The sequence below is a fragment of the Elgaria multicarinata genome, chromosome 12 (assembly GCF_023053635.1).
Source record: "Elgaria multicarinata webbii isolate HBS135686 ecotype San Diego chromosome 12, rElgMul1.1.pri, whole genome shotgun sequence".
NCBI lineage: Eukaryota > Metazoa > Chordata > Lepidosauria > Squamata > Anguidae > Elgaria > Elgaria multicarinata.
Genome location: NC_086182.1, coordinates 6,342,038 through 6,629,140, shown reverse-complemented (window position 1 = coordinate 6,629,140; position 287,103 = coordinate 6,342,038). Strand labels below are relative to the sequence as shown.

General features: G+C 48.1%; 5 protein-coding genes across 5 annotated transcripts; 3 read left to right on the top strand and 2 right to left on the bottom strand.

The window, feature by feature from the left end:
* Positions 1-15,397: 15,397 nt before the first annotated feature.
* Positions 15,398-62,034, top strand: SEMA4C (semaphorin 4C). Its single transcript, XM_063139042.1, has 14 exons — positions 15,398-15,571; positions 41,289-41,437; positions 42,977-43,039; positions 46,078-46,176; positions 47,021-47,117; positions 47,406-47,522; positions 48,944-49,095; positions 50,048-50,223; positions 51,686-51,830; positions 53,139-53,361; positions 54,333-54,448; positions 55,956-56,113; positions 56,798-56,868; positions 58,908-62,034. Exons 1-14 carry the CDS (start codon positions 15,454-15,456, stop codon positions 59,747-59,749), a joined length of 2,526 nt encoding a protein of 841 aa, XP_062995112.1. The 5' UTR covers positions 15,398-15,453; the 3' UTR covers positions 59,750-62,034.
* Positions 62,035-93,351: 31,317 nt separating this feature from the next.
* On the top strand, positions 93,352-101,505 carry ANKRD39 (ankyrin repeat domain 39). Its single transcript, XM_063139222.1, has 5 exons — positions 93,352-93,384; positions 98,629-98,866; positions 99,514-99,617; positions 99,801-100,004; positions 101,304-101,505. Exons 2-5 carry the CDS (start codon positions 98,764-98,766, stop codon positions 101,448-101,450), a joined length of 558 nt encoding a protein of 185 aa, XP_062995292.1. The 5' UTR covers positions 93,352-93,384; positions 98,629-98,763; the 3' UTR covers positions 101,451-101,505.
* A 6,474-nt stretch (positions 101,506-107,979) lies between these two features.
* ANKRD23 (ankyrin repeat domain 23) lies at positions 107,980-128,818 on the top strand. The gene is made up of 9 exons (XM_063139218.1): positions 107,980-108,071; positions 119,207-119,362; positions 121,411-121,542; positions 122,795-122,902; positions 124,107-124,205; positions 125,545-125,643; positions 126,238-126,336; positions 126,955-127,053; positions 128,694-128,818. The coding sequence occupies exons 1-9, from the start codon at positions 108,045-108,047 to the stop codon at positions 128,796-128,798; spliced, it is 924 nt and encodes a 307-aa protein (XP_062995288.1). The 5' UTR covers positions 107,980-108,044; the 3' UTR covers positions 128,799-128,818.
* A 3,249-nt stretch (positions 128,819-132,067) lies between these two features.
* Positions 132,068-177,645, bottom strand: CNNM3 (cyclin and CBS domain divalent metal cation transport mediator 3). The gene is made up of 8 exons (XM_063139468.1): positions 176,196-177,645; positions 158,162-158,305; positions 155,449-155,601; positions 154,605-154,774; positions 146,736-146,832; positions 144,821-144,954; positions 141,673-141,808; positions 132,068-133,911 (listed from the first exon to the last, which is right to left on the bottom strand). Exons 1-8 carry the CDS (start codon positions 177,643-177,645, stop codon positions 133,859-133,861), a joined length of 2,337 nt encoding a protein of 778 aa, XP_062995538.1. The 3' UTR covers positions 132,068-133,858.
* Positions 177,646-191,820: 14,175 nt separating this feature from the next.
* On the bottom strand, positions 191,821-274,691 carry CNNM4 (cyclin and CBS domain divalent metal cation transport mediator 4). The gene is made up of 7 exons (XM_063139071.1): positions 273,472-274,691; positions 211,590-211,733; positions 210,349-210,486; positions 204,547-204,716; positions 203,224-203,323; positions 194,873-195,060; positions 191,821-193,216 (listed from the first exon to the last, which is right to left on the bottom strand). Exons 1-7 carry the CDS (start codon positions 274,631-274,633, stop codon positions 192,887-192,889), a joined length of 2,232 nt encoding a protein of 743 aa, XP_062995141.1. The 5' UTR covers positions 274,634-274,691; the 3' UTR covers positions 191,821-192,886.
* Positions 274,692-287,103: the final 12,412 nt, after the last annotated feature.

Genomic DNA, 287,103 nt, shown 5'->3' with positions numbered 1-287,103 from the left:
ATACATTAAACCGTACGAAAAGAAATATACAAAAGTTAAAAAATATATTAAATATGTTCCAATATTAAAACATTTAAACGTTTAAAATACATGGACATTTTAAAAGTCCTTGGCATAGACGGAGGTCCAGATTATTCACCAAAGGCCAGAACAAAGGAGTTTTTTCTTGCTTCCCAAAGCTCATCAAGGAGGGAGCCAGTCTAGCTTCCCTGGGAAGGGAGTTCCAAAGCCCTGGAGCAGCCACCAAGAAGGCCCTGTCCCGTGTTCCACCAGGCACGTCTGTGAAGATGGTGGGACTGAAAGAAGGGCTTCTCCAGAAGATCTCAAAGCACAGGCGGGCTCATAAGGGAGAATACGGTCTTTCAGATAATCTGGACCTGAGCCATATAGGGCTTTATAGGTCATAACCTGCACTTTGAATTGTACCCGGAAACAGACTGGAAGCCAGTGGAGCTGTTTTAAGAGGGGAGTTGTCTGCTCCCTATAACCAGCCCCGGTCAACACTCTGGCTGCAGTTCTTTCAGGCACTATAATCGTATCCAACTGCCGTTTCTCCTTCACTGGGGTGTAGGAATTGGAAGTGCCGTTCTCAAGACTCTGGCTGGCCTGGGTCAATCTTCCCCCACACAGTGGCATGGGGCAGCCTTTCCCTAACCTGGTGCCTGCTATATATGTGTTGGACCACAGCCAGCTATGCTGGCTGAAGGATCCTGGAAGGGAATCGGTTCCTGATTCGAGTTCTACAGCACTTGACTCCCAACTTACCCAAGACCATCTCATAACTTCGGGGTGTGGGGGAGACATGTCACATAAAAAAAATGTCAGTCTTAAAGATGAGCAAGTATTTTGTGACATGAGCTTTCATGAATTAAGAGAGGAGGAGGGGAGAAGAGTGAATTGTCGGATCAAATGGCAATGAAATGCAAAAAGTACTTTGTGACAGTTCAATTAAAGCTTAAATGTATGTCAGATAAGCACAGGGATAATTAACCATAGCAGTCGTTGGTGGTATAACACAGTCATCCTAGATCTCTTATGTTAATTAACAACTGTAATGGGACAGGAAGCCATTGTTTCTATTTATGCCCAAGCTGATCAAATAGAACTTGCTGATGAATTGTAATTCCTTTAAATTTTCTTGTGGCCAAGCAGAGATGAACCCAAATCTGTGTGGTTCCGCGTATTTGAGTGTGACTCAGGGACTAAACCTCTCTCGAAAAGGCAGCCCAGCGACGAAGGGTTCAAATTTGGCTTGTCTGATGGAAAAGTCATTGGGTGAATGCATCTTCTCCCCGTCCCCACCCCGCCAGCCATTTAGTCCACTTCCCACGTTCGCTTTTTATTATAACAGAAGTCTTCATTTTCAGGCAGCAGTTAACATTAGGTAATGAACTATTTTTAAACCATTTGCATAAATGAGCAACAACCGAAGACATCCAAATCCACACAGATTCGGGTGTGTGTGACGGAGGTTGATGATCATGTTCACGCCTAGTTTGGAGGGGGCAGAGGAAGAAGGCAGAAAGAGGCCCTCGAGCTGCAGCCTGCCTTGAGGTTACAGCCTTTGACTTAGAACAGGGCTACAAAGTACCTTGGGCAGCTCCTTTGGGCATTCTGACTGCTTCGGATTGAAACCTGAAGTGTTTTCTCCCACTGACATCAGAGCCACCAGCCTCCACCGATACCCACACCCCCACTGATGGTTTGGGGGATTTCCAGCTTTGGTGCAGCTTTTCCACCCCTTCCTAAGAGGCTGAAATGTCAGTAAGAACTTTAAGCAAATCTATGCTGGTATTTTGGGGGGGGGGCTTTTGCCACTGGCCCCGCCCACCATTAGAATGCCCCACCCCCAGCCCGAGAGCTCCTCCAAAATTTAGTCATCTGGCTAGAACAAACTCAATGCTTCTCGGGGCACTGCTGCTCAATCCTGGATATGGTGGAAATCCATTCTGCCCATGCTCAGGGCACTTCTGTTATTCTGGGCTCCACAATTCAAGAAGGACGCAGACAAGCTGGAGCGTGTTCAGAGGAGGGCAACCAGGATGATCAGGGGTCTGGAAACAAAGCCCTGTGAGGAGAGACTGAAAGAACTGGGCATGTTTAGCCTGGAGAAGAGAAGTTTGAGGGGAGACATGATAGCACTCTTCAAAGACTTAAAAGGTTTTCACACAGAGGAGGGCCAGGATCTCTTCTCGATCCTCCCAGAGTGCAGGACACGGAATAATGGGCTCAAGTTACAGGAAGTCAGTTTCCGGCTGGACATCAGGAAAAACTTCCTGACTGTTAGAGCGGTACGACAATGGAATCAGTGACCTAGGGAGGTTGTGGGCTCTCCCACACTAGAGGCCTTCATGAGGCAGCTGGACAACCATCTGTCAGGGATGCTTTAGGGTAGATTCCTGCATTGAGCAGGGGGTTGGACTCGATGGCCTTGTAGGTCCCTTCCAACTCTGCTATTTTATGATCTCACAGGTCTCCCCCTCCCTTGTCTCTGAATTCAGGTTTATTCATTTATTTGTTGCATTTTTATACTGCCCAATAGCTGAAGCTCTCTAGGTGGTTCTCAAAAATTAAAACCACATAATGCAGCATAAAAAAGTTTCCAATTCTAGCAGGGATTTCTCTTGGACCCTCACTGGGCTGGACTCAAACAATCCTCCTTTAAGTGGGTCTTCTCTTGTCGATGATGAAGGGGACGATCTCACATCTGGCAACATTTCAGCTCTGCTCAGTGACGGGGGGGGGGGGGGGAGAGGGGGGCTTCCTGGTGAAACACCCGGCAGTTCCCACCAGCCTGGCTACTTTTTCCCCTTTCCGGAAATCCATTTATATTCATCTTTTTGCCATGAACTCTACCTCCTCTGGGGACTTAGCGAGGGAGTGTGGTTCCTGTTTCCCTGGATGGAAAACAATTGCAGCTGGAACTCCCACCATCCAGGCTCATGTGAGATTCTAAAAATTCTCCCAAGCTTTCCGAAAGTCTCTGAACTCACCCTGGCCTTGCATCTTAGCTGTGCTCTTGTGAACGCCGATCATGTATGTGTTAGACGGCTTGTTGCACTCCTTGAGTGATGGAGCATGCATGTCTAAACCAGCCCCTTGAATCATAGGTCTGAAGTGTCCAGAATTTCATCCAGACCAACTGTCTCTGGGTCATTCCAGGAGGACCATTCAGACACCAACCCTGTATAAATTAAGGAGCATAATACAAACCAGAGCTCAACGATAAAGTTGTCAGTATCATCATGCCCCAAAACAGAGGAAGTGGCTAGTAAACCTTAGGGTGGGTGTTGTAGGCTCGGGACAAAACTTCATACATAGACTCCTCTACTCAGGAGGCACCTAATAAATCATCACAACCCTGTGCCTTGACACTGACAGGAGTACAGCGGCGGCAGTTTTGAGTGCTCTTGCCGCACAGCTCTCTAGTCGGCCAAAATAAGCCATCATGGGTTAAAAAAAACCCTCCCACACAATAAGCCACAACACAATAACCCATGATGGGTTAATTAAGCCATTAATTAACCCATAGTCTGTTATCGTGACATCTGAATCCAGCCACTATGTACGATACACCTATGAGTTCTGGTCACCATGTCTCAAAAAGCATATTGTGGAGTTGGATGAGGGCAACCAAAATCTTCAAGTGGCTGAAGCAACTCCCCTCTGAGGAAACCCTACAACATTCAGGTGTGGGGGGGTGTTTTAAATTTATTTTGCCAGCTACATTCAAAAATCTTTATTTTTTCCTTGCCTCCACCAATGCAGGTTCAGCCACTACTAGGCACCAGGCCTCAAAGGCCAACTAGCAAGGACCTTCCTTCAGAACAACAAGCTATGCAAAGGTTGTTTAAGCCCTCATACAACCCCCAATTGGGTTTTAAATATTAAAAATTGCACTCGGCAGGCAATAGGATGTGCCTGCTTACCCTACCCTGTGCCTGTTTGCATTCTCTTCCCCTCCTTATTGTTTTACTATGATTTTATTAGATTGTAAGCCTATGCGGCAGGGTCTTGCTATTTACTGTTTTACTCTGTACAGCACCATGTACATTGATGGTGCTATATAAATAAATAATAATAATAATAATAATAATAATAATAATAATAATTTGGGGCGTTTAGTGGTAAGCAGCAGTTACTGCAGCCGAAACTCTCCCCATGGCCTGAGTTCGATCCCAGCGGAAGCTGGTTCTCAGGCAGCCCGCTCAGGTCGACTCAGCCTTCCATCCTTCCGAGGTCGGTAAAATGAGTACCCAGCTAGCTGGGGGAAAGGTAGCCACGACTGGGGAAGGCAATGGCAAACCACCCCGCTGCAAAGTCTGCCGAGAAAACGTCAGCGAAAGCAGGCATCCCTCGAGGAGTCAGCAGTGACTCAAGTGCTTGCACGAGAGGTTCCTTTCCTTTCCTAGCTTAAAAGGTGAGTAAGGGAGGATCATGATAGAGGTTCATAATATTATGCATGGTGTGGAGAAAGTGGATAGGGGGGAAACTTCTGACAGCTGGGTGTGTGTTCCCTTTCTCATAATACTAGACCCCAATGGGGTCATCCTTTGAAGCTGAATGGTGGGAAATTCGGGACAGAGAAAAGGACATACTTAGAATCATAGTATTGCTGAGTTGGAAGGGACCACAAGGATCATCTAGTCCAACCCTCTGCAATGTGTAGGAAAAACAACTTCTTCACACAGCACATAGTTAAACTATGGAATTTGTTACTACAATTTGTAGTGATGGTCAACAAGTTGGATGGCTTTAAAAGGGGGCAGCTTTAAAATTTCATGGAGGGTAAGGCTGTCGATGGCTACTAGTCCTGATGGCTGTATAGTAACTCCAGGATCAGAGGCAGTATTCTTCTGGATGGCAGTTGCTGAGGAACACAAGCAGGAAGGTGCTATTGATTTCATGTCTCTGCTGGTGGACTTCCCATAGGCATCTGTTTGGCCACTGTGGGAACAGAATACTGAAGCGGGTAGGCCTTTGGTCTGATCCAGCATAGCTGCTCTTACATTAAGTACACGAATGCATTGCGCCAAGGCCCTGTGTGTAAAATACATTACTCTGATGGTAATGAGTAGTATCCTGAATTTGCCACCTAAGAACATCAGAAGAGCCCTGATGCTGGATCAGACCGAGGGTCCATCTAGTCCAGCACTCTGTTCGTACAGTGGGCAGCCAGCCCTCGGCCAGGGAACAACAAGGCAGGACAAGCACCCTCCCACCCATGTTCCCCAGCAACTGGTGCACACAGGCTTACTGCCGCGATTACTGGAGATAGCACACAACCATCAGGGCTCTGATTCTTTTTTCATGTTCAAGGGGTAACTCAGATGCTGAAGTGAGTTGGAATAGGAATCCCAAGAAGATCACGGGCCCTATTGACGTGCTTTCTTCCCTTCCTGGAATGGATGATCATGTGATCAATAGCGCAGTTGTAGACTTGCAATGACCCTGTGACCTACTGTAGATATTTTGGTGCCTGAGGTGGAAAATCCAAATGGCACCTGTTCTACTTGGTGATGAACACAGAGGCACAATCAGACGGGAACGTCTGTTGTGCAAACCCCCGTGAAATGAGCACGAGCTGTTGAAGAACACTACTGTTTGGGATGAAGTCCACAGGAATGTTTCCCATAATACCTTTGGAAGTCGTTAAGGGTGCAATCCTAGGCATGTTTAGACAGAAAAAAAGTTCTGCAACTCCCAGCATTCCCCAGCTGGCTGGGAATTGTAGGACTTTTTCCCGCTCTACGTGCCTAGGATTGCACCCTAAAGGTTTGGTCTTTTTACTATTTGGGTGGCAGGCCAAAGCTGGTAAAATAACAGGGAAATGCTACCCGTATAGGGCAAGGAGAAAGACTGGATCAGTGAAGTCTCCCATGTAGGGATGCACTAGAAAGCTTATCTGCCGGTAATATTTTTGAACAAGGTAATATTTTTGAACAAACGAAAGCAGTGTCCCTCGTAATTCCATAGAGTCTGCATTAGGGACGCTTCCAGATGGAGGGGTTGTAGGGTTAACAATCAGAAGGCATTATGCAGCTATTCTGTCTTCCTTAACAGATGACAGGGTCTGCCCACCCCCACCCCGCCCCAGTGAGATTCCATGAATGAAGCTGGTGGACGGCTCATTAAAAGCCTCTCCCGGAAGCACCCTACAGCTGTGGTTCTTGATGCAGTTGTGGAATCAGAAATACATACAAATGGGAAGTGCATGATAAAGGAGGGACGCGTCTCTTTTGAAGCCATTGTTTTCTTGAAGTTGGTGCATTCCCCCACCCACCCCCGCCCCATGGGTGGGATAATGGCTTCTTTGATTTTTAAGTTCCTTAGTGATGCTTCTTTGAGGATGGTGACATATGATGGGTGGGTGTTTACTGACCCACTACACCATTGCAGTCTCTTGCTCTCTCTGGAAAGTTCGGAAATAGAACCTGGCAATGACCTGGAAGACGATTGTAGCCAAACCTGGCACCTGAGTTCCTTTTTTTTTTTTTGGTTGCTGGCGAGTGGGATGTTCCCAGTCCCCTAATACAGGTGCGTTTCCAGACGTCGCTTCCTCCTGCAGCCGGTTGCTACCCCTCCCCAAATTGGACTGAAAACTGCAGGTTGACCCAGTGGTGTGTGAATCGGAGAGCCGTTGGCAGTGGTCGTCCCTGCTAAACTGGAAAGTTTGGATGGATGTTTGTAGGCCTTAAAGTGCTGCCTTCCTGGACAGGCCTCAAACCAAGCTCTAGATTGGGATATGGAGGTGCCTCCTTTTATTATTATTATTATTATTTATTTATTTATTTATATAGCACCATCAATGTACATGGTGCTGTACAGCGTAAAACAGTAAATAGCAAGACGCTGCCGCATAGGCTTACATTCTACTAAAATCATAGTAAAGCAATAAGGAGGGGAAGGGAATGCAAACAGGCACAGGGTAGGGTAAACAGGCACAGGGTAGGGTAAAACTAACAGTATAAAGTCCGAGCAACATCAAGTTTTAAAAGCTTTAGGAAAAAGAAAAGTTTTTAGCTGAGCTTTAAAAGTTGCGATTGAGCTTGTAGATCTCAAATGTTCTGGAAGAGCGTTCCAGGCGTAAGGGGCAGCAGAAGAGAAGGGACGAAGCCGAGCAAGGGAAGTAGAGACCCTTGGGCAGGCGAGAAACATGGCATCAGAGGAGCGAAGAGCACGAGCGGGGCAATAGTGTGAGATGAGAGAGGAGAGATAGGAAGGAGCTAGACCGTGATAAGATGGGTCTGATTTGGGCCGCAGCCTACTGGGGGGCCCTGATTTGCACTGGGGTTCTTGGGGGCTGCTGTGTAGTTTTCATTTCGAACAGGATTTTTGGCTAGAGGCAATAAGCATAGATACACCAGTTGCCGGGGGACGTGGGTGGGAGGGCGCTGTGGCACCGTGTCCTGCTTGTGGGTCCATGGTTGACACCTAGGGTCTGAGGCACGCGGGGAAAGCCCTGTGGTGGTTGCGGATCTGCGCCCTGTCGGTTAGACGACACAAGTGCAACTTCGCAGCCACCACGGGGCTTCCCTGCAATGCTGCGTTTTGAAAAAGTCGGGGATTTACCCCATCTTTTTTAAAGGGAGTGACATCAGCACAGTGCTTCCGCTGTGTAATGTCGCTCTGCGTGCCAATCCAGGGCCATCCCAGGGATGGAGCCTGATGGAAGGTGACAAGAGATTGGTCGCTTTCCACTAGGAAGAGGGCAGGGGCGCCCCCAGGACCTGGATGGTTGCCCAGAAACCCCGCACTCCCTCCTTGGATTACCTGACGCCGCCTTTGGAGAGGGAAAGTGCGGGGTTGAGGAGGGACGCGGCACCAACCCGTCGCCGTGAAGACAGCCCCCTGGTTGGCTATTGGGTGAACAAGGTGCTTGTCTGGATGGATCCTTGGTTTGATTCAACATAGCTATTCTTATGTTCTTAGTTGACTTTTAATCCTTGGAGCCGAAAACAGAACCCAGAAGTCTTGGCTTGAAGGCTCTGCTGGTCTGAAGTGATAGCCCTTGAGCATGTACAGAGTGCCTTCCTCTCGCCATTGTGCACTAGCAGCCAGCTTCCATAAATTTGGCTGAAATCTAAGAACGAATGCCTTGCCCTTCCTCTTTTCCTCCCTGCCTGCTTTTCAGGGGTTGTTGTGGGCCATGATTGAGGGATACGTGATCCTATGTTCTTGGTTAGAGAGGTACAGTTGATTCTCAGGGGCTGTTGAAGGTGTGGCTGCTGTTCCGACTCCGCTGGAAAAGGAAAATAACTGCTGCTTTTTTGGAAGCATTGTTGTTTCGCATCCGTCTCATTCTCCCACCCTGCTGCCCTCCCCCCGCCCCCAAATCCCAGTTCCTGCACGGAGCTGAGTCAGCGCTGGACTCATTCTGGAGGCAGGAAGTAGTTAAAGTGGAGGAAAACCACAAGAAAGGGGTGTGTGTGAGTGTGTGTGTGTGGGGGGGGGTTGCTTTTGGGATCTGCCAGGGAGCATTGGATCGAGAAATATGCGGTGAGTTGGCTGGATAGAACTTCTCAGTACTGGCAGCAATTGCTGGTGTGAACAGCTGTGGCTCTCAGCAGACGTCTGAGAGCACACTGCTGTTTGGTATGTGTGTGTTTTTAAAACCCTTCAGTTAGGACACGATATTTTGTTTTTTTTTGCCTTTTTCCACGGAAGACAGGGCATAAAAATTGGATGGAAACCTACATTTAGATTGGCTGCTCCTTGGGGCAGGGAACTGCTCTCTGTTTACATTCCTCTGCAAAGTGCTTAGGGGTGCCAACCGACCAGAATAAAACTGGTCCAGCCTGTGTGTCTCTTGTTTTCAGGCCAGTTGCCAAAATAGAAGAGGACTCCTCCTCCTCCTCCTCCTCCTCCTCCTCCTCCTCCGTTTAGGTTGTGCACCTTGGGTTAATCTGCACATTTTACTCTGGGCACCTGCCAAAAGGCGCTGTGTCCTGCCCCTGCCTGCCTCCACCTCTAGAGATGCTCCAGGCACTATCCAGGCACCAATGTTTGTGATTTCAAGAACTGCCCACTCTAACAGCACTCTGTGCACACTGACAGAGCAGAAGATAGGAGAAGATGGGCTGGAAGAGATGCCAGTTTGTCTTATTGGCAATGGGCTGCGTGTGCTCCTGACAAAAGACATTTCCCTTATGAAACTGACATATGTGAAGCATGCATAGCGCCCTGTTCTGAAATGCAAAGCGTCTCAGACTCCCAATCACTCCAAGATAGCTCTTTTCAAGAATGTGAGCTGGATTAAAATTTTGCCTCACCCACGCGCTCTCTCTCTCTCTGCTCCCTTAGTCCCTCATTTGTAATTTTGTAGTGATGAACTTTATAGGGATATATATAGCAATTTTGCAACGATCAAATCAAATTGAAAGAACCAAGAACATTTAAATAATACCAAAAAAGGTCAGCAGGCACAATATCATAATCCTATGTCAGCAAAAATCATTGGTATACATCTGGAAGTCTTTTATGCTATTGTTATAAGGGTTGCTCTTATCATGTATGTGCAGCACATGGTTGATAGTAGGCTATTAGTAATGCTATCTGCAGGCAGTGTAGATATGTAGCTAAAAGAAGTAAGTTCAAAACTTACTTCTGCCATAAATGTTTTAGTGTTCACATGTTTTAATGTTCAGTGTTTTAATCTTTGTAAACCGCCCAGAGAGCTTTGGCTATGGGGCAGTATATAAATGATGATGATGATGATGATGATGATGATGATAATAATAATGGTACTAAGTGGGCCTTAGTCTCAGTTTGTCTTCTGCAGTATGTGGACAATAGTATTGAGCTACCTGCTGACAGGGTTGTTGTGAGGATTATTGAGATAATATATGTGAAACCATTCTGAACACTTGAAATGAGTTGTGGAAATGCTAAATACTATTATTAGGGCCGTGGTGTTCCCACTTTACAGATGATGGGTCTGAGGCTCGGGACATTCCCTAAACCCATCCAGGGAATAACTGATAGAGCATTTTAGTCTGTCAAGTTCTTTACATTCAGCAACAACAATAACCCACCTGTGTGGTGAGCTACCAGGATTCCCAAATTACATCCGCGAGGCTAAGTGATTTGTGTACGCATGTGACTAAGCAGGGACTTGAACCCAGGTCTTCTCAGTTCAAATACCCCACTTGCTCTGTATGCAGGTATTTATTTTTAATTATAAATCAACCCTAGAAGGCAGAGTGCCGTGAAATCCGGATCTGGTCGTCCCTGCAGGCAGGCTGCTGTTAGTAAGCCTCAGATTATGATCTGTAAAATGGGCATAATAATACAGGTCTGACTACTGGGGATGTTGGGAGGCTTGAGGAGACAAAGAAGGGCGGGCGCCTTGATAATCTGCAGATGAAAATGCTTCTAGATTAAAAGCGTGGCATTTTAATTGCCCTTTGTGTTCCCTGATGTGTGGAGCGGCTTTGGCTTGTGCAGGAGAAGCGCTCTGGTAACCAATGCGCTTTTGCAGAGTCTCGCTGCAAACGGCGTTAACCTCAGGCCCAGGCGGGAGAAGGGGAGACGGCTTTGCAGCGTCCCTGCCCCTGGGATCAGTTTAATAGAAGAAATGAGCGGGGCGGGGGTGGGGGGCGCAAGCAACCTCCTGGCTCGGGTCTTCTTGGAAGGAAGCCAGCCACGGAGCGTGGCATGAAAGCCTGCCCTTGAGAGAGGAGGGGACAGCCTATAGATCACGTTACAGGGACAAGGCAGGTCGGCGCTAATGTTCTTCTCCAGCGTACGGGGCGCGTACGCATTGCACACACATGCGCGTGGAAGTAGCAAGACTTTTAAATCACTGGTTCTGTTTCAACTGTTCCAGTATTTCCAGCTTCCAACGGCAGCCAGCCAAACAGCTCTAGAAAAACTTCACAGGCAAGGTTTGTGAAGCTGACGGCTTTCTCTGTTCTAATAGCTATCAATAGATCTATTATGTCCCAGTGAGGCAACTCTGAAATTCATTTAGGGTGCGATCCTATGCAGGTTTAGACAGGGGAACGGCCCCAAACCCCCAGCTATGTTGACTGGTGCATCTGGGAGTTTGGGCCCTGTTTTTTCTGTCTAAACCTGCATAGGATTGTGCCTTAAGTCTCTCATTGCTGCCCCTGTTGGCAGGCAGGATTTAATAGGTGCTGGGGCTCAGGCCTAGAGCCTGTTCTCAGTTTACCTGTTTGGAAGCCGCGTGACTTCCACATAGCCGCTCAGCAACTTTGTCGTTAAATGGGGATTTGCAGTCATAAAACCCTCTGAAGGCACCTCAAGAAAAAGCTAGGCTCAAACCTGGTTTGTCGCTGTTCAAAATTAAGGGCTGGTTGCTGCTGCTGGCACTGAGAATTGAACTCCGCTTCTACGTTGGTGGTGATATTTGGGTTGCCCACAGGGGTGGGATTGGTGGCCTGCAGAGAACAGAAATTAGCCGTCTTGTCCAGAAGACTTCTCCTTGGATTTATATGATCCTGGAGTTGAATCGTGTACAGTGCCGTGGCTTGCTGGCTCCTTTTTCCTCTCAGTTCCGTTTTTGATCAGGAGTGTTAGTCTCCATTCATAATAAGGGAGAGTAAAAGAGAAAAGGACACCAATTCTTCTTTTCCCTTCCTGTTTCTCTGCGCTTTTTTTTTGGACGCTTAGCATTTAATTTGGCCTGGCTGGAGTACACAGGGGTGTCACCATTAGGATCTGGCCACACTCTGCATTTATGCATTTTCAAACCATTGCAGTTTACTAGCTTGGGAGACGTAAATCTGCGGAGAGGGCGAGAGACAGAGAATTCTCTTTGTCCTTGCAGATTTTGCTTTCCAGAGAGATCTAAACTGGATACGGTTTGGAAGATAGGGAGCCACTGGTCTGTCAACAGCTAGAGGGCCCGTGACAGGTAGATTGGACCTCCACATTCACATACAATATATCAGAAGTAGCTGTGTTAACCTACTTCTTGGGTTTGTGCAAAGAGAAATGTATCAACTCAAGCCTGTGAGCTAGGCCTGCCCCTGAAGCACAGGTGCAGATTGTGACTCAGGACTGAAGGGGGAAGGGCGCTCTGCCCGTGCTCATGAGACACCATGTGCAGAAATAAGATACCTTGTGTGGAAGAGACTCAAAGAACTTTGCACAATGCAGTACCTACAGCCATCAGGAAACACTGGTGCAATGCGTTTCCTTTGCTGTGAGAGCCCACGAGTTTCAGTCACGAGCAAGAGCATGCTTTTTAAATCTATAAAATTTGTAAACTGGGTCCGCTACAAGTGGTCGTTTGTTTCGTTTTTGGAGCGTTGTATCATGCACATCACATTACAAGTGCGTAATGGCAAAGCTGCAGAAAATTCTTCAGTCATCAGTGGGTTTGATACTTAGGCTAAATTATAAAAACAAATTGTTTAACCATTGTATTGTTTTGAAAGAGTAAAATTTACTTTTGTAATAATTCGTAATTATTTTTTATTTGTTTGATCAATGCTTGGGAAAGTTCTCCCCAGGGGGCTGTCTATACACCCTCAAAGCCCCAAGGAGGCTGCAAATCTGTGTTGGTCAGTGAAATGGCGCAGCTGCAGATTCGCAGCCATCGTGGGGCTTTTCCACGAAACTGCGCAGTAAAGAAGTTGGGGATTTATCCAACTTTTTTGTTGGGAGTGAGGTCGCCATGGCTCTTCTGCTGCCTGACCTTCGCTCTGTGGTCGATACAGAGAGCGGTCCTGGTGGAAGGTGACCGGTGACTGGTCATTGGAAACCAGGAAGAGGGCGGGGTGGGGGGCAGTTCCAGTACCTGGATGACTCCTGGAAACTTTGTGCTTCCTCCTTGGCATAGGGATTACCCGACGCCACCCTGGGTAAGTGAAACTGCGGGGTTTAGCAGGAACGCAGCGCCAACTCAGCTCCGCGAGGACACACACCCTGGTCAGTTTGGCTAGTTTCTCTGGAGATGTTGTGCTCGCTCTCGCTCTGTGTGTGTGTGAGAGAAAGACAGAGTCACAGACAGACACAGAAAGAGAGACAGAGTGGCTGAGTTTGGACAACACACTAATCAACGGGGTGGGCGTAATAGGAACAAAATGGAAAACAACCGTTGCTTATCGTGTCGTCCGAATTCAGCCAGTGAATGAGTCTCTTGGCTGAATGATTTTCTCTGCTACACTTCTCTGCCCCCAGAGAAATAAAACATCCAAAGGTGCTTTAGGAGATTGGCTTCATTTTACACAATAAGTTTCTCATCATTTGCTTTCAGAACTTGGTCTTCTGCAAAAAGCGTTGCACAAAGTAGATACTCTTGGAAAGAGAAAGAGCTCAAGACGGGTTGGGCAATTTTTCTAAAATTAAGCCCGTCTTTTACAGAGCCTTGGGATGGCTTTCTCTCAGTTCTTGTGGAGGTTGGCAGAGCTTTAACTTCTCGAAGCGCTGTTAGCTCTGCAGTATCTTGTCAGTCGCCCAATAAAACCATTCTCCCTTGGCCCTCTTACGCAAGGGAGCCAGTATTTGGGTGACAGGGAGGGCCGTCTTGTGTGATCGCCTTTGTCTCTGCAAACACGTCCACCTGGCTGTTAGTTCCTTTCCCTGTGGCTTAAGCCTAACCTACACCAAGCAGGATATCGCACTGTGAAAGCGGTACATGGGACGTGTCAGTGGGCTCCCAACAGTTGTCCGTGCACTTCAATACCGCTATAAAGCAGCAGTGCGGCTCCTGCCTTTTATATACTGCTTTCATAGTGCAATATCCTGCTCGGTGTAGATTAGGCCCAGGGGCAAATGATAGCGTGTTTTCCCAGACACCTGAAAGCAGGAACATGGCTTGTTGGTGCATTTATCTGCCCCCACCTTTGGATCTGCTAAATAGTTATTGCAGGTTTTGCATTATTTCCAAAATCTGTGTGAACAGAGGAGTTGGTGGGGGGGTTCAATGGTGGTTTTCCATTTTGTTCCTATTCCCACCCACCCACCCCGGTGTTGATTAGCTTGTCGTCCGAACTCTGCCTGTGTGTGTATGTGTACCAGAAGTGCTGAAACTTCTTTCACCCTGAGGGCTGAATTCAGTTTCAGAGAAGCTAGGGGGCGGGGCTTATTTCAAGGGTGGGCGGAGCTAAAAATGCCAGCATATCGTAGCTTAAAGCAGCGGCCCCCAACCTTTTTGGCACCAGGGACCGGTTTCGTAAAAGACAATTTTTCCACGGACCGGGGGCGGGGGGTTGAGGGATGGTTTTGGGAAGCCCCCCCACTCCAGCGTCCTGGCTTCGCTTCGGCGAAGCGAAGCCAGGATGTTGGGGGGGGGGGTGGCTTTGGAACGGCGTGCCCAGAAGTCGCTCTCCCAGAGCGGCTTCCGGCCGGGCGCACCGTTCCGAAGCCGCCCCCCCCACCCCAGCGTCCTGGCTTTGCTTCGGCTGGGCAGGCGAGATGGCGCCCCGCACCCAGGTACGCTGGGGTGAGAGCTCACCTGCGCGGCCCGGTTTCTAACAGGCCATGGACCGGGGTTGGGGACCCCTGGCTTAAAGCGCTCACTGCCAGGAACTCAGACTTCAGAGCGGCCTTTAGAATGTGGGGGAAAACTGAGCAAAAGTCCGGAAAACCCTATTGACTGGCAATGGGGAGAACCCCATAAGGCTGCCTCACACGAATAAGCCATCACAGGTGAAAACACTTTCTACTCCTGGGATGGGGGAAAGAGAACCCAAACACTTTCTACTCCTGGGATGGGGGAAAGAGAACCCCTTCTCTTGTCTGCCTCCAGGCTATGATACTATAAGTGTTTCCTCGCTCGCTTTTCCTGCATCTTAAAAACAGTTTCCAGGATTACGTCTTGGCCAAGCTCAGATTGCATCAAGACCTGGTAGGAAAACATTATCGGTGTTGCAACCTTAATGGGCACATTAGCGGATACCTTTTTTTAATGGAGTGTGAGTATATTTACAGGACTCTCCTTTCCGGGTCAGCATCCCAAGATAGCCAGGAAACCTGTCTTGATATAGATAGACAGGAAGCAGGATTTTGAAATCGGACGTGTGTGTGTGTGTGTGTGTGTGTGTGTGTGTGTGTATAAGAGAGGGAAAGTCTTATCTGTACGTGTGGGGGGGGGGAGGGGGGGTGCTCTCGCATTTCCAACCCCTGTTGCTCACCGGCTGAATCACCACTCGTGCCTTTGGGCCATTGGTCCTTTCCTTCAAGTAGGAGCTGATCCCCGCTACCTGAATGGAAACTCCCTCAATGCCTCTATTGTTCCTCTCTGGGCCCTCTTTCCCTCCTGCTTCCTTTCCCCGCGCCGCGTCATCCCTGCTCTCTTCGTCCATAATTGATGCTGCCGTAACTGTAGCCGAGCTAACCACCTTCCTTTCATTGTTGGCAGGCCCCCGGCAGAGGGAAGAAGGGGCCGCCGTCGCAGCCAGACCTCCTCCGAAGCCCAGCCCAGCCCAGCGCTCGCCGCGGCCCTTCTCCGGTGGGAGCGAGAGCTGCGCGTCCCTGGTCAGCATGGCCCCCGGGCCGGCCCTCGGCATGTGTTTCCTGGCTTCGGTGGTTCTGAACGCTGATGCTTCCTCCTTCAGCAGCTGGTGGAACCTGGTGCCCAGGAAGACGGTGTCCTACAACGGTGAGTGGCGTTCTTTCTTCCACCTAAGAAAGAGAGGCCACCAGGGTGAAAACGAGAGCCCGAGAGGAGGCTGCTTTTTCCAAAAGGGAAGGAAAGAGGCGTGGGAGAAACGGGCGTATTACGTTCCAAAGAGGGAGTTAAGTTTCTAACTCTAAGGATCCTGACTTAGTCTTGCCTGGACCTTGTGCTTCCCCCCTCCCCTCTTCCATTTTGGGATAAGGAACCTAACCAAGCCTGGGAGGAGGTGTCATAGGAAAGTTACAGGTGCAACGATGGAGCGAAAGTTTCCTCCTAGTAGCGGTGAGCAAAGCGCTGCCTTTTAGCCTCCCCCATTCTGGCACCCACCAGATAGATGTGTTGGACCGCAACTTCCATCATAGCCAGCCTGTCCTGCTGGGGATGGTGGGAGTTGTAGTCCAGCACATCTGGCGCTCGCCAGGTTGGGAGAGGCTGAACTCCGCTGTTGCGGGGAGTGGTCCTCGCAGGCGAAATACAGCGTGCCGGGTGGCAGAGGGGGTAGAAGAATATGGCATCTGTGTCGCATGGCCGCCCGCTATCTCTTGGTGGGATTATAGCCGGAGGGGCGTCTCCATGAGTCCGATGGGAAAGCACGGAGCTGCGCTGATGTTATCCATCCGTTCTGCCTGCCTGCTGGAGTTGGGCAGTGTGAGCTTACAGGCACAGGGTGCAGAATTCCTAGTCCACGGGGCTGGGCCTCCCCAATCCAGCCAGTGTGGTGTAGTGGTTAGAGTGTTGGACCGGGGAGCCTTGGATTCACTCGGCCATGAAGCTCATCAGGTGACTTTGGGCCAGTCACTGACTCACAGCCTAGCCTACCTCACAGGGTTGTTGTGAGGATAAAATGGAGAAGCGAAGGGTCATGTACGCTGCCTTAGGTTCCTTGGAGAAAAGGCATGATATAAATGCAACACATAAATAAATAAAAATAAAGCCCCGGTCTTTATCCAGCCTCCCAGCTCCCAGATTCAATCCAGGGTCGCCCCACCCCTTTCGTGACATCACGTACAACATACACTTTCCCTTTCCCGTTTACTGCTATTTTAAATATTTGGTGGTATTGCATAAACAATGAATTTTTATCCAGGTTTTGTTTTATTTAAAGACGGAGGTGGGTTTTTTTTTTTTTTTTGAACAGTTCTCTTTTAGAACGAAGTTTCTGGTGCTTGTGGCGGTGATGCGTTTGTAAGTGTGATTGGAATCGATGCTAAAAGTTCCAGTGCGAAAGGAGTCAAGTGCTTCTCTCTTCAACGCATTTTCACTTTTCAGCTCTCATGATTTCTAAACATGGATCTAAGTTTCTGAAGAGCTCAGTTAATGCTTTTCATGTTTGAAACCCTTGGAGATTCCACCCCTTACCCAAGAATAAGTGTAGTGCACTGCTTTCATTAAAATGTTGTTCTAATTATGCTAATGGTATCCAAATCAGCCACCCTCCTTGGACTAATAGACTTATTTCCCCCCCACCCCCGGGGTCCTTGTAGCTCTACCTCCCTCCCCCTCATCCGTGCCTTGAGCCAAGTTTCAGGGGAGACGGAGCTGGTATCTCTGGCACCCAGGCCAACGCTGCGTGGCGTTGCTCCTATTTATTTTGCCTGCTGGTGGTAATGGATCGTTCTCCTCTGAGCGGCTCTGCCTTCAGGAACTGCCTTGGCAGCGTCAGGTGACAAGCTGGGACATGGGCGGCAGCAGAGATGCATCGTGGGGAAAGGGAAGGGCGAACAGGTGGGATGAACTGGGTATGATTTGGGGAGAGGCAGGGCAGAGCAAAGCAAGGGGAACCGGAGTCGGGAACAAGGGCACGGGCAAGTGGCTTTCAGCGGAAGCTTTTGCACCAGCCCGCCAGCAACCGGCTTCTTTTTGCTTCCTCGTATCGGGAGTTTGGAGCCAAAGAAAGCCAGGAAGCTCACGAGGTCTCAGGCGAGCTGATACGCCCAAGGCCGGTGGGGACGAAGAGCTATTCTTAACAGGCAGATGTCCTTAAGCGCGGCTGGAAGACCTTAACCTCCCTGCCCTTTCGCCCCGGAGGTATTGTCCTTCTACTTCTGGCCTCGCTTCTCCCAGCTGAGATTTGGGTGACAGCATCATCCTCGGGGCTGGGCTCGAATCCCTTCACACGTCTGTTGAAGTGTATAGAGCCCACGAAAGCTCGTGCCAGAATACATCGGTTAGTCTTTGAGGAACCTAGGAAGCTGCCTTAGACTGAGACAGGCCGTTGGTCCATCTAGCCCAGTAATGTCAACACGGACTGGCAGCAGCGGCTCTTCAGGGTTTCAGACAGGAGTTTTTCCTGCCCTACCTGGTGATGCCGGGATCGATCCTGGGACATTCTGCGTTCAAAGCAGGGATTCTGCCACTGAGCCACGCCCCCTCCCCAAGACTCTTCCGTGCTTTGGGTTCGAATCCTGGCTGTGCCATGGCTGCCCTGGGTGTCAAATGGGACCCAGGGCAGCCTCTTTTTGTGGGGGGATGAAAGGACGAGTTGCCTGGCTGGTTGGTGCTGTGCAACTCTCCGGCCTTTTCATAAGGGAGACCTGCCCCAGCCCCACCTTGGCAGCATGTTGGGGGTGGGAGGAGGTGGAGAAGCAGGCTGGGTTGAGGAGGTGCCCGGAGTTTCCACCCAGTCGGAATTCCACTGGTCTGACCAGAATTTTATCCTCTTGGCTCGTTGTCAGAATCGGAGGACCGCAAAGCCAGAAGAAAGGCCTTGCCACACCGGTTTTTGCTCTGTGTGTGCTAATTGCCATGGGGCACACCCGTGCCCCAGAGTGATGCACGTGGGGGGGGGGTGCGGCAGCATTTGCTGGCACAGTGTGTTATGCAAGCGGCACGGTGCACTGGCCCGCACAACATGGTGGGCTCGTCGTGGGTTATTTAACCCACAATGAGCTACAGCACTTGCCGGCTGCCATTATGAATAGGCAAGCCCTAATGGGCTTGCAGCGTGTCATATGAACCCAGCCATGGGGGGTTATGTAAAGGTTAAACAACCCTCTCATAACCCTTGGTTAGTAGTAGGGTTATGGGAGGGTTCTTTAATCCTCCCATAACCCCTGATGGCGAGGGGTTGGACGATAAGCTGCGACCCCATTGGAGGTTGCATATTCATGATGGTGGCAGCAAATTTTCTGAAAGGAGCCCTGTGTGTGTATGCTAGGACTCTCCGCTACTGTTGCAAAAATGGCTCGTTCCATTATTATTATTATTATTATTATTATTATTATTATTATTATTAATTTATATAGCACCATCAATGTACATGGTGCTGTACAGATAACACAGTAAATAGCAAGACCCTGCCGCATAGGCTTACAGTCTAATAAGTTGTAGTAAACAATAAAGAGGGAAGGAGAATGCAAACAGGCACAGGGAAGTGTGGTGTACCAAGTCCAGTTCAGCACACAAGCAGGAGAGGAGATGAAGTGTGGGTCAAACAGCGTTTATTCTGCAGAATAAAGAGGCACTGGAACTAATTGCTGCAAAGCATGTGCCTACCTCGCAAGGGAGGTAGCTAGGTATTTATACACTATCTTCTCGGGTGCTGCGTACGTAGGCACCATCTAACAGGAAATTTCTAGCTGTGGAAAGAAAGTACGTAGAAATACAAGTCTCTGTTCTTTTGGCAAGCATTTCCTAAAAGAGATAGGTACTCACTGTTCTAATGAAAGAACATTCACTTGATTTTGGTTATCTAGGAATTTCTTGGCTTCTTAGACATTTCAATGACATCGGAGCCACCTGACATCGGAGCCACCAGCCTCCACTGGCTGTACCGTTGAGCACATCTCTGAAGCCAGGAGGGCTCTCCTTGGGGTCTGTGAGCTACTGGGATGCAGGGGAACCAGGGAATGGCAGACCTGCTAGGGAGGGGGGAGCGTTAGAGATGCGGCAGGCAGGTCTTTGAGTCATTCCTGGACGTGTCTCGTAGGAAGCTGCTTAATGGAGTCATAGCTTTGGTCTATTTAGCTCAGTTTTTAATGTATTGTACAAACATCGGTTATTGGGGAGCTTAAAATACAGTAAATAAACAAACAAAGTAGGGTGACCATATGGAAATGAGGACAGGGCTCCTGTATCTGTATATAAAAAAGGGAATTTCTGCAGGTGTCATTTGTATGTATGCAGCACCTGGTGAAATTCCCTCGTCATCCCAACAGTTAAAGCTGCAGGAGCCCTGCCCTCTTTTGTATCTGGGCACTCTAGTATAGCTCCTGCAGCTTTAGCTGTTGTGATGAAGAGGGAATTTCTCCAGGTGCTGCATGCATACAAAGGGCACCTGCTGAAATTCCCTTTTCAATGCAACTGTCCTCTTTCTCATATGGTCACCCAAAAATAAACAAATAAATGTTTCCCATAGCAGCCTTCCCCAATCTGTTGCCCTCTGGATGTGTTTGACTTCAACTCCCATCATTCGCAGTCAGCATGGCCATCATGCCTCCAGTATCAGAGGCAGGATGCCCGTGAACGCTAGTTGCTGGGGAACATGGGCGTGTGAACAGAATGCTGTACTAGATGGACCCTTGACCTGATCCAGCGGGGCTCTCCTGATGATCTTATACAAATCTTAACACATCTGGAGGGCACCCGGTTGGAGAAGGGGTGTCCATACTGACAGGCAGTGCCTCTCCAGGTTTTCAGGCATAGGTCTTTCCCAGATCAACCTGAAGATGCAGGGATTGAACCTGGGGCGACTTGCGTGCAAAGGATGCGCTCTACCTCTGAGCTATTGCCCTTGACTCTTAGGAAGGAAGTGAAGTGGGCCTCTGATTCTTGGCCATGTGGACGTTCCCATAGGCGTGCGCCAGGGGTGTGCCTGGTGTGCAGATGCCCAGGCACACCCTAACGTCTTGAGTAATAAGTGCCGGATTAAGAGGGGCATTGAGTAGGGATCCAGAGGGGAATCCAGATGCAGTGGGAATGGTTCTCTGTCTGCTCTCCGGCGGTTCTGCCACTGCACTGAAGAACCGCTGCCCCTGAGAGAGCACCATTGGTCCTGGCATCAGGAGCGAAAAGGCATCTCTCTGCCGGGAGCCGCACCCCCTCAGCCACTGGGCCTCTGCTGGAGCTTATGACACTTACGACTGAGTACTCAATAAATGTTCACCTTCTAAGAAGAAATAGTTCCCTGGGTGCGCACCTTAATGAAATGTGCTGCGCACGCCCATGGAGGTTCCTTTCTGCTCCGCTCTTCCGCCTCTCCTGGGCTTTTGGGTCTGCGAGGCGCGCCTTCGGCCGCTGGTTTTCCAGCACGACTCGCAACTGTTTCCCTGGATTTCCTTGTTGTTGTTGTCACCCATTAGCGACGGAGCCACTAAGGGCCGGGTCAGGCCAGCCTGGGAGTCCGGTGGCTCTTCGTTGTCCTGACTCGGTCTCCCGGCTGTTGGAAGAAGCCCGTCCCTTTGATCCTTGTCCAGACTGCCGGCAAGGAGAGAAAATGAGGTGCAAACGCAAGTGCTGTGGTCTGATGGATGTGGGTTTGGCCGAGGCTCGCAAGAAGACGTTAATTAAGCTGGGAGTCGGGGCGAACAAGCGCTGTTAATTAAATGCAAAACAGGGAGTCGAGAGGCCGGGACTGGAAAACGCAATTGGAGGGTGGCTGTTTTGAATGCCTCAAGCCTGGAGAAGCCATCTGACCTGGAGAGGGTCAGGCAGAAGCCAGAGCGGGGGTCTTCGGCCCCCTTTGCACATGGCCGCAATGGTATTGGACCTTCTTTTGGCTACGTGGCTTTGGACAGTGGATGACCCAGCCACGTGGCCGAGATCCAGGAAATAGGCCAACCTTCCCCATCTGGTGTCCTCCAGATGTATCGGCCCGCAACCCCCATAATTGCCAGCCAGCCTGGCCATGGCGGTTGCAGCCAGCACATCTGCAGTGCGCCAGCTGCGGAAGGCTGGCGTAGGTCTTTCCCCCACCCGGGCCCAGGACGGGGGGCAATGGTGCAGCCAGGACCTCTGCAGCTGGGGCCGCCCTGGGTGGTTGCGTTTGACGCATGCCGCTGGCGCTGCGTGGGGTCACCGCGCGCTGTTGCGGCTCCCGCGTTGTGGTTCCCGCACAGCTGTTTCTCCTAAAGCAGCGCGAGGGGAGGCGGCCCGCCAAGGAATGAGGGCCCAAGCGGTCCGCAGGGCTTTGAATTAATGGATCAATGAATGAATGAATCATGCCGATCCTGGCTGCAGCGGAACTCAAGGCGCTGTGTGTCGGGTTCCTGGGCCGTATCCAGTCCAGGCGTTGACCAGGCCCAGAGCTCCTTCGCTTCAGCGAGTTTGCTGGATCACGAGCCTTTTGGACGTCCATCCGAGCTCTTTGGTTTTACAACATGTTTATTCAGGTTGTGCCCCCTGGGCCTGTCCTGCTTGAAGGACCATCCTCAGTGTTTGCACAGAGCCTGGAAGCAAGTGGTTCTTTTTACCCCATCTAAGGTGAACTTATATGCAGCATCTGTCTGCGCATCAGACGTTGCTCTAGATTATTACGGTGAGGGAGCGGAAACGTGTCTTCTCTGCATCATCAGAGCCTGTAATCTGAGATAGTTCGCTTATCTAATTTCCTTGAAATACCTCCTCAAAAGCCATTTCTTTGGCCAGCCTTCCCCAACCTGGTGCCCTCCAGGTGTGTTGGACTACAACTCCCAACATTCCCAATAGCCATACTGGCTGGGGCAGATGGGAGTTGCAATCCAACACATCCAGATTGGGTTAACCTTGCCCCCAACCGGAACGTAAATTCATTTGCCCCAACTCGTTCCTTGCTCCCTTGGCCTTTCCCTTTCCCTCCCTTTGTTGCCCTCTCCCCGGCAAAATTTAGATTGTAAACTCTTTAGGGCAGGGGCCTACGTGTTTTGTTTGTGGTACTCTGCACAATAAAAAATCTTCCTCCTTTTGTACAACAAGATCCTAACACACAGGGAGAGAAAAAGCAAAAGTCGATTGCGTTTTTATCAGGGCTGTGCAAGCTTCAGGCCTCGGATTCGGAAATCCAAATCACAGAGGCCATTTTAGGATGGATCTGCCATTTTGTGGCACAGCCCTAGGCCCCCCATACAGCTTACAGCTCCCAACATCCAGTGCTTGGCAGGGCTGTACGTACCAGGGCCCAGAAGCAGCAGGAATTCTGGAAGTAGCTGTCACCATTGCTGCCTCCTCCACACGATGGCCGGCTTCCTCCCATGCACGATGGCCGGCCACCGGCTCCTCCTGCTGCTTTTGGGCCCTGATACGTACAGCCCTCCCTGGCACTGGATGATGGGAGGTGTAGGCTGTATGGGGGGCCTAGGGCTGTGCAATAAAATGGCGGATCCGCCCTAAAATGGCCTCTGCGATTCGGATTTCCGAATCCGAGGCCCGAAGCTTGCACAGACCTAGTTTTTATCATCCTTTCAGGAGTTTCTCTCCGGGGCTGTTGACATAATGGCAGTGTCCAGCGGCAATTAATCCTCAAATTGCAGGGGACTCGTAGCTTGTTCTGGGGTTACCTTAGGCCTGAACAACCCCAAGTTCCCAGGTTCAGATATCACAGTAACAGCCCTCAAATGCGGCATTCGGTGGTTGTTAGCAAAAACAGGCAGCTGTTTGCGTTTGGTTCGAGCACAGGTCATGGGTTAATGAATTCATTAACCCACAAATTGCCGCTGGACAGCACCATTGCGTCTGAACGGTGTCTCTGACTCTGCCCGGGGATTTGTCAAATGCTAAATCTTTTAACTGCAAGGGAGCCTATCCCCACTGGATTGTTTTTTCGACAATTTTTGGTCCTCCATGGCCTCGGTGACTGGGCTGGGGTGTGTGCGGGAAAGTGTGGCGTTTTAAAATTCACTGATGATACCAAGTTAAGAGAGCCGTCGGCACAGATGAGGACTGGAAAATTACCCGGGGTGAAATTGAATGACCTCATGGGCTGGAGTAACGGAAGCCGGCTGGAAAATAATAGGGCTGCGTGTAAGGAGATGCACTCGTGGGCTTGTAATAAGCTCTTGATCTTCTGGGGATTCGTCGTCCAGAAATGACAGCACAGGAAAGACTCTTCAGGAGTGGGGGTTGACTTACTTAATCGCACGATGACTCTCCTGTGATGCGAGAGGGTTGCAGTCCCAGCAAATACAATTGCAGGATGTTAAGGGGTGACACTGCTGGTAGGAATTGAAGTAATAAATAGCGCAGCCTTCCTGAACCCTCCATCCTCCAGATGTGCTGTAATTCAACTTGTTCAGCACATCTGAAGGGCTGCAGATTGGAGAAGGCTCGAAGAAGAAGCCGGGTTGGGCCAGCCCAAGGTGAGCCCAAGATGCTGACCGTGTGATTGGGCAGGTGTCTCCCCAGAATGCATTTCCACGCCACAGAGGAGGTTTAAATGCTTGGGTCTCGCCTAGCAAGGCGCAATCTGGATTAGTTACTTTATTTTTATTTTATTTATTGCATTTCTGTTCCGCCCAGTAGCCGAAGCTCTCTGGGCAGTTCACAACTTCTGCCTTCCCCAGCAGTTTTGCAGGGACTTCTCAGTGTGTGCCTCTTGGGTCATGCATTTGGCCACCCTAAAATTATTTCCTCCCTGAATAACCCCCTTAAAGCTTAGAATCGTAGAATAGTAGAGTTGGAAGGAGCCTACAAGGCCATCGAGTCCAGTCCCCAACTAGGCAAGGCTTCATATGCTTTGTCTAGTTGGTTGAATTTAAGAAGGATTCTGGCTTGTATGTTATTGAGTCATTAGTGCAGAAGAACTCTCTCTCTCTCTCTGTGTGTGTGTGTGTGTGTGAAAATTATGTTTCCTTTCTTCTTGTTTCTGTTATATGTGAAGGGGAACAGGGCTGACGTCAAGGGTAGGCACATTTGGGCCCCTGCCAGAGACCCCTGGAATGACTCCCGTTCACCTTTGCAACCTGCTTGTTCACCTGCTCTAAAAAACTGAAGCCAGCACGGAAGGGGGGAACTCACGGATAATGTGAGATTCTCCATGCTCCAGAGATCGCTATGGGTCTCACCCAGGTAGTGGCACAAGTCCTTCTTAGCCATACCCATTTAGCAGCACTGCCCCTATCCCATCTTTAGCCATTTCCCTACTTTAAAAAGATAGAGTTGTATAAGAACATAAAAACATCAGAAGAGCCCTGCTGGATCAGACCCAGGGTCCATCTAGTCCAGCACTCTGTTCACACAGTGGCCAACCAGCTATCAACCAGGGACCCACAAGCAGGACACAGTGCAACAGCACCCTCCCATCCATGATCCCCAGCAAGTGGTGTATATATGCGTAATCATAAATATATTAAGTGTCTCTGAGCATATACAGAGGGCCTCCGCCTATCCTCTGAGCCATTACAGCCTGCTGTATGTGCTTCACATATCACAGCGAGAACGGAAAGACAGACAGTTGAAACTGCACAAAATCCTTTCAAGGGCAGCCTAATATACAACAATACCTTTCTCAGTCTGATTCAACAAGCAAGATGCATTTTAAAAAATGGAATGTGGTTTTGGAACAACCTAATCTAGATGTGATATTGATGCGCTTGTCCACCTTCACCAGCCTTCATCTTAAGGAAAGCTATTTTAATGTTTCCAAAATCCAAGTTGCTGTAATACCTTTAATCGGTCGAGCAAAATATCACAAAAACATTGCACAAGCTACCTTTGCTTTGCTTTTTTCTGTTTAAAAGTGATGGCTTTGGGGTATTGGACATCTGGAAGGCTCAATATAAAGAAAGTTGAAAGGATGTGAAGCTGGTGGTGGTTAAAAGCACATTTGGTGGTCTTGTTGTATTGTACAGCAATTTCGGGCTTGCAGAAAACAATCTAGATTGCAGTCTTTTTGTTAAAACAGTAACCGACATTGATGGCGATAAGGCTGTTTGCTCTCATAAAAATTTAATCCAAAATATGTTGCTTGCTGCAAGGATGCTTATTAGTGCAACAGTGGAAGTTGTCCCAACTGTTGAAAGAGACAGATGGGATTAATAAACTTTGGGATGTTTTGATAACGGTTAACTTATGCAACAAATCTGAACTAATTTTGGAAGATGGTGTGTGGAGCCTTCTTTATGACAGGTTAGCGGCCCTTGATCAGATACTTGGAGAAGGTGCAAGCATTGCGAACTAAGGATGCAATCCTATAACCCCACCCCCACCCCAGCACTGCCCTGCCAGCATGGGTGTCTAACTATGCTTAGGATTGCACCCTTAATTATATTTAGGGGAATGGCCTGGTCTATTGATGAAGCAGAATGCAATGTGTACATTAATCTGATGTACTAGGAGTGTCTGGCTGGAACTTATTTTCTCCGAAAGCTTTGATGGTCTTTGCGAGATAGAAGGGAAATTGACGATCTTGGATGTGTGCAAAACATTTCCCTACCCCAATCCCGAAGGGGGAAGACTGAAGCCACTTTCTCATATTAGTATAATTAAATTTTCTGCACTCAATGTCCGTAGGCTTGGTGACTGGCAGGTTTGTTTCCCCCCCCCCCCCCCGTGTGCCTCCGTGGAAAAGGATTGCATTTGAAATGCCTGCTTGTGATGGCGCAGGTTCACACATAGGGGTAGCCAGGAGGGGAATGTGCATTTGTGAACCAGCCCTGAGGCCTTGCTTAAGTGGTTAATTGGTCTCCACAACTGCCCCCCCCCCAACAGGATTCCCTCTCTTCTCCCCGGAATACACATATGCATAGTCCCTGGCCCTGTAGTATGATGTTACTTGCTTGGAAGAGAAATTTCCGTTCGTCTTTATTTATATTTATTTATTTATAAATTATAGCCAGAGCTCTCTGAGCGGTTCACAAAAATTAAAAACATTCAAAGTATAAAACAACAGTATAAAACCATAATATAAAATACAATATAAAAGCTCAACCAGATAAAACCAGCAGCAATGCAAAATTACAAATTTAAAACACCAAGTTAACATTTATTTATAGACGTTAAAATGCTGGGAGAATAAAAAGGTCTTCACCTAGCATCTAAAACCATATAATGTAGGTGCCAAGCGAACCTCCTTAGGGAGCTCATTCCACAGCTGGGGTGCTACAGCAGAGAAGGCCCTCCTCCTGGTAGCCACTTTGCAGTTAAACAGGTGCCTTTTTCCTCCAGGTGCCTCTGTACACTAGAATACTTCTGCTCTCTGCTTTGTAGAGCCACTGTGGTACAGTGGCTAACTGCACATTGCTGTAATAACAGAACTAGCATTTACATTTTTATTTATTTACAATTCTGTGCGGGACCACCAAAGCAGCATTGGAGAAGTCGTTATTGGTAAAATGACAGCTGGGGAGGGAAGAATTAAAATCTCCCCTCCCTGTACATGTGTGTGTGCTTCCAGTAAAGATCAGACCTAATTCCCGCCCCCCCAATCCGCCTACACATACATACAATGGAAAAGAAAAGAAATAAACACTTTCCTGCTAGCTATTCAGCAGTAGCACTAAAGTAAATTACATTGCACTAGAATAAGCGACCTCTAGCACGATACCCATAGTGTTTGCTGGTGCAACAAATTTGCACCAGCAGATGCAATTGGTGTTGCGCTAGAGATCACTTAGACAAGCACAACATAAGTTACATTAGAGCTAGGGCTGAATTGGTTAGTGCCCTACGTTTGAAAAGTAACATGTAGCTTGAACCTAAGAGCTTCAAATTACCAGTTGGTTTCCCGCTTAGCCTTCAGCAAGTCCCAATTTTTAGTCCTTGGTGCCCACTCTGCAAGATGGGTGTAATAACACTGGTCTATTTTCCAAGCCTGATTGAGTGAGTTAATGTATATGAGTTGCTCTGGACAATCAAACACACAACATAGTTATTTAAGGAGGAGACTGGAGTCTGTGACTGGGTTTGGATGACACGATAACCAATGGTGGGTTAAATAGTCAACGGTTGGTTATTGTGTCACCTGTCAGGACTTTTTCACACCACGGTTGGTTATTCGGCCAAATTAACCAATGCAAATAACCATATGTACCTGCCCAGACCTTAAGATCATCTACAGGGGCCCTTCTCCATGAGCCCCTGCCAAAGGAAGTGAGGCAGGTGGCTACTAGGAGGAGGGCTTTCTCCGCTGTGGCACCCCGGCTGTGGAATGAGCTCCCCAGAGAGGTCCGCCTGGCGCCTACGCTGTACTCCTTTCGTCGCCAGCTGAAGACCTTTTTATTCTCTCAGTATTTTAACACTGAATTTTAACTTAAATTTAAATTTTACTGTTTTAAGTCTGTATTTTAATCTTATATCAATTTTGCTGCGTGGTTTTATCCTGGTTGTGCTTTTGATACTGTATTTTGTATTTGTGCTTTTAACCTGTGGGTTGTTTTATTATGGTTTTAATTTTTGTGAACCGCCCAGAGAGCTTCGGCTATTGGGCGGTATAAAAATATAATAAATAAATAAATAAACGCTGTGCAGAGTTGATTATTTGAACAACCATTGGTTATTGTGTTGTGTGTCAGGCACCGTTGACAGTTGGTTATTTTCAGCGATTACAGAGTCCTGGCGAGAGTGACCAAAGCAGCGGCTGCCATTCTAGTCCAGCCAGCAGAACTTGCAATGTCTGATGGGATACCAGCGGGAGGACTGAGGGGGGGAGATGTGTCAATCAAACACACCATTGACTCACCATTAGAATAAACACATGTCAGCTCGGCACTGGCCTTAATCCACACCACGGGTGATTATATTGTGTTGTCTGAACGCAGCCTGGGTATGTTATGGGCTACTCTGTCCCCCAAATTTTAGTGCAGAGGCTCCCACGAATGTCTGACGTTCTGTTTTTTACCAGGCCAGAGCCCCTATCATGAATGAAAGGATGTAGCTCCTATCCAATAGACTAGAAATGTCGTGAGCGAGTTTATGGAACTAATTGTTGATGAGACAGGTTGAAAAGGTGGAAGCGATGGGGCACCTGGTGGTCAGTGGAAGGGACTTTGCCTTTATTTGCTTCTTCCTTAGCCTCTGGCTGTGGGTTCACGGGAGTTGTAGTCCAACATGTCTGGAGGACTGCTCTTGACCCTGCCTACTATGACACGCTCGCTAGCGTTTCTCCTCTGTTACGTTTTGCAATTGGGGCAGAGTGCTTCGCCCTGCACAAGGGTTTAGAATAAACCAATCAGTTCTGCCAAGCCAAGTTTTTCTACGGCCAAGTAAATCTTGCTTTCGTTAGGCAGAATAACTCGAGGACACCCTCTTCCGCAAGGTGAACCAGCGGAACTCGGGAGCAAATGGGCATCTCTCTCTTTTCTTCTGCGTAGCTCCAGGATTGGTCTGACCTCGGCAGCTGTGGGCTTCCTGGGCGTGTGGGTCACACCTGGGCTGTCTGGCTCTCCTGAGATGGTTGCCAGTGTTGTCGCAAACACCTGATCATGATCTCATCCTTTGTTTTCCTCTGACCGGCTCCCCCAAGGCTCCCCTTTCCCTGATTGTAATGTTACATTCCCTTATGTCATACTATTCCGTAGGGATGAGGAGTGGAGCGTGGGATAACACTTGGCAGTAGACTCGATCCCCCTGTGGCAAACCTGATCTATTTTAGGGCCAGATGTAACCGGTAGCCTGTGGCTCCTCACCGAGCTTTCTGTGCAGCTGCAGTTGTGCCGTGAACTGTCACATTTGTCTTCTCGTTGCATATTCTGGCATATTCCGGATTTCCTTTAAATTAAAAAACAAGGGCCTAGCTCCTATGGTTCTATGTGAACATCGCGCCCAGCTCCCTCCTGTGACTCCAAATACCCCTCAGTTCACATGTCTCTTTCCCTCTACTGTTTCGCTTTGTGGAATTGGGACCGCGTAGCTAACCAGTCGCGGGTGGTGACGTTTGAAGAAATGGTGAACGCAGTCAAATAACCAGGCAACACTTGTGCAACACTTGCAGAATTTGCCTTCCCTGACGGCAGGATTTTCAACTTTTCATATAGAGCCAGAGTGAGCCTCGGTGCCTCTGCCACGCCTGTTGCTGTGTATATAACAAGTTGCTGCGTGCTCCAAGGTGACCACCTGCACGGCTGCTTCGCATCTTACGTTTTGCAGGTATACTCCTAAGACCGTTTCCGACTGAAAGCATAAAGTGTGAATGCGATTAAGAAGACTTCGCAAATGCATGTATCGTGCATGGAAAATAATTGGGGATTGCGCCTAGTTTCTTACTGAGTTCGCGTATTTTATTTGGCAAAGCACTGTAGACGTGGATGTTTGCGGTGCTGTGCTTGCGTTTTTCTCCCCTACGGTCCCTTTTTACAGAGTCCCTGTACTGGTGGGCTAGCAGACCTTTGAGTTGCACAGGATTCTTTCAGGGCAGGAACACGGGAGGTGTGTGGCAGCCTTGAATCCCCTCCCTCTTGTTTAGTGGGCAGAAGTCGCCCCAAAACCCGGAGGGAGAAGTTAGAGCGAAGTGTAATAGAAGTAGGGGGAGGGGAGTGGGCGAGATCGCCTCCCGCCAGTCTCGTGTGCCGCCGCCGAGGCCCGCCTGCCGTCTCTTCCACTCCCGCTTGCTTTGGGGCACTGGGAAGGTGGAGCCGGGCACCCAGCCCAGCTCTGAATGGTGCACGTCGCTTTAATCCCTTTCCTTCCAGTGGTGCATGTCAGCACATTCTGCTGATTCATGGCAAAGCTGCTGATTATAGGGCTGGGCCCTGTAATTGCCTGGCTCGGGTGTTTAGTTGAATGAGACCAATCCCGCCTGCTCCGCTGCGGAGCCCTTTTGCTGGGAGTTTGAAACAACCCCAGTTGGCAGAATGGCTTTGCTGAGTTCTGTGCCATGTGGCTCACCGGTGGGGGCATCAGGGGTGGTTGTTTTTCCCTTACGGGCCAGTGGTGGCCGGGCCAGACCCTTTGCAACACCCTCTCCGGTCAGGAATCCCCAATACCCAGAGATTTGCCAGTAGATTCTCATCTGCCTTCAGCCCACCCAGGCTGTAGAGGAGCCTTGGATCTGCGTTAGCACACGCTGGCTCAGTTCGGGCAACGCAATAACCACCGGTGGTTTTAGTAGTCAACTGTCAGTTGACTGGTCCAGGGTTGGTATTTGTGTCACCTGTTGGGCAAAAACCACCGGACGGGTAACTTTTTCCTCAAAACAACCACTGGAGAAACGCAACCGGCTGCAGAGTTGACTTCTTGCACAATTGTTGGTTTTCATGTTGTCGAACTGAGCCAGTGGAGGTTTTTGCAGGGTTGACTTTTTGCCTGGCTATAGAGTTCCCAGGCAAGAGTGGCCAAAACCGAGTCGGCCGCTCTGGTACAGCTGGCACAACTCGCAGAGGCTGCTGGGTTAGAGAACCGAGGGTGGGAGGGGAAAGGGGCGTGGGCTGGGTCAGTCAATGCCGGGTTAACTGTTAGTCCGCTCTGCGCCAGCCCCACCCACCCACAGTTGTGCAGGAACATGTTGTGCGGGGAGTACCCGCAGAAAAACCAACTGTGAGTTGACTACTCCACCCACCATTGACTAATGTATTGTCTGAATGCATCCATTCCGTTCACAGGGGCTCAGCTGAGCAGGTCCATGACCAGCATTCCCTGTGAACTGGCTGTGTGCCTGGGACCATCCCCCAGAATCCTTTGCAACGTGCCCCTCCCACCTGATGACCAACATCAGAACTGACTTGCTGAATCAGGCCACAGATCCATCCAGCCCAGTAATCTGTTTCCAGTGATGTCTAACCTATGCCTCCAGGGCTCTCACGAGTAGCAGGACTTGAAAGCAACTGTTCATCGCCTCTTCTATTGTGAGGTGTACTCGCTCTCTGCCTGGAGGTTCTGATCAGTTATCGTGGCTATTAGGCACTGATTAGTAAAAGAATTAATAATTTCTTCAATGTAAGAAGAACATTTTTTTCTCTTGAGCATGTGCAGAGTGCTGTGCAGCAATACCGGAGCTGTGTGGGAAGGAACCACACAATGGCAAGCAAATGCCATTCTACTTCGCTAAATGTGACAACCGGCCTCGGTAGTTTTAGGCCAGCCCGTTTCTCTGGGTCTCAGTCCCCCAACTGCCCTAGGAGGATATGGACGCTGACGCACCCTGCAAGTCTGTAGTAAGGATTAGAACAAGGCAATGTACGTGGAGCTCCTTAAACACCCAGAGATAGTATATTAATGTTAGCGATACAGACAGAAGGCGCTTGCCCCTGAATAACCTACGGTATAAATATAGATTACTGTGTTGTAGTAAGTATTTATCATAAACGCTATCCAATTCCGCCGTGCTTTTTAAGCCATTTGTGCAACCAGGTATTTGGGCTGTGTTCTGCCTGGCCTTGAAGATAACTCCATTCTCTGGCAAGACACTTTGAGGATCTTGTCCGTGTATATTTTGGCAGCCCTTGTATGTCTTGTCAATTTGGGGCGGCGGCGGCAGGTGGGGTGGGGGTTAGTTTTCCTGTAATTGAATCTGAGCTGAGCGGTAGCTGGAGCGAGGCCCAGGCAAGCGGACGCAAGGCCTGTCTCTTAGGGCCCTCGGGCTGAATAAATCTGGTGTGTTTACAGCTTAGTTCTGAGTCGACGGGTAGCCAGAAGGTGCTAAGCGCACCTGCATGGCGAAGAGGAAGAGGCAACAAGCCGCACAGGGGCGATTATTTATGCCCCGTATGCAGCATGTTAATGTCCCTGCCTGCACTCTCTGTCCCCGATAGTTTGAGGAAAATGTAATATTTCTCATCTTAGAAATTAAAACTATTGACTCTTTTGGTGGGTGTCTTACCAGTCACCTAGATGTGAATGAATGAATGAATACCTTTATTGAATAAGTCTTCTGACCATTTCAAAAAATCACATATCATTAAAAACAAACAGACATTACTTAAAATTTATGATTTAAAATTTAAAAACAATAGATGTGTGAAGGCTTGTACCCTATTTCTTCAATTCTAAGACGCACTTTCCCCCCAATATAAACTTCTCTAAAAACGGGGTGCGTCTTAGAATCGCGGGTATGTCTTAGGTTTTTTTTTTCCTGTTGGTGGTACTGAAATTAGGGTGCGTCTTACAATCGATGGCATCTTACAATCGAAGAAATACAGTAGTTATGCACTCCTAAGGCAAGTACGTTCTACCACTGTTCATGAACTCTCTCTCTGTCTCTCTTTTTATTATTACATTCTGAGATGGCCTGACTGAAGCTGTGACACGGCCCCTGTCCTCAGGAGTTGTGTAGCACTGCTGCCGGTGTCCCCTTTTGGTCAATGACTTCTCTGTTCTTAGACCAGGTCTTAGTCCCTGCTGATCTGTACCCGGGATTCGCTTGATGCCGCCTCACCCGGGCTTGTAACAAGGGCAGGGCGACAGAAGCAACGGCCACGGGCACAGTTAGGGCGTAGGAGATCAAATAAAAGATTGGACAGTTCTCAAAGTACTGTCAAATTCTGTTGCGTTGTTCTCTTCAGGATGGCTTAATTAAGCCTGCTTTATTGAGGGTAGATGGAAAGCGAGATATCGCCTCGCTCCGAGGCTCTAGAGGGCAGTGGGGCAGTCAGAGTGGCACCGTTGAAGCTTCTTGTTGAACCAGGGCCTGCTTATTGCACATTCGGTCACCCCACGGACATCGGGCCACCAGCCTCCTCTGAGTCAGGCGTTACGGCAGGAGTTTCCTTTAAAGATCCTCAGCCATAGGGTGGCCATGTGTCAACTTTTAGAGAGGACAATCCTCTGTTTGAAGGATTATGCAATTTAAGTCGGGTCTAAAGATAACCCGAAAAAGAGAGAGCAGCAGGGGCCTCAGAAGTTGCCCATACTTGAAAGGTTGTCACACGGAGGAGGGCCAGGATCTCTTCTCGATTATCCCAGAGTGCAGGACACGGAATAACGGGCTCAAGTTATCGGGAGCCAAAGTCCGGCTGGGCATCAGGAAAGACGTCCTGACAGTTAGAGCAGAATGACAATGGAACCAATGACCTAGAGAGGTTGTGGGCTCTCCCACACTGGAGGCCTTCAAGAGGCAGCTGGACAACCATCTGTCAGGGATGCTTTGAGGTGGATTCCTGCATTGAGCAGGGGGTTGGACTCCATGGCCTTATAGGCCCCTTCCAACTCTACTGTTTTATGATTCTATGATCCCCTCTGAGTTGAGATGTATTGTATCTCTTTTCAAATTATAGCAGTTCTTTCTAAATTTGTGCCCAAATGTAAAAATGAGCTCATGCAAATTTTATGCCAATCCATGTCTTCAGTGCTTCATTTCCTCCGCTTTGGCCAGGCGTTAAGTGGCCACCCTGCATATTTAACTTGCCCCAAGTGGCAATTCTTGTGGGTGAGGAGAAATAAGAACAGGAATTGGCTTTAGATGTAGAAATGACAAATCATAGGACTGGGTGTCTCCATATCGTGTGGGTGAGCTCTGCTCTCTTGCACTCTCTTTCCTTGAACCATCTCCCAAGAAGAGTTATGACTTGGGCTTCCAGAACCTTCCGGTGGCTCCTCGATGTCAGTTCCCAGAGAGTTGGGGAGGCTTCTTTTCTTTGGCTGCCACTCCCCTGTCCACCCCCCCCCTGAATTTCCTGGCGAGGGAAAAGGGACTGATTGAAGCCAGACTTTTGGGGGGCCTTTGATCAGGCTCATTTGTGGCAGCTTCTGCTCAGCTCCAGGGCCTAATCGATCCCAGATGCCTGACCTCTGCAGTCTTTGGGTGCTGGGCGACTTTCAGATGCTGGATTTGGAAGCCGCAGGGCCTCCAAATGTACAGGTAGGTTGCGGAGGAGACTCGTTCGGGACAGGTAGTAGCAGCTACTGCTGAGACAGAGGTGCTGAGATGGGATTGTCTGGTTTGGAAGGGGCCAGTTTTGGATCCAGCAGCCGGCCAGGGGGAATGCACGTTCTGCAAAATGCTCTGAGGCAACCCGGTCAGATGGAGGGGTGACTGTGGCTCCCCCAAATCCCACCCACAAGAGGCCGTGGGGCACCCACCACCCAAGACTTTGCCCCAAGGGCTTGCTTGTCTTGCTCTGGCAGAACGCCTCTTCTACCAAGTAAACGCCATTTCCCCGCATTTTGACAGCTAGGTGTAAAATGACCCCCTCTCTGGCCACCCGTATTTCTTGACCTATGTGCCAAATTCCAGCTTTCTGGGTGGATTGGAAATATCTTAGACATAAGGTGGGGGAAATAATCCCCTCCCCATATTTGCGCGCCTCTGTGTGTGTGTGTGTAAACGTTTAGCTTCCTAACCAGCCTAATTGTTTTGGGGTACACTTCTTAATGCTTGGTTCTGAAGGAGAGGTGTGCAAATGTCCCATTTCCAACAGCAGCAACATTTGAAAGAGTATAAGCACCGCTTATGAATGGACTTTGGGTATGTGGTCTGTCTTTACTGAAGATTATGTGTAACTTACTCCTTTCTTTCTTTCTTTCTTTCTTTCTTTCTTTCTTTCTTTCTTTCTTTCTTTCTTTTATTTTTAGACAGTTGTAATATTTGAAACTGAGGCCTTTAAAGTCTGTAGTTACTCTTGTGTTTGTTTGGTTTCGTTTGTTGAAACTTAGAATACAATATTGTTAGCTTGATTAATGGTTTAGTTTGTTTTTAGCTGTGTATATTTACTGTTTTATATGGTTGGTATTATTTTATTTGTACGCCACCCTGAGATCCTAGTGATATAGGGCGGGAGACAAATGTTTTAATAAATAACTAAATTTATTTATTTATTTATTTAATTACATTTATATACCGCCCCACAGCCGAAGCTCTCTGGGCGGTTTACAACATTTTAAAATAGTAAACATTAAAAGTATACAATTTAAACACACACACACACACACACACACACATAAAAACAGTGTAAAAACAACAGTATCCATTTAAAAACAACAATTGTGGGGTCCATTAAAAACACTTAAATAACTATTCTATATGTAATTCTGGTAACCGAGCATCTGGAGAGCACCAGGTTGGGGAACGCTACTTTAGTGGGTGTGCAGAGAAGCCAGAACATTTTCTGCCTCTCTCTTCGGCCTTCCCGGCTCTGTCTGTGCAGTGACACGTTGTAGGAACGGAGAGGCAGGTGGCATTTGTGGCTGGTGGCTGGGTTCCCCTCCCCTCCCCTCTTCCTCCTCACCCCAGCAATGCCTGGATATCATTGTGCAGGTCCCTTGCCCCAGCGCTATCTGCTCCCCTGAGGGATATGCTCTGCGCCACACAGAGGGTGTCTCTTTGGTGAACAAAGCGGCGCACTCAAACTCTGAGCCGGCCGGGGAAAAGGTTCTCTATTGCACAGGCTGGGTGCTCTGTCTCCGGTTACATGCTGAGCATCTCAAACAATGGTCCCTTGATCAAGGCTGGCTGGCAGGCCCAGGGCTGCGTAGGCCTCAACCTAGTGTGTTTTCCATGGTTTCCAGCTGTGTGTGTGTGTGTGTGTGTGTGTGTGTGTGTGTGTGTATGTGTGTATGTGTGTGTAGCGGGTAATGTGCTTCTTTGCAGACCTACAAGCTGAGAGCTCTTTCAGCAAAGTTACTGGCTTATCCGGCAGCTGCTGCTCCCTGGCACAGGACAGGTCCTGTAGACCTGTGTGTGAACCTCAGGTTTGTGGGATCTATTCCCACCCACCCTAATGTCCGCAAACCAGAGCCAGGCACATAATAGTAGCTCAAGGCGGCAGACATAGGATTTCTGAGCACAGACTCACAAGCTTGTTTTCAGTAGTGGAATTGGACGTTGCACACACGAATCTGCTTCTAGTTTCCACTGAGCTTTCTTGGTTTCAGCAGCCTAATTTAAGAGCAGGGGTGTGTGTGTGTGTGTGTGTGTGTGTGTGTGTGTGTGTGTGTGCATTTTTGCTGTCTTCTTTGTTAAACTATTGGGAGCAGGAAATGCCAATATATTGCAAATCACCTAGAAAACTACAAGTAAATCCCAGTCTACTTTCTGTCTGACCCTCCCCTAGATCAAGGGCAGGCAGAAGGTAATCTCCAGTTGCTTTGGACTTCAACTCCCAGAAGCCCTCGCCAGCATGGCCAATGGTCAGGAATGCTGGGAGTTGAAGTCAACATCTGAAAATCTACTTTCTGCCCACCCCTGTCCTAGTTCATGTTTCAGAATCCCCTGCAGAATATGTGGCCTTCCCATCTGATCAACAATACTCCCAACATAAAAATTGTCCTGCTGGATCAGACCGTAGATTTATCTAGCCCAGTATGTACATTGATGGTGCTAAATAAATAAATAAATAAATAATAATAATAATAAAAATAATAATATTCTGTTTCCAGCAATAGCCAGCCAGATGCCCCCAGGAGCCCAGAAACAGTGCATGAATTCAACAGCCCCCCCAAGCCCCAAACCCAGTGCACTGCCTCTGAGCTTGGAAGTTTTACTTGGCTATCACGACTAATAGACTAGTCCAGTTTTCCCCAACCTGGCGCCCTTCTGGTGTGTTGGACTACAACTCCCAGCATGATGGCTGGGGATAATTGGAGTTGTAGCTCAACACATCAGAGAAAGCTAGACTAGCTACTGATATGAATTCAACCATCTTTTAAAGTCATTGGATAATGGCCGCTGAATTATGACGGCCCTGCCATGCTGCTGTCAACTCTCCTAAAGCTACGGCCAGGTCTGCCAGCTCTTCCTGGAAATTTGGGGTGGGAAATCGCGTAAGCTAATCCTGCTTGTCTTTGATTGGTGGAAAAAAAGAGGTCTGTAAATAAATTCCTGTTCTGCCCCCAAACTCCCTGCCTCCCTTTCTTTTTCAGATTTCCAGCTTATCAGTCTCTGTGTTGAACTCTGTCTGGTATCATCTAGGGCTCTAACAAGAGGCTGCTACATCCTGCTTTGCCATGAAAACAGCTGTTTCCCCACCCCCCACCCCTGGCTCCATCGCTTCCGGGGGCTTATAGAGAGACTAATTTGCTAATCACTGTGCAGAGGAAGGGAAGCAGTTTGGGATTAACCTTCCCAGTGCTAGTATAGCACAGCGGCAACCCTGGAGCATCATGGGAGGCGATGGTGCTAGAGGGGGGCGGGGGTTCATGGGGCACCATTGTGCTGCTGTCTTTCTCAGCACCTTCTGTCCTGGCCTTCCTGTCACCTGAAGGCTAAAGCCCAGATCCAGCAGGCCCTGCATCTGGGCGAAAGAATACCCCGAGACCTTAATCCCCTAATGCAGACCTGTGATTTCCTTCCCCTCTGATGGCTTAAAAAGCATTTGACCTAGTAGCCACTCTGCTCCTGAGAGTCTGTTGCAAATTACAGCCAAGGCCAGAGGGGGCAGGAGATCTTTCCAGCCCATTAAGCAATCCTGCTATGCCGTGCCGAGTGTTTAATTCCTCGGAATCCATCACATGTGAGTGGCCCCCATGTTGCTTGTGTTACAGAAACAGCATCATCTGAAACCATGGTTTTCTGAAAGTGAGTTTGCAGGCCGTCGTTTTAAGGGAGCCCGAGTTAGGTTAACGTTGGGCGATTTCGCATACTGCAGTAAGTGTTGTGATTCCAAGCCCTCCTGCCAAGATGTGCGACAATAAAGAGGTCTGCTATGCAATCTACAAAGCATTATTCAGTAAATAGACACATCTTCACACCCAAAAGGAGTGTGAATGCTAGGAGCTATACTCTAAGCTTAATTAGCCTAGCAAAGCAAGGCAGCTGCCTATCAACTAAGTGGACAATCCTGTGCACAACAGGATTTTACTGAACACCTTGGGGGTGGTCTTAAAGTGGTAACCTTTGCCAAATGGCTAACCTAGCAGATCGCCTCCTCTCAATTCCGCCTGCTTGACACTGTGGCAGACTCTGGGATCAGTCAATTCTGATGTTCCCTCCCCCTCCAACAAAGTCTGAGTTCCCAGGGATGATTTCTCATAAGCTCCTGTGAAGATTCCTCCTTGACTCCTGGAGAGTCTTGGAGAATTTCCTCCCGCACTTCCTGTCTTGGTTCCTCCTCCTCCTCTTCCTCCTCCTCCTCTTCAAGTCTGATTTGGGGTACACAACAGGAGGACCAGACCTGATCCTGACAATAAGCTACTCTGAGACTAAGGCCGTAGCTAGACCTAAGGTTTATCCCAGGATCATCCCGGGTTTGTCCCTGCCTGAGCGCTGGATGCCCTGTGTGGCACTTAGATGAACAACAGGTTTGACCCCAGGACAATCCTGGGATAAACCTTAGGTCTAGCTATGACCAAAGTTGGTTGTTCGCTCGCTATCCCATGTTACTCCTGCCAGACAACAAGGGGCTTCTGTGACTGCTGCCCACTCCCAGCACGTGTCCTGTGGGCTTTTACAGCACAACCTCAGCATTTGCGCTCATCAGCAGAGTTGAGGTTTTGGTAGTAGTTCACTGTGCTAAACCCCAGTACTTTCTACACTGTTGCCAGGCTTCTCTCTCACTGTTTTAAACAATCCATGCTGAAGCAACTCTGCCAGGTTTAGATGTCATGATAAGCCATCTCGAGAACAAGCTACCCAAAACAAACCTGCTATAAGCCATGTGTTCTCAGGATGGCTTGTTTATGGAAAGCCACCACGACAGAAAAGCTGCCGGGTTCAGACGTCATGCTAAGCCACCCTGCAACCATCCATGGTGACAATGTTGGTGGTGTCAATGAGAAGAGAAGGAGAATCAAGCATGTTTTTTCCTGAGATGATCGTGGTTTGCCAATGCCAGTTGTGCATCCAGCCTTAGTTGCATAACCCTGTTTTCTTTCAAACATTTTCTTTCAAAGCTCAAAAAGTGGAAAACTACGAAAAACACATATCGAGAAGACGGAGGCATTTACGAAATAATAGCCAGAATAGTTTACAGCACTTAGAAATAAAAGAAAAGCCCATTGCTTATACAGAAGTATGACAGTCAACATTATCTCGAGGGATAGATAGATGATTTCTTACAGAAGACACCACAGGAGCCCATATTTCATTCTCATAGCATTGATGTTTACAGTACAGGCTGCTTCATGGCCCTGGATGTAATGAAAAGCTGTTCATCATTTCAACTGCTGCACATGTCTGGCCTCTCCTGTACTCTCATGCCTGGTTTGTATGTAATGACACCCCAGGGGTTTTGGAGGCCACATGGGAGCAAGCGACGTGCCTTCATGAGAACCTGGAACTCTGGGTTGTTGAAGGACAAAGACCCCGGAGTTTGTACCCATGGTTTGTTGTTGGGTTAAAACCAGTTATTTGTCCATCAACAACCCATAATTCCGAGTTCGCACGTCGCATCAAGCAACCCAGGAATGGGACGTTGAAGAAAGCAAATGCAAAGAGGAAGTGTGCTCACTCACTCCAACACAACTCCACGATTTACGAATTAAGTAACCCATGAATCCGCATTCCATGCAAACCAGGTCACTGTTTTCATTCTAAACAATTTCTTTATATATTTCTATTGTATCCCCTCTCCGTCAGTTTTTAAAACTGGGATGGTTTTGGTATCTGTATAAAAAGGATTCTGATGTGGCCATGTGGACCTCTTCTTGTGACATTACAAGCTCCTATGTAACATTGTTGCACAGAGAGAATTCATGTTTCCTCCTGTCTTGTGCCAGCTTGGTATTTTTGAAATGGAGAATGCCTTACAAAGTTTAATTTTAGAGTTCCTGATTTCAAGAGCACAATTTATTCTGGGTTTATTTGGAAGCCACTGGCTTGAATGTACATTTACAAACTAAATGCAGTTCCGTCCAAATAGAAATTGGAGATGGTTGAGTAGGGTTTGTAGGCCTGAGAAAGCTTTGTTCTATATACTTTTTTTTTATTTTTATTTTTTTAGCAGTGTCTGGTTTTAATCCTCCTTTGAGAATTGCAGTAAATAAATAAATAAATAACCATTAGACTAAAAGAGAAGCTGGAAAGTCCTTTGCCCACCCCAAACCAATGGTAGCTTTCTTGGTAGAAACATTACATTGTAAAACACCGTATTCGCACTTGCCTTCTGCAGCAAACGCACAGAATGGAAATGGGCAGGACTGTTCTCACTGCCGGGGAAAATTGCTATTCAGGGATTGCTGCTATTATTTTATTTTTCTTTCCCTCTGGAGATGTATGCTGGGGTGCCGGTGCGTTTCAGCGCACAACTTCTACGGGCGGGGGTGCGGAAATAAGAGAGGCAAGGCAAGGTAGGGGGTTGTACTTCTCAAAATAGCATGGCCATGGAGGGTAGTGATCCGTGGTGTGCCTGGAAGCGATGTCAACCATGCGCTAACCAGTAAGGGCCCACGATCTTTGCGCATGTACCGCCCCTGCAGGAAAACACATACATGGGGGATAGATGCGCTTCAAACATGAAATAAGTGTTTATTATTAATTGATTTATAATGCAATATCCCTGATTTTAATTGTGTAATCAAATTCCAAAAGTGACTAACAATGAGCATCAAATCTATCTATGCAAAAGTTATCGGCAGGTAAAAGAAGCTCACCAAAGTCTTAGCCGCCGGATCCCTAAAACAAAGAAGGCACCAAGCAGGCCTTCCTGGGGTGGGGGTAATTTTAATGAGTAGGGCACCACCACCAAAAAGGTCCTATCTTTCTTTCTTTTTTTGCCGTTTGCCTTGTCTCTGATGGCAGGGGCACCCAGAGAATGACATTTGATGCATATCTGGTGAGTTGCGATCAACAGCAGAGCCATGTGCAGGTTCTCCTCCAAAAGAACACAACCAATCCCATTATCTGCTCTATGTGATTCAGTGGTGCTAAGCCTGGGAGATAAGAGGTCTTTGGCTATTGGGCGATATAGAAATGTACTAAATGTGTGTGTGGGGGCGTGGTTTCTCCCGGTTCTTCCTCTTAACTTTGCCTGCCCTTCCTTTGCAGAACTGAAAGGAGTGACAAAGCGTTTCTCCAGGGCGGGAGTGTCCAACTACACAACGCTGACGTTGGCCGACGCCAAAGGGCTGCTCTACGTGGGCGCTCGAGAAGCCATCTTCGCCCTCAGCACCAGCAGCATGGAGCTGGAGGAAGCGGTGAGTTGTGGGGGTAGGATTGGTGGTGGAGCACCGTTGCGTTCTGGCCAGGAAGGCGAATGGCGCTCTCTCCTGCCGTTGGTTCCAGTTCCTGCTACACAGAGGTGAGCTACCTCTAGGTGTGGAGCCTCTGTTTAGCCATCATGGCTACGAGCCCATCTGTCAGGGATGCTTTGAGGTGGATTCCTGCATTGAGCAGGGAGTTGGACTCGATGGCCTTAGAGGCCCCTTCCAACTCTTCTGTTCTATGATTCTATGAAGAAGGGAGAGCAGCAGAGGCCTTGATGTTGTCCATCAACACTTAGGCCTTTGCTAGACCTACCGGGTAATCTGTGCGGGAGGAGGGGCAGCTACAATCCACACGTAGTACAGCTGTCACTCCAATCCACACATCAGATGCAACGGGCTAAAGGAAAGCCCCATCGCATCCGCCATTTTTTTTCAATAAAAGGGCCGGGTGCGCACGAACGCTTGTGTGCTTAGGTAAGGTGTTTTTTTTTTTAAAAAAAAATGTTCTCCGCGATCTCCCCCCCTGCCCCAATCTCCCCCCTTGCCCCGATCTCCCCACCCTGCCCTGATAGCCGCCGCTTTTCCCAGCTACTCGCAAGTAATTGCGGTAGCCGGGAAAAGCGGCGGAACGGGCTACATGCTCACGGTCTTGGGCTTTCCAAAAGTGGTGCCCGTTATCCCGGGGCCAGGGAGGGTTGACCCCTGCCTGAGCCCGGGATCCCCTGTGCATCATCTGGATGCACATCAGCCCAGGCTAACCCGTGGTCTAGCAAAGGCCATAGTCCCTGGAAAGCAGATAGTATTTAGCACCTGGACCTCATGCATCTCACCTGATCAAAGTCTTCCCTAATATCATGAGACGTTGAGATGTTCTGTGTTACTGTTTAAATCTCAGAAATTCTTTCCAAACTTGCACCTCTCGCTATAAATGATGCAAACTTTATGCCAACCTGGGTCTTCTTTTGTCTCTTTTTGGCAATATACAAGTGGCCGCTCTGGCATCCCTAACTATGGTGTTGCAAAGCGAGAGACGCAGACGTGACTTATGGGGCGTAATCCAGGGAGAGGTTTCTCTTGCTCAAGCCCTCTTGAAATGAACAGGAGCTCTGCAAGTGCTCTGCCATCTATTCATACGTGGCCAAGAAGGAGCCACTTGGTGTTTTTGAACACAAGCACTAACATTATCTTCAGCCGGGCCTGAGTGGGATGGAAGTCGGGGGACAGATGGGTAGTCTGAACTCCTTTTGAGAAAGGAGAAAGGGAGCATTGTGCGCGGCTGCTTGGATCCATGAACTGGGTTTTCAGCGTTCGTTGTGGCTTTTTGCCTCGGCTTTTTAATCTTGTGCTTCTGTGAGCCCTGAACGCGCCTACATTTTATTTTTAAACGTTCTCACAGTTCTGTGTACTATCCCATGACTGTGTGGCTTTCTTATTGTACCATAAACCACCCAGGGCCTTTGTGACAGGGTGGAGTAGGCAGGCAGATGTGATGATCATATGATGATTAAGAATAATAACTGTTCTTTGCAGATCCTTTGGGAAGCCCCAGCAGAGAAGAAAGCAGAGTGTATCCAAAAGGGCAAAAGCAATCAGGTAAGCCCAAGTGATAGATGGAGATTACTCGTGAGTTTTGTTCTTGGTTTTACCTGTGTGTGCGTGTTTTTAACTTTGCTTTTTTACTCATGGTTTTTATTCTTTGAGATGGTCGAAATCTCTCTTTCTCAAAGCCAGTGTCCTGAGCAACCAAGAAACAGGGCCCAGGAAGAGACTGGCCCCGTTCAGAAGACACCTTAAACCACAGCTTTAACCATGGTGGTTAAGCCAAAAAGCCGGGCCGTGTTCAGAAGGCACCTTAAACCATGGCTTTAACCTAAATCCTTATTCACTGTGGTTAAAGTCGTGGTTTAAGGTGTCTTCTCAACGGAGCCACTGTGATGAGAAGTAACAGGGCCTGTTCAGACGACACTTCAGGGACTGTGGTTAGCAAAACTGTGGTTCCCTGTGGTTACAACTAACCACAAGCCGTGCTATCACACACAACACTTTAAACCACGGTTAGAGCCGCTAACCCTGCTGCAGGCGGTCCAACTGTGGTTCGAAAGTGACCAGGGTTTAGCAAAACGCATTGCACACAACACGTTCAACCCTGCTGCTCAAGCAAAAGCCTTAACCAGCAGGGTTTAAGGTTGTCTTCTGAACAGGCCCACAGTCTTGCTTCTTCATTGGTTTGGGCAGGGAACAAGAGATGTGCCATTGCTGTCCCCCAATGCGACCCGATACTTCTAAGGGTGAGTGAGTATTGTTCTATAGAGAGTAGAGATGGGTTAGCTTTACCTTGCTCACTTCAAATTAATGCAGAACTGATCAAGGCCCCCCTCCACTCCCAACATCAGGGGGAACTCAGATAATTTCCCAAGTAAACCTGACCAGTTATATTAGAGGCAGCTCCCTAGGCAAAACAACAGAGGGGAAAATGCCATTGCTTTGAAGTGCTTCCCCCAAGAAAAGTTGCATGGTCCAAAAGTCCCCCCCCCCTCCCAAGGAGGGATTCTTTTATCCCAGGTTGTGGGCTACCACCACCACTTATTTTCTTAGGGGCAGCTCTTCAGAATGTCTCTGTTGCTTTGCTCACGCACGCTTGAAGCCTTTCTTCAAACTCTGGGAGTTTTACTGGGATAAAGTGCCCCATGTTGCAGATGGGGAGATTGAGATTGAGAGAGAGGGAGAGAGGAGAGAGAGAGATTTTCCTAAGTGAGTTGATGGCAGAGGTGAGATTTGAACTTCCTGGTTCAAAGCTCCATTGTCTAAGAGCTCCATCACACCCGCGATTTATCGCACACTCGCCGTTCCTGGTATGTGGATTTGCAGCGCGGGACTCGCATGACGTCGTCCCTGTCCTGCACTCATCTCGCCCCTTCCCCTCCTTGTTGCATTTTATTTTGGTGCGGGGAAAGTCTGGATTATTTCCCCCTCTTGTTTTTCCTTTGTTGGGGGGGTGCTGCTAATGGAGTCTTGATGAGGAAAGGGGAGGGCAGGGCAGTTCTCCTCCTCCTCCAGCACAGTCAGTGTAGGATCTTGTTAGTAGGTTGAATGGACTTTTTAGTGCTCCAACCACCACCACCCTCTCATTGCCCACAGAAACAGAGCCCAGATGAAACCTTTAATTGCTAGATAACAAAGCCAGAGCGATGGGTGGGGGCGGGGGAGAGCTCATGCCATTCAGAGTACCACAGCCAATAAACAGGAGGAGGAAGGAGAAGGGGCGGAGGGAGCCCTTGAGGCGCTCATGAAACAGAGGTAAAAAACGGGGAGACAAACCAGAGGGAAAAAAGTGTGAAAGACCCCTTACCCGTTATGCTACTCTGGCTCAGGAACAGCAGATCCTTCAATCCCTCTTCCTCTGACCACGCAGGCACGTTGCAGAAGGGCAATGAGCGAGAGCGCCCCTGGCATTCACGCGGCTTGTGCCTGCCGGATGCCTCCCCCCGTTTCATTGCGTTGCTCCATTCTGCCCATGGGAACGCTGCTCAGCTCTGGTCACTAGAGTTCCTGGCCTCTTCCTGCCAAGCTGGCGTGCCAATGGCTGGCGTGCCAATGGCTGTGTCTAAGTTCCCCTCTGCTCTGTTTGCATTCCATCTTCCCTGCAAATGTTGCTGACAGACATGCACGGCCACTGAACTGGGTCTTGGAAACGGGCATAGAGGCAGGCTGACGGGGCCCCTGGAGTTTCCAAGGGGCGGGTTGAGTTTCAAGGGCTTTCTTTTTCACTGACGCTCCCTTCTTCAGTTGTGGGGCAGTGAGGGGGCAGGACCTCTTCTTAGTAGTCGATGTCTAAACAGATTTTGCAAGAGCCTCAACATTTCCTCGATTCACAGATTTTAAAATGCATTGATCGATAGTTAAGGCTGCCCCCAATTTGCGAGGCAGCTGATTCGTAAACACAACTTTTCATACTGTGCTTTGTCAATTACTGGCAAATCACACTCTTAGGAGAGGCATCACTTGGTTCTACGCGTGTGAGAGAAGCAGGAATGCCTCTTCTAAGCTTATACCTGCTGCAATGCATACATGCTTCATCTTAATTAAAAAAAAACAAAAGCAAATAAACAAACAAAGAATCCTCTAAACTGTTCCTGGTTGGGGAGTTGCAAAGCGGGAGCAAACAGGAGTGGGAGTTCTCCAACACACAACACATTTCACCATAAGCCAGAATTCGGGTGTGCTGTTCCATGCAATTGTAGGCCATTCTGCCTGCATGTTCTGCACCAAAAAAAGTTGGATTCTGTGACTTATACTATATTTGCATAAAATATACATGTTGGCATATTTTGCATAAATATATTTTTGTTTGTCATTTGGGGATGGGAGAATAGAGCTCTTTAGGGCACCGAGGCCTGTCAGTGCCCTACAGATTGCTGAATCTCTTCTTCTATCTCCCCCCCCACCCCGGCTTCTGAGATCTCGCTTCTTGAAGCCGATCTTAACAGGCTTGAGGACTAGAAACCTGATTTTAAAGAAAGCCAAGGTTCAAAGATGCTGAATTCTATGTGTGGCTGATGCAAACACTCAAGCAGAAGCCATTTTGGGAGTGTTTGGAGACTTGCTGACAAACCCACTTCTTTTCTTCCCAGACGGATTGTTTCAACTACATCAGTTTCCTGCAGACTTACAATAGCTCTCACATGTACACCTGCGGGACGTACGCCTTCCAGCCCAAGTGTGCCTACATTGTGAGTATAACAAACAGACAAGGAGCATGAAACACAAATTGGCAAACTGTATTATTTATTTATTTATTACATTTATATACCGCCCCATAGCCGAAGCTCTCTGGGCGGTTTACAGAAGTTAAAAACAGTGAACATTAAAAACAAATATTCCAAAATTTAAAAGCATAAAAACAGCAATATCATTTAAAACAACTATTCTGGGGTCAGTTTAAAAACTCAGCACATGTTGTTAACTGCCTGGGAGAAGAGAAAAGTCTTGACCTGGTGCCGAAAAGATAACAACGTTGGCGCCAGGCGAGCCTCGTCGGGAAGATCATTCCACAGTCGGGGGGCCACCACTGAGAAGGCCCTCTCCCTTGTTGCCATCCTCCGAGCTTCCCTCGGAGTAGGCACTCGGAGGAGGACCTTAGATATTGAGCATAGTATATAGGTAGGTTCATGTCGGGAGAGGCATTCCATCAGGTATTGTGGTCGTGTATATATATATAATACTAAATATAAGTAATGCTAGATATTCATGCAGTTACTACTAGATGCTTTTACCATGCATATACATGATACACCCTATGGGTTACACGATTCAGTATAACATATATAAAATACACAATACAGAAAACAGCATTAGTTCCAGTTAAATCTTTCTAAACGGGCATGTTATTCACCCAGTTGTTACAGAAAGAAAACAGGTAAAGTCACTAGAGATAGTACTCAATAGATACATTGTGAGCGTGGCAGGGAGCTTCCCAGCTCATGAAATGTGTTTGAGCACATCTGCTTAGCATAATTATTGGTGGCTCCTAGCTCAGTTCCATAAACCCCCTCTCTTTCCCGGGATGCTTTTCAGGACATGGCCACCTTCTCCTTGGACAGGCTTTCCTTTGAAGATGGAAGGGGGAAATGCCCCTACGACCCGGCGAAAGGATACACTGGACTCATTGTGGGTAAGTGACCTCAAGGCTGCCTTATTCTTGAGCCAGAGGTGGAAAATCCGAATAGTGGGAGGGCAGTTCCTAGTTGTCCCAGTAGGAAGCTCTCTTGTGCAAGGCTCATTGAAATGAACTGTGCAGGAGAACTTCGGAGGCTGAGGGGAAAGAACCAGCCTGCTCGCCTGCAGGCAACTTTATAGTCACCATAGGTGACTAGGTAAGTGGTGTTAAGCAGTCCTGTTCTCCTTAGTCCTCAAGGGCTCCCACAAGCTAGGCTAACGTTTTCTCTTCTGTCCGTTTCAGAGCAAGACCTGTACTCCGCAACGCTCAGCAACTTCCTGGGCACTGAATCTGTGATCTTGCGCAACCTGGGCGCTCAGTATTCTGTCAAGACCGAACTTCTCCACACTTGGCTCAACGGTGAGCTGGGACGGGGAAGCAGGGAGGGGGTTCTCCGGTTTGGGCCCCTCATGAGTGCCTCGTTGCTCCTTTGGGTTGTGTGTTTTCCAGGAGAGAGGCTCATGAGACCTGCAGGTGCAGGACATACAAAGTACATACAAGCAATATACGTTTTAGTTAGTTTGGAGTAATTGGCCCCCTGTGCTTCTGTCATTTCATTGTGCAGTCTGGATTAGAATCCCCCCGGGTATCTATGTAGGAAGCTGCCTTACGCTAGACCAGTCTATTTGCAGTGGAGGCTGGTGGCTCCATTGTCAGTGGGGCGATGAATCCGCTCCCGGTATCAGTCAGAACCAGTCAGAGCTGTCCAAGGTGCGAAGCCAGCCAGATGGCTGGGGAAAACCCACAATCTCCGCTGTCATTGTCCTGGCTAATGAAAAAGCTCCTCTTTGCACCTTGGAGAGCTCCTTTAGAGTTCTGATTGGTTCTGGCTGAAACCCAGAGCGGATTCACCACCAGCCTCCACTGCCTGTTTGTCCATCTAATTCCCGTTGGCACTGGCTGTCCAGGCTCCCAGGCAGCGGTCAGGGCTACTTTTCTTTAGGAGCTGGGAGAGAAAAGAGCAGGGGGAAATTAGCTACCAAGAGAGAAGAGGAGATCAAAGACAGATGACGTGAAGCGGCCAGTTTCTGTTCCCTCCAGTTCCTTTGGCCCCTTGCTTTGGGGGTCTTCAGAATTCCCAGGAGCGGAAAGGGCTGCAGCACGGGGAATGTAACATGCAGCCAGGCTCTTGGTACGCTTCATCTCTGAGCAGGGATTTGAACCTGGGCTAAAATCCAGCACTCTTATCCAATTCACTACACTGGCTCTAGAGGAAACGGGAGTGTCATCAGGCGAGTGTTTCATTGCACGCTTGCTACTGCCCACTTACGGATGTTTGCACGTCCTTTAGACACCACCGTCCGCCTCCCACTCGTTTTTCTGTTGCAAAATAGACCCCTTTTAATCCGTCTTTTTATATATTAAAAAAACCCCGGAATGTGCTGCCAATTCCTGCTGTGTGTGCAGGAAAAACAGTGCGATATAAATGCCCCCTGAATGAGCCACGTGGTCGTTGCTGCTTCCTCTTCCTCTCCCTGTGTAAAGAGACCGTTGCTATTGTGGGACAGCAGCATTGATGGTAGGGAAACGTGAAAATCCCCTCCGTCTGATGATGCTCTGGGTCTAACTCCAAGACAGAGGAGGAAGTGAAGGCCGAGCAGGGTGCGTTGCCGCACGTCTCTTTCATTTCATGGAACGCTTGAGGCAAGGGGAAGGGGGTGACGCATTCCAGTGTGCATTATGGGCCAGGAGTGTTTGGTGGGGATTCGAATGAGATGGACCGGGCAGTGTTCTGGCGCCAGTCCTAACCATGCATCCCCTGCCCCCTTTCCTCTCCGTAGAACCCCACTTTGTGGGCTCAGCGTTCATCCAGGAGAGTAAAGGCAGCGACAGGGGCGATGACGACAAGGTCTACTTCTTCTTCAGCGAACGGGCGGTGGAGTTTGACTGTGACATTGACCAGGTGGTGGCTCGCGTGGCCAGAGTCTGCAAGGTAGGCGTGAGCTCCTGCAAGGCCCGTGTATGAAGACGGAGGCAGCTCGGGGCTTTGATTCTGGGCGGCCCACATAAGGACATACGAAGTCCTCTCTAGCCCAGCTTCCTGGTCCCAGAGGGGCCAACCAGAAGTCCCTGGTCATGTCCACAAGAAGGACATGAAGGGCAAAAACCGTCTCCTGCCGTTGTTCCCAAGCAACTGGCGCTGGTGGTCCTGTGCCCACTGGTCCTGGAGGTGGTCCTGTGAAGGCACAGGGAGCTTCCGGAGGCAGCCCTACAACCAGGCCAGGCGTGGGGTGGGGGGGACGCCTCGACCCAGGAATGGTCTGAAGGGACACTTTGCTGCCGCCGTTTACTAGACTTCAGCTGTCTGGATGGGTGACTCCCTGGCAACTGAATGTAAGGGAGCAGAGAGAGAGAGAGAGAGAGAGTTAAATCCCTGCCCCAAGGAACTTACAAATTAAGTTTCAACAGAGGGAGTCACATTTGCTCTGTTTGGGTATTTAAAATCCGGCTTGCCTGAAAATGCCAGAGGGGTTGTGTTGTGTAACCCCATCCCAATGTTGTGCATATGATGTGTGTCGCCCGTCCCTCCCCCAGCTTCCATGTGTACAGCTGTAGGCCCGTTTCCTCCAGATGGGGCGGCCAGCTTTATGGGAGTCACGTGCATGACATTGGTTCCATGGATGGCTCCATAGCAGGTCGGCCCCACTCACAGATAGAGGTACGCCGGATTTTTAACGCCCAAATAGAGGTATGATGTGTTGCTCTCTGTTGAAACCTCGCTTGTAAACTCCTTGGGGCAGGGACTTAATTTTCTCTCTCTTTAATATTACCCTTTAAAGTGTCCTGATGCTGTTATATATAACAACAGCAGCCTAGAAGGAAGTAGTAGGTATGTAGGACCAAGACGCTCCACTTCCTAAATGTTTTTCGTTCTTTCTGTGCAGGGGGACATGGGTGGCGCTCGTACTTTGCAGAAGCGCTGGACGACGTTCCTTAAGGCGCGGTTGCTGTGCTCCATTCCGGAGCAGCAGCTGCATTTCAACCGGATCCAGGGGGCCTTCACTCTGAGTGGGGACCACTGGCGCGAGACCAGCTTTTTCGGCGTCTTCCAAGCACGCTGGTAAGGCCAAGGGTCTGTGTGTGTGTGAGTGAGTGAGAGAGAGAGAGATTGAGAGAGACAGTCCTCTGCTGTACAAGGGCTAGCTGGGTGTGTCGCGGGGTTAAATGGTACTCAGCAAGGATGCAAAAACAGCCCAAGATGTGGGAGGGGGCACAGGATTCAGCTCCTTGAGAATCTCCCCTTTAACTTCTTTTTTTTTTTAAAAAAAAAAAACCAAGTTTCTAGCCCTTAAGGTTGCAAAGGTATCCTCGATAACAGGTGGTGCTGAAATCTTAGACACCAGAGAGCTGTTTGAACAGGATTTCCAGTGGCTGGGAGTGCACTGTCCTGTATAACTCCTATTCTCCGTTCCCACCCCCACCCACCCATCACCACCACCACCACATCATGGTGCTGGCATAACCTGTCTAAACTTATCCAAAACAGGAACAGATTGTGCAAAATAAATGATTCAGAATGATAGAAATGTGTGCAAAATTGCATGACTTCACGCAGGTTGGGAATTGGAACATAAGAACATAATAAATGCCTTGCTGGATCAGACCCAGGGTCCATCTAGTCCAGCACTCTGTTCACACAGTGGCCAACCAGCTGTCGGCAGGAAATCCACAAAGCAGGACATGGTGCAACAGCACCCTCCCACCCATGTTCCCCGGCAACTGGTGCACACAGGCTTACTGCCTCTGAGCCATGGACAGCCTTCTCCTCCAGGAATTTATCTAACCCCTTTTTGAAGCCATCCGAATTGGTGGCCATCACTACATCTTGTGACAGTGAGTTCCACAGTTTAACTTTGCGCTGTGTGAAGAAGTCCTTCCTTTTATCTGTCCTGAATCTCCCACCAATCAGCTTCATGGGAGGACCCCACTGGTTTCTAGTATTATGGGAGAGGGGGGGAAACTGTCTCCCTGTCCACGTCAAACATCATTTTGTGCACCTCTATTTTGGGCTTGGAAATTGGATGCCCTCTTAGTGGGACGCCCTTTCTTCCTGCGGCAAGCGGAAGGGAGGTGGGAAAGCCTCTTCTTCCTGCCAGCGGTTTGCTTTTAATTCATTACCGCAGAACGTAAAGCCGGCAGGGCCTGAGAGCACAAGAAAGGCTGGAGGGCGGAGGGCAGGCTGTGGGGGGCGGGGATGAGAGCCAAGAGTGGAGACCTGAAATCCTTGGTAAGGGTGCGGCTGTAGCTCCATGGTACAGTCCTTGCTTTGCATGCAGAACGTCACAGGTTCGACCCCCGGCATCTCCAGGTAGGGCGGAGAAAGAGCCCTGCCTGAAACCCTGGAGAGATGCTGCCAGTCAGTGTTGACAGTATTGGACCAGATGGCCCATTGTCCTGATTCGGTATAAGGCAGCTTCCTCTGTTCCTTCAGGCCACTCCGACCTAACAGCAAGAAAATCCTCCCGGTCTTGCTCGTCTCCAGCTCTTAATTTCACCCCTCTGTTTGTTTCTTCCTCCTGCAGGGGGGATGTGGATGTTTCTGCCATCTGCCAATACCAGATTTTGGATGTGCAGAAAGTGTTTGAAGGTCCCTTCAAAGAGTACAGCGAGATTGCCCAGAAATGGGTTCGGTACTCGGACCAAGAGCCCGTCCCCCGTCCTGGAGCTGTAAGTATCCCCCACCCCACCCTGAAAGGCCCAAATGCCGCCGCCTCCTGGTGTGAGGGAGGAGAGATGTTGCTTTTGCTCCCTTCTCTCCTGCTGCTGCTAAATACAGATCAACATAATCATAGAATAGCAGAGTTGGAAGGGGCTGACAAGGCCATCTAGTCCAACCCCCTGCTCAGTGCAGGAATCCATCTTAAAGCATCCCTGACAGATGGCTGTCCAGCTGCCTTTTGAAGGCCTCTAGTGTGGGAGAGCCCACAACCTCCCTAGGTCATTGGTTCCGTCGTTGTATTGCTCTAAGAGTCAGGGAGTTTTTCCTCATGTCCAGCCGGGATCTGGCTTTCCTGTAACTTGAACCCATTATTCCGTGTCCTGCACTCTGGGATGCATTATGTTCCCCCAATGACCAACAGATGCCATGGGAAGCACTGTGCCTCTGCCAAACGCCTTTCCTCCCATTCCAATATACCACACAGCCTTATCCTCTTCATACAACTATAGAATAGTAGAGTTGGAAGGGGCCTGTAAGACCATCAAGTCCAACCCTCTGCTCAGTGCAGGAATCCATCTCAAAGCATACCCAACAGATGGTTGTCCAGCTGCCTCTTGAAGGCCTCTAGTGTGGGAGAGCCCATGACCTCCCTGTCCTGCACTCTGGGATGATTGAGAAGAGATCCTTGCCCCCCTTTCTGTGACAACCTTTCAAGTATTTGAGGAGTGCTATCATGTCTCCTCTCAGTCTCCTCTTCTCCAGGCTAAACATGCCCAGTTCTTTCAGTCTCTCTTCATAGAGCTTTGTTTCCAGGCCCTGATCATCCTTGCTGCCCTCCTCTGAACATGCTCCAGCTTGTCTGCATCCTTCTGGAAGTGTGGTGCCCAGACCTGGACTCAGTACACAAGATGAGGCCTAACTAGTGCCAAATAGAGGGATCATAGGATTGCTTTACTATAGCCATATTTTCCCCATTCTACACCTTTTTGAAACATATATATCATGCCCCATTGCATAGGCCAGCGTTCCCCAACCTGGTGACCTCCAAATGTGTTGGACTGCATCACCCATAATTCTCAGCCAGCATGGCCATTGCTGGCTGGGAATTATGGGAGCCAATTGGCTTCGGCTTCGGGCCGCCTCGGCCTTTGCCCGAACCGCCTCGGATTCAGTTCGGATGGTTCTGAACCGCCCCGATCCGCTTCGGATTCGGGGTTCGGATCCGAGGCGGTGCACAGCCCTAATAGAAATGTTAATAATGATGATGATGTCAGCGAGTGCTCTGACCAAAGTCTTGCATGCTCCTTTGCTCCCAGTGTATCACAGATTGGCACCGGCACAACAGTTTCAGCAGTTCTCTAGAGCTGCCAGACAACACCCTCAACTTTGCAAAGAAGCACCCGCTGATGGATAAGGTGGTGCAGCCCCAAGGCAACCGGCCCCTGCTGGTCAAGAAAGATGCCAACTTCACCCAGCTGGTGGTGGAGCGAGTTCACGGCTTGGATGGCCGGCCCTACAAAGTGCTGTACATTGGGACAGGTGCGGGACAGTAAGGCATGGCAGTCAGTCACCAGGGCACACGCTGTCCATGCAATTTAATTCCTGGCCTCTTGAACTGAAGGTAGCAAAAGGTGCCAGGGAGCCCCACGCTGCTGGAGGCCTGGGAGAGGAGAATCTGAGGCCTGGTTCAGACAATTGCAGGGTGGTTCATAATGCCACAACCCCACACTCTACAACAGCCTGTGGGTTCTGGGTGGCCTGTTACCCACCGCAACAAGGCGACCTTGCCAGGTTCGGACAGTACGGGAATCCATGCTGGATAGGGTAATTACGCAAGTCCAGGCGGCATGCAACGGGCGTGGTTAACGAGCCACCGTACCTTATTAACCATCCCTGCGATTGTGTGAACCGGCCCATTACCTGTCAGAGTAGACCATCCTTCCCCAGCCCGGTGCCCTCCAGATGTGTTGGGCTACAAGGGGCACTCGGGAGGCACTAAGCAAGTTTCAAGGTTGTCTAACTGGAAGATAACAGGAGGAGAGGTCTATCGATGGCTCCAACCTGACACCCTCCAGTTGTGTTGGATTACAACACCCATCATCCCCAGCCAGCATGCCCCGTGGTTGGAGATTCTAGGACTTGTTGTCCAAAACACCTCGAAAGAAGCTGGCTGCCTACCTCTCAGGCTTGTTCTATGACCAGTTCATCCATCCAGATGCAGCAGCTCTCTCAGTGGGGGCGGGTGGAGTGCCAAACCCTAACTCCTGGATTTGGGGGTCTAAAATGCCGAGTCTGCCCCATTGCTCAGAGGGTCAGCTGCAACGTAACTGCAGCTGAGATGCTCAGATGGCTCACAGAAGGAGGAACACTGGGGTACGGGAGCTGCGTCACAACTGGGGTTGGTACCAGGTTGGTTGATTGGTTGGGGGAAAGTGGCTCCTGGGACCCCTGGACTCCTGTCTGCCCGGCTCTTCCTTGTGACCACATGCCCCGTTTTGGATCTTCTGCAGATAACGGGTGGCTGCACAAGGCAGTGGTGCTGCCCTCGGGCGTCCATCTCATTGAAGAGCAGCAGATCTTTGAGCGCGCCCAGGCGGTCAAGAGCCTGGTGTTATCCCTGCAGAAGGTAAGGAAGGTCCCTACATGACCATGGTTGGGAACAGGTCGCTCTCCAGATGTTGTCGGACTGCAGCTGCCATCAGCCCTAGCCAGAGTAAACCAATATTTATTTATTTATTACATTTTTATATTGCCCAGTAGCTGAGGCTCTCTTGGTAGTTCGCAATTAAAAAAACATAACATACAACAGATCAAAAACGTATCAAGCTTTAATAGTAGCACATAAAACCAAAATAAGCCCAGCGGCAGTTACAGCCCAGGGAAAGCCTGTGTGAAAAGATGCATGATCGGGAGGTATTTAAAGGATGCTACATTTTTCGCCTCCCAAACTGTACGAAGGAGGGTTTTCCAGAGGGCAGGTGGCGCTACAGAGAAGGCCCTGCCCGTCGAGGGTTTTCATGGCGACATTCCGTCCTCTTGAGGATCTTAAATGTCGTCTGGGTGTATATAAGGGAAGGCGGTCTGCCAGGTGTCCTGGTCCCAAGTCGTTTAGGGCTTTATAGGATGGTAACACAAAACCTTATACATGGCTCTAGATGATGGATGATGGGAACTGCAGTCCAACAACATTTGGAGGGCCACAAGTCCCAAGATTAAAATTTCACGAAGTCACCCGCACCAGTTCTGAGATCTTTCCTTCCCAAATCCCTACTGGAAGGAGAGGGCTCACCCCTGATAGCATCAACCAATGGGCAATGCTAGGGGTGGGTGTGTTAGATACACACACGTATACACACGCACACATAGCTGAGAATAAATTATGCAAGTTAAGATGACTGGCTTGCTTCAGCTAATTCTGCTTTCAAGATTCAGACCTCGAAGAATTTGTGATGGAGCCTTTTGGGGAAAGGAGCTGATGGGATGGGAATGGTCTGCAAACAGGAGTCAGGTGGGATTGTGCTGAGGGGAGGCGGGCCCATACGGAGCAAGACACAGCTGTGGAGGCCCCTGCGCCCGTTCGGCTTCTAAGATTGCATCAGAAACTGCCTACCTACATCCAAGGTTTTCCTTGTAATCATCAGGCCTAGAAACCTGGATATTTAACGAACAAATAGAAGCTTAAGAACATCAGAAGAGCCCTGCTGGATCAGAACAAGGGTCCATCTAGTCCTGGGCAGGATCTACACTACTGCTTTAAAACGGTTTATAACAGTTTTGACAACTGTCGGGGCCCAGGACACACTCCAGATACAGTTTTCAAAATGTTTTCAAAGTGGTTTATCCTGCTTGGTGTTGATCCGGCCCACTGCACTCTGTTCACACAGTGGCCAACCTGCTGTGGACCAGGGAACCACAAAGCGGGACATGGTGCAACAGCACCCTCCCATCCATGTTCCCCAGCACATGGGCTTACTGCCTCGGATACTGGAGGTAGCACATAGCTGCCAGGGCTAGTAGCCATGGATAGCTTAGATCCATTGGTTCCACACTTGGCAGGAGATGTGTGTGCCTGGGGCAGGGGCGAAGTGGTGTGACTCCAGACACCTATTGAAGCCCTTCCCTTCCGTGTCTAGAGGGTGCTGTTCGTTGGCTCCAACTCCCAAGTGATTCAGCTCCCTGTAGCTGACTGCAGCAAGTACCACTCCTGCTCCGACTGCCTCCTCGCTAAGGACCCTTACTGTGCTTGGACCTGGAACGGGAGTCGCTGTGTCCGCATTGATGCTTACGATGGGTAAGAGATGCGTCGGTTGAACCGGGGCCGGGGCAACGGGGTGGGCTTGGAGGAGACGAAGGGAACTGTGTAGAGCGGTTGGCATCGTGGCGTGCAGGCATGAACGTGTAGGGCGCTGAGGCTGCAGCTCCCAGGGGTCCTGTTCAACTGCTCCATGGTTTCAAAGCCTTTGATGAATGTCTTCCATCAGTTTGCCATCACGTCTTTTTTGCCATCACTTTTTTGTGCAATCACTTTTTAAGCACATTTATAAGTTAGCTCAATTGTATATTTAGTTACATTTATAGATGATTCTTTTTTGTTGTAGTTGTTTAGCTACCTTCCCCTAGAAGTTGTATGAATCAACCTTTCTTCTTATCTGTTTCTGCTATACATATTTACATAACCAATGGATTGATCATAATTGTTTGGGGGTTGTTTGTATTCATCTTTTTTTAAAAAAAATCCTCTTTTGTAACCCTTTTAATAAATAATAATAAAAACTTTTTAAGGTCTAGAAAGTTATTTTTTTAAAAAAAAAAAAACAAAGTGCTATCTCTGAGTGCCAAATTCAGTGCCTGCATAGGGAGAGCATGTAGAATGTGCGCAAATCCGTTTTCTTGCCTGACATTTTATCTTCTCACCCATTAATTCATTCCTTATGTGGCAAAGCCCTTGTGACGGACGGACTCTTCTTTCTTGCAGGACCTCGTTGCTGCTCCAGGATTTGGGAGTGGAGCCGGCGATGTGCAACCCCTTGCGTGCTTCTAGGCCAGGTCAGTCCTCCTTTGGCTACTCAGTCTTTCCCTTTGGCTACTCAGTCTTTGGCTACTCAGTCTTTCACTTCTCCTGGATTATGTGTGTGCGTTTTGTGAGACCTGTGATATTTTTTTTCTGATGTTGAGGCCCTGCAATGAGAAGACGAAATGACCAGGGCAACAATGTGTTTGAGATCATAGAATCATAGAACAGCAGAGTTGGAAGGGGCCTGTAAGGCCATCAAGTCCAACCCCCTGCTCAATGCAGGAATGCACCTTAAAGCATCCCTGACAGAGGGCTGTCCAGCTGCCTCTTGAACGCCTCTAGTGTGGGAGAGCCCACCACCTCCCTAGGTCATTGGTCCCATTGTTGTACTGCTCTAACAATCAGGACGTTTTTCCTGCTGTCCAGCCAGAATCTGGCTTCCTATAACTTGAGCCCATTATTCCACGTCCTGCACTCTGGGATGATCGAGAAGAGATCCTGGCCCTCCTCTGTGTGACAACCTTTGAAGTATTTGAAGAGTGCTATCCTGTCTCCCTTCAGTCTTCTCTTCTCCAGGCTAAACACACCCATCTCTTTCAGTCTCTCCTCATAGGGCTTTGTTTCCAGACCCCCTGATCATGTTGGCTCAGCGATTGTGCTTGGAGATTTCAGAGTAGGTCTCAGAAGAGAGCTAGACAGGAGATTGTCTTTTCATGAGAATTTCTACAGTGGTCTCTTTGGGTGCAACGCTATGCATGTTTAGAGAGAAAAAAGTCCTAGGACTCCCAACGTTCCCCAGCCAGGAACACTGGGAGTTCTAGGACTTCTTTCTGTCTAAACATGCATAGAATTGCACACAAAAGTCTTAAACCCCTGAACAGCCAATCCAATCCAGTCTGGTGAAGGTTTGAACAGCTGTTGGCACATAATGTTTGGTCAGAGATCTAGTGGGCAAGTTGACAGTGGAATCTTCTAGCTCGGCGGTGGATGAGAATAATCCGATTGTAGAAGACTTTTTTCTTTAAATGAGTGTAATGTCAGTATGCAAAGCAGTGACCATAAAAAGAAGGCATTCTTTAGTAGTAGTATTACAGTGTGGTATACATTTAAATAGGCCAGGATACACTTTTTATGGTTTATAATCCAGTTTGTCACACTGAAACTTCTTGCATTTATATGCCTTTTAACTGTACTGAACCTTGTACAATTCCTTTGGTGTAATCCTTTTTTCCCTCCGTCTTGTAGTATTCGGTCATTGTTAAAATCTACACAGACGAGCTGTTGTGGGGATAAAATAAGATAAACCTATGTGTCCTGCTCTTGAAGTTCTTTGGGGTGGGGGGAAGGCGGGGTACAGATGTGATGGAAGCTCTGTTTAAACATCCTGGTTCTGTGTTTAATGAACATGTGAGGGGGCAGACCGCGGATGAGGGTGCTTCCTCTGCGTCCCCCACCCAACATCCCCATCACCTTCTGTTTCTGAAGTGGGTAGCCTGTACAACTCGTGTGCACTCTCTGCATGATGTAGAACCCTGGACTTCATTTGGTTGCATAATTTCTACTTGCAGGATTTCTGTGTGTGTGTGTGTGTGTGTGTGTGTGTGTGTGTGTGTGTGTGTGTATGTGAGGTTGCTTGCAGCTTTTCTAGACGAGGCTGTTAATCGGTCGTCTGTCCGCTGTATCTATTTTGAGTTTTGTCGCAGAATTAAAATACGAGCATGACAAGACGAGCGCTTCCTCTCCTGCTTTTCAGCTACATAATCTCTAGGTGGCGCTGTGATGCAGTAGAATAGTACAAATGCACAAGTGGAAAAGGCAGCTTTCTTTCGCGTTCACAATGAAATGCTGCGTTTTTCCCTGCTCTAAAAAAACCCACTGAAGGTGCTGAGTGGACACAGAGGTGAAACGGGAGGGTCACAACATGTTCCAGGTAACCCATAAAGAACAGTGACTAGGGTGTGATGAATGCACGATAAATGCCTTGCGATGAAAAGCCCTCGAAAGCAAGAACATTCTGGGTTTTGTAAACTGCCTGCTGCTCTTTTGCTTATCCTTTCCTTCCTCTTCCTAGGAACCAGAGTAATTGCCAAGAATATCACCGTGGTGGCCGGCACGGACCTGGTGCTGCCTTGCCGCCTCACCTCCAACCTCGCCAGGGCCCTCTGGACCTTCAACGGCAAGGATTTGCCCGAAGAACAGACCTCGGTCCTGTACGACTCCCACCTGCAGGCACTGATCATCTTGGGCGTCAGTCTGAGGCACGGTGGGAGGTACAGGTGTGCCCAGCTGGAGGAGCTCAATGAACTGACGGCGGAGAGCTACGTGGTCTCCGTGGTGTCTGGCCCGGCCATGTCGCTGGAAACCCGGGCTCCCCTGGAGAACCTGGGCCTGGTGTGGATGGTGGTGATCGCCCTGTCGGCCATGTGCCTGGTGCTCCTGCTGGTGGTGTTCTCCTTGCGGCGCCGGCTGAGGGAAGCGCTTGAGAAGGGCTCCAAGGCCATCGAGAGCACCTTGGTCTACCCCATTGAGCCCCCCAAGGAGGCCAAGAGCCCCACGTTCATCCCCAGCGCCACCTCGGACTCTGACGAGAAACTCTGGGACCCGGCCAGCTACTACTACTCGGATGGCTCCCTCAAGATCGTCCCGGGCCACGCCGTGTGCCAGAACGGGGGCACCACCCCCTCGCCCACCGCCAACGGCATCCCCGGCCAGCCGCTGCAGTCCCCGCCCCTTCACTCGCCCAATCGCATCAACCTGGGCAACATCCGGGGCTCCTCCTCCAACGGCTACATCCGCCTCAACCTGGGCGCTGAGGAGCGGCCGGACTACAGCGACCTGGCCGAGGAGCTGCGCCGGAAGCTCAAACAGCGGCAAGCACTGCCTGACTCGAACCCTGAGGAGTCGTCCGTATGAGCCGCGGCGTGGACGCGCCCTGCATCTTTCTCAACTACCTCATAAACAAGGCCAGGATCACTGCCCCTAGCCAGGACTACTACGATGACGACGACGACGACGTCCCTGTTTTTTTAATCCTATTTAAGGACTTCCTTCGGACACTTTTTTTTTTTTTCTAACAACCTCCCCAATTTTTATACACTGCCAAGACATTCTCTTGCCGTGCTGCTCAGACGTTCAGTGTTTTAAGCCGTGCTTCCTTGCGGGATATCGCCCGGACTCCGTGGGAGGTGTTTTCACTCTCCCTTTGCCTTGGATGGAGAGTCCATGGGCTTCACTGGGGACTTAATCATTGACAGACGGACTAGTGGGGCCAAATCCAGGCCTACTTCTTGTCGAAACGGCCCCATGAGTAAAGACAATGCTTGAAGGGTCGTCGGGACAGGCGAGCCCGAACCTGGTTCCCAGGGCAACGCTGCCATTGGGCTTCGTACTGTTCGATCTCTCCCTTCTCTGTCCCATACCTGACCAGTAACTACCGGCCATATGCAATAGTTGGGCCAGGTTTAGTTGAGAACCTGCTTCCCTCCCCCCGCCCCCGAAGGAAATGATGATGACTAGGGGGGTGGCCTATAAATCCTCCCCTCTGGGTCCTGAGGCAACATGGCGAAGTGGGGCTGGGCCTTCCTTTTAAGGGCAGGAGTCCTGAGGAGATGTGTTGGGAAAGGCACCCAAGGAGGCGTGTGAGAGAGGGCCTCTTGGAAATAAAAGGAGGCCCGCTTCTCCTTGGTGTGCTCTCTCGCGGTAGAGGAGCGTTCGTGAGCTCCAGAGAGAGCCTCACCCTGGAGAAGAGCTCTGTTTGTAAAGGGCCGGGCCGGAAGGTGAGGCTTCCAGGGAGTGAGCCCAGCAAGAATGGGGGTAAATTGCATTCCCCCTGTTCACTTGCCAAAGGCCTTGTCCTGCCATTTCACTCGGGCATGTCCAGGAGATCTCCTGAGTAAGTTGTCAGGTCAGTTTGTGCCCTCCGTCCCTGACCTTCTGCCTGAGGGTGCCCCTTTTCCTTGCCCAATGAAGTTTTGCCTCTGGAGGGTGTGTGTGTGTATATATATGACAGAGAGAGAGAGAGAGGCCTAATCTACACCAAGCAGGGTATTGCACTATGAAAGTGGTATGCAAGCGATATATAAAAGGCAGGAGCCACACTACTGCTTTATAGCGGTATGGGCCCTTTGACACACGCCATATACTGCTTCCATACCGCTATATCCTGCTTGGTGTGACTCCTGCCTTTTACAGTGGTGGCCAAAATTGTGGATGCTTTTTGAAATGTTCATGTTTTGCAACTTTGCGTGCTTATAGAAAATGTTCTGTTTCACGAAATTCAAATGTTTTTATATCAATTGAAAGAGAATGTAATGCTGAATTCAATGCAAAAAACAGAATGCAAATATCTGCGGTACAAAAAAAGTTTATGCGTACTTTAGTCTAAAAACAAACAGGTGTGATTGAGCAAAGAAGCAGATAGGAATTGCGAACCCTACTGGCCAATCACAGTCCTTGTTCTGGGGACCAGCCACATGGCCGCAGCTGCGATACGTCATGTTCCAAGTTGGGGCAAGTCAGTTCTGCTGTTTGTTCTGTAACTGAAGCGCAATTGGAGATGGTGTGAATATTTGAAGTATTTCTCAAATTTAAAGTGTACGTACGCACATCATAAATACAGCCATGGCACCAAAGAAAAGAGTTGATTGGGCATCCAGGAAAAGAAGCAGGATTGCTGTATTATGTGAATCAGGTCTTTCAATTGATATATAAACGTTTGAATTTCGTGAAACAGAACATTTTCTATAAGCATGCAAAGTTGCAAAACATGAACCTTTCAAGAAGTGTCCACAATTTTGGCCACTACTGTATATACTGCTTTCATAGTGCAATATCCCACTTGGTGTAGATTAGGCCAGAGAGAGAGAGAGAGAGAGAGAGAGAGAGAGAGAGAGAGGACTGTGCGCCTTTAAGAAAATTACTGACTGCTGTGACTAAACTGAGCTTCCTTGGCCCTCCATTTTTGGGGTGGGGAGCATGCGGTGTAGATACCCCTGAGACCCCCTGGCTGTCGCCCTGCCTGGTAGCCAAGCTGTCTGTGCAGCCGGACCCTTTTCTTACCCTGCATGCTTCACACTACGGCCGCCAACTGACTTTGCTCTCCTTCCCTCTTTTTATCTTGTTTTTTTTTAAAAAAACACACGCTGTAAATAATAAGACAGGCTTCTTGGTAAAATGCCTTGCGTTCCACCCCCCCTCGGTCCCCCGACAATTTGTGTAATTTATTTGTTACTGAAATATATTTATTTGATGTAAATATCTGAATATTTTTATATTAATAATAAAATGGAGAAGAAAAAACACCCCAGAGAAGCTTGCGGTGCCATGACGTGTTCTCTCTTTTCCACGCTGCGGGTAATTCTGGGAATCGGTGTAAATGCCTCCGGTGGTGGAGAGTGCCCTGGATTTGGTCTTGTTGTTTTTAACCGCTTTTCCCAGTGTGTTTCCTTCCAGATGTGTTGGACTGTGTCTTCTTCACACAGCACATAGTTAAAGATGTAGCGATGGCCACCAATTTGGACGGTTTTAAAAGTGGGTTGGATAAATTCCTGGAGGAGAAGGCTATCAATGGCTACTACTTCCTGACTGTTAGAACAGTATGACAATGGAACCAGTCACCTAGGGAGGTGGTGGGCTCTCCCACACTAGAGGCCTTCAAGAGGCAGCTGGACAGCCCCCTCTGTCAGGGATGCTTTAGGGTGGGTTCCTGCATTGAGCAGGGGGTTGGACTCCATGGCCTTGTAGGCCCCTTCCAACTCTGCTATTCTATGATTCTTTTATGCTAGTCCTGATGGTTATATGCCACCTCCAGTATCAGAAGCAGTATATGTACACCAGTTCCCTGAGGAACATGGGTGGGAGGGTGCTGTTTCACTCATGTCCTGCTTGTGAGTTGCCTGTGGGCAGCTGGTTGGCCATGGTATGAACAGAATGCTGGACTAGATGGACTCTGGGTCTGACCCACCAGGGCTCTTCTGATGTTCTCGTCATTCCCAGCCAGAATGGACAATACATCTGGAAGGCACCAGGCTGGGAAAGACTAAATTAACATGGTGTTATTGGTGAACACTGGATTTTACAGAGTAACAGAGCTCCACACCGCAAGGAGATTACAATCTAAATTTGGATGGGGGTTCATAGAACCATAGAATAGTAGAGTTGGAAGGTGCCTACAAGGCCATCGAGTCCAACCCCCTGCTCAATCCAGGAATCCACCTTAAAGCATCCCTGACAGGTGGCTGTCCAGCTGCCTCTTGAAGGCCTCTAGCATGGGAGAGCCCACCACCTCCCTAGGTAACTGGTTCCAATTTTGTACTGCTGTAACAGTTGGGACGTTTTTTCCTGACGTCGAGCTGGAATCTGGCTCCCTGTAACTTGAGCCCATTATTCCGTGTCCTGCATTCTGGGATGATTGAGAAGAGACCCTAGTTGGGGGAAAAACAAGAATGAATGAAAAGAGGGGTGGACGAGGGTTAATGCAGTTACAGGTAATGATGCTTCCATTCATGTCAGGATTGGGGATTAACATTTTTTGAGAAGTTCTTAGGGTCCTGTTTGAAAAAACAGGAAGTATTGTAGGACAGAATTGCGGGGGGAGCAATGGTAGGGAAAAGCAATCCCCACCCCCCATCCCTTGACACTCTATAACTCTTTTGGGGTCTATTAGTCTTTGTTCTGTTACAGTGTCTGTTAGGTGGGGGTAGATTTCCCGAAATATTCTGTGGAGTTCTTTTCGGTATCCTGCTGCTCTTGTTCCGGGTTGTGTGCTTTTATGGTAACAACACATAACGTTACGATTCATTCCATCTGACCAAGCTAAGCGTTGCCTTGGGTGTCCCTCCTTGGTGGTTGCCTGTGGAACAGGCAAAACACGCCTGGGGGAGTCTGGCGGATTGTTTCCCCCCTTATTCATTGCATGTTCATTTCCATTTTGGCCGTCAGGTTTGAGCAGCACTTTGGGCCTTGGTGCTGCCTGTTTGAGGCTTCCAGTTTTTGGAATCATTATCTCACTACAGGGTAGTTAGCCCTGACTAGTGGCGGTTGGCTAGGGCTCGCGGGTGTGCCGTGCCTGTGTAACTGTGTAAACAGTCACCCCATTATCATTTATTTATTATTGCATTTATATCCCACCTTTTTTCCTCCAAGGAACCCAAGGCGGGGCACATAATCCTCCTCCCCTCCATTTTATCCTCACAACAACAACCCTGTGAGGTAGGCTGGACTGAGAGTCTGGGACTGGCCCAAAGTCACCCAGTGGGTATCCATGGCTGAGTGGGGACTAGAACCTGGATCTCCCGACTCCCAGTCCAACACTCTAGCCACTACACCACACATTTCTGAACCGCCCAGAGAGCTTCGCCTATTGGGCGGTATAAAAATGTAATACATAAAATAAATAATAATAATAAATAATTCTTTACCGCCCCTTAGCCGAAGCTTTCTGGGCAGTTTACAAAAGAGTAAAACATTAAAAACAACATACAAAATCTTAAACCATGAAAACATACAACAGACAATATACACAAAGACAACATACATCTATTCAAAGTTTTCTTTCTGGTGCATCTCAGATTAAAGTTGCCCAGGACAGGACAAATTCTTCTTTTTCTGCCCAGGGGCCAATCCTGGGTATTTCACGGTCCCTTCATTAGCATTCCTGTTGACTGGGCCTCTTTCCACTCTGATCTGGGGAGGGGGGGGATTTGTCTTTGCTCCATCCTCCTGTCTTTTTCCTTTTGCCCGTGAGCTCATGGGAAAGGAGCTGCAGGCCTATAAAAGGGCATTTCTCTGCTCCCAGCGCTCCAGAGGGCCAAGCGGGGAGGAGACGAAAGGAGGGGAAAACCAAAAAAAAAACCCCACCAGTCCTCCCTTGGGGCTCCAATTTTCCCTGCTACGGGGTGGAATAGATTGGGAGAAGAGGACCAGAGCGCTCTAGCAGCAGCCAGCTCATGTCTCTCCTGCGATAACTGCCAGTGTAATGTATTCCCGCTCCTGTTGACTTAAACACGCATGTATAAATATATTAAGTATGAAAGTAATGATGTGTTTTGCAATAGATCTTCTTCTCCCGGCCTGATTTCCTTGGAGCTTCCTGCCTGGAAAAATCCGTGGTATTGTTTTCCCTCTGCCGCATGAGAGATATGCAGATCAGGCACTCGGCTAACAATAACCTTGCAATGAAAGAATGAAATTGTTATTTTAAAGGATTTGCAGCAAACCTCCTGAGTGCAACGCGGAAATGCAAGATTCCAGAGATTTTCCGTCACTTGCCCTGACCTGGCATCGTATAAAACCTGTTATGCATTCATTTCTTCATTTCCGTAGCACCGCTTATGTACCTGGCGTCTTACAAAGAATGCGAAGAAAAGTCCTTTAAAAACTATATATATTTTTAAATACAGCACTGTCAAGGAATGTGACTCTTCACAGAGGTTCAAACGTTCATAAGCAAAAACAGACAGACCTTTGCCTTAGAGGAGCTTAAAATCTAAATTTTGGCAGAGGAAAAGGCAACTCCAAGAAGAGAGGAGAAAATTGAGGGCAGTGAAGGACATTTGTTCACAAATTTAGGCCTGAGTACAGGTGGGGATGAGGATTAAGGGCTTAAGCCAAAAGTTTAATGATCTTTACAACAGTCCTGTAAGGTAGGCCAGTATTCTCCCCATGTTGCAAATGTGGGGCAGAGGCTAAGGCCGTGATAGTGAGTTTATAGCAAAGGCGAGACTCAACTCAGTGACTTCTGTGTTTCACGGCCTGCTCCCTTCCCTGCTGCATTTGTCAGTTCTGAAGTAATCATTTGCCATAAGGACAGAGCTGTGTAGATTCTTTGGAGAGAGGCTGAACCTGGTTTGGTACTAGGTGTCACATTAAGCATCCTTCCTGTCTAGCGCAAAGCATTTCATTCTCCCAGTCAAAATGATAACATGTTGACTTCCTTCTGTACCCTTTCCATGCATTCCTGAGTGTAGCAAAGATTCTGTTTCCTTAGTTTTAGCAGTGATTTACGAAATCAGAACTAAGATGGACGTTATTCAAGGGGAGGCTCTTGCTGCTGTAAAAAAAGAAGCAGCAAATGCTGCATTAATCAAAGCATAGCTTCCAAAACTCGCAAGGTCCTGGTTCAGTGCTGGTTAGGCCTTATCTTGAGTACGGCATCCAGGTCTGGGCACCACACTCCCAGAAGGATGCAGATAAGCTGGAGGGGGTTCAGAGGAGGGCAACGAGGGTGATCGGGTCTGGGGGGAAAAGCCATATGAGGAGGGACTGAAAGAACTGGGCCTGTTTAGCCTGAAGAAGAGAAGACTGAGGGGAGACAGGATAGCACTCATCAAGGACTTGAAAGGTTGGGGCCAGGATTCCTTCTTTATCATCCTAGAGTGTAGGACATGGAGTAATGGGCTGAAGTTACAGGGAGCCAGATTCCGTCTGGACATCAGGAAAAACTTCCTGACAATTAGAGCAGTACGACAAGAACCAATGACCTAGGGAGGTTGTGGGTCCTCCCATGCTAGAGGCCATCAAGAGGCAGCTGGACAACCACCTGTCAGGGATGCTTTACGGTGGATTCCTGCATTGAGCAGGGGGTTGGACTCGATGCCCTTATAGGCCCCTTCCAATACTCTACTAGCTTAATCCAGATAAGACAGAGGTGCTCCTGGTCAGTCAAAAGGTAGATCAGGAAATAGGGATTCAGCTTGTGCTGGATGGGGTTACACTCCCCCTGAAGACATAGGTCCGCAGCTTGGGTGTACTTCTGGATTCAACCCTGAGCCTGGATGCCCAGGTTTCGGCGGTGGCCAGGAGTGCATTTGCACAGTTAAAGCTAGTGCGTTCCTAGAGATCTCAGACCTGGCCACGGTGACACATGCCTTAGTTACATCCCGATTGGATTACTGTAACGTGCTCTACGTGGGGCTGCCTTTGAAGAGTGTTCGGAAACTCCAGCTGGTTCAAAGAGCTGCAGCCAGATTGTTGACCGGAGCTGGTTACAGGGAGCAGACAACTCCCCTGTTAAAACAGCTCCACTGGCTTCCGGTCTGTTTCTGGGCACAATTCAAAGTGCTGGTTATGACCTATAAAGCCCGATATGGCTCGGGTCCAGGTTATCTGAAAGACCGTATTCTCCCTTATGAGCCTGCCCATGCTTTGAGTTCTTCTGGAGTAGCCCTTCTTTCAGTCCCACCATCTTCACAGGCGTGCTTGGTGGGAACATGGGAGAAGAGGGCCTTCTCGGTGGCTGCTCCGGTGCTCTGGGGAAGCTAGGCTGGCTCCATCCTTGATGGGCTTTCGGAAGCAGGCTAAAAGTTTTTTGTTCCAGCAGGCCTTTGGAGAATAATCTGCCCCTCCATTTATGTTAATGTCTTATAATTTTGTTGTGTATTTTAAACTATGGTGTTTTTTTCACCCCAGTGTATGTTTTAAACTTTGTAAAGCCACCTTGAGGCCCAGCATTGGGCAAAAGGCGGGATACAAATAAATAAATAAATAAATAAATATAATAATAATAATAATAATAATAATAATAATAATAATAATAATAATAATAATAATAATATTCTATGATTCTAAACTGGGAGCACATGCAGTCACTGGACAGTTTGTGAGCTCATTGGGGCAGAGATCTCACTCTGACTTGCGTCACTCGATAACGGTGGGGTGTATGTGAATCTCTTTCAGCCCTAGGGACAAAATCCATTTCAGAGAAGGTCTTGGGGTGGGTGGGGACATATTCCAGTCGTGGGTTGGGCTGAAGAAAAGGGGGACGGGCTAAAAATACAGCATATTGTAGCCTACTTACTGCCAGTAACAACAGCCCTTGGGAGGCTTTCAGCCTTTTATTTATTATTTATTTATTTTATTACATTTATATACCGCCCCACAGCCAAAGCTCTCTGGGCGGTTTACAAAAGTTAAAAACAGTAAACATTAAAAGTATACAAAATTTAAAAAACTTCAAAAACATAAAAAACAGTATAAAAACAACAGTATCCATTTAAAAACAACAATTCTAGGATCCATTAAAAACAAACTTAACATTGTTAAATGTTGTTAAAATGCCTGGGAGAAGAGAAAAGTCTTGACCTGGCGCCGAAGAGATAACAGTGTTGGCGCCAGGCGAGCCTCATCGGGGAGATCATTCCACAGTCGGGGGGCCACCACTGAGAAGGCCCTCTCCCTTGTTGCCATCCTCCGAGCTTTCTTCGGAGTAGGCACTCGGAGGAGGACCTTAGATGTTGAGCGCAGTGTACGGGTAGGTTCATGTCGGGAGAGGCGTTCCGTCTGGTTTTGCGGTCCCAACCTTTTACAATGGGGAAGGGGTGAACTACACAAGAGCCAGTAAAACAACAAAAGGTATGCGGAAGAGGGTGGAGTGAACTGAGGGGCACAGAAGGGATGGATTCCCCCCACCCCAAATCTGGGCTTAAAACCCTGCTCTATAAGGCCGATTTTGCTTTGTTGTTTTTCAGGCGAATAAATCACTTTTGCAGGTGAATCGGTCACTGCGCGCTTTCCCTATCCCCAGTAATAACAGCTGGACACTGCAGCCCCATTCGGACACCTAACATAGCCCAACACCGATTCCACTACCAATTCAACTTCCAGGAATTTGCAAACCTGATTATTCCCTCTAATAGCTAACTCAGGCGGTGAGTGCCAAGGTCTTTGTGACACATACCAGTATACTTGGGGGAACCCAGAGGTTTGCAAAAGTTTTTAAAAATCTTTTAGAAAAATGACACCTAAAGTAAACCAATAAGTACGCTTAAGTTAACAGCCAGGAAATGCTGAATGTCAGGTGGAAAAGAAAAGCAGAAAAATGGTAGGGGGAGAGGAAGAGAATTGGGTGTATCTTGAAGGAGGTTGTGGCTGGCTGGCTGGAACCCTGAATGGGAGCCCTGCTAGGATGCGCTGTCACATTTTGTTACAGCTCCCAGCTGCATATAAATAATAACAATAGACAGTGGAGGCTGGTGGCTCCGATGTCAGTGGGGAGGTGAATCCGCTCCGGGTTTCAGCAAGAACCAGTCAGAACTCTAAAGGAGCTCTCCAAGGTGCGAAGTAGGGTTCTGGCTGATATCCAGGGCGGATGGGCAGCCCCACTGATCTCGGAACCACCAGCCTCCATTGGGGATAGATGCATTTTCGGTCTTCAGACGCATTTGGGTTAACAATAACAACAGGGATAGAACTGGAAAACAGGTCCAGAGAATAGCCAAGTTGCCATACTGATCAGGGAGCAGCAGTAGTAGTATGGAGTGGTTTGAACCTTTGGAATGGGATGGATAGAAAGAACATCAGAAGAGCCGTGATGCTGGATCAGCCCAAGGGTCCGTCTAGTCCAGCATTCTGTTCACCCAGCGACCAACCAGAGACCCACAAGCAGGACACGGGTCCATTAGCACTCTCCCACCCAAGTTCCCCAGCAACTGGTGTATATGGTGGGCTTACTGCCTCTGATACTGGCACCGGCCAGCCATATATGCGCGAGAGCAAAGGAGGATCGGTTGACCCTGTTCTCACTCTGCAAAGCGGGGAAGCACTCCTGTGGGCCGTTTCCCATGGCCTTCGGTTGCCTTGATAGTTCCTTTTGCCTTTATCCACCCTGGCTAATTAACGCTCTCAAAAGAAACAGCTGCAGGCAGAAGCGGACGGCAAGTTCAAAAGGGTCACGGAGCGCTACAGAGTCTCATGGCTGGAGCGGCCCAGGGGCTCTCTTTCAAGTGCAGAACCATGTGATGGGACTGAGGTCTGCACTTATCCCCAGATTCCGGCAGACGAACCCAAGGCCCTGCCTTCACGGCACCGCTCCGCCGCCAACCCCATGGTATCACTACTGCGGGGCGCCGGCACGTTATCTAGACGAAGAGAGGCAGTGTGAGGTTTTCAGTGGCCATTCGGCTCACCGGGCCCGCTCCCTCCACCTTGCCCAGCTTCCACCAACCAATAGGAGGTCACCTTCCTCCGGGAACGCCCACCAACGTGGTGCCGGAGTGAGGACAGATGGTTTGAGAGCTGTGATGACCTCGCTCCAGCAGGAAACGTCAGAGTACGCCCCCGACCTTTCCACTGTGCCTCATCGTTTGTTGCCTCACAGTGGCAGCGAATCGGCAGCTGCGTCATATACCCGACGCAGCGCCAATTTGGAGCCACCATAGCGCAAAGATGACATTTCGACAGCCCCGGAGGCCACATTTGTCCCTCTTCAGTGGAGCTGGAAATAGAACCAGGCGTCTGAGCTCCGAAGCGCCCACCCAGCTTCCCTCAATAGGATTTGAGCACAGATGGTTTTCCGCCCGCTCGCCCCAAGATCACTGTACCCTGGGGTGGTCTAAATACAGCCTGCCGGTAAAACAGCAATTAAAGCAGTGTTGTTCTACATGCTCTTCTTTTTCCGGATGTGAAAACTGCCTGGAAGAGCGACAAAGTTGGATCGGGGTGGGGGAAGCAAAGGTTGAAAAGGGAATTGCCGACTTGTTCCCAGGATCCTGTCCCTAAAAATCTTTTGAATCACAGTACGTCGTCTCCTGCCTTTGGGCAGAGATCGGCTGTGGCGTTTGCCAGAACGTCTCTTTCCTCTCGTCCTGCAACCCCACAGGTCCCTCTCCACGCTGCATTGCGCTTTCCCACGCTTTGACACGCCGTGGAAGCGAAGGTCAAGAGACCTTCACTTCCACGGCGTGTCAAAGCGTGGGAAAGCGCAATGCAGCGTGGAGAGGGACCCGTGGGCTGCAGCTAGGGTTGTGGTTCTCCACGCCGTCGCCGCATTGCACTTGCACATCACCCCAAAAGAGGACAAAGTTGCATAAATTTTGCATTTGAGAGACAGCATGGTGTAGTGGTTAGAGTAGAGATTGGGAGACTTGGGAGATCTGGGTTCTAGTCCTGACTCAGTCGAGAAGCTCACTGGGTGACTTTGGACCGGTCCCTGGCTCTCAGCTTAACTTACCTCACAAGGTTGTGAGGAAAAAATGAAGAGAAGGAGGAAAGGCCGTCCCAAGATACTTTGCTGCCTGAAGCAAAAGACAAGATGGTGTCCCCCATTCCATGTACTGAAGCCAAGTGGACTGGGCTCGCAGATGAACCGGCACTCAGTACGATCCATCATTGCATCAGAGAGCAGAAAGCTAGCTTAGGGGGCACAGGGCACTGCTCTGTCCTCCAACGCCTCACTGCCATTCTCTGCCCCTCAACAGATTGAGGGTGGATTCCTGCATGGAGCAGGGGGTTGGACTCGATGGCCTTGTAGGCCCCTTCCAACTCTGCTATTCTGTGATTCTATGATTCTATGATCTGCTGCCTGAAGTGAGCACTTCACCCTGCCTAATGGTAGGACCGGCCCTGGAAGGAGGACAATTTAAGCCGCCTTGGGTTGCTTTGAAGAGGGGAAAAGGAGGGATTTAAATGTAATAAATACAAAATAAATAAAATGAGGAGGTTACTTTATATGGAAGGATGCACATTTTAGAAATAAATTCTATAATTTAAATACAATTCCAAGAAGACAGCTCACCGTAGCTAGCGCTGGAGGGGCCACGTCAAGGCCTCTGCCGCTCTCCCTTCTTAGGGTTCTTTAAACCAGATGTGCCTTTCAGAAAAAGGGGACACCTTGAAACAGAGGATGGTCCTCTGCAAAGAAGGGTGCCTGGCCGGCCCAGCTGCAATCGAAGCCATTCGGAAAAGCTCTGAGCTTTGGTTCGGGTCCAAGGGGCCTCCCAATCTGCTACCCTAATCTGGCTGTTCATGGAGACACCGCACCGGGTTCCTGTGAAGTTGGGGTGGGTGGGTTTCTCCATTCCAGAGTGGCTGGGGGAGGTCCGTCGTTCCCGGCCGCCCCCTCCGTTCACAACCGGCTTGGTCACAGGATGAATCCCGCCGCTTCTCAGCCCGGGCAACTGTGTCCGATTCCCTCTGAGGGGAGGAGGCGGCTGCTTGCGTCACAAATAGCGCAAGACCAGCCCGTAACACAAACACAGCCGAGAGGGGCTGGGAAAATAACGGTCCCAGAAGTGGTCTTGGCCTCTTTCCTGGCCTTTCCCACCAGCAGCGGGAGGAGAGCGAGGCCGCGGGGGCCCTCGGAGCCGTGGCGGACAACGCTTGCCGGCCAGACCCTCCCCGGAGTTTAGCTTGGCCCATCGCCAGAGGATTAATCTTAATTTAATGGCCGTGAGGGGAAGGGGGGGAGCTGAGGGAAGGCCAGGGCCATCTACCCAGCTGTGGCATGAGAATCCAAAGATTAGGACACTGCCGGAGCTGGCATTTCCAGGTCCTGGGGCAGGAGGGGCCGAGGTTGTTCCCAGATGCTGTTGGTGTGGGTACAGAAAACTGGGGGCTGCAAACCCTTGGCCTATGGAAGCCCAAAGGTCTTCCTCACAAGGCAGTTTCTGCTCTGTCCAAAGCAGGAACTTTTTGTACCACTGTGGCAGGGGTGGCTGGTGGTTCCAATGCCAGTGGGGCGCAGAATCTGCTCCAAGTTTCAGCCAGAGCCAGTTTTTCTCCCTCCCACGTTTTTCTCCCTCCCACCCAACAGGGTCCTCCCATGAAGCTGACGGGTGGGAGAATCGAGACCTATAAAAGGAAGGCCGTCTTCACACGGAGCAGAGTTAAAACTATGGAATTTGCTACCACAAGACATAGAATCATAGAATAGCAGAGTTGGAAGGGGCCTGCAAGGCCATCAAGCCCAACCCCCTGCTCAATGCAGGAATCCACCCTAAAGCATCCCTGACCGATGGTTGTCCAGCTGCCTCTTGAAGGCCTCTAGTGTGGGAGAGCCCACCACCTCCATGGTTGACATGGTGATGGCCACCCATTTGGACGGCCTTAAAATGGGTTGGCTAAATGCTCGAAATGGCTACTAGCCCTGATGGCTATGTGCTACCGCCAGTATCAGAGACAGTAAGCCTATATGCTCCAGTTGCTGGGGATCATGGGTGGGAGGGTGCTGTGGCACCCATGTCCTGCTTGTGGGTCCCTGTTCGACAGCTGGTTGGCCACTGTGGGAACAGAGTGGTGGACTTAGATGGGCCCTTGCTCTGATCCAGCACCAGGGCTCGCCTTACGTTCTGATGTTCTTAGAGCTCTAAAGGTGCTATCCATGGCAGAAGTGCTTCAAAACAAGCAGTTTTTTTTGTTCTGCTTTTAAGTGTGCACTGGATCTTTAACCACAACTCAAAAATGTCTACACTCATGGGAAATACTTCATAATAAGTAATAAAAACAATGCATTACAACAACAGGGGAGTGTGCAGGACAGGTAATGATGAGGATTAAAATCCTACCACTCAGCTGGTTGGTGCCAAAGGGGGAGGTGTGTGGTGTGCGTGTGTGTTTGTGTGAAAATAATCCCCCTTTTGTTTTGCTTAAAGCTAGAGGCAGAACTGAGTAACGCCTGGATTTAATACTCTCAATAATGGCATCAAAAAGGTTGTCCCAGCATCCCTAGGGCAGCCTTCCCAAGCCTGGCGCCCTCCAGATATTTTGGACTACAACTCCCATCATGCCCAGGCAACGCACCCAATTGAGTAATTGAAAGTTTGCCCACTATTTAGGAACATACTGGATGGTCCTAATAAAAGTATTGCCCCACGGTGGGTTTCTCAAAGAGCTTTTCTATGGACTTTTAATTTTCTTGAATGGGCTCCATGGGTGCAGGGCAGGAAATGATGGAGGTGGCAGCACAGCTGGGAAATGCTGGGCAAGCAAAGGAGAAGGACGTCGGGTCTCCAAGGGTGTCACAGATTTGCAATAAGAACATCAGAAGAGCCCTGATGCTGGATCAGACCAAGAGTCCATCTAGTCCAGCACTCTGTTCACACAGTGGCCAACCAGCTGTCAGCCAAGAACCAAGAAAGCAGGACATGGTGCAACAGCACCCTCCCACCCATGTTCCCCAGCAACTGGTGCGCACAGGCTTACTGTCTCGAATGCTGGCGGTAGCACACAACCATCGGGACTAGTAGCCCTTAATAGCCTTCTCCTCCAGGAATTTATCCAACCCCCTTTTAAAGCCATCCAAATTGGTGGCCATCAAAACGTCTTGTGGTAGTGAGTTCCATAGTTTAACTCTGTGCTGTGCGAAGAAGTCCTTCCTTTTATCTGTCCTGTATCTTCCACTTCTCCTCCTGTAGGTTCATTGATGCTTTTCTAGTCTGCCCCACCACCATCTCTGCCCCACTAGGTGGAAAAACCCTCTAGGGCAGAATGTTTTTTTTTTTTTTTTAAGTTTAAAAATAGCAGGAACAACTTGCAAGTTATTATTAGCTTTCCTAGACTAGAATTCACTCCATCAGATACATTAAAGTGTTATCCTCTGTTGCAGGTAATACACACGGGTGAGCAAGGAATTGTAAGCATTGAAGTCACAGGTAAATGAAATGCAAAAAGTACAGACAGTGACAATTCAATTAGGGTTTGGATGCAAAAGAACCACAATGACCCTCTACAACAGCAGTGATAACTGAAAAAAAACCAACTTAGCAATGCCAAGTTAATTAACATAGGGAGTGGGACAGAAAACCATAGTTTCTGTATATCCATTCAAGCTCAAATTGAATTGTCACTGTCAGTACTTCTTGCATTTTATTTCCTACTGATGTCACTGCTTTCAGTCCACAACAGATGTATGAATACCTGCAACCGAGGATAACACTTCCTGCATCTGATGAAGTTACAGAAGCTTATGCCATAACTCATGTGCTAGTCTTCAAGGCACTGTAAGATTTTATGTATGCACAGAACAACGAGAAGCTGAAAAGAGTTAAGCAGTCTCTACTTATTTATTTATTACATTTATATCCCACCTTTTTTCCTCCAAAAAAACCAAGGCGGCGTACATAATCCTCCTCCTCTCCATTTTATCCTCACAACAACAACCCTGTGAGACGGGCTGGGCTGAGAGTCTGTGACTGACCCAAAGTCTCCCAGTGGGTTTCCATGGCTGAGTGGGGACTAGAACCCGGATCTCCTGACTCCCAGCCTGACACTTTAACCACTACACCACACTGGCTCTTGCATTGTAGGAAGAGACAATCACAGCACCTCTCATGATGTGTCTGGCAAACCACAGCCTGCCTCTGTGCCTGACCACAATGCCAAAGGTGATTTATTCTGATTTACATGGCGTGTTCAGAGGAGGGCAACCAGGATGATCAGGGGTCTGGAAACAAAGCCCTATGAAGAGAGACTGAAACAACTGGGCATGTTTAGCCTGGAGAAGAGAAGGTTGAGGGGAGACATGAGAGCACTCTTCAAATACTTGCAAGGTTGTCACACAGAGGAGAGCCAGGATCTCTTCTCGATCCTCCCAGAGTGCAGGACACGGAATAACGGGCTCAAGTTAAAGGAAGCCAGACTCCAGCTGGACATCTGGAAAAACTTCCTGACTGTTAGAGCAGTATGACAATGGAACCAGTTACCTAGGGAGGTTGTGGGCTCTCCCACACTGGATGCATTCAAGAGGCAGCTGAACAACCATCTGTCAGGGATGCTTTAGGGTGGATTCCTGCATTGAGCAGGGGGTTGAACTCCATGGCCTTGTAGGCCCCTTCCAACTCTGCTATTCTATGGTTCTATGATTCTGGTTTCATTGAAATTTGGGGGGAACCGTCATAAGTCCACAAGAAGCATCCATGATCACCGGGGATTTAGCTCCGTGCCACCCCCACAACGCCTTTTTCCCACCAGTCAGGGATGACTCCCAGCTCCCAGCCTGAGAAAAAGCAGGCTGGATTGGTGAGGGCAGTGAGTTCATGGCAGATGAAGCAATTCTGGAATTGCCTGGAAAGTTGCAGAGGTTTAGCTGCCAGGGCCATTGAGTTCAAAGCACGCTGTGTGCAAGGGAAGACGGCAGAGCTTTTTCGCTTATTAAAACGGCGAATCGTGTGTGTTGGGGATCATAAAGGTTTATAAATAAAAAGTATAAATAGTGGTGAGAAAAAGACATCTTTTCTCCCCGTCCTTTTAAAAAAATATATAAATGGGGGTGTGTGTGTCACCTACTGAAATTGATTGACTGAATCAAGACAAGCAAAAGACTATAGGAATGTAAGAAGAGCCATGGTGGATCAAAACAAGGGTCCATCTAATCGTGCGTTCTGTTCAGACAGTGGCCAACAAGAAGTAGGACATCAGTACAATAGAACCCTCCCACCCATGTTCCCCGCCTCTCATCCCGGAGGTACCACATAACCGTCAGGGCTAGTAGCCCTTGGTAGCCTTCTTCTCCAGGAATTTGTCCAGTCCCCTTTTCAAACCACCCAAACCGGTGGCCAGCACGGTGTCCCATGGAAGCGAATTCCACAGTTTTACGATGTTTTGCGTGAAGTCCTTCCTTTTCTCTGTCTTGAATCTCCCACCCATCAGCTTCATGGCGTGACCCCATTGGGCTCTAGTATTTTGAGAGAGGGAGGGAAAAAATGTCTCCCTCTCCACATTCTCCACACCCGGCATAATTCTGTACAGCAATGACACTTTCACACAGCATGTAACGCCAGTTACTGGTCAGATCAAAAATATAATAAACGATGAACTGGTGGCCCTTTAAACCTCGAGACGTGGCGAGGGCTGATCGCTCTGACGGCTTTTTAAAGAAAATTAAGCAAAAACATGGAGGGCTCAGTTGTCAAGAGCTGCTTCGTTCCCGCAGCCAAACAGAACCTCCCCAGTCAGGAGCAGTGTCTCTTTCTTGAGAGTAACATAGGACTGCAACAAGCACCAGGTCCACCCTCCCGCCAAATGGCTCGTTGGCTGGGAATAATGGGGCTCCCGGTCAATGGCTGTTCCGGTAAGGCCATGCTAATGAGCAATTGTTGGCGTGGCATAAAAAGCCGTGTCTATCTCCCTGCAACCCTCCCTCCTTCCCCCCCTCTCTGTATGCAACGGACAACTTCCAAGAAGTTTCCTTCGGGAGGGGTTGCCTGCCAAGGCTTTTGGCACCAGAGACAGCGCGCACGGCAGGCCTTTCCCCCTCCCCATGGGGCCAGCAGACGCTGCTTGAACCCAGGCGCTGTGTGCCCCCCAGCGGCGGTGTGTCTCCTTTTCTGCCGTGTTTTTTAAAAACAACCCTCTCGTCGTCGTCAGCATTTCTCAGGCTTTCCGCAGCCGGTGCCGTTCAGCACGCCTCGGTGCACGCGTGGGCTGGCGAGCGGCTGCTCCATTCCCCCTGCAGCACACGCCGCGTGTTTTTCTGTGCCATTAAACAGTCACTAAGCAATTTTTGACAGGAGTTCCTTGCTAGCGTCTTTTCTGCACGCGAGGGGAAGGGGTGCTAGAATGAAATAGACTCTCTCCATCGCAGCCGAAAGTTTCCTTGGTGTGGGTGGGAGGAGGCGGAGGGTGGGTTTACAGAGGAAATGGGACTCAGAGGTGAAATGTGCACCCTCTGCAAGGCTGGCGTGAGTGAGGCGACTGCGGCAGTTGCTTGGGGGCAGCAGGGGCGGCATTCCAGTGGTTCCTCACAAACACTCTCTCTGTTCTCGTTTGTTGGAGGATGGAGCAATGTGTGCCACACAGCCTCCCCGCCTCCACTAAACTTACCTCCTGCCTCAGGTTGGTGGAACTTGCTCTCCAATCATCAGCATTGAAGTAAGAGTAATTGTCAGTCTAAACAGATTCTGTACATGGTCTAGGGAGTTGAGGTGGTCCGCTGTGGCCCTCTGAATGTAAGCCATATGGCAGGGTGTTTTGTATTCTGTTTTATTTTGTTCTGTACAGCACCCTGAAAATTGATGGTGCTATATACATAAATATTATTATTATTAATAATAATAATAATAATAACTCCACCACCACCCCTGGAAATCCCACTTTTAAAAGAACCACAGATAATGTGGTAATATTCAGGAAAAGCAGGATCTCCCAGTGTGTAAACTCGGTGTTGCGCAATAATTCCCCCACTAGATGGCGATGTATCAATGGAAGTGAAGGGAGCACACACAGAGAGGAAGTAATCAATTCAAGCCGTGTGGCCACCCACGGCCTCCTGTTTAATTGAAACTATTGCAATTCCAGAAAGAAAGCAGAAGCAGAAAGCCTTGGTAAGGTAGCGGGTTGTTTGTTTGTTTTCAAATGTAGAGAAGCAATAAAACAGAATAAATCCAGCAATAGCGTAGAACTAAATAAAACCAGCAGCACCATAAAACTAAAGTAAAACCAACAACAGGAGATAACACTAGGGGAAATCTTTTTAAAACCACTAAAGGCGCAATCTTATGCATGTTTAGACAGAAAAAGTCCTACAACTCCCTGGATGCTGGGAGCTGTAGGACTTTTTCCTGTTTAAACATGCATAGGAGTGTGCCCTAAAGGTTGTTAAGATCAAAAAGCCTGGGAAAATAAAAAGGCTTTTATTAAAATAAAAATAATACTCTCTCCTGTACGGCTGTAGTGTCTGGCAAAGCTACAGGGCCCCACCCCTTAGAAGGCCCTGTCTAATAGCCACTCGCCACACCTCATTTGATGGGGCAGCCAGATATGCTCTCAAGAACCAGATAGATAGATTAGATAGATTAGATATAGATAGATGATTGATAGATAGATAGATAGATAGATAGATAGATAGATAGATAGATAGATCAGGAGAAATTCAGCTAACCTGGCCCCATACCATTTACGGCTTTAAAGGTTAATACCAGCACTCTGAACTGGGTCCAGAAATGAACCGTGCAGATGACAAACCACTGGCAAGATATGATCATATTAGTCAGTTTAACATAACATGTCTATAAGAACAAAAGAAGAGCTCAGCCAGATCAAACCTTTGGTCTACCTTTTGGGCTGATCCGGGAAAATGGGATGGGAGAAAGAATTAAATACTCTCTCCTGTACGGCTGTAGTCCTGATCCAATTCACACACACACACCATTGCAGATTTTTAAAGAAATGTAAGGGAGATCAGATAATGCATCTCTAACATCTCATCTAGCTTGCCCCTATGAGTGTGAAAACAGGTTAACTTGCTTATTGGCAATGGAAATGTAATCTGTACATGCTCAGAGGCACTTTTGTTGTACAATACTACGATACAATAACAACTTGAGACCAAGATACCTGAGAGGGTGCCTTCTCCCTTACCAACCTGCCCAGACACTAAAGTCATCGGAGGACAGGCTCCTGGTGGTTCCACATGGACCCATGGCCCAATCTGAATCCACCAGGAGAAGAGCCTTTAGTGTGGTGGCCCCTTCACTTTGGAACTCCCTGCCCCTGGAGGTCACTAGGCTGCTTTCGTCACCACCTGAAAGCAACTATGTTTCGAGAAGCATTCCTCAACTGGCTAGCCACTGTTTTTTCTGGTCCTTTGTTTTAAATTGAACAACTTTAATTTGTTTTTTAAAAATCTTCTTCCTTTTTACTGTTTATACCTATGCGAACCGCTCCGGAATCTATTTTAGATCTGGAGCGGTATATAAATATTGTATATAAAAAAATAATACATCTGTTTCAATAAGTCACGATGGCTATATGTTGCCCCTAGGGTCGTGTGCCTCTGGGTTACCAGTCACTGTGGAATGACAGCGGGAAAGGGCTATTACCTTCACGTCCTGTTTGTTGTCTTCTCAGGGGCATCTGGTTCATGTATGCTTCATAAAAAGATATTCCTCAAGATCTTATCTTGGCTCAAACACTAGTCAAACTTTGTAAATCATGGATTGAACAAAGGAACGGAGCGTACGCTTATGAAATTTGCAAATGGCTGAACGCCAGGAAATGCTCTGAAGGAAAAAGGCTGGAATTAAAAAAAGAGCTTTTTAATTAGGCCTGAAAGCCTCAGTCAATTTATCAATGTGATGGATTGATTAATTCACTAAACTGTGGGTTTCAAATGGGAAGTTTAATAGGATTTTAAGAACCTGAGAGCAGTTGCACTAGGTGGAAGAAATTGCTTTTCTAAATGTGTGATGGTTTTTTCAAGCACCCTTACCTGGGAACTACTCCCATTGAATTCCACAGGACCTGGTTCTTCTGAACAGACATGAATAGGATTGGGCTGCTAAGCTTTTAAAACTGAAACACTGTTCCGCTGTTCGGTGCCCTTCGCTGTACCATTTCTAACTCTTCTGTATCCTTGATTTGTTTCCAGGGAAAGAAAGCTCAGTGGCAAAGGTGTCATCATTATACAGTATATATAAAAAACCTGTACACTTCCTAACAGGGCAGGAACAAGCCATTTGGATGCCAAATAGCAACTCCCACCCCCAACTAATGAACATTGGGACCATTGAAATGAACAGGAGCTGGCCTTGAAATGCATTTAAAAATGCCAACCATAAGCCACTTTGGGGTAGAGCAGCTAGGACCTAAGCTGTCTCCATTGACAAAAGTAGCCCTCCAGGAAATCTTGCTGCTGGTTTGACATTTAGCATAAAACTTCCATGCAGAAACAGGACTGCAAACTGACCAGTGCACCTGCATTTTAAACTTAATAAGCGGGCAGTGAAGGCTGGTGGCTCCAAGGTCAGCAGGGCGATGAATCTGCTCCAGGTTTCAGTCAGAACTCTAAAGGAGCTATCCAAGGTTCTGGATGAAGCCCAGATCGGATTCACCGCCCCACTGGACACGGAGTCACTAGCCTGACCCTCACTGGTCCAGTATTGTCGCGTTTGATGGTAGCTACTCAGCCTTCTAGACAGGGATCTTTCCTGCTAGCTGATCTTTGCAACTGGAGATTCCAGCAACTGGACCAGAAAGACCATCTACATACAAAGCAGGTACGCTTGCAATGAGCTCCCTTATCCTTTTTTTTAACTTCAACTCCCATCAGCCCCAGCCAGGCTGGCCAATAATCAGAAATGCTGGGAATTGTAGTCCAAAGCATCTAGAAGGCACAGGGCTGCATCCACTCTCCTCCTGCCAGATGTTGACCTGACTCTGCCCCTGTCCTTCTAGGTCAGACATCCCCAAACTGGTGCCCTCCAGACATCTTGGACTGCAACTCCCATAATGGTTGTGGGATTATGGGAGCTGGCTGTGGATAATGGGAGTTGCAGTCCAAGACACCTGGAGGACACCAGTTTGGGGATGGCTGTTCTAGATTCTTCTAGGCTGCATCCATGGCAAACCTAGGTCTGCCCTAACTGGGCGTGTTCTGGTTCCCACCTGGAATGGAAGAGGAGGTAGGAGAAGAAGCCAGTATTTTTTCAATCAAAACTTGGGCGTTTTGCATAAGAAGTGGTCATTCCATTCAGCCTCAATTCAGCATGGACAAAGCTTTCCTAAACCAGCTTGAGTTTTGTCTCTTCTTTGCCTGTTTCGGGAAGAGAGGCTGTGGACTTTGCTAAACCATCTTCAGCGTAGGCTCACTTTGCGCTGAGATGTTCTTTTAATCAGCAAATGATTGATTAAATGGTAAAAAGCAGAGACAGTTAATCAACTGGGGAAGGATGGAACCCTCTTTTGTGGGTTGACAGTCTTTAGTGACCATAAGATTGGATAAGTGGGCGAATTAAAAAAAAGAAAAAGAAAAAGACAGGCAAAGAAAATTGCAGAGTGTTAACGCAGTGCCCAAAAAGTCAAAGCCCCCAAAATAAAACAGGGAACAATTGGTTAAACAGAGGACAGTTGCAAAACATCACCTGCAGTTAATGGTGGATGAGTCAGCAAAGGAGAGATGTGCGTTTCCAAGAAGCCAAAGTGACATTTTGGAATACCCGAACATTTCTAGCTTTAATTTAAATTTTAAAAAATGCTTTATTGGCATGAGTAAGTGAGTCTACCAAAGTCACCCAAACCTGTAAAAAGGACAGATTTATATGGTGAAAATGGGTGGGTGGCCATCCAGGGGGCTTTTATCTGGCCACTTGCAGAGTCATTTCCCTAATCCTCTTACCTAGGGTGACCACTTATGCATCACCAAATAAGAGAACTGTAAAGGACACATATTTGCATAAATTTTGCATGTGCTAATTCATACAAAGAACATCAGAAGTGCCCTCATGCTGGATCAGACCAAGGGTTCATCTCGTCCAGCACTCTGTTCACACAGTGGCCAACCAGCTGTCGACCAGGGACCCACAAAGCCAAACATGGTGCAACAGCAACAGCACACTCCTACCCATGTTCCCCAGCAACTGGTGCACACAGGCTTACTGCCTCTGATGCTGGAGGTAGCACAGAGCCATCAGGACTAGTAGCCATGGACAGCCTTCTCCTCCAGGAATTTATCCAACCCCCGTATTAAAGTCATCCAAACTGGTGGCCATCACTACATCTTGTGGTAGTGAGTTCCATAATTTAACTCTGCACTGTGTGAAGAAGCCCTTCCTTTTATTTGTCCTGGATCTCCCACCAATCAGCTTCATGGGATGACCCCATTGGGTTCTAGTATTTTGAGAGAGGGAGAAAAATGTCTCCCTATCCAGTCTCCACACCATGCATAGTTATGTACACCTCTGTCAGGTCTCCCCTTAGCCTCCTTTTTTCCAAGCTAAACAATCCCGGCTGTTGTAACCTTCCCTCATAGGGGAGATGCTGCAGCCCCTGAATCATTTTAGTTGCCCTTTTCTGTACTTTTTCCAGATCTATAATATTCCTTTTTAGGTGTTGTGACCAGAACTGTACACTGTATTCTAAGTGTTGTTGCACTATAAGGGCAGTACGATACTGACAGTTTTATTCTCAATTCCTTTTCTTATAATGGAGTTTGCCTTCTTTACAGCATCCGCATACTGGGTGGACATTTCCATCGAGCTTTTCCACCACAACCCCAAGATCTCTTTCTTGTTCGGTCACCGCCAGCTCAGATCCCATCAGGTTATACTTGAAGTTAGGTTTTTCTTTAGCCCCAACGTGCATCACTTTACACTTGCTTACATTGAACCGCATCTGCCATTCGGATGCCCACTCTCCCAGCTTGAAAAGCTCCCTTTGGAGCTCTTCACAATCCCTTTGTGTTTTAACAACCTTCAATTTATTTATTTATTTATTTATTTATTTATTTATTACATTTTTATACCGCCCAATAGCTGAAGCTCTCTGGGCGGTTCACAAAAAATATATAATAATAATTCAATAATTTGGTTCGTTGGCAAACTTGGCCACTTTGCTGCTCACTCCTAATTCGAGATCACTTATGAACAAGTTGGAAAGAACTGGTTCCAATACCCTCTGGGACCCCACTATTTACTTTCCTCCATCGGGAGATTTGAACACTTATTTCTACTCTCTGCTTTCTGTTCTCTAACCAGTTACTGATCCATAAGTGGTCCTCTCCATTTATTCCATGACTGCTAAGTTTGTTCAGGAGTCGTTGGTGGGGGACTTTATCAAAAGCCTTTTGGAAGTCCAAGTAAACAATGTCCTCCAGATCACCCCTGTCGACATGTTTGTTGACACTCTCAAAGAATTCTAGTAGATTAGTGAGACAGGATTTGTCTTTGCGGAAGCCATGTTGATTCTTCTTCAGCAGGACCTGTCCTTCTATATGCTTACTAATGTTGTCTTTAATAATGCTTTCAACCAATTTACCTGGGACAGCTAACTGGCCTTTAATTTCCCAGATCCCCCCCCTGGATCCCTTTTTGAAAAGTGGTGTTACATTGGCCGTCTTCCAGTCCTCTGGTACAGAGGCTGAACTTAGGGACATGTTGCATATTTTTGTGAGGAGGTCCGCAATTTCATATTTTAGTTCTTTGAGAACTCTTGGATGGATACCCATCAGGGCGTGGTGATGGGTATCCAAATTTGCTTTCAATTTGTCAATAAGGTTGAGAACTTGAGACGCCAAGTCAGATGGAATCACTATAATTTAAATAGAAATGCAATGCAGCACAGTAGGGAAGTTGGTGACCAGGTGAGCTGTCTACCTGCTGCTCATTCTGCTGTCCAGGCGCTAAATACTGATGGGCAACTTGGAGCTCTTTCTCTTTAAACTGGACTTGGACTGCATGTTGAATCTTCTCTGAGTTTCAGTCAGAACTCTAAAGGAGCTATTCAAGCGTCTTCTTCTCCAGCATGAGCAGAAAGAGATGTTCCCACAGAAGACTCAGCCACTCACCATCACCGCAGGACAGGACATTCAGAAGAAGGTTTTCAAACAAGAGGACATCTGAGGAGGTAACGATGGAATGTTTAGGCTTTGGGTGGTGCTGATGGTGATATCTTGGTTGACTCTTTTCAAAGCCGGATATTGGAGTCACGCGATGCATCTGGTGGTTTTTCCTTCATCAACCGCCACAGACGCAGGGTGCTTCCAGGTGAGGCTCTTATGGTGCCATCGCCCTGCCTAATTCATGGAATTTTATTTATTTTATTTATTTACTTATTTATTACATTTTTATACCGCCCAATAGCCGAAGCTCTCTGGGCGGTTCACAAAAATTAAAACCATCATAAAACAACCCACAGGTTAAAAGCACAAATACAAAATACAGTATAAAAAGCACAACCAGGATAAAACCATGCAGCAAAGTTGATATAAGATTAAAATACAGAGTTAAAACAGTAAAATTAAAATTAAAATTAAAATTAAGTGTTAAAATAATGAGAGAATAAAAAGGTCTTCAGCTGGTGATGAAAAGAATACAGTGTAGGCGCCAGGCGGACCTCTCTGGGGAGCTCATTCCACAGCCGGGGTGCCACAGCGGAGAAAGCCCTCCTCCTAGTAGCCACCTGCCTCACTTCCCTTTACCAAGCGTCCAGACGTCGCAGTCTTCCACTTGTATCCTACCCATGTTTTCCCACTGCTGCTTCTGCATTTTTTCTTTTCTTTTCATGCCAAATCCATTAAGAAAGAAAGAACGTAAGAACCCGGAAGAGCTGCATGGTATCTTTTGACTGTGAGCACTTGAAACCCTTCATTTGGAAGCACAGGCATCTTTTCATCTTGTTTTGGTTCACCTCCCTCCCTAGTTGGTGTATTGCCTGAGCCAGACTGCAGAAAGGCTTTGTACGTCTTTAAAAATTGAAGAATTGATTGATGCTCTTTAGCTTCCTTTAGTTCCATTTCTTTAACCTCTTTATGTTTCTGTCTGCCTGATTTATATTTATAGCTAGACATGATGATAAGGTGTGTTTGTGTGACAGAGAGGGAGAGAGAGAGAGAGAACTTGAGTCACATGTACTTTTGGCATATAAATCTTCATCCCTATTGTCCCTGGGATCAATGTCCCTGATTATTTTACGTTTGTCTCTCCCGCCAGCTGTCTTTCCCTCTTGCCTATTTACAAGGAACCCTGGGAGTGGTAGTTCTTGGGAGAACGTCTCACACAGGGAAGCACAACCTGTCCGTCTTGCAAACAGCAGGTTCTAGTTTAACTGCAGAAGCAGCGCACTCACTGTGTTCTAGAGAAGGCCCTGGGCTGCGTCTTATGCCCAAGCACTGCTGCTTCTGATTGGCACTGATCTAGACAATGGCACACAGGCAGAGGGAAACAGGTTTCCATGAATAATCTCAAACACAAGCAGCCATTAGCCTCAATCCCCCCACCTCATGGTAATGGGGCCACAGCCTGGGACAGGCCCCCAGGACCTCCAGGCCCCAGTAAAGCTTACCAAAACAGAAGATAAAATATTTGCAGGTGCCGGAAAAAAACACTTTTATTATGCCCAACGCATTTCGGAAAAGGGTTTATCTTTCTCCAAATGTGTCACAAAGAATCCTTTCAAAGCTCCTGTCTTAAAATGCTCCTGGAGAATGCGACACATTTGGAGAAAGATAAGCGGCCCCTGAGGAAGGGAAGCGCTTTACGAAATGTGTTGGGCATAATAAAAGTTTTTCCAGGCACCTGAGAATATTTTCTCTTCACCAACCCACATTACAGCAATGGTAACTCAAAGTCTGGTCAACCGCTCTTGCGGAAAAGCTGACCAGAGTCAAAAGAGCAACCAGGAACGTTAATTGCAAACAAGCCTTCTGTGCAACCTGGCATCAATTTATAACGCCTATGATTCGGCACAAGGAAACATTTAAATCACCTCAGACTCATGGTTAATTATGGAAAGATTTGTTAGGTTAATAGGATATGAATGGAGTGGGATAAATGAATAGAATATAGGTGAAGCAATTGCTGTATTATAATGTAGTATGTTGATGACAGCTGGTAGTCAATGTATTCCCAAGTTGTCTTATTATTTATTAGTGTTTTATTTGTTAAAAAAAATACTTAGTAAAAGGGAGAACATTTTCTCTTCTGTTTTGGGGCACATAAGCGCCTTCCCCCGCTTTCTGTATCCCAGTCAAGTTTCTCCTTCTCAATCCATACCTGGGCCCAGCCACCGCCTCTGTGATTGCTTTTCAGATTTTTTTTTTTTTTTAAAGGCGTTTAATGCCCAGTTGGGCTCCGAGAATACAGCCAAGGTGTGAAAGGTGAGGACTCTGATGGAGCTTCTGTGCTGTTCACAGGAAAGCAAGGTGGCCAGCTACAAAGCAAGGGACAGGGCTCTTCCTACTAGGGCTGTGCTCCGCTTCACATCGGAGCGTAGAAGCAATAGCGAGGCGGCCTGATTCGCCTCCGACAAAGGCGGGGACGAAGCGGGTCGGGGGGTCTGCGGATCGAGGTGAGGAGGATCAAGACCAAGTGGATCTTTCCCCTCAATCTGGAGCGCTGAAAAAAAGGTAAGTGGGGGCTTACCTGGCGCTGCCGCAGTCCGTGCAGCGCCGGCGGCAGAGCTAGGTAAGGGGGCAGAGGGAGGGGGGCTTACCTGCCTCTGTGGCGGTCTGCCCTTCTGCTTTGAGCCTCAGCCTCAGGTGAAGCCACTGCCGGAACGCGACAGATGCAGGTAAGGAGGGAGGAGGGAGGGGGGCCTTACCTGGCACCAGCACCGCCGCTGCAGAGCTCCGATTCGGCCTGTAGGTGGATCGACGCGGGGCGGAGCGGGCCCGGTCCGGAATTTGCAGATCAGGTGTGGAGCAGATCGGGGTGTGTGTGTCCGTGCACAGCCCTACTTCCCACACCTGTCAAAGCTGTGCTGCAGAAGAGATTTCAGCAGATGTAGCTTGCAGGAGAACTAGGGTGGCCGTGTGTGCAGAGGACAGTCATCTACCCTCCGGCTTTTCAGAGAAGATTTGAAAGCATCTCCCATTGGAACGGCTGTCCAGTCTAGTTTAATAAATAATCCTAAGAAAGAAGAGCAGGGGCCTGGAAGTCACCCATTCACACGTAGAGCGCCATCAGACGAGTGTTTTATTGCACGTTCGTTGCATGAATTTTCGCGGTTCCCTCTCACGACATCATTTCCCTCTGGCGCCGGCACACCTCCCGCCCCTTCTAGCCTTCTTTGCGTGACAAAAAAACACCCCAGGAAGTCTGACTTATTTTCAAAGACAGAAGTTGCCGCTCTCTCCTGCTGTCTGCAGGAAAAGCAGTGGGATCCAAACAGCCCACTGAACGGGCCAACGCACGTTGTTTCCTTCCTCTTTCGAAAGAGGAAGCAATGAGGGACAAACTTGCAGGCGAAGAAGCGACGGTAAGCAAACGCGTTTTCCCCCTGTGTGATTAGGGTGATCCTATGGAAATGAGGACAGGGCTCCTGTATCTTTAATAGTCAGGGCTGGTGGTACCATAGAGGCCACTCAGGCGGTCGCCTAGAGCGCCAAGGTAAGGGGGGCGCCAAATGCCACACCTGGAAGCCGCTCTCCCACAGCGGCTCTGAGAGGGTGGCTTCCGGGCGCGCCGTTCCAAAGCCGCCCGCCCGCCCCGGCTTGGCTTCGGCTGGGCGCCCACCCAGCTGAAGCAAAGCCATGCCCCCCCCCCATTCCAGTGTCCTGGCTTCACTTCGGATGGGTGGGTGCTGAAGCGAAGCCAGAACGCTGGGGTAGGGGGGCAGGGGGGCGGCTTCGGAACGGCGCGCCCGGAAGTCACTCTCCCAGAGCAGCTTCTGGCCGGGCGCGCCGTTCCAAAGCTGCCCACCCCCACCCCAGCGTCCTGGCTTCGCTTCGGCTGGGCAGGCGAGATGACACCACGTGCCCGGGTACACTGGGGTGGGTGAGTGAAAGCAGCTCACCTGCCTAGGGTGCAAAATAGTCTGGCACTGGCCCTGTTAACAGTTGTGTAGAAAAGGGATTTTCAGCAGGTGTCATTTTTATCCATGCAGCACTGGGTGTTATTCCCTCTTCACAACAATAGTTAAAGCTGCAAGAGCCCTTCCTAGCATGACCAGATACAAAAGAGGGCAGGGCTCCTGCAGCTTTAACTGTTGTGATGAAGAGGGCATTTCACCAGGTGCTGCATGCCTACAAATGACACCTGCTGAAAATCCCTTTTCTATGCAAACGTTAAAGATCCCGGAGCCCTGTCCTCCTTTCCATATGGTCACCCTACGTGTGATGACACTCTTAACACCAAGACAGCAGACAGTCTGAGCAAGGCACACAGCTTCCCCCACTGTGGCAAGAATAGTGTATTTCTATTTAAATTACAACAATATGACGAAATTGGCATCTAAACATATCAATTCGCTTATAAACATTATGTGCAAATCTGGGCCCTCTTTTTTGGGAGAGGTGCTTCCTCTTTTTGGGTGACACATAAGTGACCGCCCTATTGACAAGCTACGCATGCTGAAATTCCGACTTCTACACAACCCTGAAATGTACCGGAAGACCACTGCATCTGCCCACCCTACATGGAGCAACGGGAGCCCTCCCCCCACCCCAAGTATGGAATGATGGCCCCGATGAGGCCCGCCTGGCGCCAACATTGTTATCTTTTCGGCACGGGTTATATGCCCCCTTCTCTCAGGCATTTGGCTGCATGTAAGGAGTTTTTAATCAGATCCTGGATTGTCCTTGATGGTTTTAAAAAAAATGTTTTTAGATATATATTATCTCGGTGTGTACTGTATGCTTATATGTTTTGATGCAAATGGCTTTTGTACTTTGTGTAATGCATTTTAATGGTTTTTCATTTTTTGTGAACTGCCCAGAGGGCTTTAACTATGGGACGGTATAGAAATATAATAAATGAATGAATGAATGGAAATGAACGGGGGCAAAGGGCAGCCACCATGGAGGCAAAGCGGTTAAAGTGCCCTTTGCCCGTGTGTCTGTTTGCATGGCAGTGAATCAATGCATAAGGTCACCCCATTGATGGTCGACCAGCCATTTGCTCAGCACACCTGTGAAAAACCAGCTGTGTCGGCATCTGCCCTGCAGCTGTGGGATAGGGCAGGTGTCACCCCCAGAGAATCCAGGTGGCGGGCCCATTATAATCACATTTGGATTATAATTTAGGACCCCTGAATGTTGAGAAAGACATTAAGAAAAGAGGGCAGGTTCTGAGGAGAGCATCAAAGATGAGAGAGGGTTTGGAATTGACCAAACATCTGAGGAGCGTTTGAAGGAATTGGGTAAACTCAGCTTAGAGGAAAGAAGATTAAAGGGAGAGCGGATAACCGCCTTCAAACGTTTAATAAGCGGTGTGGTGAAGGATCTAGAGTTTCCCTTGCAGAGAGGTTAATCTAGGGGCCAAATGAGATGCAAGAATGGCGGATCTGTGGGATTAAACCCGGGTGTGTCACGTAGAAACTGGGGTCCTGATTTTAACAGCACATCTGCTACTCTGTACCCCTTTTTTCTAGTTATTTTCTCTCTCTCCTGCTTTGGCCCTATTTCCGGTATTGGAGCAAAGCAATGGGGGAAATGTCAGAAGAATATAAGAAGAGCTGAATCTGACCAAAGGCCTGTCTAGCCCAGCATTCTGTTCCCTCGGTGGCCAACTAGATGCCTCTGAGAAGCTCACAAGCAGGAGATGAGCACAAACGTACGCTCCTGCTCACGTCCTGCAGCAATGCGCTTTCACAGGCAGCCTGCTTCTGATCCTGGAGGTAATATATAGCCATTCTGGCTAGTAGCCTCCAGTGCTGGCTCCAGGTTTTGAGGTCCTTTGGGCAAGACACCCCCCCCCATGGGCCCCCTTCCCTCCAGGAGACTACCTTCTCACTGACATGGTCACCAGCTGCTCTTGCTCCTCATCCTCTTCCTTAGGGTGACCATATGGAAAGGAGGACAGGGCTCCTGTATCTTTAACAGTTGTATAGAAAAGGGAATTTGAGCAGCAGGTGTCATTTGCATGCATGCAGCACCTGGTGAAATTCCCTTTTCATCACAACATTTAAAGCTGCAGGAGCTACGCTAGAGTGAGCCGATATAAAAGAGGGCAAGGCTCCTGCAGCTTTAACTGTTGTGATGAAGACTTTCTTTCTGAGCAATAACTAAACTTTGACTGGATTACTTTTAACTGTAGGCGTCTCTTAATCCCTTCATGATTTATTTACAAGCGGTACATTACTGGCATATCGATGTACTATGGCCTGCACCTGTGTTTATAAAGGTGCACAGAGACTTTTTTGTGTGTTTGTATTTCATTTTGCTCCAATTTGCAATTAATTATGTTTAATTATACTTGACATTTTTATATGAAAAATAAAACTTTATAGTACATTGTTATAAAGCTAGCCTAATTCTCTCCTCGCCACCCTTTTTAAAGCTTTATGGACATAAATACACTCTTGAGAATTGTAGTGAAATTTTTTGTGGAATCTGCATGTCAAGAGTTTTTCAGTGAAATATGTTTCATGATTATCAGTCAACAGGAAGGCAGGCAAAAAGGGGCGATCAACTAACTCCAAACTTTGAATTATATATATAAGATTCATCATCATCATCATCATCATAGCTTTGCTGTTAAGCCCCACCCCCCTCCCCACCCTGAGTCTGTAGGATTATTACGGCAAAGTTCAGTTTAAATACCCAGAGTTGCCCTCATCCTCATATGTAGCTCAGACCTAGCCTAAGTTAAATGTGTTTAAAGGGAAATATTCTTTTAGGAAGAATGTTGTTGAATTTCCTCTCCAGGGAGGTGTGTTCAGGCCTAGTTCCAAAGGCCCGTAGAGAATGAAGATTCATTGCCAAGTATTGCCAAACCACTGGCCTGTTTCCCACTCCACAATGAGCCCCAGCGCCTGCCGAGTGCAATTTTTAATATTTAAAACCCAATTGGGGGTTGTATGAGGGCTTAAACAACTTTTGCATAGCTTGTTGTTCTGAAGGAAGGTCCTTGCTAGTTGGCCTTTGAGGCCTGGTGCCTAGTAGTGGCTGAACCTGCATTGGTGGAGGCAAGGAAAAAATAAAGATTTTTGAATGTAGCTGGCAAAATAAATTTAAAACACCCCCCCACACCTGAATGTTGTACATGTTGTTACTGCAGGATTTATTCTGTTTTAACAGCTAGGGTTGTTCATCTGGATATCAGCATTTCCGGCTGGGGAATGCCTGGGAGTTGTGGGGCTTTTTTCCTGTCAAACACGCACAGGATTGCGACCTCAGTGGCTTAGCTAGCTCCGTGTTGATCTCACTTCTTCCCAAAGGCTTAAGAGGTTAAATTAAAGTCACCTCGTGCCTACTTGACCCTGGCTTTTGAATGCCTGCTCAAAGAGGAAGGGTGTTTTGTCTTGTTTTGTTTTACAATCCTTCCACAAAGTATTTTGGGGCTGACAAGACTTCGGAAGAGTTTCCACCGTTGCGGGGCTGCCACCGTGAACGGAGCAGCACGCCCTGTTTTTCCTCTCGTTGACACGAGTTCTAGCTGCGGGCCAAAAAAAAAAAAATGCTTTGCACGGCGATTCAGGTTGGGAGTAGGCGGTGGCTTGGTGCCAGGGAAAAAAGCATGCTGGGAAAAACAACAACAGCGTTGTTTTGGCACCTGTGCCCTACAACTTTGATCTGCACCTGGATGAATGCCAGGTTGGACATTTGCCAGCTTCATGCCTCACCTGGAGAAGGGAATAACACGCCTGCCCTCTGAACGCTGCTGCATGCAGTTGGTTCCCTGACCGCTGGATCACCCCTGACCTAAGCTACAATCAGTGGTTTCTGGCTTTGCTGCAGCGGGAGCCCGACCTGCTTAATGGAGGAGGGAGCCAGACTCCAGCCTTCGCACATCCCAGGACTCCACTGCTAGTCAGCAGTTTTAATTCGTCTGGGGGGAACCCTGAAATTACAGGTCTCCATGCAGCATCTGGTCACCGCCGCCTGCCACTTTGGGGTCAAGGGCGGGTCTCCTGCAGACGGCCGGCTAAATTCAGAATCTGCCGGGTGTCGGCTTTCATCTAGACCAGAGATTTAGACTAATATTGCAGGTATCAGATTAACACAGCAACGCTAGGCGTATTGCGCTCCCCCCCTAGATAACTGCAGCTGTGGACATTTAAGCCAGGCTTCTTCGACCTCTGGTGCTCCCCAGATGTGTTGGGCTGCAACTCCCATCAAGATCATGCTGGCTGGGAATGATGGGAGTTGGAGTCCAACACACCTGGAGGGCACCAGGTAGGGGAAGGCTACTTCAAGCTGAAGGTGGTGCATTTCAAGGGCGAAGGGCACCGCTGGTCACCATCTGTTGCTTTATACCCATGTCTGTGTGCATGTGTGAACCTGTCCACTGGAGAAACCCTTGTACATCTGCCACAATTACAGTGCAATCCTATGCATGGTCACCCAGATGTTCAGAGCCATTCTATGCAATGGGTCTCACTCCCAGGTCACTGTTTTTATCCCAAGAGTCTTTGCTGGTTGAAATGGGTCAATGTTCCAGCTGGACATCAGGAAAAACTTCCTGACTGTTAGAGCAGTACGACAATGGAACCAGTTACCTAGGGAGGTTGTGGGCTCTCCCACACTAGAGGCCTTCAAGAGGCAGCTGGACAACCATCTGTCAGGGATGCTTTAGGGTGGATTCCTGCATTGAGCAGGGGGTTGGACTCAATGGTAGGCCCCTTACAACTCTGCTATTCTATGATTCTATGATCATTTTAGGCAGGCTGCCCAAAATACAGCTTGGTTCCCTTGACCAATTTCCTCCCTGAAACAGATTATAGCTTCAGCCTGCATGTGAAGCAATTCCTTAATCTGGTTGGTTTGGCTGCTACCCAGCACAAATGTAGGGCGCATCCCCTAGAATCGGGAGGACAGAAGGTAGATCTCCCGACATCAGTTCCCAGAAGCTCCTGCCAGTTTGGCCAAGCATCGGGAATGCTGGGAGTTGAAGTCCAAAACGTCTGGAGTCTACTCTCTTTTTACACACCTGTCTTAAAACACGTCCAATAATTCTCCACAATGCACTGGGCATTCTGTGTCTGATGCTCAGGAGAGCCTCACGGCTGAAGCATATCTGGAAGATTCACATAACTTTCCCTGGATGTCAGGCCACCAGATCTGGATTACTTAGCAGGCAAGGAAATGAACTCTACACATGCTCAGGAACACACACTTCAGTTACATTACAACCCGAGAGAAAGTAAAGAGAAGATTTGATTAAAAAAAAAAAAAAAGTTGGCAAGGTGAATCCTGTCTTAAATTAACCTCTATCCTTGAAGAGGTGACAAAAGAGCAACAAACCACGCTTGATCTATTCATGAAGCTAGATCTCATGGAGTTGGCGTCGGGGACGGAAAGATACCTGGGTTCCTTGCTCCCTCTCGTGGAAATTTGCCGCTACTGCACGCGAGGCAACTCTAGCTCCGCCCCCGAAGCTTTTTTCCTTTCCTTATTTTGCAACTGCATTGGTCTCCTTTCCCCGCCCAGCTCCTCCCTGATTGGACGACAGGGACGCCTGTATCAGGTAAGATGGCGGCTGCAAGGGCTCGGGTGGGCCCTTTCCCTGGGGGCAGTTGAGCCCCCCAAGCGATTTCTGGGAGGGGGCGGTGGGGACGTCTCGGCAACACCGCCCCAGAAGGCTTGAAGTTAGCAGGAGCCTCTCCCCCGCCTCCCGGAGGTAAATTATTGCCTTCTTCAACCTGGCATCCTCCATATATGTTGGACTACAACTCCCATTATCCCCTGGCTAAATTCTCTGCTTGTCTCATCACCTGTTAACTGGTCCTTTTAATCAGATCGAACCTGGGGTCTGCATGCGAAAGTGTCCGCTTCTCTGCTGGTTATGCCCCCGTTTCTACCACCTGGAAAGGAGGGCAGGGCTCCTGCATCTTCAACAGTTGTACACAAAAGGGAATTTCAGCAGCAGGTGTCATTGGCATGCATGCAGCACCTGGTGAAGTTCCCTCTTCATCACAACAGTTAAAGCTGCAGGAGCTATACTAGAATGACTAGATGCAAAAGAAGACAGGGCTCCTGCAGCTGCTGAAATTCCCTTTTCAATACAACTAAGAACATAACACCATAAGAACATAAGAGGTGCCGTGCTGGATCAGACTAAGGGTCCATCTAAGTCCAGCACTCTGTTCACACAGGGGCCAACCAGGTGTCAGCCAGGGACCAACAAATCAGGACATGATGCAACAGCACCCTCCCACCCATGTTCCCCAGCAGCTGGTGCACACAGGCTTGCTGCCTCGAATACTGGAGATAGCACACAACCATCAGGGCTAGTAGCCATGGATAGCCTTCTCCTCCAGGAATTTATCCAACCCTCTTTTAAAGCCATCCAAATGGGTGGCCATCACTACATCTTGTGGTAGGGAGTTCCATAATTTAACTATGCACTGTGTGAAGAAGTCCTTTCTTTTATTTGTCCTGGATCTCCCACCAATCAGCTTCACTGGGTTCTAGTATTTTGAGAGAGGGAGAAAAATGTCTCCCTCTCCACATTTTCCACACCATGCATGATTTTGTACACCTCTGTCATGTCTCCCCTTAGCCTCCTTCCCCCTCCCCCCCCCCCCGCTCCAAGTTAAACAATCCCAGTTGTTAAAACTGTTAAAGATACAGGAGCCCTGTCCTCCTTTCCATATGGGCACCCTAAGCCTACTATTGAATGTGGAATTTCCCCTTGCTGTGCTACCCAGGGCTCTTTTTAACTGTATGGGCTTGTTCAGAGAACACGCTAAGCCATGGTTAGGCCGGTAACCTGTTTACCCTACCCTGTGCCTGTTTGGTGCATTCTCTTCCCCTCCTTATTGTTTTATTATGGTTTTATTAGAATGTAAGCCTATGCAGCAGGGTCTCGCTATTTACTGTTTTACTCTGTACAGCACCATGTACATTGATGGTGCTATATAAATAAATAAATAAATAAATAATAATAATAATAATAATAATAATAATAATAATAATAATAATGGTTATGTAGCCACCACGTTTTGAAAGTCATGGTTCCCATGACATGCTAAGCCATAATGTTTAGCTCAAAATGGTTAACCACGGTGGCTTAGTGTGTCTTCTGAACAGGGTCTATAAAACAGATAGGACCTGGACTGGAGGGTCCTGTATGCAAATCCCGTGCTCTACCACTGAGCTCCAGACTCCCCTGTTGCTGAAGACTGTCACATCCCCCACTATGCTGCATTAATTGACTCTGCAGTTGCCTTTCTTCCACTGATCTCTACACTGATCTCAGTGTAGTACACAGTAGTTACTAGTAGGAAATGTGGATGCTGGTCTTAGCATTGATTGTCCTAACGTGCATCAAATGTGGCAGGGCACTGCGTGGGCCTTCAGGGTGGTGCCTGTGCCTTTACACGCATCTGAATCGGAGGCTCAACTGCATCTGCTTTCTCCCACGCACAGATTTGACTTTTGGGAGCCCCAGGAGGAGAGGTAGTAACTTAGTCACGCTTTTCACAAGGCATGCTCCCCTAAAAGGAAAGGTCGTGGGGCAATGTTTAGCCTGGGACAGGGAGTAGGAAACAAGGATTTCCTCTGCGAAATAAATAGAGAAAGCTGCAGGTCGTGTGTGTGGTGGAGAGCCATTCCATTTGTAAAGCTTTATCTGGAGTTTTTGCCTTTTTAAACAGCTCTTCTTTTAACAGACGGTTGCATAGTTTGAGGCCAGGCAAGCTCAGCGTTCGTTGCCTATTAGCCACGGATGGCAGCCCACCAGGCCAGTTTTGCAGTCTGCTTGGAAGCTTGCTCCTATAAAGCCATCTCATGTGGGTGGAGGGGTGGGTGGGGGAGAGCTGTCTTTGGGTTGGGGTAGCCAGTTGCACCGGCTGGCTTGATGGTCTTTTCTGGCACGGAGAGAAAAGTAGAATGAACTTTGACTTGTAGCGCATCTCCAGACCCAAAGGTCCCATGTGCTTGGCTAACACCAAGTTTCCAGGTTATAGAATCATAGAATAGCAGAGTTGGAAGGGGCCTACAAGGCCATCGAGTCCAACCCCCTGCTCAATGCAGGGATCCACCCTAAAGCATCCCTGACAGGTGGCTGTCCAGCTGCCTCTTGAAGGCCTCTAGTGTGGGAGAGCCCACAACCTCCCTAGGTAACTGATTCCATTGTCGTACTGCTCTAACAGTCAGGAAGTTTTGCCTGATGTCCAGCTGGAATCTGGCTTCCTGTAACTTGAACCCGTCATTCCGTGTCCTGCACTCTGGGAGGATCGAGGAAAGATCCTGGCCTCCTTTGTGTGACAACCTTTTAAATATTTGAAGAGTGCTATCCTGTCTCCCCTCAATCTTCTCTTCTCCAGGCTAAACATGCCCAGTTCTTTCAATCTCTCTTCATAGGGCTTTGTTTCCAGACCCCTGATCATCCTGGCTGCCCTCCTCTGAACACGCTCCAGGTTTGGGGGGCAGGGTCCCCCATTTTACCTGGGGGAGCCAGGGATTGAACCCAGTAGCTTTTCCATGCAAACCGTGTGTTCTGCCCCTAGGCTATGGCTCTTTGATCAATGCTGTCTATTCCAGGGAAATGCAGGAGACCGGGGGCACGATCCGACACTGCTGTTCCGCTTACGATATTAGCATACTGTTAGAGGCTACTTAAGCTACCAGTATGCCAATAGTGTAAGTGGACTGACACTATTGGATATTGACCTGAACCTGAAGTAAGAATTAGAACTGCAAAATATTTTGCTGTATGAGAAACATCTGGGTGAATTGTGCTCAAGGCTACCCATGTATGGGGTTTTACCCTAATATCCCCCTAGCCCCATCCCTATCAAGACAGTGAGGGGAAGCTTGCAGTCGCAGGTAGGTGACAAGGATTGGAGTTCCTCTTCCCTTCGTCCTTCGCACCCTGAATTTGCCCAGAATAAGACACAGTCCGATAATTTGAACAGAGTTCTTCGTATTCTACTTTCATGTCCCCGTTGAGCAATATATATGTTGTTTCCCCAAGTTGTGTGTTTGATTCAGACCATAATTAAGACTGGGTTCACACAACAGGCTAACCCACCCAGTTTGGATTGTTGTTGAATCGTGGGTTATCGTGTTGTCTGAACGCAGTGTGTTTTCCACAGAGTTGCCCGTTAACCATGCAGTGTGGCTTGTTAGCCACCCTGAATAACCCAACAACAAGCTATGGGTTCTCAAGGCGGCTTGTTTGAGGAAAGTGAACCATACTGCACGGTTAACAAGCCACCCTGTGGAAAATAGGGGTGTGCACGGGCCCCCCGATCCTCTTCGCGCCCGATCCGCAAATTGCGGATCAGGCCCGCCTCGCTCCGCCTGGGGGCCACTCCGCTCCGCTGCGGAGTTCCGGCTCTGAATCGGAGCTCCGCAGTGGCGGGGAGTGGCGTCAGGAAAGGCCCTCCTCCCCCTTACCTGTGTCCGTTGCGGCCCATCCCAGCTTCACTAGAGCCCGCGGCTCAACCAGGAACTGTAGGCCCCGGCCTACACTTCCTGGTTGAGCCACGGGCTCTAGTGAAGCTGGGATGGGCCACGACGGACACAGGTAAGACCCCCCTCCCCCTTGCCCCCTTACCTGGCTCTGCCGCCGTCGCCTCACGGGCGGAGGCGGCTGCAGGGCCAGGTAAACCCCCCCTCCCACCTCTCCCTTATCTGTGTCCGTCCGCGATTCCGCGGCTGCTTCAACTGAGCCCGAGGACTCAACCAGGAAGACTAGGCTGTCCTCAGGCTCAATTGAAGCAGGCGCAGGACTGCGGACGGACAGAGGTAAGACCCCCCCTCCCCCTTGCTCCCTTACCTGGCTCTGCCGCCGTCGCTGCACAGGTGGCGGCGGCAGGGCCAGGTAAACCCCCCTCCCTCCTCTCCCTTACCTGCGTCCGTCCGCGGTCCCGCGGCTGCTTCAACTGAGCCCGACTCTCGGATCCTTCACCTCGATCCGGAGCTCCGCAAAAAAGGTAGGTGGGGTTTACTTGGCTCTGCTGCTGTCACTGCCGCACATGCGGCGGCAGGGCCAGGTAAACTCCCCCTCCCTCCTCTCCCTTACCTGCGTCCGTCCGCGGTCCTGCGGCTGCTTCAACTGAGCCCGACTCTCGGATCCTTCACCTCGATCCGGAGCTCTGCAAAAAAGGTAAGTGGGGTTTACTTGGCTTTGCTGCTGTCGCTGCCGCCCATGCGGCGGCGGCAGGGCCAGGTAAACCCCCCTCCCTCCTCTCCCTTACCTGCGTCCGTCCGCGGTCCCGCGGCTGCTTCAACTGAGCCCGACTCAGCAGCAGAGCCAAGTAAACCCCACTTATCTTTTTTGCGGAGCTCCGGATCGAGGTGAAGGATCCGAGAGTCGGGCTCAGTTGAAGCAGCCGCGGGACCGTGGATGGACGCAGGTAAGGGAGAGGAGGGAGGGGGGGGGTTACCTGGCCTTGCCGCCGCCGCTGCATGGGCGGCAGCGACAGCAGCAGAGCCAAGTAAACCCCACTTACCTTTTTTGCGGAGCTCCGGATCGAGGCGAAGGATCCGCCTTCACCTCGATCTGCTCCGCAACGCTCCGCGGCTCCCCTGATCCTCTTCGCCTCCGCCTTAAGGGGAGGCGAAGCCCCCCGATCCGCTCCTGCTTCTCCGGTCTGAGGAGAAGTGGAGCACATCCCTAGTGGAAAACACAACGCGTTCAGACAACACATTAACCCATCCTGCGTAAAACGCCCTGCCTTCAGTTCAAACAACACGATAACCCACGGTGGGTTAGCATGTTGTGTGAACACAGCCAGTGACACAGTCTTCCTTGTTCCAGGAGCTGAAATGCTCTTTGCTGCCGTCACTCTGGAGCGTGGCTTCCCTGTGTGCCACGGCCTGTGTCCTCCCCTACGCAGCTGTTGTGCACGGTTATAGTGCTGTGACAAGAGAGGACCCCCAGGAGGGGGCAACCATGGCCTCATCACCAGGACACCACCAAGATGGCTCCTGCTGCTCCCACCACATGGCCGTGCCGAGTGTTCACCAGACTCTGGACGAGATGGATTTCGAGAGAGGTACAGCAACTCGGGGGCCCGATTCTGTTGGGAATCAGTAGAGGGCTGAGATAGGGACAAGGAGACTTGCTTTAACTAAATACTTCTCTTAGTCGTCCGTCCGTCCGTCCGTCCCCGCCATATCGATATCCTTTTGTTGTTTATTCGTTCAGTCGTTTCCGACTCTTCGTGACTTCATGGACCAGCCCACGCCAGAGCTTTCTGTCGGCCGTCGCCACCCCCAGCTCCCCCAAGGTCAAGTCTGTCACCTCCAGAATACCATCCCTCCGTCTTGCCCTCTTCCTTTTGCCTTCCACTTTATCCTACCTGGAGGCAAAAGCAGCCATATCAGCTGCTAGTTATCATGGTACCTTGTTGCAGTGAGTTCCTTGTTGCATCCCTTCTGGGGGTGGAGGGTGAGAGAGAAGAGGAGGAATGGCTGTTTTAAGATGGTGCAGTAGCCATCTGCTTTTGCAACGAATAATGTGTTTTGGTTTTTTTAAAAAAGGATTTGCCCCATTTATCAAGAGCATCTTTCTAGACGAATAAAGTTAGGCTAACTGATTAAATGTTGTAGCTCTAGTTTTAAAGCATTATTCCCCTCCTTAAGTCCTTGGAATGAGGGTTATCGGAAACTGAAATGTTTAAAAAGCGTTTGTTTTCTCTAGGGATTTGGTGTGCCGCTCTGAACGGAGACCTCGAGAGGGTCAAACGACAGATCCTGAACCATGGCAAACCCAGTGAGCCTGACCCCTTTGGGTACACAGCTTTGGTAAGGGTATCCAGGACCAAAGGGCTTCAGAATGGTGCAAGGGGTTGGCTGCTAGTTTCCTCTTGGTCAGATCCGGCCAGTGAGGGACCCACCAACCCAAGTGCCTGCGGTTGCTTCCTGCTGTGAGTAGGAAGCGCTGGGCAGGTGGCGCCCGTCTAAAGCGCCCGGTTTTCTGTCTTGCAGCATTATGCCAGCCGCAACGGGCATCACGCCGTCTGCCGTTTCCTCCTGGAAAGCGGAGCCGCCTGCAATGCCCGGACCCACGGCGGGGCCACGCCCCTCCACCGAGCCGCTTACTGTGGCCACATGGATGTAGCCAAACTGCTGTTGGCCCACGGGGCTGATCCGGCGCTCGTGGACGACGACGGCCAGAGCTGCCTGCACAAGGTCTGCCTCACAGAACGGCTCCTCCGCCTTCTCTCTCGTTTGTACGCGAGCCCGCAGTCTTCGCGGCTGTGGGCTGCAGCCCTCGGAGTTGCGTGGCTTTGCCTAGCAGGAGGGGGAGATGGCAGTCCTATGGCTGCTAGCCTGAAGGCGACGGGTGCAAAGGGGGCATGGCATTTAGGTTGGAAGCAGGGGCCCCTTTGGCCAAGCCGGGTTTATACCCTTAGCGAAATTGTGGGCCCACCCCCCAAGTATAAGGTATTAAAAGAGTGGCATTAAAAAGAGGCCCACAGTGCAGGCGCTGTGCTTTGAGCCCACTGTTTAATGCAGGCTGGGAGGGCGGGCGGGGAGTTGTGATCCTCCAGGCGGTTTGGTCCACAAGCTCAGCAGCAGAGCGCACGCTTGGCATGGAGAAAAAGGGCCCAGGTTTGCTTTCCATGCAGGCTGGGAAAGAATCCTGTCTGAAACCCTGGAGAGCCATTGCTGCCAATCAGGGTAGGTGTGCCTTCTCCAGCCTGGTGCCCTCCAGGTGTTTGGGACTTCAGCTCCCATCAGCCCCAGCCAGCATGGCCAACAGTCGGGAATGCTGGAGTTGTAGACCGAAACATTGGGGTGGGGGGTGGAATCAGGCTGTGGAAGGCCTGTGTGCATCCTACTGAGCTAGTAGTAGTAGCAGTTTGACTTGGCACGAGGCAGCTTCCTATGAAACCCTTTAGATTAAAGGGAAATCGTGTTTCCTTACCGTCACTCTGCTACCTGCTTCTCTTCCGCATTTGAAACAAGCTGAATTACATGGGAGGAGCGCCGAGCAGCGGCCACGTGGCCTGTAATGCAAAACCTCCCAGCTCATATAGTTTGACAGCGCCCTCTAGTGGGTGTTTTATAGCGCAATTTCGACTGCACATGGCAGGAAATCCTGACATATTTCAGAAGGATCGGGTTTTCTGAGGTTTATTTTTAAATGGAGTAACAGGGAAGGAGCAGGAGACATGCAGGAGGCTCACGACGTCATCAAAATGACCCCATAACTTCCGTGAGTGTCCAGTCAGGATCATGCGATAAACCACTCGTTTGAAGAAGTCATACGTGTGTTTGTTTTTAAAGAAACAGGCTTTATGTCTGCCCTGCAATTCCAAAATTGTGGTGGGTTTCCGAGGGCAGAAGGTGCTATTTCCCTCGCTTGTTTACTCTTCCGTTGACCCCTCCTCTCCCATGAGGCCTGTTCCGTGAGCCTGAGTGGGGACCGAGGGCCAGCCCTCCTCCCCTGGCTTGTGCTGAGGACCTTTCCCCCTTTTCCTCCAGGCCGCAGAGAACGGACACCAATTGCTGTGCCAGCTCTTCCTGGAGCAAAACCCAGACCTGAGGCACGTGTGGGACAAGAACCAGAGACGCGCCGGCGACTTGGTTCCCGATAAGAACGAAGACTTGAGGAGGGAGCTTTTGGACTGAGGGACTTCTTCGTCGATGACCGCAGAGGATTTGGAGATCCTGAGGTTCCATGTCCTCCGCACCCACCCACCCATATTGATAGCATGCTCTGGTATTACAAAGAAGCAACTGAACCAAATCCACTTTCGACGCATACCTGTGTTGTAGAGGATATAATGGGTTAAGAACATCCTTCAGGTGCTCTCCTTCAAGGCCTGGCCTAGTTTTAGGAGCCATGGATGGGAGAGGGCCTTTGGCTTGTCTTTAGGTGAGTAACCATAGGGTGACCATATGGAAAGGAGGACCGGGCTCCTATATATTTAACTGTTTTATAGAAAAGAGAATCTCAGCAGGTGTCCTTTGTATGCCTGCAGCACCTGGTGAAATTCCCTCTTCATCACAACAGGTAAAGCTGCAGGAGCCCTGCCCCCTTTTGTATCTGGTCACTCTAGTATAGCTCCTGCAGCTTTCACGGTTGTGATGAAGAGGGGATTTCACTAGGTGCTGCAGGCATACAAAAGACGGTGTGTGGTAGAGGGAAAAAGCACCACTGGACAGGTGATAGACGAGAGACAGGCTCTGGTGCTATTGGAAAGTATAAAATCTTTAATAGTTCTTTTTGTGTCAAAGGCTCGACGTTTCGGAAACAAAATCCTTCTTCAGGAGCTGACGCTAGACAGGCTGCCGTGAAACAACCTGTTCTTGTATATTAGAAAATCCAAAAAGCCTAAGATGTTCTAATATACAAAAACAGGTTGTTTTACAGCAGCCTGTGTCTAGCATCAGCTCCTGAAGAAGGATTTTGTTTAAATCTGAAATCATCGAAACATAGAATAGCAGACTTGGAAGGGGCCTACAAGGCCATCGAGTCCAACCCCCTGCTCAAGGCAGGAATCCACCCTAAAGCATCCCTGACAGATGGTTGTCCAGCTGCCTCTTGAAGGCCTCTTGAATGTCGAGCCTTTGACACAAAAAGAACTACTAAAGATTTTATTCTTTCCAATAGCACTAGAACCTGCCTCTTGTCTGTCACCTGCATACAAATGACACCTGCTGCTGAAATTCCTTTTTTCAACTGTTGAAGATACAGGAGCCCAGTCCTCCTTTCCATAGGGTCACCCTAGGTAAGAATCATGCTAGGATCATGGTTGTCTCCAAAAAGGACTTGGTAGAGTTACAAGGATCTGTTCCCTTCCCCAAAAAGCAGCTAAATGGGCTGACTGATTGGGAGATGGTGCCATTTTGCAAGGACAGGATAGCTGCTCTTGGATTCCGAACTGTGTCATAAAGGGCTTAGTGCCCTTGAATTGGAGCCACCAGTGTTCCGTTGTGTTGCTTTCTCACCAGCCTGGCAGCCCCTGTCATGATCTCTGTGCCCCCCCCCCACCTTTAGACTTTCCTCTGTTGACCCTGCAGCACTGTTATCTTATCTTAATAATTCTTCGTATTATAACTTGGGCTGCAGCATTTATAAATAATCAACCAACAGTGTCTTGATTGGGTAAAAAGCTGCCCTGGATGAACCAGGCAGCGGAATTTTTAAAACAAGTTAAATTTATTCTTAATACAACTACATATAAAAGCTGTAGATAGCAAGGTCCTTTTGGAAAGAGGCATTCCTTCCTCTGTCTGAGAGAAGCCAGAATGCCTCTTCTAAGAGGATTAAAGCTTTTTTTAAATGGGTGACTTCTCTAATCATAATGTGCACGTGAAAGCAAGCAATAGGAATCAGATAGGAAAGGAATGTTTTACTATTCAAAAATGGATTCCAATAAGGAATTTTGCATTTAAAAATACATTGGAAGACGCTCTGTCCTCATGCATTTTTTACAGATGAGTTAGGTCCTGTTTATACAGTCTGCAGACTCCAAACAGTGAAACTATGCACCTGCCTTGCATTTAAGCACTAGCCAGGTCACCACAGGTGCCCAGGAATTCTGTGAAAACAAATGCTTGGAATTCCATGGAGACAAGTGAGTGGACTGGCAGAAGAAGGTGAGAGAATAGAAATCAAGCAGGCTGCTAGAGGAGGACCATGCCGCCCTCCGGGCCTCCTCTGCCAGACCCCAGTAGCTAGTAAAAAAAGGGCAGGCTAATTTCTCGGAGGGTCTGTTTACAAGGCTGGGCTCAACAATGGGGCAAGGTCAGGCGGCTTGTCGCGTGCAGCCTGTTTTGAGCGCCCTTAAGGGTGACAGTGCGCGACGAAACTTGCGCAGGTAAACTCCCCCTGTTCTGTGTTACTTTGTTTAGATTTTCTATTCGACATTAGGCACCAAAATGATTTGGCGTACCCAGGAAAAGCTTGAGGGCTGAACTCGACGTGCCGTAGATTCTCACATCAAATGTTCCCCAACATTTGAAAAAGCAACAACTTGCAGTGCAGCTGCAGGGGGACTTCGAAGGCGACTGGAGCAGCAGGGCGCATGTGCGCACGGACACCTGACCCTTTCCCCTGACCACTAAAAATCAGTTGCTTTTCTCCCCACAACTGGAAAGATACGTGGACCCGGCACCGTTCTCCCTGTGAGCTAAAAAGCATCGGGGTGTGTGTGTGTGTGCTGATCAGAAAACAGCAGGTGGGGGAGAGGGTGGAGCGAGCCCTCCCTGGCCGCTCTAAATTGGGACACCCTCACACAGCTGCACTAAAGTACAATAAAAGCCATTGTGAGATGTTTTATCTCCTGTGTCAAGTCTAATTTGGCTCTTGGAGAACCTTTTACAGCCCAAGGGCCGAATTCTGATGTGGGATAGGGTTGTATTTGGGATGGGGGTGCTGCATTCCAGGAATATGTGGGGCCAACAAATGTGACCCTTACCTATTTTAAGTAAGGATGTCACCTTCACCTCCCCCATTGCAATTTTACTCAGAAGTAAGCCCCACTGAATTTAATGGGACATGCACCCAGGTAAGGGCGCAGAGGGCTGCCTGAAGAGCGTCCCAAGATACGTAGCAGAAGTGACCACAAGATTGGGGACCAAACTGGCTTCCTTGCTAGAATCTGCGTGCGTCCAGTTTTATTCTCCAACTTGCCGAGGGGATGAGCTGTGTGCTGTGCGGAAACTGGAAACTGGGGGAGGGCACGGCTGATGCAGAATGGCATCTCTCACAGTAGCAGGTGAATGGGCCCTTGTTGGTACGGCTGATACTGCTCTGTCCTGTAACAGGATATCCCTTATCGGGCAGAGCGATCGCGGTGCATCCTGTGCCATGAGGAGAAGCAAAGGGGAGCTCACTGCCCTTTTCACCCTGTCCTTTGTACACAAACCTCTGACGAACAGAGAGCTGCTAGGTTTTGAATGCCCCCCCCCCACACACGCACCCCTCCGTCCCCCTGCCCGGGGTCAGCTGCGTCTCTTTTCCCAAGCGCCCAGAGGGGCGCTCTTCCTGAAGCTGGGTTGTACCGTGTCTCCATAACCTTGAGTGCTTTAGTGGGTAGGAAATGGAATCGCATCACGCCGGCATTGAATGTCAGCCTTTCTAGGGGCTATTTCCATCCCGCTCGTCCTGTACCTGTAATACGAACTCTTCAGCAGCCCGAGGGACACAGTATCTGGGCTTTCGAATCCTTGTAACCCCTTGCCTACCGGTCCCATGTTCTATGGGGCTTTGACAGCTGAAGAAAAAGCCAAGTGGCCCTAGAGGGGCGTTCATCCAGGGTTCCCCCCCCACTCCGTATGCCTTTCACATCCATCAGTGCAGAGTAATCAGTCAGTAACAGGCTCAGCAGAAGCTGTACCATCCTCAGAAACCAAGGAGCAACTTCCTTGGATCACAGCTTGTCCTGTTATTTCTTTCTCTCATTTTTTTCAGGGGACTTCTCCCAAACCCTGGCGTCAACTGACGCAGGAGGAGACCCTGTGTGGACACACTGTCTGGGCTCGCACAACCCGTTAACCCACAGTCAGCGGTTGAGTGTGGCTTGTTGAACCGTGCATTGTAATGTTGAACCGTGGGCTAATGTGTTGTCTGAACCCAGGATATTTTCTGCAAGGGGGCCTTGTTAAGCACCCTGAACAGCCCAACAACAAACCGTGGGTTCTCAAGGTGGCTTGTTTGAGAAACATCAGTCACAATGCATGGCTAACAAGCCACCCTGCCAAAAGCACACTGCGTTCGGAGAACACGATAATCCTTGCTTCAACAACAACCCATGTTCAACCACTGAGTGTGGTTTAGCGTGTTGTGTGAACAGCCCTTCTATGAGCATCATGGTCACCGTCGGATTATAATGCTTTGCATTTATGCCACACTTTGGAGTATTCGGAGGCCTTTCCACATATTGTGGCAGGGGTGGGGAACCACAAACTCAGGGGACCAGTCTGGCAACCGGGGGCTATTCAGGTTGCCACGACCCCGTCTCTTGGTTCTGCCCCCTTTCCCCTGACCACTCATTGCTTGGTATGTTCCCGAGTTTTGTGCAGGTTTTCCCTGTTCTCAAATGTCGCCAGGCCCCTCCATTACTAGCCATGAGAGATTTAATCTGCAAAACCATGGTCTCGTTTGCATTTCTGGCCTCACTCCTTTTGCCCTGCCCACCACTGCAATATGGCCCCCGAGAGCGTCTCAGGACTCAAATTTGCCCCTCAAGCTCATAGAGGTCTCCCACCCTTGCATTAGTGCAATAATCCTGACGACCCTGTAAGGTAGGCCAATATTATTGACCTGAGGCTGGGGGAGCGAGTGAGGGTGGGCCAAGACCAGCTGGAGAGTTCCAAGGCCGAGGAGGCTTTGAACTACCTAACTGATAGGTCAGGCTCTTGGTCTGAAGTGCTGATGTACATTTATCTCAGGAATATGTACAGAAACGTTCTAAGGTAGGTCAGTATTACTAGCCCACAAGTACAGATGGGGGTGGTGGTTTGAGGCTACGAGAATTATAGCAAGACTTTGCACCGGTTCTGTAGCAAAGCTGAGATTTGATCAGTTATGTTTCCTTTGGTCGGTCGTCTCAAAAATGAAGCCACATCTGGTGAGGTAAGATTTGAAATGAGGTCTTTCTGGGTCATAGAGTTTCCTTTCAGGCTCAGCTTCTCCTGCATTATGTGGAAAATTCTGATCAACCCTAATCATTACATCAGTGGAGGCTGGTGGCTCTGATTTCGGTGGGGTTATGAATCCATTCTGGGTTTCAGTTGGAACCAGCCAGAACTCCAAAGGTGCTGGTCTAGCACTTTGGATAGCTCCTTTAGAGTTCTGGTTGGTTCCAACTGAAACCCAGAATGGATTCATAGCCCCACAAAAATCTGAGCTCCCAGCCTCCACTGCATTACATAGTTCCACACAGTGGGTGCCACCACTGAGAAGGCCCTTCCTCTTGCAGATTGAATAATGGAGAACGGAAAGGCTTGAGCAGGGATGTGTCCTGCATAATGCATCCTGCATAATGGGAAAAGTTTCACATATAAAATGCTTCACACACTCTAGAAGCGCTTTATAAATGTAACCTATTCTTGGTCTGGTTGCTTAAGAACACGGGGGAATGGTGTTGACCAAATTAGCAGAGGCTGCTTGCCTGGTTTCAAGTTTTTCTTGGAACGCATGAAGGGTTCATGCTTGTTCTCGCCATTTGCATGAAGGCTGAGATTAAAAAAGAAAAAGAAAAAGGAAGAGACGTTTCATGATCTTTTCCCAAGATGTTCAGCGGGCTTGTTTGTGTTTCATTATTTGTTTAAAATTCCTAACATGTCAGTAACTGATTTTCAGGGCAGCTTCCAATGATGAAACACAGGTTGCTATCAGTCAGCAATTAAAATATCAAAGTCAAAAGGGACAGATTATAGTGTCTTATTAGGCAATAAGGTGCTACTGCCAATATCAGAGGCAGTAAGCCTGTATACACCAGTTGCTGGGGAACATGGGTGAGGGGGTGCTGTTGCTCCATGTCCTGCTTCTGGGTCCCTGGTTGACAGCTGGTCGGTCACTGTGGGAACAGAGTGCTGGACTAGATGGACCCTTGGTCTGATCCAACATCAAGGCTCTTCTGATGTTCTTAAGAGTTCTGTTCCTGTAGATTTTTCAGCATTGCTGAGTTCTTCATGAGGTTCTTCCTGTCTTGTTCCAATTTCAGTGGGGCTGTGAATCTCCTAGGTTTCAGTCAGAACCATCCAGAGCTCTAAAGGACCTCTCCAAGGTGCCAAATCTATTTTGAGTATACAGTTCAGCACCTTGGAAAGCTCCTTTAGAGTTCTGGCCGGTTGTGGCTGAAACCTAGAACTGAAGCCCACAATGGATTCACAGCCCCACTGAAATTGGAGCCACCACGCTGCACTGGTCCTGCCCTGTTTTATCTGTAACTTTTGACACACACACACACACACACACACACCCAGTCCAAATAATTGCCTAAGCCCCCCACTCTCCGGGTCTGTGAATCTCATTACCGGCCCTCTCCCTTCCCTCACCGCCACACTCTACAAACCTTTTGAAGTATGAAGTTATTTTAGCCGGTGTGACAGGGCACCTGAATCATCCAGTTTGCTGGGCCCAGTGGGGGGAGCTTTGGACTACAGCCGAAATTCATCCTCCCCCCCCCCCATCCCAGGGCTGGAATAAAAACAGCTGCCCAGGAAAGCTGCCTGGCAGTGAGCATTGTGGCTCTGGAAAAGTGGGGGACCATGGAGATTTTCAGCATTCAGCAGTTGGTAAGAGACTGGAATTGCCAGGGGAGGAGGGCTAATTCGGAATACCATTCTGAAATGGGCGGTTTGGACCTTCTTTGAGGGTGAAAGGGTCTCTGATATAGGACGGTGGATTTGACACACACCCCTTCCAAGGTACTATGAGTGCAAGGATCGGGGAGGAAGACGAGTAGGATTCCCCAGGATTTCCTTGTGGGAAAATATAAGATTAAATTGGGTGGTGGTGGATGTAATTCAAGAGTGTCTGTCATGGCAACAGCATCATCTTGACAACAAAAAACCCTTTAGCTTAGCTTATGATGTATCAACCTACAGCAATGAGCCATGTATATAGCGATGATCTCTTTTCAAACCTTTTTGTTGTCAGTCTCTAGAGTTTGGTTAACTTATTCTGCATTTTGTTTAAACATCCTAGTTTAGAAGGTAACTCGTCCGTCTTCCAGGTAGCAGCAATCTTTGTATTTTCTACAACTAGTAGATTATTAACAAATCTCTGATAAGATTTATCCAAATATTCATCCTGGTTATTGTGTGTTAGCAGCTCTGGTCAACCGGTCAGTTGTGAGGCTTGTGAGTTGTCTGAATGCGCCGTCAGGAATGGAACAATCCACATTTCCTATTCCTGCCACCACAACCCCCCCCCCAATCTCTCTCCTCTTGCACCCCAATAAACTTCCTTATGGGTAGTTGTGACTGCTGGAGAAGTCTGGTACATTTTTAGTGCATTTCTGGTGGCTGGAGTCAAAAGAAATTCCAGGACCTTCAGCTGTAGACAATGGCCCATGAATCCACTTCTTTCTTTTTTTTAAAAAAAAAAAAAAACCCTTGATGGGTAGGTTCAGCCATGCACCTAGAGAGAACGGAACTTTCTCCATGTGTGGTGGGAAAGCCACAGCAATAGCAGAAAGAAAAGTTTTTACCTTGGGAGAAAAAGGTGGGTTGTGGCCCACTCTCTATCCACAGCACGGACACGACCCTAGCGTGTGGAGAGACGTGGGTGCTTCCGGACGAGGCTTTCTGTTTCTTACATTTCTAAGCTTCTCGTGTTTTTCCACTGCTTCTTCCGTTGTTATTCTTACTACAAAAAAATCTGCCCAGGAGGGAAAGACAGAATAGTTGCGCGATGCCGTTTGGTTGGTAGGGCTCAGAGCTGTCGCTCTGGAAGTCCCCAGCGCCTGACTATTTGCAAGGCAGATGGATTTGGGGATGATGGAATGGCAGAGTGCAGAGCGTATCACACACCCATTCCGCCCACTGGAGTGCATCAAACTCTGGCAAATTGGTAGACCACGTGCCCGGTTCATTTCCCAGCGTCTCCAGGTAGGGCCTGGGAAGGAGTCCTGGGTGAAACCTTGGAGAGCCCAAGGGTCTGGCTGTGTTTGTAAAGCCACACAAAGATTACTTCCCCTTATCTTCATGGCAACAAACATCTGGGCTGTCTAGAGGCTGCACTAGGAAAATTAAAATGCAGCACCCAAACGATCCAAACGCTGTGCCCAGAAAAGCAGGATTTGGCAACTTGGGTATATTATGAAACGTGAGCTGGTTTGCATAATTTCTCTTAGTTTTGTGAAGGCACAATCCTATGCATGTTTAGATGGGTCTGTGTGTGTGTTTACACTCCCAGCCAGCATGGTTGGCAGGGGAATGCCGGAGTTGTAGGGACCCCTCCCCATTAAATGTGGATAGGGTTGTGCCCTTATTCTGCAATGCTTGCTGATTTATTGATTTATTACATTTATATCCCACCTTTTACCTCCAAGGAACCCATAATCCTCCTCTGCTCCATTTTATCCTCACAACAATGACCCTGTGAGGTGGGTCGGGCTGAGAGTCTGTGACTGGCCCAAAGTCACCCAGTGGGTTTCCATGGGCGAGTGGGGACTAGAACCCAGAACTCCCCACTCCAAGTCCAATACCTTCGCCACTATACCACACTGGCTCTCAATTCTTTTTCATAATTCTGGTTCTGCTAATCATGGGGAAAGCAAGACCTCTCCCTGATCCGCTGAACATCTTATGAAGCTGCCGCCTCTCTGGTTCTACTGCCTCTCATCCACTCTCAAGCACGTCTTCGCAGCCATGAGGCCTAGAAACCTGCTTCTTTTCTTTTAAATGAAAGCCAAGATGCTTGGGAAGTTGAATGAGATGGCCACTCCCTATTCTGTGCCTTCCCCCCATGCAACACATAGTAGTTCTAATCACAGCCATTGGATCAGCTCATGTGCCCTTCCTAAGAGGCCAAAGATGTCATCTGCAGGATCCCAGGGGCAGGCCGTATGGACTCCACATCTTTGAACGTGCTTGCATGCTTGGGTCTTTCACTGGTCCTTCTGTGTAAGTCTTATTTCAGGACCAGCCCAAGAGATAGTTATTCTATAGGAATGCTTTAGGGTGAATTCCAGCATTGAGCAGGGGGTTGGACTCGATGGCCTTGTAGGCCCCTTCCAACTCTGCTGTTCTACGATTATATGATTCTATGATTTGGCTGTCTGAAATGAAGAGCAAAAGGCCCCCTCTCTCTATGCCACACACAGAAGATGTACAGATGCTGTAGCTGAATTTTATTTCAACACTGGCAAGGGTAAAGCATTCCTTAACACCCCTGAACATAGTAGCTAACAGTCAGGCCACATAATACCCAGATCTCTGTCCTCCAACACAGGGGTCCCCAACCCCCGGTCCGCGGACCGGTCCCGGTCTGTGGCCTGTTAGGAACCGGGCCGCGCAGGTGAGCTGCTTTCATCCACCCACCCCCACCCCAGAATAACTGGGTGCGGGGCGCCATCTCGCCTGACCAGCCGAAGCGAAGCCAGGACGCTGGGGTGGGCGGCTTTGGAACAGCGCGCCTGGCCGGAAGCTGCTCTGGGAGAGCGACTTCTGGGTGTGCTGTTCCAAAGCCACCCGCCCGCACCAGCGTCCTGGCTTCAATTCAGCTGGGCGCCCACCCAGCCGAAGCAAAGCCATGCACACACGCCCCCCCCCCCCACTCCAGCATCTCTCAGAGCCACTGTGGAAGAGCGGCTTTCGGGTGCAGCAGCGGGGGGGGGGGGGGAGGCTGCCGCAGCTCCACTCCTCCCTCTTGGGGACCAGGCGGGCGCGACCCTGGCCGCCGCTTGTAGGCAGGAGCGAGCCTTGAGCATGGATGGGCTGGAGGAGCGGGTTGCAGCTTGGGCTGACGCTTGGTGGAAGGAGGAGGGAGGGAGGGAGGGAGGGTGGCTGCGGCTGGCAAGGAAAGGGGCGGCCCACCCCTTGGCGCTTCCCTAACCCCTCAATGTGGTCAAGAGCCTGTGTCGTGGCACAAGGGCCCCCAGTGAGATCAAGAGCCAGAGAAGGATGCGAGGAGGTTGGCTGTTTGCAGGGGCCCCAGGCAGAAGCCCAACAATGCAGCCCCTCCTCACTCGGCATGCAGCCAGCGGTGCAGCTAGATAATTTTAGATTCTGGACTTCATAGTCTTACGGGTCATGTGTATCACTTCACTTGTGAGGCACACAACGCCCCACCCCTCACCCCCGGTGCTTTGCAACTGCTTCTACATACTTGTTATGTCTGACCAAAATCCAAAACAACAAAGTATTTGCTGACCTTGATATTTTTTTTAAAAAAAAAATCTCTGAGCATGTGCAGGTCTACATTTTGAACTCGGGGTGCAACCCTATGAGTGTGCCTTGCCAGGCGGAAGCCTCAGAGGCTTCTGTGGATCCAGCACCCTGCCCATCCGAAGCCTGGCCCTTGAGACGAGCAGCAGAGACAATGTTCGCCTCCTTGTCCCCTCTTTGGATTTTTCTTTCACTAGATGGGCTTTTTAGTTTGTCTAGTGACAGCACGCCAAAGGCAGGGCCGGCCGCCTAGAGCGCCAAGCTAAGAGGGGTGCCGGGCGCTGTGAGCCGGCCCAGCCCGGCCCGAGGATTCAGCTGGGCCTGGGCGGGCAAGATGGCGCCCCGCACCTGTCCAGCCGAAGCGAAGCCAGGGACGCTGGGGTGTGGGGTGGGGGCTCCACCTTCAGACTTCCACCCGGAAGCCGCCCTCCCAGAGCCGGGAGGCCGCTGCCACCAGAAGAAGAAAAAGTATGTGGCGAGCTCGACCCTGGCCCAAGCCAGACTCTGCCTTACTCCCGAGGAAAGGGCACCGGGTTGCCTTGCCTCTCTCCTCAAACAGGCTGCGATGTCCAGGCAGGCGGGCAAGCGGGACTCCCTCTCCCTTCCCCAGGAAAGCTGTGGACTCCTGCTTCCCGATCCTGCACGCGTGGATCAACGGGACTTGCATCTGAGAAAGCGTTGCACCGGGAGGCACCAGTGCAGCCCGATCCGCCTATGCCTCCTTACTTGGAAGCCTTATTCCCCCGAGTAAACGTGCGGAGGAGATCGGGACGCCAGGCTGCATAGCGGGTTGCATTTGCACGGAAGTAAGTCCCGGTGAATTCCAGACGGCTCGGTCCCAAATCAAAGTGAGCCAGTCCCAGCTCTCTACTCGGCACACACATTTGGACTTCTGCGCAATTTGGGGTGTGTGTGCGCGCAAGTAGCTCACCTTGCCTAGGGCGCAAAATAGTCTGGCACCGGCCCTGGCCAAAGGGGGAAGGAAGGAGGCTGGAAGAGGCTCAAGTTCGCTCGTATCCTGGCCTCTTCAGCCTCCTATCCTCCCTGCCCACTGGGACGCCCCTTTTCCCACCTTTCTGGGGCCGCTTTTCCCATCTCGGAGGCCTCCGGCACACTTCTTTCTGTGCCAACTGGGAGGAGTCGGAGTGCTGTCTCCAACCTTCGAGTAGGGCATCGCCACTATCCTATAGTCCCTCAGATAATCCCTAGGGGCCGTAGGTTTGCTTCCTTCGGGTGCAATCTTATGCATAGACAGGGAGAGAAAAAAGGCCTGCAACACCCAGCATTCCCCAGCCACCACAGCTGGCTAGGGAATGCTGGGAATTGTAGTTTTTTTCTGCCTAAATATGTATAGGATTGCATCCTCTGGTTGGATGGGCTTCACAGCTCCACAGCAAAGCCCAGCGGTGTGTGGTTTTTAAAAAAATCTGGGAAGGTGAAAAACACTCTCCAATTCCTTATCTGTGCAGGCAGGCAGGCATAACCGCCACGAGGCTCTTGACAACACAAACAAGGCCGCTGCCAGCTCTTGAAGTTCATGTAGTGCAGCGGGCGTCTTTTTGGGGCGTCTGCGTCAGTCCAAGGCCCTGCTTGCTATCTCACGGAGGTCACTCAAGCCCTCAGTGTGTTCATTCCCCAGAAGCAGGTTAGCCTAAGAAGGAAGGAAGGAAGCCGCTTGACCCTGTCACAGCGACCGAAATTACCTGGGGGAATGGCGGGGGGTGGGGGAGAGCCGTTCCTGTCATACTTGGCCTGTGAGGGTAGGAATGGTGTGAGGCGATCGCATTACCCCTGCAATGTTATGTTCACGCAGGGCGCAGCAGGGAGCAGACAGAGGACTGCCTCAGGTGGCACATTCTGGAGCACCATTTCAGGACGCCCATGAGTGTGTCTGTGTGTGTGTTTTGTAATCTCTAGGCTGTCTTCATTTAATCCAGGACCACGCCTGCCTTGCCACTGGGTCCGGCAACCTGCTTGAGGGGGCACTGGAGGGGTGGGGGGAAATGAAGGCACGGCATGGTGCCTGATCATGCCTGGTGTGGAGAAAGCGAACACGGAGACATTTTTCTCCTTCTCTCATTTTTATTATTATTATTTATTTATTTATTTATTTATTTATTTATATAGCACCATCAATGTACATGGTGCTGTACAGAGTAAAACAGTAAATAGCGAGACCCTGCCGCATAGGCTTACATTCTAATAAAACCATAATAAAACAATAAGGAGGGGAAGAGAATGCAAACAGGCACAGGGTAGGGTAAACAGGCACTGGGTAGGGTAAAACTAACAGTATAAAGTCAGAACAAAATCAAGATTTAAAAGCTTTAGGAAAAAGAAAAGTTTTTAGCTGAGCTTTAAAAGCTGCGGTTGAACTTGTAGTTCTCAAATATTCTGGAAGAGCGTTCCAGGCATAAAGGGCAGCAGAAGAAAATGGACGAAGCTGAGCAAGGGAAGTAGAGACCCTTGGGCAGGCGAGAAACGTGGCATCAGAGGAGCGAAGAGCACGAGCGGGGCAATAGTGTGAGATGAGAGAGGAGAGATAGGAAGGAGCTAGATAGAACCCAATGGGGGTCATCCCCTGAAGCTGAATTGTGGGAGATTCAGGACCGATAAAAGGAAGGACTCCATCACACAGTGCAGTGTTAAACAATGGAACTCACTACCACAAGATGTAGTGATGGCCACCCGTTTGGATGGCTTTAAAAGGGGGGTGGATAAATTTCTGGAGAAAGTATCAGTGGCTACCAGTCCTGATAGGTCTGTGCTTCCTCCAGTTTTAGAGGCAGTGGGCTATTCCCAGCAAGGACAAGAAGACCATGATGCACCTGGCTGCCAGACAGCTGTTAAAGATGAGCCTGTCAGGGGGGAAAGTGGGGGCAACCCTAATCTAGCACTGTTTATTTGTATTGTTTACTTGTTACATCAATAGCCTGCCTGTCCTCCAAGGAGCTCAAGGTGGAGTACATGACCCTCCTCCTCCTCCTCCTCCTCTCCATTTTATCCACACAAGAATCCTGTGGGGTAGATTAAGCTGAGAATCAGTGACTGGCTCAAGTCACCCAGTGATGGGGTGACCCTATGAAAAGGAGGACAGGGCTCCTGGATCTTCAACAGTTGTATTGAAAAGGGAATTTCAGCAGGTGTCATTGGTATATATGGAGAACCTGGTGAAATTTCCTCTTCATCACAACAGTTTAAGCTGCAGGAGCCCTGCCCTCTTTTCAATCTGGTCACTCTAGAATAGCTCCTGCAGCTTTAACTGTTGTGATGAAGAGGAAATTTCACCAGGTTCCCCATATATACCAATGACACCTGCTGAAATTCCCTTTTCTATGCAACTGTTGAAGATACAGGAGCCCTGTCCTCCTCTTCATAAGGTCACCCTTCCCAGTGATCTTCACGACCAAATGAGGATTAGAACCCGTGTCTTCTCATCACTAACATGGTTAAATATTGGCAAGGAATACTTTAAATTAAAAACAAAACCCTGAAAGCGTAAGGATTCATACTCAGATTTTTAATTGCTGAACACTCAAAGCCTTGGGCCTAGATAGATGAATCTGCCAGTTTTGGTTTCTCCCACATGCATTTTTTAAATAATAATAATAATATCATCATCATCATCATCATCATCATCATCATCATCATCATCTCAAGTTCTTTCCTCCCCAAGTATGGAGAACGTCTCCTGCCCTTTCTACCATTCCTTGCTGGAAAGATGAGGCATAAGTCAAACAAATAAACAAATATACGTGAATTTTGATAAATTCACATCCAAACTGAGCTGAGAGAAAACTCTCGCTTACCCCATCGTCTTTAGCTCGCACTGATGAGATTCACAGACCCAGAAAGGCCGGCTACAAATACCAGAAATAAAGATATATTTGGATTTTCTGCCTCAGGCGCCAAAATGTCTTCGGTTATCTCCATATGGCAGGCAGCCTAGGTGGTAGGTCTGCAGCAGCCCTGTTTTTGGAGGCAGGATGTGGGAGTGGGAACAGAGTGTGGAAACCCCCTCCCACAAGCCCTGATGAAATGGGAGAGCATTGCGCAAAAGCTGCGCATGAAAGGCCCTTTCGATCAGACCTGCGCGAGGGCATTCCCCGGGGTCTCGTGCCCTGTGAGCAGGTGGGGTTTCTTTTTCCACCATTGAACCATTCCACCTCAGGCGCCGAAATGTCTCTGGCTTGCCCCGTTGTTGACAATGCTGGTGTTGCCCTGGAAGGGCCTGCCGGATGGCATTCGATCCGCGTGAGGTGGACCCTTCGCCGCTGCTGATATGCAGACACGGACGTATAAATAGAGGCCGCATCATCTGGGCCAGGGCATGCAGAGAATGTTGCAAGCTGAGTCCAGAGACCTGACACTATTTTGCCTTGGCCAGAGAGGAAGGCAGCTGCTCTAGATGGGTCAGCAACTTGAAGAAACCAAGACTCTGAGTCAGGGAGTGATCCCGGGAAGGGAACAGAAAGGCATCTCCCTTCAGATGAGAAATGGGCTGTCTTTGAGGCACGTGGGCTGCTGGGGTCAGGGCCAACACCGGCCCTACCATTAGGCAGAGATTTCTGGGGTCACAAAAAGACAACAAATGGCTAGTTATTTAATTTGTTATTGTATTTTGTAATACAACAGAGGGGCTTGTGTGTATATTCGTTTTTATCTCAATTTTAGAATTTCTGTAAACCACCCAGAGAGCTCTAGCTATGGGGGCAGTATATAAGTGTAATAAATAAATAAACATTTTTTCTGCCAATTGCCAGAATACCGTTGACTGGCTTTAAATGCTACTATGCACCTTGGCTTTGATGGACGTGGGTGCGTTTCATTAGTATAAATCACTATAGCTGAGAGGTAAGGCCTTTATTTTGTACCCTTATTAGGCCCTAAGTCTCTCCGCTTCGTGCTGTTACTCGTGATACGTCTTTCATTTAAAAAAAAACCACATAATAAACTCCAAGAAATAAAGAATAAACTGCTCTCTCATAAAACTAGAACCCAGCAGAGTCATCCCATGCAGCTGATTGCTGGGAGATTCGGAAGAGATGAAAGGGAGGACCGCTTCTCATAGTCAAACGATGGAATTCGCTTCCACAAGACGTAGTTTGGACGGCTTCAAAAGAGGGTTGATTGAATAAATCCCTGGAGGAGAAGGCTCGCAATGGCTACTAGTCCTGATGGTTATGTATCAGGGTCAGTAAGCCTATGAACACCAGTTGCTGGGGAACATGGGCGGGAGGGTGGTGTTGCAGCCATGTCCTGCTTGTGGGTTTCCTGTGGGCAGCTGGTTGGCCACTGTACGAACAGAGTGCTGGACTAGATGGACCCTTGGTCTGATCCAGCTGCAGGGCTCTTCTTAGGTTCTTAAATAAATAAACACTTGCCAGAAATATTTACAGCCCTTAGTCCCTTACAACCTCTTCCACCAAAGGTCAGAGGTGCTTCCTAGCAACAGTAACTTCCCATTGGTGGCGTTTTCCTTGGGGGTGGGGAGGTGGGGGGGTCCATTTTGCTCCCTTCTGCTGAGTCTTATGCTCCTGGTGAAGGTGATACCTTTAAGGGCGCAATCCTATGCATGTTTAGACACAAAAAGTTCTTTTTAGGATTTCCCGCACCACCACCCCCCGTCCAAACATGCATAGGATTACACATTAAGAGACCTGGTGGAGGTTCTTTATTGTTTTCAAGTTGCACACTGAATATTGCTGCTGACAGTGTGACGGGCGGTTCCGCTGGTTTCTGTTGGCTCCACTGGCTCCTGCTTTTGCCCTGTTTTGTGTTTTTGTGATATTCGTTTTCAATCCAACAACATTTTTCTGGCTGCCTTGTGGATCTTTTAGTTGAAAGGCAAGATATAAATTTCATTTCGACAACCCATTTCAATCCGTTCATTTGCTTTCCTGAAGGAAACCTAAAGCAGCTATAAGAAAAATGGAAAACAACCACGATTTATACATCAATATCAAAAAAACAGCACTATTGAACAACAATGTATGGAACGATAAATGGAAAATAGTTCAACAGCCATGCGAAACTCATACCAAAGCAATATCACAATGTGACATACTGATTAAAATTCATGTGGAATTAATGAAATAGCAACAAGTGGGAGCTGCAACAAAGCGTTGCAGTACTATCAGGGATGCTCCTGTACACACTCTCAGCTGGTGATTCATGTAGACCATTTCAGTCTCTCCTCCCCGCCCACCCTTCTGTTTTTTCCTCTCTCTCTCTCCATCCATTATGCTCCAAGGCTTCTCCGCATGTGCTGTAACCACTGATGTGTATTTTGGGAGGGCTGAGAGATCCCATTATTGTCATTTTTTTCTTTTCTTTTTTAAAAAACCTTTTTTGTACTTCTGCTAACCTCAGGTAGGGTGACCCCATGGAAAGGAGGACAGGGCTCCTGTAACTTTAACACAGAGCTTTCCAAACTTTTCATGTTGTTGACACACTTTTGAGATATGCATCATTTCGCGACACAGTAATTCAGTTTTACTAGCAAACCGGAGGTTAAACTAACCCCTTATAAGAGATACGGACACATGCTGTACATAAATTGTAATAACGAAATGTATGGGGACACAACATATCTCATGAAAACCTTTCATTTATATTTTTAAAAATATATGATTTGTAAGATAATAACATACATTCCAAGATTGTTGTCATTTATGAGTAACAATATGTAAATATGTGCTAGAATTTTAAAAAATTGATTAACACCAATAACTACTTACCATTTTAATGGGAACGTATGAGGTTGATGGGATGAACACAGCTTTTGAACATTTGGTGGAATACTAGATAAAGGCACTTGCATTTCGTCATCAAGCATTTTTAAGCTTTGACGTTTCAGTGTCTTTAAGTTTGTCGTCGTTGAAAAGGATACTTCACAAATGTATGTAGTAGAAAACTGCAAAAGAACTTTTAACGCTTTTTTACCTATGTTTGGATGCATTTTTGAAACGCGAATCCAAAAGCTGTCCAAGTCACCCTCTTCATACATCATTAACAGACTCCGTTACGTCCGGGCGACACACCTACACACTGCAGCCGACACACTAACGTGTCACGACACAGTTTGGAAAGCTCTGCTTTAACAGTTGTATTGAAAGGAATTTTAGCAGGTGTCATTCATACGCATGCAGCACCTGGTGAAATCGCCTCTTCATCACAAAATTTAAAGCTGCAGGAGCCCTGCCCTCTTGTATCTGGTCAAGAGGGCAGGGCTCCTGCAGCTTTAACTTTTGTGATGAAGAGGGCATTCATCCAGGTGCTGCATGCCTACAAACAGCACCTGCTGAAATTCCCCTTTCAATACAACTGTTAAAGTTACAGGAGCCCTGCCCTCCTTTCCATGGGGTCACCCCTAACCTCAGGATTCCCTTGAGCATGCCAATGTAATACCTCCCTCTTGTTTCTCAGGGGCTTTGGCTACAGCCCTGTTGGCACTCACCAACTGAGTTCACTATTGGAAGGAGTGCTAGAAATCGTACAATAATAGACCTTATGCCCTTTTGCCTTTTCCGCCGTAGGTAAGTGATGAACGACATGAGGGGAAATCGCGCAATTTCGAGGTGCTGGCGAGAGGAACGGCCTGGGAGCCCGAAAGATGGCGCTCAGGCCTGGCTGGCATGTGGGGAGCAATCGACAGGGAGAGGCAGAAAGCAGAAGATGAGAAGAAGAAAAAGGTGAGTGAGGAGACAGGCTCCCTGTAGGTGCTGGCAATGTTTCCTGGACGGCCACAGGGGGGCGATAAAGGACAGGAAGAATCCTCTAACTTGACCCGGGGGAGTGGGGGGGGGGGGGGGCAGCTGCTTTAAAATAATTTATATAAACATCACCATAGGGTGACCCTACGAAAAGGAGGACAGGGCTCCTGTATCTTTAACAGTTCTATTAAAAAGGGAATTTCAGCAGGTGTCATTTGTATATATGGAGAACCTGGTGAAATTTCCTCTTCCTCACAACAGTTAAAGCTGCAGGAGCCCTGCCCTCTTTTAAAACTGTTCACTCTAGTATAGCTCCTGCAGCTTTAACTGTTGTGATGAAGAGGGAATTTCACCAGGTTCTCCATATATACAAATGACACCCACTGAAATTCCCTTTTCTATGCAACAGTTAAAGATCCAGGAGCCCTGTCCTCCTTTTCATAGGGTCACCCTACCATGGGCCATGTGGACGGGTTTTAAATAGACAAAGGAAGGCTGTTGGACCTAGGATCCGTTGATGGCATAAATGAATGTGTGCTATATATATATATATATATATATATATATATATGAGTCTTGTAATAAATAAATAAATAAATCCATTATCTAGAGGGAAAATCCAAAATCCACAATGAGGCAATAACTTTATTTGGACCAACCGAAATGTAGAGTGGCCAAAGAGGGCAAAAGAGGACACATATCTTGCATAATTGCATGGGCTGTCACTGAAGCTCCTCTCATTAGAGGCCACTGTTGCTGGCAATGACAGAAAAATGTGCAACGCGATGAGGACATTTGGCAAAATATTGCCCAGTCGCAAGTTCAATATTTGAGCTACTTTGTTACAAATCTTTACCAAAGGGTCCCCCTTTGCCTCTACCAGGGGGACTCGGAGTAGGCCCCCTCAAAACCGTAGGCCCATGCCAGCTGGCCCCCCTGGGGCTCCCTCTGCCCAGCCCTGAACCTGTTAGCCACAAGATTCTTTGCTGGTTTTGCTGCAACATCAGACAGAGGTGGCTGGCTATAGATCTGCCTGGTAGCCACTGCCTGTACACTTAATATCGTTCGAGGAGGCCTCTCCTGTGACCCCCGGTGAGGTGGAAGGTAATGTACAGGGTTAAGGGCAGCAGAGGAGAGGTGGATCTGAGCCAAAGGGTACAACCAAGCGCTTGTCTATATGCTATATCAGCCCCATCTTAGCTGCACAGTTGCGCTCCTTTGCTTATATGATGCAGCTGCCAATTTACAGCCACACTGCATTATTCCCCGCAAAGTTGCGCATTTCCGATGTCCCGTTTTACCGCGGGTTTTTAGTTTGCTCTGATGTCATCACGGTTGGTTGTGCGTGTGTCAGTGGTGGCTTCAGTTCAGGTTAAGAGAGTGGGCGTAGTTTGGGGGCGGATCCCAGTACAGGGTAGGCGTGAGAATACAAGGCGGGGGCCAGGCCCCAGATGGCCGCCATGGCAACATTAAAGTCTGATTCTGGAACAGAAGTAGGGACAGATATAATGCAAAAATTCAATGCGCTATAGCTGCACAGCTACAGGTTTCCAAAACTGCAATGTTGCGCAGAGTTGTCCGAGAACAAAACAAAACAAATGCTTTTGAAGTTTTTCAGTTACTTGATATTTGCTACGCATTACCACCATGTGAAAACGGTGCTGCAAATTTTCCTGGCTGACTCCTTCCACGTAACGCTGTTGTTGCTGCTTCGCTGCAACAGTGCTGAGGGTTTGGGGGGGAATCAGCAGTAAAAGCAGCACTGCGTACACCCCCCACCCACCCACCCCACCCAAAGCCACCAGGAAGCCCTGCTGAAAGGAAAGGGAAGTTTTGCAAGAGGACATTACAAAAACTGTGCACCGGAATGCCCCGGCAGCTTGTGCCCCATGCTCCATAAGCATGAAGGGCAAAGTGTCAGTTGGATTGAGGCGGGCATTTTGGGCCCACTCCGGCCACAGAAGGCTTGGGTAGCTGTATGGGAAGCCGGTGGTCTGTAGCTCTGATTTTATTCATTTCCTTGCCAGCTTGAGACACTCAACAATTCCAAACTGAAGCTTGAGAGCCTGCAGGACTTGGAGGCCATCATAAAGCTTCGCAAGAATAAGAAGAAGGTGAAGAAAGTGGTCCGCCCCAAGGAGCCAGAGCCGGAAGTGATAGTGAGTATTCACCGGCAGTGGAGGCTGGAGGCTCCGATGTCACTGGGACGGTGAATCCGCTCCGGGTTTCAGTCAGAATTCTAAAGGAGCTATCCAAAGTGCAGGAGCACCTAGGATAGCTCGTTTAGAGTTCTGACAGGTTCTGGCTGAAACCCAGAGTGGATTCACTGCCCCACTGACACCGGAGTCACCAGCCTCTACTGTTCAGCAGCCTCGCTAGAATACGCAGTCTCTGATGGTGTGCAGCAGCCTATGCAGTATTCAGCCTGTGTTAGACATGTTGCGCTTTCCTTGTAAGAAAAGATTTCCAGCTTGGAGGTGCTGTTAGATGCAACTTTGCAGATAGATGCCCGAATGGCGTTCATATCTCAAATCACCCCTTCCCCAGCAGGGTCCCTCTTCCTGAGAAACCTACAGATCTGTGTGCTCAAATTAAACTACTACAATTTATTGTAAGTGGGGTTGCTTATGATGGGTGTTTAGAAACCAACTAGACGATGGTGTCCAGATTATAAACTGGCACTGATGAAACTGATCACATCTGGCCAGACAACGCCTATGGAACTGCACTGGCTCCCAGATTGCTTCTGGGTGCAATTCAAAGTGCTGTTTCTTGCCCAAACAGTTTGGTAGTGAGATCTCTGAAGGACTGCTTGCTGTCATCTGTATGGAGGTCTTCAGTTGCGGCCAGGATCCAAACCTCAGTGATGATGTGGTTGGCGACTGGCAATGGGGCCTTTTTGGTGCTGGCACTAGATTTTGGAACATTGACATCTTTATTTTCCCAAGCTATGGGCAGCATATAATCTGGAGTATGTGTTAAGTATTGTTCATTAGCTGCTGTTACTACTCTTTCTTTCCTTTTTTTATTTTACTGTAAATAGATTGTTTCTAGTTACGTACTGCAACCAAATTTGAGGATTGTATTTGTGGAAAGGTGGGATAGAAAAAGACAAGATAATAATCACTTCAAGCCAAGAAAAAACACCGTCTTCTTTACACAGCACCATCCATAGTCATGAGGCTTTACAAAAAAAGACGTCTTTGCTCCAAGGGACTTGCAACTTTTATATTTACGGAAGGGGACATTACAAAAGGCAGGAAGGGAAATGGAGGCAGGGTTAAAAGGGGGGAGGGGAGTATATATATACATTTGAAGCCCATCCCTGGAGACTAGAGGTGGGGGGCACTGAAAGGTATTTTGGGCAGCCTTGTGAACAATTAGCTTGACTCTTTCATCACTTCTCCGCAGACAGAACCTGTGACACCAGAGCACTTTCTTCAAGCAGTGCTGGAAAACCGGGTTCTTGTGGTTGACAAGTATCTGACAGACGGAGGGGACCCCAATGCTCACGACAAGGTACTGGAACGCCAAGCCACGCCAGCCTCTGTGTCCAACAGAAATGAGCTTTTAATCAAGTGTTTGCATAATGGCGAAATAGGAAGAAGGAGAAGAGGATTGATCGAGGGAACGGAAAACGATGGAAATATCAACCTAGCCACAGTAGTCCATGCGCTGGTAGCTTCCCAATTAGACTACTGCAATGCGCTCTACGTGGGGCTGCCCTTGAAGACAACTTGGAAGTTGCAGCTAGTGCAAAATGCAGCAGCTACACTGCTCACCGGAATATCCTATAAAGACCATATAACACCAGTCTTAAAAGAATTGTACTGGCTACCTATATGCTTTTGGTTGGAATTCAAGGTGTTGGCAATGACATCTAAAGCCCTAAACGGCTTGGGACCTTGGTACTTGAGGGAGTGCCTCCCCCTATATATGCCTGCCCAAGATCTGAGATCTGTTGGAGGAGCCCTCCTCTGCGTCCCACCAATGCAAGACATACATTATGGTGGGACGTGGGAGAGGGCCTTCTCTGTTGTGGCACCCTGACTCTGGAATGCCCTCCCCTTGGAGGCCCAACTGGTGCTGGCTTCATTTTGGTGCCAAGTTAAAACATGGCTCTTTATCAAAGCCTTTGAGGGCAAAATTCTCCACATAGTTTTAATTGTGTGTGGTTTTTTTTAAAAAAAATCTACTGGTTTTGTTAACAATTTAATACATTTTTAGTTGTGTAAATTATTTATTGTTCTGATTTTAGCTGTACGCCGCCCTGAGATCCCAGTGATAATAGGGTGGGATACAAATGTTTTAATAAATAAATAAATAAATAAATAAATATCGTGGTTAGGGTGGGAAATCTTAGCTGGGGAGAGAGCTGTTCCTGAAACATGTTTGATGCCTGGAGGGTAAAATCCCCCACTCTGGGTTTCAGCCAGAACCAGTCAGAAGACTAGAGGTTGATGGGGCAGTGAATCCACTCCAGGTTTTAGTCAGAACTCTAAAGGAGCTATCCAACGTGCTTCCGCCAGACTTCTGACTGGTTCTGACTGAAACCCGGACTGGATTCACAACCCCACTGACCTCGGAGTCCCCAGCCTCCACTGGCAAAGTGTCTTCCTGAGGTCAGTAGGGACCACCTGATGTCCCCCAGGGATGGTGGTGGAGGGGGAGGGGCACAGGTCTCCCCAGCCAATCCCCTTCACGTGTCGTCTCTCCGCTGCAGTTCAGATGTACAGCCCTGCACCGGGCCTGTTTGCGAGGCCATGCAGAGATCGTGGAGAAGCTGCTGGAAGCTGGAGCCATTCTGGAACCAAGGGACATGGTGAGCCTTGTCCTCTGATGGTCATCAAGTCCCTGGCGGGAGGTCTGCCCTGGGCTTTGCTGCCTTGCTGAGATCTCTGGAGCATTGCAAGTGGCAGAGATGGTGGGGAAACGTGACATGGATCAGGCAAGAGACACCAGGCCCACTTCTCTTTGCATGTATCTTGGGAAGCATTCCCCTGAGAAAGGCAGGTGGAGGGATCAGGTCTCACAGTCATTTACGCTGGACTAATCTATATGTGTAGCAGAACAATGTGGGGAAATTGTTTTGCTAGGGAGACCATATGGAAAGGAGGACAGGGCTCCTGTGTCTTTTACAGTTGCATAGAAAAGGGAATTTCAGCAGGTGTCCTTCGTACATATGGAGAACCTGGTGAAATTCCCTTTTCATCACAACCGTTAAAGTACAGGAGCTATACTAGAGTGACCAGATTTAAAAGAGGGCAGGGTATCTGCAGCTTTAATGGTTGTGATGAAGAGGGAATTTCACCAGGTTCTCCATATATGCGAATGACACCTGCTGAAATTCCCTTTTTAATACAACTGTTAAAGATACAGGAGCCCTGTCCTCTTTTTCATATGGTCACCCTAAAAGTTTTGCTTACTTGGAACATTTTTGCTTCCTGCTTTTTGGCACAATTGTTGCGGCTGCATTACATGGACAGAGAGGGCTGACCAGGTGGTTTTAAGTGAATACTTCCCTCTAAGCATGCTCTGTTCACTTCCATTGAGATAGCACCATCTAGTGGCGGAAGATTCTGCTTTTAAAAGCGGTGCTTTTCATGATGGAATTTCCAACACATGCTGCAGGAGACGTCCTGGTTGTTCACGAAGTTGTTTAAAAGACCCGCAAATTTTCATGAGTGGCCAATCACGAATGTGCAATAAATTTATTTATTTCATTTTTATACCGCCCAATAGCCGAAACAACTTCCCTGCAAATTGTGTAACGCGACAAGTAAAGTATGCAAATCTTTGCATACCGTTCGCCTAATCTGTTCTACTTCTGCTAGGCATCGGGAATGCTAAAGAGCTCGTATGGAGGGCAGTGAATTCTCTGGCTCCTGAAAGTCTTGCCCAGTTTGATCTCTGCCACCCCGGTGTTTTGCTTCTGGTGGCACAGTGGTCTTTCAGCCTGCCAGAGGAATTCCAGAACTGCAGCTGTTTCAGGAGGGCCTTGGGTCTCTGACAAAGACATCTTGGCACCTCCACCAAACTATTAACTTGGCTAGTTGTGGAAGTCTGGCATTGTGCCCTAGCCAGGCCCATAACAGCCCCTGATCCCGTGCTTCTGCCCCAGTTTGTCCACCAATAGTGCATTCTGCTCTGTTTTGACACAGCTGCAGGCGACGCCGGTGTTCTGGGCCTGCCGCGGGGGACACCTGGAGATCCTCAAGCGCTTGATCAACCGGGGAGCCAAGATCTTCACGCGGGACACGGTGAGCAGAGGCCATCTTCCCTATCTAAATGGGTTCTGCCCCCGTGGATGGGCTTGCGATGGACTCTGGCTGTTCGCCTAAGGCAGTGGAGTGGAACTTGTAGCCCCGGAGGCTTGTGCTCCCTCTTCAGCCCCCAAGTCCCACCCCTTCCGGGGGCATGGGGAGGAGGCGGGGAGAGGGACCCCCACTGCCATCTCTGCGCTGTGATGGGCGTCCCCCTGTGCACCAGTCCTACTCCCAATGGGGAGGGACAGTGGCGTGCAGGGGATTCCACAGGCAGGCCGAGAGAGGAGCGGTCCTCCCCTGGGGCCGAGGGTGGCCAAGAAGACGCCTGGGCCAGATCTCCAATTGGAGAAGGCGGCGGAGGGCAGTGAATCAGTAGTGGCCGAGGTGCTGGGTGGATCAATGGCTCCTTGATCAAGGAGCAAATGGCGGCAAAGGGCTTGGCGGGGGGGTGGCCGTGTCCACGTGACATCAGCAGGCGTGGCCCTGCCCACTGAAGGCCATACAGCCTATGGAGGGCTGGGTGGGGAGTCACTTGCCCCCCACAATAGTTCTGCACCCCTTTTCTAAGCACTTCTCTTTGCCTGGCAGCTGTGGAGCACCCCGCTGCACGTGGCCGTCCGGACAGGGCACTGTGAGTGCGCCGAGCACCTCATTGCCTGTGGGGCAAACATCAATGCGCAAGACAAGGTACGAGGAGGAGGAGGAGGAGGAGGAGGGGAGGAGGGTCTTTATTCTCGCCCGGCCTGCGCTTGCCTCCGTGCTGGGGTGAGTGGAGGAGCTGGGGCCAGGCCAGCCAGCCAGTGGAACCGTCTGTGGCCAGACTGTGGCTGTGGCTCCATCCCCCTGGCCTGGTGCTTTGGGGAGACAGCCCTCCGGCGCTGCTAGGCCACGGCGGCAAGCTCTTTCAGGAACGGCCCCCGCTTTGCGGTGAAAGACGACGCTCTTTGATTTGCTACACAATAACTACAGTAGGCAAAGTAAGCGCAATGACACACACACGCTTGCGTGATGTGTGTAGCATGTGGCAAGCCCCCTGGGCACCGCATTTTAAACTCCAGCTGGGAACGCCCACAGCCCCACTTTCGTGGAGTCAACCCACGGGTCCTTCTAGCCCAGTACAGACCGCTTTAGGCCAGCGGCACTCCGAGGCTACCATCTTTCCTCACCCAGACGCCGGGGAATGATGAACCCGGGACTTTCTCCGTGCAGAGAAGGTGCTGCTCAGCTATGGCCCCTGCCCAACGTGCCAGTGAACAGGCACTCATAGAGGAGACTGCAGGCACTCACTCACTCCCCCCTCCCCAGGAAGGAGACACGCCCATTCACGATGCAGTCAGGCTGGGACGCTTCAAGGCTGTGAAGACACTGCTGATGTACGGCGCAAACCTTGGCATTCAGAACGAGGTGAGGAACAGAGGCGGCGCTCTCTGCCACCTTCCTAGCAGGGACGATGTTTGGGTCTGCCCAGAGAGCTCTTCAAGGGGGAGGGTGGGGGGCTGCTTGCACTGTTCTAGTGGTTTTGTGCCGCCCCCCCCCCCCAACGGCATGAACAGGCACGGTGCTTTCTGCACCATTATGAGGCCCACTCAGTGGTCATTCTGGCGGGGGACTGTTGACTGGGATGTACCATAACAGACTTCAAACGATGGCTCCTGTTGAATGCTCCACCAATAAAAAATTTAGGGTGACCCGATGGAAAAGAGGACAGGGCTCCTGTGTCTTTAGCAGTTGCATAGAAAAGGGAATTTCAGGTGTCATTTGTATGCACGCAGCACCTGGAGAAATTCCCTCTTCATCCCAACAGTTAAAGCTGCAGGAGCCCTGCCCTCTTTTGTATCTGTTCATGTAAGGCAGGGCTCCTGCAGCTTTAACTGTTGGGATGAAGGGGGAATTTCTCCAGGTGCTGCATGCATACAAAGGACACCTGCTGAAACCCCCATTTCAATACAACTGTTAAAGATACAGGAGCGCTGTCCTCCTTTTCACATGGTTACCCCAATTAAAAATTAAAATCCTTCAACACAGAAAGCTAGCATGTCAGGGTAAAGGTGAGAACTCTTCTCCCTGCCATGTAGCTTTCCATATGGAGGGAATGTGTGTGTGAGGGAGAATCCCCACCTGCAATCTGAAGTGGTACAGTCCAGACACAGCTTTACCACCTCAGTTGAGGACTAGGCTGGTGTTGAATGACGATGACAGACCACTGTGGGCCACATACGGCTGGCAGGGCTGAGAACAGCTGCAGGACCCAACACGGGCTCGCTCTCCACCTGTGCCCCTCGGCTTCTAACTGTGCCCCTGGGTCATAGCAAAGGGGAGGAAGGCCCCTCCCTCACCCTCCCACCCCCAAAGTCAGCCTCAAGCCCAAATGGTGAGAAAAAAGAAGCGACTTGAGAGGCACTTAAAAGATTTGGGATTTAAGGCCAATAAGGTGCAACTCCGCATAAAATGTGCATGTGGCGATTTATACCTATAGATGCATCTTCAGAAATAAGCACTAGGATTTTTTTTAACACTTCACAGAAGGCAGAACCGGCCAACTAATTTCAAATTGCCCTAAATAAATTTGCACCCCAACCATGTTTGGTGTGTGTGTTTACTTAGGGAGAGATCACACAATTTATGGGGAGAAGAGGGTCAGCCCCTCCCCTTCCAAGCCATGCCTCCCCCCCAAAAGCAATTCAGCTTAGGGAGAGGGGGGGAACGCCTTCTATATGCAGCCATAGGAGCCCCGTCCCTAAGCTTAATAATCACATTGCAAGGGGGGAGCTATACTCAAGGGGGTGCAGCAAGTGGGATGCCTGGGATCAACCCTGGTCTCCCCAGCTGTGAATTCCCCTGACAACTGCCCCCCCCCCAGATTAAGCTTAAAAAACCCTGGCGGGCACTTGGGCCTCTGGGGAAATAGATTTGGGACTTGGGCCGGATGGGCCCAGCCGGAACAACGCCCCCAGCAGCCGGGCTTCAGCCTTGGAGCCCCCTCCCATCATAGGGAGAGTGAAGAGAGGGGGTCCAAGGTCTCCACTTGTTCTTTGCCTTGGCAGGAGGCAGTGACTCCGGTGGACCTGGTGAAGGACTGGCAGACGGGCATCCGGGAGACGCTGCAGGCGTGCGCAGACCGGCAGCGCCTCCCCACCAGGAGCTGCTGATGCGAGTGGAAGGGAGGCTGGGGTGGTGGGGGGCTGGCTCCGTAAGCTCGCCCTCGCCCTGCTTGTGACCAACTCCATTGCCCTTGCCCTCGGTCCCTTCTCGCCCCAAGCTGTGGACAGACTTGGTCTTCCCTTTGCGACTCTGGTGCCAGCAAAGGGCACCAGAGAGCAGAGGCTCTTGGGATGCCCTCTTTGTCTCGGAGACCCCGAGGGAGACTTGGCGGCATCTGGAATGGGCCAGCAGAGCAGTGCTGAGCACCCCTGCGCTCTTCGCCGTGCCATCTCCCCGATTGTACAGGGCTCCTCCCTGGTGGCGCATTTCAGAGGTGGCCTCACCAGGGGAAATGAAGGCACGGGAGGAAGGGAGGGAGGGAGGAACCGGGCACTCCGGCCTGTGTAGGACCTGGGCATCAGTTGTCCAGGCTAGCCGGAGAGGAAGGGAAGGGATTTCAATGCACAGTCAGTTTCAGGAATTGCCAACGCAGCGCCATCATAGGGTGCAAACAAGCGAGCATGGCAATGCCTTGGAGACAAGCAGGGTTGGGCAGCCACCATCACCCCTTCCCGGAAGCAGGCGGCTAGCCTCCCTCCGAGAGATGGAGGGGTTGGGATGGCTGACCCCACGGAGTCCCTTTCAACTCCACAATTCGGCAAGGGTTGCGAGGCCTACGGCCCAGGGCTGCCTCCCTCCAGCTATCCTGGCCTGCAAGTCCCCTAACCCTGCTGCCAGTGGCATTGCAGTCCAGCCCACCTGGAGGACCAGGCTGAGGACAGCTGCCCTGGAAGTGGCAGGCCTCTGCTTTGCCTTTCCACAGCCCACCCCCGCCCCCCAGGCCTCTGTGCGTGGTCTCTGCCTCCTCTTTACATGCAGGGACCTCCGGCTACAGCCTCCCGGTTCACCGGTTGAGGACTGGCGGGAGATGTTCCTGGCAGATCCGGGGACACAGACCAGGGACACGCTGGCCACGGACGGCGTGAAGGGCGCCCTGCCTCTCCTTGAGCCTCCCCCACCCCCAGTGCAGAAGTGAGCCCCCTTCTCTGGTGCCTTCGTTTCCCCCATGGTGGGGCAGGAGAGCAGCCCGCCTGCCACGGCCTGGCAACCGCGATGCCACCTCTCCCCTTCGAAGGCTGTCCCACTGTTCGTGGCTCCGGCAGCCGCTGCTGTGGCCTGTGTCTCTCTGGCCACAAGCCTCTCATTCCACGTGTGCTGACCTTGGCGCTGCTGGTCAGGCCGAGATCCCCATCTGGCAGATGTTCCTGAATGGACACAGGTCTTGACTGCAAAGCAGGCCCAGACATCGCCGATCGAAGTGTTTTGTGCTGCGGGCCAGCCGGCCTTTGCATCGTCTTGCTACCTGGCGTTTGAGGTTTCCGGAGTGTGCAGAGCAGCTCCTCAAACCACTTTCCTTATGGAACTGGGTTTCACGTACTGTAAACCCGACATACCTATTCATGACTTTTCAAGGTAAACACAGTGACAAAGCCCCAGAGCCCAGGCTGGGCGTCTCCCTCACTGGCTGCGGGCCGTGGTCTGCCTGGACCTTTGTGCCTGGCGCATGGGTGATACTGGACTCTGGAGAATGAACTTTCAAAAAGCTGGCACCCCTCCCATTTTGCAGAGTAAAAGTGCAGTTTGGGCTGGAGGACATTACTTGAAAGGATGTTTGCAAAGCAATGCAACGTCTTACCTCTTCTCTTCAAGTCGATCTTGAATCTAAATGCATCTCAAGCGATGTTCAAAGTCTCTATTTTTTGTAAATTATGGACAGATTCAAGCAGTGTTGCACAAGCAGCACCTTGCCATGTTGGACGGGTGACTGTTCGCCAATGGAATGGCACAAGAGTTTCTCTAAGGTGGCTGGCCTTAGGATGTGTTCTCCTACATTGCCACACATCTGCCCCTCAATCCCATCTGAAGGGTGGTTGTTCGAGAGTGTTTCAAAATGACCTCTACTTAAGGGGCCAGATGGTGGATTGCTAAAACTTCTGTTACTCAAAAGGTTCGTTTTGGCAGTGCTGAGCTGATGTGATTCCTCTTTGGTAAATAATAAAACTATTTCAAGTCCTGCTTTGAAAATGTGGGTACGGAGGTCGATTGCGGTTTGTTTTAGCAAAGGGTTGCTCCCATTATCACCTCTCTCTCCAGGGCTACGGCATCAGCCCCATTTAACTCGTTTTTAAAAAAGGAGGGAGAAATATACACATTAAATGGAAGTCTGAGACCTAGTTCAGATTTGGAGAAAAACAAGCCTGGAGAAGACTTGAGAATGCAGGTGGGGGGTGCCATTTTTGAGTGTCCCGTCAAATCCCACTAATAGAAAGCTAGCAACCAGAGGAAAAAAAGGTTCTAACCTAGCCTGTTCCCTGCTGTGCTAGCTTTCTACTTGCAGAGTGGGTTTTTTTTTAATGTAGGGAAGCATTACACAAATGTGTTTCTCCCCACCTGCAGTCTGAAATGACCGAGCCCATTCTACCACTTCAGGATTCTGCCTCCTCACTACAACCACCTCGTCCTGCTGCGAGGGTAGACCAGGCCTGCCTCCGTTAAGGACAGCTGCTGGTGTTCTTCCAGAAAGTCAGTAAAATCAGCTGAGCAGATGGAAGAGGCAGGGACAGGTCACAGCAGAGGGAAAGGAGGCAGGATATGACTGAGCTGAGTGACCAATTTCTGGGAGTCCCTTCCTTGGATTGGACAGGAACAACAGAACAGAAAGGCACAAGGTGGCCCTGGTCCAAGAGGTAAAGGCAGCACAGCAATCGCAGCAACACGGGAGGGAAGTGGTTCAGAGGCACGGCTGCGGCAGCAAAGAGGACTTGCAGATGTCACGTTGTACTTCCTCATATACAGTGCTGTCTGATGGAGGGCTGTTCACACATTTTTTCCCCAGACAGCAGTATCCACACACACACACACACACACAAGATCCAGGCCGTGGATGCTAAAGCATAGCTACATCTAGGATTCTCCAAGTGGTTTGGATGCTACTAAGGTAAGACGGAGTGACATGGCAGAACGGAGACCCCGATCAGAGCCAGGGGTGATCCCTACATCACAGAGAAGGGCAGGGTCTAGTCAAAACTCACTGCCTTCTCTAAAAACAAGCAAACTGGTGCTCCTCCCAAGAGTTAGACGCAACTTGAGGAGCAAGAAGCAAGGCGTGGCATTTTTAAATTTCCTTCCCTGAAGGTTCTTGCTGTGACACCTACCGAGAATGACAGGGGATCCCTTTCCTAGCGCCCATCCAGCTGTCACTCCTTACAAACCGGTCACTTATAAATAGATGCATAGGGTTAGACTATTCCATTTGAAGGGTACAGCCCTTGCAGAAAGGCTACAACATAAGAGGCAGGTTACAAATAATTTACCTGAAATTATACATTGTGTTTAGCCAAGTTCTGCTGTTGGTTGGGAAAAGGGAGAGGAAAAGAGAGAGAAAGGCAAACGGGGACTCCCTTTCTCTCTTGCTCCTCTATCTTTTATTTCCTTTAAAAAATAAGAACTTTTTTTGGGGGGGTGAATACTGTTAGTAGCAACTAGACAAAAAAAAGACAGTCTCTCTGCCAACGCTGGAGTGGAGGGCTACTCTTGTGTAAGGGCAACTGAGTCTCCTCTGAGCCGCTGGGGCCGGAGTCTGAGGTGGAGGCCAGTCCAGACGAAAAGAGACAGCAGCCCGCTCTTCTAAGCACTAACACAGGGAAGGTCCTTTGAGACTTTTGTGTGTGTTTTCCAGTAGGCCTTCTTGGGCGAACTCATGAAACGTTGCAGAGCCTTCATGCGTTGGCCAGAGAGGACGAGATGGGGGGGAATTTTAGTGCTTAGAATGCACACAGTGCTTAGATCACAGGGGCAAATCCTGTGCCCCCCCCCCCCCGCCCCGGACATAGCTTACGGGAGAAGTCAGGGGAGTGGTTTAAACTCCAGAATTCTGCTGAGGCCACGGCAGGATAGCGACGACCTGGAACCCGTTTGCCTTGGCTGTCGCCTTCTCTGCAAACGGTGCTTTTCAAGCCTGCGTTGAGTGTAAGGAAGAGAGACCCCAAGCCAGGAGGAACAGCAGCATGTAAGCAGGAGCTGGCCGGGAGACAGGCGCCCCCCTAGAAAGGAAGGGGGTTCCTCTGCAGAAAGAGCCCGTGCCCTGGGTTGCCACGACAGCCCCCTTGGGCAGCCGTGCTCCGGGGAGAGGGGGAAGGGGAGGCTGGCAAGCGTAACCCCCAAGAGACGGCAGGGCTGTGTGTGCAGCTCCAGGGAGCGTGGGCTTTGGCACAATTTGGACAGGGGTCAGGGGGAAAGAACGGGATGGGGCGTTGCCAGGCCTGGCGCCAGCACTCGGCGATCTCCGGCAAATGCTGGGGCCCGTGGCTGGCCCAGAGGGCTTGGAAGGCCGCCCCGGCATTCAGGAGTCCAGGAAAGCCGGTCCACACAGGCCCCCGGGAAGCAGTGCCCTGGAGCTGGCCCCGGTGCGGTGGGGCGGTCAAAGGCAGAGATGCTCAGCTGGCGGTCAGCGCGTGCTGCTTCCCCGCTCGCAGCTGCAGCGCCACAAAAGGTGCGGAGGGGCCCGCGGATCCCATCCTTGGGGATGCCAGTGCAAACCCGGCTTAGCGCCTGACAAGCTGAAGTGTGCGCGCGGGAGGGCGTACGTGTGGGGCAACAAGGAGAAGGGGTGGGGGGACTCGTGGCACAGAGTGGGAGATCAACACCGTCAAGGGAACAGAGAGGAACGCCACGGCTGCAAGGCCCTGCTCTCCTCGGCCGCTGGGAAAGCAGCCGAAGTCTGTATTTGCAGTGCAGCTGCTCTTTGCTGCTCACAGTCCTGGGGACCCTGCCGAGCTCAACCACCCTCCACAGTCAGGTGCTGCGAAAAGGGCGTCCTGCGCGCAGCAGCCGGGTCAAAGCACCAGAAGCAACCGGCCTGGCCGCCCGCCCACGATGGCCGGGGTTCCCTTGCAGTCCAGGAAGTCTTGTCTGCGATGCAGGCGCCGAACGAAAGGTCCATCTGGGTACACGGGTGGGAGCCAGAAGAGGTTGGAGAGGGGCCGTGCCCAGAGTCGCCTGCTGGAGGTCAGACCCCCGTGCTCTGGGTCTCCTCTTCCAGTAGGTTGAGTTTGCTTCTCCCTGGAGCAGGAGGAGAGAGAGCAGCAATGGGACCTCAGCTCTGGGCACGCGCCCTAGTTTGGCAGCAAAAGACTGAGCCCTGAGCACTGCAAAGACCCCTACACTGCAAAAAAGGAACCCCTAAACCCCGCGCCGGGGAAAGTTCAGAGCAGTAAGCTGCAAAACTAGCAGGGAAGCTGGCTTGAGTGACATCTGGGGGCTAAGAGCAGGCGCTCCGAGCCCCCGGCTCACATCTCCCCTCAGCCACAAATCCCTTCTGCAGAGCATGGGCTTTCAGCCTCCACCCTTCCACCTGCGACGCAGGTTAAATAATACCGGCCTACTTTACAGGGTTGTTCTGAGAAAATGTACCTGCAACGCTCCTAATCCTCTGGCGGGTTATACACATGCCGAGGGTATTAATAAGCATGTTTATTTCTTTGACACAATTTAGATTGGCTGTTGGGAAGCAGGACGTGTCTGCAGACCTCGAGCCTAGGATGCCCCTACTAATCCCATGGCTTTGGCATCCTGAAATTTCTCCTCGTGCTTCTCACCCATTTTCCAAGTCATGTTCACATCCCTAGGGGCTAGAAGCATGGTTCCAGGGTGCTGAAATGGGCAGTGGCCCCTTGCACACTCGGGGTGTGTGTGTGTTTAAAGGAAACGATGAAAGGGGGAGCGTTTCCACACAGACGAGAAGCAGATATTCTAGTCCCCAATAGAGACGGCAGCCATGAAAGGCTGCATATGTACTATGCTCAAAACAAAACAAAACACCCTGACATTTTGTGCTCAGGAAAGCAAGGAGAAAGACGAAGTTCTCCTGTATTGAGCTGTAGAAATGGAGTGGGCATCCAGAATTCATTCTGCATCGCTTCCCGTTTTGCACATTTTACTCTAGTTACGGGAAGACGCAAAGGGCAGCAGTTTCTGAACTCAACCGCTGAAAATCACAAAACAGCCATCTGCCTGCAGAGATTTTAGCAGGCATCGCCCAACCGCTCAATAATTATATATTTATTTCATTTCTTCCCAAACCATTCCTTTGAGGAGCCCAAGGTGGTACTTGTGGTTCCTCCCCCTTCCATTTTATCCTCACAACAACCCTGTGAGGTAGATTAGGCTGTGACTGGCCCAAAGTCACCCAGGGAGCTTCAATGGCCAAGTGGAGATTGGAATTTGGGCTTCTCCCCAGTCAGAGTCCAACGCTTTAACCACTATGCGACACTGCCTCGGGAAGGGCTAGAAAATTGCCTCAAAAGGGAAAGGAAAGGAAAAGAGGGGGAGGAGGCATTCTTGGGCTGTTGAATTTTGTGACTTATATTGAGCCCTGCACTCTCACAGAACTGCAACGTACACAAGCCCTATGCAGGCGATGATCCCCAACGTAATTAGAGGGGAAACCCCACTCGCTTGCCTCGCACCGTCCACACGCTGAGAGGGGAAGGCCTGAAGTGGGAGCCTGCATGACGTAGTTGGTCTACCCGCATGATCAGCGTTTGAAACCGGGCAGGTAGCTCAGCAGGCTCATTTCAGACCCACTCCAAGGTGCGCAGCACAGCAGAGCCGAGCGCTGGGGACACGGACAGGGGAACGGAGCTGGCCACGCCGGTCCCGGCTCCCCCCCCCCCAATTCTAAACATGGGAGGGATGGCAGAGACTCCCCAAACAGCCTTGCAGACATGGAACCAGGTGGTGGTAATGGGACAAAGGTTTAGACAATCAAGTCGTTGCAGGGCACACCGTGGTGAAGGCCCCCTGGGCAAGTTACACTGGCCACATTAGTGGAAATGCGCTTCCGTAGCTGAAAAAGGCTTCCCCCAACTTGGCTCCCTCCAGACGGGTTGGACTGAAAGTCCCATCACTCCTGGTCACATCTGGAGGGGGGCAGGTTGAGGAAGACTGAGAATGAAATGGGTTCTCTCCCTTGAACCAGGGCAGTAAAACCGAACTCCCACGGGGATTCCCTCCCCTCTTGGAAGTTAGATCCACTTCCTCCTCCCCTATGCAGAAGATCCACATTTGCCAATGACAGGATGGGGGGGGGGGGAAACACATTCATGATCCAATCGACCAGAGACAAAGGCCTGGTCTAAACGTGCAGTGAAGTGAGATGGGAGAATTGGCTGTATCACTTTTAGACTGCAGGGAAGGGAATCAATCCTCTCTCATATATATTTTTAAAACACACACACACACACACACACACACACACACACTGCCCCACAAGCAGAAAACAAGCACAAAAGGGGTCTTTCTCCATGACATGCTAGTTTTCTATTTGTGGGGCTTTTTAAAAAAAAATAGGTGAAGGGTGGGACCTGCAGTCTGAAGTGGTGCAGTCCGTTCTACTACTTCATTCTGCCGCAAGACAGGTGTACCTTGGAGACGCCCCCCAATTCTCTGTGAACAGCCTCGGGAGAATGTTGAAATGACCCAACTGTGTGGCCCACAGCTGATCGTTTCGGGTTTTCCTTTGGAAAGGGAACTTATCCGGTGGTGCAGTGCCGATTTCATAGGAAAGACCCGTACAATGGGTCCCCGCTGTTGGTGGGTCATTTGGACATTCTCCTTGCCACAATGCTGCTCTCTGGGAACTGGCCACTTCCATGCGGCTGGGAGCACTGGTGGCTCGGATGTCAGTGGGGCAGTGAATCCGTTCCAGCTTTCCGTCTGAACTCTAAAGGAGCCCTCCAAGGTGCCCGGAGCAGATTCATCACCCAACTCACATTGGAGCCACCAGCCTCTACTGGCTGGGCGTCTGTGTAAAGGGCACTTGTGAAGGAGGGCGGGGGAAATGCGGGAGGAAAATGGACTGGGTATATATTTACCTTGTGGTTTTTTCAAAAAATAAAAAGGCACTCCAGACAATGGCAGAGAGGCCTGTATTAAATGCAGTTCTCAATTGTGCCAAAGAAAGAGAGATTTAGCGGGAAAGCTGGAGGGAGAAAGGGAGAAAGAGAACAGAGGAGAGAGAGAGGGAGAGAGAATATGGTGTTTAGCTCCTGCAAGGACGATGCAGAGAAAGAGAACAAGTGAAAAGACAAAAAAGAGGTGCGCCTTCGCTGGGCAAGTAGCTCCATTCAAGGATTGTCACAATTCCCGTCAAAACCCTCCACGGCCTGCCCCCCCCCCCCCCGCCCCACATCTCCATCTTCTCTAATATCCCTTTTCGGTGGTGGCCCCCCGACTGTGGAATGATCTCCCCGATGAGGCTCGCCTGGCGCCAGCACTGTTATCTTTCAGGTGCCAGGTCAAGACTTTTCTCTTCTCCCAGGCATTTAATAGCATTTAACAATGCTAAGTTTGTTTTCTAATGGACCCCAGAACTGTTGTTTTTAAACGGATAATGTTGTTTTTATACTGTTGTTTTTATGTTTCTGATGGTTTTTTAAAATTTTGTACACTTTTTAATGTTTACTGTTTTTAACTTCTGTAAACCACCCAGAAAGCTTTGGCTATGGGGCGGTATATAAATGTAATAAATAAATAAATAAATAAATAACATCAGAAGAGCCCTGATGCTGGATCACACCCAGGACCCATCTCATCCTGCCTTCTGTTCACACAGTGGCCGACCAGCTGTTGATGAGAAACCCACAAGCAGGACACGGGTGCAACAGCACCCTCCCACCCATGTTCCCCAGCAACTGGTGCACACAAGCTTACTGCCTCTGATACAGGAGGTAGCACAGAGACATCAGGCCTAGTAGCTCTGGATAGCCTTCTCCCCCAGGAATTTATCCACCCCCTTTGAAAGCCATCCAAATGGGTGGCCATCACTACATCTTGTGGTAGTGAGTTCCATAGTTTAATTCTGCGCTGAATGAAGAAGTCCTTCCTTTGATCAGTCCTGAATCTCCCACCCATCCGCTTCATGGGACAGTCCCGTTGGGTCCTAGCATTATGGGAGAAGGGGGAAAATGGAGGGAGGACCTATGGTCCTCTTCCCTCGAATTCCATCCACCTCCATCATCCCCTGCTGCTGGGAACAGTCTTGCAGAGCACCTGCACAAGCCCCCCCCCCCTTCTTCCATCAAATCCCTTCTCAGGCTCACTTTCTCTGTGAGGTTTTCGGCCCCCGAATTCTCACGCCAGCACTGCAGCCTTTCCCAACCCGACGCCCTCCAGATGGGTCGGGCTGCAACCCCCACCTTTCCCAGCTGCGTGTGAGAGATGGGAATTGCACTCCAGCCCACCTGGGGACATCAGGCTGGGGGAAGGCTGTCCTACTCTAAGTACGTCGAAGCGCACGTAACTGTTCTGCAATGAAGCAGTTTCGCCCCCGTTTCCTTCCCCTCTCCTCTGTAGTTTTCCCAGTGTCAAATTGCAGATTGCAAGCCCCTCGGGGCAGGGCCCTGTCCTCCCCTGTGCCGTATTGTTCACCAGTGTCACAACAGTCTACAACAAGGTGTCTCTAAGGGGAGCTTGGACTCCCGGAGGAACTGCCCTGCACCAAGGCAGGCTAGCGGTTCCAACTAGGGCATCAGCTTTTCAGGTTTCCCATTGATTTCCTTGCCCAGGGGGCCAACAGGTTGCAGAGGATTCTTGCGCCAAGGGGGGGGGTGAACGGACGGATGACACGCAGAGAGCCCAAGCCAGGCCTCCTGGGCACCCCTCTTTCTCTGCATGAACCGCAAAGGTAACCTTAACTAAGAGCCCCTTGAACACCCGTAGGGGTGTTCAAGTAGGGCCATAGGGGTGTTGTTGAATTCCTTCCGTCTGTGTTTTGTGGATTGTCAGGCTTCTTCTGTTCCATTGTCCACTGACTGACAGAATTTGATTTTTGAAAAAGAGATGTACGAGAACCTCATTCGATTTGCCCTAATCCAGATTGGCGCTACTCTGCACCCGCACGGAATCCACACGTTGGATTCACAGAACTCTGAACACATTTGAATCCATTGTGGATTTCTCCAACATTTTCAAGGACACTTATATCAGCTGGCACCGCTACCTTCTCTTTGAGGAGCCCCTCTGAGAAGCATCCAAGGAACCCCAAGGTTCTCCAGAACACTGGGCTGTCTGGGCCAGGCCAGGCCAGGCCATGTTGGGTGGAAGCAACAGCTTTCCAGCCGGGTCACCCCAGCCCAATAGGTGGCAAAGGCAGCTGCTCGGGGTAGGAGGATTCGGAAACCATTCGAGGGGGTAAAAACACAAGTGTAAAAACCTCCAGTCTCTGAGGCAGTAAGCCTATCCAGTTGCTGGGGAACATGGGCGGGAGGGTGCTGTTGCGCTGTGGTGGGGAAACACAGGGAACTTATGAGAAGACAACATCTTTAATTGCAGAAAAGGACCACTAAAATGATCAAAGGGCTAGAGCATCTCCCCTATGAGGGCATGTTCAGCCTGGAGAAGAGAAGATTGAGGGGAGACATGATAGCACTCTTCAAATACTTAAAAGGTTGTCATACAGAGGAGGGCTAGGATCTCTTCTCGACCCTCCCAGAGTGCAGGACACGGAATAACGGGCTCAAGTTAAAGGAAGCCAGATTCCAGCTGGAGATCAGGAAAAACTTCCTGACTGTTAGAGCAGTATGACAATGGAATCAGTTGCCTGGTGAGGTTGTGGGCTCTCCCACACTAGAGGCCTTCAAGAGGCAGCTGGACAGCCATCTGTCAGGAATGCTTTAAGGTGGATTCCTGCATTGAGCAGGGGGTTGGACGCGATGGCCTTGTAGGCCCCTTCCAACTCTGCTATTCTATGATTCTATAAGGTTACATCAACTGGGATTGTTTAGCTTGGAAAAAAGGAGGCTAAAGGGAGACATGATAGAGGTGTACAAAATTTTGCATGGTATGGAGACTGTGGATAGGGAGACATTTTTCTCCCTCTCTCAAAATACTAGAATCCAATGGGGTCATCCCAGGAAGCTGATTCGTGGGAGACCCAGGACTTCTTCACACAGTGCATAGTTAAATTATGGAACTTACTACCACGATGTAGTGATGGCCACCCATTTGGATGGCTTTAAAAGAGGGTTGGATAAATTCCTGGAGGAGAAGGCTGTCAATGGCTACTAGCTGTGATGGTTATGTGCTACCTCCAGTATCAGAGGCAGTAAGCCAGGGAGCACCAGTTGCTGGGGAACATGGGTGGGGTGTGTGTGCTGTTGCACCATGTCCTCCTTTGTTAGTCCCGGTCAACAGCTGGTTGGCCACTGTAGGATCAGAGTGCTGGACTAGATGGACCTTTGGTCTGATCCAGAATCAGGTCTCTTCGTATGTTCTTAAGAAGAACTCCACTGGATTACACCCAAGGCCTACCTAGTCTCGCCTCCTGTTGCCCACAGGGGCTGACCAGCTACCTCTGGGAAACCCTCCAAGCAGGAAGCAAGGGCCATAATGCTCCATTGCTGCTCCCCAGCCAGTGGTACCCAGGATGTTCGTTGCCTCTGAACATGAAGGTTCCATCTAGCCATCATGGCTAGTAGCCGCTGGCAGACCTTTCCTCTTCAAGGCTGCCTACCTAAGCTAATGACTTACTGCCTCTGGTGGCAGGGTCTGAAAGGTGCAGGGCCGTTCTGTGCCCGCCTCTCCTACTTTTTCTGGTGGCAGTTCCCCGTTCTCCATATATGGAGCAAAGTTGTATTTAGGACAACTCTCAAAGGGGGAGTTCTGCAACCCCCTTGGAGCCAGATCTTCCTGACCCCTTCAGGAGGAGACAGTTGTCCACTGCCACATACAACAAGGTGCTGCAGTGGTGGAAGGCAGGCAGGGCAAAATGAATTTTCACTTCAGGCAGAAAACTAGCTTGAGGCATCCCTGCTTTTGGGGGGTCTTGGGCAGAGGCGTTTCCCGGACCTCCTGCACCATGTCTTTCATCTGGCAATGGCAGGGTGCCGTGCTGGAACCTCGTCCAGGGAAATGGTAGGCTCCACTCCACCCATTTCTTTGGAAATCCTGGTGGGTGGGGCTGGGTTGAGACCCCCGTTGGGTGTCAGGGAGGTACTCCGCTTGTGCACCATAGTTGAGCTGTCTCTAAAGCAAGGGTAGGAGAACTCTTTTCCTGTTAGAGGTCATCTGTTGGGGCCTGCATGGTGGTGGTGAGTGGGGCAGCCCCCCCTTGACATTCCTGCTCTCTCTCTGATGCCTTCTTCCCTCTCTCTCTCTCTCTCTTTCCCCCTCTCTGCCACCCCCTTCCCTCTTTCTCTCTCTCGACACCCTCTTCCCCCTTTCTTTCTCTGACACCTCCTTCTCCCATACTCCCTTCCCTCCCCCTTTCTGACACTCCTTCCCCCTATCTCTGACACCCCTTCCCCCTCTCAATTCCCCTTCCTCTCTAATATTGCCTTCCTTCTTCCTTCCCTCTCTCCCCATCTCTGACACCCCCTTCCCCCTCTCCATCTTTGACAACTTCTTCCCCATGACGGCCCTTCCCTCTTTCTCTCTGACACCCCCTTCCTCTCTCTTTCTCTGACACCCCTTCTCCCATACTCCCTTCCCTCCCCGACACCCCTTCCCCTCTGACACCCCTTCCCCCTTTCTCTGACACCCCCTTTCTCTCTCTTTCTCTGACACCCCTTCTCCCATACTCCCTTCCCTCCCCCTTCCTGGCACCCCTTCCCCTTCTCTATTCCCCCTCCCTCTCTGACACCCCCACAGGGAGCCTGACTTCAACTGCTGACGAGCTCAAGCCATGGGTACCCGCTCTTTCTCCATCCGAGTGCCTGACGGCCATGGCCCCAAGTAGGTGGGGAAATGGCAGATCCTGGTATAGGTAATGCCAGGCCCGAGGCCACAGCGCCACCTGGTGGCCACAGCCACGCAGGCACTTACCTGCTCCAGCATTTTTGTCGTTCAGAAGTTTTGTCTGGCTGCTGGGGATAATTTTCAGTTCAACGGTATCGGGTGACTGAGGGGAGTTCTGTATCCTGGAGGCCATGAGGGCATTGAGATACTGCAACCGGGTGACCTGGGGAGAAGAAGAAGTCACTGTGGTAAGCAGAGCCATTCGGCATGCCAGCCAAGGTTACGCTGGGAACCAAGGTTTGTTTGAAACGAGTTGAGGCGCTAACTTCAGAGCAAAGAATCTCATGGGGTCAAAGGCAAACTCTGGTTTATTCATGAAGCCTTTTTGGAGAGTTCTATTCCATTGCTTCAGGTTTGGGCACCACTGGATTCAGGAGGGCCTTTTCCCACTTTCCCCTCCCAAATAAGCCATCATAACTGCCACCACTTTTCTGGTTCGTTGCTGCCTTCAACAACGAGAGCTCCATCAGACAAGCGTTTTATTGCACATTTGTTGCTGGGCACTCACGGATTTTGATGGGTTGCTCTCATGCCATGGCCTGCCTCCCGCCCTTTCTAGCCTTCTTCACGCCACAAAAAAACACCCCAGTAAAGATGGAAGTTGCTGCCATATCCTGCTGTGTGCAGGAGAAGCGGCGGGATCAAAACGGCCCCCTGAATGGGCCACGTGCAAGTTGTTTACTTCCTCTTTTGAAAGAGGAAGTAATGAGGGACAAACGCGAGGGCAGAGAAGCGACGGTAAGCAAACGTGATTTTCCCCTGTGTGATGATGCTCCTAGAGAAAGAATGCTGGATTGTAGAAGAAGGTGGATGCTTTGTAGGTCCGTCACCCAATTAAAGAAATCTCAGTCACTTCATCAAATGAGTTGTGATCCAACTGATGGCTTAATTCATTGATTAAATCTGCATACAGATCTGCCTAAACAGCAATTTTGAGGGGACTGGCATACCTTCATAGTTTTTAAAGGGTGTATAAATGCATCCCAGAGGGCATCTTCTGAAAAGAGGCATTCCTTCTTGTGTGCGAGTGAAGTGAGAATGCCTCTTCTATCAAGTGCCTTCCAGTGACACTAATAAACACTAGAGAATGGACCTGGCTTTACATGGGTTGCAATAGCTCTTGGTTTAATACAGCGAACCCTTCAAGCAACATGGATGTCAGAGTTGGACGCACTGTGCCTACCCACTTGAGAGAAGCCTCTAGGCTTGGCTCCTGCCATGGGGCTCCCCTATAGCTCTGAGAGAGGGTTCTGTCCTCTCCCTTCCCCTGAGGGGGGCTGCCACACAGCAGGGGGGCAGGCTTATAACTCCGTCCCTCAGCCTCCTAATCTCTCCTGGCTTTGCACTGTATGGACTACAAAGCCATGTGCTGGTTAAGGAATTCTGCTCCTAGTAGCTGAAGATGTTAGTGCAGGACACCTTGAAAAGTTGTCACACAGAGGAGGGCCAGGACCTCTTCTCAATCAGCCCAGAGTGCAGGATACAGAATGATGGGCTCAAATTACAGGAAGACAGAATCCAGCTGAACATCAGGAAAAAATTCCTGAATGTTAGAGCAGTACAACAGTGGAACCAATGACCTAGGGAGGTTGTGGGCTCTCCCACCCTAGAGGCCTTCAAGAGGCAGCTGGACAGCCATCTATCAGGGATGCTTTAGGGTGGATTCCTGCATTTGGCAGGGGGTTGGACTCGATGGCCTTATAGGCCCCTTCCAACTCTACTATTCTATGATTCTATAGGATTCAACCACATGATCACATTTAAATTAATTTAAAAGTCATGCATTTTCAAAGTAAAATAACCCCGAGGTGCACACTCTAGGGTCTGTTTAGTATGTATGCCAAGTTTAAGGATTCTAGTTTTCACGACCCTGCTGCTATGATGCAGATGAACAGATAGACAGACGTCCTCTTTTATTATTTAGATAATTAATGTTTTTTCTTTAATAACGTGCTGCCTTTTAATCATCAGTGATACCCTTTTAGTTGACTGCGGCTGTAATCCTATAGCGACTCACCCGAGAGTAAGCCCTACTGAACTCAATACGGGTGAATTCTGAGTAGATATGTGACTGTGGTGTAGCTTGTGCTTTAAAGGAGTTTTTAATTGATTAATCCAATGAATTAATTAATTATAGGCTGTAACCCTAGCGACTTGTGGCCTGGCCAACCCTGGCCAGTGTATCTTGTTGATCACCAGGCTGAATGCAGCCTACCAAGGGCTCAGTTCATATCCTGTTTTCACTGTCTGCCTGGGACTGCAAAATCAGGGAGGTTACCCAGCCCTTGCTGGACCTGCATCGTACGTGGCTGGTGAACTGCACTGGACATGACGGGTCCCTAAATCCCAAATTAGCCTATGAACATCAGATTACTCCAGCAAGTGAGCTTGTGTCACATGCCACGGGGAAATGCTACTGATTTCACAAACAAACCCCATTTGCTGAACTAATTCATAGAATCATAGAATTCTATGAATTCATTCATAGAACCTAATTCTATGAACTAATTCATAGAATCATAGCAGAGTAGGAAGGTGCCCATAAGGCCATTGAGTCCAACCCCCTGCTCAATGCAGGAATCCACCATAAAGCATACCTGACAGGTGGTTGTCCAGCTGCCTCTTGAAGGTCTCTGGTGTGGGACAGCCCACGACCTGCCTAGGTAACTGGTTCCATTGTCGTACTGCTCTAACAATCAGGAACTTCTTCCTGATGTCCAGCTGGAATCTGGCTTTCCGTAACTTGAGCCCATTATTCCATGTCCTGCACTCTGGGGTGATTGAGAAGAGATCCTGGCCCTCCTCTGTGTGACAACCTTTTAAGTATTTGAAGAGTGCCATCATGTCTCCCCTCAGTCCCTTCTCCAGGCTAAACATGCCCAGTTCTTTCAGTCTCTCTTCATAGGGCTTTGTTTCCAGACCCCTGATCATCCTGGTTGCCCTCCTCTGAACACACTCCAGCTTGTCTGCGTCCTTCTTGGATGCAGAACTGGATGCAATACTCCAGATGAGGCCTAAACAGGGCCGAATAGAGAAGAACCAGTACCTCATGTGATTTGGAAGCTATACTTTTATTAATGCGGCCCAAAATAGCATCTGCCTTTCTTGCAACCATATCGCACTATTGGCTAGCCAGCCATGCACAACCCTCTGCAGACCCTCTGTTGGTGCTTACCTTGATGAACTGGAGGTCAGTGAGCACCCGGACGGTGTAGTCAGGACAGTACGCAGAGTAGTTGGTGGTCTCTGTGCAGTCAAGCTGCTGTTCACGGCGATTCATCCGGAGGGTGGACACTGGGGACTGATGAACTATTGAAGGAAAACATCAGCCTTGAGATTTGGAGCCAGGGGGACTAGTGATACGGCTTCCAACACAAAGAACCATGCAAACCCTGGCTTTTTAAAAAACCAACAAACATGTTCCTAGCTCTCATGAATGCACACAAAAAATCTGAACATGTCAGTTGTACTTGATAAAAATTAATACATATGATTCTGTAGGTTTCTTTCCTAATTCATCCCAAGGGTGCAGGAGAAATGACAATATATGCACATTTGCTGAACACAATTTACATCAAATGGAGAATTCAGAGCTGATGTCAGAGAAGCAGCTGGGATATAAACTAAGAAGTCCCCAGTTTGAATCTCACTTTTGCCAAGAAATCTCAAAGGGGATACAGGCATGCCATTCCCTTCCTTCCTTCCATCAGCAATATGGGGACAATAGCACGGACTATAGGATTACTGGAAGGATTACTGAGATAATATATGCAAAGGGTTTGAGCATTAGAAAGCCCTATATTAACACTAAGCATTATTAATTCAGCTTTTCCTGTTGCATAGTGTTAGCTTGGCGCAGAAGCGGTCTTTTAAAACCCCAGAAAAATACACAGGCCCAACTACGAGTCCACAAAAGAAAATGCTTTTCTGCGACACTGCTCATATCCGCTTTGACCATTTTCTCCCCTTCTGAGTTTAGGATGCGAGATCCCAACACAAAAGATGCGAGAAGATGCAGAAACTCCCTTTGGAAGCAGGAGAAGGAGCCGGCGGCGCAAGGTCCCAATCCAAGCCCATCTGGTTCCATGCCCTACCTTTGAGTTATACTCTTCAGAAAGTTCCTCCCAGGCATAGAGGCAAAGGGCTCAGCAAAACCTCCTCCCTCCTAGTGCTAACAGCAAGAGAGACCTTTGCCAGGCCTTTCCTGGAGGCTTCCCAGCGCCGGGCTCTTCGCTTTGTGCTCTTCAAACAACTTGGGCTTTTTTAAAAAAAGAAAACAAAAACAGCCGCAGGGGGAGGGATCCGGATAGAGGCCTGGCAGCTGAAGGCCTTCCCCAGCAGCTGCCATGTGCTCCCAAAGTTGCCACTGCAACAAGCAGCACTTTCAGAGGCAAAGAGCAGCTTAAGGGGGCTGTGATCTCCCCACCCCCTCAGGAAATGCACTGAGAAATGAGCCAGAGCCCAATCCCAACATCCCCTGCTCCGGTCCAGGCCCCCCCATTCTCCGTGGCCATTACATGTTTTAAAAAGTACGCCCAGGACAGACAATCAAATGGCTCAATGGCTGAAGTGTGTAAAGTGGGGGCGGACAAGTTGCGGCGCTCCACATGTTTGGGCCTACAATTCCCATTCTCCCCAACTGCTGGCCATACTGGCCGGGGCGGATGGGAGATGTAGGCTGAAGCAGCCGGAGGGCCAGGAGAAAGGGAAGCGCACTCTGGTGTAAGGGAAGCTCCGGGGATGATCAGACTGGGAAGGAGAGGGAGGTTAAAGGGTCTTTCGACCAGCCTTCCCCAATCTGGAGTCCTCCAAACGTGCTGGACTACAACCCCCATCATCCCCTGCCCATGCTGGCTGGGGATGATGAAATGCAGCCCGGCACGTTCGGAAGGAGCCGTGCTGGGGGACACTCCTTTTGCCTCGGCCTCGGGAGGGCGAAACGGTGGCCGGAGGTCACAGCTGCCAGACCTTCGCGTCGACGCTTCAGAGCAGGGGGAGCTGTTAAAAATGAGTTGCCAGCGACAAGGGCTCCAGAGCATCCAGGATTCCCCAAAGCTGGGCGGGAAGAGAGTTGGGCCTGCATGACTCACCCGAAGAAGGAGCTGTCAGCGCAGAGACGCCGTAATACGTGAAGGCCCCGTTCTCGAACTTCAGGCCTTCTTTTCCTATCTCGACTTCCACTCTGCCCTGGAGAGGACATGAAGGGCAAAGTGAGGGCAGCAGCTCTTGGGGGGTGGGGGGAGGGAGAGCAAGGAGAGGCACAACCACGTGGCTTCTTCGAACCCTCGTGGCTAACTAGACTCCGGATTCATAGAACCGAGGTGGGGCAGGAAGGGTGTCCCGCATGAGCCCGCCTGTTCTTCAAGGTCTTCATTGGAGGTCCTTCTTTGGCTCAGCTCAGAGGCAACACCTTTCTCAACGGTGGGTTATTTTATCCTTTATTTATTTATTGCATTTATATCCCGCCTTTTTCCTCCAGGGAACCCAAGGCGGCGTACATAATCCTCCTCCTGTCCATTTTTATCCTCACAACAACAACCCTGTGGGGTAGGCTGGGCTGAGAGTCTGTGACTGGCCCAAAGTCACCCAGTGGGCTTCCATGGCCGAGTGGGGACAAGAACTCGGATCTCTCGACACTTTAGCCGCTACGCCACACTGATTTTAGAGCTCCACGGTTGAGTTTTTACCCCACTGGTGAGAAATGTGTTGTCTGGCGGGAAAACACCCCGCTGTGTTTTTCCGGGAAACGCTCCACGCTAGATATCCACCCTGTGCAGAGGAGAGTTCCTGCACAACCGTTGCGTTGCGTGTTGTGTGGCGGGCTCCGTGGAGTTTTCTGTTGCGTTGAGTTGGCTTTTCCCACTGGCTATAGAGCTCCTTGGCAAGAGCGGCGAAAGGAGCAAGTGCCGCTCTAGGAGAGCTGCTGGGATTGTTGTTGTTGTTTTGCAGCAATGGCTGATGGGATACCCTAGGGAGGATTGGGGGAGGAGGAAGTGTCAATCAAACATCACAACGAATTTTACTCAACTCCACGGTAGCCCACAGTCACACAACGGTGCCTTTGAAAATGGTCCGGAAACTTCAGCTGGTACAAAACAGGGCAGCACGGTTACTAACAGGGACTGGCCAACGAGACCACATCACGCCAGTCCTTTTCCAGCTTCACTGGCTGCCAGTCCAGGTCCGGGCCCAATTCAAAGTGCTGGTATTAACATTTAAAGCTCTAAACGGCTTGGGGCCAGGCTATCTGAAGGAACGCCTCCTCCCATATGTACCTGCCCGGACCCTAAGGTCATCCTCAGGGGTCCTTCTCCGCGAGCCCCTGCCAAAGGAAGTGAGGCAGGTGGCTACCAGGAGCAGGGCCTTCTCTACTGTGGCCCCCCGGCTGTGGAATGAGCTCCCTAAGGAGGTTCGCTTGGCATTTGCTTTATATGCTTTTAGACGCCAGGTGAAGACCTTTTTATTCTCCCAGCATTTTAACAGTCTATAAATAAATTTTAACTTGGTGTTTTAAATTTGTAATTTTGCATTGCTGCTGTTTTGATCTGGTTGAGCTTTTATATTGTATTTTATATTATGGTTTTATATTTTGAATGGTTTTAATTTTTGTGAACCGCCCAGAGAGCTTCGGCTATTGGGCAGTATAGAAATGTAATAAATAAATAAATAAATAAATAATGAGGAGGACCCCCTAAAAACTCAACCGTTGAATGGAGTTTTCACACTGTGTTGATTAAGGTGTTGTCTGGGGTGAGCCTCTGAGTGTCTCTGCCATCACCAAGGCAACTGGTGAGGGGTCCTGTGGTGACTGTGGCGTTACCCCACAATTGATTATATTGTGTATGTCTGGAATTAGTACATCTGGTAAGTATGGAACGTTAGAACTGAGTGGGTGTGGTTTATGATGTCATAGGTGGGAGGGGGAAAGGAGTATATAAGGTGAGTGTTGGGTAGGGTGACCATATGGAAAGGCGGACCGGGCTCCTGTATCTTTAACAATTGTATAGAAAAGGGAATTTCAGCAGGTATCATTTGTAAGCATGCAGCACCTGGTGAAGTTCCCTCCTCATCACAACAGTTAAAGCTGCAGGAGCCCTGCCTAGCATGAACATATACAAAAGAGGGCAGGTCTCCTGCAACTGTTAAAGATACAGGAACCCTGTCCTCCTTTTCATATGGTCACCCTAGTGTTGGGAGCTTGTGAGGGGTGTGTGAGCTGGAGTGCGTGTGAGGAGAGTAAGAAGAGTTTGGATTCTAGGGCCTTCGGATTGATGTGAAGAGAGTGAGGTGGTCGGTGTGTGTAGAGTTTAGATCAGGCAGGATTGAAAGTATTCTATTTTGATTTAAAGCTTTTGGACAACAATAAACTTATTATTATTTTGTTAGCTCCCAAATACCACGTGTCAGCTTGTCATTTTTTTCTTATTTAAACACCCACGCCAGAGTATTCCCACAGCATATTTAGAGCAGATACTGAATTAAACCTGTTTCCCTCAGAGCTAGGGGAAAGGTTTTATTTAACCCTCCCTCAGGTTTTCAGGTGGTGGCGCTTGGCCTGAGAAGGGTTTATGCGGCGGGCCTTGCGTAAGGGGGTCTGTGACGTCGCAGTGACCTCCTACTTGTAGAATACTCTTCCCAGGGACACTTGCACATGGCGCCCATTTCAACCTCTCTTAAGTGCCATAGAGGTTTTTATGCTCCTGATTCTATGGAGGCCGGTTTCTTTTACTGCTGTTCTGTTCACTCCTTTAAATAACATACCTGGTTTATAAAAATGGACTTATTTATTAAAATGTTTATAACCTACACTTTCTCTACCGTCGACAGAACGTGCGAGGGTGATATTTTTACTTGGATGTCCGATTAGATTTTATCATTGGTTTTAAAATGTTATTGTTAGTCGCCCTGCAGAGAGGTGGCATATAAACGTTTAAATATGGAAATAAATGGCAGCTCAGCCGTCTGCTGGAATGTGTTGCATTTCGGGCTATGTCTGGCTTCAGCTGGTGGCAGCCTGGCCTCCCACCGGGTGGATCACGGGCTCCAAACAACTTCACTCCCTACCAAGTTTTGCTCAGGCTGCGGTTTAAAAAAACCAAAATAAGCTGCTCACAATTTCACTTGCAAGGGAAAGTAAGCGGCAACGTTCTGTTTATATTTCTGATCATTGTGGGAGGCAGAAGACCACTGCCAAACCACCTCTTGGATGGGTCCCTGCAGAAAGCACAGTCCCACCTCCAACTGAGGACCTCGTACTAAGTTTAGTATGGAGTTGCGAAAGGGTTTCAGCCGGAGAAACTGCCCTGCCTCCTTCCTGCAATGGGGGTAGGTAGAGGGGTAGGAAAAGCAGCCCCGTCCCCGCTCTGATCTCAGGTTGGAGGCAACAGTGGGGACAGAACTTGGCCTGTGGCAAGGACAGCAGCTGCTCTCCCTGGTGCTTGATTTCTGCTGCCCCACATCCCCATAGCGGACGATGAATCTGCTCCAGGTTTCAATAAGACAATAAAGCCTTGGATAACTCCTTTAGTGTTCTAACTGCTTCTGACTCAAACCTGGAGAATATTCACTGCCCCATTGACATCGAAGCCACCAGCCTCCACTGTATCCCTGCTGTTATCTCCGACTACAGATCAGAGATAACAGCATGGATATTTTTGGTGGGCACCAGCAGGGGAATCCTCGCAGTTATCTCCGTTCTGAGATAACAGTGGTGGATTCACTTTGAGGGGGTTTAGAACGCTTTCCCAAGGAATACAGAAAGTCAGCCCACCTTGAGCTATGTACTTTAGTGCAGGGGAAAGATTTTTAAATACTCTGGTACTCAACAAAACCAGGGCTGGAGACTTCCCCAACCCCTGATGCTGCACAGTCACTATTCTTTCCCCACCTGGGGTGCCTCCAAGGAGGGGGTGAAAGAAGCACCCTATGCAAGACACCCCTCCTGACTCATGGGGTGCCTGCAGCCTGGGATCAGCCCCTGACACCTTAGGGCAGCAGTCCCAACGCCCTGTCAGGGCTGACCAGTGCTGCTGTACGACCTGGGCTTCCCTGCTGGAGACTGGCCTGCCATCTTCCCTGGCCCCACATCCTCCCACAAGGGCTCAGCTTCCTGCTGTCTCAGCCCCCTTTCTCATCGACACAAAGAAAGATTAACTCACCCCTGTCCACCGCAGCGGGAGGGTCCCTTCCTTTGTGAGTGGGACTGGTGGGAATAAACCACACTTGGCTTGCCTTTCTCCTTCCCACACAAAGCAAAGGCTGCCAGTGTTGGTGCTAATGGTGTCAGGGTCTTCTTAGGGTGGCCTCCATAGACAGCAGGATGAGGCAGTTCAGGAGGTGGGACAATGGACTGCACCATCTCAGTTTACGGGTGAGAAATGACTCCACTGAAGACTTCCATTCCATTTAAACTTGCCAATGGTACACTAGCAAGTCAGGGAAGAAGGTCCCAACACAACCCTTTGCCACCGTGAAGGTTTTCCAGTTGCATGGAGTTTCTAACAGAGGGGAAGCGCTCAAAAATGTCAATTCCACCCCCCTCCCCAGGGATGGGTTGGATATCTGAAGTGGTATAGTCCATTCTGGAAGCCTTCAGCCTGCTACCACTCAGTTCTGGTGCACCTGGGCAGGATCTACACTACTGCTTTAAAGCGCTTTATAACAGTTTTGACAACGGTATACGGAGTGTGTCCTGGGCCCCAACAGTTGTCAAAACCGTTCTAAAGTGCTTTAAAGCAGTAGTGTAGATCCTGCCCTGTTGACCAGAGAGCCCGCCCCCAGGCACAGAAGGGAACAAGGGTGTGTAGCAACAACGGCCCCTGTGATTGGCAGGCAATATGAGGCCTGCAGATTGGCCAAGCCTAGCATAAATAGCCACTGTGGTGTAGTGATTAAGAGTTATGAGACTGGGGAGGCTCATTTCCAAATCCCCTCTCAGCCATGTACTTCATGGGGTGATGATGGGGCAGTTTCTGGGACAGTCTAACACCCCATGGTAGGCTGTTGCATGTACCAGCTTCTGCAGGCAGCCATTTTGAATATTCAGCGCCTGGACGGCGGGGGTTGTGCAAGGGTTAAACAACTCTTGCATATCCTAACAACAGACCATGGGTTATGCAAGGGTTGTTTAACCCTCACACAACCCCTGCCGCCAAGGATCACATGACATGACAAGCTGCGGCTGGGTGTTGAATATTCAAATCCTTCCCCACAGTCCACCGCGGCTTAAATAAGTCACATTGGGCTGTTTTGATGGCCCAAACTGGGTCTCTGTCTCTAGCCTACTTTGCAAGGTTGTTGTAAAAATAGAATGGGGCAGGGGGATGGAGGAGGAACAAACCATGTGCGCTGTGTCAGAGCTCCTTGGAGGGACCTTTTCAGTGGTGGCACCCGTTCTGGAACACCCTTTCCAGAGAAGCTCGCCTGATGCACACTGCGGTATTTTTGGCACCTTTTTATTTCCTCAGGCTTTTTAGTCCTTCAGTTTTGTTTGTCAACGTGTTTTTACATCTTTACTTTGCTGCTGATTTTTTACTGTGTTCTTTGCTTTGGTTGGGTGCTGTTTTAAGCATTTAAAGGTTTCATATTTTATCATTTTATTTGGTGTGGTGTTTTTTTTAACTTTCACAGTAATGTTATTTCAAAGCTATTTATTTATTACATTTCTATACCGCCCAATAGCTGGAGCTCTCTGGGCAGTTCACAAAAATTAAAAACATTCAAAGTATAAAACAACAGTATAAAACCATAATATAAAATACAATATAAAAGCTCAACCAGATAAAAACAGCAGCAATGCAAAATTACAAATTTAAACACCGAGTTAAAATTTATTTATAGACTGTTAAAATGCTGGGAAAATAAAAAGGTCTTCACCTGGCGTCTAAAAGCATATAATGTAGGTGCCAAACGAACCTCCTTAGGGAGCTCATCCCACAGCCGGGGTGCCACAGTGGAGAAGGCCCTCCTCCTGGTAGCCACCTGCCTCACTTCCTTTGGCAGGGGCTCGCGGAGAAGGACCCCTGAGGATGACCTTAGGGTCCGGGCAGGTACATATGGGAGGAGGCGTTCCTGCAGATAGCCTGGGCACAAGCCGTTTAGGGCTTTAAATGTCAATACCAGCACTTTGAATCGGGCTCGGACCTGGACTGGCAGCCAATGAAGCTGGAAAAGGACTGGCGTGATGTTGTCTCGTCGGCCAGTCCCTGTTAGTAAACGGGCTGCCCTGTTTTGTACCAGTTGGAGTTTCCGGACCGTTTTCAAAGGCAGCCCCACGTATAACGCATTGCAGTAATCCAAGCGAGAGGTTATCAGAGCATGGATAACTGTAGCTAGGCTATCACTGTCCAGATAAGGGTGCAGTTGGTATATCAGCCTGAGCTGATAAAAGGTGCTCTTTGCCACTGAGTTCACCTGTGCCTCAAGTGACAGTTCTGGATCCAAGAGCACCCCCAAACTACGGACCCGATCCTTTAGGGGGAGTGCAACCCCGTCCAGGACAGGGCAAACATCACCTCGCCGGACAGATGAACCACCCGCTAACAGCACCTCCGTCTTGTCTGGATTGAGTCTCAGTTTGTTAGCCCTCATCCAGTCCATTACCGTGCCCAGACACTGGTTCAGAACAGCCACTGCCTCACCTGGGTTTGATGAAAAGGAGAGGTAGAGCTGGGTATCATCCGCATATTGATGACACCTCAGTCCACATCTCCGGATAACCTCCCCCAGCAGCTTCATGTATATGTTAAACAGCACAGGGGATAAGATAGAGCCCTGTGGAACCCCATGGCTTAGGAGCCACGGCACAGAGCAATAATCCCCCAGCACCACCTTCTGGAATCGGCCATCCGAGTAGGAGCGGAACCACTGCAACGCAGTACCTCCAACTCCCAGCTCAGACAACCTATCCGGAAGGATACCATGGTCGATGGTATCGAAGGCCGCTGAGAGGTCCAGGAGAACCAACAGGGTCGCACTCCCCTGTCTCTCTCCCAACAGAGGTCATCCCACAGGGCGACCAAGGCAGTTTCTGTTCCAAAACCAGGCCTGAAACCCGATTGAAATGGATCTAGATAATCCGTTTCATTCAAGAGTGCCTGGAGTTATCCTGCAACCACCCGCTCAAGCACCTTGCCCAGGAAAGGGATATTAGCCACCGGCCTGTAGTTGTTAACGTCCTCCGGGTCCAGGTTAGGCTTCTTCAGGAGTGGTCTAATTACCGCCTCTTTTAAAGAGGCCGGCACCACTCCCTCTCTCAAGGAGGCATTTACAACCTCCTGGCCCCAGCTGGCGATCCCCTCCTTATTTGATGTAATGAGCCACGAGGGGCAAGGGTCAAGCACACAGGTGGTCGACCGGACTTGGCCAAGCACCTTGTCCACATCCTCGGGCCTCAATAACTGAAACTCATCCAATAAAACTGAGCCGGACGGCGCTCTGAACGCCTCTACTAGTGGAGCTGCATTAAGTGTGGTGTCCAATTCATGATGAATCTGAGCGACATTATCTTCGAAGTGCCGTGCAAACTCGTCACAGCGTGCTACCGAGGGTTCAACTATCTCACGCCCTGGCCCAGAGTGTAACAGGCCACGAACCACTCGGAAAAGCTCCGCCGGACGACACCGAGAAGACGCAATGCTGGTGGAAAAGAACTGCCTCTTTGCCACCCTCACCGCCACAGAGTAGGCCTTTCACAACTATGTCTTTCAGAGCTAAGCCTTTCCCTGGTAAGGCAGCGCATTCTCAAGATGGCGGAGTTCTGGGCTTGGGCAGAGGTGCCCACAGCTTTGGCCTCAGCTTTGAGCTGACAGGAGGAAGACAAGATGGCTCCCCCGTTTGCAGCCTCCCTCCCATCCGGCACACGGAGTGGGGCCTTCATCCTCCCCTCACGGTCAGGCCAAGCCCCACACAGTGCCTGGCCAACTGATGCCACTCAACAAATGTTTGGTTAGAAGCAATACCTGCAGGATGAGGATGAAGTAATTGACCGGCTGGTTGCGCTGGTACAGGTAGTGCTCAGCAGCAAGGCGGTTGGTGTCATCAAACTTTACCTCCTGGTTGACACTGGGGTGTTTCAGCAGGTGCAACAGGACTTTCTCGGAGATTCGAGCTGGACTGAAAAGATCTACCTCTGGGGGCATGGAAAAGAGAGGAAAGGAAGCATCAGCTGGTTCATCCCATTATTATTATTATTATTATTATTATTATTATCATCATCATCATCTACTAGCTAAACTGCCTATGGTTGATGGAAACTGTAAGCAAGAACATGTGGAAAGCCACAAACTGGCCATTCCTGCCTTATGGGGAGTGTGAGGATCGTTTCCGCTCTAAGCCGCTGGTAGGGAAACTTTGCAGAATTTGGCTCCACGAGCTGTTAAATTTAAATTTCCCTGCGTTAACTGGAGTCTTTTATCTGCTGCCTCTTCCCTCTTTTATTGTGCAGCATTCTGAATTTTACAGTTGGCTTGAATATGTTGATCAGACGGTGAGCTTTACGCAATCGTCTTGATGGAAACACCGGCTAGAAATACTTCTAATAAATACAGACAGACAGCCTCTATTGAGGGAGTCTCCATCGAACACCGTGATTTAAAGCCTTCTCAAAGGAGCCCCATTGCTGTGCTGCAGTTAAAGGCAACGCTGCGTCAAGTCAGGGCTGAAACTCTGCAACCACCTCTAACTCAGGCCCAGCCAGGCATCTCCCCCGTTTTCATCCTGCGTGCCCAGCTTGGGCAGAAATGGTACGGAAATGGGGAGAGAATGAAGGCAGCAGGCAGACCGGGTCACTTTTGCTGGTCTCACCTCTGGATAAGAAGCGCTGGGTGGCCAAGAGCAGCTGCGGGGAGATTTTCACCTTATACTCGTTGTCAGACACTTTGAACAAGGAAAAGTCTTCTTTCCTGCGATCCATCAGAGTCCCAAGCGGGGCTGGTTTCTTCTTCAATTTGTTCTCCCCTGGAGGGAGTGGGGGCAGAAGTGGGATGGAGGAAGCAGAAAAAGAAAAAAGGCAAGAGGAGACAGAGGAGTCAAGCCCAATCCATCCATCCCTACCAGCACAGGTTTCTGGGGGAGGTGGTGGGTTCTCTTGTAAGGGTGTGCAACACGGCCGTTGTGGAAATTCCACAACTCTGTGCAAGTGCAGAAGAAAAACACAGAACATAGTTATGGGTGCAGAATTCAGTTCCCTGGAAGTTTCAATTTCCAACTTTAATCCGCCCTCCACATGTTTCTAGTCCTTATGGTCAGGACTGTAAGCTTAAATGCATCCAGGAAATGCCAGATGGAATCTCAGAAATTGAATAAAGTGCAACTGAATAAAATTACTGAAGGTCAGAGGGCAGGGGCTGAATTTTTTGCCCTTCTCTATGGTTATGACACCTTGGGCCTGTTCAGACTCTAGGGTGACCATAAGGAAAGGAGGACAGGGCTCCTGTATCTTTAACAATTGTATAGAAAAGGGAATTTCAGCAGGTGTCATTTGTATGCATACGGCACCTGGTGAAATTCCATCTTCATCACAACAGTGAAAGCTGCAGGAGCCCTGCCCTCTTATGTATCTGGTCACTCTAGTATAGCCCCTGCAGCTTTCACTGTTGTGATGAAGAGGGAATTTCACTAGGTGGTGCTTGCATACAAATGACACCTGCTGAAATTCCCTTTTCAATACAACTGTTAAAAGTTACAGGAGCCCTGTCCTTTCTATATGGTCACCCTAGTTCAGACGACACACTAAGCCATGGTTAGGCTGCTAACTCTTTTGCAGCAAATGGTTAGTGAGCATGTTTAATGATTAGGAATGGTTCATTTTCATGCTAAGCCATGTTTCGCTCAAAATGCTGAACCAGTGTCGTCTGAACAGGGTCGTTATGGAAAGTGAGCCAACATATGAAAAGTTGTTTGATTTGCAGAATTTATAGAGGCCTAAGAATCTGATAGGTCTTGGTGCTGATTTTTTACTTATTTATTTACACAGCCTTGGGTATAAAGGAAATAAATCAATCAGGTGTAGTCTGAAGGACCAGGCGTCACACACATTCGCCTGCCATCTTTAGTTGCCATTCCACCTGCACATAATTAAAAAGGCAAGCAATGCCTTGCAGTTGACTTTGAGAATGTTCAGCTAACTACAGCGCAACTGGAATGAAACTGCATACAGCCTGAGGCTTCGGTGGAATTTCTACTACAGAGAATGCCCTGTTCTAAACGCTCCCCGTTTCTCAAAGTGTGAGGCAGGTCTCCTTGAAGGGGCGCACAGGCATTTATTATGGGAACTGCCACCCCTCCCCGCAGCCCTGGGTGCAGGACTCAAGGTGGCAGCTGCAGACTGTCCCAAGTCCAGAGCTGTGGGTCCGAGGCAGCAAGGGCCGCTTCCCACCACTTCAGGTTGCCTGTGGGTGATTTAAAGTGCTCTCCTATAATAAAAGCCCCCTTTAAATAGAAAACTAGCACAGCTCACAAAGGGCTGCAATAGAACATTTTCTAGTGCTAGCTTTCTAACTGCAGGGATGCTTGCTTTTTAAGCTAGATGAGCGTCCAGAGCTGTAACCCTCCACTTGCAACCCAACCTGATGCAATTATTCATTTGACCACCACGTTTTCCTGTATGTGTAAGCCAGGCCTAGGATCTGGTAACAGTTATCCATGCCATAGCTATCTCATGCTTAAGACTATTGCAATGCACTCTATATGGGCCCACCCTTGAAGAGTGTTCCAAAAGCTCCGATTGGCAAAAACAAGGGCAGCCAGGCTGCTGACTGGTAGATATCATAATTAAATATATCATTCCAATATTGAAAGATTTGCACGAGTTGCCCATGCGTGTTCAGATCCTTTGCGGTGTTGTAGTACCAGCATGTAGTGTGGCTGGGATTTTTCTTACTGCTCCTGCCCACTGCCTCTATAGCCTGGTGAAACAGCCTATCGTTCTGTGTTCAGACATAATTACCAGCCATGGTTTAAACAACTCAGAGTAGTCATAACCCAACAAGTCATGGAGTTTCTTTCTGGTTTGTTTGCAGTTTACAAACCATGGTTTGTTAGCATGGCTGGGTTTGCACATCTCAACAACCAAAAATTCAACAACCCAAGAGTTAATTAAACCATAGGTTAGTGTTATGTGTGAACCTGGTCACTACACAACTCTCATTACGAGCAATTAAACAGGCTTATCCACCAGGCAAGGATTGCAAAGCACCCAAATCCCTTTCCTGAAAAAACCTGAAAAGCAGTTAGTCCTCTTTAGCAGTGCAATGGAAACATGTGACTAAAGAAACTCCAGGCTCTGTGGCTTCATCCCAAGTGCTTTAGAGTTAACTGAACACCTTTGAAGTCCACTGCAATGCATCGTTTGCCTTTTGAATTATCTGCAGGGGCAGGTTATAAAAGCTGGTAGAGAAACGTTGTGTGAAGCAGATTAACTGGGTACTTTTTAGGCCACCTTGGCCAAACAAGAGAAAGACAGGACCAGAAGAAAATTAAGACCCAAACAGGCCATACCTGCACGGAAACCACTTACTGTAGTCATCTGACTCATCCATGATCTCTGATTTTATGATCTCCTCAATGACATCTTCCAGTGTCACCAAGCCCATGACTTCGTAGAAAGGGTCACCTTCACCTTCGTTGTTTACCTTCTGAACAATGGCCATGTGGGATTTACCTGAGAAGAAGGGAAGGAGCGCCCAGGGCTTGGTAAAGAACAAAGCAGAGGGAGAATGGACCTCTCTGTCTCTCCGCCCAAAAGATAGCAACAGGTGATTGGTTCAGGCTTCCAGTGTCCAAGATTCTGCAGAAATATGTCAGCTGCACCCTTCAAAGTGATTATTTTTGCAAAAGTGTGCATCAGAAAAGGTACACACGTTTGGCTGATTCAGTGGCATATCTGGGTTGACTGTGTGTAATGAATGCAACGGCCCAGAGACTGGGGTTGTACATGTTGTCTGGCGATGATGGGAGTTGTAGTCCCAGATTGGAAGAAGCTGGTGTGAAGGCCTGCAGACAAAAATATTTAATTTTGAAGGGTGCGTTTTCATCTTCTCTCTCCCCAGACCTCACCCCACCAAACTAAAAAGATGTGTGTGTAAGCAGGACTCCATGTAGCACTGGCTGGACTAGGTGCTGCTGGCCATAAATTGGGTGCAAACTCGTATGTGCATTCGAATGTGCATCCAGCTGAAAAAGGCAGTCTTGCGCACATGGCCCTGCTTTGAAATGGATGCGCATGATGATGGGCGTTCAAGTGCACATCACTGTCCACATTTTTCCCGTAGCAAGCTGCATGTTTACACCTTGTGATGTGGCCGAAATTACAGGGAATCCTGGTGGTTGGCATTTAGGATAGAGATTGATGTTCAGTGTTAGAGCAAGTGTTTTGCAAAAAAAAGGCCCCAGGCCCAATGCAAGGGGTCTTGGGTGGCAGCTGATGAGGACGGAAGCGTGGTGTAGTGGCTAAAGTGTCGGACTGGGAGTTGGGAGATCCGGGTTCTAGTCCCCACTCAGCCATGGAAACCCACTGGGTGACTTTGGGCCAGTCACAGACTCTCAGCCCAGCCTACCCCACAGGGCTGTTGTTGTGAGGATAAAAATGGAGAGGATTATGTACGCTGCCTTGGGTTCCTTGAAGGAAAAAAGGCGGGATATAAATGCAATAATAAATAAAATAAAAACCTTTCTTTGCAGTAAGCAGACCAGCCCAAGTAAACAATACCAGGCTAGATGGAAAATTACTCTGACCTGACATTTTAGCTACTACACCATGCTGGCTCTTTGCTACAGGAAAGCTGATATACTCTGTGTGTGTGTGTGTGTGTGTGTGTGTGTGTGTGTGTGTGTGTGTGTATAAAAAACATGAAACCAGAAGAAATGGAACCATTATAGGTGCAGTCCCAGGTCTGCTTACCTCAATGGGACTTACTCAGAAGTCCCATTGAGTGACATCTTGAGTATTGCGTCCAGTTCTGGGCACCACACTTCAAGAAGGATGCAGACAAGCTGGAGCATGTTCAGAGGAGGGCAACGAGGATGGTCAGGGGTCTGGAAACAAAGCCCTATGAAGAGAGACTGAAGGAACTGGGCATGTTGAGCCTAGAGAAGAGGAGACTGAGGGGAGACATGAGAGCACTCTTCAAATACTTGAAAGGTTGTCACACAGAGGAGGGCCAGGATCTCTTCTCGATCCTCCCAGAGTGCAGGACACGGAATAATGGGCTCAAGTTACAGGAAGCCAGATTCCGGCTGGACATCAGGAAGAACTTCCTGACTGTTAGAGCAGTACGACAATGGACCCAATGACCTGGCTCTCCCACCCTAGAGACGTTTGAGATGCAGCTGGACAGCCACCTGTCAGGGATGCTTTGAGATGGATTCCTGCACTGAGCAGGGGGTTGGACTCAATGGCTTTAAAGGCCCCTTCCAACTCTACTAGTCTATAGTTCTATGATTCTATAATGCCACCTGGCGATATCCTCTAGCCCAGTGGTTCCCAAAGTGGGCGGTACCACCCCCTTGGGGGTGGGTGGGATTGCATAGGGGGGCGTTAAGAGGCAAGGGGCGGCAGGGGGGCACTAAAAGGCAAGGGGGCGCTTGAGGTGTCTTTTCCAAGAAGCGCCTCTCCAGTGAAGGTCTTTAAGACCAGAAGGTCTTAAAACCCAGGGACATTTTTATGGGAGAAGGTAGTTTGGTCCCAAGCCATATACACATGTATTAATACCGTTTAAGAAGAGTCCTTTTAACGGTGAATTGAAATGTTTCAAAAGCACCAAAACAGTAATGAAGAGACAAACCCTACTTGGTGTGCCCTGCCACGTCGGCTGCAAAACAGAGGCATTCGCTCTCTTTTCTCTCCCTCCCTCATAGAATCATAGAATCATAGAATAGCAGAGTTGGAAGGGGCCTACAAGGCCATCGAGTCCAACCCCCTGCTCAATGCAGGAATCCACCCTAAAGCATCCCTGACAGATGGTTGTCCAGCTGCCTCTTGAATGCCTCTAGTGTGGGAGAGCCCACAACCTCCCTAGGTAGCTGATTCCATTGTCGCACTGCTCTAACAGTCAGGAAGTTTTTCCTGATGTCCAGCCGGAATCTGGCTTCCCTCAGCAAGCCTGTGGCGGGTGCTTTGGATTTTGAATAAATATTCAATTAATTGTTACTGTTTTGAATTTTATTGTTATTATCTTCCTTAGCGGGTCGTTGAAAACCGCTATTCTGAATAATGATTTTTATAGTGTAGGGTAGGGGGCACTGGGCATGAGTTTGTGGAACCAAGGGGGCGGTTACCTGAAAACGTTTGGGAACCACTGCTCTAGCCGCAGCCAATTTCCCTGATGATGGATTAGGAAACTATTCGGCCGACAGGCAAGTTTAGATGCCCGGCTGCTTTCTGGGAGCTGCCTGTCCGGCGGCGGATTCGGCTCCCAAGACTAGCCGGCTTCAGCCGTGTGCCACAAACAAACAGAATGTTCCTTGCCCCCCTCTCGGGAGTCTCCTGCAGGGTCGTTCCCGCAAATGCTGCAAGCGGCCCAGCTCTCCCTCCACGAACTCTGCATTTCTCAAGGTTTTTCAGACCACGCCCGGCTCCCTGGAATTTGCCCTGCGCGCCTGCCCTGGCTGCGTGCCACTCAGCGGGACCAGAGCCCTTTCAAACGCTAGCAGGAGGTTGTTTTGTCCTTTTTGCACATTCTGGGCTTCTTAAAGGCTCATGACGCCACCTGCAAGTTGTACGACATGTGCCTCTGGCCTCCTTTTGAGGCCAGGACGGAGGGAAAGGAGGGAGGGGACCCAGGCTTCTGTCAGAGGTCCCCGCGGGGTAGTGGAACAAGAAAGCACCGTTGTAGCAGTGAGGATTAGCCAGGCACGGCCGGCCAGAGAGACCTCGGGCCTGAGGAAGAGAACTCAAAGGGCACTCCTCTGACTCATTCATTCCCCTGGGAAGTGTTCTTGGCCGCTGAAGTGAATGGGAGCAACGCAAGAGCTGCCAGATTAATTACTGGGACCAGAAGGTCTGAGCATATATTCTGGTCTGCTTGCATTGGCTGCCTGTATGTTTCTGAGCCAGAATCAAGGCAATGGTTTTAACCTATAAAGCCTTACACGGTTTCGGACCTGATGGAACATCTCTCCCAACATGATCCTACCCAGACACTACAGACATCTGAGGCCTTCCCCCCCCCCCCCCCGAGTACTGGGAGGCTTGGAACGTGGCAACAAGGAATAGGGCCTTCTTGCTGATGGCCTCCCGATTCCGGAACACTCTCTCCAGTAGGGCCCGCCTGGCACCAACACTGTCATCCTTTCAGCACCAGGTTAAGGCTCTCCTCTACACCCAGGCATTTACTGGCACACGATGGGAGCATTTATGCCAGCTGTTTGAACAAGTCTAGTACCCGTATTTCTTCGATTGTAAGACACACACTAATTTCAGTACCACCAACAGAAAAAAAAAACCTAAGACACACCCGCGATTCTAAGACGCACCCCATTTTTAGAGATGTTTATATTGGGGGGGGGGAAGTGTGTCTTAGTATTTTACTGAATTTTATTTTAGCGTTTTAAATCGTTTTTTAAATTTTGTATATTTACGCTGCATTTTATCCTTGTCAGTTGTTGTGAACTTCCCAGACAGCTTCAGCTATAGGGCGGTATAGAAATGAAACGAATCAATAATTAAATAAAAAAAATCCCTTTCGTTGTAATGGTGTGGGAGAACTTCCCCGGGGACTGTGCCTTCCATCCACCCCAAAAGACAGCTCAACGCAGCCTCCTCCAACTTGCAGTCCTCCACATGGGTTAGAGTGTAAATCCCATGACCCCCAGCCAGCCAGCCAGCCTCTAGCTCAGTGGCAGAACAACACATTTTGCAAGCAGGAAGTCCCAGGCGCAAGCCCTGCCACAGCCTTCAAGTCCCATCAGCCTCAGCCAGCATGGCCAGTGGTCAAGAGTGCTGGGAAGGGTCACCCAGAACATCTGCAAGGTGCCACAGTGGGAAGGCCGGCTCGGCCTGTTAAAGGATTTCAGGCAGCAGAGCCGGGAAAGGCCTTTGTGGCCTGAGAGAACTGCTGCCCTCAGAGGAGCCCAGATGTGGGGAACATGTGGTCCTCCAGATGTTGATGGACTGCAACTCCCATCATCCCTCGCTACTATTGGCTATGCTCGCTAGGGCCGATGGGCCCAACAATATCTGATGGTCTCAAGCTCCCCAAACCTGGACCAGGCAATACTAGAGTAAATAGAACCGTCTCTTGACCCAGTACAATGCGCGTTTACATGCGGAAGATGAAGAGAATACCATGTTTCTAGACCTCATCATGGCGGTGAAAAGATGCTTGAGGGCGTGAGGGCAATGCCTGCCGAGGTCCTAGAAACTAGATTCTTGAATAAGGGTTGCTTCTGAACCCAAAGCCCTCCACAGCACTAGCAGAACAAAGTGTGGATTGTAAGATACATTATGCAAATTTTAGATATATATTTTTGACCAATTTATAGATTAGAGATTTCTGCTTGTGGGAGGGGTGATTTCCTGGATGCAGAACATTAACTTTTTCTAAGGTGTGTATTCATTACGTTGATAGCCTGCTTTTCTTCCATGGAACTTAAAGGCAGAATTTATTTATTTATTTTTACATTTATATCCTGCCTTTCCTTCCTCTTGCAAAGAACCCAAGGCAGCTTCCGTTGTCCTCCTCTCCATTTTATCCTGACAACAACCCTGCGAGGAAACTTAGCCTGAGAATCAGTGACCAGCCCGAAGTCACCCAGTGGGTTTCCATGGCCGAGTGGAGACTAGAACCCGGGTCCTCTGAGTCCCAGTCCAACGCTCTAACCACTGCACCACACTGGCTCGAAGGCAGCTTTCTAGCTAAGCACCGGCAGGACTCAGAACTTGCTTAGCTTCAAGCAATGGAGTTGGAGCACTAGACTGCGCCCTCAAAGCATGGCCTACGTTCACCCAAATGTACGTCCCACTGAGGTCAATGAGTCTTAGTCCCATCTTAGGCAGGGAGCTTTATATCAGCTGGAGGACGACGAAGTGGTGGAAGCTGCAGCAAGGAAGTGCAGAAGTGACCCCTACCATGGTGGTGCCCCCCCCCTTAAAGAATGCGCTCCCCCACCCCTTGTACACAGGAGACACCAACTGCGGTGGGCGTTAGGCTATGGGGCGATATAAAAATTTAATAAATAAAAGGAATGAAAGTGAATCATAGAATTGTGGAGTTGGAAGGGATCACATGGATCATCTAGTTCAACCCTCTGCAACATGCAGGAAAACCAATTAAACCATCTATGAGAGGTGCTCTCTTCAAAACCTCCAGAGATGGAGAACCCACAGCCTCCGTAGGTAGACCGTTCCACTGTTGCACAGATCTCACATCAGGAAGTTTTTCCTTATATTTAATCAGAATCGAGGTAGCTGTAACTTATACCCATGATTTCGGGTCCTAATTTCTGTGACCCTGGAAAATAGTTCTTGACCCTCCTCCCTGTGGCAAACTTTTATGCACCTGAACACTGCTGACATGTCTCCCCTCGGTCTTCTTTTCTCCAGACTGAACCTCCCAAGTTCCTTCCGCCTGTCCTCCTAGGACTGCAGCCTCGCAGTGCAATCCCACGCATGTTTACTCAGAAGGTAGCCCAGCTAGGTTGAGTGACGTTTCTTATCAGATGGCGTCCCCCAATTTAGTGCCCTCTAGATGTGGGAAAGGCCATGCTGGCTGAGGACGCTGGCAGTTTAATACACCTGGAGGGCACTAGGTCGGAGGAAGCGGGTGGATGGAATTATAGATTTTGAAAAATGCTTAAATTGGGAAGGATATGTTTTCCCATATCCCTCCTTTCCATCCCAAATCAAACTAAAAAGAGCAGTGAGTGTAAGCAGGCCTCCATGGACTGGGAATGGCGGCCATAAAGTATGCCATAAATTCTCATGCGCATTGGAATGTGCAACTTACGGAGGAAAGTGGTCTACTCTATGCACATGGCATTGCTTTGAAATGGATGCGCTCTCAAGTCCACATCGCCACCCACATCTTCCCGTACAACTAGAACCCGATCAGGTGCACATTTGTTTGTTTGCAGCCTTCCCCCCCAAGCTTGTGCTCTTGAGATGTTCTGGACTACAGTTCCCAGCATTCCTTTGTCCATGCTGGCAGTGGCTAATGGAAGTTGAAGCCCAAAACATCTCACCAAGCTGTTTTAGAGTTTCCTAACTCCAAACTTTGTGCCGGCACCCACAAGAAAGGGAGCGTGCAACTCCCTTGTTATAGCAGCTTCATTAAGACTGGTAAAGCCCTCTACGGCTCAGGACCAGGCTACCCGAAAGACAGCCTTCTCCCACCAGAGCCTGCCCAGCCCTTCAGATCTTCTGGGCAGGCCATTCTTTCCAGACCGCCACCATCAGAGGCGCATTTGCTGGCAATGCAAGACGGGACCTTCTCGGTGACTGCTCCCAATCTCTGGAACTCCCTCCCAAGGGAGGCTAGGTTTGCTCCCTCTGTTCTTCTCCTGCTGACAAGCAAAAGCTGCTTCCGCAATTGGCTTGTGAGTGGGACTGTGTTGGGTCCTGACTGTATTCTTTGTTATGTTTTTATTACCTTTTAATGTGTTTTATTGGTTTAATCTATTTTAAATTGTTTTTGTAAGTTGCCTTGAGTGCCATTTTTTGATAGAAGGGTATAAGTCAAATGAATAAATAAATAAATAAATAAATAATAAAAAAGACCAATTCCACTAGTTGCAGAAACACCAAAAGATGGCAACAGAGGGAGAGAACATCAGAGGTGCCCTGAAGCTGGATCAGACCAAGGGTCCATCTAGTCCAGGACTCTGTTTGCACAGTGGCCAAACAGCCATCAGCAAGGGATGAACAAGCAGGACCTGGTGCAACAGCAGCCTCCCACCCATGTTCCCCAGCAACTGGTGCACACAGACTTACTGCCTCAGATACGAGAGGTAGCACTTCGACATCAGGACTTCCTTTTATCTGTCCTGAATCTCCCACCCATCAGCTTCATGAGAGGACTCCAACTGGCTTCTAGAATTCTGAGAGGGAGAAGCCACCCTTTCTCCAAATGCTCAGCTGTTTTGGCTGCTGGGGCACATAGGAACAAGACTGTTGGTTCCGGTCACGTACCAGGACAAGACCTGGCCCCGGGGGGGGGGGGGACGACACACACTGCCTCTCCATTATGAGTAAGGAAAATCAAACGTGGGGAGTTGGGCAAAGGGACAAAAGAAAGACTAAGATTCTTAGGAGGCTTATTCGGCCGGAGTAAAATGACCCCCGGCCCCTGGAGGAAACTGGCAAGGGAGACAAAGGGAACTGGTGAACTGGGTTGTGTCACGCCTGGGCAAGGCAGCCAGATCCCTGCAACTATGCAAGTGCCACTGGCTATTCCTGCCAAGTTTTTCAGGAGGGTTGTGGCAGGAGAAGGGAGAAAGAAACTTTGGTCCTCCACCAAAGCAGAAGTGTATTTTTTGTGCAGAGCAAGGCAGGCAAAACTACCTGCAAATGTTATTTTTATTATCACTCTTCTCTCACACGTGGCGGTTTTTCTAGACCAACGTGACGGGCTTTGCCAGGCCACGCTGTCTTTTACTGTTTCAGGAATTTCCTGACTATTGAGCGTGTTTTAAGTATGACTACTTTCTGCATGTTGGTGTGGATGTATTTTTTTAGGCCCGGTTTCTGAAGGTTTTCTGTAGTTTTTTGATGTGATGCCGGTTGATGTGACCAATGGAATAATTGTGACCTTTTCCTATTGCCATAGTTCTTTCACTTTGAAGGCCAGTGGTGTATATTTTTCTCTCATTTCCTATTCCATTTTCCCAACGTTTTTGTCATTAGGTATGTCTATGTTGATGAGGTATGTCATAACATTGACTGTTATGTCTAGTCAATTGCAAGGTATTGTCTTCTTCTTGTTGTTGTTAACAATATATACCCTTCATTTTAGTTGTTACCTAATTGTTCCAGGTAGGAAAAAGGAAAAGCAGGGAGGCTGTATATTCTCTAGGCCTTTTCTGCCAGGTGGGCAGCAAAGACCAGCATCTTTAGACCCATGCAGCAGCTAGGGTGTTCATTGGGATGCCTAGCTCTGCCCACATAAAATCGGTGTTAAAAGAACTGCACTGGCTGCCTGTTATGTTATTATCCTCTAAGGCCCTAAACAACTTGGGACCAGCATACCTAGCAGACAGCCTTCCTTTATATACACTCAGACGACATTTACAATCATCAGAGGAAGTCCTGCTCGTCAGTCTATGAGGGAAGGTTAGAACAGCTGGGATTGTTTAGCTTGGGGGAAAAAGGAGGCTAAAGCGAGACCTGATGGAGGTATACAAAATGATGCAAATGGCATACGTGAGTGCTCTCTGCATTAGTACTGCTCATGAAGGGGTGTGAATTATCAGTTATGGGTCAGTTCTAGCAGACTGCTGAAGTCCTCCCCAATAAAGCCCCCTCCCTCAGGTGCCACCAGCAGCAGCCTTTCCCACAGGCTCTGCTAAGGGAGAGGAGAGGGGAAGGGCAGCAATTCCAGCATCCCTGCAGAAAGCCTACTTCCTTTTTCCTCCTCTTCCCTCCCCATCTCTTTTTCCTTGCATGCCAAGTCTTTTTAGACTGTAACCCTGCAGGCAGGCAGGTTGTTTTACCAATTGCATCAGTCAGCCTTATTTTTGGCTGAGAAGCAAGATAAACAAATAAATAAATCTGTGCAAATTTACTTCTAAATCTGAATACACTTCCTCAGTTTGGACATTTCCTTAAACTCAATGTTCAAGCCCTTGCAGAAACTACCGGGCACATAATAACAAGGAGACTTGTGGAGGCAGACAGCGGGGGGGGGGGGGGGGGCAAGTGGCAACGGGGAAGCAGATGCCCCTCGGTAAGACCAAGGAAAGAGAGGACGTGACGTCCACCAACAGATATTGGGCATGACAGCAAAATGGAACTTCCATACAAAGAGGCAGGAAGCTGATCTGCTTCGGCAGGACGAGAGAAGCGTTAGGGATGTCCATCATCAGGAAATCCAGCCCTTTTCGGGTTCGCTGGAGTTCTGCAGCCTGCCCAACTCAGCTTGCATTTGCAAGCTGAGCTGCAGGTTTCCCCTGAACTCAGGAGGTATTTTACATAGTCTTTTGTGTTGGCCATAATTTGCGCAAATCTATGTTTGCACAAATCACAACTGCGATTTGCATGCTTTGCACAATTTGGGCATATTGCGGGCATGATTTGCACAAATTAAAAAATACTGAGAATCTGCTAGCTGGCCTGACTTGTTGCTAACAGGTTGAGCTGGGCCAATAGGCGGAAGACAGAACAAATATGGAGAATGTGGATAGGGAGACATTTTTCTCCCTCTCTCAAAATACTAGAACCCAGCGGGGTCATCCCAGGAAGCTGATTGGTGGGAGATTTAGGACAGATAAAAGGAAGGACTTCTTCACACAGCACGTAGTTAAACTTTGAAATTCACTACCACAAGATGTAGTGATGGCCACCAATTTGGACGGCTTTAAAAGGAAGTTGGATAAATTCCTGGAGAAGGCTATCGAGGGCTACTAGCACTGATAGTTATGTGCTACCTCCAGTATCCGAGGCAGTAAGCCTGGGTGCACCAGTTGCTGGGGAACATGGGTGGGAGGGTGCTGTTGCACCATGTCCTGCTTTGCTGGTCCCTGGTCGACAGCTTTTAGGCCACTGTGTGAACAGAGTGCTGGACTCAATGGACCCTCAGTCTGATCCAGCAGGACTCTACTTATGTTCTTATGAAGTCTGGGGGCCATGCCAATGGAAACGCACTGAGCTCCTCCTCCCCCCCCCCCCAGAAGAGTCCTACAACATCCCTAGACAGCAGCCAACACCCTCATGCAGCTGCCAAGGGAACAATGCCTTGGTAGGTCTCACCCGTTCTAACATCTGACCTAGGCAGGGCCCTCATGCCCACTCACTGGCCCACACCCGGGCAGTCGGACAGCCACGATTTTACCATTCTCACCATGTCATGGATTAGCTATCCCCAACCTGGTGCCCTGCAGATGTGTTGTACTGAGTTGCAGTCCAACACATCAGGGGGGCACCAGCTTGGGGAAAGCTGTCATGGGAGGTCTCTGTATCAGATCATTGAGGGGCTGTCAAAATGGCAAAAAGCAGGCTCACCAGCCCCCACTGCCATCCAGAGTGAGCTCGCCAGGTGACGTGGCACGAGTGCCGAATGGAGGGGCCCACGCGCCCAGTGCTGGCTTTGGTTTGAAGAATAAGTGAGATGGGAGAGTTAAGAATAACTGAGAATGCTTTATGGTGTTAAGAGTTGCTATTTGGGGGTTGAAAAAAAATCCCCCAAAACTTTACAAAAGCAACTAGGCTGCGAAATGCACACTTAGAGCACACACCCTCAAAGCTGTTCAGTCTTATTTAAGATTTTCCAATCCTCAATCTGAAAGACCAGAGGCCAACATCCAAAACAAACCCTTCCACCCTTGCCAGGGTTCATCCCAACCTCTGTAGCTCCAGAGATGCTCCAGAGAGCTGGAGAAAGTCTGTCGCAGGGGTGGGGGACCTCAGCCGGTGTGTTGGATACCCTCCCCCATGCACCACAAGCTTCTTTTGCTTTTATCTCCGCTCACTGATTGGAGATATGAGAATCTTTAAAGGTTTTTAATGCCCTATGAACAAAGAATCGAACTGCTGCGAAGATTGGGAGCTGTGTAATCATTCCATTTGGCTCTTTCCCACTCTGCTTTTGGTCCCGCCCACAGTTGGACACCCCACCCCACCCCCAGCAACCCAAGGCCTTTCCCATTTTGCAATTCACCCCTCAGACTGAAAAACAATTCCCCACCCTTGGACTACAGGACGGGGAAGTTGGGAGGGTTCACGAGCTGCCTGAGTGCCAAGCCGTGTTTTCCTTGGGTGCTCGCTGGCTTCCTGGAATTATTTTTATTTATTTATTTATTACATTTCTATACCTCCCAATAGCCGGAGCTCTCTGGGCGGTTCACAAAAAATTAAAAAGCAAAAGCAGCAAGAAGGGAGGAGGTTTGTCATTTGGAGAAAATTTTGCGTCACCCCTTGTAACTAAAACCAAAGGCGTCCACCCTCTGCTCCGCAGCCAGGACACCTGCTGGCTGTATTGTCGTTGGGAAGACACCGAGCGTGTTCCCGTAAAGCTACACAAAGCCCAAATATATCATACCAGTTTCCGCAGGGAAAGGCAGAAAAGGGTCTGAAAACACAGAACTGAGGGGTGTTTGGTGGCGCCCAGGGGTGTGTGTGTGTGCGACTGGAAGTGTAGGAAGACAGAAACAAACCTTACCAAACCGGGGGCAGCGTCAAGAGGCAGGGCCTTTGGGGGTTTTGCAGGGGAAGAATGTTTCACAAAAATCCAGATCCTTGATGCTGATAATATAACTACTACGACTAGACTTATGCACATGTCCCCTGGGCAGCGTAAGAAATTAAGAAGTAAAATACAGAACCATTTAAAAATAAACAAAAAAAACCCCCACAATGCAGTATTTTTAAAAAATAAACCAGTTCACAAAATAAAAGCCCCATTTCCAAAATAGCACACAGCTGACACAGGGAGAGCCCAGATTCTGTTGGTTTAAAACGCTGGTTGTTTAAAAGGCCTGGGTGAATAAAAAAAGGCCTTCACCTGCTGCTGAAGAGGCCATTAAGGTGGCACCAGGCTAGCCTCTTTGGGGAGGCGATTCCACAGCCAGGGTGCTGCTACCAATAAGGCTATCTCTCTACTAGCCACTTACCTCTCCTGATTTGGTGGGAACACATGGGAGCAACAGTTAAAGCCGCAGGAGCCCTGCCCTCTTTTGTACCTGGTCACTCTAGTATAGCTCCTGCAGCTTTCACAGTTGTGATGAAGAGGGAATTTCACCAGGTGCTTCATGCATACAAATAATACCTGCTGAAATTCTCTTTTCTACACAACTGATACAGGAGCCCTGTCCTCCTTTCCATAGGGTCACCCTAGGATCTCAGGTAACCTGGTACCAAGTCCTTTGGGGGCTTTAAAGGGTTAAAAACGAGACTTTAAACTGGGCCTGGAAACTGACCAGAAGGCAGTGCAGCTAATAAAGCACAGGCATCATAGTACAGGGACCCTCACAACCCAAGTTAATAATCTTGCAGCCCTTTTCCGGGCCATTTTTAAAGGTGGCCCCATATACAATGCATTTCAATAGTTTCAGCCAAGAGCGACTGGAGTTGGCCAGCTACCACTCTCTGGAGCCCCTTGTGCAGGAAGAGAATACTGGCCACCGGCCTCTAATTGTTGATATCTTCCGGGTTCAGACAAGGTTTCTTAACGTTATCAGCTTTTGGTTAGAAAGAAACACACACACACACACACACACACACACACACACACACACACGTGACCGATTAGTCCTCATGAATTGCAAAAATAAATCTGGAGATGTGCAGGTGATATCTGCAGTGTCTATATGGACACTGGTACCCACAAGTATCTGCCCTGGTACCCACAACTATGTGCCCTGCATTCATGTTTCACTAGCAATCCTTCCCTATGAGCAGGGCTGGTGTGTACTCTGTGCTACAACGATTACTACTGTGGAGTTATGCAACCTAAATACTGTGCTAAGAAATGCTGAATTCTGGGGTCTGAAATTATGAAGACTTAGCAGATTTTAACCTCTTATTTTGTGTGATTTATTCCAGAAATTAGCTGTGGGTAGATTCTGTGGGGTCTGCTTTTGTTTGTTTTTTACTATAATCCCAAAATCCTAAAATAGCGGTTAGTGATGGATCCAGATGGAAAATGGCCAGGCCGGGGGGGGGGGGGGGGCATGAACTACACAATGGGATGACATATACAAGAACAAATCCCCCTCTAAGTTATGATAGATGAGGAATTCTTACACAAAACTCTAATGCTCATTTCACACAACACTCTAACCCGCACTCAGTGGTTGAGAGTGGGTTGTTGTTGAACTGTGGATTAGCGTGTTGTCTGAACCCAGGACAATTTCTTGTTAACCATGCAGTGTGGCTTATTTTTCTCAAACAAGCCACCTTGAGAACCCATGGTTTGTTGATGGGCTGTTCAGGGCAGTTAACAAGCCACACCGCATGGTTAACATGCCACCCTGTGGAAAATGTCCCGGGTTCAGGCAACCCACGTTTCAACAAACAACCCATGGTCCAACAACAACCCACACTCAAGCCTGAGTGTGGGTTAGTGTGCTGTGTGAACCCAGCCTAAGACTAGCCAAAAGAATTGCATAAGGACATGGTCAAAAGCAACCGTTTGATACCCAATCTTTTATAGATAAGAAACAACTAGACTAAGAGATAAGCAATAAACCCAAGGCCAGTTACGCAGGCAGGCTTTTTTAAAGTTACAATGCTAATAGTTATTGTTGGGAGCTTGAAACCCTTTCCTTGCCAATCTACTGCAAATCACTTCAGAAATCTACATATATATCCCAATCAACCTTTTTCCCACCCCTAATTTATTCTGTCACTCCTGCTGTTACATCATGAAAGGCGCAATCCTGTGCACATTTAGACAGGAAAAAACCCCTACAATTCCCACCATACTCCAGTCAGCATAAGACTGCGCCCTTGTTCTGCTTTTGCTAGTTATGTAACTCAGCAGGCGCCGTAGCCCTGCCCCTGAGCACTGGGCATCTCATTTCACAAGCCCTGAGATTTCTACACAAGCTCTACACACACGGATCTTTCAAGCATGTCCTCACACCCAGAGAAGACTAGCCTGGCCCCAGCCATCTGCAAAGGAGCAAGCACCCTCCCTGCCAGAAAGAATTCTGCTCCCACATGCTAGCTGCCCTGGGACTGCTGATTCAAGCACAGCAAGGGAGAACCCCTTGGCCCCTGCCAAAAGCTGGAGGAACAAGAGATGCTCGATAATTCTTGTATTATTTAAATGTAATGCCTTGGCTATCCCTAAATTGAAAGGAAGGGTATAAATTTTTTAAAGTAGGTACATGCATTAAAAGAAAACACCAAGAAGGCTAGAAACACGCTCTCGAGAATGAAAAGGAGGCCAAATTCTCCGCCTGATATCACATTCTGTGCCTTTCCTACACGCCCGCTGAATTGCAGCAGAGCCCTGCCTAAGAGACACGGTAATTTGCCACTGTACAGAGCAAGCCTGTACATGGCTACTCAAAAGGTAATTCCCACTTGGTTCAATGGGTCTTACTCCCAGACACAGGAAAGTGGGTTTAGGATTGCTGCCTTATTGCAGCATGAGCTTCCAGGGGCACTAACTTGAGAAAAAATGAAAACCAATACCAAAAGGTGCCAGAGTCCTTTTTTCTTCCAAGGTGTCCAGAATTTCCAACGCCACATCTACATTACAACACAGAAGGGATTTGGGACTTCCTCTGCACTCCACACTGATGGATGAAGAGTCGCTATACATGCACCATGGAAACAGAGCAACTTGCTTCCACACCGTGCAATACAGGCCTCGCTCTCTCAGAGGTGGGAAACCTGGGTCTGGACAGGTGGCAGGCAGGGGCTCACATGACCGATTGCTTCTCCATACAAAGAAGCACTCCCTTCATCTAGAAAATCTGCACATCAAGGCAAAGGGGATCAGCCTGGTTCCCCATCCCCCACCCCAACATACAATTTCTACAATCTACATGAAGGGGATTTTTAATTTTTATTGGAAAAGGTATTCCATTCTGTGATCCCTGACCAGCAATCTGACTGATATGTCTGGTTACACACAGGTTTACCTCAATGAGAACTAGTGCACGATCATGTGTGGACAAACACACACAATGGATATAACGTAAGGTCAACAGCAGTTAGTTCTCTTAAACAAAAGAATTTCTCCTGCTCTGTACCAAGCAGCTGTGTTTACACACAAAGGAGAGTACCGAGGGCAGGATAGGTTTGTTCTTACACACTTAATTGCAGCAGGCATAAGGCTGAGGTTGCTGGAGGCCTTATTAGCTATCTCAGGGTTGTAAACAGCCACTCATCTGGTCACCTATGGTGAGCAATGATTGCTTCCAGGTCACCAGAAAGGGGAATGTTTCTTAACTGGAAGAAGCTGGTTCTCATTCAGGCAATAAATGACTAAAGAGATCTATGAGGGTAAGAGGAATAGTAATCCTTCTGGACTTCCTTGAAAGGATAATATATACATAAACAGTGTTTGAGGGAACTTCAGAGTTCCTCAAAATCAACGGAAAGATCAGGACTGGCAGACATTAATTCCTGGAAGACTGGCTGCCCATCACTTTTAAGGGAAAACTGGAAGTGTTCAGCTAGGAGAAATACCTGGCCCGCTCTAGGGTGGGCATCCTGAACTAGGTACCCCCCAGATCTGTTGGGCCACAATTCTCATTGGCCATACTTGCTGGGGACGATGAGAGTTGTAGTCAAACACATCTGGAGTGCACCAGGGTGGGGAACACTGACCTAGGGTACACTTACAGTACATGCAGAGCAATGATAGGAACCATGAGCAACCTCTGCTCATGTAAAGCAGAGGTGGGCAATTTGTGGCCCTCCAGATGTTTTGGATTACAACTCCCAGAAGTCCTAGCCAGCACTGCCAATGCGAGGGATCATGAGAGCTGTAAGCCAAAACATCTGGAGGGCCACAAGTTGCCCACTCTTGATAATACAGAGCAACAGTGAGGTCTAACAGGCCTGGCCAATGTTCTCCATGAACTGTGCGTGCCTTAGAAAATGTTCTAGAATTTTGGGCAACACTCATGGGTTTCCACGGCAGATGTGCTGGGGCTCCTCAGCAACAGAGAACCGCCTTTGTGAACCGCCCAGAGAGCTTTGGCTATTGGGCGGTATAAAAATGTAATAAATAAATAAATAAATAAATAAATAAACAGAGGTAACGCAGAAAGGACTCTCTGAAAGCTTGAAAGCCATCAAGACAGAATCACCTGTCCAGTTTGTATTTTAAGAGTAACATAAGCAAAGAAGAGGCTGATGCTAGGGAAAGTGGAAGGCAAAGGGAAGAGGGGCCGACCAAGGGCAAGATGGATGGATGATATTCTGGAGGTGACAGACTTGACCTTGGAGGAGCTAGGAGTGGCAAAAGCTCTGGCGTGGGCTGGTCCATGAAGTCACGAAGAGTCGGAAACGACTGAACGAATAAACAACATCAAGCAAAGAAGGAAGGTCCCTGCCCCAAGAAGTTTACAATCCAAATTTCTATTGAGGGGTGGGGGAAAAAGGAGACGGAAGAAAGCTAGGGATGAATGCTAGACAGACATCTTGGGTGGCAGAGACAAAGGCAGGCTGAGGGGAAGTTGCGACTGGCTGCATATAAAGATCCCATGCGCCACCTTACACGTGGCTTATACGAAGCTGCCTTCCATGCAGGAAGGCACCCACTTTGGAAGTAGGCTGGCCACAGCCCTTGCTGCACCGTTTAGCTCTTTGAACGGTGTTGCAAGAGGTGGGAACCTGTAAGCGCTTTATGATATCCGTTCAAGTGACAAACATGTGACAAGTTAATGGGGGTCAAAAGCTGGCAGCGTTCTTGGGTAATTAGCTGGCCCAATAAAAGTTAGCATTTTACCAAGCCCTCGTACTGTACAACTAATACAGCCGTTCTGACAGGGCTGATAAAGGGGTTTCTACTGGGGATCGCCAAAGCACTAAGGTCAGAACCCGCTCGCCTAAGAGGCTGCCTTGTAACAGCCCAGATTATTTGTACAGCCAGCCCAGTATTGTTCGTGCTGACTGGGATCTCTGGCAGACAGCAACTTTTCCCATTGTCAGACACCTGACCTTTTTTTAACTGGCAATGGATTGGACCTGGGCTCTCTGCATGTAAAATGTGTGCTCTACCACTGAACGATGATTCTCACTTGGAAGGGAAGTTACCCACAACAGATGGCTTCACACAACACGCTAACCCACACTCAGTGGTTGAGTGTGGGTTGTTGTTGAACCATGAGTTATCGTGTTGTCTGAACGCAGCGTGCATTCCACAGAGTGGGTTAGTGTGTTGTCTGAGGACAACCGTGTCGTCTGAATGCAGCACATCTTCCATGAGACGGCTTGTTAACCATGCAGTGTGGCTTGTTAAGCGCCCTGAACAACCCAACAACAAACCATGGGTTCTCAAGGTGGCTTGTTTGAGAAAAAATAAGCCACACTGCACAGTTAACCAGACACCCTGTGGAAAACGTGCTGCATTCAGACAACACGGTAACCCATGGTTCAGCAACAATCCACTACGCCAGGGCATTGTTGAATCTCACTATTGCTCTGTGGGACTTGAGAGTGCACCCTAAGACACTAAATACTCCACGTACGTTGCAGGAGAAGATCAGCAATGATGGGCAAGCTATCTTCAAGAGAAGCTCGTTTGCTATTACTGGCCATCTTGCTGAGGAACCCTGGATAAAGTCCCAAGGAAACTCTGGGGCATCATAGGACATAGTTGGACTACCAGTGGGTCTTCAGAGGCAGAGCTTTTCCCTAGGCCAGCTACTCGGGATTCTTGAACTGGACCACCTGGGACCTTCTCCACACAAAGCCTGAGCTCTGAAGGCATCTCTGTTACCTCGCTTGAACTCCTCCAACACGGCGTCCAGCTTGGTGTCATTGAATACGAAGTGGAGTGGATGGTTGTAGAACTTGATGATGGTGCTGAGAGGGGTGCAGTCGTCAGGATCCACCAGCGCCAAGTCCTTGACGTAAAGCATGTCCACCAGGTTGGTGCGCTCGTCTTCATAGACGGGGATGCGGGTGTAGCCGCTCTGCATGATCATGGACATGTTGTTGAAGTCCAGCACGGCGCCGGCATTGAGCATGAAACACTCGTCCAGCGGCGTCAGCACGTCCTCGACGGTTTTGTTGCGCAGGGCGCCCTTGCTGAACTCCTCCCGCACAAACTCGTTGTAGGGGTCACTGTTGCGCACCATGTCCAGGATCTTCTCCCGCAGGAGGCAGGTGCTGGTGTCATGGTGCAAGGCCAGTTCCAGCACTTTGCTGAGCGGCAGCGAGACGGGGAAAGTGAGCAGCATGAAGAGCTGGGTGAGCCAGAGCCCCCGCGGGGCCAGCAAGAGCCCCCACCGCGAGCTGACGGCGAAGGGCAGCACCTCGGCCAGCAGGAAGACCAAGCCCGCCACGCCCAGGACGGCGGGGGCCAGCAGCCCCACGGCCTGGTAGAAAAGCACGGCCAAAGCGGCGTTGGCCAGCGAGCTCAGCAGCAGCAGCGAGCACAGCACGAAGGTCCCGCGCTGCCGGACGGGCTCCAGCGCTTTGGAAGCCTCCCGCTCGGCCTCCGAGCCGCAGTCCCGCAGCACGTACATCTCCACGGGGTCCAGCCACAGCGTGCTGAGCTGCAGCGTCCGCAGCACGGCCAGCAGGGCCAGCAGCAGGGCCACGAGCGTGCCCAGGAGCCAGGGGGCCAAGGGCGGCGGCAAGGCCACGGCGGCCACCCTCCCGCCCCCGCCCCCGCCCCCCTCGCCCTCGGTCACCAAGACGGCGTCCCCGGGGGCGGCCGGAGCCCACGGGTGCCCGGGCCCCGCCGCCGCCGGGCTGCAGAGCTGGTAGCGGCCCTGGGCGCCCTCGGGGGCCACCTGCACCGTCACCAGCGCCGCGTGCTCGCCCACGGGCAGGGCGTCGCGGGCCAGCACCTGGGGGGCCCCGGCGGGCGCGGGCGCGGCGGAAGGGCCGCCCCGGGCGCCCCCGCAGGGCGTCTCCGCGGGCACGAAGGCCGCCCAGGGCCAGCTGCGGTTGCTGAGGCCGGTGCCGTAGAGGCGCAGGCGGAACGTGGCCCCCGGCGGGGCCCGCACCAGCCCGCCCGTGGCCGAGGCGCCCTCCTCCAGGCGGAAGCCCAGCACCTGGGGCCGGGGGGCGCCGGGCGGCGGCGGCGGCGGCGCCGGGGGCCCCCGCGGCGCCGTGCTGGGCGGCTCCTGCCCGCGCTCCGCCGCACCGCCGGGCCACAGCGCCGCGGCCGCGGCCGCCCAGCCACACAGCAGCCCCAGCCAGCGGCCAGGGCCCACCATCGCGCGAGCCACGGCAGCCGCAGCCCCAGGCAGCTCCGAGGGGGAGTGGACGGCGCCAGCCCGGGTCAGCTGACGCCCCTGCCGGCGACGCCCAGCCTGCTTGCCTGCCTGCGGGCGCCCCGGCCAATGCCGGCCAGCGGCTGGCGCGGCGCAGCCAATAGGCGCGGCCGGGGGCGGGGCCCGCCAGGCGCAAGTTCGGTAGCGCCGTGTTGTAAACAAGGAGGAGGGGAGGGGGGGAGGAGGGAGGTGCTGCGATTTAAAGGGGCCGCGTCGCTGGCTCCCGACTCAACGCGCACCACGGAGCATCGCGTTGCACGGCGTCGGCCCTGCGCGCGCTTACTCGGGAGCAAGCCGCAGAGAGCCTCCTCAGTAGGGCTTACTCCCGAGTCAATAGGACCCGGGCGCGCGCGGGGGGATTAGGGGGCTCCGCCATGCTTCATGCAAAACTTTGGAAAGCGGAGCCTGATCCTCTTTGCCTATTTCCTCGCGAGTAAGACCCACGGAGTGTCGGTGTAGTACTGGCTGTACTCCCAAATAAGTAGGCCTGCGATTGCAGCCCTTATGGCGTTGTAAACGGTCTGGAGCGCTTCAGCTATGGGGCGGGATAGACAGGGCCGGTGCCAGACTATTTTGCGCCCTAGGCAAGGTGAGCTACTTTCACCCCCCCCCCCAAAAAAATGCCAACTTTGATGTTTAAGAACATATGTTTCCTGGAAAAAAATAAGAAGCACAAAACTTGAAACTGCTAAATTTATTTTAAAGTGCAAGAAATATGTCATGCCAATTATAGCAAACAAATTGGAAAGGAATGGGTCTAAAATGCATTATTTAATAGGAATATCACCTCCAAATCATCCTCAACTCACACGCGTGTGTGCACACACACACACACACACACACACACACTCAGCATCACTCACTCCAAACAAACACACGCATGAACACATGCATTCACTCAAAGACCCCATTTACCCATACATACTCTCTCTCTCTTCCGGGCGTGTTCCGGAAGTCCGAACGTGGAGCACCCCCACCCCAGCGTCCCTGGCTTCGCTTCGGTTGGGCGTGCGTGGGGCGCCATCTCGCCCGCCCAGGCCCAGCTGAATCCTGGGGCCGGCCCAGCTCACAGCCAACAACGCAGCGCCCCTCTTAGCTTGGTGCTGTAGGCGGCTGCCTGAGTGGCCTCTATGGTAGCACTGGCCCTGGGTATAGAGATAGAGATGATGATGATGATGATGATATCATGTGCATGTTTGCTTATGGATAAGTCTCTCTTGAGTTTCGCTGGGGCTTGCTCCAGGGTAAGGTGGCTCCTGGACCGCAAAGGTGTAGCCAGCGCCTAGGCATGCTGGCTTCCAACGGATTCCAATGGGATTTACTTCCAAGTAAAAGTGCACAGGCGCTGCAACAGCCTAAGCCAAAGACATAGTGTAAACGCTGCCGTCCTCTGCAGGGCGCCTTACATTGCAGTAAACTCCATGGGCCTCAGCAGGGGAACTTACTTCAGAGTAAGCATGCACAGGGCAGGCTTATCATACATGGTTACTCTTAAGGGTGCTTTCATACAGGTTGTTTTAAATGCATCCTATAAACCTGTGGAGGGGAGATGCCTTGCGGCTTTCCAGATGTTTTGGCCCACAACTCCCATCATCCCTCACCATTGGGCTATATGCTGGCTAGGGCTGACGGGAGTTTGTTGGCTGATACATCTGGAAGCGCCATAAATGGCCCACCCCTTCCATAAGCCTTGGCCGCAAGATTAGCACAACAATACCATGAGGCTGAAGCTGGTCCTGGTTCCAGGATGCCAGCTTTTGAATTGCACAGAGCTCTTCCAGAAGGTCTCCTGCTCCCCCAGAGGACTCTGCCCTTTGTCCCTGGCTACCCCTTAGGCCTGGGCCTGCCGCACAGGGCATCTGGGTAATGCTCTCTGTCTCTCTCTTTCTTGCTGTTCCTTCCCCAACTTTCCTATTAAGTCTTTGGCACAGATCTCACCCACTACCGAAATGAAGCCTTGGCACGTATCAATGAATTAAACAGAACACACGGTCATCCTGTCTATGCTGTTCCCCCCACCCCTCTTTCCTATCTTTGTGGCCTCCTCCTCCCCTGGTCATGTTGCCGATTGTAAGCTCCTTGGGGTCAGGGACTTATTCTGTGTTTCCAGAAAAGGCTTTTATTGCACCATCACCCTGCCTCATTCACAGATATATTTTTATTTGGGGGGGGGGATCCCAACGTCCTTGTCACCCACTTGTAACCATCTCTTGATTTCCCAGCACTTCTTCCAACTTTTCCCTTAACTCACGGAATATCTGTTAAGGAAGAAAAGTTTATTTATTTATTTAAGCATTTTTATGTCGCCATTCAGCAAAAAAAAGGCTCTCACAGCGGCTTACAAAATTATTTCTTGACACTCCCTGCCCACTGGCTTACCATCTAAAAGACATGACACAAAAGGAAAGGGGATTGGGAGGGAGGAGGAGGAGGGGGAAAAGGAAAGCAAATTCAGGCACTACAATCTTAGTTGCAAAAGTTGGAGCTCTGCACAGTGCCATTATTTATTATTGTTGTTGTTGTTGTTGTTGCATTTTTATCCTGCCTTTTTTCCTCCAAGGAACCAACGTGATGTACATAATCCTCCTCCTCCCCTCCATTTTATCCTCACAACAACAACCCTGTGAGGTAGGCTGGGCTGAGAGTTTGTGACTGGCCCAAAGTCACCCAGTGGGCTTCCATGGCCGAGTAGGGACTAGAACCCGGGTCTCCCGACTCCCAGTCCAACGCTTTAGCCACTACACCACACTGCTTCTCATCTGATGCTAGGAAGCCCCTGCCTGGACGCTCTGGTTGTTATACTGCAAAACACTGTCCACGCTGATGGCGCCTTGGTGTCATTATTCAGGCTGGAGGTTTAAAAAATAAGCGCATAAAAGATGTGCCAAAGGGCCAAACAACATGTTATGTATTTGTCCCCTGGGGCAATTAGCAGCTTTTGGGGGATATTTTAACCAGGACTGCACTGGATGGGGCCAGGGTGAAAAGCATAATAAAAATCCCTCCAGCTGTGCAACAGTCCCAATCTGGATTCTCTCTCCCCTGCCCCTTCGGTGGCTGTTCTTCAAAACACACAGAGAGACAAACAAATGCAAAGATGCTTTCATTTAGCCTTTGGTTCCCCCAAGATGTGTGGGGCCACAACTCCTAGGATCCAGGTGTTTTTTTTTGGGGGGGGGAGGCTGCATTAGCAGATTGTGAGTTTGTTTGCTATTGCTGTCCTTCACCTTGGGTGCCTGGTGCACAAAAATGGAGGAGAGATTTTAATGAAACAGACCAGCAAGGGGATTGGTTCTGCACGAGGGCACAGGGTGATGCACCAGCCTATGACAGAAACTAGGGGTTAAATCAAGCAGTAAACTTTTCATTGCCCCCGAAGAAATGCTGGTGTTTGTGTGTGAATGAAGAGCCTGGGTGGCTGGAAAGGGTAATCGGATTATCAGGCCTGATAGGAGGAGCCCTGCCCTCGCCCCTTCGGGGTTAATGGGTCTGCTCAAGGGAGGAGCAAGTGCGGTGTGGCAAAGTGGCTTGCAAGGTCACCCTCTTCTTCTCCCGAAGAATACAATGCAATAAACTAGCCAGGCAGAATCAGAGCAAGTGGGGCCTCCTCCTTGCCCAGTGTCCTGTTTCTAACAGCAGTCTGAGCCCGGGAGCTCAGAAGCAGGGCGAGAAGCAGGGCGTCCCACCATGCATTGCTTGTCCTCATCAATCTGGAAGAACATAAGAAGGGCCCAAATGCTGGATCAGACCGAGGGTCCATCTAGGCCAGCACTCTGTCCACACAGTGGCCAACCAACCATCAGCCAGGGACCCACAAGCAAGAAATGGGTGCAATAGCACCCTCCAGCCCATGTTCCCCAGCAACTGGTTAACACAGGCTTACTGCTGCTGATACCAGAGGTAGCACATAGCCATCAGGACGAATAGCTGTTGCTAGCCTTGTGCTTGCTGGCTGCATGCCGCTTGGGTTTGCATAATTACCCTCGCCAGCACAGTTTGTTGTGTCATCTGAACCCTTCTCCTCCAGGAATTTATCCAACCCCCTCAGTAGAAATATTGAAAGACCCATCATTTTCCATACGAGATCTGCACACAAAGTTATCGCCCTAAAGGGACGTTGGTATTTTTCTTACGCCCAACATAGTTCACGTTTTCTTTTTCTATTCTTCCAGTTCATTGCTGCCCCCTTGTGGGAAAGCCGGGAGCTTCCATTACGCCACGAAGAAGCCACGGGACCGCAAGAAGCTGCCTTAAGACCTGATCTATTTGTCTATCTTGGCCAGGGGAACCAGCTTCAACTACCCTTCTGTGATGGAGATAGAGCCACTAACTACGGTCTTGAAAGGGCACTTGGGCGGTGAGCACCCAGGGCCGGTGCCAGACTATTTTGCGCCCTTGGCAAGGTGAGTTACTTTCACACACACACACACACACACACACACAAAATGCCAACTTTGATTTTTAAGAACAGATGTTTCCTGGAAAAAATAAGAAGCATAAAACTTGAAACCGCTAAATTTATTTTAAAGTACAAGAAAATAAAGCCGGTGGCTGCTAGGGTGCACTACAAGGTTTTGTTAACCATGTATAAAGCCCTGCATTGCTTGGGTCCTGGATACCTGAGCACTCGCCTTTCTCCTGTGTCTCACCATTGGCAGACTCGCTCTCAGAAGCAGGGTGCCCTGATGGTCCCCCCGCTACAAATTGGAATGTGCCGGGGCTTTTTCAGTGGCTGGCCCCTGGTTATGGACCAATGTGCCACTGGAGAGTAGACAGGCTCCCACTCTCAATTGCTTCAAACGCCTTTGTAAGGCGTTTTTATTTTCACAAGAGTCTGGGGAGGGGGTGGTTTAAATTGGGGTTGAGGGCTTTTAATGGTTTGAGGGTGAGGGTTTTAATGGAATTGTTGTAATGTGGGTTGAGGGTTTTAATGGAATTGTTTTATGTGTTATTGTAAAGCGCCTCAATGCCAGAAAAGGTGAGGCGGCACTATAAAAATGCTTTAAATAAATAAATAAAATAAATAAGAAATATGTCATGCCAATTATAGCAAACAAATTGGAAAGGAATGTCTATGGGTCTAAAATACATTATTTAATAGGAATATCAGCTCCAAATCATCCCCCCAACTCACACGCGCGCGCGCACACACACACTCAACATCACTCACTCCAAACAAACACATGCATGAACACATGCATTCACTCAAAGACCCCCTGCACTCCATTCACCCATACATTCTCTCTCTCTCTCTCTCTCTCTCTCTCTCTCTCTCTCTCTCTCTTCCGGGCGCATTCCGGAAGTCCGAACGTGGAGCCGCCCCACCCACCCCAGTATCCCTGGCTTCGCTTCGGCTGGGCGGGCGCAGGGCGCCATCTCGCCCGCCCAGGCCCAGCTGAATCCTCGAGCCAGGCCGGCCCACAGCCAACGCGCGTGAGTGCTGCGCTGTGCCCGGTGCCCCTCTTAGCTTGGCGCTCTAGGCGGCTGCCTGAGTGGCCTCTATGGTAGCACTGGCCCTGTGAGCACCTGCACAATTTCCTCTGCATCCCAGGGGTCTCCGAGTCTCCTCCTCCTCCATCAATCTAAATCCAAAGGGCCGGGTTTCCCCATTTTAATTTTGGTGTTCAATGGAGCTTTATAGGGCAAATGATATGTCGCAAGCAGGATGCTCGAGGAATGGTGAAAGGCTGGGCTGGGCTCCTTTTCGGACGCGTGCTTCAAATGCATGTCAGTGATGGTGCTACGGAATCTGGACCTGCCCAGCGCTATTTGCCGAACACGTATTGCCAGTAATTTCTTTCGATAAATTTGTAACAGAATACTCAACGTTTGAATATTTGGCCTGGCTTTCTATTTCTAGAAGCAACGTTATGATTTAAGAGCTGCAAAACGTAAAGATACTTGAACTAAGGTATGATCTCCATTAGCTAGTAGGCAGGGTTGCCCTTATACCAAGAGTGGTTCACCAGCTGAGGGTCCCACCATTGCTGATGAGTTTATTGCACCCTGCTCCAATTTAAATATTATACGATGTCAAAATGAACCTCCCCAGTTTCAGGATCTAAAAGTGCAAGCTGTGCCCCACGCAATGCCTCAGTGTTCATGTGTGTGCATGTATTAAACCTGACAGCCATCTGTCAGGCGTGCTTTAAGGTGGATTCCTGCATTGAGCAGGGGGTTGGACTTGATGGCCTTATAGGACCCTTCCAACTCTACTATTCTATGAATAAGATGTAGTTGCTCCCACCCAATCCACCCCACCAGATATTCAACTTCGAGACCATGGGGAGAGGGCAGCAGCTAGGGATGTACAGATTTTCTAAATTCTGTTCCAACTGTGTTTCATGGATTATCAGGTGCCTTTTGTTCCATCATCCAGTCATTTGCAGAATCAGATTTTTCCCAATTGCCCAAATTTCCATTCGTGCAAATGTACAAATCTCATCCCCAAAATGCGCAAATCATCCCAAAATGCGCATTTTCATACTTTAGCCTAATGGGGGGAAATGTGCATTTTTGGCTGGTGGTTCCTTGCTCCCCCCCCCCCCGACTGTATTTTTCTACAACAAAATTTGCATAAAATTTCAGAAACCCCAGTGCTCTAGTTCATGGAATTCATGCGAAAAAACAGTCTGTTACAGAACCCATGGGTTGGATTCATAAAAAAATCCAAAACTTATTTGATTCCACTGTGGATTCCTCCAACAAGGACCACCTGCAGCAATGGAAACGAACATTTAAGAGGAGAAATGGGGATAGTGGTTTGCCAGGGAAGGAAAATAGAACAATTGTCAAGCGTTCCTGATAAATAAAAGGTACTGGAATGTGTGTGTTGCAGTACCATTTAAATCAGAGCAAAATTGGGTTGCCAACTGATCAGATCAAAGAGTTAGCCTGGCCTACTCCTCTGCATTTAAACAGTAGCTAGCTACATCCATTAAAATGAGCAGATGTTAACTGCAAGGAGATAAACACCACCTGCTAATGAAGTAGAATAAAATACGGTTAAAACTCTAATCCTGGTTACAACGTCTTGCTCCGCTAGGAACGTTTTCAGCAAGAGGCAGACTAGCGTTAATAGGTGCTGTGGAAGAGAACTACTCCAAGTTTAAATGGATCACGTGCAAGAGGACTTCCTGGTGAATTGTAGGGCTGCCAATTGACCAGAAAGAAATGGCTTCACCTGTTCATTTGCCTTTAACATTAGCAACATCCACAGAAATCAGCCTGTAGATAAGCAGCAAAGAACTGGTGTAAAGACACAGGAGCAGCAGTTGACTAAAAAACCAGTAGGCCTAGTGGATTGTGCTCTTGGGAATTAAATCTTACTGGCTTCAACACAACCTACTTTCAGGATTGCAGCCTTGATCTCTCCCAAACTAAAGGAGCAAACCAACTAAGAAGTTTAGAGCTAAAAATCACCAATATTTTCCACCACATTTTGATTTGATAATATTATTTATTTCATTTTTTTTTAAAGCATATCTCCCTCATGGGAGCTGGGATCTTAAGTTTAGTGCTTGTATTTTAAAATCAGAAAAAAAGACAATAAATTACATCATGTCACCCACAAAGGGGCAAATGTTGAGAAACCACTGTGCTTTCCTTAGGAATAATAATATTTCTTTTTTTAAAAAAAGGGAAATAAACCTCAACAATCCCCCTGCCCCATGCAACAGAAATTTAAAAGTCAGACAAAAAGCTACATTCAAATGAAACACATGTACAGTGAAATTAAATTAAAGCTGTTTAAAAGCACAAAGATCCATTTAAGATATCCCTGCATTGAAAGGGTGGGGGAGAATGGATGCCATTTCTTGGGCGTTGACGGATCTTGGCCTTCTGCATAGTCTTCCGAAACTGTCACAGGGTAAAGGAAAAAGCTGCCTTCCCCAATAGATTTCCAGAATCAAATATGACTATAAACAAACCCAATAATTCAAAGTCCATTCTGCTTAGGCAAAGACAGGAAGCAAGGATTAAGGAGGGTGTTACTGGTATGGCCTAGATGAGCAGGGGAATCAGGTGTTAGAATACAGGTAGGTGGTCACATTTTGAGGGTACATAAAAAGAGCAACAACCACCACCCCGCAAGTAGAAAAACAGCATGGCAGGATCGAATCCAGCCCTCTCCTTGGTTTTCATCTGATGTGCTAGTTTTCTGCTTGTTGGACCTGGCATTGTTGTTTCTAATACAGGGGAGCGTTTGCAGTGGCACCACTGACTCTACCGCCTTGACATTTTATCACCTCCATCTGCTACACCTCTAGGCTGCTGTCAAGAGTGCTAGGCAGGTTATGATCCCACAATGCACCTTGGCAGACAATGCAAATCAGAGTTTGCCAAGGGCTGCCTTGAAGGCAGAACTGGACGTCGGCTTCTCTGTCCTGCCAACTGATTGGGTAGGTAAATTTAGGGTGGATGGAGGGTGAACCAGCTTGCCCTATGGTTGTACCTTTCATCATCTATTCCTGCTTTGATGAACTTGATTAGTACTTTTAGTGATCTGTGCGGTTATTCAATTAATTGGTCAAAGTCTGAATTGATGCCGATTAGAGGCAGGATATTTCCTAGTGTGTTGGCTAATGGTCAATTTCGATGGTGCCCTGATTTTATTACCTATCCGGGAATACTCATTTGATTAAAATAAATTTGAATAAGCTGATTAGTGAGATTGCACGAGATATAGATAGAGGGGCACCGTTAAAGTTAAGTTTGTGGGTAAAATCAACACACTTCAGATGAAAGTTACACCTCGAATTCTCTATGTTATGCATGAGATTCCTTTATTTATACCAGGCAAATACTTTCAAAAATGTAATGCTTTGTTTTGTAAATTCTTCATCACCTCGAATATCCTTGAAACGGATTGAGCTTCTAATTAAAGAAGGTGGGTTTGGTTTTCCAGGCCTTGCTTTGCACCATCGGGTCTATCCATTGGCTTGTACTAAGTTTTGGTCTTTTCCAGTTCGCTTAGATTTGCCACCCAGGTCAGTTCTGGAATCCTCATGGTTAGAACCTTTCCCCAAATGGACAGCACTCAGTTCTCGACATGTTAGAATAAACAGCCCCCCTCTTACCATTTTGGCTGCTAGAGTGGTGTGGCGTACAGTATCACGTCAATTACAGTCCAATCCATTCTCTCATGCAAAATTGACTTTACGGGGAAATACAGATTTAAGAACTGGAAAGGAAGCTTTCTTGTGGAAGACATGGATGGATAAGATGATTTTTACTTTGGATCAATTAATAGGCCCAGACGGCGAGTTTTTGTCATTTTCTGATTTATGTGCTAAATATAATTTACCTACTACGGCTGAATGGCAATACTTGCAATTGCAACACTAGCTGGAATCTAGGTTTGGTCTGGCTGCTTTCACAGCTTCAGAGCCTCCATTATTGTTAGAAATACTTATAGCAGCTGAACAGACACGTCGACCCACGACCCATATATACAAGCATTTAGTAATAGTAGTAAATAAATATGATACCCGTGGTTTAAGACAGGGCTGGAATAGAGAATTGGAGTGTTCTATTTTGCCCAATCAGTGGATTGTCACCCCAGCCTCTGTATCTGAAGCTTCTATGGATTTTAGGCTACATCTTAATCAGCAGAAAATGTTGTTTTGGATCTATTGGACTCCGCAACGCGTTTTCAGTAAGGGTTTGTCTAACTTAAATAATTGTTGGAGATACAATGTACCTAAAGCTTCTTGAATTCATAGGTTTGGGCAATGCCCAGTAGTTTCCCCTTTTGGGGAGGAGGTCGTAATAAGGATAAACTTTGTACTGAAACAATCTTTAATATGGTTGTGCCTTTCATTACACCAAAAATCAGTTCATGGCATGGAGCGAAGTATTATCATCCACTATTGTCCCCAGATCAAGCTGCTCGTTAAAGGCACAGCTACAGATACTGGTTGAAATTTTGGCAACCCTTAATTTCAAGTTCTATGGATGAAAAACTCGGGTGATGAGTCTGTGACCCATCCATTGCCATGCCAAGATTCACCAAAGAAATGGTGGTGCCGTCAGGATTCAAATGCGGGTTTCACTACAAGCTGAGCACCCTCGCAACCCTAGGTTTGCCTTGCAAAGGGATTTGAGGGCTGCTTCATTCCGGAGAAGAGCATCTCAACCAAGAGAGCCTCCCAGCCAATTCAAACACCACAATTTCTCCAAACACTACAATCTACACGCCATTGCCAGCTCGACATTCGGCAGCTGCCAGTTTTCAGGGGATGATTGAATAGGGTGACCATATGGAATAGAATAGCAGAGTTGGAAGGGGCCTACAAGGCCATCGAGTCCAACCCCCTGCTCAATGCAGCAATCCAGCCTAAAGCATCCCTGACAGATGGTTGTCCAGCTGCCTCTTGAAGGCCTCCAGTGTGGGAGAGCCCACAACCTCCCTAGGTCACTGATTCCATTGTCGCACTGCTCTAACAGTCAGGAACTTTTTCCTGATGTCCAGCTGAAATCTGGCTTCCTTTAACTTGAGCCCGTTATTCCGTGTCCTGCACGGACAAGGATCCTTTATCTTTAACAATTGTATTGAAAAGGGAATTTCAGCAGGTGTCATTTGCATGCATGCAGCACCTGGCGAAATTCCCTCTTCATCACAACAATTGAAACTGCAGGAGTATAGCTAGAGTGACCAGACACAAAAGAGGGCAGGGCTCCTGCAGCTTTCACTGTTGTGATGAAGAGGGAATTTCACCAGGTATTGTATGCATACAAATCAAACCTTCTGAAATTCCCTTTTCTACACAACTGTTAAAGATACAGGAGCCCGGTCCTCCTTTCCATATGGACACCCTGCATAAGAGGAGATTGCAAAAACAACTGCATTACTTGCAGATGGAAGAACCCAGATATGCCTTCCTCCCGGCTCCCGTGTTCCTTCTGTCACTGAAATCTGTTTGTATAGTCAGATGGCTTGCTCCTGGATTTAGACAGAGACCAACGGAAGAGAATTTGGAGCAGATAATTTGTATGTAAAGTCTGGCGGAACATTTTAAGAGTGTGCAGGAAATTTGATAGCACTCTCAAAATACAAAGAAATATTATTTGGGTCCTGGAACAAGCATTGGGGGGGGGGAACAAAACATAACCCCAACACACACATTTCCCCCGGGAAATGATTATAATCCTGCAGGTTATCTGAGCAGTTCAATTTAAACCTGGGTGGGTGCATGATAAAAACACTGTGGTTAGGGGCTTATTGGCTAGTGCCTGTAGCATCATCATATTGTTATTATTATTATTATTATCATCATCATCATCATCATCATCAAAACACTCTCAACTCAAAACACTCTCAACTGGTGCCTGCATGGAACCTTGAATTCAACATAAAGGTGGAAGGAGAACAAAATGGAGGTGGGGTAAACAGGTGAATGCGTTAGTTCAATTACATGTACTTAGGTTTCGTTTCCATAAGGCAGGAGGGCTGGCAAAATGCACTGTGTGGACCACCAACTGCCACCCATGGCCATGCCTGTGGCCCCCTCTACTTCCAAAATTCAGCAGTGGTCGCTGCCCAAAGATTGTCCGTTTGCAAACTGCTGCACAGATTCAAAAGTGCCCAATGTCGCTTGTTTTCAAGCTAAATATGGCCCTTTTAAGTCCCTGTAGTGATTTGCCACCAAATTTCAATGGTAAACCACTGAATTGTTTTTATGCCAACCCCGAATTTCAGCAGTGCAGCAGTACGAGTGTTGCCCACACACAAAGTTGCCCACTCTTGCGGCCAGGCATGGTGACTAAAGGCCGCATGGAAAGAGGAGTCTTTAAAGATGGGGTTGGAGACGAGAGAGGTGGCTGCAGGCAGGTGTTCTGGGAGGCAGCTCCAAGCAGAAGGAGCAGCAAGGCAGAAAAGCGGGAGCAGCAGCCACAGGCACGGATGTGTCGGGCTGTAAGAGGAGAACTCGTGAAAGTGCCTCCCTCCCCGTTGAGTCTGATGACTCCGATGTCCGTGGGGCAATGAATCCGCTCCTGGTTTCAGTCAGAGCCAGTCAGAACTCTAAAGGAGCTCTCCTTCGCTGGCTCTGACTGAAACCAGGAGCAGATTCATTGCCCCACCGCACCTTGGAGAGCTCCTTTAGAGTTCTAACTGAAACCAGGAGCGGATTCATTGCCCCACTGCACCTTGGAGAGCTCCTTTAGAGTTCTAACTGAAACCAGGAGCGGATTCATTGCCCCACTGCACCTTGGAGAGCTCCTTTAGAGTTCTAACTGAAACCAGGAGCGGATTCATTGCTCCACTGCACCTTGGAGAGCTCCTTTAGAGTTCTAACTGAAACCAGGAGCGGATTCACTGCCCCTTGGAGAGCTCCTTTAGAGTTCTGTCTGGATCTGAGGGAAACCCAGAGCGGATTCACAGCCCCACTGACATTGGATAGTTCTTTTAGAGTTCTGACTGAAACCTGGATTCTGAATTTTGGTTGGTAAGCTGGAGAGTGAGGGCGAACATACACCCCCCCCTACTTCTGAGCAACCTCGCCAGTGACCCACCTGACACACACGGAGAGCGACCTGCCAGTCCAACCTTTGACTTGCTGGTTTGTAACATGCGTGGCGAGGCTGGCTTCACACCTTGGGAGACGAGCCCGGTGTGATTATTCTTAAAATGCAACATCTGTCTAGATCGGCCTTCCACAACCTGGTGCTCTCCAGATGGGCTGGGCTCCAAAACTGTCCAAATCCCATAGCCAGCGATGCTTACAACTATAGCTCCCTATAATTTATAGTAGTCCGACGCATTGGCAGGGGATCCAGTGTGCAGATGGTTGATCTACATGAATCAAATAGGATTATTCGTCCACTCACCTCCACCCACTGATCAGACCTACCGCCTTGTTTATGAAGAGCTACGATCAGATAAGCCTACGCACTGCTCAACAGCCATACCCAGGTAGGTTGCAGTTGAATTCATTTTATATGGAGGCCTAACCAAATGAGATTTTACCTCTGAAATGTAACCATCGTGATCTCCTGCAGCGGTGTCCTCATTCCACCCAGTGGAATCGTGTTTATTCAAGGTCACTACAGAAGAATGGAGGGGACCAGGTGCTTCTCCACACGTGGCTAAAATCCCATGCTCTTGCGAGGCTTCTGATTCCAGATTCCTTGCGGGATTAAGGTCGCCTCTTTTACACGTGATTGTTTCCAGGTTGTTGTTTGTTTGTTTTCTGAGCAAGTTCTATATGTTTAATTACACAGCCAGTAGATGGCGCTGTGATATCGCCAGCATCTGGAAATTCACTGCAAAATTATCGCGCTTCAAAATCCCTTATTGCGTTTTCCCCACTGAGAATCTCGCTGCTATAACGGCAAGAAAGCATGGGAGGAGCCCGGGACGTTGATCAAGTCATATAAAGGACCCGTCAAAAAAGCGACTGACCGATCGCAATCGCGCACAATGAAAGCCTTGTGTCGAAATGTCCCAGGTTTCCTCGTGGTGCCGTTTGCCTCGTAAAAACGGATTGCATGAATTAACTATTTTCACACGTGCCAATGAAGGATGCCTCCGTTGGGCTCAACAAGTAAACTGAGATCAAATTAGATCCAAATCAGGCTTCAGGAACAAAACAAAATACAATTTATTATTACAATTATAGACACATGTTGGAGCCATCTCCAAAAGATGTTTAAAACTTCTGCATCCACAAAAGGGTACAGAGCTACGGGACAGCGCCCATCAACTAGTTTCCAATGCAGCCCCCAACCTTGTGGGTCCAATTGTCACTACTAACCGTATCCCACAATTGATTTTGTGAGTGCCTCTGACCTGTCGAGCCAGGGCGTGTGGTACCTCGAAATTAAAAGTCTGAGGATGCATTTTCTCGGCCTGATCTACAAACACGTTAGAACAGGAGGTACCGTTTGAGACTTGAAAAGATCATTTTGGAATGTTCCTCTGTTTAAAGCAAGAACAACAAGCCCAACAACTAAGAATATAACCCCCTGCAAGAAGAAAATGAGCACATCAAGGGAAAATGTTATGGCCTAGCCATTTCCCTGCTCTAAGTTTTCAATTTGCGGAGAGCTTTGGGTTTTTTTTAAATATATATATATATATATATATATATATATATATATATATATATATAGGGAAGCTTTCCCCTGCAATATGAATTGGTACAATTCATCCAAGCACCCCTGGGACACGACCCCTTGTCATATCACTTGGCTTGGTTATGATTCCTTGAGCATGGCGCACCAGGCTGAAACCAAATGAGAAGAGAACTTGAATGGGAAAGGCCCATCCCCAACCCCAGAAACAGAGGTCCCTCCAGAAAAAAAAAGAAAAAAGATTCTATAAACTTTTCAACCTGTTTAGTTCCCCGTGCTTGTCAGGTATTTCTCTCCTATCAAACACCCAGCCGGCTTGATAAAATATAAAAATAGTAATAATATTAAGAAGAAGAACATATCCCCCCAGACAACACAAGATTCAGAACTCCCTGAGATGGGAAAAGGATTCCTGTCTTATCAAGAGACGGCCGCCGGCCGCTTGCTCTCGCCCTGATCTCCTTCAGGCAAGTTCTGAGCAATCTCTGTACCTATGTGCCACTGGAATGGAGGCAGGGAGGGTCTCCCCAGCAGCTCTTGGTCGAGAGAGAGAGAGAGAGAAAGAGAGAGAGAGAGAGAACCCGATCAAGCAAACCCAGGACGCTGCCCATGTTGTTGCTTCGCTTCCATTTCCGTCTCTTCAAATAAAAAAACCAAAGCCAGCGTGGAAAAGCAGCACCACGCGGCCTCCCTTTAGATATCCTGTGGGTAGCCGGCCTCCCCACCCCGCCCCGGCTGGAACGCAAACCGGGGCGGATCTGGATCACAGCAGGCAATTCAGGCTCCGGCTTTCCATAAGGAGGATTCCCTTTAGCATCCAAGACCCGTATCCTCGTCAGGGTGAGCCGAGGTACTGCTGCTTCGAGGTTGCACTGCCTCCCTTAACAGATCGAGCTGTCTTGCGTGGGAAACAGAGGGGTGCGGGAGAGTGGCTGAGAGACAAACGTTATCTGGGTGTGGAGGGACGCCCCCCCTGTCTCCCCGGCTGCAACAACCGCTACCTGAGGTTTGTAGGTGCACGATCAACATCCTCTCGTGGGCACTGGCGTGTCTTTGGAAGGGAAGGGTGAAGGCGAGCTGGGCCGGACCAGGCCGCCAAAGGCCGGGGTCAGACGACATCGTCCGGGGGGTTGTGGTTCGTCTTGTGATGCTGGCGGTTCCTCTCGTTCATGAGGGTGGTCGTTTCATTGGTCCCCACGGAGTCCCCCTTTTCCGACAAGGAGGTGTCTGATTTGGGGGTGGAGTCGCCCTTGTCCAACGAGGAGTCCGGTTTGGGGACGGAGTCCCCCTTTTCTGGCAAGGAGGGGTCCGGCTTGGGGACAGAGTCCCCCTTTTCCGGCAAGGAGGGGTCCGGCTTGGGGGGGCTGCCCTCAGGGGATTGGGGGCAGCTCTCGAGGCGGGAGGCCATGAGACCATTCTGGTACTGGAGGCGCGTGATCTGCAAGGTGGAGGAGAAAGAGAGGCCCTCAGCCCTCACGGCAGTGCTCAGCGTGGGAAGAACAGACATCCTCAGCCTGGGTCCTCTAGATGTCTTGGATGGCAACTTCCATCATTCCCAGACAGCTGAGAATGATGGGAGTTGCAATCCAAGACATCTGGAGGGCCCCAGTTTGGGGAAGCACGGTGTGCAATTCAAAACGACATCAATCAAAATTCTGCACTACTTAAAATAATATTCCACAATATGTATACATTATACAGATTCAGCAAATTTACTCATATATCTTCACACACACACTTTGTATAGTACATCCTGTTCTGTTAATCATGGGCTACTGACACCCCATCCTTCGACTGCTAGAAATCCTACTTGGCTCCCTCTGGCTTTTTGAGATTTCTCCAGGCATTGTCCACACATTTGCAACCACAAGGACTAGAACCATGGGATATAGAAACAGCTGAGACTCTCAGGAGGCTGGATTCCGCACACAGGGTTCGAGTCCGCGTGTGCACACAGCCCGAGCAGCCCAGGCTAAAGATCCCAAAGGGCACATCCAACTCGGGCTGGAGAGGAGCAGGTGAAATGCCGGACTATTCCTGCATGCAAAAGAACCAATCCCTCCACACAGAAAAGGCAACATGTTAGGAAAATGACTAGGCTAGAAGTCTGCTCACTGCCAAGCTAGCTTTCTATGCGGAGGTGTTTTTTAAAAAAACAGCATGGAGGGCTAGGGGCGGGTGAAACTGGTGAGTGCTCACACCGCCACTGCTGATGCCCCCACCCCACTGATGCCCCGGAGCCCCCTGCCCTGGCTTGCTGTGTTAATGGTGGCTGTTATTAAAGCAGCAGGGGAGGTATGCAATTCCTCAACCTTCCAGAAAGTGCGCATTTCTCACCCACTGTGTTAATGGCGGACACCGTTAGCATGGAAAGGGGAAATGCGACACCTTCCGGAGGCTCTGGAAATCGCGCTGACCCCCCACCCCTGCTCCAATGAGGGCCTTAAAGGCCCTAGAGCTTTTAAGGGCCTCACTGGCGAGTGGGGGGGGGGGGAAGAACGCGATTTCCAGAGCCTCTGGAAGGTGTCGCGTTTCCCCTCGCTGCATTAATGGTGGCCGCCATTAGAATCATAGAATAGCAGAGTTGGAAGGGGCCTACAAGGCCATCGAGTCCAACCCTCTGCTCAATGCAGGAATCTGTCCTAAAGCATCCCTGACAGGTGGCTGTCCAGCTGCCTCTTGAAGGCCTCTAGGGTGGGAGAGCCCACCATCTCCCTAGGTCATTGGTTCCATTGTCATACTGCTCTAACAGTCAGAAAGTTTTTCCTAATGTCCAGCCAGAATCTGGCTTCCTATAACTTGAGCCCATTATTCCGTGTCCAAGGGGGGGGAAAGGTGCAATGTTGGAAGCCAGGGTGGGTGCTTGCCAAAATCTCAGCGAGGGCTAGGGTGCACTCGGGCGCAGTTCTGCGCCTACGCCAAGCTCGTACGACTGGGTCCATAAGCGATGGATGTGGGGCGGGGGTGTCCTCATGGACCCAGTTGGATGTTCGTGACATCCCTATGGGAGGGGGGATTTGGTCCTGTGAGCCCCCGCCTGCAGCCCAGACACTGGTTCCATTGGCACTTGGTAAAGACCAAGTCCAAGCCTCACCTTGATATACTGCAGGTCCGTGAGAGCGCGGACGCTGAAGTCTGAGATGTACTGGGAGCCGGCGTTGGCATTGAGCTGGTTGTTGCTGCCGCTGAAGTTGGAGGAGATGGAATCAGAGCGTTCGTGGTAGCAGAGGGACGCCGAGCGGTTCAGGTTACTCATGTGAGATGGAGAACGCACCTCTGAAACTGGACAAGGAGAAGGATGAGCCAAGAACCCACTGCGCCCGCCTTCCTCCATCAACCTTCACTCTTACCCCCCTCATTCACGGCTTGGATCTTTCTCTCCCCCCATACAGAACACCATCCAAATAGGGCTTAAACTATAGGGCAACTTACTGCATGGAGTAACGGATGTGGGACACAGAAAATGAAATGTTTGTTTTTGTTTTTGTTTTAAATGGAACAACTCGGGGGGGGGGGTGAATTAACTGGACCAAATGATTTTTTTTTTAAAAAATGGATCAACTGGAAAAAAAATTAACTAGATCAAATTATTATTTTTAAGTGCACCTCTATGCACATTTACATGGTCCGAAGCAAATGTCCTAGGCTGGACTGTGCAGAGGACTTAAAATAAATAAGCTGATCCTGCTCGTTCCCCAAACCAAGGATCCAATAGGTCCAAAGTAAATGTGTGTCAGATTGCCACCTTTTAGAAGCACAGGAGTTGGAAAAGCATAAGAGGAAATGCTAGTGTACAGATTCCTGGATTTCCTGGTTTAACATTTGAGGCTTCATTTTGTGTAAATTGTCTACTGCGGCTGCAATCCAGAAATGCAGAATCTGTTCTATGGGTAAAATGCAGTAGAAATGCGCAACGGACAACAATCTCCCCATGCCCCGATGATCCCGCATGGAGTAATGCAGCACATGAGAACAGCTACTGGCAAGTCTCCCCCCACCCCCGCCAGCCCACCCCCACTTCCAAGACCCTTTTCAACTTGAGCAGAGCTCTACATTTTGCTTCGCAGTGGCATCCTTCTAACTGCTCATTAACACACCATAGTTAATTGGTGTAGGACAAGCTGCAGCCTTGTGCTTTATTTGGGGCCAGTAACTGAATTGGCAGAGGTCTTCAAGGGACGTGCTAGAAATGAGAGCAACAAGAACAAGCCATGAGTATGATCATAATTCAGTAGCGCCCGTGGAGTCTTACTCCTTCTACCGTTGCAACGATCCTGTAAGGCAGACTAGGGTGAGTGTGAGAGAGCCGAGCCCAGCCCAGCCCAGCCCAGCCCAGCCCAAGGCCACTTTGGACTTGAGTGGCGATTTGAACCCACCTCGCCCTGTACGTGCATACTGTCAAAGAACAAGGGGGGTGCAAAGGGCCCCCCCTCTCCTTTCTCCTCCCCCTGTTCCGCATCCCCAGGGGAAGGCAGCCTGTCCCACAGAGGCTTAGTTAATGCAGTCCATCCATGTCATATGCAATCCAGGCAACGGGTTAGTGTGGCCCCCTCACTCCATGCACAAATGCTGTTTACCTGACACCCTGGCATACAAAGACCCTCGTTGTATAAGAGACTGGCGATGGGGCTTGACTGGTGGAGCTAGACGCAAAGTTGCACAGTGGGGAGGAGAAGGACAAGAGACGGGGGCAAAAGGAGGAAAAAGTCAAGAGAAACCTTTGCCGTACACCAAACAATGAGCAGTAGAGTTGATGTCCAAACGAGTTAAAACTAAACCAAACCCGCGGCAGGCAGGCTGGTTTATTGCTGGATTATTTGGGTGCCCAAGGTGGAAAATTCAAATGGCATTCCCTCCCCACTCCGCTACACAAATACATGTCAATTACCGTGGGGCACGATCCGTGGGGAAATTCTCTTGCACAATTACAAAGCTCCTGTGCAGGCCCGGTTGCTTTGAATGGGCCACATGCGGGAGAGCTTCCTGGGGGCTGTCTACATGGGGGGAAAGCCCCACGGTGGCTGTGGATCTGCACCCCGTCGGTTAGATGACGTAGGCGCAGGTTTGCAGCCACTGGGGGGGTGGGGCTTCTTTGAGAAGCTGCGCTTTGAAAAAAAATCAGGGATTTACCCTGACATTTTCAAAGGGAGTGATGACGTCAACATGGTGCTGCCGCTGTGGAAGGTCGCTCTGGGCAATCTGGGGACAGAGGCTGGTGGAAGGTGACCAGCAATTGGTCGCCTTCCACCAAGAAGGGACCCGGAACACCAACCAGAAACCGCAGGCTCCTTCCTCGGCATCAGGAATCCCCGACACCGCCTCAGAAGAGGGAATGTGCAGGGCTGAGGAGGGAGGCGGGGCCAGCCCAGAGCCGTGAAGATAGCCCTCTGGTAGTCCATACCTCTGTCTCCCACTCTGCCGCCCCTAACAGAACCCAAAATCCACTGAGAGAAAGATCTAACTCAACCGGCCCATCTGAGAGGGAAACTTCACAATTAAGAACATCAGAAGAGCCCTGCTGGATCAGACCGAGGGTCCATCTAGTCCAGCCAGCCATCGGCCAGGGACCAACAAAGCAGGACATGGTGCAACAGCGCCCTCCCACCCATGTTCCCCAGCAACTGGTGTACATAGGCTTACTGTCTCTGATACCGGTGGTAGCACATAGCCATCAGGGCTAGTAGCCATTGATAGCCTTTGCCTCCAGGAATTCATCCAACCGCCTTTTAAAACCATCCAAATGGGTGGTCATCACCACATCTTGTGATAGCGAGTTCCATAGTTTAACTAAGCGCTGTGTGAAAAAGTCCTTTCTTTTATCTGTCCTGAACCTCCCACCAATCAGCTTCATGGGAGGACCCCCTTGAGTTCTAGAATTCTGAGAGAGGGAGAAAAATGTCCCCCTGTCCACATTCTTCACACCCTGCAAAAGCCACACCTTGAACATGGAGATGATCAAGTCATGGCTGCAGGGAAGGTTGGTAAAATGGGGCACAAATGACAAGAAGCAGAGACAGATTTGCCGTCTTCAGTGCCTTGTGATGTTTGGCTTTGGGGAGCGGCTTGCAGGAATGTTCACATAAGCGGAAACTGTAAAGGGGGGCAACGAACTCTCTGCAATTTAATAGGGCTGTGCACTGCCTCGGATCTGAACCCGAATCGGATCGGGGTGATTCGGACCCTTCCGAACCAGATCCGAGGTGGTTCGGGCAAAGGCTGAGGTGGCCCTAAGCTGAAGCCAATTGGCTCTGAAGCTTCGGGCCACCTCGGCGCTTAAGATATTGCGCGGCCTCTGCTGTGATTAGTACCTCTATGGCCACCATAGGTTGTGGCCATAGAGGTACTAAACAGTTTAGTACCTCTATGGTCACAAACTACGGTAGCCATACAGGTACTAATCAGCAGAGGCCGCACGATATCTTAAAATTGTGCAGCCTACTTCCGGGTCATTTCCGCTGGCGGCACCAGAAGCCGCCAGAAGAAAGCTGGCAACAGAGGCAGCAGGTAAGGAGACTGGTGTGGGGGAGAGCACAGCTGGCACCCAGAAAACTCCAAGTCGCCTCGGAGGGCCCGAATCTCGCCTCGGCTTAGGTGCCTAGGCAGGTTGGACACCCCCGAGGCAGCCCTGAGGCGGATCAGGGGTGGCTGCACAGCCCTATAATTTAACACAAACAACTTTCTGACTCCTTCAGTTTCACCAATGGAAAGGGAAGTTCACGAATTCAAAAACACACACGCAAGCCCCCCAACCCCCTATGTTTGGATAAAAGGGCTTGGATAAAATATGTTGCGATAAAAGAACAGACCAAATCTCCAGCCTTCTTCAGGCGAGCCCCTTTTGGCTGGGTTCGACTGCAAATCCCAGCATCCCCCTAGCCTGGGCAAGGCTGATCTAGATATAAAAGAGCAGCAAACTGAAGCACATAAGGCCGACCACTAGGTGGCAAAAGTCTAGCGGCTAGTATTGCTGTCACCAAAACCTGCAAATCCCCTTTGCCTTGACTCAATAGTAGGGCAGGGAATTGGCAGCCTGGGGGCTAGATCCAGCCCCTGAAAGAATTTTATCAGGCCCCCAAAGATACTAGGGGTCTCAAGCAAGCCTCTGGCTGCACTGAGAAGCCTGGCCTGGGGGGCTGCGGCCTCCATTTCCATGCCTGCTGAGCTGGCCAAGGTGGCAGCTGAAGGCCAGTGCCAAAGGGCTTCAGGAGTGACCGTTGGGTAACGCGCATCTTTCCACCACCACCCTGTGCCTCTGCCAAACGCCTTTCCTCCCATTCCAATACTCCGCACGGCCTTATACTCTTCATAGAACTATAGAATCGTAGGGTTGGAAGGGTCCTCCAAGGCCATCAAGTCCAACCCCCTGCTCAGTGCAGGAATCCACCCTAAAGCATCCCCGACAGATGCTTGTCCAGCTGCCTCTTGAAGGCCTCCAGTGTGGGAGAGACCACAACCTCCCTAGGTCATTGGTTCCATTGTCGTACTGCTCTAACAGTCAGGAAGTTTTTCCTGATGTCCAGCCGGAATCTGGCTTCCTGTAACTTGAGCCCGTTATTCCGTGTCCTGCACTCTGGGAGGATCGAGAAGAGATCCTGGCCCTCCTCTGTGTAACAACCTTTCAAATATTTGAAGAGTGCTCTCATGCCTCCCCTCAATCTTCTTTTCTCCAGGCTAAACATGCCCAGTTCTTTCAGTCTCTCTTCATAGGGCTTTGTTTCCAGACCCCTGATCATCCTGGTTGCCCTCCTCTGAACACGCTCCAGCTTGTCTGCGACCTTCTTAAAGTGTGGTGCCCAGAACACAATACTCAAGATGAGGCCTAACCACGGCTGAATAGAGGGGAACCAGTACCTAATGCGATTTGGAAGCTATGCTGCTATGAATGCAGCCAGATCCTCGCATCCATCATCATGGCGCCCCTGCATCCGCACTCTCCTAGTCTCGCCCTGTGGGTTGCCTGCCACCTTCCCTGCTTCCCTTCTCTCACAATCACCCTCTTCACGATCTATTCCAGGGGCGCCCTCCTGATGTTTGGGACTACAACTCCCATAATCTCTTCCTGGCTGGGGCTGATGGGAGTTGTTACCTGCCCCCAGATTTATTCCTTTCTTGATCCTTCCCAGTCGCTTCCCATCACTGAAAACGGGCATCCCCCACTCCGACACTACTGACGCCGCTGTTGCCCTCTCTCCGTGGGAGGCCTCTGATTCTCCCGCATTCCTCCCATCAGTGACCTAGGGAGGTTGTGGGCTCTCCCACACTAGAGGCCTTCAAGAGGCAGCTGGACAACCATCTGTCGGGGATGCCTTAGGGTGGATTCCTGCATTGAGCAGAGGGTTGGACTAGATGGCCTTGTAGGCCCCTTCCAATGCTAGTCTATGATTCTATGATCTGGTGGCCATGGTGGTGGCCTCCTTTTCTTCAAACCCTTCCAGTTCCAGCCACTTCCCACTCTCTCCTTCCACGGCCTCTCTAGCTTTGAAGTTCATTCTGTGAGGCTCTTTTCCTCTTTGCATCTCCATGCTGCCGTCCTAGATTGTCCTGGGCAACGGCTGGTGGGCCACTGTGTAATCTGTACAGCACCATGTACATTGATGGTGCTATATAAATAATAATAATAATAATAATAATAATAATAATAATAATAATAATAATAAGGATGCTAGACTGGGGCTCTTATGTCCTCTGGCTCCCGCTCAGGCCTTCATCTCAGATCTCGATGCCTGGCTAACCTTCTTTCTCTCCAACAATGTCCCCATTTGGCTCCTTGGTGATTTCAACATTCCATGTTAGCTCTCCCTCTGATCCAGCTGCTCCCTGACTCCTCCTGGCCCTCGCTTCTTCCTCCAGCCTGCACCTCTGGACTGACTTTCCCACACACTGATCTTGCTTCCACCACGAACTGTTCTGTGTGATCGTCACTGTATCTTCTTCACCACTGCACATAGTCCACCCACCCCCACACCACATTCTTCCCCGTCCCTTCCGTGTCCATGGACCCAGTGGTCTCCTCTGAAGCATTCTCCTCTCTCCACTCCTCTTCTGCTTCTGTCTGTCCTGTTGACCCTGCAGTCACCACCTTCAATTCACCCATATCATCATCGCCTCTTGTCCCGCGCGCCCAGCACATTATGCAACCATCCCGTCCCCAGCCTTGGTTCGCTGCCTCCATTTGACATCTTCAGTCATGTTCTTGTGCAGCTGAATGCTTCTGGAGAAGAACAAGAGTTGTCTGACTTCATCCCTCCATCGTCCGCCATCACTGACAACCTCCTCACCGGCAAATCTAAAGGCCTCTATTCAGTCTTCATTCATAGAATCATAGAATAACAGAGTTGGAAGGGGCCTACAAGGCCATCGAGTCCAACCCCCTGCTCAATGCAGGAATCCACCCTAAAGCATCCCTGACAGATGCTTGTCCAGCTGCCTCTTGAAGGCCTCAACCTCCCTAGGTAACTGATTCCATTGTCGTACTGCTCTAACAGTCAGGAAGTTTTTCCTGATGTCCAGCTGGAATCTGGCTTCCTTTAACTTGAGCCTGTTATTCCGTGTCCTGCACTCTGGGAGGATCGAGAAGAGATCTTGGCCCTCCTCTGTGTGACAACCTTTCAAGTCCTTGAAGAGTGCTATCCTGTCTCCCCTCAATCTTCTCTTCTCCAGGCTAAACATGCCCAGTTCTTTCAGTCTCTCTTCATAAGGCTTTGTTTCCAGACCCCTGATAATCCTTTTGACCTTTTCCCTTCCTTTGCTACCATTGATCACACTGTCCTTATTGATTTCCTCCATGCCTTAGGTCTGTATGATTTTGTCTTCAGCTGGCTCTCCTCCTACCTGTCCCATCTTTATTTCAGTATTTCCACTGGTGAAAGCTTTTCCTCTCGCAGTTGTGTTCCCTCGGGGAACTGTGCTTGGCACTATGCTCTTCTCTCTGTTCCTGGGTAAGCCCATGAAATCTCATGGCTTTCAGTATCACCTGTACACAGGTGACACCCATCTCTCTCTCTCTCCACACGGCTGAACTTTGCCCTTCCTCAAATCCTGCATCTCCAACTGCATCCAAGACAGAACTTCTCATCTTTCCTCCCAAACCCTCCTATCCTCGTATACATGCTTTATCCACTGACAACATTACCATCCATCCTGTGGAACAGGTATTCAGCCTTGTCTTTAACTTTCGTCTCTCTCTCTCTCTTGATCCCCAATGGAGGGGTGCATAGTATGTTGGGAGAGTGGGACAAATACATCAAGAGTCGACAAGATGGGTGAATCCGGTAGCCATGGTCTGTAGCCAAGTCGTAACGCATCTCCTTCTACAACGTTGCAAAATACGTACCTTCTTCTTTGTCTCCTTGGCAAAAACTGGTCCGTGGCTAGTCAGCTCTCATCTAGACTACTGTAATCTTCTCTCCATTGGTCTTACATTGTTTCACCTTGCCTCCATCTCCTCTATCCAAAGCCCCCAGGCAAAATCATGTCACATCACTCTTTAAATCCACCCACTGGTTTCCTGTCTGCTCTCAGATCAAGCACAAGCTTCTTGTCCTTATCTTCAAGGCCCCCATTTCCTTGCCCCCATCTTCTGCCTCCACTCTTATATCCCAATACGCCCCTGCCTGTGACCTTTGCTCCTCCCATTCCACCTTCAAATGTTTCCCCTTTTCCTCCCTTGCTGCCCCAGATGCTTGGAACTGTCTCCTAGAGCACCTATGCAATGCCACATATTTTTTTACTTCCTTTATACTCTTCAAAACCCACCTTTTCTGTGAACCCTGAGGCACAATCCCTTAATTTGCAAGCCCTCTCAGGGCCTAAAGTGATTCAGCCCAGGCATGGGCAACTTGTGGCCTACAATTCCCACCAGCCCTAGCCAGCCTAGCCAATGGTGAGGGATCATGTACATTGATGGTGCTATATAAATAATAATAATAATAATAATAATAATAATAATAATAATAATAATGGGAGTTGTAAGCCAAAACATCTGGAGCACCATCCCTGATGTAAACCTAAGAACAAGCAGCTGAAACTACTACATGTGGCTGCCCTGTTTCCCCTGGCAGCTATTTATTTATTTATTTATTTATTTATTACATTTTTATACCGCCCAATAGCCGAAGCTCTCTGGGCGGTTCACAAAAATTAAAACCACAGTAAAACACCCAACAGGTTAAAACACAATTACGAAATACAGTATAAAAAGCGCAACCAGGATAGTCATGCTGTGGGTCAGGCCTAGGGGCACCAAGGAGGCCTACTAAAATTGCCGTCAGCGGACCATCCTTGCCAAGCGGACTCCTGCAAGGTTCTGCCTTTGACTCTGGAGTGGCAGCTCACAGACAATGGGACGGGGGCTTCACTCAGAAGGGTGCCTACTGCCACTCCCTCCCCCTGTCCGCCTCCCATAGGGGGCCCTCTACGGCCAGGTGAAGAAGGTGGGTCGCTTACTTGTTGCGACGATTGGACTCAAGGCCATCACCCCGTAATAGGAGAAAGGCCCAGTCTCAAACTTCATGTTCTCCTTGCCAGCCTCCACCTCCACTTTACCCTGTAAGAAAGAGAGAGAGAGAGAGAGAGAGAGAGAACAACATGAAACTCCCACACCCTGGGCAGCTCTGTGACACAGGGTTAAGTAAGCGCTATTTGCATGCGGGATCCACGAGGTGAGTGGTTTTCAAACTCTGTCCCTTGGGAGTTTATCAGGGATCCCACAGTGATGAGAGGGCAGGCAAGCATATGTATATGTGTGTGAGTGTGTCCGACAGGTAGGGCCTGTTCAGACAACAACACGCTGAGCCATGGTTAGGCCACTAACTCTGTTGCAGCAAATGGTTAGTGAGCATCTTTAAACCGTGGTTATGTAGCCACCCTGGTTAGGAATGGTTCCCATGATGGGCGAAGTCATAGTTCACAGGATATGCTAAGCCATAAGGTTTCGATCAAACTGCTTAACCACCGTGGCTTAGCTTGTTGTCTGAATTGGGTCGTAGCCTAGAATTAGAAGTTATCCAGCCCTCATGGAGTATTTTACACCCCTGAACTCATTCACTTCACAACAACCCTGCCAGAGAGGGCACTGCTCTGTCCATTTCGGGTTTTTTTTTTTACAAACAACAACATTTTATTAGAAAAAATAAAGAATAGGGGGGGAAAGGAATTAAATAAATGAATAAAAAGAACTACATTGAATTTAAATCGAATTTTTGACAGAGGGTAGCACTCTGAAACTCTATTCATATTTTTTCACCATTACTTTACAATCCAAGACATCCATGGACTCCATGGTCTGCTTGGCAGTTTTCTGTAGAATTCTTCTGAATGTCAAACTTATCTTTAGTCTCTTTTCCATAATCTGAGGCTCTGCCCATTTTCCAGGTATGACTAAGAAAGCACGAGCCTTCCTAATGAAGCCTAGCCTCTTCAGGTAGCACACAAAGCCATGGTTGGGCCACTAACCCTTTTCGCAGCAAATGGTTATTGAGCGTGTTTAAACCGTGGTTATGTAGCCACCCTGGTTAGGAATGACTCCCATGGCACCGCTGAGCCATAATGTTTAGCTCAAAATGCTTAACCGCTGTCGCTTAAGCGTGTCGTCTGTACAGGGTCAATGAGTCTGGATTTGAACCCAAATCCCCTTCCTCCTCCTCCTCCTCCTCCCAGGCCGAAGCCCGTGTGCAAAATGGAGTCAAGCTGTCGTCGAGGCAATTGCTCTCCCGCCTTACAAGCTCAGCCCGTCTCCTTTGCAGAAGGGGTCGGGAACAGGCGGGCTACCTGAAGGATGAGGATGAAGTAGTCAGATGGCTTGTTCCTGTTGAAGAGGAAGTGCTGGGGTGATTTCTTGTTCTCTTCGTCAAACTTCAGCTCGTGGATGACATCGCGGTGTTTGAGCAAGCGCAGCAGGATCTTCTCCGAAATAAGGGAGGGGGTGAACTGTGTTACCTCTGTAAAAAGTAGTGGTTGGGACACAGAAGTCAGAGATCAAGGGGGAAAATGAGGGGGACCCACATCCTGGAGCAGCTCCAGGCATTCTAAACAGGTGGGCAAACTGAAAGCACCTTACACGTGCTCTTCTCCTCGCTCCCGTTCTGGTTTAGGCAGTATTCTCCAACCTTTTCAAATCCAGGATCCACCTTTAGCCCAAGCACACATTCTGGAATCCACTTCTTAATTAATTTATTTATTTACCACATATTTGTATTGTGGTAGTGCTGCTGTTGCAACCCACCTTAGCTCAGCAGTTTGTGACCCAGAAATGGGTCCTAACCCAACTCAACCGACCAGTTGAAGATCAAAAGCTTAGAACAGAGAGATAAGGAAAAAGGTGTGACTGATGCATCACCTGGACAGGGATTTTCCAGGTTCACATTGGAGAAACCATTTCTAAATCTTCCCCTGGGGCAAAAGAGAGAGCTGCCCATAGAAACCAATTAAGAAATCCAGCCTTTTACCATAGACGTAACTGACACCCTGAAACAAAAGATGATGGCAAAGAGAGATGAGGCCACATGCTTTTCACTCAAGTCTCATTGCGTATGAATGAAATAAAAACACCTTGTTACAAAATAGTCCTGTCCATGCAAATTCCAATGCAAACGTAGTCTATTATCTCCATATTGCTATGAGGGATGAGTGGAGTGCAGGGACTGATGCTGAGCGGGTGATTTACAACAATCCTGCAATGTAGTCCAGTGGTATTATCTCCAAGTTGCAGGTTGAGGCTGAGGAGGTATATGCAACAACCCTGCAGATCAGAGTGGGGCAGCTGAAGCTGATGTGGGTTTCTAGCTCAACGTTCCCACACAAGATACTCCTCAGGTTGAGCCAAAGCTCAGTCTACTCACACTGTCCTCCCTCGCCCGCCCCCCCCCCCGCACTTCCTCACAGACCAAATCCAGTACTCAATTGAGGCAGAAGCGTCCTGCCCCATTGGATTTGTATGGAAACACATGGGACTTTTACATGTTTGAAAACTAAACCGACATAGCTAAAACGGTCCAGGACACCGGTTTTAAAATCTTTCTGCTGGCTGCCAATTCCTTTCCGGTTAAAATACAAAGTGCTGGTGCTTACCTTTAAAGCCCTACATGGTCTAGGCCCAAGGTCCCTTAGGGAGCGCCTCCTCCCCTATGTTCCATCATCCTGCCACTTAAGGTCCTCGGAGGGTCATCTGCTGTGACTGCCTAATGTGTGACTGGCAGTCCCATGCCAGAGGACCCTTTGCTTTGCTGACCCTCAACTGTGGAATGACCTGACGGTTGAAAGGCACTTGCTGACTTCTTTGAATGTCTTTAAGCAGGCATTCAAGACTCTTTTATTCCAGCAGGCCTTCCCTTTTTAGACCCTTATTGCTGGGCGTTATGTATTGCTTTTATGCTGCATGGTTTGATTGGTTGTTTTATCTTTTTAAAACGTTTTTTAAAAAATTATGCTACCTATGGTATTTTATTTTTGTCTTGCCTAAATTGTTTTAACTTTGTATGCCGCCTAGGGTATTCTGCATATAGGTGGGATATAAACTGAACGGATGATGATGATGATGATGATGATGATGATGAAGATACCTGCCACTCTCCAAATAAGACTCAGATTTGGAAGAACAGGAACGTCACTCTTTGCTGGTACCTCCTTGGTATGTGTGTGTGTGTGTGTGAGAGAGAGAGAGAGAGGGAAACTACATATAATGTAGGTGTTGCTTGGCACCTACATTATATGCTTTTAGACACCAGCATTTTAACAGTCTATAAATAAATTTTAACTTGGTGTTTTAAATTCGTAATTTTGCATTGCTGCTGTTTTTATCTGGTTGAGCTATTATATTGTATTTTATATTATGGTTTTATACTGTTGTTTCATACTTTGAATGTTCTTAATTTTTTGTGAACCGCCCAGAGAGCTCTGGCTATTGGGCGGTATAGAAATGTAATAAATAAATAAATAGATAAATAAATAAATAAAACACTTTGCTGCCCAACGATAGCTACAATCAAATCCTGGACTTCTCTACTGGTTTCTATGAGCAGCTCTCAGTTCTGCCCCAATGGGGAGAGTGTGGAGGAAAGTTTGCTGAAGCTGGAAATTTGGGCTATGGATCACTCTGAAATTCTCTCTTACTCAGGGGTTTAAAACATCAGAAGCTCGGCAGCTGTTTCTTTCTTTCTGCTCTCCTCTAGCTGCTCAGACTCAACCTCAGAACCACGAAGGGCATTCTGGGTTGGCAACTGGAAGGTACCAGGCCAAATTCCACCCTTGGCGAGGTGCCTCCAACAGCCTTCCCAATTGCCAAGTTAAAAGCCAAAGAGAGGCAGAGGAAGCGGCATCTGTAGCAAGAGAACTTGCTGGTGTTGGCCCCAAATCCCTTGCATAAGCCAGAGAGAGCCAGTGTGGCATAGTGGTTAGAGTGTCGGACTGGGAGTCAGGAGGTCCGGGTTCTAGTCCCCACTTGGCCATGGAAACCCACTGGGTGACTTTGGGCCAGTCACAGACTCTCAGCCCAACCTACCTCACAGGGTTGCCGTTGTGAGGATAACAGGGAGAGGAAGAGGAGGATTATGTACATTGCCATGGGTTCCTTGGAGGGGAAAAGGCGGGATATAAATGTAATAAAATAAATAAAAATATAAATAAATAAAATAATGCTTGGAATGGTCCTTCAGGGAAACTAATGGAGGAGGGCTTTCTCCGCTGTGGCACCCCGGCTGTGGAACGAGCTCCCCAGAGAGGTCCGCCTGGCGCCTACACTGTACTCCTTTCGTCGCCAGCTGAAGACCTTTTTATTCTCTCAGTATTTTAACACTTAATTTTAACTTAAATTTAAATTTTACTGTTCTGACTCTGTATTTTAATCTTATATCAATTTTGCTGCATGGTTTTATCCTGGTTGTGCTTTTTATACTGTATTTTGTATTTGTGCTTTTTAACCTGTTGGTTGTTTTATTATGGTTTTAATTTTTGTGAACCGCCCAGAGAGCTTTGGCTATTGGGCACAGTATAAAAATGTAATAAAGAAATAAATAATGGCTGACCAGAGCTTGGAGCAGTGCAGCTGCATTCCCCATATCGGAATTTTCCAATCCTGATCTTTATATCACCCCACATCTCTCTCTCTCAAGAAGCATGGCTCCTCCAGCAATTAGCATTTTCCATCTAAGCAGGCCTTGCTGTTTCAGCTGTGGTAGGAAGGAGTTGGAGACAGCCAAAGAGGACTCTTCCACTTTCAGCAGCCATGTTCTGCCCGGCAACCCCCGGACCAAACGCCCAGTGCCCTCTCCTAGCTGGAGCCCAACCTCAGGCAATCACCCTCCCCAGGAACTTGGTAACCACTTTAGGGCCATTTGTTAGCTTTGCTGTGAGAAACAGATACTTGGGAAGGGGGTGGGGGCGGAGAGAACAAATAAACCAAAGAGCAAACCTCCATTCAAGCCTAAAGCCGCAGCAGACAGGATAATGGAAGGCTGTCTTACTGAGAAAGCAAATCCCCTGTAATTTCTGAATGAGACAATGAGAATGACCTTTCTCTATGGATTTCATATCAGCCTTTGATTTGGCCGGATTGTGGCCGGCAGATTTGATGGGCCTCGGGACAAGCTAGCGAACGGACCTGAATGCAGGACGACGCGTCTCTGGGTGGAAAAGGGGGTTGTACTTGCACCTGCAGATGTGTGGGTGGGGTGTGACCTGCAAATGATATGCAGTCAAGCCCTAGCCAGGCTTTTGACATGAAGATTAGGGATGTGGGCATGTTAAAAAGTGTGCGGATGACGTCCTCAGCGTTTCCTCCCCTCCCAATTTTGGTGAGTTTAGTGCAAGAGTCCGAATACAGATTCTTAGAATCAGGGTTCAGGACTGAGAGGAAGGCTGCTGAATGGACTAACCATAATGGATCTCGCTTCACTGTGCTGGATGCAGGAAGGTCAAGAGTAGAGGGGGCATAGCTGGCGCACGAGGGGATGCTGGAGACAGACTGGCGCACACGCTCAGGCCCGCTACACACGTGGCGCTCTCACGGGTTCTGGATGAACACCTGAACAGGGCTTCAGTTGTTCCACAAACCATGTGTGCCACAAGAACGATGAAATTATTGTTGTTATTGTTATCGTTATCATCTCTATAGTCGAAGCTCTCTGGGCGGTTCACAAAAAATACCCATCACAGTACAAGACAATAAAAACATAACATAAAAGCTCTAATATACAAAATTTAAAACAATGTAGACAACTAAAACATTAACAAAAAGGTAGCAGGCCTGACAGAAACAGCTGACATAAATGCACGATCATATGTCATCAAGTGCCCAAAATAGAGGATAGTCTTAATGGAAAAGACGACAGTGTTGGTGCCAGGCAGGCCCCAGTGGGGAGAGCATTCATAATGGGGGGGCTACCACTGAGAAGGCCCTCTCCCTTGTTGCCATACTCTGAACCTTTTTTTGTAGGCACTCAGAGGAAGGCCTCAGATGTGGACCATAGTGTTTGGGTAGGTTTTATGTCAGGAGAGGCATTCCTTCAGGTATTGCAGTTCTGAGCTGTGCATGGCTTTATAGGTTACAATCAGCATCTTTAATCGGGCTTGAAAACATACAGGCCACCAACACAAAACAGACCAGAGTTGGTGACGGCGTTCCACTACAACTCCCAGTATTCCCCAGCCAGCCATGGGGGATGCTGGGATTTGGTTAGGGAATGCTGAGAATTGTAGTCCAATACATCTCAGAGGGCACCAGATTGGGAAAGACTCCTTTAAATTGGGTGGGCAGAAGATAGATGCCAGATGTTTTGGACTTCCAACTCCCAGAAGCCCCTACCAGCATGGCCAATGGTCAGGAATGCTGGGAGATGAAGTCCAAAAGACCTGGAGATCTACTTTCTGCTCACCCCTGCTCTGAATGACCCCAGGGTTAGAGTCAGTGTAGCTAGGGATTGTAGCCAGATTGTTTCTTTCATTTCTCTTGAGTAAACTAAGTTAATGCTTATTTTCCATCTTTAAACCCTTCCTGTTTGCCTGTGAAGAAAGCCCCACTTTGAGCACTCAGTGGATCTCATGTCATCATTTTAGAGATTCCTTTGTCACAAACCTCTCTCACAACACCTTATCCTTGATCTTGCTTACCGGGGTCAGATTGATAAAGAGCAAAGGGTGCGCCCAGCCCAGCCAGGGAAACATGGCAGGCAGGAAGTGAATGGCAGTGATACTACCTGAGCAGTTATTTAATTCCTAGTAAAAGATCATCAGAATATAAATACCTAATAATTAGGATACAATTAATAACTAAACAGTAATCATTAAGGAATAATTGGACATTTAGTAGTGGACAGCCTCCTATGCCATCGGGAGGTGGTATTCCTCACAGTGACATACGGAAACCAAAATACAACTGTAGTGTAGATGGGGCCTTTGCCACAACACTGCACCAGGTTGAAAGCATCCTGGTGAACCATGTCAAACCCTGGCAGAAGGCAACCCTAGAGAGCTGAGCAAGCAGAGAGCCCTTGCCGGAAGAGGCAGCAAGTGTCCCTGGGCGTCTGTCTATCTCCAGATTTCTAGGAGTGCGGAACAGTTCCCTGAGGGATCTCTTACCCGTGGAGAGAAAGCGGTGAGCAGCCAGGAGCAGCTGTGGGGAAATCTTCACCTTGGACTCTGTGTCATTATCTTTGAAGGCCGAGAAGTCCCGTTTGTTCTTCTGGTGATTCACTCGCTTCCTGGAGCGGTTGTCAGCTACACAGAGGGGAGGGGTGGGGGGATATGTTAAAAGGAAAGGTGTGCCACAGAGATCAGGCTTGCCATTTAACGGATTATTACAAACGGGCCAGCTTTATTACAGGTGTCCACTGCAAGGGCACCCAACCGGCATTCCTGGAAGTTCTCAGCTTTTTGTATTGGACATCTTCCCTATCTGCAAGATTGCAGAGTAAACCTTGGGAGGAAATGGCGCCATTGACTACTAATGGCTCCAAAACTAGCTCATGGCCACGATCAGGAGGTGGGGATACCATTCTCTGCATCGCTTCGCCTCCCCACTTTCAAGCTGCTGTTCTGCTTCTTTGATACCTCTCAACAGCTCTGTCCTAGGGTTCTGTTCAAATTGGCATGGCTCTCAATGGCTCCCATTAAGTTCTATGAAACAAAGGAAAGAGTGGCGATATGAACACACTTGGGAAGGGGCAAATCTTGCCCCTCATCTCCAACACTGGAGCGGGTTTGGTAGACACCCCAATAGCGTCCCTGAATGCACCCCCTTAATTTCTTCTATAGAACTGAATGGCAGCCATTGTCTGTTACAGGGAAAAGCAAAGCACTGAACTTGAAGACCACACGGCCCCCTTTAAAGACATCCAAGTTGGTGGACATCGCTAGATCTTGCAGCAGGGCACTCTTTAGTTCAACTAGGCGTTGTGTGAGGAAGTATTTCCTTTTATCTGTTCTGAATCTCCCACGATTTGACTTCACTGGATGACTCTGGGTTCAAGTATTGTAAGAGAGGGAGAAATGCTCCTTCTCCACTTTCTCTGAACCATGCATAGCTTTACACTTCTCCCCACGCCTTGCTAACCTAAACGCCATAATCTTTTCTCATAGGGGACTGGCTCCATCCCCTTGATCATTTTGGTTGCTCTTTTTTGCGTATAGGGATTTTTATCTAGAGATGTGTGTGTGTGTGTAAGCAGCTGGAATAGCACATGAATAAAACCTGATCATCCAGAGACCCTCAATTACATCAGGCAGTGTGCAGAAGAGGACCCACAGAACGAGATTCCGAGGTATCCTCAAATCTCTCCCCACCCCGTTCCCAAACAGCTGAGATTTGGAATGAACCTAACTGTACATATCCGACTCGTCCAGGATTTCCGACTTGATTATCTCCTCAATGACATCCTCCAGCGTCACCAGGCCGAGCACCTCGTAGAAGGGGTCACCCTCACCTTCGTTGTTCACCTTCTGAACGATGGCCAAGTGGGATTTCCCTGAGAGAGAAAGACACCTCGGTTACCCTGGCAAGCTGCACAAGTTCCAGAAATCCACATGATTGAAACAGCACAGATGCTGCAGAGTTCTGTTGGGGGGGGGGAGTTCCTTAGACTGCGGTCACTAGAGCCGATGTTGGCCCCAGGAAAAATTGACCTCTGTTGACCCTCAGCACACAGAGAGAGAGCTGCTCATGAATGGGTTGCATCTGGATGTCAGGAAATCAAGCCAGCAACCAACTGGTTTGTACTGTGGTGGCGACCCATGTCATGGGCCACTTAGGGTGCAGGCTGGGAGGAAAAACACAACAGTATTGTGTTCCCTGTTTCATCATGGCTCCCCACTCCCCCACCCATCAGTTCCTCTGGATGTGACCTGGCTATAAAGGCTTACAGAGGCCCACCCCAACTTGGTGCCCTCCAGATGTGTTGGACTACAACTCCCACAATCACCATCCAGGATGGCCAATGATCAGGAATGCTGGGAGTTGTTGTCCGAAACGTCTGGAGGGAACCAGGTTGGGGGAGGCTGAATTAGGCTCTGGCCTGACTAGTTTCGCTCCAGGTATTTCTCCTTGACAGCTTTCTTTTAGCTCCAGCTCCTCAACACTCTCCCCCCCTTCACGTCTTTCTTCCTGCATCCTCACTCCAGTCTCCATTTGGGGTAAATTTCAAAGCTCAGACCTCAGCTTGCAATTGGCTGAACTGAATCATCCATGAAGCAGCGCATGGCGCGTGCATCTGGAACCACTGTGCCAACGCCGGTTCTCCACGGGACGTTTCTGGAGCCAATTCCACTGGATGCTCCTCCAGCGTCACCAAGTTCTGCTGACAAACCTTTCTCTGGAAGAGCTGACACAATATTCCAACAGGCGTAAATGCACAGGTATTGCAAGCACCGAATGTGATGTCGCCATCAGCATTCAAATACCAGCCAGATCTCTCCCACTTGGGATGTACCCATGGCACCACAGCACTGGAACACCGTCCTCAGGAAAGTTCACCTGGCATTTTAAATCCCGCTAGCTTTTGATTACTGCTGTTTTAGCTGCCATAGTAATTTTTTGCTTTATAAGAAATGAAGGATGTTATATTTTAAGTAAATAAATAAAATTAGAGGGGGACAGAGGCTTTACAGATGGGGCAGGCTGTGAGCTGAGGCTTGAAGGGGGGAAGGCAGAGTCATCTAAGAAAGCAGGCGATCTCCAGAAGGCTCACAGTGACCCTGTTCAGACAGCACGCTAAACCAGGGTTAGGCCAGTGAGTGCGTTTAAACCATGGTTATGTAGCTTAGGAATGGTTAGGAATGCTTAGGAATGGTTCACACAACACACTAAGTCATAATGTTTAGCTCAAAATGCTTAACCACAGTGGCTTAGTGTATCGCCTGAACAGGGTCAGTGACTAATCAGTATCTATGGATGTCTACTCAGAAGTAAGTCTCATTGCATTCTCTAGTCTCCACTCGGCCATGGAAGCTCACTGGGTGATTTTGGGCCAGCCACAGGCTCTCAGCCCAACCTACCTCACAGGGTTGTTGTTGTGAGGATAAAATGGAGCGGAGGGCGGAGGATTATGTACGCTGCCTTGGGTTCCTTGGAGGAAAAAAGGCGGGATATAAATGTAATAAATAAATAAATAAATAAGAGAACAGAGCGAGATAGCTGGAGAATCAAGGCCATGCAGGGCTTTAAAGACATAGGCATGGAAAGTGTTGGAATATAAGGAAGGATGCCGCTAGCTCTGCACAATGAGGTGAATGATTTTGGCAATAGAATTGTAGATGGAGTTGGGAGCACCAAACTGATGACGGAAGGTCCGATTCAGTTTCTGCATGGAATACCAGGCTTTTGCAGTGAACACCCGATGCGGTTTTTCCAATGAATATCTGGTATAGAATCACAGAATCATAGAATAGCAGAGTTGGAAGGGGCCTACAAGGCCATGGAGTCCAACCCCCTGCTCAATGCAGGAATCCACCCTAAAGCATCCCTGACAGATGGCTGCCTCTTGAAGGCCTCTAGTGTGGGAGAGCCCACAACCTCCCTAGGTAACTGATTCCATTGTCGTGCTGCTCTAACAGTCAGGACGTTTTTCCTGATGTCCAGCTGGAATCTGGCTTCCTGTAACTTGAGCCCATTATTCCGTGTCCTGCACTCTGGGAGGATCAAGAAGAGCTCCTGGCCCTCCTCTGTGTGACAGCCTTTTAAGTATTTGAAGAGTGCTCTCATGTCTCCCCTCAATCTTCCCTTCTCCAGGCTAAACATGCCCAGTTCTTTCAGTCTCTCTTCATAGGGCTTTGTTTCCAGACCCCTGATCATCCTGGTTGCCCTCCTCTGAACACGCTCCAGCTTGTCTGCATTCTTCTTGAATTGTGGAGCCCAGAACTGGACGCAATACTCTAGATGAGGCCTAACCAGGGCCAAATAGAGAGGAACCAGTACCTCACGTGATTTGGAAGCTATACTTCTATTAATGCAGCCCAAAATAGCATTTGCCTTTCTTGCAGCCATATCGCACTGTTGGCTCATATTCAGCTTGCGATCTACAACAATTCCAAGATCCTTCTCGTTTGTAGTATTGCTGAGCCAAGTATCCCCCATCTTGTAACTGTGCCTTTGGTTTCTATTTCCTAAATGTAGAACTTGGCATTTATCCCTATTAAATTTCATTCTGTTGTTTTCAGCAGATTGCCAAGAAGAAGGATGTGAGAAGTTTTGGGATAGGGGTGTGAGTGAATTTTCCCAGACAAATACAGCCTAAAAAAACCATCACATGCCCATTGCACAATGCACCCTCTTTCAGAGCGTTCACGCAACACAATGGAAGATCAGTCGGTGTAATTCTGAATGCTATTACAGCATTAGCGAAAAAGGCAATTAGACATCCTGGCCCATTGCAATTAGGGAGGGAGAAAGCCCACTCACCTCTTCCTCATCGTGGGTGGGAGAAGACCTCCCATGGTTGGCAAGAAACACACTTAGAGGCGGCGGCTGCTGCTGCTGCTTGATGACGTGTGTGTTTTCTAATCACAGAAGAAGACCTGCACTTCCCTGCAAGTCAACTCCTTCATTGCTCACACGAGCAGATTGCTTGCGTAGGTGATTATGGGATGCGTAAGCTGGATCCAACAACATCCGTGCCAACTCTTAGATTCCAGCACAACAAAAATGTTCTATTAAGCAACGTATTGGTCAGAGTGTCAGGCTATGACCAGGCAATCCCTAGAGAGGTTCGCCTGGCACCTACCTTGCGCTCTTTCCAGCTCCAGGTGAAGACCTTTTTATAATCCCAGTATTTTAACACTTAATTTTAACTTAAATTTAAATTTTACTGTTCTAATTCTGCATTTAAATCTTATATCAGAAGGACCGAGGGGACAGGAGCAGGCAGAAGTAACATCGGGGCCTGCTCCTGCTGGACTCTTCCCCCCCCCCCCACAGGGCAAACTGCCATCTTGGCCCTGTGGGGAAGAAGAAGGACCGAGGGGACAGGAGCAGGCAGAAGTAACATCAGGGCCTGCTCCTGCTGGACTCTTCCCCCCCCCACACAGGGCAAACTGCCATCTTGGCCCTGTGGGGAAGAAGAAGGACCGAGGGGACAGGAGCAGGCAGAAGTAACATCGGGGCCTGCTCCTGCTGGACTCTCCCCCCCCCACAGGGCAAACTGCCATCTTGGCCCTGTGGGGAAGAAGAAGGACCGAGGGGACAGGAGCAGGCAGAAGTAACATCGGGGCCTGCTCCTGCTGGACTCTTCCCCCCCCCACAGGGCAAACTGCCATCTTGGCCCTGTGGGGAAGAAGAAGGACCGAGGGGACAGGAGCAGGCAGAAGTAACATCAGGGCCTGCTCCTGCTGGACTCTCCCCCCCCCCACAGGGCAAACTGCCATCTTGGCCCTGTGGGGAAGAAGAAGGACCGAGGGGACAGGAGCAGGCAGAAGTAACATCAGGGCCTGCTCCTGCTGGACTCTCCCCCCCCCCCCACAGGGCAAACTGCCATCTTGGCCCTGTGGGGAAGAAGAAGGACCGAGGGGACAGGAGCAGGCAGAAGTAACATCAGGGCCTGCTCCTGCTGGACTCTCTCTCTCTCTCTCTCTCTCTCTCTCTCTCTCTCTCTCTCTCTCTCTTTCTCTCTCTCTCCTCCCCCCTCCCTCCCTCCTTGACTCCTTTTCCTTGTGTGTCATGTCTTTATTAGACTGTAAGCCTGAGGGCAGGGACTGTCTTTTTTCCTAAGTGTAAGCCGCCCCGAGAGCCTTTTTTTGGCTGAGGAGCGGGGTATAAGTATGATAAATAAATAAATAAATATCAATTTCTACTGCATGGTTTTATCCTGGTTGTGCTTTTTATACTGTATTCTGTATTTGTGTTTTTAGACTGTTGGTTGTTTTATTATGATTTTAATTTTTGTGAACCGCCCAGAGAGCTTCAGCTATTAGGCGGTATAAAAATGTGATAAATAAAATAAAAATAAATAAAAAATTTATAGTCCCAGCATTTTAGCAATTTACCATCCTTGTCTTTCAACTCTGCTGTTTTAAATCTGCATTTTCAATCTGCATTTTCAATTGGTTTTATTCTGGTTGTACTTTTGCATTGTGGTTTTATATTGCGGTTTTAAGTTTTTATATCATATCTTATGCTGTACTTACGGTTTTCATTTTTGTGAACTGCACAGAGAGCTTTGGCTATTGGGCGGTATAGAAATGAAATAAATAAATAAATAAACCCATGTTCAAATCCCCACAGAGCCACGGAACTCATTGGGCGAGCTTGCTCTGGTCACCTTCTGACAGCCTAACCCATCTCACAGGGTTGCTGTGAGGATAAAAATAAACAGAGGGACAGCGATGTATGCTGTTTAGACTCTTTGGATGAAAGGCAGGACAGACATGGAATAAACTGAAATGTCAAAGCCACAAGCTCAACCCTCTCATGGCAAAAGTGCCCAACTACCAATTATTATTAATCATAATAAGCACGAGTCTTTTTATTTTTTTAAAAAATTATATCCTTCCTTTCCACCAAAACATGCCACTCAAGGTGGCTAACAGTAACATCTAGATTAAAAACAAAACTTTAACATAACAAATAAATACAAAATAATTAAAAAAACACAATAATAGAAATAAACAGCATCAACCCATTAAAATCCCCTTCAGCTCATACATTAGGGGGTGTTCACACAAAACATTCCTCATTCATTGGCAGGGGGAGAAGAATTATGCCCACCCCACTGGCTATTTGGCCAGTGTGTGAAGCCAACCCTTCAGCGCCTCCACGAGAGAGGACACCTTACAACCCTGCTCAGTGGAATCCATTCCGGGTTTCAGTCAGAACCAGTTGGAACTCTAAAGGAGCTCTCCAAGGTGCAGAAGCACCTTGGGTGGCTCCTTTAGAGTCCTGACTGAAACCCGGAGTGGATTTATTATGTTGCTGACATCAGAGCCACCAGCCTCCACTGACTGACCCTGCTCCCCCTACAAACCCATGAGGAGTGCTTGTATGAAAAATGCTTTCCTCACAGGCTTTCAAGCAATGCTTTTCAAGTATTTTCCCTTTCAATGCTGAGGACCTCCTTCATGTCAAAAAGCATTCAAGATACAGTTTACTAGGCATGGCTCACCAAAGGCCTCACCAAAGTACTACAGTTGGCCCTCCCCAAATGACGAGAACATAAGGAGAGCCCTGCTGGATCAGACCAAGAGTCCATCTATTCCAGCACTCTGTTCACACAGTGGCCAACCAGCTGTAAACCAGGGATCCATAAGAAGGACATGGTGCAACAGCACCCTCCCACCCATGTTCCCCAGGAACTGGTGTGCACACAAGCTTACTGCCTCGGATACTGGAGGTAGCACACAACAATCAGGGCCAGTAGCCATTGTTAGCCTTCGCCTCCAGGAATTTATCCAACCCCCTTTTAAAGCCATCCAAACTGGTGGCCATCACTACATCTTGTGGTAGTGGATTCCATAATATAACTATGTGCTGTGTGAAGAAGCCCTTCCTTTTCTTTGTCCTGGATCTCTCACCAATCAGCTTCATGGGATGACCCCATTGGGTTCTAGTATTATGGGAGAGGGAGAAAAATGTCTCCCTCTCCACCTTCTCCACACTGTGCATAGTTTTGTACAGCTCTATCATTAGCCTCCTCTTTTCCAAGCTAAACCATCCCGGCTGTTGTAACCTTCCCTCATAGGAGAGATGCTCCAGCCCCTAATCATTTTAGTTGCCCTTTTCTGCACTTTTTCCAGCTCTATAATATCCTTTTTTAGATGTGGTGACCAGAAGTGTACACAGTATTCTAAGTGTGGTCGCACCATAGATTTGTCTAAAGACAGTTTGATACTGGCAGTTTTAATCTCAGTTCCTTTTCTAATAATGCCTAATGTGGAATTTGCCTTCTTTACATCAGCTGCACACTGGGTGGACATTTTCATCGAGCTTTTCCACCACAACCCCAAGATCTCTTTCTTGTTCGGTCACCACCAGCTCAGATCCCATCAGGTTATACTTGAAGTTGGGTTTTTTTTTAGCCCCAACGTGCATCACCTTACACTTGCTTACATTGAACCGCATCTGCCATTTGGATGCCCACTCTCCCAGCTTGGAGAGATCCTTTTGGAGCTCTTCACAATCCCTTTGTGTTTTAACAACCTTCAATAATTTGGTGTCGTCGGCAAACTTGGCCACTTCGCTGCTCACTCCTAATTCCAGATCATGTATGAACTGGACCCACTTCAAGTGGTGGAGGGGGAAGACTGGCAATTTCTACTGCTCCCCGACCATGCCAGGAGGGCTCACTGCTGCTGCCCCTGCCGCCTCCAGCTGATGTGACAGTGTCAAAGGGAAGGGACATGTGGCACAGGAAGGGAGGCAGCGCGATGCAGCAGCAGCGGCCTGGGTTCTCCCCTGCTTCAGGCGGTGAGAGAGCTTGCTGACAGATATCAACTGCCCTGTGAGAAGGAATATCCTGGCTCCTGCTGAAGTGGTCCATTTTGTTTTTTGAGCACGTGGTTCTCTTCTTGGATCTGTTGCGTTTTATAAATACTGTATGCCAGAATAATAAATATTGGGCCTCCCTGTGGCGTGCTAAACTGAGAGCAACCTATTAAAATACTCAACAATCCCTCATACTGGGGTGTAACTGAAGAGGTTCTGTAGTGCGGAGCCAGCTTCTTTCAGGGAAGTCTGTGCATCCATTACTGCTGAGGAAATCCTGATATGTTCCCAAAGAATCTCAGCATTCCTTGGGATGCAGTCTGAAAGCCCGTGCTTTAAAATGTCCAAAGCATAATAGAAGGATAGCTTCCAAATCACGCAAGGTTCCCCTCTATTCATAGAATCATAGAATAGCAGAGTTGGAAGGGGCCTACAAGGCCATTGAGTCCAACTCCCTGCTCAATGCAGGAATCTACCCTAGTGTGGGCCCTGGTTAGGCCTCATCTTGAGTATTGCATCCAGTTCTGGGCACCACACTTCAAGAAAGATGCAGACGAGCTGGAGCGTATTCAGAGGAGGGCAATGAGGATGATCAGGGGTCTGGAAACAAAGCCCTATGAGGAGAGACTGAAAGAACTGGGCATATTTAGCCTGGAGAAGAGAAGACGGAGGGGAGACAGGATAGCACTCTTCAAGGACATGAAAGGTTGTCACACAGGGGAGGGCCAGGATCTCTTCTCGATCCTCCAAGAGTGCAGGACACGAATGGGCTCAAGTCACAGGAAGCCAGATTCCAGCTGGACATCAGGAAAAACTTCCAGACTGTTAGAGCAGTACGACAATGGAACCAATTGCCTTGGGAGGTTGTGGGCTCTCCCACACTGGAGGCATTCAAGAGGCAGCTGGACAGCCCTCTGTCAGGTATGCTTTAAGGTGGATTCCTGCATTGAGCAGGATTCTATGATTCTATAATAATTCATACATCCCTCAGCAATTTTTACAGCAGCCTCGTAAAGCTGGACAGGATCATCGTCATTATCGTCCCCTTACTGCAAACAGGGCAAACGGAGACTGAAAGAGCAGTAGCTGACAAACGCAGGACAGCTCATGGCTCCCCACTTCACACTCTGAGCCATTAACTTGTGCCAATTCTGATTTTTTTACCAAAACACTTTGACCACTCAAAAACTTCTTACCTCAGGTTAACTATGGCCTCTTTAGCATTCTGCTTCTCCGTTTGTTTGCAATGCACTAACTCCGTTGAACTCAGAGCAGGCTAAAAATTTGGTTCAGGGCATCATTTTGCATTTCTAGTTCAGATGGCAGCTCGACACACCCACCTGTTTTGAAAGGAGGGAGCCGGAGATGCTACCCCAGCTGTGAAGGGAAACTTTTAGAAATCCTTTCCCAGCAATATTATGCATTGGGAAGGATTGAAAGAATGCATGATCCTCTACAGGGGAACGTCAGTGATGCAGAGGAGGGAAAATGCATATCATTGTTTGCATATTTCGTGGCATGGCTAAATTATAAGGAAATATTGGAAGGGAGGATTAAAGGGTATCTGGGATATAGCAGGAAATATATGGTCATATGAGCCTACGGTCATTCTGTTGGGGGGGGGGGAATCAGGAAATGTGTCATTATGAAATATGAGGGACTGGTGGGGAAATTCGTTAGTTGCAACTAAAATAGTTATTGCAATCTTAAGAAGCCATATATAGGAGAATGGCTAAAAATAAAAGGGTGGTCACCTGATGAACCAGACGACTTGCTTTATAGGACAGATGTGGGATGGAGGGGGAGAAGAAGAGCTAACTGTCTAGAGCTGTCTCCTTCAACCTGATGCCCCCCAGATACATTGGACTACAACTCTTATCACCCATGGCACCCATGGGGGATGATGGGAGCTGTGGTGCAATATATCTGGGAGGCACCAGGGTTACAGTAAGTTGGCAAATTTTCACACTGGAATCAAAATAAGTCTATGGGCTTGTTGACTAAACACATAACCCTAAACCATAACATACTGGCTGCAACTCAGACAACACAATAACCAACAGTGATTTAAGTAGTCAACCGCTAGTTGAATAGTCAACTGTGGGTTATTGTGTTGTCTGTCAGGCAAAACCAACCCCACGGTGGACTATTCCCCCAAAATAGCCAACAGAGAAAAACAACGCTCTGCATTGCTGACTAGTTGCACAACCAATGGTTAGCATGTTGACTGCGGGCTCCATGGACTATTTCGCCCCGTTGAATTGCCTACAGAGTCCTCAGGCAAGAGTGACCAAAGCAGCGGCTGCCGCTCTAGTTCAGCCAGCAGAACTTGAAATGGCTGATGGGATACCAGCGGGAGGACTGGGGTGGAGAGAGGGCAGGGTATGTGTCAATGAAACACACAGTTGACTAATAGTCAACTTGACGCTGGGGTTAACCCTGTTGTGTGGGGAGAACCCCCTTGATCATCAACCCTGGAGTTGTCTATTAACCCACCACTGACTACTGTGTTGTCTGAACATGCCTATGTGTGAACAATGCCACTGTTTAAATTAATTAAATCAGCAACTATTAGTAACTCTTTTTATCAGTCATAATGGGCAAAATACAGCCACGATGAGCACTTGTAGGATCCACTGATTTCACTGGGGGAAAGTAAGCACTTGCTTAAATTTCCAACTCAGTTCAATGGGACCTAAAGATTCAACTTCGGCTGAATCAAGACCCATATATTAGCACGGTTTATCAACTATTTTTAAATGAATACTAATTTAATGATTTCTGCTTTATTTTATAATACAGTTGAGGGGAGGAGGGGAAATAGTGGATTGGAATGTTGTCCAGAAATCACCTGCTAGAACGAGAAAGCTAATGGACTTGTCCAGTGTGTACCCTGTCTTTATTTCCATATTTAGGCTGCAATCCTATAGCCACTTGCCTGAATAAACATGAATAGCATTATGCTGTTAAGCTCAAACAATCACGGGTGCTGGTCATAAGGGAAAACCTCTATGAGAATATTTTAAAGATATCCCTTCCATAGGTGTTTTTTTAAAAAGAAAGAAAAGGAAAGCATGCAAAATATAGACAGCAAGACAAAGAAATGCAAAACCTGTTTGTAAGAACGAAACAGTGTAAATAATATTCTATTTAGGTTGCAATCCTATGCATATTTAGTCAGAAAAAAAAGTCCTACAACCCACAGCATTCCCCAGCCAGGCATGGGGAATGCTGGGAGTTGTAGGACTTTTTTTCCTGACTTAACATAGGATCATGCCCTTACTTGTAAATTAACATGGTTAGCGGTCAGGTTCGCATCACTGTTTGGAAAGCATAAGAAAAAGCTTCAATGGGAAACTTGACCTAAATCAGTTAAATCAACTTTTTTTCCTTGCTGATTTAAATCAATCTACCCTGGCCTTTGATGAACAGAGCTCTTGGAACAAAATGCCTTTTGATGAGTTGAACCTTCCCCAGCGCACTTGGTCATGTGCTGACCACGGGACAGAGGAGATTAGCTGTAGAGCTTCATGGTTTATAGCAGGGACGCCCAGATGCTCTTTGGAACACTTAAACTGAGCAATGTTCTGAAGATGCCCTCTAGAGCCTTCCTCTATCCATCCCCGCAGAGAGCTAGGTGGAAAAAGAGCTGGGCCCTTGGAACATTTGCCCTGTTCTGGTACCCCACCGTCCTGTCCCCCCAAATTTCTGACAGCTAAATCACACGTTTTGTTCTGGATTAAAATTAGAGGTGCACTTAACTGCTGACCATTTTATTCATTGTTGTAAGCTAAACCTTTTCTTCCAAAGTCCACAACTGCATTTTAATATGTTACGATCTCTTAATCCTTGGCTATATTTTATATTATCTGAGTCGTACGTTCTGCTTATTTATCTTTTGACCATACGAATTATTTACCAGCCTTTGTAAAATTTAAACTTTTGTTTTTAAATGAGATTCATGAAGGACAGACGATAAGGAAGATAGTTTCATGGCGGATAAGACTATCAATGGCTACTAGTCCAGAACGGCTGTATGTGACCGCCGGTAGCAGAGGCAGTATGCTTACGTAGACCATTTGTGCTGGGGAACATGAATGGGAGGGTGCTGTTGCACTCATGTCCTGCTTATGGACAACCCATGGGTTGGTCACTATGGGAACCAGGATCCTGGCCTAAATAGGCCTTTGGTCTAATCCACCGCTGCTCTTCTTAAGAATATAAGAACATAAGAACTGCCATGCTGGATCAGACCGAAGGTCCATCTAGTCCAGCACTCTGTTCTCACAGTGGCCAACCAGCCATCAGCCAGGGATGAACAAGCAGGACCTGGTGCAACAGCACCCTCCCACCCATGTTCCCCAGCAACTGGTGCACACAGGCTTAGTAGCCATTGATAGCCTTCTCCTCCTTCTTACCTTATTATTTATTAATTTGATGAGTGGGAAGAAAAGGATCAGTTTGCCTGCATATTGGATTTAAATGCACGTATTTTATATTAATAAAATAATGTTTTAAAAATTAGAGGCACATTTTGACTCTTACACCCAAAAAGGGTTACCAGATGTGTGGAGGTTTAAGAACCGACTGCCTTCAAAGGAAGGAGGCAACTAGAGCAGAGACTAAGGCTAAATCTATCATTACGAAATCATTACGAAAATGGAACAAAAAGCAGGATATTCCACTTTCACCACTATGAAAGTGGTGTGTGGAATATGTATCAGTGCACAATACCGCTATAAAGCAGTAGTGTAGATCTAGTCTAAGAGAAAGATACAACGGGGAACTTCTCCCCTGTGACACTCTGGTTTCGGTGTGACAGGATGCTTCAATCGAACCAGATGTAGAAATCAGTCAGAATTACCTCCCACCAGTAAAGGCTAAACTGGCAAGAGGCGAGGTCTGATAGATTAATGAATTGCGCAGAGATTGCATAGTTCTTTTGGGCCAATCAGAAGCCCCTAGATTTTTCTTGAACGCTAAGCTAGAGGAGACATCCTAGGTAAAGAGCTGACCGTGGGAAAATGGGGGCTTTGGGGGCAAAAGCCCACCCTTGAAGCAGGAACCATGCTGTAATTTTGCCCCCTAGTCTCAACTTTCCTGGGGCCAATCCTTCAACGCAGCTCCCAGCAAAGAAACAGGGAAATATCGTCACTGCTTTGCTGGGGGCGTCCTTGAATTGAGTTGTAGCGTAGGGGCTAAGAGACTTAAGCTGCGAATCAGGAAGTCCACAGTTTGAATCTTGCCTCCGCTATGAACGGATGAGGCGGCCTTAGGCAAGCCACTCTCTCTCAGCCTCAGCCTCACCCCCTCACCCCGCTCCAATAGGCAATATGAGGGTATCATAATACTGACTTTCTTACAGGGTGGTTGTAAGGATCACAACTAGATAATACATGTGATGTGCTTTGAAGATTTGAAAGGGCTGACAATAACAAGGCTGACAACTATTACCCAGAAGACCTTTTCTTCTGCCGCTCCCAGATTATAGAATGACCTGCCGGGAGAGATTCGTCAACTTAACAGTCTTCTGGAATTTAAGAAAGCCATAAAGACTGATCTCTTCCGGCAGGCCTACCCACTTGAATTTTAAGATGCCTTTTTAATTATGTGTTGCTTTTAATAATGTACTAGTTTTAAAAGTTTTAATTAGTTGTATGTATTTTATCGTGTTTGCATTTGCCTCGATCCAGAGAGAGAGGCGGGTAACAAATAAATATATTATGATTAATAATAATTATTATTATACCATCTCTGTCACTTGAGGCTCAGGTGGCCTCGGTGGCACAAAGCACCTTCTACCAACTTGGGTTAGTGGTCCAGCTATGCCACTGTCTGGACAGGGATAACTTGGCTTCAGTTGTTTATGCTCTGGTAACCTCCAAGTTAGATTACTGCAATGCCCTCTACATGGGGCTGCCTTTGAAAATGGTTCGGAAGTTGCAGCTTGTGTAAAATGCAGCAGCCAGATTAATAACGAGGACCAGGAGGTTCAAACATATAAGACTGACTCTAGCCTGCTTGCATTGGCTGCCTGCACATTTCCGAGCCTAATTCAAAGTGCTGGTTAAACTTATAAAGCCTTACATGGCTTGGGACCACAACACCTGACGGAATGCCTCTCTTGACATGAACCTACCTGTACTCAACATCTAAGGTCCTCCTCCGGGTGCCTACTCCAAGGGAAGCTCAGAGGATGGCAATAAGGGAGAGGGCCTTCTCAGTGGTGGCCCCCCAATTAGGGAAGGATCTCCCCAATGAGGCCTGCCTGGTTCCAATATTGTTATCTTTTCAGTGCCAGGTCAAGACTTTTCTCTTCTCCAAGCATTTAACAGCATATGTTGAGTTTTATTTGACCCCAGATCTAGCTCTGGCTGAGAGCTCAAAGTTGTTTTTAAATGGATATTATCTTTGTATATTGTCTGTTTTCATGGTTTTTATTTTTTGTATATTGATTCTTAACGTTTAATGTTTTTATCTTTTGTAAACTGCCCAGACAGCTTCGGCTATGGGGCAGTATAGAAATAATAATACCAGATGTAGACTGGTGGCCCTCCAGATGTTTTGGCCTACAACTCCTACAATGGCTAAGTAATGGATAATGGGAGTTTACACCCAAACACCTGGAGGGCTACAAGTTGCCAAGCATCTGCACTGTACAAATGTTAAGGCAGGCTTCCCCAACCTCATGCCCTCCAGATGTGCTGGACTGGGATTGTGTTAAATCTTACATACCGATTTGGAGGTAAATAGCTTGGCTGATTTCCAAGCCGATCTGCTGAGACTTGAAAGGAGTTTGTCTATCTTTATTTTGGGTTTACCTGAGAAATTTTTTAACTTAATCCCATGACCAAACTAGCACAGAACAAAATCTAGCACAGAATTGCAATGACAGAGCAATGGCGTTGTTTTCTTCTTTAGAATAGTAGCGACGTCAGAATCCACGGGCCAGAGATTAAAACCAAATCCTGCTTTGCAGCAGAATAGCTTGACCATTCACCTTTGGACACCAGTTGTACGCTACACATGCACGGATGCAGCACAGCTCTGTGTTGGACAGCAGCAAACTCTATGCTGCATGAGGAACCAGAAGATTTGGTTGGTGGGGGTAACTCTCCCACTTCCCTGGCAGAATATGCGTTAGTTCAATCTATTCCCTGCCCTGCCTATTTAAAAAAAGGAAAAATTCAGAAAAGGGTTTGCTTTTTTTTTTAAAGTCCCCAGAGAATTATACAAAACCCATGGTGAAATCAGCCAGAAAAGAGGCACGGCGAGTGGGCTGCAGAGCACAAAATGATTCCCATTTGACTGTGACCCCATCCATCATCGAGGGGGACCAAGGGTCATGGGTTGGCTGCAGCCGCTGCCTCTGACGAAGAATATCACAGCAAGGGAAAAGCCAGCCAGACCCCATGCAGCAGCCCGAGTGGATAATTTTGAATTGGAGAATTTCCCAATGCAAATGAGATTCATTTGCATAGGGTAATTTCCAGTGTATATCGGGAGATGTTCCGATGCTCCAGAACAGGGGTGGGCAACTTGTGGGCCTCCAGAACCTTTAGCTTACAACTTGCGTCGTTCCTCAGCACTGGCTATGCTGGCTAGAGCTGTCGGGAGCATGGTCAGCAGCCACAGAATGCGGGGCTTGCGTTGCGGGGGGAAATGGAAAAGGGGGAGGGGGGAATGGAACGGAACGGAGTATCATGCAGGAGGGCACTGCTGGCTGGAACACTGAACGGGAGCACGCCACGCTGTAACACCAGACTGCAACATTTCATGGCAAAGTCCCACTTGTTTATCACAAAATTATTTGAAGGTATTAGAATGAAATTCGGTACACATGTTCAGGCCACTTAGCCCTACAATTCAGGTTTGAACACCAGCCCACGCCCCCACCTAGGTGGAGAGGAGAGGCAAGGAGATAGCCAAGCCATGCAGTCTGACCCATGCAAATGCAATTCTTGCAAATCTATGCAGAGATGCCTCAATATTCTCCTATGAGATGCTCCAGGTCAGTGGTGGCTGGATAAATCAACTCCGATGCACCGCTGGCCACTGGAGACTCCGATGTCAGTGGGGTGGGGAATCTGCTCTGGGTTTCAGCCAGAACTCTATAGGAGCTACCTAAGGAACAAAAAAGAGATCTTGGGACTGTGGTGGACAGCTCGATGAAAATGTCCACCCAGTGTGCCGCCGCCATAAAGAAGGCAAACTCCATGTTAGGCATTATAAGAAAAGGAACTGAGAATAAAACTGACAGCGTCATACTGCCTTTATACAAATCTATGGTGCGACCACACTTAGAATACTGTGGACAGTTCTGGTCATCACACCTAAAAAAGGATATTACAGAGCTGGAAAAAGTGCAGAAAAGAGCAACTAAAATGATTAGGGACTGGAGCATCTCTCCTATGGGGGAAGGTTACAACAACCGGGATTGTTTAGCTTGGAAGAAAGGAGGCTAAGGGGAGACTTGATAGAGGTGTACAAAATTATGCATGGTGTGGAGAATGTGGAGAGGGAGACATTTTTCTCCCTCTCTCAAAATACCAGAACCCAATGGGGTCATCCCATGAAACTGATTTTTGGGAGATCCAGGACAAATAAAAGGAAGTACTTCTTCACACAGCACATAGTTAATTATGGAACTCACTACCACAAGATGTAGAGATGGCCACCCATTTGGATGGCTTTGAAAGGGGGTTGGATAAATTCCTGAAGGCGAAGGCTAACAATGGCTACTGGCCCTGATGGTTGTGTGCTACCTCCAGTATCCAAGGCAGTAAGCTTGTGTGCACACCAGTTCCTGGGGAACATGGGTGGGAGGGTGCTGTTGCACCACGTCCATCTTATGGATCCCTGGTCTACAGCTGGTTGGCCACTGTGTGAACAGAGTGCTGGAATAGGTAGACTCTTGGTCTGATCCAGCAGGGCTCTCCTTATGTTCTCGTCATTTGGGGAGGGCCAACTGTAGTACTTTGGTGAGGCCTTTGGTGATCCACGCCCAGTAAACATGGGTGGGAGGGTGCTGTTGCACCATGTCCTGCTTGTTCATCCCTGGCTGATGGCTGGTTGGCTACTGTGTGAACAGAGTGTTGGACTAGATGGACCCTTGGTCTGATCCAGCAGGGCCCTTCTTATGTTCTTATGTTCTTAAGGTGCTCTGGATAGCTCCTTTTGAGTTCTGACTGCTTCTGACTGAAACCCAGAGCAGATTCACTGCCTCACCGATGTTGGCATCACCAGCCTCCACTGCCCTGATCCAGCCACTGTGTACCCATTCGGCGCCCACGTGCTCCTCTGGTGCCCTGTCATTCATTAAGTTCTCTATGCTTTCCAGCTTGTTTTCCCAGCTTCCCTTATTGCACAAAAGCATCTGATCCACACATGCAGGCTTTCGTATAACAGAACCGCAGTTCCCACCCTGTATTGCGCGAAGTAATTTAATAAAACCACAGCAAGGAGGTGGTGGAGGTGGGGAAAAGCAGAGGAGTTAATGACTGAAATGAGCCTTTTGAGAAAAGCAAGATGTTCTTTTGCCCATTAGAGAATGACATCAACACACATTACAGGGTGGCTACTTACCCAACAGAGGTGTGCCTTGTCCAGGGTTATGTGCAATGATTTAGCTGGGGGGCGAAGGGGGTTTCCTCAACCAGGCAATCCAAATTCTATTCCAAGAAAAGCAGGGTTCTGCCCTCTGCCTTAATTAGGCTAATCTCTAATGGTTATGCAAATTGAGTTAATTGGGATAATCTATTTAGATTGCAGAATTCTGCTATTCTTGGCATAGAATTTAGATTGCCCGTTTGTAGAACTTCATTTTTGATGAAATTCATAAGGTTTCTCTTTTGTGGAACTTATATTTTCAAGTAAATTTGCACGCTTTCTGTTTTTTCTTTGTAATTTCTTTTGGGTTTGCTACTTGTTGCAAGGGGGAAGTAGCAAGGCTAAAGCCCCACCCCCAATGGTCCCTGGAAATGCAATTCAGCAACACCCTCTTGCTTCTAACCCCCCACCCCCGGTGTTTCTTACACACTTGCCAGCATATTTTCACAGACATCAGGATTAGAAACACGACTTTAAAACCTCTGCCTGATACAATGGATGGGAAATTTGCCACTCTGTAAACGCATATGATTTATTGCATGATCGTATCTTGTCAACTCAACTGCGCAGGTGGAGCCAGGGAAATGGTGCGCTAACTATGCGCATCACACCAGTCAAACGGCACATCAACCTGTGCAATGCAACCAGCAAAAGCGTAGCACCACACAGCAGAAAAGCCACAACAGGGCAAGTAGAATACAAGGGCAAGTTTACTCAAAACAACGCATTACAATTTCCCCGAAATTCCCAATGCATTTTTGAGCATCTGGATTCTTTCGGTGGGAGGTGAAAATCGTAAACAATGATTAAACTCAATTCATACGCGACGGATTTAAAATGCTGTGCAATGCAGAAAAAGGTAACCCGGGTAGGAATTTCACATAGGGTTGCTAGTCCTCCGCGGGGGTGGGGGCCTCCACGGGCAGCCCATCACAATCCTATGCTGGGTGTGTGTGTGGGGGGGGGCACTTGGCCTTCCTCCTGCCAAGCTTAGAAACCAAGCGGGTGGCTGAGTAGGGGTGGAACATGCAGCCTCCTTTCTGGCAGGAAGCCTCTTTTCTGCTTGTACTGTAGAAACCAAGCAGGCTTCACCCCCTCCGTCTGGGAGCCCACTGCCTTCCCAAACAGGAAGCTCAGGGAGTGGAGCTCCTGCCTATGTACCCAACACAGAAACTAAGAGGGCTGGTGATGAAGAGAAGGCAGGCACCTTCCACCCCACCGCCACCCCCGCCACCCACCGAGGGCATTTCTGTGCTAAACCTGCAGCAGGTAAAACCTCCTGCCCATGCAGTATAGGACCAGGATAGGGGGGTGGCAAAGGGACAGAGAGACCTGTGTCGCTGTCAGCCCACTGCATTCTATGCTGGACGCACAGGAGGTACCGGGGTTTCCATGAAGGTGAGGGAGAGAAATGCAGCACAGTTCAAGAGCCGTTTTACAGAGAACCAGCTCACGTGCACCCTTGCGGCATCCCAGAGTAAACCAGGACAGGCATCAAGGGCACACTGAGAACACCGCATCTCAGTCCCCAGGCCTGAACTCTGCCCTGTGGCAGCCGAAGACGCGAGGCAAGCCGGGACTCCCCGGGATCCCACAGAGGCAGAAGTAATTAAGAAACAAATGCACACTTCCAGAGCTGCTCCCTCCCAACCTCTCCGCTCTGCCTGGTAAACCCAGGATTATGGGTTTATGAGACGATGAAATCCACAAGTAAACAGTTGGTGGGTGGTAAACTCCGCAAGGCATCTGGAAAGAGAGAGGGGCGCTGTTACAGCTTGGGCACGAAAGCAGAGACCACAGCGGTTGTCATCTCCTTAGCCCTGAAGAAAAGACTACATAGGAGTAGAGGAATCCGCCCTCCACCAAGTCAGACTGCTGGTCCATTGCATATACCCATTGGCAGAAGCTTCCCAGGTTTTCAGACCTTTGCTAGCCCTGATGCTGAAGATCAAACTGGGACTTCATTATCAAAAGCAAGCTTTCCCCAATCTTGTGCCTTCCAGGTGTTTTGGACTTCAACGCCCATCAGCCCTAGACAGCCTGGCCAATGGTCAGGGTTGCTAGGAGTTGCAGTCCAAAACATCCAGAGAACACCATGTTGAGAAAGGCTGACCTAAAGCATCTACCCCTGAGCTGTGGTCCTTCCCCAAACATCAGGAACAAAGGAAAGTTTATTGGGTCCATCTTTCCTATTACTCCTTATTGTTTTCTACTTGACTGGTAGATACTGACACTCTGGGCCCATTTGCACACAAAGCACGCGATGATATCACTGAGCTATGCCCAGTGTCCTGGTCTGAACTACTGTTTCAGAAGCAGATGTGGTCAGGGTGCAAAAACCAGCGGGGAGAACTTTTTCCAACCAGTTCAGGCCCAAGATGTTTTGGTGCCAAAAGCAGACAATCCAAACGGTTTTCTCTGACTGTGGAAATATAAAATTTCACACACAGCCAGCCACCTATAAAAATGTAAGTGGTACAGAAAGAGAGACATTTTTCTCCTGATCTCGTAACAGTAAAACATGGCTGCGTTCTTGCGATATATGCTCAGGATAGAGGCTAGGAAGGGTTTCTTCACACAACACGGGTGCAAAATTCTTACGTAGCTGTCAGCTTCAAGCTCTATGCAAGTCACCCTAAATCAGGGGTCTCCAACCTTTTGGGGTTAGTGGACATATTTGGAACTAATGAACGGCTTCTCCGTGCCCTGCTGTCAGCTAAAAGGCTGACATCACAGCGCTGGAAGGAAAAACGCTAGTCTCCTATCAAGCAAGGGGTTGAGGAACTCAGAATGCTTTTAGAATTTGAATGGGGGGCATACAGATGGAAACTTCTTTGGATATCTGGTACGCTTTTGTTGAAACCTATGTATAACTGATAGTATATTATATTTTCACATATATATATATATATATATATATATATATATATATCACATATGGATTCATTGCTATGGGTATATATGTACACGTACACTTTCGGTATTTTGAGAGTGTCATGGGTGTTCTCACAAAATGGCCACCATTGGGGGAGGTGACTTGTCCCTTCATAAAATGGCTGCCATAGTGGGCATGAGTGGTCAAGAACACTCATTTCCCAGAAAGCAAACTGGTAAATGTAAAAGAACAGTAACTTGCCCTAGAATCTAAGTACAAGGTATAGCTGGTGCCTGAGCAACCAAAACCCTTTTGAACCCTAGGAAAGATGGTGATGAAGAGCAGCATTTCACTTTGCAGCATTTGGCTTCCTTGGATTACTCAAGTGTAGAATGTGCAGAGCCCTAGCTTGACATGAGCGTTGAGGTTTTAAGTCCTTCAAAAAGGCACTGTCTTCACCTTTCAATAACATCTAAGGACATAAGAACAGCCATGCTGGATCAGACCAAGGGTCCATCTAATCCAGCACTCTGTTCACACAGTGGCCAACCAGCCATCGGCCAGGGATGAACAAGCAGGACATGGTGCAACAGCACCCTCCCACCCATGTTCCCCAGCAACTGGCGCACACAGGCTTACTGCCTCGAATACTGGAGATATCACACAATCATCAGGGGTAGTAGCCATTGATAGCCTTTGCCTCCAGGAATTTATCCAACCCCCTTTTAAAGCCATCCAAATTGGTGGCCATCATTACATCTTGTGGTAGTGAGTTCCATAGTTTGACTACGCACTGTGTGTAGAAGTATTTTCTTTTATTTGTCCTGCCTCTCCTACCAATCAGCTTCATAGGATGACCTCACTGGGTTCTAGTATTTTGAGAGAGGGAGAAAAATGTCTCCCTCTCCACATTCTCCATGCCATGCATCATTTTGCACACATGTCTCCCCTTAGCCTCCTTTTTTCCTAGCTAAACAATCCCAGATGTTGTCACCTGCCCTCCTAGGGGAGATGCTCCAGCCCCTTGATCATTTGAGCTGCCCTTTTCTGCCCTTTTCCCAACTCTACAATATCTTTTTTTATGTGCGGTGACCAGACCTGTACACAGTATCTGGTTGCCATACCACAGATTTGAAGACTATATATATTATATATTTTTTCTAGCCATCAGGGCTAGAAGCCCACCTTTTTAAAAGGAGATTGCAGCTCTCAAGAATGTGAAGGATGCCCTGGAGCCTGTGAGGAAAAACAACAGGCGGCAGTTGTAGGACAATGCCTTCTATCCAGGAGGGACCACAGCTCAGTTCAATCCCTGGCAGTTCCAATGAAAAGAATCAGGTAGCAGGTGATGAGAGAGATCTCTGCCCGTAACCCTGAAGAGCCAGTGGCAGCCAGATCAGGCAGTACTAGGCTGGCTCAACCAATAGCCAGATGATTTCCCTAGTTTTGCTACATGCAAACGTCCCTTGCTGATAGTTTTCAGCTTCTAGATGCGCCAGCCTGCATTGTGGGTTTTGCTCCCCTCCGCCCCTGCTGTTGGGTTCCCAGACAGCCATAATTGAAGAGGATTAAGTCACACAAACTCCAGCTCTAAAAATAGGCAGCGATGACCTCAGCTGGTGAGAAGGCTCCTGCGGCCGGCAGCGACTCCAGCTGCCCTGTCCGCACAACGCTGCTAGAGGCGGCCTCCCCAGCCAGATAGGATAACGTGGGAAGAAGCTAGGGCCTCGCTTTCCATCGCAAGGACTGCAGACAAGTTGGCACCAAGACAGAACTGCAGAAGTTGAGAGAGACTTCAAGATCGCCCGGTCCAGGCTCCTGGTTTACTGCAATAGGCGCAGTAGCAACAAGGCCCTCAGAAACAGGCAAAGGGTTTGTAAAACGATGGCGGAGAGTGTCTAATTTTGCTTCCAAGAGGTTCCCGATGCCAACCGGGAAGCCTGCAGGCTGCAACAGGAATACATCACACATACAACAGACACACGGTCACTTACATTTACTCTTTGTAGAGTTTAGAGCAGAGGTGAAGAACGTGTGGCCCTCCAGCTGCCCCAGCCAGCATAGCCAACAGTGAAGAATGATGGGAGTTGTAGTCCAACAACATCTGGAGACAGGGCCAGTGCTACCATAGAGGCCACTCAGGCGGCCGCCTAGAGCGCCAAGCTAAGAGGGGTGCCGGGCACTGCAGCACTCACGCGCATTGTTGTCTCTGAGCCGGGCCGGACTGGCCTGAGGATTCAGCTGGGCCTGGGCGGGCAAGACGGCGCCCCGCACCCACCCAGCCGAAACGAAGCCAGGAACGCTGGGTGGGGGCCGGCTCCATATTTGGACTTCCGCCCAGAAGCCGCCATCCCAGAGCCACTCTAGCCGCCTGGAAGCCGCCCTCCCAGAGCCGGGAGGCCGCCAGAAGAAGAAGAAAAAGCACGTGGCGAGCTTGACCCTGGCCCAAGCCAGGCTCTGCCTTACTCCCAAGGAAAGGGCTAAGAGGGCTAACCTCGCCTCTCTCCTCAAACAGGCCGCGATGTCCAGGCAGGCGGGCAAGCGAGATTCCCTCTCCCTTCCCCAGGAAAGCTGGGGACTTGCGGACTCCTCGCAAGGCAGACTCTCCTGCTTCCCGATCCTTTTTTTTTTTTTTTTTAAATTTTTATTCATTTTCAACACTATATAAACATAGATAAACATTACCAAAATATAACTGAAACAAAACACAATAAGAAAAAGAAAAACATCAAATATCTGCTGCATACATATTGAATGATTGTTGAGTACAAATATCAAAAACTATTACATATACCTTATCATACTACAACATCTTCGTTCTTAACATAAAAGTGCACCCCCCACCTCGGGATCATTCTTGAGTCCAAAATCTAATCGTTTCTTCTGCTGGTGGTTTCCCACTTCCCTTAGTAAACACAAACACTAGGAACTGTTTCCAAATTCCTTCGAACTCATTTATTTTAGTTACGCCTTTTCTCCACTTAATATTACATGTCAGTTTATCATTAATGGCTATGTCCCATACTTCTTTGTACCATTCCTCAATAGTATATTCCCCTTGGACCTTCCAGTTCCTAGCTACCATCAGTCGTGCTGCAACCAACAAATTCGATATCAGCTCTATAGTTCCTTTTCCACACTTTATATCTTCAAATAGTGACAGCAATGCTATTTTTGGTGTTTGTTCTATTTTCATTCCCACTATTTCTTCAATTTCTGAGAACACCATCTTCCATAATCTTTGTACATATTTGCATTGCCACCACATATGTAAATACGTTCCTTTTTCCCCACAACCTCTCCAACAATTTGCTGAATGTTGATCACTTATCTTATTCAATCTAACTGGGGTTAGGTACCACCTCCATAGGATTTTAAAATAATTCTCCTTTATTCTTACTGATAAACTTCTCAACACTCTTTGTTTCCATAGTCCCTCCCAGCTCTGTCGCCCTATTTGTATCTTCAAATCTGATTCCCAAACCATTTTCTCTGTATTCTCTCTAAACTCCTTCTCTAACAATATTTTATATATTTCACTCATTAATCCTTTTGAAACTATACTCCCTCCTTTCCCTTCCTCCTTACTTACTACTAATTCTTCAAACCTCGTCATCTTTCTGCACATTCTATTATCTTTAATCCACTTTTTATTCCATTGCTCTAATTGACCATATTCTAGCCAAGATAGCTTCTTCTCCTTTAACAAATTTTCCATATCCTCTCTTGTTTTAATATCTCTTACCCAATCCTTTAATCTTATTTTATTTTTCTCTTTTAATATTTTACATAATCTACCCTTTAGATCCTCTGGGAAATTCTTTAACATTATTATCGGTGCTAAGGGAGAGTTGCTCGGAAGCAGCTTCCCTTTAAATTTGCTCCAAATTTCCCATTGAGTCCTCAGGAGTGGATTATCTATACTTCCAACCCACTTTCTTCCTCCGTCTTTAAAAAAAACATTCTCCAAATTCATCTCTACCTTATTTATGGTTTTTTCTTCCATCCAATATAAATCTCCTACTCCCATAATTGCTTCTACAACATGTCTTAATCTATTTGCTACGTAGTATAATTTTATGTTTGGGAGACCCATTCCCCCCTTTTTTTGGCTTAGGTACCAATTATTTTTATTCACTCTTGCTCTCTTTTCTCCATTACAATATTTATTAATAATATTTTGCCAACTTTTTATCTCGGTTTCTGATATTTTTATAGGTAACATTCTAAATACAAAATTAATTTTAGCTAATATCTTCATTTTTATTAAGGCTATTCTTCCGAACCAAGATAAATTTAATCTTTTATATTTCTCCAATTTCTCTAATACCTCTTTCTTTAACCTCGTTAAATTTTCCTTTTCAAGATTCTCTAAATTTTTTGTAATTTTAATTCCCAAATATTTAATCTCATTCTTAACTTTCAATTCCATTCCCTTAAATTCCCAATCCTTTTCTTCCTTCTTAGTATAGTTAAACAGCATCATCTCTGATTTAGACCAATTTATTTTTAACCCTGTAATTTCCTCAAATTCCCTCAACTGATATTTAATTCTTTCTAACTTTCTTAATGGATTCTTAATGCTTCCCGATCCTGTGCGCGTGGATCAACGGGACTCGTATCCGAGAAAGCGTTGCACCGGGAGGCACAAGTGCGGCCCGATCCGCCTATGCCTCCTTACTCGGAAGCCTTATTCTCCCGAGTGTGGAGGGGATCGGGACACCAGGCTACATAGCAGGTTGCGTTCGCACGGAAGTAAGTCCCGGTGAATTCCAGATGGCTCGGTCCCAAATCGAAGTGAGCCAGTCCAAGTAGCTCGCCTTGCCTAGGGCGCAAAATAGTCTGGCACCAGCCCTGTTTGGAGAGCCACATATTCCGCACCCACGATTTAGAGGTTTCTTTGGTTCACCCACCCAGAACGCAGGAGTTCAACATTCAAATGCCATCCTTTCCTTTAGATGGGCTCACAGACAAAAATTGGGGGGGGGGGGGGCAGTAGGTTTGTAGTGGAAGTCAAACGGCACGGAAGTCAAGTCACGTTTGAGTCTGCTTCAGCCTTGCAAAGAGCCCGCCTGCCAGCCCGCCTGCCAGCCCGCCGCTACGCCCCTCTGTTCTGAACACCATCCCCTCCTACCTGACTGCCATCCTCACTTGGTTTGGATCAGGAATTTCACTGGATCAAGGCACGCAAGTCTGGCTTTTAGCCCCTACTTGTATTCCGCAAGAGGAGCAACACAAAGTATGATGAATTGCATGGACTCAGGCTCACACTGGAGAACTGCACACACAGCCTTCTTCCGGGCAGCCCAGCCAATGATTCCCGTATTCTCTTGTTGAAGGCAGCCAGATCTACTGAGGCTTTAAAGGGTGAGACTTGGAAGGAGAGGAAGGAAACTGCCATCACTGGATGACTTTTCTTCAATGCGGGATCTTCACCCTCTTCCCTAAATCGTGTTTTCTGCCAGGGAGAGGGAAACTCCAGCCCATGAGGGTGCCCTATCCAGCTTTTCCTTGGAGCCCTGATCCCAAAGCCCCAAGCCTGCCGGGGGTCGCCCTAGCTCAATGCTGCAGACAGGAAGTCTTTCCCCTTTTTTTTTTTAGCACTGAGCTGGAGTTTCTCAGCTCATGCATTAAAAAAGGGCTGTCTTTCTATAGTGGGGAATTGGGAACCTGATGATGTCAGGAGGTGTGACTTCTAGGGAGGGGCTTCAGGAAGGACAGGCCCACCCCTGACACAATCTGGCCGGGGTGTGTCCGTCCCAAGAATTATTCTGGCTCCAGGTGCTGAAACTGCCTTCTGCCTATCCCTATCACTCCTTCTTGACCACAGCAAGGGAAAGATGCTGACATTTGGAAGAAAATGCTGGGGAATATGGTGGCAGTTTTAAGCTTTTAAAATGGAGAGAGAGCTCTGGGTGGAAAGGCCTCCCTGCCCCACTTGGCGCCTCATCCAGAGATTCAACTCAGTGGTAGCTCAGTTGGTCTCCAGGTAAGGCTGGAAAAAACTCCTCCCTGAAACTCTGGGGAGCAGCTGCCAGTCAGCGTCGACAATACTGGGCTCAGATGGATGGACCAATGGTTTAACTCAGTCTAAGGCAGCCCTGTCCTGGTCCCACCAGACCCAGGTCTAATGCATTGGTGCTGTGAGGGCAGGCTCTTATTAGAGCAGATATCCAGGGTCCCGCTCAGCAGAAAGTGCAAGATGACAACCACCACCATCCCGCTAAACACAGCAGGGCTGACTTCCTATGCTATGGTGAAACCCTGGATTTCTCCATTCGTTTCTATGAGCAGCTTTTATTTGTGCTCTAGTGCAGGGGCCCCCAACCCCCGGGCCATGGACCGGGACCGGTCCGTGGCCTGTTAGGAACCGGTACCGGTCCACACCCCAGTGTACCTGGGCACGGGGCACCATCTCGCCTGCCCAGCTGAAGCGAAGCCAGGACGCTGGGGTGGGGTGGCTTCGGAAAGGCACGCCCAGCCGGAAGCTGCTCTAGTAGAGCGACTTCCAGGCGTGCCGTTCTGAAGCTGCCCGCCCGCCCCAGGGTCCTGGCTTCGCTTCGGCTGGGCGCCCACCCAGCCAAAGTGAAACTAGGTCGCTGGAGTGGGGGGGGGCAGGGAGGGCTTCCCAAAACCATCCCCTCAACTCCCCCACCCCGGTCCGTGGAAAAATTGTCTTCCATGAAACCGGTCCCTGGTGCCAAAAAGGTTGGGGACCGCTGCTCTAGTGGGCATTTAAAAATTACTTTTGCAATATGAAACTTATCCAGACAATGAGATGCATCCCTCTGCATTCTTTTATCTCTGTGGGCCTACAGGTGCATGCAAAGAGATTACTTTGGCTGTTCTCCCTACAGTTCCCTCCACTGGCGCACAGACTAAATCCTGCCTGCCACCCCTCAGGCCACCAGTTCAAGTTGCTTCAGTCTCCATAACCTCTCCCGAACCTGAATGGGAAAGCCTGGATCTCCCTCAAGGCTGTATTCTTTCTTTTCTGCCTTTCCACGTGGCCAGAGGGCAGATTTACCTGCCACTTAAGACAAGCCAGGGAACACAACGCTCATTGTGGTTAATTTTTTTCTAGCATGGGAACAACCGAACCCCTTCAAAAAGGATAGCAATTTAAACGGCAACACCCTTTCATATTCTTTAACCGACTCTTTAAAAAAAAGAAAGAAACCAATTAAAACAAAGCAGCATAAGATGAGTGTACAGAAAGAAATGGTTAACTCCATACAATCTCACAGCCTGGTTAGAGGGGAATTGGACACAGAAGACACCGTATCTTTTGGAGATCCAAAGTCACAGAATCATAGAATAGTAGAGTTGGAAGGGGCCTATAAGGCCATTGAGTCCAACCCCCTGCTCAATGCAGGAATCCACCTTAAAGCATGCCTGACAGATGGTGGTCCAGCTGCCTCTTGAAGGCCTCTAGTGTGGGAGAGCCCACCACCTCCCTAGGTAACTGGTTCCATTGTCATACTGCTCTAACAGTCAGGAAGTTTTGCCTGATGTCCATCCGGAATCTGGCTTCCTGTGACTCGAGCCCATTATTCCGTGTCCTGCACTCTGGGTTGATCGAGAAGAGATCCTAGCCCTCCTCTGTGTGACAACCTTTCAAGTCTTTGAAGAGTCAAGGGTGGGCAGCCTGTGCCTTTGGGCTGCCCATGCTTGCATGTGAGCAGGTCAGACCTCTGGCAAGAGTGATCTCTCTCTTCCTTGGAAGCCTGCTTGGGTGAGGCAGCAAAAAGAGAGAGAGAAGGGGGCGGCAAAGAGAGAGAGAAAGAGAAAGAGAGAGAAGGGGCAGCAGGAAAAAAAGAGAAAGAGGGGGCGGCAAAGAGAGAGAGAAAGAGAAAGAGAGAGAAGGGGCAGCAGGAAAAAAGAGAGAGAGGGGGCGGCAAAGACAGAGAGAAAGAAGGGGCGGCAGAGAAAGAGAGAAATGGGGGTGGGAGAGAAAGAGAACATTGGGGTGGGAGAGAAAGAGAGAAAGTGAAGGGGCGACAAAGAGAGAGAGAAAGAGAGAGAAGGGGCGGCAGAGAAAGAGAGAGAGAAGGGGTAACAAAGAGAGAGAGGGCAAAGAGAGAGAGAGAAAGAGAGAGAAGGGGCGGCAGAGAAAGAGAGGGGGCAAAGAGAGAGAGAGAAAGAGAGAGAAGGGGCAGCAGAGAAAGAGAAATGGGGCGGGAGAGAAAGAGAGAGAGAGAAGGGGTGACAAAGAGAGTGAGAGAAAGAGAAGAGGGCAGCAGAGAGAGAGAAGGGCTGGCAGAGAAAGAAAGAAAGAAAGAAAGAAAGAAAGAAAGAGCGAGCAGCAGACAGACAGACAGAGAAGGGGCAGGTAGAAAGAGAGAAGGACATGAGCTCACTTTGTCAGAAGTATAAAATGATCACCCAAGAGCCAAACTAGGGAAGATGAATAGCAATTGCCTGAACGGCTCTTAAAAAAGTGAAGTAGCCAGTATGGTGGTTGATCCAGAAGGCTTGGCCCGGAGGTAGGAGGTGAAGGAGAGAGCAAGTGGCTACCCTTGGTCTCCACCGTGATTCCAGTCCAGATTGGATGCCCCATGTCTGCATTGGAAGAAAAGTTTCTATTGGTGTGAGTGGAAACTTTTCTTCCAATGCAAATTACACTGCATTTTTTAGAAAAGCACATCATATGTCATTTTTAGTCTGCTGCTTTCATCTGTTTGTTTTTAAATATTTTGACTGCTGCCTAGTTTTATCATTCGCTGTTATTTTCATGTTTCAATGTTTAGTGCAGCATTCTCCAACCTGGAGTGATGGGATTTGTAGTCCAACACATTTGGAGGTCACCAGGTCGAGGAAGGCTGTTTCAGAGTGCAATCCTGTACATATTCAGACAGAAAAACACCCTACCACTGAATCATCCCCCAGCCAGTACAGCAGCTTTTATTTTAATTGTAAGGATGTTTTTTCATAGTTAGATGTTTCTTCGTGGTTTTTGTTGTTAGCAGCCTTGAGCTGCCAGTTTTAAAATAAAATTAAACTGAATTAAAATTAAATTCTTTTTTAAAAAGTCATTTACGCAATTGCTATTTGCAGGAAGAAGTTTTCGCCTACCTTGGCCACAGGTAACTCAATACAAAAATCCTGACTACAGAGTAGATTATATATTTTGTTTATATGTACGCAAGTGTGGATGAGTGTATGCCTATGTGTGTGCACACATTACAATCAAAGACAAAAGGCCAAGCAGTGCAAGAGATTGCTCATGGTGTGTCACACTCAGTATCGTGCAGCAGACCGCAAATTAATACAGAATCAAATCAATGTGGGCGTGGCCTACTCTCAAGCAGATGACACTGATACAGGGCAATTACTTTCTGGAGTAAGTGAGCTACTCCCAGGATTTGTTGAGTCAAAATGCTGGGGTGTCAAGCGTGCTAATGAATCCCACAATTTGGAGACTAAGACAGGCCGTAGCTAGACCTAAGGTTTATCCCAGGATTGTCCTGGGGTCAAACCTGTTCATCTAAGTGCCACACAGGGCATCCAGCGCTCAGGCAGGGACGAACCCGGGATGATCCTGGGATAAACCTTAGGTCTAGCTACGGCCACAGTGGTGGGCAATATGTGGGCCACATGCCGTGGTGTGGCACTGGCAAAAACAAAACAAAAACAACACAACGGAGGCTCAAAGGGGACAAATTGATCCTGAAAACAAGCTAGATCTGGCTTCAAGTTAAATTTGTCCTTTTTAAGCCTCCATTGCAGGGTTTGTTTGTTTTTTGCCACTGAATGGCAGCATGGGGCAGTCTGGGGAGCCTCTATGTGGGCCGTATGCTGCCCACCCCTGCCTTAAAAGTCTCCACACTCCTTAAAAAAAAAGCTTTCCAAAAGGGAAATCCCAGAATGAAGCAGTCACATGGAGTTCATGAGCAAATCTGTGGGATTCATTAGCATGCTTGACACCCCTGCATTTGGGCTCAATGTATCCTGGGAGTGGTTCACGCACTCCAGGAAGTAATTGCCCTGCTTATATACATTACTAACCTTGGCGGGCCCATTTGTCACCACCAGTGGCATCCACGCCCACACTGATTGGGTTCTGTATTAATTTGTGGGCTGCTGAATAGCATTGCGGGTGATACACCTAGCGCAATCTCTTGCACCGCTTCTGTGACAACTGTTTGACCTCTTACACTGCTTGACCTTTGGTTTTCAAGCCTCCACTGCAGCGTGCCACCTAAATTCAGGGGAAAACCACCATTTTGTGTGTGTGTTTATTGCCACACTGCCAAAATTCGATGGCGTGGCAGGAGCCCTATTTTTATGTACACGTTACTGGGGTGTATAGTGATGCAATGACTGTAATAGTTTATATTCTACGTGAGGCATTGCCAGGGGAAAGTAAAGTATCTTTGGCAAGGTATCCATAGGAGAAGATAGTGATTGCATTCAATTAGAAATAAGCCATTAATGGGGAGGTGATGAGTTAAGTCAGAAAAGCTTAGATTTTTTGAAGTGAAAAATTTGTGGACTAGGGTCAGCAAATAGTATTATGTAATCCTGGGGAGGGATAAGGACAAAAGTGTCCCTAGAAAAACCTTTAGTTTTCATGACTTGTGGCAACTACAAAATCTATAGATAGGAGCAGCTGAGCTTTCTACATGAAATGTTTCATTAATGCATGGGTGTTGTTCCTGTTTTGTTATTTTTTTAAAAAGTATATTTTATTATAGCTCCTGACGAAGGACGATACGTCCGAAACGTTGAGCAGAGCATTTTTGGATTTTAAGAATAAAATAGTTTTTAATACGTTTGTCAAGCACCAGAGTTGATTTCTCTTTTTAGCATCTACGCTTATTGGTGCGTTTCCCCCTCAACCCTACATCAGCATACCTGCTACTGAACACCCTGGGAAACTGAAATCTACCAGTGCCGACCCTACCATTAGGCAGAGTGAAGCAGAGGCTGATGGGCAGCAACAAGGTGCTGGAGGATGGACCTGAGCGCCATTCAGCCTGCGCTGTGCCCCCTAGGCTAACCCACTGCCTCTAGGTGCAGTGGAGAACACTGTCCTATCATCACTCCCAAACACAGATTAATCTGCCAATCCAGTCAACTTTTGTATGTGAAATGGGAGACAACATCCTCTTGGCCTTTGTTTCAGGCAGCCAGACAACTTGGGCTGGCCCTGCAATCTACCCATAAGAACATCAGAAGTGCCCTCATGCTGGATCAGACCAAGGGTCCATCTAGTCCAGCACTCTGTTCACACAGTGGCCAACCAGCCATTGACCAGGGACCAATAAAGCAGGACAATAAACCCTTTCAATAACATCTAAGGACATAAGAACAGCCATGCTGGATCAGACCAAGGGTCCATCTAATCCAGCACTCTGTTCACACAGTGGCCAACCAGCCATCAGCCAGGGATGAACAAGGAGGACATGGTGCAACAGCACCCTCCCACCCATGTTCCCCAGCAACTGGTGCACACAGGCTTACTCCCTCGAATACTGGAGGTAGCACACAACCATCAGGGCTAGTAGCCATTGATAGCCTTCTCCTCCAGGAATTTATCCAACCCCAATTTATTTATTTATTTAAAACATTTATATCCCGCCCTATATCATTAAGATCTCAGAGTGGTGAACAGCCATCCAAACTGGTGGCCATCACTGCATTTTGTGGTAGTGAGTTCCATAATTTAACTATGTGCTGTGTGAAGAAGTACTTCCTGTTATTTGTCCATAATCCCTATGGAGGAACCACCACCCCCATTTTGCTACTGCGGCTAACAGCTATTGGGGGCACCTGTCCTCCATGAATTTTCCCTGTCTGTTTAAAAAGTCACCCAAGGTAACGGCCACCACCGTATCTTGTAGCCAGGGCAATTTCCAAGTTTGAGGGGTGCCTTCAAAGAAGGCCTCTCCCACATCAGTGCATCCCCTTGGCAGGTTTACCAGAACCAGCACTGGGTTCTAGTAGCAGCTCTCTGTTGACCACTGGATGGTCTCTAAGCATGGCTCTGGGAACTGCCATTTTAATTTTGCACAATGCCTTTGCTGTAGCAGAACAAAGTTGTGTTGGAAATTAAAATGTTGGATTATGGCTCAGGTGCCCAGGATCAGGAAAAAAAAACATTCGAAGTTGGGTCCAGGACAGGTATCAGCAGGCAGTGCCCTTCTTGCATCCCTGACTGCCTGAGGATACCTGCTTGTGAAAATCTAGTTGGTTCTTCTTCATTATCTCCAGAATTATCATAACCACATTTATATCCCACATTTTTCTCTTGCAAGGAGCCCAAGCGGCTTACATAGTTCTCCTCCTCACAACAACCCTGTGAGGTAGGTGAGGCTGAGAATCAAAGTCACCCAGTGAGTTTCATGGCCAAGTGGGGACTTGAACCCACGTCTCCCAGGTCCTGCCCCATGTCCCGCTCCAACACTCTAACCACTATGTCACACTGACTCTCTGCCCCAAGGATACAACAGATCCTACTGCAGCCCTGAGAGAGGTGCATGGAGTAACAAGCCCCAAGCCTCAAACATGGCTTGGGAGAGACACCCTCCTGACATTGTCCAGGGGTGCAGCAATGCTACCCCCCGGCCCCAATTCTCTTTTGCACAGTTGCGCCTTGTTTGAATAACCCATGGTTGTGCAGGCACCATTTCCCCTTTGCTGGTCTAAGGTTTGTGTGAATTTCCTCTGCCAGGATGAATAGACAAGATAAAGAAGGAAGAAACAGACTTTGAGTCCTCCCCAGTTCCAGGATACTCTGGTGCAAGAGAAACATCCCTGCAAAAGTATATAAATAAATAAATAAATAAATAAATAAATAATAATAATAATAAGTGTTATTATTTGATTGACCCTGCAAGCTAGTTCCTGGCTGGAACTAGTTTGAACCCACGTCTAGGGGGATGCAAGCCTGAAAACAAGCCACATTGTGGTTGCAGTTGGCGAATGTTGCCTTGCTCTGTGGGAGCAGAGAGATCTCAGGTGACTTGCTTTTTTCTGTTCGGAGCTGCGAGGCAGCTGACCCAGCGGGTGGATTGGGGATGCTGTTAAGAGCAGCAGAATGGGAGACAGCTACCTCGGACCCATGGGGCACCATCCACCGGGAAGTTCTCCTGCGCAAGCTTTGTTGCACTGAACATGCGCGCCAAACAAGAGCCCTGTGCTAAGCTAGCCGTTTTACACACCCAGGGCTCATCTACACCAAGCAGGATATTCCACTATGAAAGTAGTATACAAGCGGTATATAAAAGGCAGGAGCCACACTACTGCTTTATAGTGGTACTGAAGTGCACCGACAACTGTTGGGGGCCCATTGACACATCTACACCGAGCAGGACATAGCACTATGAAAGCAGTATGAAAGTGGTTTATGGTATGTGTCAAGGGGGCCCAACAGTTGTCGGTGCACTTCCGTACCACTAGAAAGCAGTAGTGTAGTTCCTGCAGCGCACTTCAATATCACTATAAAGCAGTCGTGCGGCTCCTGCCTTTTATATACCGCTTTCATACCACTTTCATAGTGGAATATCCTGCTGGGTGTAGATGAGCCCCCAGTCCTTTGAAACAAAGTCATTTTCAATATATACTTGAGCTAGACACAGAAAACCTAATCATTAAAATAGCAGTTCGTGCATATATAAGCACACACAAATGCCAGCAATTCCAAGACACCTACGGCAACCTGGATCGGTACCATGACAATAAAAAAGGACACATGGACTTCTCAGATCCAGAGAATCGTAACATTTCCAGGAAAGAGATGATTTTTTAAAAAAACTAATTCTTTCGACCTTTTCTCCCCATGTGCTATGTGTTCTGCACATGCCTCTCCCTGCCCCTCCACATAACTAAACGAGAGCATGAGGACTGCAGAGGGTCTGAACTTGAAAAGCCGGTAAGAGCAGACCGGTCAGTCACCGTCAGGTGGAGGGGGAAAATGATCAGTCACATCCCAAGAGAACTACGTTACCTGCCCGGAGGGTTGGGCGTGTTGCTTCATCCTGAATAAGCACAGGCAGTGATGAGCACAAGCAGAGTTTATCTATCCGTTTGCACAAACAGGCCCACCCTCCTGATTGATTTCCTTTTGCCTCATCCCTCATGACTCCTCTAAGTCTCTATTGCATCTACATGAGCTTCCCAAAGCCTGCGTGGCACAAAGCTGCCGCACCACCAACTTATTCGACTCCATTGCGTTGGCCTCCTTCCCATGTGCTCCGGGGTTCTAATAACGACACAAATTCTGAACCTGCAGCGTAAAAAGCTTAGCCACACACGGCACCCAAGGCGATGACGACATTTACAATGCTCGTAAACCCCATGGCTTCTAAGCCCATCCCATCATTTCATAGTTCCAGCGCACAATCGCAAACATTTGGGGCCGGAGATATCAGGGCGTTCCAAGTTCCTGGATCCAACTGGATGGACTGGAAGAGTCACATAAACATTGGAGCAATTCTGATGAGCTTTGTTGCTGTACAAAACACATCACTACCCTGAAAGGCAGCCAAGAAATATTTGAAAATAAATAAATAAATAAATATTTGTGGGGGGAAACCTGAATATTTGACATGGTCTGCTTCCCAGCCCACAAGAGTGTGTATCCTCTGCACAGGGGTGGGTCTGCATAATCAGCTCCCCATAGGCTGGGAACCCACCAGCGTACCTGGGTTATCCAGAGGACACTGCACAAGTAGGCCTCAGGACAGACCAACCTTCTCCAACCTGCTGCCCTCCAGATGTGTTGGACTACAGTTCCCATAATCCCATGGTAGTTGTAGACCAACGCACCTGCAGGGCACCAGGTTGGAGAAGGCTGAGCCAGACTGAGGCAAGACACAGGGACTGTGGGAGTTGTAGACCAACATATATGGAGGGCACCAGGTTGAGGGAGGTTGGGCCAGACTGAGGCAAGGCCCAAAGGCCCAACTCACACTGTGGGTCTGTGAAAACTACAACATTTTAGGCAAGCATCCAAAATCTTTACAAGCCAAATTTTCATTTGTTTGCTGTTTGACACCTTTCTAGCCAAGTATGACAGGCCTCTCAATGGTTCCAATTCTCCAGAGCCATTTAAAGAAGCACTCAAGGTTGGCCCCACAGATCACATCACATGTGATGACTCTGAATGGCATCTCTCTCATGCTGGCCAAACAAGGACATGGGCCAATGTACAAGAAATGTATGCCAAAGGCACAAATCTCATATAAATATGTATATATGTATATATATGCTTATCTAATCTTTTTTCATGATCTTGCTTCTTCTTTTTTTAAAAAAGGTATTAAAAAGTAACAACAGGTGCTGTTAAAATACACTGTATTATATATGCAAAAGTCAGCCTTTGAACCTTGCGTGTGGATTGTGAACCCATGAGGCTGAAATCTCTTTCCCCTCCCTCTTGCAAAAAACAATGACTCATCCATGGTACTGAACAACGCAGCGCTTAGAGTAACAGAGACCCAGGTTCAAATCCACTCTCAGCCACGAAGCTCAGTGGACAACCTTAGGCGAGTTCACCATCTCTTTACCTAATCTACCTCACAGGGTAATTGTGAGGATAAAAAGTAGGGATGTGCTCCGCTTCTCCTCGGACCGGAGAAGCAGGAGCGGATCGGGGGGCTTCGCCTCCCCTTAAGGTGGAGGCGAAGAGGATCAGGGGAGCCGCGGAGCGTTGCGGAGCGGATCGAGGTGAAGGCGGATCCTTCGCCTCGATCCAGAGCTCCGCAAAAAAGGTAAGTGGGGTTTACTTGGCCCTGCCGCTGTCGCTGCCACCCATGCGGCGACGGCGGCAGGGCCAGGTAAACCCCCCCCCCTCTCCCTTACCTGTGTCCGTCCGCGGTCCTGCGGCTGCTTCAATTGAGCCCGAGGACTCAACCAGGAAGACTAGGCTGCAGTTTATTTCTTATGGGCCTCTCCATTTTGATCAAGGCGGGGAACAGCAGTAAATATAAAATACATAAAATACTGATTAAAAACATAGTATACATTGTTAAAACATCCTAAAAACATCCTAAAAGCACCCTAAAATTCCACTGGATAGGCCTGCAGAAAGAGATCAGTCTTTATGGCTCTCTTTATTGCTAAAAGACTTAAGTAGTGGAATCTCCTCCAGCAGGCCGTTCCACAGTGGGAGGAGCAGCAGAGGAGAAGGCCCTCTGGGTAATACCTGTCAGCCTAGTTTTGGCTGGCTGAAGAAAATTCTTCCCAGAGGACCTGAGTGTGCGGGCAAGACTGTACGGGAGAAGGCGATCCCGCAGGTAGCCTGGACCCAAACCATGTAGGGCTTTAAAGGTGATAACCAACACTTTATACTTTGCCCAGAAGTTAAAAAAAGGAAACACATATTCACAGCTCTCATTTATTATTATATATTTTTACCACATTGGGGAGGGCACCTTTTCAGTTTTCTGTCTCAATCAAGCACTAAAACACGTGGTGCTGCTTCTGCCTCCTCAGATATTAGACATTTAGGGAAACCAGAGTTGAGGGATGGAGAGCCCTGAGCCCCAGTGGGACGCCTCTGCACCTGGGAATGGAAAAGTTTGCCACGACTCCATGGACAGGAGCTGCTTTGCCCTTGTTACTCTCCCAGCACTTCAAGCAGGCTGAGCATGCATCAAAGTGAGGGAGCAACAAGCAACCTCTTGGCCCTGAATTTAGCTGCAATTCAGGGCCAAGAATTCCTACATGTCAGGATCCCTGCTCAATTTCTCATCTTGCCAGTTCATGACCATTATTCCAGGAAGCACATTTCCCAGTGTGGTTAGAGCCAAGAGGCAGTGGCTTGGGTCACCCAGGGGGCGGGGGGGGGGTGCAGCAAAAAGTGCCAGCCCCACATCCCCATAATGTATTCAAATGCACCCATTTGCTTTCTTTCTGCCTTGGCAGGGGGTTGGACCAGATCAGGGGTGGGAAACCTTGGCCCTCCAGATGCTGTTGCATCCCAACTCCTGCCAGCATGGACAATGGCCAGGGATAATGGGCGTTGTACTCCTACACCATCTGCAGGTTACCCATCCCTAGATGAAAGGTCTTCTGAGGTCTCTTCCCACCCTCTGATTATGGGAACAATGTATGAGTAGCCGAGCTTGCCCTAAAAGGAACCCGACATGGGTTGCAATGAGCCCTGTACCCAGAACTACATGACAACCCACTCAACCCCAGGTCCTGGCCATGCACAAGCTCTCCACTCCCTTCCCTTCCCACTCTCATTCCCACTCCAGCCAACATGACCATCAGCTTCTCTCTTGGAATTATATTTTCTAGGGGTGTGCACGGACCCCCCAATCCGCTTCTCTTCCAGATCCGCAACTTCCGGATCGGGTCCACTCCACTCCGATCCGTCTATAGTCCGCTCCGGTTCGCTGCAAAGCTCCGGATCGGAGCTCCGCTTCCCCCCCCCCCCCCCGTAGGCTTGCACTGAAATCCAAAAAACCCTACAACTTTTTTTCTGTTAAAGTTAGAAACCTCAAATTCGGCACCATGACACCTCATGCACGTATACACACGCATGCCAAGACTCAAGCCAATCCAAGCCTCCCCTGATTTTTTGGGAATTTTTGAAACCAGACACCCCATTTTCAGATATGGACTGTTCTCCGACATTTTGACAGAAAAAACTTGGAAGCAGGCACATCCGCATTCATGACAAGTTTCAAGCAGATTCCATCATCCCCTGATTTGGGGGGGCTTTAACCTCCAACACAGCACCCCTAACCCCAATTCAAACACCCCTTTCTATATCTCCGTCAATTTTCACGTTAGAAACCTCAAGTTAGGCACCATGACACCTCATGCACGTATACACACGCATGCCAAGACTCAAGCCAATCCAAGCTTCCCCTGATTTTGGGGGAAATTTTGAAAATCGGACACCCCAGTATCTCAGGGATTTAAAGCTGCAGACAGCTCAATGGGGCCATTTCAAAGGAAATCCCAACATGCCATGAATTGGGGAGTAGATAAACCTAAATATGAATCTTCTTCAACACTTGAAAAATTTATTTGGAACTTCAAAAAGTCTAAGTGAGTGCAGGAAGGACTTATCCCCTGAGTCAAAGCAAGACAAACACAAACCATCCCTGCGAGGTGGGCAGGGAAGGAGGGAGGGAAGGCAGGCAGGCAGGCAGCAGACATTTCTGGGGGCACAAGGAAGTGTGGCAAGGATGGCTTGTTTCTTTCTAAGCCAGCAGTAACGCATTGCAAACCAACCCTGTGAGGCGGGCGCAAGGAGTGAGCAAAGGATGGCTTGTTTCTTTCTAAGCCAGCAGTAACGCATTGCAAACCATCCCTGCGAGGCAGCCACAGAGGAGGAGGACAGGCAGAGAGCCAGGCAGAGATATAGATCTAGTATGGGGGAGTCAGTCCCGGCAGATGCCCCACCACAGCAGCACCCCGGGGGGAAGGCAGGCAGGCAGCAGACATTTCTGGGGGCACAAGGAAGTGAGCCAAGGATAGTTTCAAAGCCAGTAATGCAAACCATCCCTGTGAGGCACAGAGAGATGCCTTTTCTTTTGCATCCCATAACTAGGAGGCTAGGAGGATAAGAGTAAAGCTTTGTGATCCTTGCTTCAGAGTTGATTGACTGCACTGTGATCACAGCCATTATTTAACAACAACAACAACAACAACAACAACAACAGTAACGTTAATAATAGCAGTACTAATTAATATTAATAGCAGTAATAACAACAACAACAACAACAACAACAACAACAACAACAAGGAGTTGAACCACAATGAAAGCCTGCCTGACTTCACTGAAGAGGAAAAGCCAGGAGAGCTTGGGCTATGGGGTGTAAATATAAAATGGAATAAATAAATAAATAAACAAACAAACAAAGGAGGGGTGGAATTAAAAGCAGCAGTGTTGCTGAATAAACAAGAATAATTTTTTTTAAAAGGCTATGTCAGTCTTTTACCAGTAAGAGGAAAGTGGACGTGCCCAGGGGGAGGGCTCACAAAGTAGTGGAAGTGATAGCAACGGATTTGTCAAGATGGCTGAGGGATCTGGCACAGTGCCAATTTCAACTGCATTGGAAGAATTGAAGAAACTGATTCTGGACAGCACTGCCACTTTGAGCAAGAAGATGGATGTTAATGAAAAAAACGCAGCAGCACGGATGGGGGTGCTTGCAGATAAGATCGCGCAAAATGACAGAGAGATAAAGAAGCTGGATGTGGAAGTAAAAGCACTTGTGAAAAAACAGGATGTCTTTGAAAAAAGTTGTGAGGTGAAATTTCAAGATCAAGATCTAAAGTTGATCCAACTTCAAGATCAGGATCGTCGTTGTAATGTACGCATTAAACAATTTGCTGAAGAACCAGCAGAGGATTTGAGAAAAATAGTTTTGAAGTGGTTCAACAATATGATGCCAGATTTGGATATAAAAGACTGTGATATTGAAAGGATCCATAGAGTGGGAGGAGCAAATTATAGAGGATCAACCAGAGACATTCTTGTGAGATTTGGCAGTTACTACAAAAAAGAGCAAGTGATGAAGAAATTGAGGTCTATGGTCATGATTAAATATAAAGACAAAGCACTGCAAGTATTCAACGATCTTTGTCAGCAAACACTCCAATGGAGGCGCAGCATTAAGCAAATAATTGAAATGCTAACAAAAAATACAGTGAGATATTCTTGGGGTTACCCTGTTTTTTTAAAGTTTTCCTATGCTGGGGGTCAACACAGAGTAACCTCTTTGGAGCAGGGCAAGGAGCTGCTGAAGAGTTTGGGGTTAATTAAGGATGCAAGTCTTGGAGCTGGAGTTGGGAATGGAGCCAAAGCCGGGGCGTCTGGGATGGGGTAAAATGGGGAATGGTATTATGAGATAATAATATGTTAAGTAGTTAAGTACAGAGATCTTGCCGTTAGGGCGGGGCCCCGCCTCCCCCCTCTCCCCTAAGTTAGATAATGGCCGGAGTAATAGACTCACGGGGATATGGGGAGGGGGAAGGTAGTGGGGGGGAAGAGGGGTTGGGGGGGATTAATAGGGTGGGAGGAAGGGAGTTGAAGGGGGGTTCAGGGTTTATTTTTATTTTTGTTGTTGTATATGTTTATGAGTTGCAGAGCACACGGGATCAGAAGGAAAATCAAAAGGGTGATTATGAATAAGAATATTAAAGTATCAACGCTTAATGTTAAAGGTCTGGAGGCAGTCGTGAAAAGGAGGAGAATAGAACAAATGTTAAATAAAGAAAGATCTGATATTATTATGATGCAAGAAACACACCAAAAATTTGATGGCGTAAATGAAATTCGGACAAGGTGGTCTGTTTATTATGAAAAGTCATTAGGGACGTCAAAAAAAAATGGAGTAGCAATTTTGATTTCAAAAAAAAGTGGATTCATACTGAAAACTGTAAAAAAGGATGATAATGGTAGATATCTTATGATAAGGGGCAAATGGAAAGTGAACAATATACATTAGTAAATGTTTATGCCCCTAATGAGAGACATAGAGAGTTTTTTATGGATTTATTTAATGAAATAGAGGAGTTTAGGGAAGGATATCTTATATTAGCTGGGGATTTTAATATGGTAATGGATAATAGAGTGGATAGATCAAACCCCACAAATGTGGAAAAAAGAAATAATATTACTATATTGAATAAACTAGTAAAAGAAAAAGATTATGTAGATTGTTGGCGTGTACTGAATGGATCGAATTCAGGATTTTCTTACTACTCCTCAGTTCATCAGACATATTCTAGAATAGATTATATAATGGTTTCAAAAGAGTTTGCAAGTAAGGTATGTAAAATGGAAATGGGGGTAATAAAGGTAACAGACCATGCATTGTTAAGTTTAGAGTTTACAGTTAAAAAGAATTATAAGGAAGCGTTTAGGTGGAAACTAAACACAAAACTTTTGAAGTATAATAAGGTGGTAGAAAAAATGCAAAGAGAATTGACAGAGTCTTGGGAAATTAATGAGAAGGGAGGAACGTCAAGGGCAGTAGTTTGGGATACCATGAAGGCAGTATCAAGAGGGATATGTATTAGAGAAATGTGTAATTTAAGGAGGCAACAAGTAGCAGAGCAGGAACAATTGGAGGAAGAGATTAAGAAAATGGAGAAAGATTATTGGCAATATAAAAATAAATATAAATTAATAGAAATACAAGCAAAGAAAAAACAATTAGAAATTTTAAATTTAGAGGAGGTTCAAAAAAATTTAATATGTATGAAAAGGGAGTATTTTGAAAACAGTAATAGGAATTCTAGATTGCTTGCCAGGCTCACACAAAAAGAAAAAGCCAGGAATGGGATAGGGCAGCGGTTCTCAACCTGTGGGTCGGGACCCCTTTGGGGGTCGAATGACCCTTTCACAGGGGTCGCCTAAGACCATTGGAAAACACATATTTCCGATGGCCTTAGGAAACTGTATTGACTGAACTATGTCATGTATCATCTTTTGTATTATTAAAGCTATTGTTATGTATTATTTTCATTAGCAAACCATCTCATGACAATGGATTGTGTAGAGAAGAACGAAAATAATTTTATGGTTGGGGGTCACCACAACATGAGGACCTGTATTAAAGGGTTGCGGCATTAGGAAGGTTGAGAACCACTGGGATAGGGATTTTGAAGGATAAACAAGGGAAGTATTGTCATACAATGAAGGATAAAGTAAAGATTTTTCAGGAGTTTTATCAAGAATTGTATAAGGGAAAGGATATTCAAAAACAAAAGTTGGAAGCTTATATAGAAAAGTATATAAAGAAGAGAATAAAAATAGAGCATAAAGAGTTAATGGAAAAGGTAATAACTCAAGGAGAAGTAGAAGAAGTAATTGAGAACTTGAAGCCGGGTAAATCACCGGGGGTAGATGGTTTAGGTCCAGAATATTATAAGGTTTTTAAAAGAATTTTAGTACCAAAATTATTAAATTTGTATAATTCCATATTGGAAGGGGATAGAACGCCAGAATCATGGGAACATTCATTAATAATTTTAATACCAAAACCAGATAAAGATTTGACTGTTCCTGATTCATATAGACCTATTTCATTAATAAACCAAGATGCTAAGATTTTTTCAACTATTTTAGCAAGGCGGTTGAATAAATTTATAGAGGAATACATAGGGGAGGACCAATGTGGATTTGTGGCAGGTAGACAGATGTCTAATTTAGTGGGAAGAGTATTAAATGTAATACAGGTGATAAATAAGCCTAGGGTTAAAGCGGGAATTCTGGCATTGGATATTTTTAAGGCTTTTGATTGTTTGAGCTGGCAAGCTTCAAAGATGGTTTTAAATAAAATGGGGTTTGGAAATAAATTCAAAGCGATAATAGAACAGTTATACTCTCAAAATACAGCCGTAGTGGTAGTGAATGATGGTGTGACAGATAAGATACGACTAGCCAGAGGGACAAGGCAAGGATGTCCGCTCTCACCAGTCCTATTTGTAATGGTAATGGAATTATTGGCGAATGCAATACGAGAAGATGAGGAGATTGAAGGAATAGGTAGTATGAAAGAAATTAAATTGAATATGTTTGCAGACGACACGTTGTTGACGTTAAAGAATCCAATAGAGAAGATGGGGAGAATTAAACAGCAACTGAGAGAATTTGAGGATATTACGGGGTTAAAAATAAATTGGTCTAAATCAGAATTGATGTTGTTTAATTATACTAAAAAGGAAGAGAAGGATTGGGAAGAAAAGGGAAGAGAAATGAGAGTTAAGAATCAGATTAGATATCTGGGAATAAAAATTACGCAGAAGCTAGAGAGTTTAGAGAAAGAGAATTTAAATGTGTTAAAAAAAGAGATTTTAGCAAAATTGGAAAAATATAAAAGGTTAAATTTATCTTGGTTTGGAAGAATAGCATTAATAAAAATGAAGATTTTAGCAAAGATTAATTTTGTGTTCAGGATGCTACCAATAAAAATTTCAGAATTAGAGCTAAAAAATTGGCAAAGGATTATAAATAATTATTGTAATGGTGATAAGAAAGCGAGGGTAAATAAAAGTAAATGGTATTTGAGCCAAAAAAAGGGAGGATTGGGTCTCCCGAATATTAAATTATATTATGTAGCTAATAGATTAAGATATATAGTGGAGGCAATTACAGGATTAGGGGAATTAGATTGGATGGAAGAAAAAATTACGAGTAATATAGAGACTAATTTGGAAAATGTATTTTTTATGGAAGGGAAAAAAAAATGGGTGGAAAGTATAAATAACCCGCTTTTGAGGTCTCACTGGGAAATTTGGAGTAAATATAAAGGGGAGCTGCTTCCAAGCAGCTCTCCTTTGTCACCGGTAATAATGTTGAAGAATTTCCCGGAGGAATTAAAGAGTAGATTAAGTAAAGTTTTAATAGAAAAAAATAAAATGAAATTAAGGGATTGGTTAAGAGGAATGAGTACAAGAGAGGATATGGAAGAGGTTTTGAAGGATAAAAAATTAACTTGGTTAAATTATAGGCAATTAGAACAGTGGACTAAAAAGTGGGTAAGAGATAATGGAGATTGTAGAGAATTAACAAAGTTTGAGGAACTAATAGTTAAGAAAGATAATGAAAGGGAGAAAAGAACAGTGTTAAAAGGGTTGATGAGTGAAATATACAGAATATTGGTGGAGAAAGGGACGGTGGATAATTCGGGTAAAATGGTTTGGGAGACAGATTTGAAGGTACAAATAGGACAACAGGGTTGGGAGGGATTATGGAAACAAAGAGCGTTGAGAAATATGTCAGTAAGAATAAAAGAGAATTATTTTAAAATTGTATGGAGGTGGTACCTAACTCCGGTTAGATTGAATAAGATAAACAATCAGCAATCAGAAAATTGTTGGAGGGGTTGTGGGGTTAAAGGAACGTATTTGCATATGTGGTGGGAATGTAACTATGTTCAGAAATTGTGGAAGATGGTGTTTTTGGAGATTGAAGAAATTGTGGAAATGAAGATAGAACGAACACCAAAAGTTGCATTGCTGTCACTATTTGAAGAAGATTTTAAATGTAAAAAGGAAATTAAGAAACTGATAACGAATTTGTTGACTGCAGCAAGATTGATTGTAGCTAGGAACTGGAAGATTCAAGGGGAATATTCTATTGAAGAATGGTATAAAGAAGTATGGGATATAGCTGTTAATGATAAATTGACAAGTAATATTAAATGGAGAAGAGGTATAGCTAAATCAAATGTTTTTGAAGGAATTTGGAAACAGTTCCTAATATTTGTGTTTTCTAAAGGAAGTGGGAAACCACCAGCAGAAGGAAGTATGAGATCATGGAATCAGGAATGAGATCCCGAGGTGGGGGGTGCACTTGTATGTTAATCTTGATTATGTTATTAAGATAAGATATTATGTATTCAACATTTTAACATTATGTAGTATGTTGTTGTTTTTTTATGTGAAAATGTAAAAGTGTATGTTTAACTATTGTAGAAAAAAAAATTAAAAAAAAATTAAAAAAAAAAAAGCATCCCTGACAGAGGGTTGTCCAGCTGCCTCTTGAAGGCCTTTAGTGTGGGAGAGCCCACAACCTCCCTAGGTAGCTGATTCCACCGTCGCACTGCTCTAACAGTCAGGAAGTTTTTCCTGATGTCCAGCCGGAATCTGGCTTCCTTTAACTTGAGCCCGTTATTCCGTGTCCTGCACTCTGGGAGGATCGAGAAGAGATCCTGGCCCTCCTCTGTGTGACCACCTTTTAAGTATTTGAAGAGTGCTATCATGTCTCCCCTCAATCTTCTCTTCTCCAGGCTAAACATGCCCAGTTCTTTCAGTCTCTCTTCATAGGGCTTTGTTTCTAGATCTCTGAAACAGTCTCTCCACTGGGTTACTCTTTGGAGGGCTCTGATGACCCTCCGGGGTGGGAGAGGGTGTGCACTGTGCACGTCCACATGCCCTAGGGGACCTCATCCCCTTGCACCACATCTATTCAGTTGTTCACCAAGGTTAGGGTGGGTAGCAATGCTGTGTTTCCTATGTTATTTATTTGCTTAGTATATGATTTCAGGTTGTGTTTGTGCATTTGGTGGGGCTACTGTTTTAAAAAACACTGGGAAAAGTCCGTTCAGACTAAGAAAGGGAAGTTTCCCAGTATCCCAAGTTACTAAGTATCCCGTTTTGCCTATCCCCTCCTCCAACTTTGGGATCATGTGATCATGACTGGGAGTTGAATCTGCCTCTCAGCACTTCAAAAAGGTACCTCTCCCGCTTTTTTTACCCGGTTTTTTTAAAAAATATAGCAAGCGAACCGTACCACGCAGAGTGCTGAGAGTAGGCTCAAAATGACCCCCAGCCACAACTCTCTAAGCACAAGAAATTTCAGAAAGATAGTTTTAAAAACAACACAATTATGCCTTAATCTTTTCCACAATGCAATCCTATGGGCGAAATTATCCAAAATGGCGGGCGGAGCGCTCTGTGAAAAGAGAAGCGCTTCTCCTATGGCCGCTTCTCTTCGCCATGCTTCTAAGGGTCCCCGGTTCACTTCTACTCCGCCTCTTGGCAAGGCAGAGCAGGCCATTTCGCTTCTGATTCTCCGATTCTAAGCGGAGTGGAGCACATCCATAATATTTTCAGGAACATTGCAAGTTCCTGCTTCTTTGCTTGACTCAGCACAAGTGGCCTGGAAGGTGGGCAGCAATTTTGCAAAGTTACAAAAGCCAGAAAAATGCCAACGCATTTTATTTTTTACAGCCTCCTGTTGTCACTGATTTATTGCCAAGCAAGCTGGGGCTGACATTCAGCACAATCAAGATGAGTGAAACAAAAAGGTTTTGCCCGATCACACGATCATCTGTATGGAGAGGTAGTAACTCAAGCAGACACCACTGTGGGACAGTTTTGTTTAGTCTTCCCCAACTTGATGTATGCCCTGCAAGATGTGTTGGAGTACAACTTCTATCATCCACAAGCCACCATGGCCATTGGTCATGCTGGCTGGGGATAATGGGGCTGTAGTACAACAACAACTTGGGGAACAATAACAATAACAACTAGGTTGGGGAAAGCTAGACTAGTTCTATTGGATGACCCCCAGATGTTAACACTTTAGCCTCAGTTAACAGTTCCCTCAGCTGCAGTTCACTCCGGCACAAATTCCCCTGGTTAGCTTTAGTTTTGTAAGCATTACATCAGCACAGAGGTCAGTTGCAGTTAACCTGGTTCATTCTTAACCAAGATCAACAAATCTGAGTTAAGAGGGAACCTGGTAATCAACCATTGCTTACAGAGATGCTGATGTAAGGCTCGTATGCTGTTCAGGCCCACCAGGAAAAGGATTAATGGAGGGAAAATATGAACCTGCAGAATGTTGCTAACCTCTCAGCCACATTCCTACATTCAACTGTGCTATCTCAACACAGCTTGGCCCCGGGTGTCTGAGGCACCTTCTCCCACTGGAACCTGTTTCATCTGCTGAGGTCCTTCTTGAGATGGCTCTGTGTTTGGAAGTGAGGCCTTTTCAGTTGCGGCACCCCATTTTTGGAATGCTTCCCCAAAGAAGATTCAGATGTGTTCAAAATTACGCATGGTGTGGAGAATGTGGATAGGGAGACATTTTTCTCCCTCTCTCAAAATACTAGAACCCAATGGGGTCACCCCGTGAAGCTGATTGCTGGGAGATTCAGGACAGATAAAAGGAAGGACTTCTTCACACAGCACATAGTTTTAAACTAGGGAATTTGCTACCACAAGATGTGGTAATGGCCACCAATTTGGATGGCTTTAAAAGGGGGTAGATAAATTCATGGAGAAGGCTACCTAGTTTTGATTACTATATGCTGCCTCCAGTATACGTACACCAGTTGCTGGGGAACATGGGTGGGAGGGTGCTACTGTACTCATGTCCTTGCTTATGGGCTTCCAGCAAGCTACTTGCTGGTCAGTCACTGTGTGGACAGAATGCTGGACTAGATGGATCCTTTGGTTCTTATGTTCTTACCAGGTGCCAGACCTTATGTCTTTTTGGAACAGAGTGAAACACTTTTTCTTGGCCCAGATTTTTAAAAATTTCAAACCAGCACTCTGTCTAATAATGGGAGAGCCAGTGTGGTGTAGTGGCTAAAGTGCCAGACTGGGAGTTGGGAGATCTGGGTTCTAGTCCTCACTCAGCCATGGAAACCTACTCGGTGACTTTGGGCCAGTCACAGACTCTCAGCCCAACCCACCTCACAGGGTTGTTGTTGTGAAGATAAAAATGGAGAGGAGGAGGATTACGTATGCCATCTTAGGTTCCTTGGAGAAAGAAAGGTGGGATATAAATGCAAAAATAAATAAATTAAATAAATAAATAATGGTGTGCGCCAAAGAGGTAGTAGCTAAAACAGTCATTGACTGGGTTCAGATGATCAGCATGTGTTGGTTGCATGCCTGCCATTGTTGTGCCATCCGAACCCCACCCTGAAACCCTAGAACAAGTCATGGGTTGTTCTAGGGAAGCCACCCCCGCTGCTTACCAGTGAGGGTAATTAAGGAAATGGCAGGCACACTACCAGCATGTGTGGGGCAGAGAAAGAAGTTACTGTGATTTCTTTTCCTTGCTGATTGCACGAACCTGGCCATTGAGAAACATTAGCAAAATAACAGCATGCTCAGAGAACTGTAAGGCTTGCAGAACTACAGAAAAATTCTTTAGGGGAGAAAGACTGAGCATATGCCATGGCCACAGAACAGTGTGTCTATCAAAAATGGGAAATGAGAGGTGGGGTGGGGTGGGTAGAAGAAGAAAAGAATGGAGTATCTTAGAAAAGGGCATGGCTGACTGGCCAGCACACTGAAAGCAATATTTTGTTGCAAGTCTTGCTTGTTGAGCTCCAGTCAGGAGCATCCAACTCCGATGTCAGTGGGGCAATGAATCCACTCCAGGTTTCAGCCAGAACTCTTGGATAGCTCCCTTGGCCTTCTAATTGGTTCATACTGAAACCCAGATTCATCACCCCAATGACATCAGAACCACGAGTGTCCACTGGCCCCAACTTTCACGCTGCTGGTGTTTTTTATAGTTTCTCTTCTGCTCTACTGTTTTAATATTGTTTTGTGCCATCTTTCTTTTAATCATCTTGATTTATTGCAAGCAGCCCTGGGAATATTTTGTTTGTTTGCAAATCTGATGGGCAGAGTAGTGAAATATGTTAAATAAAATCCTGTCACCGGTAGCCTGAGAGGCACAGTTTTACCACCACATCATCTGCTTGTGCGAACAAGGCCCAGGGCAATACAAGCACAGATACCCTCCTCTACATTTTTAGGATGTTAAACTCCTTCTGGGGATCCTGTTCCAAAGTATCACATTTCCATCCCAGCAGGAAAGCAGGAGCTAAGCTCATTTGTAATAGGCACCTGCTTTGGCAGGAGCAAAATTAATCCCGTGCCCTTCAAAACATGCATTTGAAAGGGTTAGCCATAACCTCCGAACTAAACCATAACAACTGAGGTCCTTTTCTTGGGGGCAATGCTCCTGCTTGTTTGGCAGAGTTAACATTCTTGTCCTGTGCTACATAGATGAATGCAAAAGAGAGAAGACCAGCATAGTTGCTAACTGGGTGGTACTTTACTGATAAAAGTCAAAATAATTTTCGGTTTGGAAAAGCCAGTAAAATCCAGATTCTGAGGCATTCTCCCCAGATCCTAACCACACTCCAGCCAAGACCCACTCGGTTTTTCTCTGGCTCCTCAGACCAAGAGACAAATCTAACAGCTAAGCTGCATCTTTTCTCTGCAGATATATATAGGATCATGACCTTGAAAGAACAGATGTTCTGATGAAAATGGACTCTATTCTCCAGGTGCATTCGGTCGGAAGGGTATGGGTACTCCAGCCTTCCCCAACCTGGTGCCCTCCAGGTGTTTGGGACTTCAACTCCCATCAGCCTCAGCTAGCATGGGCAATGGTTGGGAATGATGGGAGTTGTAGTACAAAACATCTGGAGGGCATCAGGTTGGGGGAGACTGCAGTGCTACTCTAACTGAAAAGCAACATCAGCTTTTGGAGGCTTACAAATAATTCCACAAAAATAAATAACCCACAAACATGTTTATGTGCCTTGGTTGGTCATTTATGGCCTAAGGGTGGGGTGGAGGAGAAAAGAGGCAAATTGCATAAAACTTCCCCACCTGCTCTCCTCAAAGCAATTTTCACTCATGGGAAGGGCTTGCATGTTGAAGTACTGCACATTTCTCTGAGTGCTGCTGTGGCACAGTGGCTAGAAGGATGGACTGTGATTTGAGGAATCTTCACTTTAAATCTTAAATCTTTGTTTAGCCATGAAGCTCACTGGATGACCTGAGGCAATTCACTGTCTCTCAGTCAATAGCACAGGGCTGATGTGAGGATAAAGTGGGTGAAGATAACTACGTATGAGATATAAATGTGAATCACCATCATCATCTCCATATCATCATTATTATAAGCATAATTAAATTATTAAATTCCTATATGAAACCAGATACAGTGAGTCATTATATTTTGTAAACAATACAATCAGAAGCAACATGTATCTTGTGCCTCTTGTTTTACATTTGCTTTGCATGTTATGTCTTTCGCTTTAAATAGCCACTGCTGATTATCTTTACTCAGGACTGGATTGAGTAAATCTGCAGTTTATCCACTAATTCCTTTGCAAAACTTTGGGCTTTTTTTGTTTTTTGTTTAAAGAAGAAGGTGGGGGGGGCAGTCAAGTAGAAGAATCAGCAATGTGGGCAGATCCCTGTTCCCAAGTCTTCCAGCCAGGCAAATTTAAGTGCAGAACTTCAAGTCTTGGAAATTAAAGGAAGGTTTTTGTTGACTTCTAAACAGTGGAAAAGAGAAAGAGGCAGACTATTTCTACACTGCAGGATACTCATAATACAGCTTGTATGGTTTTCATTTGCTTTCGGATTTCGTATCCCACTCTTCCTCTAAGGAGATCACACAGGGCCTGTTCAGACAACATGCTAACCCAGGGTTAGGCCGCTAGCACTTTTGCAGCAAAAGGTTAGTGAGCGTGTTTAAATTGTGGTCATGTTACCACCATAGTTAGGAATGGTTCACATGGCACACTAAGCCATAATGTTTAGCTCAAAATGTTTAACCACTATGGCTCAGTGTGTTGTTTGAACAGGGTCATGGGGTTTCTCCATTTTATCTTCACAACAACTGCGTAGAGCCTGGTGATTTGTTTTGCTTTTTTTGTTTCGCTTATTTTCCAGAATTGACAACAGTCTGAAAGACAGGTCACTGCTTGTGGTAGGTTTTTCTGTGTTGACAGCCTAGAAAAACTCTTCGACCAAAGGCAGCAAAGGGGCAAAAGAAATGTACAGACATCAAAGAACATGAAATCTCCCACAGTTCTCCAAAAAGTTACTCTTTACCTAAAAGTCATCCTCTGAACTTCATGGCTGAGCAAGGATTTGAACCCATATTTGTTAACATGTTAACATTCTAGCCACTATTAATTATTGTTTCCAAGCAAGTAGTTTGCCAGACCTGTTTATTATTAATGATAACAATCCATACCCGCTTTCTTGCAGCAGAATTCTCAAAGAATCCCCTGTCTCTCTCTACACTCCACAGTGATAGAGTCAAAGTACTAAACCAGTAGGAAGCCAACCTAATTCCCTCCAGATGTTTGGGACGACAACACCCATCAGCCCCAGCCAACATGGCCAATGGACAGTGATTATGGCTGTTGTCGTCAAAAACATCTGGAGGGCACCGGGTTGCCTACCTGCACCAAACCATTGCTGGATATGCAGCTTCTTCTGCCAGGGTGTGAGCATGCAAAGTAGCTGAACTTTCCGGCACCCTGTGGCTGCTTCTCCGTCAGGCAGGTTGACTGTGGGTCAACAGCAGTGATAGGCAGCCCTTCCTTCCCAGACAGCTCTGTGCGGAGGCCTACGACTCAAAACAGACCCAGCCCTAAGCAAACAGCTCATGAAGAAGGGATTACAGTTTCCCTACCACCACCCGCTGCCACTCCTAAAAAGGCACGTGGATCAAAGGGACATTATGAAGCCGCAGACCAAAAAGATGACTGCAGAAGGCCTTGCACTTGGAGGCTGATTAACTGCTCGGGGCAAAAACAATTGGAAAGTGCTAGAATCAGAGTTCAAAGAGCGGAGGTTGGTGGCTCTGATGTCAGTAGAGCAGTGAATCCGCTCCAAGTTTCGGTCAGAACTCTAAAGGAGCTATCCAACCTTGGATAGCTCTGTTAGAGTTCTGACCGAAAGCCGGAGCAGATGCACCGCCCCACTGACATCGAAGCCACCAGCCTCCACTGGGTGATCATCTATTTTATTCCAGCCTTCCTTAATCTGTTGTTTTAAAATGCAACTCTCTGAATTCCTGATCATTCCTGACCGGGTTGGGGAAGGCTGATCTAATCCCACCCCCTGCTCAGCATAGGCTCTGCATTGTCTTGCCACAGGACAAAACAAAGGGCTAGAAAAGCCCCAAAAGTCATGGAGTTGAAATGTCCCATAGCAGTCACCTCTAACACTGAACGTCATCACATGGGGGGAAAGGTGTTTCCTTACCAGCACGTCTCCGCCCCCACTTCTGTCCCTCATTACTTTCCCTTTCTTCCCGGAGGGGAAAGGGGAAGTAAACAAAGACCACGTGGCCCATTCGGGGGCATTTTTTATCGCACCACTTTTCCTGGACACAGGAGGAGATTGTGGCACATTCCGTCAATTGGATTAAAAGGGGTCTATTTTGCTACGTTAAAACGAGCGGAAGGAGCAGGAGGTGGACATCATCATCTAAGGGACACAAACACATCCGTGAGTAGTAGCGAGCGATAAAATGCTCGTCTGATGAACCTCACTGAACTGGGAGAAGGGGTGTGTTCAGTGTCTTCTTTATTGACACAGTCAGACTTGCACTCTTCCAGAGAAATGACAACACACAGATCTGGGAAAGCTTTGTAGGATGTTATACTTTAGAGAACGAGTGATAAGAAAGCGGGGGAGAACAGACAGAGGAAATATGAGAGCAGAGGATGAATTTGTCTCTTCAAAATATTCTTATATAGCATCATGTATGTGTGACTGAATCGTGTCGGGTTCTTGTCCGATCCAAAATATACAATTTAAAGAATTGCACTAAGAAATGATGAATTCCACAGGTGTTGTGTAAGTGGCGGAGACTATGAGCTAGGAAGGCCCCAATTCAAGCATCACCTCAACCATGACTTTATGGGTGCAGAAGAACTCCCCAGAGAATTGGTCTCCATGACCAAGATCTGGCCATCTCACACTCTTTGATTATTATTCTCTTTTATTTATTCATTTTTATCCTACAGTTCCTCCAAAGAACTCAGAGCATTTTTTGTCCTCACAACAACCCTCTGAGGAAGGTTATGATGAAAAATATTGTTTGGTCCAAAATCACCCAGAAAGCTTTATGGCTGAGCAGGGATTTGAACCTGACAGTCATAGAAGACACTTAGAGGACATGCCAACCAGGAAGCTAAAGAAGAACTGTAATCTCTCCCTCCAACAAGAACAAACCACACATAGGACACTCCGGATTCCATCCAGGTATAACTAAGTCAAGTGCCACCTAATGTGTGTGTGGGGAACCCATATAAATGACACACTTGTGTCATGGATCAAAGTCCAAACCAGCAACCAAAAATCTGTCAATCTCACCCTGCCACATGATAGGGCCCTCTTTGGCTGGTACATTCATGCAGACGGACATGCACAGGATCCAAAACAGCTTTGGTGCAGAAGATGGTCCATATTGTGCTTTTCTAACTTTCAGAGATTTAAAAATACCCATAGACCTATTTCAGTCCGAGGGACAAATCCCACTTTGGAGAAGCTCTCGCAGGGCACATCTGAGTGGTGGGCATGGCCGAAGGCAAAACAGCTGGGGCCAAAATACCAGCATGTTTTAGCTTGAAGCTCTTCTTTCCAGTAACTAAGCCTTAGGAGAGGCATCACAACCTTTTAGAATAGAGGAAAAGCTGCACAAAAGCTGGGGAACCACTAAACGATTGGTTGTCTGGAGAAAGAGGGTGCAGCCTTCCAGGGAATACTCTAGGGCCAAATTTGGCCCCTGGGCCTGAGATTCTTCACCCCTGCTCTAGACTCCCTTTCTTACATCCTGTGTACTGGAAAGGCAGAAAGGAGATGGAAATATATCCCAAAAGCAGCGCTTAATTTCTACAGCGAGAGAGCTGGAATTATCTGAAATCTACAAACTGGGAGAGGAGGCTGGTTGTGGTGTCACAGAATATGAATGTAATGTGTATCATTGACAGGAATGCATTGTATTTCATAAGACAGCTATTCCCAATTATCTGTATATACTGAAGGTAAGTGATCAGTAACAGATGTGACTAGTGGTATGGATGTGTTATAGCTAACTATGAGCAATGAAATGTATTCTTGGAATTGAAAGGCGGCTCCCACCTTTCAATTCCAAGGTAGTTGGGTGGGTGCTGTTTAGCAGAGATAGTTTCATCTAGGTATTACTGGTATCAATACCAGTCTTGGCTACATTGAGAATAGCAGTATGATCAAGACCGAAAGTAAAGATTAAGTCATTGATATTATTCAAAGCAAAAGTTAGATGTGGTTGCCCAGAGAGATCCTGAGAGAACGAGACACCTACCCAACATGATTACCTAAGCTCTGCAAACCATGTTTGCCAGATTAGTAACTATACGATCTTAATGATGAAATGCTTTGTCAGTTGAGAAGAACACAATTTTAATTTTAGTAAAGAATATGCTAGCTACGATTTCTATTATACTTCTAATTGTCCCAATTGCACTGTATGTGGTAATGTATTTTGCATAGGTTTGTTATTCTCTAATACTGTTTGAGCAAAAAATGTCTATTTTGTGGTACCATTTCGTGTTATTTACCTTGAGAGACTGCAACCCATATATATTAATTCTTGATGCCCAGAAAGTGCAGCTGGATTCATAAATTAATCATTGAGCAGAGTCTGTCCTTTAAAGCCGTTGTAGTCTCTCTTGATCTAGTAAATTTCAGATACACCAGTTCAAGTTTAGGAAACAAGCTAGTCAGATAATGGTACCTCACTGGTGCACTCCTCGCATGCTCTTGTGGTAACTACTCTCTTGTGGTATTTCTTTCTCATGCCTCAGAGTTACAGGCTTGCATTGAAAGCTATGGGCTAAAGCTAAGACCTATTTAAACAATGGTTCAAAATAAGCTCTGGATTTCCACAGCTATTGTCTATTCTTGTTTTCCCTTGTCTGTTGCTGATGTACCCTCTGGGCTGGCTGAAAAAATCACATGTTCCCGCACATGGATCTATAGCGTGCTCCCTGTCCCTTCATCTGTGAACTTTTCATCAGGTTTTTTTGCCAAGCCTATGCAGGCATCTTTCAGAGGATAGAACATGCTACTGGGGTCTGAGTCATAGCAGAAGACTGGGCCCCACTCATTAAGTGATGTTCCTAATTATATTATTCTCGTACAATCTAAAGCATCCTGCTCCAAACTGGTGCCCTCCAGATGCATGTGCAGTCCTGTTGCCCCTTTCAACACATTTACCTTATTCACACAAGTAAATTGTTAACAGGGCTAACGTCTCTTAACCAATCTTCAAAACACTCCTCCCTAATCCCCTAACAAACACACTTTCTGTCCTTAAGCACTTTGAAATTTCTTCACACACATCCACACTAATTAGCCTCAATATGCCAGCTCCTTTGCCCTTTCTCTCAAGTCTCATCCTCCATCTATTCTTCCTTCAGTTTCCTGTTTCTCTGTTTACAGTTGACTTCCGTCAGCTCCCGGGCCTCTTAGCTTCCCTACCTCTTCCAAGTCGCTCAATTTGCCCCATGTGAGACTTTCCACACCAGGAAAGCTGACAAATTTTCCTTCCCTCACAGAAGTTGGACTGCAAACTATTTAGTTTCCTGGGCACTGAAACATTCCTTACCAGCTCAACCAATCAATGTCAGGTTGAGCTTCAACCCACCACAAAGTGCAATATAATATAGAGGTCATCTAATTGTTCACCCCCTCTATTGTCTTCTGGGCCCTTTGAAAGGAGGACGAGTCTTCCATATCTTTCATACATTTAGGAGAATGGACACTCCTCAGGGCTTCAAAAGCAACAAGAAATATAATATGCTCCTAACATGAAAATGGTTCATGAGACTACACTAACACAGAGAGGGACAAACCCACCCCATGACACGACCCTCAACTGTTTCCCATCCCATAAGCTTAGCTGGCAGAGAGCAAGATGCCAGAGCAAACGTTTCCTACGGCTGAGAGAATACTACAAGAATTCCTTGTGAACGTCTTTAGCAGTGTGTGTGTGTGTGAGAGAGAGAGATGTGTCCTTTTTGGGGGTGATTTGTTGACACCATTATATTGGGCCACATTGCTTCCTTTTTACCTCAGTCGAATTTGTACAGGCAATTTAGGCCAGATTCTCTCCCCATCTGCATCCCCCCACAAGTTACTCTAGTATCATGACTGATATATTTCCAGATTAGTATAAAACAGGGGTGGTCATCTGGCAGTTCACTGGCCAAATGCCCTCTGCCCCACGCAATTGTATTTGGCCTCTGGTGACCCTACTGAATGTTAGTCACGCTGAGGTAAACAACAACAACACACTTTTTCCTACACAGCTTCACTTATGAGGCAAATAAACTAGGGTGACCATATGAAAAGGAGGACATGGCTCCTGTATCTTTAACAGTTGTATTGAAAAGGGAATTTCAGCAGGTGTTATTTGTATATATGGAGAACCTGGTGAAATTTCCTCTTCATCACAACAGTTAAAGCTGCAGGAGCTATACTAGAGTGACCAGATTTAAAAGAGGGCAGGGCACCTGCAGCTTTAACTGTTGTGGTGAAGAGGAAATTTCACCAGGCTCTCCATATATACAAATGACACCTGCTGAAATTCCCTTTTCTATACAACTGTTAAAGATACAGGAGCTCTGTCCTCCTTTTCATATGGTCACTCTAAATAAACACGAAAGCCCCCCTTCCTTTTCATTTCTAGCACAAACTCCTTACCCCTGCCTCTAAAATCGTCCACAAGTTCGCCTCCGTCCTCATTCCTTCTGTCCTTATTTCCTATTAAATGCCATACCCATGACTCTTTCTCCTCCCAAATGTACCAGCTTCATTGAGACCACCTCTCTCTCTCTCTCTCTCTCTCTCTCTCTTTCCATTCAATTCCTTTCTCACAACATACCTTTCTTTAAAGCCTTTGGCTTAACTCCCAACTCCTCATTCACAGATGAAGCCAAGCCTCTGCTTCTTCAACTGAAGGAACCCACGTTCATCCCTTCTTGAACTGAATTCATGTTCATCTCTTCTTAACACTGCTCCTCTCCCCACCTCTGAGTTTATTTATTTCAAGAAGAAAAGAATTTTTACTCTGCCTTTCAGCTCACAAAGGTTCTCCAGGGAACTCACACCCTCCATTAAAAATATAACATATTAACACAATACAAATAGCTAAAACCAGAGCTGCTAGCAGGGACAAAACAAACAAACCACACACAAAAAACGCCTAAATCTTGGTGAAACAAGAAAGTCTTTATCTGATGCCAAAACATCACTATTCAAATTGGGCTTCTCAGGTAGGAGACTACTGTCTCCTCCACTATCTAAATTTTAGATTGCAGGCACCTTGGGGCAGAAGTTTGTCTTTTCCCCCTCTTACTTAAGTTACCCTGTGATGAGCTACATATATGGATGACACTATATTATTATTATTATTAATAATAATAATAATAATGGCAACAAGTTTGAACATTCTCTATAACGCAAAAATGCCTATCCCCTGGAGAACACAGTCAATGTTTCACCGTGCAGCAGCTGCCCCACCCAAAGAAAAACATAAATCTGCCACTGCACCCAGCTTATGTGCAAACAATAGTTTTGGATTTGACCCACAATAAAATGCTGGCATGAATGTATCTTCAAAATACCTGAATATTTCCCCAGAAAAGCAAACACCTCACATGACAAACGGTGAGGTTCACTCTACACACCACGACAACCGGATGAGAAGGTTTGAGGCAGAGTTCCCCAAGTTTTTCCTAGCTCTTATTTTTCTGAGCCAGGCCCACAAATCACTCTCACATAGGGTGGTCAAATGCAAAAGAGAGCAGGGCTCCTGCTCCTTGAACAGGAGGGAATTTCAGCAGGCTTTTCTTGGCATGCAAACTATGCCTGCTGAAATTCCCTCTTCTTCACAGCTATTAAAAATGCAGAAGCCTTGTCCTTTTTTCTTTCTTTCTTTTTTGCATCTGGCAACCTTACTCTTATGTCTAAAAAGATTTTAAAAAGATTTAACAATACATGTTTACTCAGAAATAAGTCCCATTGTGTTCAATGGAGCTTACTCATAGAATCATAGAATAGTAGAGTTGGAAGGGACCTATAAGGCCATCGAGTCCAACCCCCTGCTCAATGCAGGAATCCACCTCAAAGCAAACCCATAGAATCATTACTCCATAGTAAATGCATTTAGGATTGCAGTCATTGGAATGACCCAACTTTAGAGTGAAATCCTATAGATATGTACTCAGTAGGGCTTTCTTCTGAAAAGACAGGCATAGGGTTAAGCTATTAGAGGAGTTCTACCTAATTTGTTTCTGCGGGCCTGTTCAGACATCACACTAAGCCATCATAGTTAAGGATTTTGGCCTAACTGTAGTGGCATAGTGTGTTGTGTGTGGTGAGAAAACTGTTACCATGACAGTTAAGGAACCACCCCAAGTAACCATCTCGCTGCAGAAGGGTTAAAGGATCCTGGGGTGGCTTACTGTGATGTATGGTGGGCTCTCCAGTGGTTAGAATGGGATCCAGGAGGTATCTAGGCCACGAGCATAGAGTCTGCTAGCAAGAACAACTGCCACTTCCAGTGACACTCTTGCTGCTGCAGAGTTTGTCTATGGTCATGTGGCACTGTGTGGTTCTGTGGTCATGTGGTAGCCCCACTTGAAGTGGTTCTGCTAACCTTCCCCTAACCACTCCCCCTCTTCATGTGTGGCCTGCACTGTCATTGATTTAGTTTGCCTATTAACTGGAAAGATATGGAAGCCCATAGAAGCATCTCCTACAAAATGGTAGTCGCTTTGAGAAGGGCGGGTTCTTTCTGGGATCATACCCAATACACAGCTGATTCACCCACACCCAGTAGAGCAGGAGTCCCCAACCTTTTTGGATCTGTGGGCACATTTGGGAATTTGAGAAACTGCTGTGGGCACCACCATAAAATGGCTCCCATTGTGGATGTGGCTAATCACATATTGACCCCATTCAGACAACACGCTAAGCCACAGTGGTTAAGCATTTTGAGATAAACATTATGGTTTAGCATGTCATGTGAGTCATGGGTTAGCATGTTTGTGTGAACCACTCCTAACCATGGTGACTACATAACCACAGTTTAAATACACTCACTAGTCATTTACTGCAAAAGAGTTAGTTAGCAGCCTTATCATGGTTTAGCATGTTGTCTGAACAGGCCCAATGGCTGCTGTGAAGGCCTGGCTGGTCAAAAGGCAAGCAATTCACCCAAGAAACTGAGTACAGGAGGAAGGGTCTGTACTCTAAAGCCAATCCACATACTTGACCCCACAGAAGCACAAACCAAATGACCATTTAAGGTTGCAATTACTTTTGAGTAGGCCTACATAGGATTGCTCTTCTCATCCTGTCCATACACATACACAGCTTTCCCAGCCCCAAATGAAAGGAAAATGCCCCAGCCTCAAAATGAAAGATTCCACCTAGATCCTTGGCCCTAGATCAGCCATTCTATTCCTCACCTATTTCTCCCACCTCCTCCTCTGCAATCAGAGCCCACATCGAGGAAAATGCTTTGCATGTGTGTGTGCTTCTCTAAACAAGCGATTTATTGCACACTTGTGATTGACCACTCACAAAAGTTTGCAGCTTCATTACACGACATTGTCAACAGCCAGGATGTCCCCCGCACTGTCCCCTGGAAATGACGCATTTTACAACCCCTGAGATAAATGTGGTATTATCCAGGATATCACACAGCCTCTTTGCCACTAGATAACGCTGTCTACTGGGGCCGTTCCAAGAAGGGAAGTTTTCAGTTCCAAATCACATGGTCTCATGTGAAGGAGTGATTCGTGATGGTGGGAATATTGTGAGGATGAAAGCCATGGTAGGGCTGTGGGATTTTTCCTCTTCCCATCCCGTGTTTAGAGAAGCTCTGTGTGTATATGAAGAACAATTGCTGGGACTTGGAAAGGAGAGAAAAAGGGCAAGGCTAGACATTGGGAGAAAGGAGAAACAGTGAGATAAAGGGGTGAGAAGGAGAAAAAGAGCCAGGCTAGGGACTGGGAAGGTTGGGAGAATAGGAAGAGAATAATTGGACAATGGGTTCATCCATCCTCCCACCTAGCGCTGTTAAATTTATATAAAGGACTGGACAATAAACTATTAGACAAGGATTTAATAGGCCACCTTCTACTGGAGGCAAGAGGGTTGATTGCCAGGCACTGGAAGGATGGCAAAGGGCTTCACATTGATAACTGGTATCAAAGAGTTTGGCAGACGGCCCTTCTAGAAAAACTGACAGATAAAATGAAGGAAGTGCGAGGACAATAACGCGAAAATAAATTTGTGGGGATTTGGAAGAAATTTATTGACTTTGTGAATAAAGAAGAAAAGGGGAGAACACCCCTGTTACTATATACAGCCATTTGGAGTGGATAGGAAGACTGTAATATTAGAGGAAGGAGTTCTCCCAAGGCCGAAACTTGTAATTTGTATCTGAATTGATATGGAATGTATAGATATATGTGTATATACAGATGATGTAACATTTGACCTCTGCAACCACAGCTACATATATATAGGGGGAAGCAAGGGAGGCGGGGGAGAAACAGCAAGGTAAAGCAGTAGAGAGAGAGAGCAAAGGGGAAAGCTCTTTCCTGTTGAAAGAAAATTGAGCAACTCTTTCCTTCTCTTCCTGTCTGCCCAACAGCTGATCAGTGGAAGGAAAATCTAACATTTTTAAAGTGTTTTATTACAAATAATTTTTTGAAGGGGTGCAGGAAGAGGACAGCTTTGTGGACTCCATTATGGTGCTACAGCACCCATGGGTGCCGTGTTGTTGCAGTAGGGACTAATCAGAAATAGGTAAAATACCAGAGCAGTGATTCATTCAGATGCAAGGGCAGCCTCTTCTTAGAGTGTGTAATTCTACTAGCAATCTTTGCATCAGGAGTGAATGAAACAAAGGCCTCTAAAGGGAGACTGAAAGAACTGGAAATGTTTAGCCTGGAGAAGAGAAGATTGAGGGGAGACTTGATAGCACTCTTCAAATACTTGAAAGGTTGTCACACAGAGGAGGGCCAGGATCTCTTAATCATGGGCTCAAATTACAGGAAGCCAGATTCCAGCTGGACATCAGGAAACACTTCCTGACTGTTAGAGCAGTACGACAATGGAACCAGTTATCTAGGGATGTTGTGGACTCTCTCACACTAGAGGGATTCAAGAGGAATGCTTTAAGGTGGATTCCTGCATTGAGCAGGGGGTTGGACTCGATGGCCTTATAGGCCCCTTCCAACTCTACTATTCTATGAAAGATTGAATTGCACCAGGAAAACAACCATCTACCCCTATTCGAAGGAAGCAAAGTCAGTTCAATGAAGCACACTGCCTCCCCATCTGGGCTCAAACACTCTGACCCTACCAAAGCCTTTAATTGTTTAAATTAATGTATTATAAATGTATTTAACAATCCGTTTATTTATTCTTTGTGGCACATCCTAGAAGCTCTCTCGGCGCACAGAGTTTGGGGATTACTAAATTAATCTCTCTATGTACCCGAAGGATGAAGTTTAACATCTTGGGTGTAAAGGGCTCACAGGCAAGTTAAAAACATTACAGCACCAAAGGCCTTTCCTTACAGCAGAACTCCACAGAACTTCTGCAGCCATAGCTGGCTTGCTTTTCACCCACATGCTCAGCGCAGAAAGCAAACAAGGCATTTCCTTCAGAAGAACAACAAAACACACACAGTCTCTGCAGTTTCACTTTTGCTCCTAAATCATTGCCAAGATTTCAACAATAATCCCATGATGCCATGTTTGGACTGCAAATACAGGAAGAAGCTCCAGGCTGACATAAGGGTAAAAAGCCCCCAAAATAGCCTCCTCTTTTTTCCTACCTTATTTATACCTGTAACAATGTTGCTGCTGCAAACAGCAGCAAAACCCAGGCACAATGCGTCGAAAGGAACAGGAGCGAAGGGGCTTGCGCAGGAGAATTTCCTGATGGATCATGACCCTAGCCAAATCGTTATATGCTGGACTTGACATTGTAACTTTACAAGAAAGTAAAGTACATTTGTAGGCTCCAGGAGGGGAAACCTAGGGATGTCTGCAGAAATAGTTGATACCGAGCAGTGTGGCTTTAAGAGTTTTCGGCATTTAACAGTGTTTATTTCATCATAACATCCAGGCTTCCTGGTACTCCCCCAGAAATGGTAGGAAACATCCCTTTGGCAATGAAATGGCATCAACAGCTCTTAGAATTGAAGAGGGAAATTCACAGTAGGTTAGCTGTGCTCACACAGTGCTGCTGTGCAGAATTTCTCAAGGCATCCTACATGGCAGTGTTGCATTTCTCCCTCCTTATAAACTCTCAAAGCAATAAGCTTTAAAAATACTTCTCCTTTGCAAAGCAGTTCCCCAAGGGCCTGGTTCTCAGTTATTCTGGTCTAAGGCTAGAGAAATCAGCTGTACTTTCCAGGCCCGTCACCCAGCTAATCTGGCCCGAGACCGGAAGGATCTCATTCCGGAAGGATTTCATTTCTCTCTTTCATCCTATTTGATCCTAGTTAGCTTTTTTTCCCAACAAGGGGAAATAATAACATATGAAGTAGACCCCAAAATGTTATTTTAAAAACTTATTCAAACAGATGTGCTTTTTGGCAGTGGGTAGGTGTGGTCAGCCTGTTTTAATATCAGGATGTAGTGGCTGGCGAAGTGAACAGGTCTGTTTGTACTTCAAAGTCTGTTGACAAAAAAGATGAGAATCGGAGACCAATTCTACTTTTCTGTCAAGAAGGCTGTTAAGTCAACACAACCTACATCTGAGTAAACATGAGTAATTCATAACCTGCTGAAGAAAACAAGCAAGCTTACTCATTCTAAGGCTGCCTTCACACATTATGTTGTTAATGTAACGTGGAAATGCGATAAACACAAACGTCACAAAAATGCACACTTCAGGATTGGCTGCAGCTTTTTCTTGGGTCCTACCCTTGATAGCAAACCCAAATGTTCTACCATGTTATGTGTGGAAAGGCCCTAAGAGCATGCTAACTTGCCTGTCTAGCAGAGACAAGCATCCTTTCACCTTTCCTTACCCTTTTTGAATTCCTCCAGCATGGCGTCCAGCTTGGTATCATGGAAGACAAAATGGACAGGGTGGTTGTAGAACTTTGTGATTGTCTTGAGGGTAGTGCAGTCATCAGGGTCTACAAAGGCGAGATCCTTGACATAAAGGATATCTACAATGTTGGAGTGCTCCTCTTCAAAAACAGGAATACGTGTGTAGCCGCTCTCCATGATCTCTGACATGGTGTTGAAATCCAAGATGGCGTCACTGTTGATCATGAAACAGTCATGGAGCGGGGTCATGACGTCCTCTACCGTCTTAGTCCTGAGCTCCAGCGCTCCCTGGATCATGTTCAACTCTTCCTTCACCAGGTCATTGTAAGGCTCTGTAATCTTCAGCATCTCCACCAACTTCTCCCGGTTGTACACCGTGCCAATCTCTTGGCCAAGTATACAGTCCAGGAGTTTGCTGATGGGGAAGGAGAGGGGGAAAGTCAACAGCATGAAGAACTTGGTGACGCCGATGGTGTTGGCGCCCACAGCCAAACCGTGGCGGGAGCACAGGGCCTGCGGGACAATCTCCCCGAAGATCACGATGCCGGTGGTGGAGGCCACCACGGCCCCCAGCCCAGAGCCAATGAGGTCGTCGAGCAGGATGGTGAGGGTGGTGTTGACCAAGACGTTGCCCAGGAGGAGGGAGCAGAGCAGGTAGTTGCCCTTGCGGCGAATGGGCTCGATCTTGCGGGCGTAGCGCTTCTCCTTGTCGGTGCCGCAGTTCTGCACGATGCGCAGCTCCATGGGGTCGAGGGCCATGAGGCCCAGGTTGAGGCCGCTGAACATGCCCGAGAGCACCAGGAGGCCGAGGATGAGGATGATCTGGAACCAGAGGGGCAGCAAGTGCTTCTTCTCCTCCACCACGCGCAGGAAGGCGTCTTTGCCCTCCAGGCGCAGCCAGGGCTGCCCGGGTTGGCTACGGGTGCACAGGACGTAGAGCTTGGACTGCTCCGCCTTGCGCAGCAGCTGCACCTTCACGAAGACCACGGCCGAGGTGTTCCTGCTCTCGCCCGGCTGATCCTGCACCACCAGGTCCTGCGTCTTCTCGGGGCAGGTGGCATTCGCCCAGCGGACGGTGTTCCCGCGGGACGGGTCCACTTCGGAGAAGGAGACCATCTCGTAGACGCGGCTGTGCATGCCCAGCCCGAAGAGGCGCAGCCGGATCTCGGTGCCCTCCAGCACCTGGATCTCGCTGTTGTCCTGGAGCTCCGGGGCTGGCCGGTCGCTGTACTCCAGCCTCAAGCCCAGGATCAAGGGGCCGCTGCAGGCACTGGGATGCCCGTGCGCGCCGCTGGCTAACGAGGGCCACAGCACCGCCAGCAGCAGGAGCCGCAGCCCCGGCGGCGATCCCCCCGCCTCGCCCTCGCCTGCTCCGTGGAGGCGCCCGCTCCAGCGCAGCGCCATGTTAGACTCGCCCGGGCTGCCGCTCCGCTTGGGAACTTTTGCTTGCAGGCGGCTAGAGGCTGGGGGAGGCGGCAGCGCGCGTCACCGGCCCGCCTCATCTGCATACGCCACGCCCCCCGGGGGGGCGCCTTAAGGAAGCGCCGCGAGGGCGGGCGGGCGGCGCTTTTAAGGAGGCGCCCCGGACGGGGAGGGCTTCTGCCCGGAGCGCAAAGGCGCCCGGGCGCGAAGGGCAGGGAGGAGGGCGAAGGGGCGCGCGCTCGCTCGCCCGCCCGCCCGCCTCCCTCCTCAATGCAGCGCTGGTGTGTGTGTGTGTCTGTTTTTTGGAAGGGGGTGGAGAGAAAGGCACTTTGCCCATGCTCGAGGTTGTTCTCTATCCTTGCTTTCGATTTGGGTGATCAGGAGCTGAAACCGCTGGCATTACAAACAAATCACGTGCCAAAGGCTAGAACGTGGCGAGTAAAACGTGGCTCAAATGGCAGCGTGTGGCGTGCTGCAGGCCGGAACAAGCATAATAATGACAATAATTTTAACAGGGTGTTTTACTCTTTTAGCTTATCTTTTCTTGGTCGCTGTTCTGGAATCTGTCCAGATGTGGAGCAGTATATGCAGGTTGCAAATAAATAAATTTATGTGGGTTAAAATTAAGTTTGTTAAAGTTATTTTCTTCCTTATAGGTGTCCATGTGTCCTATTTTACCTAGGGCAGTCCTCTATTTGGGTGTGTCCTGCATTTGAAGGGTTGGCCAGTTTAAAAATCAAGAACCACCCAAAGGGCAAAAGAGAGGCCTCGACATGTGCCCTTCTGCAATTAGCAGCTGGACAAGAGATGATTGGGCAAAGAGGTCACTTACTCATCCTTCTTCCCCACTAGGATGAGATAGTAATTATTTCTAATTACAGGTACAGGAGTCCTGTCCTGTTTGGCATAATGTGGAACTGTGGGTGTGAGGTTGCCAGGGCATTTTCCCTCAAGGCTCATGTCTTTCAACAACTATGGGGCAAGTAGATGAAATTCAACAGGTGACGTTTTGTTACCAACTTGCGGATGCAGTGATATGGATCAGCGGCACCCTGGTGGATTTCCGCCTGGCCTGCAACTGCTCAAGGCATCAGAACCCTGCCAGGAGAATACTCCAGCCTTCCCCAATATGACGGACTCCAGATGTTTGGACTACAATTCCTATCAGCTCCAGCCAGTGCCAATGGTTGGGAGTGATAGGAATTTATTTTATTTATTACATTTTTATACCGCCCAATAGCTGACGCTCTCTGGGCGGTTCACAAAATTTAAAACCATAATAAAACAACCAACAGGTTAAAAACACAAATACAAAATACAGTATAAAAAGCACAACCAGGATAAAACCATGCAGCAAAATTGATATAAGATTAAAATACAGAGTTAGAACAGTAAAATTTAAATTTAAGTTAAAATTAAGTGTTAAAATACTGAGAGAATAAAAAGGTCTTCAGCTGGTGACAAAAAGAGTACAGTGTAGGTGCCAGACGGACCTCTCTAGGGTGCTCATTCCACAGCCGGGGTGGCACAGCGGAGAAAGCCCTCCTCCTAGTAGCCACCTGCCTCACTTCCTTTGGCAGGGGCTCACGGAGAAGGGCCCCTGTAGATGATCTTAAGGTCCTGGCAGGTACATATGGGAGGAGGCATTCCTTCAAATAACCTGGCCTCAAACCGTTTAGGGCTTTGAATGTCAATACCAGCACTTTGAATCGGGCCCAGACCCGGACTGGCAGCCAATGAAGTTGTAAAAGGACTGGCGTAATGTGATCTCACCGGCCAGTCCCTGTTAGTAAATGGGCTGCCCTGTTTTGTACCAGCTGAAGTTTCCGGACCGTTTTCAAAAGCAGCCCCACGTATAACGCATTGCAGTAATCCAAACGAGAGGTTATCAGAGCATGGATCACTGTAGCTAGGCTATCTGTGTCCAGATAAGGGCGTAGTTGGTACATTGTAATCCAAAAACATCTGGAGGGAGCTGTATTGGGGAAGGCTGGCATACTGTGAGCTGCCATTATCACGGAGTGATGTGAAGGTCAGAAACCTATTTAGTCTCCCAAATCATTCCCTTCTCCCCATTCTTACTGTCCAACTGGGCCTCCCATACCCAGCTGGGGTGGGGAACCTCTCCCCCTATGTGGGGCCATGTTTTTTATCTGAATGCTGTGGAGCCTTCCTTGGGCATAAAGATCCAAGGCAAGGAGAGGTGTTGAACCTCTTTCAGTGGGTGGGTGGGGGGCTGATAATCCATTTCAAAGAAACTCTCAGGGGCTGCATTCCACTGGTGGGCAGGGCTTGAGGAAAAGGGGAGGGGCTAAAATACCTGGATATTTTAGCTTAGAATTCTTACTGCCTCTAATGAAGCCTTAAGAGAGGCATTTCAACCTTTGAGAATGCGGGGGGGGGGGAGTGCACAAAAGCCAGGAGACCCCCCCCCAATGATCGGTGATTGGGGGAAAGGGGGTGTGGCCAACTGGGGAACCCAGGAGTGCTGGATTTGGTCCCTGCCATGTCTGAATTTGCTCCCCGGGCCTCACGTTTTGCACCCCCTGTTCCATGGGAGCCTCTATCTGGGACTGTCTCCCCTTCTGTCTTAGCTTTGCTTTAATTATTCAGGTGTTTCAGGCTGCTTGTTTAAAAAAAGAAGTAAAAGCCAGTAATGGCAGGAAGAAATATAAATACAAGGGGTTCATTGCGGAAGATCTCATGCTGCTTTCGATCTCCGTTAATGCTTTGTCAACAGAAGCCAAGGTAGAAACTTTGGTGTCGGTGGGAAAATAGAGCTCTGGAAAAGGAACTCTTATCAAACATGCAGTCGCCCTACACGGCCCTATTTCGATGTGGCTTTCACTACTAAAACAGAGTTTATGAAAAGTACAGATTTTATCTCTCTGAACTGGATTGTAGCTTAATTGTTTTGAATTTTACTCATCAAGAGCCTTGGTAATGAGATGGTTATACGTTTAAATATGTAAATACAATAATGCTAGAGACATGCAGTCAAATATGTGACTGGCTATATTTGAATTGATAGGAGAAATCCTGCCCTTCCTTACATTTGTCTACGAGCTCACATAGATGTTTCTGTCTACGTATGCTGTAAGGTCTCCCCTAGCCCATCCAGTCTAACTGGATTCCATTTTCCTATGGGAAGTTTTCTTCCTTCCCCCTCCTAGGCTCCTTTATGTCCACTCATCCTGCTGCTAAAGCCCCATCACACCAGTCAGCAGACATCACATCTGGTCCCTAGGCCTTATGTGAGGTTTTCCTTTTCCTGGAGGAGAAGGCTATCAATGGCTACTAGCCCTGACGGTTATGTGCTACCTCCAGTATCCGAGACAGTAAGCCTGTGTGGAACATGGGTAGGAAGGTGCTGTTGCACCATATCCAGCTTTGTGGGTCCCTGGTCGACAGCTGGTTGGCCACTGTGTGAACAGAGTGCTGGACTAGATGGACCCTCGGTCTGATCCAGCAGGGCTCTTCTTATGTTCCAAGCTAACTTTGTACTTTTTTCACAGCTCCTGCATTCCATTTCATCAAACTCCCCACTCAGCAGTTAAGTTTGTTCATAAACATTCTGTGACAACACAGTACAATACCAGTGCTATGTGTGTGCATCTTGCATACAGATGTCTGACGATCACATATGCCAATCAATATATATGTAAACAAGTTGGGACCAGGATACCTAAGAGAATGCCTTCTCCCTTATCAACCTGCCTGATCACTGAGGTCATCGGAGGGCAGGCTCCTGGTGCTTCCACATGCACCTATGGCCTGATTGGAATCCACCAGGAGAAGGGCCTTTAGTGTGGTGGCCCCTTCTCTGCGGAACTCTCTCTCTCTCTGGAGGTCAGGCAGGTGCCAACACTAGGCTGCTTATGGCACCTCCTGAAAACCCCTGTTTCAAGAAGCCTTCCCCAACTGACTAGCCACTGTTTTTCTAGCTCCCTTGTTTTTAAATTGAATAATTTTGATTTGCTTTTAAAATCTTTCTTTTACCGTTTATATCTATGGTCACCGCTCTGGAATCTGTGTTAGTTAATTGAGCGGTATAGAAATGTTGTAAATAAATAAGGTTTTATATTTCCTCTTTCCCTGAGTGGTCAGCAATTCAGCACAACCATTAGAAAGCTAGTATACTTTGTGGAAAAGATTGCCAGAGTTTTATGGTGTATCTGTAACAATCTGTTCAGTTATGAATATACAGGTCCAGCAATTGGTATAGGTGGTGGGGTGGAATGTAATAATGAACACTAATAAGAACAAATACAAAGGATGTTACTTTATTCATTGTGAAGAAAGAATTTCAACAGGGTTAGGTTTTCTCACCCTAGCATGACAGCTACATCTCCCCAAAACACACAACTGTTAAAAGTACTGGAGTCCTGTCCTCTTTTGCAGATGGTTACCCTAACTGCCAAATTATGCGTGAGGTGAGGGTTCTGCAGAATGTAAATCCAGAACTGAATTATTATGACCCAGTATGTTTGCATTTTTAAGCAATCTTTGCTCTTTTATAGTCAGTCATTGACTATTATTTATTTATTTATTTATTACATTTTTATACAGCCCAATAGCCGAAGCTCTCTGGGCGGTTCACAAAAATTAAAACCACAATAAAACATTAAAACCACAATAAAACAACCTACAGACTATCACTTCATTGTGTTGTTGATGTAGGTTTCTGTGTAACTCAAAAGCTTGCAAGTGCCTTCCCCAAAAGAATGTGACCTCTTAAACGATAATTACCTTATGTATTATCTCCGCCTTGCTTGTTTATTAAAGGATGCAGCCACAGGGTGGAGAGAGTTTTCAAGTGCAAAGTTCATGGGCCATAACTGTGCCTGAAGTTTCTACCTTTTGTCTCAGCCTGCTCTTGGGCAGCCAGAAAAACAAAAATTAAGCAGCTGAAGCTTTTCTTAACATGGAATAAAGTGATGGGGAAAACTTAATTTCCTTAACCTCAGTGTCTCCAGCTGCTGTGGAGAACACAGGAGCCAGGCCAGGGGGGGGGAAATAAACAAATGTGGCAACCCCAAATATGTCTGACTTAAGGTTACTTAAGGTTTTAAGGTTACTTAAAAGGTTGTCACACAGAGGAGGGCCAGGATCTCTTCTCGATCCTCCCAGAGTGCAGGACACGGAATAACGGGCTCAAGTTAAAGGAAGCCAGATTCCAGCTGGACATCAGGAAAAAGTTCCTGACTGTTAGAGCAGTGTGACAATGGAATCAGTTACCTAGGGAGGTGGTGGGCTCTCCCACACTAGAGGCCTTCAAGAGGCAGCTGGACAGCCATCTGTCAGGGATGCTTTAGGGTGGATTCCTGCATGGAGGAGGGGGTTGGACTCGATGGCCTTGTAGGCCCCTTCCAACTCTGCTATTCTATGATTCTAAGAAACTAATTTATCCAACATTTAAGGTGCAATTCGTTGCATGTTTAGACACACAAAAAAGTCCTACGACTCCCAGGATAGCCTAGCCAGCTATTCTGGTTGGGACATGTCAGAAGTTGTAGGACTTTTTCTCTCTCTAAACGCGCATAGGGTTGCATGTTTAGGCCATGTTTCGATAATCCAGAATTGCAGAGAATTTGGACTTATTGTTCACGACCAGCATGCTGCTGAACGCTGCCCAATTTCCTCAGCTTGGCTTCTGTCACCTGCAGAAAGGGCTAAACTAACCAGAAACTACAAGAAATCCAAAAGTTTCCCATTATGTCTGAACCTGGGCTCCTCATTTGTTGTTCCCCTAACAAACCAGTGTTTGAAGCCAGGGTTTAAAATTAGTTTCCCATTCATTGGTTGTTAAGGGAGCAACTAGTAAGCGTGTGACTTTTGCTTCATTTTTAGTTTCTGGTTAATGGAGCCAAGCAGGGGTAAGTTGTCAGCAATTCTGGCTTATTGTTATGTCTGAAAGCAGCCATTGGCTGAATCCACACCAAGGGCAGGCAGAAGGCTGTTCAAGGAGAGCTCTGGATGATGTGCAATAGATTAGCAAGGGTTTCTGACTGCCAGTAGTTTAAAAATACCAAGTAAAAATATAAGTTGGGGGGGGGGGCACACTTCTTTCTTAGTTTCCATGTTTTGCTGTAAAATGTGAGTATATATTATTAAGTATTAAGTGCTTGTTCTTGACCTGGTCTTTGGCAGGATCTAAACTACTGCTTTATAAGGGTTTATAACAGTAGAGACAACTGTTGGGACCCAGGACACACTCCACATACTGTTTTCAAACCACTTTCAAAGTGTTATATCCTGTTTGGTATAGATCTGATCTTTGTGTAGCTCTACTGGCCAGTTTAAGGAGTACTTGTTTGAATTCCTGATCCTGATTGTAACTAGGATGTAGATCTATATTTGCACATTCAGGTTACTCAAGTCAAGTGAATGGCTCATGGGGTGCAGTGGATACCCTCTTGTGCCACCATTTTGCAATTGGCTTCACCCCCAGCACTAGGCTGACCATATGAAAAAGAGGACCGGGCTCCTGTATCTTTAACAGTTGTATTGAAAAGGGAATTTCAGCAGATGTCATTTGTATATATGGGGAAACTGCTGAAATTTCCTCTTCATCACACCAGTTAAAGCTGCAGGTGCACTACCCTCTTATAAATCTGGTCACTCTAGTATAGCTCCTGCTCCTTTAACTGTTGTGATAAAAAGGAAATTTCACCAGGTTTTCTATATACACAAATGACACCTGCTGAAATTCCCTTTTCAATACAACTGTTAAAGATACAGGAGCCCTGTCCTCCTTTTCATATGGTCACCCAACCCAGCACCCCCAACTACTATGTTGGCCCTGGCTCCAGCTGGTAGGGTGACCCTATGAAAAGGAGGACAGGGCTCCTGTATCTTTAACAGTTGCATAGAAAAGGGAATTTCAGAAGATGTCATTTGTATATATGAAGAACCTGGTGAAATTTCCTCTTCATCACAACAGTTAAAGCTGCAGGAGCTATACTAGAGTGACCAGATTTAAAAGAGGGCAGGGCACCTGCAGCTTTAACTGTTGTGATGAAGAGGAAATTTCTCCAGGTTCCCCATATATACAAATGACACCTGCTGAAATTTCCTTTTCAATACAACTGTTAAAGATACAGGAGCCCTGTCCTCCTTTTCATAGGGTCACCCTACCAGCTGGTGGATTCTCATTAAAAAATGACAACATAACTCCCACCAACTTGAAGTCTGCCCACACTTGATCTGCGCTACAGATTTATACTGGTTTTATGCCAGCATCAGTGTCGTGGCTTCCTGCAAAGAGTTCTGAGAATCATAGTTTGCTGAGAATTCTCTTTACAGATATCTAAGCTCTGACATAGAACTAAATTTTACACTGCCAGGCCCCTGGGGGGAAAGGAATGACAGTTAAAACCAGGGCCAAGCCTGTAGCATAAATGTGCTCATAGCAGACTGGTGATTTGAAATTTACAAACTCCATATCTTATTTTTCAGGCTTTCTCTTCTGATTTGGAACTCGCAGTGCAAAAATGGTAAAGTGACCGTTCTCTGGAAAGCATTGCTTGTTGGCTTGGTATTGTGGCAACAAAGCAGACCAGCAGTGTCCGTCTTTGGTCCCTTGCCTGGGGAGTAATGCTAGGAAGGCTATAAATATCTTGCATAGTGCCTTTCATCCCCGGCCCAAGACCTTTTTTTTAATAAAAGCCTTACAGATTGTTACACAGAATGCACTAATGGTCAGAGGAGTTTGCCGTTTCATGCCTGAATCGCAGCCAATTTCTTGGGAGAACATCATGGTTCTTTTAACAGCTCAGAAGGACGCAAGAAACTATTTAAAAAGCGTTGGGTAGGCCCGTCTGAGAGAGCCCACTTCGACTGCTGCATGGCAAATAGAATGAGTGTGTGAGGCAGCGGCACTTCAACTGAAGCAGCGTCTCATGTTAGCCAAGTGGGAGAGAGGTAGGACTGGGGTGCTAAAACAGATTATTTGTCCTCTTAAGGGGACCCAAATGCTGTACCGAGATACTGAGTTTTGCAAGCTGCATAATTTAACTTTTTTTAGATGAAGCTGCCTTGGAATATTATACCAGCCTTCCTCAACCTGGTGCCCTCTCAGATGTCTTGGACTACAAATCCCATAATCCACTTAGCTGGTGGATTATGGCAGTTGCAGTCTGACGCGTCTGGGAGAACACCAAGTTGTGGAAGGCTGGTATAAAGCATGCAGACGGTCTCGGGGTCATCTTTAGGGTGACCCTATGAAAAGGAGGACAGGGCTCCTGTATCTTTAACAGTAAAGCAGAAAAGGGAATTTCAGCAGGTGTCAACTGAAGAGGGTGAAATTCCCTCTTCATCACAGCAGTTAAAGCTACACTAGCTATAGTAGAGTGGCCAGATACAAAAGAGGGCAGGGCTTCTGCAGCTTTAACTGTTGTGATGAAGAAGGAATTTCACCCTTTTCAATTGACACCTGCTGAAATTCCCTTTTCTACATTACTGTTAAAGATACAGGAGCCCTGTCCTCTTTTTCATATGGTCACCCTAGTCATCTTTGACATCCCAAGTTACTGGGTTTTTGTCAGTATGGTTGGAAACGCCTTGGAGAACTGTTGCTAGTCTAGAGTAGATGAGACTGGGCCAGTGGGGAATGGGGGGGGGGCGGTATGTTCTCAGACCCACCTGGCAGTCTACTCTGAGGAAGAGGTGCGGGGAGGAGGAGGCAGTCCTGACCACTTTGTCCTATAGCCCCACCCATCACAGATTTCAGCTCCACCCACCATTCCAGAGGATTCCTGCCCAGAGGGAATGCTGTTCTGGGCAGGAAAAATGCTGTCCTCCCCTCCTGCAAAGGAATGCTGCTATATTGCACCTGCCTTGCGGCAAATACTTTTCCTATTTTGTTAACTTCTCCACAGAGTGGATGGCAGCAACTGCTCCTGAAAGTCAGAATTTCAAGAACAGACATGAGGTTGACTGATTTCTGGTATCCATTCAACTAGTGACTCCTTACTCTAGATTGCTTATTATTATTATTATTATTATTATTATTATTATTATTATTATTATTATTATTATTGCACCATCAGTGTACATGGTGCTGTACAGAGTAAAAACAATAAAATAGCAAAACCCTGCCGCATAGGCTTGCATTCTAATAGAATCATAATAAAACAATAAGAAGGGGAAGAGAATGCACCAAACAGGCACAGGGTAGAGTAAAACTAACAGTATAAAAGTAAGATCAAAATCAAATTCTAAAAGCTTTAGGGAAAAGAAAAGTTTTTTAGCTGAGCTTTAAAAACTGCGATTGAACTTGTAGCTTGCAAATGTTCTGGAAGAGCGTTCCAGGCGTAAGGGGCAGTGGAAGAAAATGGATGAAGCCGAGCAAGGGAAGTAGAGATAGAGACCCTTGGGCAGGTGAGAAACATGGCATCAGAGGAGTGAAGAGCATGAGCAGGGCAATAGTGTGAGATGAGAGAGGAAAGATAGGAAGGAGCTAGGCTGTGAAAAGCATTATTATTATTATTATTATTATTATTATTATTATTGGCACAGAAGCTATTTTTCCAATTAAAAGGCTGTGTACAGATAAGCACACTTAACACAGGCGTACATAAAACTGTATAAATGCAAACTGAACAGGACATTTACAATGTGTTACAAGCAGAGGCTGACAGGGATTATCTCACTCTGCAGTCCTGTCTTTCAAAACTGAGGTAAAATCCAAAAGCAGTTTGTGATGTGACATGTGAGTAGGTTGGGGTGTGTGGGGGTATTTGTGTGTGTGTGTGAGGGGAGTAGCATGGCTCAGCTATTCAAAGAAAATTCAAAAATTCAGCTGAGCTAGCTCAAAAACATATTTGAACCAAAACCAAAGTTGCTTGGTGTGGATGGAGCTGAGGGATGTTGCATTGCTATAGCTCCGTATCTTTTAAACTGCATTTTATCATAATTATTGCTCCCGTTACACTCGTTTATATTTTTGTTGCTACTGTGTTTGGTTGGTGGGTTTTTTGTTTGTTTGTTTTTTGCTACATTAGATAACTGAATGGTGACTTTCTATTTAATGCTGCCATCTAGTCAGAGTAATGAATTGTTAGGAACAGAATATTGCATTGATGATTGAAACGATCTGTTCTGTGATTTTTTAGCCTTGTTGATTTGATCATCTTTGTAATGAATGTAACTTATGTTTTTGTATCTATTGTGAACCCACTTTGAGCACAGTAATTGCAGAAATAATCTTGGACTTCATTTCCCGCCAGCATTAAATGGCCATTGAAAAATATTTTTTTAAAAAATTGCAGCAACTTAACAGTTTCTGTTAACGACAATGAGATCATATTGAACGTTTTTGGAGTCACCGTAGATATTTAGAGAAAGATTACTTGTCATAAGAAAATGAAGAGAAATAGAAATGCAGGCTATGAGAATAACACTGAAATTTTGGGCGAAGCCTGATTTTTAAACAAAATAGCGAGGCTAGTATATTTTTTTCTTTTGAAATGCAGATAATTGTTTGTATCCTAGCGAGGCTTCTATGAAAGGAAGGGCTCCTTCCAGAATTCTCTGTAGCAATGGAGGCTGGTGCCTCTGATGTCTATGGGGTGGTGAATCTGCTCCGGGTTTCAGTCAGAACCATCCAGAGTTATTCAAGATCCAATGTCAGTGGGGGTAGTGAATCCACTTTGGGTTTCAGTCAGAACTCCTTTAGAGTTCTGACTGAAACCTGGAGCAATTCACCGCCCCACTGACATCAGAATCACCAGCCTCCACTGTTCTGTACTATATTCTAGGAATATGGGATGCTGAATGAGCTACAGCTGAAGGGGAAATACCTGAAAGTCGAATCCTCCCCTTCACTGGTGGGAACATTCTTTGAACCGAATGGCCTCTAGTGCCAGTGGAAATACATTCTGGAACTCAGCCAACGAATCAGAGATGGTTTGGGGTGACATTATAGGCAGCAGAGATCTGATCCATGGGAACCTCATTGAAATTATTGGGACGTGTGCAAGGGCACCTTTTGCACAGGTCCTGCTCCTTTCAGCTGTGTGCGCAGGAGAATGCCCCCACGGATCGGGCTCTATGTAAGTTGCAGGGCAGCGTGAGGCTGGTGTGCCATTGTCATTTCTTTACCTCAGGCACCAACATGTCTTGGACTGTTTTTAGCTCTGCTGTATTAAATCTGCATTTTAAATCTCTGCATTGCTGCTGTCTTTTGTTCTGGTTGTAAATTTATATTGTGGTTATATAAGCTTCCATATTTTATAGTTTATGCTATACCTTGTGGTTTTAATTTTGTGAATTGCCCAGAGAGCTTTGGCTATTGGGCGGTATAGAAATGAAACAAACAAACCAATATATATGAGGCAATTGCTCCTTTGGTGCTCTTGGCTACTGTGTTACCAATGTAGCTAATACATTAGCCAACATATTGGGACAAAACATGGCCTGACTGTTGTGGCAATGCTATCACCACCCTATGACCACATGTTGTTAGAGGCAACCATCTCTGTAAATATACACTGTCAGTCCTATTCCTGGAGAAAATGCCAACGTTTCTGAGCCATTGTAGATAGGGTGGAAGTGGTACATTTCGAAGTGCAGGCACACAGCATAGCCACGCGCCAAGGAGAGTCCCAAAATGCAAGCAGCTGCATTGATCCATCTGTATCTCTCTCTCTATCTTTCTGTGTGTGTCACGGGGGAAATCCATACAGGGGAGTCTGTGGGGGATGGCAGAGGACGCCATTGTCCCTACTAATCAAAAGATATGTAAAGAATGTATACATCTGCTCGGAAATCCATGATTCTGAGATTAGAAGCCTGTTGAAAGCATCTGGGTAAGGACACCCGTGAGAAATAAAAGATATATTGTTGTAGCAGTTTTCTGCAGGAAGTCCCGGCCATTTGGAACATATGGATTGGATGGCGCTTTCCTGGAACAGATAACAAAACGTTTGGTTCCAATTCTGATTCAGAAGTCAGCCACATAGAATTCAGTGCAATTGAGGCCGCACTCCTATACACACCTGTCAGATGAAAGTAACTACCGTTGTGCTTCAGTGGAGGCTGGTGGCTCTGATTTCAGAAGGGCTGTGAATCCATTCCGGGTTTTAGTTAGAACCAGCCAGAATTCTAAAGGAGCTGTCCAAGGTGCTGGACCCGGTATCCCAAATAGTTTCGGTGCCTTGGAGAGCTGCTTTAGGGTTCTGACT

Coding starts and splice junctions, on each gene's coding strand:
- ANKRD23 (XM_063139218.1), top strand. CDS start 108,045: ATGGAGATTTTCAGCATTCAGCAGTTG. Junction 126,337..126,954: donor ACATCAATGCGCAAGACAAG/GTACGAGGAGGA, acceptor CCCCCTCCCCAG/GAAGGAGACACGCCCATTCA. Junction 127,054..128,693: donor ACCTTGGCATTCAGAACGAG/GTGAGGAACAGA, acceptor TTGCCTTGGCAG/GAGGCAGTGACTCCGGTGGA.
- ANKRD39 (XM_063139222.1), top strand. CDS start 98,764: ATGGCCTCATCACCAGGACACCACCAAGATGGCTCCTGCTGCTCCCAC. Junction 99,618..99,800: donor CCTTTGGGTACACAGCTTTG/GTAAGGGTATCC, acceptor TCTGTCTTGCAG/CATTATGCCAGCCGCAACGG. Junction 100,005..101,303: donor GCCAGAGCTGCCTGCACAAG/GTCTGCCTCACA, acceptor CTTTTCCTCCAG/GCCGCAGAGAACGGACACCA.
- CNNM3 (XM_063139468.1), bottom strand. CDS start 177,645: ATGGTGGGCCCTGGCCGCTGGCTGGGGCTGCTGTGTGGCTGGGCGGCC. Junction 154,775..155,448: donor CCAGCGCTTCTTATCCAGAG/GTGAGACCAGCA, acceptor CCATGCCCCCAG/AGGTAGATCTTTTCAGTCCA. Junction 146,833..154,604: donor ACTTCATCCTCATCCTGCAG/GTATTGCTTCTA, acceptor TGTCCTCTCCAG/GGCAGAGTGGAAGTCGAGAT.
- SEMA4C (XM_063139042.1), top strand. CDS start 15,454: ATGGCCCCCGGGCCGGCCCTCGGCATGTGTTTCCTGGCTTCGGTGGTT. Junction 49,096..50,047: donor GCGTGGCCAGAGTCTGCAAG/GTAGGCGTGAGC, acceptor CTTTCTGTGCAG/GGGGACATGGGTGGCGCTCG. Junction 51,831..53,138: donor CCGTCCCCCGTCCTGGAGCT/GTAAGTATCCCC, acceptor CTTTGCTCCCAG/TGTATCACAGATTGGCACCG.
- CNNM4 (XM_063139071.1), bottom strand. CDS start 274,633: ATGCACAGCCGCGTCTACGAGATGGTCTCCTTCTCCGAAGTGGACCCG. Junction 211,734..273,471: donor GCTGGAGGAATTCAAAAAGG/GTAAGGAAAGGT, acceptor TTTCTCTCTCAG/GGAAATCCCACTTGGCCATC. Junction 193,217..194,872: donor CGGACCTGCAGTATATCAAG/GTGAGGCTTGGA, acceptor TCCACCTTGCAG/ATCACGCGCCTCCAGTACCA.